Consider the following 288,358-nt stretch of genomic DNA (forward strand, 5'->3'; position numbering starts at 1 on the left):
CACAGCAAAAACATGGAATATAAGAGAGCCAAAATGTGGGGAGTCAAGATGATAATTCAGTTTTCAAAATAATAATACAGTTTTAGAATGCCTTTAGATGGATAGAAAGACAAAAACAAAAGAACACAGAAATGCATCACATAACCCAGTATGTTTCCATTAGGTTTGGCCAGCACGTTCATCACAACAAACGAATCAACGTTGAGACCTCATTACTAGCCAAGAGCTACTGCTCACTCAGTCTCTTAATTCTTAAGCAGACATCCTTTTCTGTCCTACACGGGGCTCAACATTTCCTGCCATGTGTCTTAGCTCCTCTTGGAGAAGACATCACCAGCCAGCTTTTATTGGGATACTTTCTGAAGCTAACAGGCATCCCATTGAGCGCATACATTATTCATGAGCTGTGTGAGCATATATTCCTAGAAGCTACATTCACCGAGTTTCTCTGCATGCTTATTGTTTTACTCCCTTGGAGATGAGCTCCTTAGAAATGATGAACAGTAAGGGAAAGATGAATATGAAGAAGAAAGAGGAGGAGAAGGAGGAGGAGTGGCAGGGGGGCCAGGGAGCAGGAGCAGGAGAGGAGCAGGAGCAGGAGGAGGAAGAAGAGGAGGACAAGGAAGAAGAAGAGGAGGAGCAGAAGGAGGGGAAGGGAAGGAGGAGAAGGAGGAGGGGAGGAGGAGGAGGGGAGGAGGAGGAGGAGGAGGAAGAAGAAGAAAGAGAAGAAGGAGAAGAAGGAAAAGGAGAAATGTTAGGAACAGAAAGTTTTGTTTCTTCTGAGACATTTCAGTTTACCCCCGTTTTTATTGCATTCTATTGCTAGTCTGATGCTCTGTTGTTTCACAAAGTCCAAGTCCAGGAACTGTAATTTAGACCTATTTGCTCCCTCATCTGAGTGAGAGAAGAGCCTTGTTGTTTTGTATTATAATAAACAGGCTGCTTTGACTGTTCTGGGCTATTAGTGCCAGTGCACAATGCAAGTGGACATAAATTTGTATGTCAGGAATTTTATTTTATTAACTTTTCACTCTGCTTCAATGCCAACTCATTTACCAAAATAAGTAAGAGAACTGCTGAGGTCTGGTCTGTGGCTATGTATGGCCATGAGGGCCGGCTTGTTAGGAGCAGCCCAGGCAGAACACAGCAAGTTATATCTCAGGGTTAGGGACAGAGAGGTAGACAAGATAGCATAGAGAGACGATATCTGGCCAGCTCTAGTGCTTTTAAGGTCTATTATAAATATAAAGATTTTGTCTTTTATTTGGGAACTAAATGGTATAGTTTGGGGTTGAAACCCTCAATTAATATTTAGTACAACAATGAACTAATGGATGATTAATTGACTGGCTGAATGAAACCTCATAGCATGGCTCCGTCTATTGAATTGAGTATCCACATAATAAAACGAAGTAGGCATTTTATGCCCATTATCTCTGATGCTTGAAATAACTCTTCATTGTTATTCAAAGTCACCTTTAAGTAAATCAATTGCTTTTCTTAGTTTTGTGGATTCTGCAGATAACCTATGACAGGCCTATTGGACTAGAACGTAACTAAAGCAGTTTTGCTGCAGAATTTATGCAGAAGGTCTCTCATGACTACAGGGGATGTCTAACGTTACCTCTCTAGGTTAAGATCTTTGCCAATTTATGATATGAATCAGAAATGATTTTCTTAAAAGGGTCAGAAAGGATGTCTTAGCCTTTGCGGATGATACTGTCACTGTCATGTCTATATAGCTATTCACATTGTGGCCTAAAAGGACTGCAGACTATGCATTAGTGAGAATGTATGGCTGTGTTTCAACAAAACTTTATTGAAGAAAAGTAATGATAGGCCAGACTTAGTTCATGAGTCATGGTTTTCGATGTCTGATACATGATACAGAGTCCTGGAACTTCTTCTTGACGGTAGCATTGCTCAGCGTTGTTTTGCTATTGCTAGTGACAAACTCAGCCCGTATCACTGAAAGAGAAAGCTTTGCTAGGTTCTCTGTCAATGTTCTTAGTATCTATAATACAGTGATAGCTTTATAGTAAGAGATGGTAAAATTCATCATTTGTTCAGAAAAGCTCTAAGTCCATAATCAAAGAATTTCTATTTGTAAGTAATCATTAAATCAAAAATACCTTTAAGTACACAATAGAATACTTAAACATTTGAAGTTAAACATGAGGAAGATTGAATTATAGAGTGGTGGTTTGGATAAAAATTGTCCCCATAGGCTCATAAAGAGTGGCACTATTAACAGATATGGCTTTGTCGTCTTGTTGGGGAAAATGTGCCATGGCAGCAGTCCTTGAGGTTTCAAAAACTCAAGCCAGGCCCAGTGTCAGTCTCTCTCCCTACTGCCTACAGATGCTGATGTAGAACTCTCGTCTCCTCTTCCAACACCATGTCTGCCTGCGTGCTCCCATGTTTGCGTTATGATGACCACAGACTATTCCAAAGTCCATATTTCTCCAAAACAAAGAAACAACCCAGGGTCTGACATATTATACCAATAACCTACGTCTTGTACCAGCTTCTTAAGTTAAGGTTTCTGTGGCTGTGAAGAGACACCATGACCACAGCAATTCTTATAATAAAGGAAAGCATCAGTTGGAGCTGGTTTCCATTTCAGAGAATACGTGGTCCCCAGTTGAGGGAACTGTTTGGGAAGGGCTAGGAGGTGTGGCCTTGTTGGAGGAGGTGTGTCAGGCTTTGAGATTTCACGATACTGGTGTGATTCCCTGTGTTCTCTCTCTGCCTTGTGGTTGTGGATCAAGATGTGAGATTTCAGCTATTCCTTTGTCCCACCATCATGGAGTCTAACCCTCTGAAACTGTAAGCTGACTTCAACACTTTATTTTATATGTTGCTTTGGTCACGATACTTTATCACAGTGACAGGAAGTTATTATATTATGATTAGGGGATCTATTCAACAATCAGAAATAACATTTCTAAATATATAATAGGCCTCCCAATACCTAATTTATGAAACATTCCTGGAGAATGGTATTAAAAATCTTGAATATTAAATGTAATATTCAAGATATTTAATATTCTACTTTTAGCAATGGAAAGAACAACTAGAAAAAAAGTCCAAATAAGAAATATAAATTGTGTTCTAGAACAAGCAGACCTAAGACACATTTACAAAACATTTTGTAAATGGCTGCAGGATACACATTCTCCTCGTCAGTGCGTGGAACATTTTCTACAATAGATTGTATGATCGATCACAAAATGGTCCTTCACAAATTAAACTGAAAATTGAAAACACATTCAGTATATTTTTTAAACATAATGAGGTAAAACTAGAAATCAAGAAGAAAAATACTCAAAACAGCAAATCATGGAAATAAAACTCATGAGAAAATAATGGCTTATGGAAGAAGTCAAGGAAAAACTGTAAAAAGTCTTGAAACAAATGAAAATATAGTGAATACAGCAAACATGGTATTAGGGGAATTTTATATGAATCAGTAGATATATCATATTCAAATATTAATGACTTTCTACGCCTCAAGAAAATAGAGAAGAATGCATAAAATCATTTGAAGAAACAGCAATGATCAGAGCAGAAATAAATGAATTAGATGTTTCTAAACCAAAATAAAACATTGTTTCCTCAAAAAAAAAGTTGGCAAAGTTGTAGTCAGACTAAGAGAATAGAAAGACTCAAAGAAAATCAGGGATAAAAAGGGAGATAGCACAGATATCACAAACGCAAAAGACAATTGGTTATTGATTTGAACAACTTACTTCACTCAATTCAATAATGTGGACGAAACAAACAAAAACCTGAAACTGTATAATGTATTGAGGCGGAATTTTGAATCAATAGAAAACGTGAACAGACCACTAATGAGGAATGTGAGTGGATTGCAATAATGCCCCTCCTCAAACAAAAACATGAAAGCAGTTTCTCAGCTGACTTCTATCAAACATCTAAGAAACTAATTGCTATCCTTCTTAAGAAAAGAATTATTTCTTACTCAACTCGCACATTCAGGAATATCCTTATATCAAAACAATTTAGGATGGAAACTATACGCTAATATCTTGAACCAAGATGCGAGAATTCCTCAAGAAAGCACAAGTAAGTCAGTGCTAATAAATTGTGAAGATTGTTCACCGTAACCAAGTAGAAGGTACTTAGGGGTATAAGTCTACACAAACACTAATATATAACATATAAAATAAATACACACAAGCCAATGTTTGTGCCTTGTCACATCAACACAACGAAGAACAAAACCACATGGGTAGCGCAGTAGATGCAGAAGAGACATTAATAAAATGCGGCATCTGTTCATGACAAAAGTGAACAAATTAGGAACAGAACTAATATATGGCGACATAAAAAGCCATACACAGTAAACCAACAGCTAATATAAGACCGTGACTTTTGACATTTCTGGGAAATAAGTACAACATATACCTAAAAAATAAAATCTGCAAATTATTTAATTTATTTTACTTTAGAAAAAAATTTAAAACTTAGAACGACAACGACGACCCACAGCAAATTTCGTAAAAGTGTGAGTATAAAATGAGCCTATTAAACCCGTGTTCAAGTTTTGATCCCCAGTGCGACATTTAGATGTGGGTCTTTGGAGGAATGTTGGTTCCCAAGGTTTGACCTATAAGAAAATATTCCATTCATGAATTCAAAATTGTATGGAATTATTAGGAAAGAATAAAGATTATGATATAGGGCCTCCATGGAAGAAGGAGTTTACCCTGGAAGTATACTTTGGCTTACAACCCACTCCCTCTCTCCCTCTGTTTTCTCTTTCTGGTTGTCATGAGGTGATGGCAGCTACACACTCCTGCCAACGTAATGTTCTGCCTTAGCACACGATCATAGTAATAGAACCGGCCAAGGACCAATCAAAACTTCTGAAAGTTCAAGCCAGAACAGCTATTTCATCCTTTAAGTATGTTATCTCAAACATTCTTGCCAACACGACAAGACAAGCAAGACAACAAATCCCTGAAACTAACCTTAAATGTCACGGGCTATATCTGATTTTTAACTAAATATTGTCAGTAATAGGATAAAGGAAAAAGATCAATTAAATTATATTACTCACGAAAATAAAAGTGAATAGTGAGTTTCACAAATATCAGTGCTATAGTTCAAGCGATCTGCTGAGTATTTTCTTTAATAGTTACTATGAAAAGGCAACAGGTGCTTACAGCTAGAAATAATCAGGATATAGGTCTACGTGAGCAATGGGGTTGCAGAACACAAGCTCTTACACACTTTAAACAAACACACAGAAAAGCAGAGATTTCATCAAAACATGAGTGAATATCTCTGGGCTTCAAGGAAATGCTCATTTCCTTAATCTTTTATAGAGATGTAGGGTTTTTTTTTTCTATTGAGAATAATTTATTTTTCTCAGATGATATTTACTAAGATGATAGATATGAAGATTAACCTAAAATAATGTTAATACTAGTTGGAACTGGATTTCAAAAAATGATTCCTTTTATTCTGGGCCATGTATGTGTGTATGTTGGGAAGATCATGAATTCCAGGCTAGCCAATGCTACGTAATGAGATCTTGTCTCACCTGCTTACTCCTATGAGAAAGGCACAGAGTGACTCAATGGATAGAAAAAACAGGAGTCATTCGGTGCTGCTTAAAAGAGATGCTTGTGCGGTTTCCCATGTTCTTCACAGTTTATTGCAGCGTATGATCATTTTAATGAAGTCTGGGGAGACATGATAAACTCTCCTGGACGGACGCTTTGAGGAGATGTAGTCCACCTTTGCAGATCTCTTACCTCTTCGCCCAGCTGTCTGGAGATGTTACAAATACTGGTGGTGGTGCAACTGCAAGCTGGAAAAGGCTGGCTCCGACAGTTGCCAATTGTAGACAGGTATCTCCTAAGGAGATGTGCCCATTCCAGATCTTCAGGTACAGGGAAACTGACGCTGAGAACTCCTTTGTGACGCATTTTGAAGCACATGTTCGTACTCTCGCAAGAGAACCCACCTCAGCAAAGGCGAACCCCTGAAGATTTTCTTTAACATTGTGAGACTCCACCTCCTTTATTAGATTTGTCAAAATAGACCAATTAAAACTCAACAGCCATTATAAAATTATTCCATCACCAACAAATATAATGTTATTTTATATTACTTACTGCGACGGCACTCATATTTTCAGGAAGCGTTTTTGTAAGAATGAAAGACAGTAAGGGCTGGGGAGCTCGTCGGGTGGCAGCCAACTTGCTGAGTGGAAGCCAGGAGGTGAACTGATCCGCAGTTAGCAAAACCAAATAGAGCATCTTAGTTGAGGGGGATTAAAGGCATGGGGTTCTCCTCCCAGGTATTGGCATAGGCCACTTCTTTGACAAAAAAACAAAAGTGATTGAAAACTCTATGATGCACAACTCCATGCTTTGAAGATTTTCAAACTGAATTTTAACTGTCACTTTTCTTTTCGAAGAAAGCTTTCTGTGAGACATTCTGTAAGATGTCATGTGCAATTTAATAAAAATGATGAGTGTTCAAAGTAATGATAAATACTAGTTTTGAGTGCCTGAAACAACATTTAGATTCCTAAAGTGTGAAAAGGATATTTTTCTGTTTATTTCCCGTTTCCCCCATGGTGGAAAGCTGGCAACATTCCTGGTGATCAATTCTCTTTGGTACAAGGGCAAGACATTACACTTTATCCTACACTGTACATTCTTGATCTGGCTACACACATTGGCATCATATTTGCCATTCATTGCAAATCCTTGGAAAGAATAACTATATTCCAATACACATGGTTTCTAAAGCAATTTGACCAATAACCTTTCAATTGGTGATATTTGCATGGACAGTTTGGATTTTGAACTTTTTCATTTCTAATGACCTGTGAGGCTACTTTCTACAAGATTGTTACTAGGGAATATGGAGATCCATCCTCCCTCCTTCCTTCCCTCCCTCCCTTCCTCCCTCCCTCCCTCCCTCCCTCCCTTCCTCCCTCCCTCCCTCCCTCCCTCCCTCCTCCCTTTCTTTCCCAGCACTGGGGATTGAACTCAGGGTCTTATATGCATGCTATGCCATCTTCCTACCATAGACCTATATTCTCAGTTTCCAAATCAGTTATGTTCTGTTGCATTAGAAAGGAATACACATTTTTATATATTAAAAAACAAAGTTACTTCAACAGAAATAGATGAGTTTAAAATAAAACAAACTTCGGATGGGAAAAAAGATGCACTTTTAAATTATACAAAGAATTCCTGAGAAATATAAGGCACTCTGTGACAACTGCTAATTTTACTGAGCCAAACACTTCGAAAAGTGCTATTTACACTTTAACAGAAGAATAGAAAGTATTTTAAAAGTGGTTTGGCACTTTTCTGTTTTGACAGTAACGGAGCAGGATCAGCGTGGTCCCAAGAATTCCAGTCAAATGTCCAGAGACTTTGTCACCACTGGATTATGTCCTCCTACAGCAATTACCCAGAATGATACTGTAAAAACCAATGGACTCATCGGAAGCTCATAAATAATGTTGATTAACAGGATTACAGTCATTCTTCCCTTGGCTCTCATTCCTGCATGAATGAATTGCATATATAAATGTAATCCAAATGCCGGAATGTTGGAAGCCAGAAAAAATATGAATCACTGAGAATGTAGAAAGGAAGGTCAGCCCTGCGTAAAAAACATACTTGTGATTTTACTACAGAAGCTTTATCCAAAACATTTGGAAAATTGGGAACACACACACACACACACACACACACACACACACACACACACACACACTCTTATAGCTAGCACTAAAAACTTAGATCAGTATCAGACTAGTATAAATCTACTTGTAATTTTATTTTCATTGTAGCTTCAGATATTCCTAGCCATTTTTTAAAATAATGTATACAGTAAAACTAATAGCATACTGATTTTCTGTTGCCACTCTAACAAGTTCCATAGGTTTAGTGAATGAAGCAGAATGGATTTATTATCTGACAGTTCTGGAGGTTAGAATCTGATTATAGAAAAAGCGCCAACAAGGCTCAGTTTCTTGGAAGACAGATGATTGATTCTCTCTCCCTGTGGTTCCCAGCTTCCTGGGGCCACCCATATTCCTTGGCTCTTTGTCTCCTTTTCCATCATCAAAGTCTACAAAGGCAGATCAGTCTTTCTTACATCGCCCACTTTACACTGCCTAAGTCTGGGAAAAGTTCTCTGCGTTCAAGAAAGCATATGCTTAGCCAACAGGACTGTCACCTCAGCCCAAGGGAGGCAGGAGGATAAGACCATGTTAGCAAGAGCTACAATGATCACACCGCTATAATAATCTGATAAGGATAGCTAAAGAATTGGCCAATAACACTTCGATGATTTTAATTCATAAGTATAGGTAATGCTGCTTCAGATAAAGATTTAAAGCATTCAAGATGTTCTTTTGCCCTAATCCAATACCAGAGGCTTTGTTGTGGGCTCTTGTGTTTATGCTCGAAGGCAACATCAAGAGATGTTACAGCAATGTCGTGGCCGCAGGTGAGTGAATTCCCACAGTGTTAGAAAAGTCTACTTATTTGTGTGGCCTGTTTTCTGTTACCAGCATTAGTAAGAAGGAATGAACTTCAAACTTTGTGTGTGTGTGTGTGTGTGTGTGTGTGTGTGTGTGTGTTTATTTCATCTACTAATTTGGTGTTTTATCAGTCCCAAGAAGCATCTGTTCACGTGGATTCTTCTTTGTGTCCTGTTGAGGTTGGGAAACTTGCAAGCAGAAGTGATATTTGATACGTCCTTCATCCTTTCCAGAGTTGGGAGTTTAAGGCTGTGAGTGAATATTCAGGAAGTGATTAAGAAAATAGCCAGTTAAAGATCTGCACTGAATTTTCATGTATACCTTGGTAACAACAGTGAGTGTCAAAGACTTACTTGATTAGTTGACCAACCATATCTTAAAAATAGCTCTTCATTTAGTCTATATTGGACTCAGATTAGCAGTGGATGAGATGAGATCCTAATCCTGCTGCTTCTAAGTCCTGATACTCCTGGAATTACAAGTTGAGTACCACCATTTGAGGTGGCTCTGGGTCATTGGTGTGTTCCTCATCCAACCCTTCCCAACAGCTGTCTAGAAATTGCCTCCATTCTGTCGGTTCCATTCCATAGTAATAAAAGCGTTTTGTTGTTTTATTTTTAAAAGGTAACAATCAGATTTATCTCAGTAATTTATCTCAGTAAATGTACATTCCACAAAATGTACACACAATAAACTGAGAGCCAATTGATAATGTTATCACTTAGATGAGATAAACTGACCAATAATAATCCATCTCTTAGGAAATGTTCATAACTACCTGCGGCCATTTGAGGCCACATGGGTCTGGGTCGTCCTCTGCCTCCATCTTGGTTCGCTTCACCTCTCCTCCCCCTCTCTTCCTCCCGTCCAAACTCTGTGCCTGCCTTACTTTTTCACTGCTCAATCACAGGCCTTGTCTTAACTTGTGCCAGCCCTCACTTGCACATAAACAACAATCACACTTCACCCTTTCTGTCTAATTAAAAAAGGAACTTTTCTCTCAAATATAAGCTGAGCACAACTATTGTCATTTTGTAATTTACAAAGTATAAAATATACCTACACACTGAGTCCACTGTTTTTGTCAATAAAACAGAACATTTTGCTATCTATTCTAGCTTAAGGTTTAAAGTCTATGTGTTATGTTTTGGCTAGCTTGTATACTATCTGAAAACATCTAATTAAATATGTATTTTCAAGGTTAAATAGCCTGGGTGGGCTATGAGACTATAACTAGTCTTCAACCCCATCAGAAATCTGAGAACGACCAATGCTATCTGAAAATACAGGAAGCCTAACATGGCTGTCTGAACTGAGACAAGTTGAAGAACTGTCTACCCGTACAGCCTCCTGGTAGCAACATATAAGAGCATCCGTCTTCAGCCTTCTGACCCAGTGTCATCTGACAGACCTTTGTAACACAGACTTTTGAAGGACTGTTTATTCTGACTTGGCAGAGATTATCAGTCAACTATTCTGTAAGTGTGTCCTTTTCTGGATAGTATTTTTGTGTAGATGAAATAAGCAATTTCTTCACAATGGCTGCCCAGCCACAATGTATTACCTCACCTGGAGGTAGACACGCTCAATTTCTTCTTTGAATCCATAAAAAGAGAGCTGCTAGGAGCAGATATATCTCAACAACAAAAGAATAAATAAGATTAAATGTCACATTTTGTGGATTTCTAATGTTTTTTAGAACAAATCTATCTTAATATAATGTAATCTGGACTGTTGTCCATCAACTACTATTAATAATTTATCTTGAAAACACCCTAACAATAAACTCAAAGCCAAAAATTTGTTATCTGGCTCTTAATTTCTATGTTTTATCATCTCAAATTAGTTTTTAATAACAGTTAAAGGACTGGGTATAAGCCTTGTGTTCTTTTTTTTCCTCTCCATCTTTATTATATTGGGTTTCATGTGTTCTATACATTTAAGGTAATTCGATAAGCCTTGTATTCTTAAATGTGTTGTATAAGCACAAGGTCTATATACAAGTAATATATTAATCTCAATTTTAAATCAATAAGAAATTCATACCAATGAAAATCTTAAACTTGTATCAATTAAGTTCTATACCAATATGAGGATTTCTACCAAATGAGATTATGCCTGTACCATTAATTTAAGCTAATTATTCCCTGTTAAATTATGCCCATTTCTAAATTCTCCAGAAAGACAACCTTAGAATAACCACTTCCAGCCTCCCAAAGTTCAGGGAATAGGGGCACTGACTCTTAAGTAACTTTTTCAAGCTGTACGTGGGAGCTGAGATATATTGAAGGGGTTGGGGGGGGGATTAAGGGAAAATGAGGGAGTTGGCTAGACCTTAAGAAAGTCACACCAATGATTATTGTAGTCTCCGATGTCTGTCTTGACTGGATCTGGCTGAATGTCCCTGATCAGGAGTTCAAGCAGGTCAGTTCAGCACGTCTGATGATGTGACTCATCAAAGCTGTACATTCTGAAATATATAAATCTCAGAATGAAATTTTAGTATCATCAAGATATCTTATGGGTTGTATCTGTCTGTGTAGGGTGTAGGTTAAGATGACATTTTGTTTTTTGTTGCTGTTGTTGTAATGTCTTGATCCTAGTTCTTCAAGAGGTCTATCTCTATCAAATCTCATCCATATAGCTCTGGAAGGGGTCCAGAGTCTAACCACCTTTTCTAAAAACGGAAAGACAAACCTTTCCCCCCAAACAGCATATCCTTTAGTCAGCAAACAGAAAAGCTTGTATCTTGTATTCTCTCCCAGAGAAATAATAGTATCACAAAACTCAAAATCACACCCATTTTGAAAATTAAAGCAATTTAAAATAACTGAAGTAAACTAAGCAATGCTGTGTGAGCCTGTTTAGGCTGCTCTAAACTGTCACGCCAGGAAATCAGCCCAAAATTCCTGTGGAGCCCACGTTAGAGAGAATCTGAGTATCCTGTAGACTGAAATATACCATTTATCTGTTGAGCTCTCTACCTGAAGCTTCAGACTTCCACTCACTAGCACCTTCTATAATACATTATGTTTCTTTTTTAGTTCTGAATCATGGGCGAAATTCCCCATGTGATTCAAACTCTGTATATAAATCTATTCTAAAAGTAAATAAACCAGTCTTTGAATTAAGCCATTGACTCAGAGTAGCCTGTTTCTTTTCACAGCAGGGGACCAAGAGTTTGTGACCTGACTCCTGGTTTCTTTTGTTTAAGGTCCCCCCCCCCCCCCCCCCCCGCACTTGGGTTGTCACGTGATTCATCATGGCACCACCCTTCTCTCACTTAGAAAATAAAACTCTTACTAACTCTAACTCTTAGGCTTATCTTTTTAGTGGATTCTTGCCTAACACGTTAGTTCCCCACCTGTTGTAGTAAATATTAAAAATATCCACAAACTCTCAGTAGCCTGCATCGTCAAGCCATACAGCATTAGCAGGGTACATTCATCTCAGCAGCAGCTGGTTCTAGGACACCACACCACTTACCACTTACCGCTAGCTATTCTCTGGGTCCAGGGGAGGCCGCCCTCCTGGCTCTCTGCCGCTGAACTCTGCTCACATTCCCTGCAACCGCCCACCTCAGCCCCACCAACCTGACCAAATTAAAACTCCAGAGGCTTGTAACTTACCAGTAAGATTTATCTCAGTAACTTATCTTGGTAAATTTACACTCCACAAAACGTCCACACAAGAAACTCGGAGCCCGTTGATAATGATATAAACCGCCCACTTAGATGAGATAAATTGACCTATAAAAATTCATCCCTTAAGAAATATTCAAACTATCTGGGGCCATAAGCCATACGGATCTGGGTTTCCTTCTCAGCTCCCATCTTGGTTCTTCTCCCTAAATAGGAGCAACTGAGGTTGCTCCATCTTGAGTTTTTTGTGAATTAGTATCAAAATCATTGTAACACTTATTCACTCGGACTGAATTAAAACTTCTGAGATTATTGAACTACTCAAGACAGTAACAATGGAAGCGCTTAAACACTACAAGTTTCCTGAGAAATCATTTGTGACCAGATCAAATCTGTTAAGATTCATCCCCGTTTAAGACCAGACTGGACTAAAGAGCAAGACCAAACAAAACAAAACAAAACAAAACAAAACAAAAAAAAACAAAAACCAAAAAACAACAACAAAAAAACCAAAAACCAAACAAATAACCAACCAAGCAAACATTAATAAAATATACATTTATTGTTAAAAACTTCATTTCTCAAGACTTCTTTTTATGTGTATGGGTGTTTTTCCTATGTGCATGTATGTGTGTGGCTTGTGTGCCTAGTCCCAAGCAGGAATGACGAGGGTGTCAGATTATCTGGGAACTAGAATTCCGACCACCACGTAGATGCTGGAAGCCAAACCCAGGTCTTTTGCTAGAGCACGAAGTGCTCTTAACCGTGGAGCCATCTCTCCAGCTCTCGATTTTAAAAGAAATACATGCTGTGACTTTAACTTTCTTTTAAGAACTACTATAGCATTTTGAATTGTCCCTAAGTCCTTGCTGGACCACAAAAACCTTTTAGACTGGGGACTTCTTGACTCTTTTAGAGATGGTGGGAACTTTTGTCTCCTATGATTTTCGTAGAATTATTTCACCTCTTGATACCTCTTCCCCATATTCCAGCTCTTCTGCCTGCTTCACAGGCTCTTCCTTAGGGACAGCTGGACACTTGGACAGTTAAGACGCCTTAGAGACATAAACCAGGAAGGGCGGAGGTCACCAGGAGGCCAGAGGTTCCACGATATTGGAATGTGCAGCTCGGCTTTAGGGAGGATAAGAGTACAGTTGAATGTGCCTATGTGTCCATTGCTGTTGTTTTATGTTGTTTTCTCTTGCCCCTCTTGATGTTGGCTAAGAACATTCTGCTGTACATCTGTTTGTAAAGGCAACACGACATTCATTTTTACTGACACAATAAAAACTACAGCTATGAAAATGGACACACTATTTCTGATCCTCAAAGAACATATGTGTATATACAGAAAGTGCACTGCAGGCAAGCTGTTGTCTGAAACTTGGCATTTTGCAAAGTCCCACATTTAATGAACCCTCATGGCAGCAGTACAAAGAGGTGGGGCCTTCAGGATTAGTGATTTTTGTCTAACAGCTGGTGGAGTTCGTTACTTCTTTCCTGTGTAAAGACACAGCAAGAGAATGGGCCTTTATTAGACACTCAATGGGCTGGTCCTTTGATCTTGGACTTGCCAGTATCCAGAGCTACTGGTTATTTCTGTTGTATATAATTATTCTGATGTTGCAGTTTTACAGTTTATGATGGGTGAGTTTGAACATTCAAATGCGTAAAACGTATAAAAAGTAAGTGTTTTTTTCTTCAGAAAGTTATTTGCTGATATATTGAATGGATCTGTAAACTAACGAGGACACTGAGATTGCCTCCTACCTCACTGGGAACAGTGTGATCCATCATACCTGTTCTGCTAGGAAGGTTTGCCTTAGGACTAAATGAACATTTGCCACAGTTGTAAAGTCATATAACTTCTCAAAAAAAAAAAATCCATTTTCCTGTAACATTCCCGTCATTTTTAATTACCATCAAATGTCCTCCACTGGATCCCTGCTCAGGATAGCATTGGGATAGACAGCTTAGATTTGGGAAGACTTAACCATGGGAACATTTAGTTTTGGATGTATCTGTTGTTTTGTGTCTTGATTTTTCTTCATATATTCTCAGAAATACCTTTATGTTTTATAGCAGTTATCCAGCTTTGGGCCATAGTAATTGTTCCAATAACAGATTAGTGTTCCCTCAAGCTCACTGAATGAGGACCATCAGTCATCTACATACTTGTCTTTAAGTGGTCAGAAACTTCTCATTGGAGCTTTGTGTCTTCAGGTCCACACAGTGATTGACCAAAGCTTGCTGATCTGAAGCTAACGAAATATCCACTGTATCCATACAGAAGTTCAATATCATTCCTCAGAAATGTCCTCACCTTATCATCCACAGCATGACAGGACAAAACATACGCATCTCTAAATCTAGCAGATGTTATCAGGATTTCAAATAAGTTATTCATTCATTGCTTGCCTATTAGATTAAAACGTTTTTAATACGATTACGATTTAATCTGTGTGCTTGTTTTCTGATAGCCATATAGAGATATGCACTTATGCAAACGTATTAACAGGGATCACTATAATTTTCTAGCTGCAGTACTATGATTTCTTTCCCTCATAAATATTAGAAAATAGGGAGTGCAATGAAGAATCTGAGAACTTTTGTTATAGTGACTTGCAATAAAATCCTCTTCAAAAGCTCTTAGTCCTTCAGATTCACATAACATAGTATCAGAGAATGTTTATTAAAAATATTTTAAGAGGCCTGAAGAGGACTGAGAAATACTTAAGATCTAAGTACATATGCACATTTGTAACTAACTGTGCATATCATGTGTCCTTTTAAGTTCACGGTTATCTAGGATCTTTGCTTATATAAAAATAAAATCACAGTGAAGAGGAAAAGGCTCCTTATACCACCAGCCACAAAAGTCCCATGCAAAGGGAAGAAGCCCACGGCAGCAACAGTAAGCAATGGCTGCCTTTGGGTTTCCTAAGTATAGGATACTATTCAGGGGGGTATTTTCCAGTTGTTCTACATCTTTTGAGATAGTTTTGAAATACATACCTCTCCTCAGAACTGCTGAGCATAGGCCAAGCGTTTCTTCCCTGAAACACTCAGAACCAGAAGAGCTTGATGTCTGGAGGTTTCCAGACTTCAGGGTTCTTCTAGGGCAGCACTTGCTGAACACCTTTATTCTGAAAACTTCAGATCTAAAATGCTTCAAACTTTATCGAGAGGGTTAGGTAGGTAACCAACCCTACTTACACTTTTGATTTTGGATATTCTGACAACAGGGACGGATTATATATTATAAAACTCTTGGAAAGAGTGGGAGGATTGTGTCCTTTTGGCTAACTTGATTAACCACGTAGTCATTATGATGTAACTCTTTATCCCTGGTAATACCTTTGCTCGCACATCTTCATCAGACTTACTTTCTAGCAGTTTGGGCCCTGGCAGAGAAACCTCCCTGCCTCCCAAAGAGCAAATTTTTGTCTGTCGTGGTCTATGGTTTCAATTTTCCTCAAAGGCCTTTATTGACTGAATTCTTGGCATACTATCATACGGCGTTCAAGACTATTTACTTACTTGCTAGGACGCAGGCCAGGATTTAGGTTTTGAAAATATGCCATGTTTCTGGTTACAATGAGAAGTGGATCAAGGGCCATAGCCTCATCTGAGTTTTGTCTGCTGAAGCCCAAGTATTTGAACTTGAATTTCAGTTCTTCCATGCATGCTAGCAATTTAACTTGTAGAATCATTTTATGTGTGCGAAAACTAACAAGAATGTAGCATGGGGGTCAGGAGGGAAATTTTTCTTTCGTTGGGCAGAACAGCGTAAGGCAATAAGGGAAAAGAACATTTCCTGACAGTAGGACACTGTATTACCCTTGCTTCCCCCATAGCTTTATCATCTCCATACCTTGTCTCCAATTGCTTGGCTTTGAACTTGTAGACAGTCTATGATATACTTAGGAGAAAAGATAACCCAATGCCATTTGGCTTCTATCTTCAAAGTTCCATGGTAGTTTCTGTATTTTTAAATGATTTGCCCATTCACGTACAAAAATGTTATTAGTTTCTTTAGATGTCATAACTATATTCTCATCAGAATAACTATGTTCTATGATCAGCATATGTTTCCTTGCTTTCTATTACAGTTTGGTGACTCCTATGGGCTTGATGTATATGTATATACATGAAGATGTATGTAGATTCCTAAAAGTATTTTCAAATCGTGTCTGCCAACCCCAGAGCTGGGGATGGAAGTCATACCGTTGCACACACTGAGCAAGTGATTTGCAACTGAACTACATATCCAGCCCAGGTACTGAACTTTTAGATGTAATTATCATAATTTTATCTCAGACCATGATCTTAGGGAGGACAGGCTTTGGAACATTCATTTTTCATTTGGCGATTTCTGTTTAATTCTTTCATTCATTCACGGTTGAGGTGCTCAAATGTGCACCAGGCTCATTTCACAATAATTCACCAGGTGAATTACTAACGATCACACATGTGTAGATAATTTCTAAAACAAGCAGCTCATCATGTGTCGTGGGGGTGGGGAGGGACAAACATAAACTAACACTCAACTTATGTACAGTTAAGAAGCAGTAGTAGCTTTTCCAAGTTACTGTTAAAGGAGCCTTACTGACTTTAGAAAATAATGGATGCCCAGCATCATGGACAAATGTTCTTTTCTTCCTCAAGGGGTGGCGAATGTTCCTTGTACCTACACAAATGGCAAGGTCGTGGATGAAGGAAATTCCACTGGTTACTAATCAAGTAGGCAATCTCTATGGCTAAGAGCCACGTTGTTTCCTCACATGGCTCCTCTGCCCTTACACCACAAAGGCTCTCCTGTCCACTCTTCTTATGAGGATATCAACCCCATGGGATTGGGGTCTTATTTATCTTGTGGCACCTTAATTATGCTCCTAAAAGCCTTACATTCAAATAGTCATACTCAGAGTTAGGCCTTCCAAGTATGAATTTGGAAGGGATACAAGGGAATTCCTAACATTTTGTTGCCCCTGCAACATTTATAGCTCTTGGTCTCTGCATAATACCATCAAATAATCAATTTCACTGAATTTTCCATTTTCTCCTCCATTCATAACCTCTTTGTTTACTCATTGTTGCTCTGGGAATCAGTGAGATTCAACCGTGTTGTGAAATCTTTCTTGACTTCCTCCGGCAGAGATATAGTGCTGCCAACCCCACCTCCAATGAAAAATTATTGTTCCTGCTACCAACCTTAAAATGCACCGTTAATGTGCCCCACACTCAACTCTGAATGCAGCATTACCAAGCCCAGCCCCAATCTTTAATGCACCATAACCATGTCTTGCACCTAATGTCCAATGCAGCAACACTATGTCCCGTAGCCAACATCCAAAGCAGTGTCACCATGTTAAACTTTGATAGTAGATCTCAGAGCGCTTTATTTTTCAAGTGATTAAGACATTTTCTATCTTCTACCAAGACCACTTAGCTAGGAAAGCACTTTTCCGTAGAATGATAGTCGTGGGATAGTAATCTGCATTCAGTTTATTTTCCTTCCAAACTCTGGATCTGAACAGTCTTGCTCCTTCGGATGGAAACGTAATAGAAGAAGCAACTAATAACTAAAGTTTTTGTTTGTTTTATATTGAAGTCTAGATCCCAGTCTGATCCATAGTCGAAGGCCAAGGAGAAGCAGTGCTGCTCTCTAATGTCCGATGAAACTGGCAAGTTGACGTTCAGGATTCCCTTGTGTTGTGGGGGCGCCTTCAAGACAACACCTTAGCCTCCTGGGCCAGTTATTTAAACCCACTCTATTCCCTGGAGTCTCTGAGTTCAGGCCATAGTCCAGTGTGCGTCCCAAATATGTGGGTATGATAGGACTTTCAAGTTCATTCTTAAAATGATCTTTTGTTCTCAAGTATAGCACCTTGCCCACTAGAATATATGGCTCAGTGAGCAGAAAAATCTAGCTTCTGTACACACACCCCCGTCTCCATTGCCCCAACAGAAACTGCTCGCAGATCTCCATCCTGCGAAAGGCACTCATTATTCTGGTGGTTCACACCCATACTGTAGAACTCATTGTTCTGGTGGCTTGCCTATGGGGATACTTCTTGTCTGAAACAGTCTGTAAGTGGCTTGACTGTACAGCCTTGTAAGCCGATGATAGAGCCCATCTCTCAAGACAGGCAGATGGCAAGAGGAAGGGAGTTCATGTATGTAAAACCACTCATGAGCAGTGTCAACATACTTCTCTAAAACAAAACAGTAACACCACTACCACCTTAGAATTGGGACCTCTTTCAAAAACACAGGTTTTCCAAATGAAGATTTGTTTAGGGCCCTAACTAGAAGCTTCTGGCATTAACTGCTGTGTTGTACAAAATGAGTTGCTAACAGATGGGTGGAGGGTGGGTGAAGAGGGGATGCTGCGAGGATAACCCAAATTCTTCAGCCTTTTCTTCCAGAACTGAAAATCTTTTCCACAATGTGCTTCTTCCTTTAGTGAATGCTGAGAAGACTTACATTTCCAGAAGTTCATAACACAGTAGGTTATCACCCTAAGATATTCAATTTCCAGAAGTGTAAGTGGAGGGATGCTTGGTAGGTGCGGTCTTGAGGCTGGTAGGTCTAAGTGGTCAGGCTGGCCCTGGGAACCATTCTTGGCTCTGGCTTCAGCTGAGCAGTGGCCTGGTGAGATATTCACAACAGTCACTGTTCTCAGAAATTTATCTTATTTTTTCATCCCTTTCTGTCACACTGGTAAAACACTGTTATCAGTTTTATTTGGGACAGTCACAAGAATTCAGGAACACCTCACTTGAACTAATGCCCCCAGCTGAGATTACATTTCAAGTTAACTTGGGTTGACTCATTTCCACTTTCTTCCTCCTATCCAGTTTACAGAAACCCTATGGATTTGCTGAATACAACTGCACCTTACATGTTACGGCTACTGGTGGCTCAAGCCAATCTCACATCAATGCAATACTCAACTGGCTTCGTAGTTCTCAATCCTTCTCTCCCTAGCCTCTTCTCATGGCAACAGCTGTATGATCCTTTTCAAAGTTGAACATTCCTCCACTGCTGGTGGCAGTGCAAACTTGTACAATCACTGTAGAAATCAATTTGGTGGTTTCTCAGAAAACTAGGGATAGTTTTACCTCAACACCCAGCTATATTACTCCCGGGCATATACCTAAAAGATGTTCTATCATACAAGGGAACTTGCTCAACTATATTGATAGCAGCTTTATTCATAATAGCCAGAAACTACAAATAACCTAGATGTCCCCCAACTGAAGAATAGATAAAGAAAATGTGGTAAACCTATACAATATATTACTCAGTTATTAAAAACAAAGTCAAAATGAAATTTGCAGGCATATGGATGGAAGTAGAAAATATCATCCTGAGTGAGAGAGCCCAGATGCAGAAATATACACATGGTATAACTCACCTATAAGAGGGTATTAGCCATAATGCACAGGATAACCATGCTACAATCCATGGACCCAAAGAGCTTAAATAACAAGGAGGGCTCAAGGAAGTGCTCGAATCTCACTCAGAAGTGGAAATAAAATAGACAGCAGAGGTGGATGGGTGGAGGGAATTGAGTGGGAAAGGGGGTGGGGAGGGGAACAAGGGTGGGGAGGAGGGGGTCAGGTGGGGGATAGGGTTGGGAGAATAGAAATCAGTAGGGGAGCACCTCTGGGACAATCTGGACACCTGGATGTACACACTGCACATACCCAGTCTCCTAGCCCACACTTTAGTTTCTCCAGAACATAGTTCCTGGGAGTCAATGGAGGTGACCCTAGCTAAGATTCCTAGCAGTTGCGGACATGGAGACTCAAGGGACCACCTCCTGTAGCCAAGCAGGACTTCCAATGGAGGGAGGGGGAAACCAACCCACCCACAAAACTTTTGACCCAAAATGTACCCTTCCTCCAAAGATGTACAGGAATTAAAGAGGGAGCAGATATTGAGGAAATGGCCAACCAATGACTGGCCTGCCATGAGACTGATCCCATGGGAGAGTCAACTCATGCACTATTAATGATACTTTGCTATGCTTGAGGACAGGAGCCCAGTCTAACTGTATTCTGAGAGGCTTCGTCCAGCAGCTGATAGAGACAGATGCAGAGACCACAGCCAAACATCAGGCAGAGAGTCTTGTGGAAGAGTTGGGGGCCGAGGGAGCCGGAATGGTCAAGGAAGACCTACAATCAACTAACCTGGCCCCATGGGGGCTCAAAGTGACTAAACTATCAACCAAAGAGCATGCATGGGCTGGGCCTATGCCCTGTACATATTTTTAGCAGATGTGCAGCTTGGTCTTCATGTGGTTCCCCTGACAACCGCAGTGGGGCTGTCTCTGACTGTTGTCTGTCTTCAGATCCCCTTCCCCAGCTGGGCTGCCTGGTCTGGCCTCAGTGGGAAAGGATGGACTTAGTCCTGCTTTGAGGTGATGGGTCAGGGAGGGCTGGTACCCATGGTCGCAGGCTTCTCCTTCTCTAAGGAGAAGAGGAGGAGGTAGTGGAGGGCGGGCTTGTGAGGAGAGGAGGAAGGGGGGGTTTGCTATGAAGATGCAAGGTGAATAAGTTAATGAGAAAACATTGCTATCTTCACAGCAGACCACAGTTTCTGCTCACCACCTGCCTGCTGCTCTCTATATTTGAAGCCAAGCTACTTATAATAACCCTGTATTCTCCTAAGGTTTCTTCTGGCTAGCCAGTCTTCCTCTCTCATATACTCTGTGACATTTCTTCCCTCTCATCAACCACACAGCAACATAGCTGTGTGCTACTGCTTCCGCTTTCCTCTCTGAGGCCTACTGAGTGACCAGTTCAAATATGCACACACTGCACATACCCAGTCTCCTAGTCCACACTTTAGTTTCTCCACAACATTTACAACTATGACATGGAAATTCCCCGAATGCGGTAAGTGAACTTTCTCACCAGTACCCAGGCATTTCTGATGTCTTGTGGACCATGGTCTGCATCTTCAGGAAGTACAGCTTTATTGATGTCACCACTGTCGCCCACTCTTACTGATCTAGGCAGGACCAACCCACTCAAGCTGTAGGGTCCTTAGACAAAGTATCTGTGAGAGCACAGAAGGTGAAGTCCCACGGCTTGGAGTTCCTCGTGGATACAGCTGAGGTAGCAGCTGAAAACTACATTTCTAACAAGCATCCCTAAGAAACGCCCATCAAATATACAGCATGGGGTAACTTTTAAGAATGGCCATTTCCTCCCCTTGAGAATGTAAACTGAGGCAGACTTGATTTTCTGCCATTTCCTCTTGAAAGAACAATGCCAGGTACAAAGCAGAAGCTTAAGAAATACAAGTTAAGTAAGTGAAAAATGTTTATCCTCTTACACCAGAAAATGTGCCCATAAGGATACATATGAAGATATTAAATATAGTTCAGTTCCCTCATACGAGAAACATTTCTTGATACTGGGAAAACAAATTAATGTCTTACATAATTTTCAAGCATCCAAATGAATAATCCACAAGTATAGAGTGCTGCTGTGTGTTAAGCACCTTACACACGGCATGGGTGTGATTCTATGAGCAAACTCATTGGTGTCCCTTTCATCTGACAGAGGGGCTCTGCTCTGTACCTGTGAACTTCATGGCTGTCTCCTTACCTCCATGTGCTCTGCTAACTAGGACTGCCACAGGAAGTGACTTTTAATTCCAATGTGCAAACATGTCTAGGTGTGCCATAAAATTTGTTATACTGTATTTACACCTGTTGGGAAGATCAATCGCCCCAGTCATGGTTTAATTCTGATATTCTATAGAACCAAACAAGAGTGCTGGATTTCCAGGGGCAAACAGTGAGGCAGAGTAATGCTTACTTCATGAGAGCACGTTACAGGAGACGTAGTCATGGATTCTTTGTGCTGATGTCGACAGTTCAGTCACTGTGTATTCCTGTTCTATCAAACTGAGAACGGTAATAAATTGATGTGCAGAAAAACAGATACAAATTATAAGCAATTATGACTTTTTCTTTCTAGTAGGTTAGATTTTCAGTCAATATTTTTCTTAAAGGACTAGACAGTAAACACTCAGAGGTATAAACCATATAACTCTGCTACTGTGAAAAACCACCCAGACAAAATATAAATGAATGGGTACTGTGTTGTTAAAATTAAACTCTGTATGGCAGGGGGAGTCCACAGGCCTGCTGTTTCCTCTGTTAAATATATAGTGTGAGCCATGGCCTGATTCCCTCTATGTTAACAGAGCCTATGGGCCATGGCCTGATTCCCTCTATGTTAACAAGCCTATGGGCCATGGCCTGATTCCCTCTATGTTAACAAGCCTATGGGCCATGGCCTGCCATCCGTATAATAAATGGAGTCTATGTGCTCTACTCTAAAGAATTCCAAAAGAAACGGCATAAGTGACACAGATCAGAAAAATTTCATGTTTATCTTTCACACTCACCTTTTAAATAGAGGCATTTAATGTAGGTGATATTTCTACTATGCAAATCAAACACGGTCGCTCTGCAGTCCCGAGGACAAGTTAAAAGAATCTCCTTGTGTTGATGTCACAGAGCACACACGCAGGCAGTGCTCAAGCCCTATAAAATACATCGATTTGAGCAGGAATCCGTCTTTATCACTCCAGCTACACTCTTTGATTCCACAAGAGCAGAAGAGAATCTATAGAGCACCGAGTATGCAAATGTCTGGACGTCTTTTCTTCACTTTCTAATACATAAACCAACTGCTGATGAAGGATAGCGATTCACTGCGCCTGCCGGGGCAGGAGGAGTTCCGGGAAGCCAGTGTGATTTTTCAGAGTGCAGTGATTCTCCCTCTCCACCTGGTTTCTCCTCCCATGACCTTTGATTTTTACAGTTATATCTGAACATGGATATAACCTGCACTTAATCTCTTATTATTTACCATTTTTGGATGTTCACATTTGTCTTGCAAATCCCAAGGGGGGGGGAAAAAGCCAGCATCTCCAACCTAGAACATTCTGGTAATCTTTATTAAAAGTTTAATTTAGAATATTAAAGCAACATAATATGGTTTGTCCAAATATTACCGACTTTTCAAAAACGTCCTTTAGTGTGTATACATTAAGAAAGCATACTATACCCACCAGGATTTTCTACAGGGACATTCCATAGCGGGGTTTGATGCTAACATCAGCTCTACACGCTCAATGACAACTGGCTGAGGCAGCTGACGACAACAGGAGCCACTGTCTTACTCGGGGAACTGAGGTCTTCTGTAAAACCATGCTCCTGAAAGGCTGAGGAAAGTGTACTGAATGTTAGTTCTCTATGCAGAAAACGCATGGGGTCCGTGAGCAGAGCTTCATTCCCTGCCCGTTGTCAGCAGCCTGAGGGCCTTCTGCAGGTTCTGCACCGCGGTGCTCACGTCTTCATACTGCAGGGCACTGCCAGCGTACTTGCAGTACTTCTGAGCCCGAGCAAAGTCCTCTGGGGTCAGGCGGACATCCCCTAGAAGAAGCACATCAGACACAACCCAGATCACGGCGTGTCCTGCTGTTCCTAGTTCAGCTCAAGATGCAGCAACATATTTATACTAATGTAAAAAGACCAATCATCGTTTTGCTACTAATAAAAACTAGACACATGCTAATAAAGATAACTCACATGCATACTTTTCTATCAATAAGTAATAAACCAGAAGTCTGTGTTTTAGTAAATTAACTGTGAAGGGAAATAAAATGAGAACACCTGGCTGTGTGAGACAAGAACAGCGGCTTGGAATTCACGCTGAGGCTCTCCATGGAACACCACAGACAGACTAAACCCTGCAGCCCTCATTAGAGCTAGAACATAAATATATCCTCCAATAAAAGTGTGTGTGTGTGTGTGTGTGTGTGTGTGTGTGTGTGTGTGTGTGTAGGGGGGGGGGATAACATCCATGCAGAACATGGTTCCTTTTTTAAGCATTAAAATATTCTACATTTTGCTTCGTAACTGGAAAAAGACACTTAAGGCCACCTCCGAATTCTTATCATTAAAACATCTGACTGAACATGAAAACGATCATTACAGAAAATTTTCCAAAATTTATTTCCAGCAGTTTTCTATTTATAGATGAGTAATATGTAAAAGTCTACATTATTCATTTAACCTAGGATACGAGCATGTCCTTGTATATATGTACTTCTACGGTAAGAGAAAAAGCAGACATAGTGTATTGTTTTTGGAAAAGACACAGAGGATCATTCATTCAATTACTCACTCACTCATTCCTTTATCGTGTCAAGATTCTGACGATGGTAAGGCACACTTCCTGACACACACACACACAGAAGCACAGAGATGAGCAGGCGGCTTAGTTTAGGTGTTTTAAAGGCTGTACTGACACACATACTAGTTTTAAATGGCCGTTAGTGTTTTGTTTTGTTTTTCTGCCATTGATGGAAACAGCAAAGTATGACGTTACGTAGGAAGAGGTAGCAACTGTAGGAAGGCTCACACTAAATCCTCACCATTATCACCAAAGCAAGCACTGATACACGGATACATCTTTAGAATGGATTTGTGCGAGGTGGCTCAGCAAACGGAGTGTGGAAGCTGCCTCTGTTGTCGGCAATTCCCCAGAGATGTCTCCAAGATGAACTCTGCACTTTATGTAGCTAGGTTTACAAATAGTATGTCAAGGGCTCTGTCTAATCTCACCAGCATATACTCCATTACTGATGTGAATATGCCTCTCAAGACACAGGCAGAGAAAACAGAAAACCACAGTTCTGAATTCTTATAAAAAGGCATTGTTACAAGATTCCAATTATGGAAAGAGAAGTCATGGATACAGGTAGTTCCATTATTTCAATATTTTGTAATTGAATATAATGATAATATTCAATATTTTCCAGATATTGTGACATTTAAGACTTAAAAAAAATGAAAATTAGTTTTAATTTATATTAGAATATATGAGGCAAAAAAACCATTGCAGATTCTGAAACTTTTTGGCTTTGCATTTTCCTCTCTGGAGTCAGGCATAATTACCTACGATACATTAATATGAATGTATTTACACATTAGCACAACAGGTATACTTCTGAAACTTGGTACTAAGAGAAAAGGGGTAGGGCACAGGCACAGGGAATGCAGGTGGCGGGGATAGCAGGAGTCAACACAGAACTCTGTATTATTTTTCTGACAATAGATAATCTAGAGTAGTTCTAGGTTCACAGCTAAACTGAGAGACAGACAGAGTTTCTCATAACCTCCTGTACACAAGCAAAGCCCTTCTGTTTCTGGCACCACCAGTGATTCAACTGATGAGCCTTCACTGACACACTGTGAACCCCTCGAGGCCACTGTGTGTTCCCTTTAGGTTTCATGAATTCAATGAACTTGGACTAATTTATACAACCTTTCTGTTCCTAATAGAATACTTCTTACAGCAGAGAAGTTCTTGTTCTCTCCCCTTCATCCTGTTTTCTCACCACAACTGATGAATACTGATCTTTTCCCTGCCTCACCTTCTGGCTTCTTCTTGTCACAGTTGGGGTCACACAGTGTGCAGCCCTTCTTGCATTTGTTGTTTTGGTTCTTCAGGCCATGAAGCAAGTGCTGTATTGACTAAGAAGCTCGTCAGGAAGTGAGTGCAGTGACAGTTTCCCCACAGGGGTGTGGAAGTATTCTAGCTTTGGCTCTCCACTCATACACTGAAACTTCTGTCTTTGTCCTTACAAAAACCCATCCGAGCTCCTGACAATGTGGGGTCACATAAACACACTGGTGTAGATTGCTTAGATTAGTGACCCGTGTGACTAATTAGACAGGGCTGGGTTTCCACGCACTGATACCCTTTTCTTTCCCTTCTTTTCAAAGGCTGGGAAGCTCACGTGCACTTCGCATGGGAGGATGCGGCATCGCTGGGCATGTGACGTCGTGTTTATGAGTGTGGAGGGCCCCACTGCTTCTCAGTTTCTGAGTAAGGACGGCGTCAGCAAGTGGGTGCAGTGCTTCGTGTGGACAGCTTCTCCCCTCTTGGGACAAACATCACGGGGTAGGACTCCCTTTCTATATTTAGGGATATGGTTATTTTGAATAACATTTTTTGAATTATTTTTTTCTGTTTCAATAACTTCATCCCTGTTTTATTTTTACTTAATTTAACAGTTGACTAATTAGGAAATTTGTTTCCCACTTTAAGGGCTGTCTCTTCACAGATGACTGTTTTACCTTTGGGTTAATGCCATTTGTCAACTTCGGCTTTCATTTCCAGTCCTTTAGGAGCCAAATACATACAAAGTCCCTGGTCCATCAGCGTTTATTAGTTCTTCCTCTGTGTTTTCCTCTAGGAATTTCCAAGTGTTAAGTCTTGTCTTTAAACAATCTCACAGGGATTAGGAAGGGATGACATTAACCTTCTGTAAGATATCCACTTACCCCAGCACTTACTACCTAAGAGGTATCTTTCTCCAATGTGTTTTGGCTCCTTTGTTGAATAGGTTAATTGAAGATACATAGATCTAAATTAATTTTCCTGATATCTATTCTGTTACATTGGTTACATTGGTAATGTTTATGCACATTCCATTCTTTGGTTTTACATGAGCCATAAGAAGATTTAAACTCTGAATAAAACGTTAAGATACATTTCAAATCCAACTAGAGGCAGAAAAATAGAAAGAAATTAAAAGGTAAAAGATTTCATCAACATGCCAGTCACCTAAAATATGAACCAAGCAAATATATAATCGCATTCGGTGATGATGATTTGCATCATGGTTAGCTCTTTCTTTTTGGATAATGTAATAGTTTGGTGTAGAAAAGAATAAAGACAACAACAATATAGTGATTTTGAGATGAAGCAAAGTAGCCATAAGTTTCCGCTACTGTGGCTAGATATTGGTATCATTATATCCAGTACAGAACAAACAAAAAGAAAAGAGAGAACAGTAAAGGAAAGACAGGAGGGATAGATAGATAGATAGATAGATAGATAGATAGATAGATAGATAGATAGATAGAACAAATGAAAGAAAGAAAAAAAGAAAGAAAGAAAGAAAGAAAGAAAGAAAGAAAGAAAGAGAGAAAGAAAGAAAATGATTTGGATTTCTGGAACCAACTTATATAATCCTGGTTCCCACGACAATCTAGCAGACACAGTGAAAAAAAGCTTGTTTTCAATGACCTAGATACTCAAATTCATATGGTTTACTCAAGGAACAGTTAAAACACCACCCCAAATAAGGAAAGACACAATGCAGCCTACGGCCAGCCAGCTGACTCACCCTGGGAAGCTGTGTACAGGTCAGGATCAATGGCGGGAATGGCTGGGACAGTCTGTGGACTAGGCTGGACAGCATTACTTGTTACACCTGTGAATCAAAACCAGAGATATGCAGAATATGCATCATTCCCTAATTACATATCAGTGAAGAATTCAAGGGTGGGCAATTATCTCACTGCTGCAACACTTTCTTGAAACCTTTAATTGATTCTGATGCATGAATTTGAACTTATTACAAACTGGAACAGAAAATATGCAGGAAAGTATGAATGTTGACCATCATGACTAGTGGGTCAATTCTTTTATTCTCTGAAATTAAGATTTAATTACATCATTTCCCCCTTCATTTTCTTCCCTCCAACCCTTCCTATGTACTCTCTTCTTCCCTCTCAAATTCACTGCTTCTTTTTCATTGTTGCTACATATGACATATATGCATGTATGTGTAAACATATATATTCATAAATATAACAACGAGCTGCTCATCCCATATCATATTACTTTTACATATATGATCAAGTAGTCAACTGCTTCTTAATTAAAGCTTGCCATTTATTAAGTACCCTGAGGTCAAAGAGACAAAATTGTGATTTAAGTCAGCAGAAAAATACAGCTTATAACTACGTGAAGTTGAACACGGGAATGCTCCAGCTGATGTTTTTAAGGTGGAATTTATATAGGTAAAGGAGTGATATTAGCTTGACTTCCTGTCAAGACTTGTCGATGAGTCCCTAGCACTGTGCTCCAGCTACAGCCTACTACTCAGCTAAAAACTTAGCAAAAGGCACTGCGATCTTACAGAAGACGACACTGATTCGACAGCCGGGAACTGAAGACAAGCTGACTAATGCAGAAGCCAAGTGGTCTCCGACAACTCAATTCCCTGTGTGCACACGCGCGCGTGTCCTGCAATATTTACATCTAAATAGAATGCCCTCTGCCTGCTTTGCTCTTCACAGGGCTTAGAGGCTGCAATTTCAGAATAACAATACAACCCTTGCTTTCTTTCTTTACAATGCTCCTTCTTTTCTATTTTTTAAATTACTATTTAAAAATCAACCCATTACTTATAAAACAACACGGAACTACAGTGGATGTACGTATTACTGAAAAGCCAGGAGACAAATGAAATTTATACTGAACAGTTAGGTGACTTTTTGCTTAATTTTGATGGGTGATAACAAAGTATATAAGTAATTAGCATTTGACATACTTTTCCAAACAAACCTTCAAAGAACATATCAGGTTGACATCAAAAAGGATGTTAGAAAGCTGGTCATGGTGGTGCATGACTTTAATCCCTGGATTTGTGAGGTGGAGGCAGGCAGATCTCTCTGAGTTTCAGGCCAACCAGGGCCACACAGTGAGACTCTGTCTCAGAAAACAACAAAACAAGACAAAATGAGAGGGGAGAAAATGTGAGAAAGTCAGGAGATCTGAGAGGGACTGTTTGTGGAGCCTAGGAGGGCTTTTCAGCAGCCACATCTTAAGTGCATGCACATGGCTGTGCTTATCCTCCAAGCAGGCAACACCACTCCTTCCCCAGCAACTCATACTCATCCATAGATTAAATCTTTCAACAGACTCCTTCATGGGAGGGAATACTTTCTGGCCAGCATTCTATGGTAACTTTCAAATAATTACATGTGTGAACAAGCCACATTAAGGACACAGTAGGTTCACAGAGGCTGCTTAGTTCCACAGCAGTGTTTCATATGAATGATACTTTAAAAGGCTGTGTGAGTCTCACTACTTGGTCAGTCACTCAGCTGTACATGCCTGAGGCAGGGTAGTCTGGACAAGTCTCTTCCTGTTTGTCTTAAAGCTCTTTTGCCGCCATCAGGAGCCTAGAATACTGGATTGACGTAAGCTCAAAAATACCTGGTAAGTTGGTAATGCTTTTTTAGGTTATTATTTGTTCACTGGGTGCTCTAATCTGTTATTTTTTCTCTGTTCTGGATTTGGATAGGACACCCTGGGCAATCTATGCAATGATTGATTGTAACTTTTACACTATAATATGTTGGAGTGAGGTGATCCTTTTACAGTGCACTCCTGGAGGGAAGCGTGAGTTTGCACATTAATTCCTTTATGTTACTCAACAATAAAATGCAATAAAATGTTATGTCAAGTAGTAATTCTGAGCCACACTTATGCAGCATATTAGAAGGCATTCATACATGTTTGAGAACACCGTAACATTTTTTGTTAAGTAGTATCTTGTTCTCCGGGCTAAATGGCATAGAATCTCTTGAGAAGAGAGATCTAGGAGTTGATTAGGAAGCCGAGGAATATTGTCTCCCAGCTTTCAACAAAGCCTTGAAGTGGAGTGGGGTGAGAGGCCCAGCAAGGTAAGAAGACACGGCTGCTCTGACCTACACAGGACACCAGAAGCAAAGGTAAGGAAGAAGAAGAACGGATGTGACAGATCCGCCATGTAACCAGGGGAAATGGCACTGAGAGAAAAACACAGCCAGGATGTCAACAAGCAGATGACATCTCACAGAATCCAAGAGCCTAACTTCTCCCTCCAGTTCCTCAGAGCTCAGGTTTGCAGGATAGTAGGTGAGAGGTTAAAAGCTAGCCGTAGCTGGGTGTGGCAGTGTACACCCTTAATCCTAGTACTCCTGAGACTGAGGCAGGAGGATAAATGTGAGTTAGGGGCCAGATAAAGAGTTTCAGACCAGCCAGGGCTACATAGTGAGACCCTGTCTCTGGGAAGGGGAAAAGGCTAGCTGCAATAATAGAGTTGTACCACTTTTATCAAGTGTGTTGTTCTGCCAAGGCCTTCTGTGACACAGCCTAGAAGAAGCACACGTTTTGAGTTTCAAGGGACCCAGTGAAAACGATTAATGTCTCCATGTGCTATCTGCTCAGGGGTTGGGCACAGGGGCAGACACTGCCAAACAACCGCTACTCCTGCTCCCTTGTGCCCACTGCTCTTTGTGGAAGAACTAAAGCTTGTCAATGAGTACATACTATTCTTTCCAGTATCTGAAGGATTTCCCTTTGATAAAAGTACATCCTGGACCTGTTCCATGGGAGAAGGTAAATCACTCTTAGAGGGAGCAAGAGGGGAAACATCTGTTGTGTTTATTAACTAAAATGTTATTGCTTTCTTTTATTTGACACAGAAAAAAATGGAGTTAAGAGGAGATCCGGTATCAAAAATCAATAATTAAATAGAGGTTCGCCACTGGGAAAGCAGATTTGGATTTGAAAAGATTTAGATCCTTGTCCCCAAGGATCACACACAGGGACACAGAAAGGAGGGGGAAACTTAAGTAACTCAACGAAGCCAGAAGTTCTGGTTCTTCTCTGAGTATGTTTCTTAGAAGTTTTTACTTTTATTTGCTTCTTTGATGAATGAAAGAGGAGGTGGGGAAGGGGTAATCAGAATATAAAAAATGCTACATTTATACCCAGATGGGCATGGAGGGGAGACAGAACACACAAGCACACCTCTCGGCTAACCAGATCAAGATGCACTGTGCACACCAGAACGCTTCCTAGATTTCACCTTCTGATATTATCATTGCCATGAATATTCACAGCAACAAGTTTGACTATTAGCGTGACCACAGAACGTTGTAAGATTTTAATGCTTTCACTGTACAAATGTTAATTTCATACAGGTCAATTAAACAGTCTGCCAACTAAAAGTGTGGTTTGTTGCTGAACACACCTAACAGCTCTGTACAGATCCAGGGTGCGTGAATTTACTACAGAGCTGGCCTCTGATCTGTTTCTACAGTAGTACCTTCCAGGTAATCTTTCCATACATTTTACATTGACATACGGTATTTGCTTGACTCACTAAATAATTTTGAATGCTCAGTAACTTGTCACAGATGGCTCTGTCTCTCTGGCACCGAGGACAGAAGAGGAAAACAAGGAAACGACATGAATGTGTAGAACAAGTATTCTGTGTTCTGTTTCAGTGCCAGTCAATTTTATGTTTCCCCCTTCTTAATAACTAAGCATGAAAAATAGGTATGATACTAACTTCATCCTAGAAAGAAAAGCACCACAGGGTGAGAGCAGTGGATGCCAGCTGAGCTGTGGCAGAGTTACAGTCTAGTGGGAACCAGAAGACACTGGGATCTGGCTCAAACGCATGGCATGCTGCTTCCAAAAGGAGGCCAGTGCTAACTCATTCTGACCACGATCGGCCTCCGGCAGATTCACTGGGGTAGCTGGTTTTGCTTAAGCATTCTAGCTTAAAAACGATGAATGTTTCCAAAGACTATAAAACATTTAAAACAATGTTTTATGAAATGTATGTACAAAATGAGTCCACACTGGCTGAACTAGCTGTGATATGACACACACCTTAAAGCCCTGTAAGCCAGATGAATTACAATAAACAACACAAGAGAGCGTGGGGATAAAACAATCAGTTTTATCAATAATAAAAGCAATATAGTAATAATATAATCAGAAAACATTAAGTTTTACAATGGGAAGAAAAAGTGTAATTGCTATTTTAATGGTGAAAATAATTTTTAACTAATTGTGAAACCCATACAAGATGACCTAAAAGTGTTGATACAATGAGGCTGGCAAATGAAAGCCTAAGAAGGGTGCAGTGTATGTGAATGGTTGTGTGCTGAGGCCAGGGAAGGACAGTGGGTCTCTGCGCTCTATTACTTTCTGCCTTCCTTTAAGGTGGAATCTCTCAGAAAGCCTGGATCTAAGCTACCAGCTAGCCAGCCTTAGCAATGCTCTTGTCTCTTCATCTCCTAATGCTGGGGTTACAGCTCTGTGTGTGGTCATGGCCAGCTTTTTATGTGGGTGGTGAGATCAAAATTTGGGTCCCCATAACTGAGGAGGTGCTCTTACTCAGTAAGCTATGTGCAGTTTTTATGAACCTGGGGACAGACTACTGTGTTCATACCTGTGCTGTGCGGCACTTCTGCAGGGGTATTGGCTGGAGCATGTGCACCCGGAGGGATCTGTATCCCACTGTAGCTGCCTGCTGCCAAGTTGCTTGGGTCGTACGTTGAGGATGATGATGGCTGAGGTGGCTGAGTGGGCAGAGAGGTTGCACCAACATCTTCATTTTCCTCAACATCTGTGTATAATACATGTGAAACGCTGAGGCATGGGTTTTAAAATTCAATTGCCAAATACTTTCTACTTTCCTCTACTCCCACATGACAGAAGGAATCTGCAAACACAATTCCACCTATGTGTAGCTAATAAGCAGGCTATTTCTTGAAACCATGGTTACATTTTTAATTTTTAATTTTTTAGAAAGTTTGTGGCTGACGATGAGTATTCTTTCTTTTGGACAGTGTCCACCAGGTCTGCACATTCTTTACACATACAATTATTTCTATAAAAAAATTCTAATGAAAACTAAGGACATTTTTGGTAAAATAGGTCACATTTGTGCTGTCAAAGGCAGACTGTTTTTTGATAATTGTATTTTAATCCCTATCTGGTATATGCATGCTATTAAATGATTATCTATTACCATTGTTCAAAGATTAATAAACAAAAATTAAAACTGAAATTTCACATTCAGCTATCTACATTATAATAGGTGATTATATATTTCAATGTATTTGAAAAGGTACACTTTTAAAATAAACTATATAGTTAACTGACTGAAAACAAACATGAGACAGTTAAAATTTGAAAATATGCTTAAGGAGACAGTTATATAATTTAAAATAAGTTATTTTAATGATTTAATATGAAATTTTAAAACTTTAAATTTAAAAGTTTTTAAATGCAATATTTTACTTTCTATCAAATTCCCAAGCACTTGTCTGATTACATACACCTCTAACGCAAATTATTTTTAAAAAAGTAAATCAAATTGCTACTCTGAGATAAGCATTTTTCTAGACAACTTTGTGAATATATTTATACTTCAAATATACTGAAATCCTTTTCCTATATTAAGAATTAACAATGCCACATACCCATTTTAATATCTGATAAGACAGACTTCAAACCAAAACTAACCAGAAGAGACAGGGAAGGACAGTGCATATTCACTAAAGGAAAAACCCACCAGAAGAGACATATGACATCTTAAATTACATGTTGACCCTCATACACTGATACTGGGCAACTAACTCCAATATCCCACTCTCATCTATAGATAGACCAGCCAGGAAAAATTACACAGAGAAATGCTACAGGTTAGACACAAAGCAAGTCTTGGCAGATATAGAAGAACTGAATTCTATCTGACAAGCATGGATTAAAGTTGGATATTAACAATAACAACAAAATGACAGAAAGTATACAATGGTATGGAAGCTAAACAACTCATTGGTGAATGTAAATTGGGTCAGGATAGTAATGAAGTAGGAAATTAAAAACATTTTAGAGTTAAATAAAAATGAAAATTGATCATTCCCAAATTTAAAGGAACAATGTAGACAGTTCTAAGAGGCAAATTCATAACACTAAATGCTATACTGAAAAACTGGAGACATCTCATATTACTATCTTAATGATGCACTAACACCAAATTTCCTCAAATTGACAATACAATTCCAAATTCTTTTTTTTTTTTTTTTCCTTTTTTCTTTTTTTCGGAGCTGGGGACCGAACCCAGGGCCTTCCGCTTGCTAGGCAAGCGCTCTACCACTGAGCTAAATCCCCAACCCCACCAAATTCTTTTTATGAAGCAATTATTAACCTAATGCCCAAACCACACACTAAAAAAAAAAAAAAAATTATACAGCAGTGTCCCTTATGAGCATAGATAAAAAAAATTCTCAATAAAATACTTGCAAACTGAATTTAAGAGAGATTATCCACCATGATCAAGTTTGCTTCATCCTGACACACACACATATACACACACTCTCTCTCTCTCTCTCTCTCTCTCTCTCTCTCTCTCTCTCTCTCTCTCTCTCTCTCTCACACACACACACACACACACACATACACACAATATACATATGTGTATAAGTGTAAACTACCATATAAACAAACTGAAAGACAAAAGCACATTATCACTTTATTATATGCAAAGAGGACTTTGGCAAACCATACTATCTCTTCACGATAGAGATCCTGGTGAGGGTAGGGATAAAGGCACAGGTACACTTCAACATAATAAAGGGAAGTAACTTCAAGTTCATATCCAGAATCAACTTTTAAAGGAGAGAAACTCAAAGCACTTTCTTTAAAATCAGGAATAAGGCAAAATTACCTTCCTATTCAATAAAGGACTTGAAGTTTTGCTAGAGCAATGACGCAAATGAAGGGGATCAAAAGGACATAAATGAGGAAGGAGGCAAAGCATCCTTGTTTGCAGATAATGTATGCATAATAGATGCCAGAGACTCTACTAGGAACAGCCTAAGTAGCAGGATTTTAAAAATACTATGAAAAAAATCAGTAACAGTAATATACACCAATCATAATCAGGGTGAGGAAAAAATCAAGAGAACAGTATCTTTCACAATAGCACCCCAAAATATATTGGGCTAACTCTACTAAAGCAAGTTAAAGACTTGTATAATATAAACTTCAAGACACTAAAAAAAGAAATTGAAGCCAACAGAAGACAAAGTTCTCCCAAGCTCATGGATCAGTAAAATTAATATTGTGGACATGACCATCCTACCAAATACAATTTACATGTTTGAGAAAATCTTCATAAATTCCAACACAATGCTTCACAGAAACTCAAGAACAGCAGCAATGACAACAAAATGACCTTCAAATTCCTACTGAAACACAACACTTCAGGATAGTTAAAGTTATTCTGAATAATATATGAACTGTAGCAGTATCACCACTCCACATTTCAGATTGCATCACATTACGACGTTTTAGTAATAAAACAGCATGATCTAGGAAGACAGAGGAAGAGAGAAGAGGAAGGGGGACGGGGAGGGAAAGAGACAGACATTGGTCAATGGAAATGAACTGAACAAGCCCCCAAACACCAAACAAGGATGTCAAAAATATATATGGGAGAAAATACAGAATCTTCAACAAATGGTTCTGGTATAACTAGATAGCTGCATGAAAAAAAGTGAAGATAGATCCCTATTGATTACCCTGTACAAAACCAACTCCAAATGAGTCAGGGACCTCTACACAGGACCAGATACCCTGAATCTGCTACAAGGGAAGGCAAGGAGTAGATTTCAACTTGCTGGGACTAGAAAGGACTTTTTGAATAGGACATCTATAAAACAGTAAGTGGGAATTTGAACAAAGCAGTAGCCTACAGATTAAAAAAAAATTCTTCCTCAATTAGACATGGCCAGTCTAATGAGAAAGGGTTAGTATCTTAAATATATAAAGAATTGGAAAAGCAAAACAAAACAAAACTCTGAGCATCAAGGAAAAAAAAGACCTCATACCAATACTGTCCAAACTAGTCCATAAAATAGAAACGGATGGAGTGCTATCAAAGTCCTTCTATGAAGTCACAATCACTCTTACACATAAACCACACAAAGACCCAACAAAGAAAGAGAACTTAAGACCAATTTCTCTTATGAATATCGACACAAAAATATGCAATAAAATTCTCCCAAACTGAATCCAAGAACACATCAAAACGATCATCCATCAATATCAAGTAGGCTTCATCCCAGGTATTCAGGGATGGTTCAATATACAGAAATCTATCAATGTAAACCACTATATAAACAAACTGAAAGATAAGAATCACATGATCATTTCATTAGATGCTGAGAAAGCATTTGACAAAATTCAACATCCCTTCATGATAAAAGTCCTGGAAAGAACAGAAATTCAAGGCCCATACCTAAACATGGTAAAAGCAATATACAGCAAACCAGTAGCTAACATCAAACTAAATGGAGAGAAACTTGAAGCAATTCCACTAAAATCAGGGACCAGACAAGGCTGCCCACTCTCTCCCTACTTATTCAATATAGTACTCGAAGTTCTAGCCAGAGCAATCAGTCAACAAAAGGAGGTCAAAGGGGTACAAATTGGAAAGGAAGACATCAAAAATCACTATTTGCAGATGATATGATAGTGTACTTAGGTGACCCCAAAAGTTCTACCAGAGAACTACTAAACCGGATAAACAACTTCAGCAAAGTGTCAGGGTATAAAATTAACTCAAACAAATCAGTAGCCTTCATCTACTCAAAGGATAAACAGTCTGAGAAAGAAATTAGGGAAATGCTATCTTTTTTCCATTGGATGGTTTTAGCTTCTTTAATATAAAATATCTCAGTGTGACTCTAACCAAGCAAGTGAAAGATCTGTATGATACGAACTTCAAGCCTCTGAAGAAAGAAATTGAAGAACATCTCAGAAGATGGAAAGATCTCCAATGCTCATGGATTGGCAGGATTAATATAGTAAAGATGGCCATCTTGCCAAAAGCAATCTACAGATTCAATATAATCCCCATCAAAATTCCAACTCAATTCTTCATAGAGATAGAAAGAGCAATTTGCAAATTCATTTGGAATAACAAAAAACCCCAGGATAGCAAAAACTATTCTAAACAATAAAAGAACTTCTGGGGGAATCATCATCCCTGAACTCAAGCAGTATTACAGAGCAACAGTGATTAAAAACTGTATAGTATTGGTACAGAGACAGGCAGATAGATCAGTGGAATAGAATTGAAGACCCAGAAATGAACCCACACACCAATGGTCACTTGATCTTTGACAAAGGAGCTAAAACCATCCAATGGAAAAAAGGCAGCATTTTCAACAAATGGGTTAACTGGAGGTCAATATGTAGAAGAATGCAAATCGATCCATTCTTATCACCCTGTGCAAAGGTCAAGTCCAAGTGGATCAAGGACCTCCACATCAAACCAGATACACTCAAACTAATAGAAGGAAAAGTGGGGAAGAGTCTCAAACACACGGGCAGTGGGGAAAATTTCCTGAACAGAACACTAATGGCTTATGCTTTAAGATCAAGAATCGACAAATGGGACCTCATAAAACTGCAAAGCTTCTGTAAGACAAAAGACACTGTCATTAGGACAAAAGGCAACCAACAGATTGGGAAAAGATCTTTACCAATCCTACATCTGTTAGGGGGCTAATATTCAAACTATACATTGAATTCAAGAAGTTAGTCTCCACAGAGCCAAATAACCCTATTAAAAAAATGGGGTACAGAGCTAAACAAAACATTTTCAGCTGAGGAATATTGAATGGCCAAAAAGCACCTAAAGAAATGTTCAACATCCTTAGTCATAAGGGAAATGCAAATCAAAACAACCCTGAGATTTCACCTCACACCAGTGAGAATGGCTAAGATCAAAAACTCAGGTGACAGCAGATGCTGGCGAGGATGTGGAGAAAAATATTCACAGGAGGAAATACAGAGACAAAGTTTAGAGCAGAGACTGAAGGAAAGGCCATTCAGAGCCTGCCCAACCTGAGGATCCAGCCCGTATACAGCCACTGAACCCCAACAATATTGATGAAGCCAAGAAGTGCATGGTGACAGGAGTCTGATATAGCTGCCTTCTGAGAGGCTCTCCCAGACCATGACAAATACAGAGGCAGATGCTTATAGCCAACCACTGAACTGAGAACAGGGTCCCCACTGGAGGAGTTAGAGAAAGGTTTGAAGGAGCTGAAGGGGTTTACGACCCCATAAAAAACAATACCACCCAACCAGAGCTCCCAGGGACTAAACCATCATCTAAAAGTACACATGAACAGACCCATGGCTCCAGCTGCATATGTAGCAGAGGATGGCCTTGATGGAGGAAGCCCTTCGTCCTGCTAAGGCTCGATTCCCCAGTGTAAGGGAATGTCAGGGTGGGGAGGCGGGAAGGGGTGGATGGGTGTGTGGGGGAACAGCTTCATAGAAGTAGGTGGAGGGGGGATCGCATAGGGGGTTTATAGAAGGGAAACTGGGAAAGGAGATAACATTTGAAATTTAAATAAAAAAATCCAATTAAAAAAACAATAATAGCAACGAATGGAATTCACTTGTGTGATAAGCATCATGGCAAGTGAGAGTTCGTCACAATGAAAAGCTATTTCAGAGTTGGACAGCTCATCGTCCTACTCAATACAATGAGACTATGTTAGACTGTAGCTAACACAACACTGAACATAACCATGTGTACCTGTCTGCTCACTGCCCAGTCACTTCTCCATTGTAACAGCAGAACTGAACTATCCCATCCTTTAAGAAAGCTCAATGATTCCTGTAATAAATGATGATCTCCACAGATGGTCCCAGTCATTCCAAAAGTACAAGGATCAGCTGGACTTTTCTCAGGTCAGAGAACAGTGTTATTCTCTTTTATTTTATTTTAAGTTATTGACTACAGGTCTAGTAATTTTTTTAAGTGTGAAATATTTTCTCTTTTTATCCTATATTAACTGACAGGTCAAGTAAAGATAACAAGATGTTTTTATTTTTCATTATTAAATAATATAAACCAACTTACTATGGAATAATGTCAAAATTCTCCTGTATGTAGTTTTCTTATTTTTATAAGTGTAAAACATTGTATTATAAACTATGTGGGGAAAGTGTCAACTCCATCCATCCATCCATCCATCCATCCATCCATCCATCCGTCCGTCCGTCCGTCCGTCCGTCCTATTTGTTTGAAAATTCCTAGTATAATGATGTCTGTAGGGATAAACAAAAGCTAATGTGTTTACTCTATGAGTCTTGGTAGGATCTAAGTTGAATATATGGAAATGAGAAATCCATGTTCCGCTTGTGTATGCTCTGTAATTTTGGAGTCATGCAAAATATCACCCCTTCCCCTGCCAATACACAACAAATCAAATAAGTACATAAAAATATCACAGGACTATGACAACATTCACTGGCGTTTGGGAACACTTTTAGCTCACATTGTAAGTGGACTATCTTTCCTACGTTGGGCTGAAATCTGGGCAGACACAGGGGTCAGCCAAGCCACTTAGCTAACATGGACAGACAGACAGAACATGGAAAGCCTTAGTCTCACCTGTCCCTAAATTCCTGGTTTTATAATTACTATAGATGAAAACACTGCTAGTACCTTCTGAAAACTTTGAAATCTCTAAAAACTTAAGATTCTACTAAAACTTAGAATTAATAAATACATACCGTTATCTTCCTCTATTCCAACAGGGCCTGCTTGAGGAGTCTCCCCATTCTTTAAGCAGTTATGAATATATGTTGCCTTCCACCTTGCGTACTTTCTATGTTTCACATTCTAAAAGGGAATATATTTGCAACATCATTAGACCACAGTAAAATTAAAAAGAGAAGTACTTAACATGGGCTAAGCCACATTTCTGAGAGTCTCGCCTTCTACTGCTGATTCTTCACTGGTCAGGAACTGGCAGACTTCATGAGAGGGTATTTTCATTAGAACACCATGGCATCACATGGCATCGCATCACTACATCACATGGCATCACATCACACCACACCACACCACACCACACCACACCACACCACACCACACCACACCACACCACACCACAAAGTCTGTAAGGGAATCATGTGTCAGCAAAATTTCTAACTCTTGGGTACCCAGAGTTAGCTAACATGGACAGACAGGCAGAACATGGAAAGCCTTAATCTCACCTGTCCCTAAATAAAGAAATAAATATTTTTTGGTTAAATAGAAACTGAAGATAAAATATAAAAGAAACCGATAATGGTTCTGTGAAGATATAATACAAATCCTTGAAGATAAAAATAAAACTTACATGATCAAAATGATATGGTAATTAATTTTAATTTCTAAGTTGTCATGTATTACTTAAGTACTTGATCTGACCACCTCAGTTCTCGGGGGGGGGGGGGGAGACTAGAGTCTCATTCTGTTGTCTAAAGAGGAATGTAAAAGATTAATGAAGGAACCTGGAGAGCTTTCCCATTTCAGCCCCAAAGACTGGTTTCCATATCCTTTACTCCCCCACATCTGACTGCATTCTTTTCCATTTCTTTAATAAGCTTTTCAAAACAATTGTCCACACTCCCAGTTTTATTGTTTAGATCACTGATGTGTGTACTTCTTTATTTCTTTTCTGTCCACTCATACACAGTCATATAATCTGAATGTACCCACCCCTGGGCCTTTTTAAATTTTTTATTTTGATAATGTCACCAATAACCTACTTGTCTTGGGCAAGCTCAGAGGCCATTTCCAGCTTCGTCATGTCAAAGCTGACAGCAGCACATTAAGCCCTGGACCATTTCTGTTTGTTAAACCTCTAGTCTCATTTGTGACACATTTTTTTTCCTACCTCAGTTTTTGCTACCTAAGCCCCTGGCCAGCCCTCAAATAGTCAGAAGGCTCCTGTTCTAGAAGAGACTGCCAATCAGTGGTGCAGTGGAGTCACTCGTAAAGGACATTGAAGCACTACTTACTTTCCCACAGTAATAGCAAAGTGACAGGAATCCATCACTTCTACTTTTTTAAGAGACAAAGGCTTTGAAACAGCAGGTCACCTGTCTGAGCCGAGTGGCGGCTCCTTCAGATGCACCCTCAGGAGAGCCACGGATATCTCTCCGCGTTCTACTGCCTCCCTCTCCCCACATTCCCAGGGCCACACCTTTAGCTTTTGTTATCAGTACAGATATTTATATCAGCACAGCACACGTGTTTTATATTTAGTACAGTCTGTCACCTCACATAAGTCTGTCTGTCTTCTGTCTTCTACTCCTGCAGTTCCTACAAGCATTGGGGCAGCACTCACTGAATTGGTTTGTCTGTCTCCATATTGATTTACGTGGCTTCTGTCATTTTATTAAATGTATACATACAGTCTGAACTTGCTTTTGATAAGTATCTGATGATGTGGTATTTCACTTCAAAGTCACACACAGCTAAATTACTCTGCCCCAAACTGCTTGCTTTTCCCCAGCTTTTCCTCGTCCCAGTTAACTTCATTCACTGAAGACTTTCTCACAAGGTAAATTTACTCACCTCTACTCATTCCCTATGGGGGGGGGGGGCATCAAATACTAATGCCTCACAAAGGTTTTCCTGACCTACTAAATCTAAAACAACTAAGTAATCTATTTTTTCCTAATAATATTTGCCATATCTTATCATTGCATATTTGTTTATAAAGTATTGCTCGTCTATAAACACACTCAATCGCCAAAGGCAGTTTACTCCTGTTTGCCCTTGTTTCACTCTAGTGCACACTAGCTGGTCACCAGCATCCTATCTGATGAGTGGATGCTAACAGAGACTGTCTTGTTCTCTTTCTACTAACGTAGCAGAGTTGTCTGGCTATGTATGCATTATTCAGGTTACAGAGTTCAACTGAATCAACTGTGCAGTTACACAGAGAAATTTGAAATTTCGCAAATTTGACTGCTAAACGTTTTTTGGGCATGGGGTGGGAGGAGTTTTGGAACAGAGTACCATTCCAAAGCCTAAGCTTGCTGGACTCAGTGTATAATTCAGGCTGGGCAGTTCTCTAGCCTCAGCCTCCCTTGATGGGATTATAGCATGAGCCACAACAAGAGACTAATAGTTTCAGACCTAAAGAAACATCATCAGGATATTGGTTGCTCTGTCCCCACCCCTTCTCTTTCACTATATGAAATAACAGTAATAAAAAAGTGAAAGAACTGAATTCCCTTTAGATTTAAGTTTTCAAAATTTCAAATAAACTGGCACTAATGGGGGATAAGGGTTCCTAGCTAACTTAAGCACCTCTAGGTTTAGATGTCCGCTTGAATCCCATATCTGTAAATGATATTATTTTAAAATGTTCATTACCTTATCCTCCAGATGTAAAACTAAAATTACCTATTCTAAATACATGTAGAAACTACGGAGTTTTTATAACTTAATAAACATTTGCTAGTAAGACTTTAAATTAGCAAGCGAAGAGATATAAAGTAGGCTGCACCTTCCGCTTGCCCCTTGGAGGTAACTATTCAGCTACACACAGCAAGAATGTTACGTCAGCTCTGACAAGTAGAAACATTAAACTTATCTCTTGTGATGTGAGTTTGAACGATTTAGAAAGAAAAATTATCGATCAAAGATGCTGACATTAGAAGTGTTATTTTGGCTTGATTTATAAGACAAACATGATATTAAAAAGGTGAAAGATGGGCAGGGGCAGACTGGGGAGAAAGAAAGGTCTATGTAGTCAGAAAGGTGGAAATAAAGAGACTACAGCATGAGTAGAAAGTCCATTTATTTTGGATAAGAAATCACGAATGAGTTGGATAAGATAAAGCCAAAGCGAGTTTCAGCCAAACACTATATATCACTCCCCATGTTATAAAACACGTCTATCTACCTTCCTGTTTGGTCCTTACAATCACCCTGTAGAGCAAGCAAGTTATACTTTGCTTCCTCTAAGACTGAGGCATTATGAGACCAAGTGAACAGAAACACACTTTGGTCTGGCACTCAAAGCCTTCCTTATTTACACCTCTGCTTCAGTCTCATCCATGCCATGTCCTGCCATCCAGAAGAGGCAATGTTCCTCATGCTGGGTCTCCCTTTTCTACCATGGTCTCCACGTGGTCAAACGTCTCCTCTTTCTCAGGCTCAGTTTACATCTTTACTCTCAAATAGCCTTCCTGGCTTGCAGGAGGTTTATAATTATCTGTCATCTTCTCAAGGCAGACACTATGCTAACTGTTGAGGGAGACAGGATGGAGGAGACAGCACAAACATTACATACACTCCAACATGAAGGCCAGTAGTAACTGCCATCCCTAAATGTGGCTCCTTTCATCAAAGTTCTACTGTTAGCTTCTCCTGGAGAGGGAAAACACATACTTTACCATCAAGAAACAAGAGAAAAAGGCCTGGGTCCTACAATGTCCTTGGTGGGTGAGTTTTCAATGGCCTAAAAGATTTCTACGAGGTCCTACCACTTCCACGGACTGGACCTGAGAAAATGGGCATCCTAAAACCCGGACATTTGGGAGATCTTATCCAAACCACAGCAGCGACCTCTTCATCTTTTCCTTTAGGTTGAATAATTCCATCCCTACAGAGCTATCAACAGTCAGGACTTTTTAGTAATAAAGCCAGACATGTTATTTAGAAATGATTTTGTAAGCTACAACAATCATGATCATGACACATTTACAAATCAGATGGAAATATATGAAGCACAAGGAAATGACCTTAGAAGGTGAATTACTTAATGCATGTTTAAGATAACAGCTGTATTAAAAAAACACTTCTGCAAACAAATGAACTGTATTTTATAGAAGTCAACCTTGTTTGTAGATTTAGTGGAAGAGTTATGACTATAAGATTCACCCCTAATTTCATATTGTGAGAAGTTTAAACCACTCTACGTTACCTTTACTAAATATGTAAAGTTTTAAGAAAATGTTAGTTTAAGCTTAAGAGGACCTATTTTATAAATATATGAAAAAAATCCTCATAGCACATAAGGAAAAAATGTTTTTATTCCCTATTTTCCAAAACTTTGGCATAAATAAGAGAGAGCAGAAATTTCTGAGTTTTTAAGGAGTTGGTGAACATTTGCACACTGCTGTAGTAAACATCAACATCTGACGACACAGAGCATTGGAGAGGAGATTAAGGTGTCAGTGTCTGTAAAGCCCACTCACTCCTTCTGGCTGATTAGGACATCCTTTCTGGGAAACAGGAATTGTAAAAGGAGCTTTTACTTTTGTCCCTGGCCCCAAGTTCCTGTTTTGTAACCGAATTGAGGAAAATCACTGACAATGGCAAATTTCAGCGAGCAGGGTCAGCAGCGGACGCAAAGGTTTCCACTGAATCCTCATTCTTTGCCTGTACTGGCCTCTGTGCCTGGTCTGGGAGGAAAACACAAAGCTGGATGGTGGTCCTCAACCAAGTGCACACAGGAATGAAGAGATTTAAGTAAAAACAAGAACCACACTTGTGTCAAACCTGCAAACTTGAAATAGAATCTGCTTCCAGCACACAGGGCTTCAGTCTGGGGAGAGCTCCACTGACTTGCCTTTATCTCTTCTTCCTTGCCCTTTTGTCCTGAACCTACTAGACTCTGCATTAGAAATATCGTCCTTACTCATGCTAACCCTATTATCAAGCTCAGCTACTTCTGAACACTTCTGAACTCACCCTTCCTAGATGCCACTTTCTGGACAGGAGGCCCCGCTGTATCACTCCCATTGCTTTAATCTCCATCTGTATTTGACTGGCTCTCCAGTTTTCCTAATTTTCTTTTTACGTTGATGACACTGCAATCAGTCCTTGTTCGTTCTTGTTATGCAAGGCCTAGACTGCCACCAACTAGTCCTTAGATATCCTTCCTTTCTCACTTAACCTCCATTCTCTTAGCAAGTGTGGTGGTTTGAAGACCACAGAAATCCACCTGGCTCTGCCTCCAAGTGCTGGGATTGAAGGCATTTGCCACCACTGCCACGCTGGGAAAATTTCATTTTATTATAGAATACTGTCATATTAGAAGAAATAAATTTGCTCCTTCTCACGACAATTCTTTTATAATTTTGCTGTTTTACTGAGGTACTGAACTTAAACTAGGTTGGCCTTAAACTCTTGATCCTTCAGCCTTTGCCTCCTGAGTGCTGGGGTTATAGTATATGCTACCACACCATTCCTAGTAGCCACTCAAGGCCAAGCGCTGTCATGCTCCTACCATCCGGTCCTATCAGTCTGACAGAAACACAGTCAGAACGTGACTACCTACAGTCACACTCTCCATATTAATTCTGGCTGAGCAAGCGGTATTTAATGCTGACTATGTAATATCTGCTTTCTCTATTCAATCCTGGTCTACTACACTGAAAACAGTAACTGTTTCAATAAAGACAATTCTTATCAACTATGTCTCAATTCCCCTCTCCATCCTCTATCACTCTTCCTGTTCTTATTTCCAATCCAGTCACAGTGTCACCCTGGCTACCTATCGACCGTGGATGAGTTGCTAAAAGTAGCTTCAGAATCAGTAGAGCACTTGATAAGAAAGCGTGAGTCCCACATAATCTGCCTCCTCCTGGACTCTGGGATTTTCTCTCTTACCGCTTCAAGATGCAGCCCGATTCTCAGCAAGGCCTTTCTTAAATCCACTGTCTCACCAATTCTTATTTTTCCTTGCAATTTCTGAACTACAGCTATCATTTGACGTTGTGTTTACTGTCCTCACAAACCTGTCCACCTCTACTCAGGAAAGTGATTCCCAGTCTCCACTGCAGTGCTACTGTCCAGAAGGTACCAAGCACTGTGTGAATGAATCACTCCTTTTATCCAGTACTGTAACAACCCTCAAGCTGGCTGTCTAGAAGCCACATTTCAAAATCACTGAACTATGGCAGCAAACATTTGTTGTCAATAAATATAAATTTATTAAACTTGAAAACATATACTGATTTGAGAATATTTGTGAAATTTCAAGTTATAAATAGAAATTCAAAAAAGAAAAAAAGATTAGTAATCTCTTAATGCCTATAGCATATTTATCTTTGGTCCTTAAGATGTATCATATAAACAATAGATGTTCTATAGAATGCCAGGAGCAATGAAATATTGTAAGAAATACTTGCGAAACAAGCAATAAAAATTGTTATAATAATAACAACTACATACTGAAATACTTATAATTACTTATTATATGTTTCTTGATAAGAATTTTACAGTTGCATAATTTTTAAAGCTACCATAATCTCACAAAACAAACTTTTAAAAAGGAGAGCAAAATTTTACTACAAAAAATGATTAAAATTTAATCTGCATATTTGGATTTATCCATTCTATTATCATAACACTGGAATGTATATTCAAGTTAGATTTCCAAACAAAGTAACTATTTAATACTCTAGTTTCATTAAACTTACAGAAAGTTTTACTATCAGGATACTATATATATATATATATATATATATATATATATATATATATATATATAGATGTCATATCTAGTCAAGATATTCCACATTTCTTATAATCATTCTTCAACTGTTTAAGATACTGCCTCCCTATTCCTCCCTCCCCCCCGATGGAAGACGATCTCATAACAACAGACGTCAAGATCACTGATATTCACACAACAGCACTTTGTGGTTCATAGTCCCCCACCTTGTCAACTAAGCAGCGATGTTCTTTGCAGTCATTTCTCCACATGGCACGGCTGAATTTATGAGGCATGCACTATTTAGTCATACTTAGTAACCATGGCTATTTAATTTCGATTTCTAATCTATACAGGCTATTCCTTCTACCCGACATAAAACATGCCAGCAGAGCTATAAAATGTGTATGGATTAGACCTGCTGGGTGTTTCTTCATGTTGGCTTCATGCATTACCACAGACTATTTAGTACCAAATAGAATTCTGGTGGTGCTGGCTTGCTTCAATACTAGGAAGGCCAGGTCTCACAACCTGGTCAAAAAGGCCTATGTTTTTTTCTTGAGTTTACTGTTTTTTTCCTTTGAAGCTATTAACTAATCTGAGGAGAGACACTTGACAGGATCTCATGCTACCAAGAGCTTTCTCATTCTTCTATCACTTACTTATTTTATTAGCACAATGCACTTGTAAACATAGGTCAGTGTCATCATTATCAGATTTGCACTGATGCTCAAATTTTTTGTCTCTTTCTACCCCATCCGTCCGTCCGTCCGTCCTTCTAAGATAGGGTCTCAACACAGCTTAGGGTGACCTCCAACTTACAATCTTCCCATCTCAACTTCTGAAGTGCAGACTCATAGGTGCGGGCCAGGCTCAGTAGAAGTTGTTCTTTATATAGACAATGGGGCTTTTTTAAGGAGGCTGCCAGGTCTCTCACTTATGACCATACTTTATAATTTGTTAGTACAAGCATTTCCTGACCTGAATTGTCATTCCGTCATTGTATAAGAGCACTGGTTCATGTTAGAAAAGACTGGTATTCACAATCAAAGCAGGCACTTAGGGTGTTCTCTGCTTCTGGTTCTTCACCGTTGCTAGACTGTCTTGAAATAGAGAAATAGGAACTAGTTGTACATGCTTTTGCACATATTACATACATACTGTAAGTATGTATTCAGGAAAACTTGCTAACTATATACATAAATCACAGTATATACATATCCATGAACGTACAATATAAACCAGTGTACTCAGAAGCATGACTTAAGAGCCTGCATCACAATACACCTGCTTCTCTCTTCTTGTGCTTAATTCCTCCCAGTGACAAACCGGCTTCCCTCTGTATTTACCCATCTGCTCACACACAGAGTAAGCTGCTTTGTAACAACTATCAAATAAGCTTAGAAATAAGTCAATAATGACATTTTTGCAATAAGATTGATATGTAATTTGACAAATTTGTACAAATGTTAAGTATATAGATTATAGCCTTCATTAAGAGATGTCAATAAAATCATATGCTTCTCAATATATATAATTTCCAACTAAGCGAAACTTTTTACAGCCTTTCCAGCTCCATTCCCCTTGCGTCCCTAAAAAAACCTTGAAAGTATTTTTCATTTTTATTAGAATGCACAGTACACCACTTGATTCTTCTTCTGATCAGTGTTTCTACAAGATTTATCCACACTCCAGGCTATATAAGTTGTCAATTCTGTATTATATTGAGTAACATCACAATTTTTTAAAACATTTATTCAGATGTAGATATCTATGTTGTGTCAAGATTTTGGCTATTATGAGTAAGCTTCCAGTGAACAAGTTCTTTTTCTAGACATATGTTTTTATTTCTCTTGGGTAAGTACCAGAATAGGAGCTGCTGGGTAAAAAGGTGGGAGTATGTTTAACTTTATAAAACCTGCCAATTCTTTCCACTAAGCAGCTGTAACATCTAACATTTCCACCAAGCAATGTCTGAAAGGTCTGTTTTTTTCTGCATTCTAAACATTCCAGGCTCAGTCTTTATTTGTTTGGTTAACTTTACTGATTGTTAAAGAAACTGTTTGTGTTTTTAATCAGGGACTAGGAGTTTTAAAATCAACAATAATTATATGTTATAAGGATTTCGAGTAACTTGAACATGCTATTATTAAGGATACAGACATCTGCTACTGCACACTTTCTTCACGAGGTGACCCTGACTACTCTGAGATGACTTGTGTTGCCACCACTAACTATTATGCTCCTTACAGCTTACTTTGTTTATTATTTCTCCTTGGCTTTGGTCACTTAGTATTTATCAGACATTTCTTTCTCTAGACTTCAGAAAGAGCAGCCAGGACACCTAAGTGTTGAGAGGTGTCTCTCCTTCCCCATATCTTCATCCTTCTCAAGTGAATATCAAGTGCTAGCAATAGAATTCTGAAGAATAATTTTTTAATTTCTGCTTTTCCCCCTAGTCTTTTTCTTTAAGGACTTGAATATTCAACCACATTATTTTCTGGTTTATCTGTCTCTCTCTTAAGTGAAAAATCAAGTATTTTTCAAAGTATTGCTATTCTGTGTGTAAATTGTTATATTTGATTTTCAAATGTATTTAGAAAAAAAATTACCTTTTTTTGCTTCCATTACCGTTCTGACAGACATGCTTTTCTGAATAAGTAATGCAATCAGAAACTGATAACAAGTGACATTACCTGTCATCAGCTATGAGACAGGAAAAAGCATATACTCACTTCATCTGTGAGCTCGCCAAACACTGTGATGACATCTATTAAAAGGCTGGCAGTGTAGAAGGACTTGATCATGTTTCTGGAAGAGAAAGGTATTCTAATTTAAGTTTAACAAACAAACATACATTGAAATGTAGTTATGTACCTGTAAAAAAAACAAACAAACAAACAAAAAAACTGAAATTAATGTTTGAAATAAAACTGGTTCCAATTTATTGTGGAGTTTTGTTTTGTTTTTTTTTCTTTTAGAAATGTCAAGCATCTCCTGAATTTCTATCAAACCACAATGTATTGTATGGTTTTATATACTATAGTAATGACTAATCACCAGCTAAATCGGCTGGAATAGTACTCTTTCTTGGCTTCTGTGCTCGCTTGTTGAAGTGGTGTCTTACCATGCAGCCTGCTGGCCTCGAGTGGTTGATGACATTCCTATCTCAAAGCAGCTGTGTGCCACCACACCCAGTTAGGCTGCTGTGTTTTTAAAATCTACTGCCATCAGGACAAATGTGTTGTGACTTTTTCCTAAATGTAAAGACTGGCTAATTGGGATAAATTTACTGAGAAATAAGTTTGACATAGCTAGTTCCAAAAGTTATTTTTTTTAAATAGAAAGGCCCACATCTGTAGCCTACAAATCATTGTGGATTCGCAGTTCGACAATGTGTGAACCACTGGGTAGGGGGAAAGTGTTCAGCTGGAAGCTGTGTAACTGGTCAGAAGGGAGGTGAGCTTGTGAAGCATCGGTGCTCACTCACTTGTGAAATCGTCCAGCTCGGTCTTCGTTGTCCGCGTACAGGAACATTTTCAAAGCATAATTTTCCAAATGGGCACAACCAACGATTTCTTGAGTAACAGCTTCATTATCCCCCAACTGTTTCTTAAGCTAGAATAAAATCAGACACATGGCTCATGATTCATATTCTCAGAAGGGTCTGCTTATGCACAAGTAATTCTAATAATTACTTTAGGTAAATACCCTACATTCATCTCAATAAAAACTGTAATGGCAAACCTTATAAAAATAAAAATAGGTCTACACCAGCCTTCTGCATTCAAACAAAAGCTTGATTCCCTCACAGGGATGAAAATGTAGAGGTACAATTGAGGTCTAAAGAGGAAAACAAGCAAAAATAAAAGACAACACTGCCGCGTATCGTGGTGAGGAATCAAAGCCTGCTAAATGTTACCCAGTCGCTAGCAACTACCCAAAATGGAACTAGAAACTTCTCAAGCTCATAATTAAAATTGAACTTTGACCCACTTCAGTTTGCATCAAATATAAAAAAATAAGACTAGAAGTATCACTGTGTCCTAAAATAGCACCTTCAGAACAAGTTTAAAGGCGAGCTCACAGCAAACTAGAAATATACAGTGACAAGCTCATCACTTGATTATTTTACACTTAAACACGTACAGTTCAAGTCAATAGAATTTCAGCTATGCAGAATCTCTCCACTGCATATACAGCAATTTGAAATATTTACAAATTTATAATCAAAACAGTTTCTGGTTTTCTTGTCTAGGACCATTATATTGAAATAAAATTATTTTCAGGAATATCAGATTCAGGCAACCATATTATTACAAGTGCTTCTATCGGAGTCTGACTGGACAGACAGCTCAGAGGTTAAGAACATTTGTTGTTCTTGTAGAGGACATGGGTTTAGTTCCCAGCACCCACACGGTGGCTTACAATAATCTGTCATTTAAGTTCCTGGGGATCTGATGCCCTCTTCTGGCCTCTGTAGGCACCACACACATATGGACCATATATGCATACGAACATACTTGTGTGTGATCTCACACACACACACACACACACACACACACACACACACACACACACACCAGGATTGGCTACTAAGTAAGCTAAAATAAAACTCTAAAAATTAAAATAGAATAATGTAAAGATCAGAAGTGATTCCAGTAGTGCTGGAATTTAAGGTAATTTTGACTAATTTGGTTCTGAAAAACAGCAGAAAAAACCCCAACATAATACGACTTACTGTGTTCAAACTGAAAAAGGATTTGCAAAACTAGATTTAGTTCTAAAAAATTAGCGAGGACATGATACTTCATCTTATTCTCATCAAGCAAGAAGTTCTGATAAGACATGCTCGATGGCTGTAAAGGGTAACGCAGACAACGAGTCACAGAGATGTGCAATCCTGTGTGCACTTACCTGACGTCATCTAAACTGCTGAGTCCCTACATTCTGTGACTATACAACTGCAAAGACTGATGCTTATCCTGAATTTTTATCTTAGTTGTTATTAGTAGTGTGAACGAGACATATTCTGTACGGATGTCTGTGAAAGGTGGAATTTCACAAATCCCCTTCTATGTGTGAAAGTCGTTTCCCGTCTTCCCCAGCAGTGTCATGTCATGGCACTCTGACCCACCTTACAACCCTAGGCGCAACACTGGAAACCAGGAGACGGTCACAGCGAGTTCCAGGGGTACTATATCTATGGCTGACAGTTACATCTAGGCTAAGTTTTCACCTTGAACTAACTGGCCCTTTCATCTGAACAGTAACTTTGGAATAATACCGAAAAGCAATGAAAACCGTAAACTGTTTGGGCTAACATAAATTATTTAATTTTAGTGTGTATGACTGCTATTTCCTTAAGCAAAATAATGCAAGTGATCCAATTAAAATATCCCTAACTAGACAGACAGTGTGTCTTGGCTGTCAATGGAGAGTGTGCATGACTACTGCACTGTTTCTGCCTTTGTTAAGAGATAAACTAGGTGGTCTAGTTTGCCTTTCTGTTGCTGTGATAAGAACAATGACCAAAAGCAACGAGAGGAAAGGAAGGTTTACCTGGCTTACATTTCCAAGTCACAATCCATGTTTAAGGGAGGTCAGGGCAGGAACTGAAGGCAGAACCCTAGAGCGGAAACTGTGAGGAACATTTCTAACCGGCTCGCACTCTGGCTCTCTTAGGTAAGTTTTCTTACACATCCATCTGCTAAGGATGGTGTCACCCACAGTGGGCTATCAAGACAATGCTTCACAGACACGCCCACAGGACAATCCAACCAAAGCAATCCCACTGAATCTCTATCTTTCTAGTGACCTTAAGTGCCAATCAAACTAACATAATACCTGGATAGCAGGGCACAGGAGTAAACCCTGACGACCACGACTATTAATGGTTGTCATTGCACTCTTTAGTCAATGATGTCCAATCTAAACAGCCTAGGCTCCCGCAGTCGACCTGAACAGTAACCCGTAAGTTGAAGTCAGAGTTGTTAGTTGCCCCCCACCAGCCAACAGGTATAGGAGGGGATGTGGCTGCCAGTAAGAGTAAGGGAAGAGAATCAGCAATTGGTGCCTTTCTTCATGATTCCTTTACTAAATGGTCCATTTTATTATGGTAAGAATTCGTCAGTCATAATCCCATGTCAGTCATGATTATGTGAAGGAAAGCAGCCTTACTACTTATGAGAGAACGAGCAGAAACCACCTATAGTAATGTGGGGGGAATAATACTTGGATCCACTTTATTCCTGAAACTCCCCTGGATGTGGCGTGGGTTTTTAAGATTCCTCATTTTTCTCCAGGTATAATGTGACATTGCTAAGTGTTGCTAGGGGAAGAATTGAAATAACAGAAAATACATGCACAAACATACAAAACAAAATGCCATATAAAACAGTCAGATAATAAGTTATTAGTGTGTAACTTACAGCTTCTAACTGATCCATTAGCTTTGATAAAAATTTACGACATTCAGGAGTTTTACTATCAATCTTCATTCCAGTTTGCATAGCATATAAACGACCTATACAGAAAAGAAAAAATATGTTGGTTTTAAATTTCTATACTTAAAAAAAAATCCACCAGCTATTTAATTAGGTCCATGGTTAAGAAATTTACAATACCCAGTCATGAGGATAACTTCCACTGGTTAGGATTGAAGCAGACGGCACATAGACTTAGACCTGGGGAACAGTTTTGATTTGTGGCAACATGTCTAAGTCATGGGTCCACAGTTTTCTGATCAGTTTTATCTGCTTGATACTTTGGTGTTTCCTTTTTTCCATTCCGTCTGTCTCACTGTCCATCCTTGTGTCTGCGCTTTGACAGTTGCTGTTCTTAAGGTAAGCCCAGCTGACAGGACAGGACACCAGGAGCTCTGCTTACTGCAGGCCTTTTTTTTTTTTTTTTTTTTTTTTTTTTTTTTTTGGCCCCTGAGGCTCACGAGCCTTTGCGTCATATCCTGATATCCTGAGTAGAAAAAACACCTAGGCATTCTGCTAAGCAGACAAGCTAATTGTTCCTAGCTACAGTTTGTGAACTGTCTTAGTCTTCACAATTTAGCAGCTGAGCATGTCCTCTCCTACATGTCCTTTCCAGAACACACAGCTAGACTGGGAACACGGATCTTGAGAGCTCTTGCCTGTTGAAACACGCCAACAACACTGCTTTCTTGGCTCTAGGCTTTACCTTTGGTTCAGCTTCCTGGATTTTTTAAAGCACCAGTTTATAAGATGAGAAAGAGCTGAACTTTTATGCTTTAAATATGTCTTTGAAGTAACTAAATGTTTAAAATGTTTTTTGCCTAGTAAGAAATTCAGAATTTGTATAAATTTAAAATAAAGATTAGATTTCCTATGCATTTTATTTATAAAAACCATAAAATCTTACCTACAAATGCAAGACAGGCATCATGCTAGCACATCTTTACAAGTAAGGCCTTCTCTTTCCATCATGTTTAAAACAAATTAAAAACTAGGTAGGCCCTATGATGTCAGAAGGATATATAATTTAACTGGTGAGTCAAAGCACTAAAAGACAAGACAAGACACGACAAGACCAAACAAAATAAAATACAATCCCATGTAAAGAATGCTTGCCGAATTAGTGGAGCTGACAGAGAACTTGGGCTAGGGTGGTGCCAACAGAGGCTGGAGCTGAAGTTTATAGGGACAGCTGGTTCAGTCATTTCAATGTGCTTTCTCTGATTAAATAAATAAACCTCTTTAAAAACTAACAAACACATTTGAGATAAGGCTAAAACTGAAGCCCTCTTTAAGGAATATCCCAGTTTCTACAGTTTCTAGTGTGAAGAACTAGAAATGTTTATGGTGGTGACTTTACAGGATCAACATACATAGAGTCTGTAATCCCTCCTCCTGCAAACGCGGCCCGCCCTGAGGATAGCAGGACTGAAGGTGGCAGGACTACTGTTTCACGGCACTCGTGTGTTCTTCTAGCACACCCGGGACAGTTCTGAACGTTGACGGCTATAACTAATTTTATGCTATGGTACTTCCCAGTGCACATACTTGCAAGTTCCTTGGGTTAGAGGAACAGGAGGTGGCATTCCCTAGTGCTGTTTGTAACACCGCGCACCACTGTGCAGCTACTTCGTGATGTATGCAAACACCTGTACTTCCTAAACTCACAAAAGCTGACACTGAACACAAACCCTGTCAATCTAGGGATTGACAGTTGTTCCTCATTGCGATTCCTGATGATATTACATATTTCTTAGATATCTTGGTATTCTACCTTATGAATCAGGACTTTTATCAACATTAAAATCTTACCAAACATGCTTTCTTTGTAACAAATTAGTTTGAAAAACTATTGCTTTTGGTTTTCTTTGGGAGGTAGGGAGAAAGAGGTAGACATTAAAATCGGATTATGTTAGGTGAACATAATACCAACATCTTTACTTGAGGTGAGATAGACAGAAATGTTCTCACCCAAAGACCCAATAGACTACATTTCTCTCATTCCCCGGACCCCAATCTCAGTCCTATTCTTTAGTAACTTGTCCAAGGCACTCACTATCCGGGAAGACTCCCTTAGTTAGTCTTCATCCACTCTGCTCCATTAGAGTATGGCTGAATGTATCTCCTTGTTAAACCACTTCTATTTCTTTTTATTGGCCAAGCTTGGATCTATTCTAGTTAGTTCTTTTGTATTTGAACTTGAATTCTAACCACTTCTCTGATGAGCGGCCCACATCCTCTTACAGGGTTTGGTGAGATTTCTTCTTCTTACAAGTCCATTACACAAACTTTTCAGATAGAAATAGGCTAACTATAAATACTTTGGGAACTCTTTAAAACATTGCTTACATTTGTGACATTTCTCCACCAAATGAACCTAAGTTTGGGAACTTCTGCAGACATTTACAACTCAGCTAGATGATTTTTCTGGTTTCTTATGGCTTAATTTTCCAAATTTAACTCTATCTTATATTCTACCTTTAAGTGGCTCATGGGTGAAAATCATTTAACACACTGTCCTTTTCTTTTTGGTGATCTGTGATTCTTTAATATATTTTAATTTGTTTACTCTCTGCCTATTTGAGTTTGTTGAAATCTTGGATAAATGCCTTCATAAATATTACATGATAATGTCCTCAAATGACATTAGCCTTTTTGTCTCCTAAGTTTAACCCATGTTTTACAATATTTTTGAAGTTTCTTAAAGGACATTAAGTGTCTTAGAGCTTTCGTTTAAGGGTAAGGCTTCCACAAGAAAGGAACCAGTTCAAGGCCAGTGTCCATACCAGACTGTTTACATTTTTCCAACAGTCACCATCCTCAGCTATGCTAAAGTGGAAGCCTTTGGTATGCACATGAGCCTGAGTCAGCAAAACTGCTGGGATAGACTGTGGAAAGATAATATAAGCACATCTAATGATATTCTAATCTCAGTCTTCTAAAATATTTACCTTTATATACTCATTTAAAGTTAATATAACAAATGTAGTTAATAAATTATAGACAATATCATTGGAGATTGGTGTTCAATATGTATTTTTAGTTCTCTAGGGTAGATGAAAAATGTGACAAACTGTATTTTTCCAGCAATCAGATATTTTGGCCTAATCTAGACCAAGTCTTTCCTTCACATACTGCTTCGGAGTTCACATCTACCCAGTGTCTACCTTTCCCCATGCTTCATCTTACTGAAACCTGCGATCGCTCAGGACAGCAGGACTGTAGTCCTCAGGTAACCATTACTTTTAAATTCCCCCACAGAATGCCTACCTGGGATTTACAAATTCCGCTGTTATCTAATTTTAATCTCTCTCTCCTGTGTCTCCCCAACTCTCTCAGGCTGCCTGTGTCCTCTGCCACTCAATATTATCATGTCTGCAATGACCTGTGGATCCCAGGGTCTTTCCTTGTCCACCTGGCACACTCCTGAAGCTTTCTCTGGTAGCAGAGACTGCTGGGTGCCTTCTCGTATGCCTCCTTCCCATCTTTTTGCTACACAGACATGTACACACTTTGGAAGAGCTTATATTTACGATGCTCGAAACAAAAGTACAGCGTTGTATCAGAGCTAAACCCAACTTTACACTCCTTCCAGCCATAAACGGCAGGGAAGAGCTCTCTTCCTTGTCATCTAGAACACCACCACTTCCCAAGTCAACTCTAGTGTTCACCTCAGACTATGTGCAGCCTTTGTAATGTGCTGTTTGCTAGCTCTGAAACTACTTGGGACCCCTGTAACATCATAGAGATTCACTGCCAATGTGCACTGCTAACAAGTCTTTAAACAAATAAGGAGTAAATCCTTATTTGATTGGACTATTTGAATTTTCTGTAATAAGCAAGTCAATCTAATACAAATGTAAAGGTCATACATACTGACCTTTAAGCTGCTACATGCTCTGCTCACACACTGCCATTCTATAGCTGAACTACCATCCCCGGCTGATATATACAGGGGAGGTAAGTCTGTCAAGCACAACCCTGTGAATGCAACACTCTGTTCTTCTAACATTGGACTATATGGAGCCTCCAGTTCATGAGCATCTTTCCATTTGTAAACTGTAATGTCTTCTCTCAGCTATCTCTGTAACCATATTTAACTTTACAATGCATTTTTCTCTTGGCTTTTTGAGGTAAGAGTCTTGCTTTGTATGTCAGGCTGGCCTAGGACTCACTCACTATGTAGCACTCTTAACATAAAATGCGATCCCCGCAGACTCCTATATGGCATTTCTGAATTAGTTAAGTGTCTTACGACTTGAAGTTTAGATAAGTAATAGAAGACACATTCTCCAGTACTGATTAAAAAAAACTGAAAACCTTAAATATCTGTATGAAAGAAAATTACAAAGCATTGTTTGCTGTATGGATGGAAAAAGAATCACTTTCAAAGAGATGTCTGAGATAAGCAATTCATTGTAGAAATAGAAATATAATAAAAATTAATGTGTAACATTGAAAACACCTATTAAGGTAGAACAATTGTGTGTAGTTAAAGTTGACTACAGGAATCTTTCATATTGGAGCTTCTTTTAGGAGAGAGAGAGAGATAGATAATTTAATTGTTTTCTGATATTATAATATTATGACACCTTTCCCCACTTTTGCCCCCACTCTTTTTTAAATTCCTGGTCTCTTTTTGTTTGTTTTTATAAATAAATATTATTTGATGATGAGTAATGAGGCACGTTTGCAAAAGGATTAAGTAGCTTCCATTCCAACTTTGATTTAATGTGAGGCATTCAGGAGACAAACATTCACTAATCATGGAAGTATGCATTATTCAAGGCTCCACAGACGCTGAGCTTAAATGTTCTAACAGATCTTGCTCATCCACGAGAAATGTAAAAACGCTTAACATGATGTAGTATAAAGCGCGCGCACACACACACACACACATACACACACACACACACACACACACACCCCAGTGAAGAATAAGGTTTTATTATATTAAAAGAACATGGCACTGAAATACTAGGATATATTGACATTTAAAAACAAAAGTTACTTCAGGAAATAGAACTGAAAGTATTATAATATTTTAAGTCTGTACCTCTGTATGCTCAGTGTTATCCTCGGTGCACAACTACTGAGTCACACACTGACGTACACGCACTGTTTTCATAGCAGGTAGAATTTTACTACTTTCCAAAGTAAAACCGAAGTAACAATCTCTTCTCCCGCTAATATACACAGTTTGACCACAAATCAAGTCAAATCAAATCGAAAGGAACAAGAAAGACAGAATAAGTGAGTAAATATTAAAGGTGTGCATTCACCTTTCATCAAGCAAGGCTTTTGCAGCGCCTGTCCTAATGCAGCTCCTGCCGCTGTATCAGTGAGTGTGTCTAGGTTTAAATGTGTACAAACCCGGCCAATGCTCACACTCAAGGTCACACACCAGCACGGTGCTCCTGCACAGCAGGCAGGACATGGCAACCTATTATTCACATGATACCCATAAGCTGCCCTGGCTGGAGCAGACCTGTGCTCTAGGACAATTTTCAGGCTGAGGCAAGAGAATTGCCAGGCTCAAGGCTGGCTTGTGAAAGTGAGTGATTAAGGCCAGCCTACGCCTTAGAAAGATATCTGAACAAAAACCATAAAATGTATTTCCTAACAGCACAAACAACAATATGGTATCTAGAGAAAAGACACAGTGGGAAACGTGTAAGATCAGCTCAGCATTGTGTACGAGGCACATGGTAAAGCCAGAGGAAGGACGCAGTTTCACGGACAGTATGTCTGCTGGTTGAACTGGGAGAAGAAAGAGTTCACTCTTTCCCCTCATCCCTCTCCCTATCCCCTTTCCCACTTCAGTTCCTTCCCTCTATCTGAACGGAGTGAGAGACATGAGGAAAGACTGACCAGGAGGGAGGCAGTGAGCAGTATGTAAAGTGAAGTAAAATAAATCCCTAATTAAATTAAAAGCAAGAAAAACAATAACGACGAAGAATGAGTTCAGGGAGAATCAGGCAGTTGTAAGTTGAAGGCCAGTGTAACGACCTGGAGGAACCTGCAGTTCATTGGTCTGCACAGCTAAACACAGTCGAAGTGGGCCAAACACTACTACAGGTCTGTGGAGGGGAGAGCTCTACAGGGCCAAAGAATGTACAAAGGCTGTATGTCTACATCTTCCCAAGCATACACACAGTGCTAGAATACATTTATGTTCCAACTAGACCATGGAGAGTCCTGAATACTTACCCTGGATATTTAGGAGACTCCAAAACCATACTTTAGTAGTGGGTCTAACTTGTCCCTAAAGAAAGTTCTTTGACCATCCTCTCCAAAGTCTACTGTACCCACAGAGCTAGAAACAACAATTGTGACAACACTGGGAAACAAAAAAAGAACAAAGCACAAAAGATCCAAGGAACCACAAATACCTTGAGTGTTGGCCAGATAATTCTTTTCAAAGTGTCTAAGCAAGAATTGCTAACCACACAGGTGTGAAAATATGAGGAATAAAGCAGTAAGCCAACACTTCAAGCAGGAAATAACAGATAACAATCAAACACTAGGCAACTAACACTAAATCATTTCAAGAAAAGCTAGGAAAGAGAGGAAAAAGAGAAATAACACCTAGAAAAAAATTATCCAAAGTGAAAATTTTACGTGATATGATTAGAAGCAAAGTATAAACATAGAGTGAAAGAGAGAGAGAGAGAGAGGGGAGGGAGGGAAGGAGGGAGGGAGGAAGGGAGGAAGGGAGGAAGAGAGATAGACAGGCTGTGTGTGTGTGTATGTTAGTGAGTCTCAAAAATAGCATCAGAAAACACCCAAAAGAAAATTGGGAGCGGGGTTGGGGATTTAGCTCAGCGGTAGAGCGCTTGCCTAGGAAGCACAAGGCCCTGGGTTCGGTCCCCAGCTCCGAAAAAAAAAAAAAAAAAAAAAAACCAAAAAAAAAAAAAAAAAAAAAAGAAAATTGGGAGAAACAATCTTAGAAAAGAAAAAGACAAAGAATCTAAAAAGCAGCTTCTGTTGGTCCAGGAACGTGTTACGCGTGACTAGATTCCAAATGAAGGGATACAGCCAGAAAGGTGTCCAAAAGGAGAAGGGAAAAACAAACTGTCAAGTCCACTGCATGTGTCAAAAAGAAAGCCTGAGGTTGAAAGCTTACTTCCTGCAATAGAGGCTGAAGTAATCTTAGCATCAAATGGACTAGGAAATGGCAAAGTTCTGGGAGAGAAAAAGAAATGCCACCATTGAAAAAAGAAGGGGACTGGTGAAAACGGTACTTATGTGGTTACAAATAGAAAAAATTAGCTTCTCACTTTATAAAAAAAAACAGAATGGTTAAAACAGAATGGTTAAAAAATGTAAAAAATATAAAATAACAAAAATATAGGGCATATGACATATGTATGAATACAATACCAACTATAGACAAAAGGTAGGAAAAAACAATAAATACTTCATGTGTAATTTATATACTGTATGATGACAGATTGTATTGCCTTAATGCAAACTTTATAATGGTTACTAATAAATTAGAAATACTTACTAATTATAATATAAATATTATTGGAAGAATGGCAGAATTCTTAAACAAACAAAACAAAAACAAAGGCTTAGTGGTCACGAGCACTCCAGCTATTCTAGAGGATCTGGGTTCTGTTTTCAGCACCTACATGGAGAACGCAACACTCTAATTTCAGTTCTACGTGATTAGATGCCTTCTTCCGGCCTTTGCAGGCACTGCATGCATAAAAACACTTAATTTTATACACATACCCCTGCCCCCCACCACACCAAAGAGTACCCCATTTATCTGTCAGAGGCAGAAAAAGAAACAAAAACTAGAAAAAGCAAATACAACACTCTTGCTATCAGTGTTGTATTTGAGTTTTCTGGTTTTTGCAAGAATATTTGAATTCAAGCACATTAGTAGTTAGTAAAACAAATGATTTACTCCAATTAAAAGGTGAAGGTTATCACACTAAGTAAAGATATATAAGACTCAAGAAGATCTAAATTTTTCAAGAGTCCAGTGATCTGGAATAATAGTAACTTAAGGATAATTGGCATTACATGAGTACTTAAGAATCATGTAGGAAATCAGTCTGGAGGTTCCTCAGAAAATTGGACATTGAACTACCTGAGGACCCAGTTATACCTCTCCTGGGCATATACCCAAAAGATGCTCCAACATACAACAAAGACACATGCTCCACTATGTTCATAGCACCCTTATTTATAATAGCCAGAAGCTGGAAAGATCCCAGATACCCTTCAACAGAGAAATGGATACAGAAAATGTGGTACATCTACACAATGGAGTACTACTCAGCTATCAAAAACAATACTTTATGAAATTCATAGGCAAATGGATGGAACCGGAAAATATCATCCTGAGTGAGGTAACCCAAGCACAGAAAAACACACATGGTATGCACTCATTGATAAGTGGCTATTAGCCCAAATGCTCGAATTACCCAAGATGCACAGACCACATGAAACCCAGGGATGACCAAAATGTGAATGCTTCACTCCTTCTTAAAAGGGGAACAAAAATACCCATAGGAGGGGATATGGAGGCAAAGTTTGGGGCAGAAACTGAAGGAACAGCCATTCAGAGCCTGCCCCACATGTGGCGCATACATATACAGCCACCAAAACCAGATAAGATGGATGAAGCAAAGAAGTGCAGGCTGACAGGAGCCGGATGTAGATCTCTCCTGAGAGACAGCCTGAATACAGCAAATACACAGGTGAATGCCAGCAGCAAATCACTGAACTGAGAACGGGACCCCCGTTGAAGGAGTCAGAGAAAGGACTGGAAGAGCTTGAAGGGGTTGAGACCCCATACAAACAACAATGCCAACCAACCAGAGCTTCCAGGGACTAAGCCACTACCCAAAGACTATACATGGACTGACCCTGGGCTCCAACCTCATAGGTAGCCTAGTAAGAGCACCAGTGGAAGGGGAAGCCCTTGGTCCAACGCTGGACCCCCAGTGTACGGAATTGTTAGGGGGGCGGTAATGGGGGGGATGGGGAGGGGAACACCCATATAGAAGGGGGGAGAGGCGTTAGGGGGCTGATGGACTGGAAACCGGGAAAGGGAATTACATTTGAAATGTAAATAAGAAATACCCAATTTAATAAAAATGGGAAAAAAAAGAATCATGTACTTACAAATCTTTTAAAAGTGGTAGCATCACCACAAAATACTGTGAAGCTGATGTTACTTTTGGCTCAAGATTATTTACTAATAAAGTGCACACTTCCTGACATCTGATTCTCAAAGGTGCTAAAATCGTATGTCAGAGACAAGATGGACTCTTAAAAAAGTAGCGCTAAGAAACTGGACAGTCAGATGTAAAGGTATCTATCTCTATCTTTATAGCTTTGAAACTCAACTGAAAATGGATCCAAGTCCCTAATCAAAGTCTTGAAATCATAGGGGAAACCCTTCACATTAGAGGCATAGGCAAAGACTTTAAGAACAGAATTCAAAACAGCTTAGAGAGTAATATTAAGAACTGACCAATGTTAATTACATAAGATTTTTCACAGCAAAGTAATTACCAAAGAAGAGATGATTTGCAGAACACAAGAAAATGTTGCTATCTATATATCTGGGAAATTAATATTCAGGATATACAGAACATTAAAGAATCTAAGAAATAAGTGATCAAATGTGTGTTGTTCAAAACAACTCAAGAGTCAATCCACAAATAAAACAAACTTCAACACTGTCAGTCATCGTGGAAACCTAAGTCAAAACTGCACTGAGGTTTCTTTACCTTATCAAATCAGAATGGCTAAGGCAAAACAAACAAATGCTGGTAACTGTGGGGTCACAGTCATGCACTGTGAGGGGAATATAATGAAATACAGCCATCAGAGAGTTCAGGATGAAGCTGCAACATCTCTGCTTCCTGAGGAGGCTTCCTGTCAGAACCGTGTGGCTCCTGGGCTTCTGGGTCTCAGGACACACTGGGGCACTGTCCCATGTTAGAGCTGTGTGGTTCCTGGGTCCCCTGGTCACAGGACAACCTTCTGTTCAGACATAATTAAGCACTGTTTCCCTCAAAAGAACTGAAGCCTAAGGATGCCAGTTGGCACATGAAGTTAAAGATAGCAGGTGTGAATGTGCACACAATTTTATGTTTTAGTCACTTCAAACAAGGAATTATGAGTAGGAAGTTGTGTGATTCTTTATTCTTTTGTAAGTATTAGAAAGTTTCTAAAAAACAAAACAAAACAAAACAAAACCCATGCATTATTCTGACCAATGTTTCTCAAAGGCAAAATAGTGCTGTCTACTGCTTCTAGAGGGAGCAGCGTTGTGAGTTATGTGCATATGAATACCAAAAGGCGATGTTGGGTGTTTACCTTCAATGTCTGCCACATGTTTTTTTTCTGTTTTGTTTTGAGCCAGGGTCTCTTGCTGATTACATAGAGTGGCTGCCCAATCAGTTCCTGAGACCCGCCTGTCCTTGCATGTCGAGTGCTGGGGTTACAGAGGAGCGCGGTCTTGCCTGGCTTTTGTGTGGGTGTCAGTAATCAAAGTTGGGTGGTCATGCTCACGGGGCAAGCACGTTACAACTGAGCCCTTTCCCAGTGAATGCAGTGTGGGGGAATGGCCGCCACTTACAATGACTTTCTAAAATGTGCTGGGCAGTCCTGTCAGCAAAGAATTGCTCTTCCATGATGTTCAGCCCTCTTTCCAAAAGGAAAGGGCAATAAATTGAGTCTCAATAAACAAAATCAACCCCCCACCGCAGACCTGATAAGCCCCAGGATGGAAGGACAAAAGTCATCAGAGCAGCTACTGAAGCAGAATTTAGCAAGCATGTCACTGAAGCCTGCTACAGACAGACCGCTGCTGCTCAAAGGGATGCAGGTTTCACCTCTGAGCAGGCAAATACAACTATTATGAGAAGCAAGGGTACCACCTGCCTTGACTTCTCTGGTGTGGCAAGAAGGAAATGAAAGCTGAGGGGTCGCACGCACAGGCTCTGTTCCTGCAATCCCAGTTTTCTCTGGAGAGGTTTATTCATACAAAGGAGAGTACTCGAATGACCAACAAGCCTACAGTCACAGAGCACAATATGGGAGCCCACATACTTGCACAGATAACAGTAATGCAATTATAACGCGTGGGGCAGAGACTGACCATTCTGTGTCTTTACTGTAAACCTTTCACTGTCACAGTACAGTATGTTGAGTTGGCCAATAATAACAAAAGTTTTCAGAAAAGACTCTGGTACCAATTTATCATTTAAGTTCTGAAGCCACAAAGGTTCTTCCCATTGATTTAGGCTTATCTAACTGAAAAGCCTATTTTTTTTTCTGTGTGATTAAGAACAAATTAATAGCAGGCAACCTTTAATGTTAACCTCCATATACTTTACCATCGTTAGTAAAGAAAACAAACATTATTGGTGTTTAAGTTAAATGTTTCTGCTTTTATATGTTATATCTTATCTGACTGAAACAGTGGCATGTATCCAGTTTCCTAAGGAACTACTTATCCTTCTGTGATCACAGAAACAAATGGAGTCTCAAGAAACTGTTCTCAAGGTCACTGGAGGTCTATGGTTTTACAATGCTACCCCCTAGAGGAATCTTTAAAAGCCAAACTGGAAAGTTCATATTTTTAGTTGCAGTGAACTTAAAAAGAGATCCTTCTGGATCTGGCCTATAGTGTCAAATCTGGTTGTTCCAAAATTGTTACAATTTTGTTAATGAGATCTCAATTTTTTTTTGTTTTATTAAAGGGGGGAGTTTAGAGATAAAAGACTCTGCTATATTTTGATCAGCAGTTGAGGCTCCTCACTACCTATGCCTTTTAATAGTTTTTGATTTTAGTTTTTAATGGCTTTACTTATTTTTATAATATGAAATATGTCAACTTAGAGAACGGGGAAAAAGCAATCAAAAGCAAAAATTCCATTCTTATAGGAACATGCTACTGTTTATGAATATACATGAGATCCTTTGTCCTACTTTTTCATATGACTCGTCATCTTATAAAATGCACTTTGCCATTTTTCAACAACAATCATTCCTATCAGTGAAGTCATGTACTAGTTTCATAGTATTTATTTATATTTGTGATATATTCACACACACACACACACACACACACACACACACACACACACACACACACAGTCTCTGAGCTGTGAAATTTTACACCTTTACTTATAGCAAAGCTTGTGCAGTACTTGGGCCCCACACATGCTAGCACGTGCTCTAACAGGGAGCTATTTCCCTAGCACTGTTTCTTTTCTGAGGCAGGTTCTCCTGTAGCCCAGGTTGGCTGTGAACACCTGATCCTCTTAGCTCTGTCACCTGAGTGCCAGGATGACAGGTGTATGTTATGCTGCTCAGTGAACTTGAGGCTGTCAAGATCTTCCTACATTTAGTGTTACTCACAGGACCAGATCTAGCATTGTCCAAAATACTTCAGTGTCTGTTGTTTGTAGGGGCTCATACCTTTTATGGCTTTATTAATGAAAACAAAGATATACATCATATATATTTCATGGAATTCTGCTGAAAGCAATATTTGTGACTTTTCCTTAAACACAAATTTCCCCAAACTGGAACCACTTAACTACAGATATTTACATTTTCCCAAAATGCCTTCAAAAACTTGTGCCATCTCACTCAGCTATGTTGTGCAGACTTTAGTTCATGACCTGTACCAAGTTCAATTTTAATATTAAAAATGGTACTCATTTAATTAATACTTATTACTGATCATCTTAGATAGGGTTACAATTGCTGTATTGAAACATCATGACCAAAAGCAACTTGGAAAGAAAGGGTTTATTTTCTTCACAGTTCACACCAAAAGCATCAGAACAGAACTCAAGCAGGACAGGAACCTGGCAGCAGTGGTTGATTCAGAGGCCACAGAATGCTGCTTAATGGCTTGCTCCTCATGGTTTGCTTGCCCTGCTTTCTTAAAGAACTCAGCACCACCTGCCCAGGGATGGCACCACCCACACGGGCTGAGCCTTCCCTCATCAATCAGTAGCCAAGAAAATGTCCTACAGGCTTGCCTACAGCCAAATCTTATGTAGGCATTTTCTTGATTGAAATTCTCTCCTCTTAGATGACTCTAGCTTGTGTGAAGTTGATATAAAAACCAAGCGGGACACTGATTAAGCTGAATGTTAATAATTGGCACTCTGTCCTTCATTAGTTTGCAATTTTGTCTACTTATTCATACGGATCTTACATTTGTAAAAATCAGGGCTGGGGAGATGGCTTAATGGGAAAGTTCTTGTGCAAGCACCTACTGTCATTCAGACTGCTTGTAAGTGGGAACTGAAATGATAAAGGAATTGCTATTTCAGTCTTTTTTCTTGGTGACCATGTAAGCTTTATTCGTAATGTTACTACAAAATGACCTGAATGAACTTCATCAGTTAAATTGCTAAGCTGTAGTAAACACATAAAGGACTATGTGTCTACTACATATGTGCACGGAGAGTAAGGTAGATATGGTAAAGGGCACCATGATGGATATAAGGAGCATATAAACCATTTTGTGAAACCTAGACAGCATTTTACATGACTTGAAATGATATGGTGAGTGAGTCTGCAATCAGCAGCTCTGATAAGCGCTGTGAGGTAGCTCTAGGCAGCGCAGGTAGCACAGGTACCTTAGACAAGAGCCTAGCTCAGTACAGGCCTTGGAATTTTAATGACATAACTCCAAGGCGGTGTTGATATGCTAGTGATATCCAGTCCTAAGCTCTGAGCCTTGAGAGCACAAAGCTACATCCAATGAAATGATACAAAAATTGGAACTTTGGAAATGGTCTCTAGCATCACACTGCTCCCCAAACATGAATTCTCTAGTTTCTATGCTGATACTCATTGGCAGGAGGACCTGAGACTTTGTGCACAGAGGGCCTTGGCCTTGGTGACCCACTTGTCAGCCCTAGCAATTGAGATTGGCCTATGCTTTCAAGGACCTCAAGGAATTCCCTGAAGTGCCATCCTTACAGCCTGCCACAACTAAAGGACATCATGGGGAATGTGGGTGCAGGCTGTAAGCTTCTGAGAGTCCTAAGGAGAAGAATCCCCATTGGAACTCTGCAGCAGCATTTCTGCCCAAACAACTGTTCACCACCTGGGAAATGTCTGTTTACTTTTAATATTATCATGATTTTATAAGGAATCTTTGTTTGAATAAACCAAGTATATTTCAAGGACAGGTCCTGTTTGGACATCCTACTGCCAAACGCCTTACTGCTAATAGGTCATGCTTTCTGAAATGAATTCTTAGGCTGTTGTGTCTTGACTGTAATAAGAATAGGAACCAATATTTATGAAACTGCTTAGAATTAAGTGTATATGCACATAAATAAATATGTGTAAGACTTGGAAATCTGAGAAAAACATGGGTGGACTGCACCAATTTCAATTTTCTGACTAAGATGTCATATGGTATTTTTGGGTACAACAGGCTTTCCTCTGTATTATTTCTTACACCTGCACATGGATGAAAAGTAACCTCAAAAGAAAAAATGCCTAATTAAAAATCGAACTTGCTGGCCATGGTATCTCACACCTGCAATCTCAGCATTCAGGAGGGAGAGGTAAGTGGATCTTGTTGAATTGGAGGAAAACTAGAGTCACAAAGGCTTTGTATGAAAAACTCAGAACAAGACAAGACAAAACTTATGAGATTCACTCTTAGAATAGACCTATTTTTCAATTATCATGAATTCATTATTTTGCCATGACAATGTTAAATAGTCCAAGCAAGTAAACAATAAATACCCTAGGATTTATTGTAGCTAAAGAAGGACAAAAATAAACTACTATTTTAGCATTAACTTCTGATTTAAAAGAACAAAAGGACAAGCAACCTAGAAATGTAAGACTACTAAGGTAACAACAAAACAAAACAAGAGAATTCCTCTTAAGTCCAGGAATCACTCTTTTGTTTTTAATTACTCAAGAATAAATACAACACACATAACGTATTTTAAATTTCATATTCTTAGAAACTCCTAATAATAATGGTACTAGGAATCCAAATCAATACATAGTTTCATTTCATAAGGATTTTATACACAGAGACCAAAGATATTTTTTGTGTGTATATCTGTATCCTTCTGCAGGCATATATGGAGGTAGGGAACAAAGATGGGAGTTTTTCTCTGTTGCTTTCCACCTCATTTTCTGAGACAAGATCTGTCATTGAACCTGGAGTTTATCCTGATTGGCTGGGTCATAGGGCAGAAAGCTCCTGGTATCCATCTGTCCAGTTTCCCAGACTTTCATGCTCTATCATGCTATCTTTTATGCAAGTTGTCAGAGGTCTGAACTCAGTTCTCGTGTGTGCATAGTAAGGACTTCACATACTGAGCAATCTTTCCGGCACCCATCTCCCTAGCATGGGAGGAAAATGTATATATTTCAATAGTCTGAAGCATGAGACAATTCTTCAGTGTGATTTTTTTTACCTGTGCCATAATGTTGACATTAATAACCTTTTGAATTTTAGAGCAGATAGGGTGTGTGGGGAGGAATGTAACTTAAAAGGTTTAAAGATGAACTCAGTACTAAGAAAATATCGAAAATGGGCAGATTTGAAAAACAAAAACAAAACAAAAAAAATCCAGAAATAAAAAATAAAAGTTGACATCAATTTAATAGCTATATTAAACAACAGATACGTAGAAGTTAAGAAAAGGCTTTGAGGAATTAAAAGCATATCACAAATGAACTGTATAAGAGAATTAAGAGAAGACAGTTCAGGGGAAAAAGATACACACATGTAATAGAAACTTCACAATAGGAGTCATAAACAGCACCAACAACATACGTTTCCATGGTTGATAAGAGATCCATTTACAGTCTTAAGAAACAAAATTCCAAGTGAAGACACAAAAGAAATCAAAGCCTAGCAAACTAGAAACTGACACGACTTATATCAAGCATTTTGGAAAAAGGATTTCTTGAAGAAAAACCAGACTGTGAACTGGGAGAAAACAGCTGCAATACATGCAACAAAGGGTTAGTATGTATTATTAGCAAATGATATTTCAATAGAATCTTGGGCAAAGGCAACAAAAGGCAGTTCTAAAGGAAAGCACATGCTTAATTAACACATGAATAGATGCTGAACCTCATAAGACTCAGGGAATTGCAAATATGACTTCAAAGATACAGCATCCACAGCCACCAAAATTAGCAAAAATTAAAAACTTCAGTAACATCAAATGTGAGTACATTCATACCTTCCTATCATTCCTTAAAACTCTGCATGGATATTATGCAGGTCTTATAACAAAAACAGCATTACAGCCAAATCAACTTTGTCATTAAAATGCCCATTCGTGACTCTATGGAGAAGGGATTCCACTGAAACAGAAATACCCATAAAAACCAGATGACAACAGGGGAAAAGGTCCTTACCAGGAAAGGGTGAGGACAAGAGTAGACTCGAATTTCAAGTTCACCTAGGAGGGGGAGCTGTAAGGCTCAATTTTAGGGGACTGTCATGAGAAGCACTTCTCTCTTTTTGTGTTTTGTTTTAAACAAAGAAAACGGGGACCAAGCTTAGGACAAAGGGCAAGAATGAACATAAAGACATAGGAAGAAAAAGACCCTGGGTAGTCACAAAGATGCACAGTAATAGGTACATGAATAAGGATTAGCTTAGAGGGAAACAAAGGGCCCTGGCTCAAAGAAAAGTCAGTTTCTTTGTTCTATACCAATTTCTCTCTGACTCTATACTCCCCATCCTAACTCCTCCTCTTTTAAAGCTGCCTCTGGACTTTCACTTTTACTCCTTCTTATAAGGTATATTCTTGGCAAATTGTGCACAAAGGTCTGGCTTCAACTGTCAACTGAGCAATGTTTTTCTGAACACAGGAGAATGAGGTCCTCTCTATGCTACTGTGGTACTCCTGTTCCCCTTCCTGACTGAGTTTATATGATGCACGAGTACAGTCCAAGCACCCTCCTCCTCTCAGTAGTCCTACAAAGTGCTTAGGAAGGCTTGGCAATAGGTAAAAGGGCTCAATAACTACCTGCTGTATGGCTTTGTTTGAGGAACTTAGAGCAAGCATGGTGGAAACAACACCCTCACGCTCTTTATGAAAATGGGCTATAGTCACCTTGTGGCTTGCAGAAGAGGTGACAATTCAGATCTTAAATCGCGTGGAGTATGGCAATTATTGGTGGAGGGAGGATATCCTTGCATACGTGAGAAATGAGGTACATGCTGAGAAGGGAAGGGTTGACTTTGTCCAGATTTCTACTAACAATGTCTTTACAATGCCCATAAGAGGGGACACATCATATTGAGTTTCTCTATTCTGTAAGTTGTTTAGAAACTCAGAGGTAGCACTGCCATTTCTTGCAACAAAGATATGAATATAATATTCAAAATATAATTTACATAAAATCACTAGTCCTACCCACTTCATCAACTCTAAACGTCTGAATGGAGTTCAGCCTGTTCCCTCTTCAGCGGCACAGCAGTATTATAATACATCTCAAATTAAATATTTTTATTAAACTTCTTAACTTTCAGGATAGCTAAAGGATGACTGAAAATTCTTATTGGTGATAACGAGGTGTACAGAAAACAAATTAAAAAAAAGTCAAATTCAAACTTTCAGTAGTAGACACTGTCCACTGAACTGTTTATGGGTTTTGGAACAAACCTGAAAGCTGTCGAGAGATTAATGTCCGGTTTTTGTTATGTTTTCTATTAGTCTCCCTTCCTACTCATCTCTGGGAAACCTACAAGCGTTTCACCCCATCTCAAAGGCTCCACTGTCGAGGTTATCATTCCCAGAAGACAGATAGCTTTGGTGTACACACAGAAAAGCCGGGGTGGGGTGGGGGGCGTGTGCAGAGTACCCAGGAGTGGCTGGAGTCAGTCCCAAGGCATTTAGCAGGAAAGGTGAGGGACCGGGGACGGGGGTGGGGGCACTCTGGTTCTTGGGGTTTCCCGGGGCGAGCCAGAGGTCAAGGCTCAGGTCTAAAGGCAGGGGGCGGAGCGGGCCTCAAAAACGGAGGGAGACGCGGGGCTCGGGGAGTAACCGTGCGGGAGGGCGGCGACTCGGAGAGACTCACAGTAGTAGGCCACCACAGGATCTCGCTTGTCATGCTCCTGCGCCGTTCTCAAATGGTGCTGTATGCTCTTAAACTGCGCGGGCAGCGGCGGCAGCGGGGCCAGCGCAGCCATCTCCACTCCCGGAAGCGCCACTTCCTACTAGCGGGTCACAGACACTTCCGCTTCCGCCTTCTAGCGCGGCAATACCCACCCACACTTCCGTTGCCGAGATGCTTGTCTGCGACGGATGCCCGAAAGAGACAAACTTTGCTGCCTGGCTCAAGGCAGTTTAAATGTGAAGAACGTGAGTCTTCTATGTTGCACACTCCTCCAGCGCTCTCTGCTGGTAAGAGGAAGATAGCGCTTTTTAATTTTAACTTTTATTTTTGTTTGTTTGTTTTCATGGAACAAAAGGCAAAAAGAGGAAAGGGGAAAATAAGAACGTAAAGGACATTGACTGGGAGAAAGGAAAACTCCCCCTCCCCTCTCTTTTTCTCGTGTGTGTGTGTGTGTGTGTGTGTGTGTGTGTGTGTGTGTGTGTGTGTGTGTGTGTGTGTGTGTGTGTTTTGTTGGAAACATTCTAGGCAAGCAGTATATACCACTAAGCTACCTTTTCAACTTTTAATTTTTCCTTCCTTCCTTCCTTCCTTCCTTCCTTCCTTCCTCCCTCCCTCCCTCCCTCCTTTTTTTTTTTTTTTTTTCTATGAGACTGAGTCCCACAAAGTTGTCAAAACAGGTTTTGGACTTGTCAAAACCCTTTCCCCAGGGCTTCCCAGTTAGTAGAGATTACAGTCGTTTTGCTTATAGATGGCGCACAGTGGGTTTTGGGGGATGGGGGTGGGGAAGGTGTCATTAATTTTAATAGAACAAATGATCACAAAATAAAATTTTATACACTCACACACAAAAAAGTATACATTGTAGCCTTTCTAGAAACTGTAGAGAGATATTGGAAACATATATGTAAAGGAAATTGGAATTGGAAGCCACCATTGCTTTTAGTTTAGGAGTTTTAGATTCGTATATGAGAAATACTTTGAATACTATATTAAAATTTGCATGTTGAAATATTGGACTAAATAGGCAGTCCTTTTCAAACATGAAAGCTAAACATAATGTGAACTAATACAAATCAAATACTTTCTCTGATCTAGCTCGTGTATGTTTTAGTGAACCAAATTGATTCATGGAGGAAGATGATGAACTTTAGGGAAGTGTTAGTCTATCTTAATACTTGACAAGATAGAGTCCTGGAGATTCAGCACTTCCGACTCATGGCATTTTAATATAATTTTAATATTAATAAATATATATTATATTTCCTCCTCTCCATTCCATAGTATCATTTCATTTAAACTTTTCTTTCCTTGCCAATATTGGTTTATAATGTTCCTTTGCCTTATGTGGTTTCCCACCAGAGTAATACTGGTATCACTGAAAGAACTTGGTAATGTCACTTCCCTTTTTATTCATGGAACAGTTTGAGAAGTATTGATGTAGGCTCTTCCATAAAAATTCACTAGAATTCAGTAGTGTCAGGAGTGGTGGTACACACCTTTAACCCCAGCATTCTGGAGGCAGAGGTAAGTGGATCTCTGGGGTCTGGGAAAATATGACCCATGGAGGGAATTCCAAGACAGCCAGGGCTACAAAGAAAAACCTGTCTTGGGGGAGTGAAAGGGCATCCAGTAGTAAACACTACTAGTCCTATTATTTATTTATCTATTTATTTATTTGTTCTATCTTTGTGGAAAGACTTTTAAAAAATTGCTTCATTTTCATTTTCATTCCTGGTTATAAACCTTTTAACGTTGTCTAATTTATGTCTAATTTTGGTAAGTTATATAAGTCTCGAAAATTTCCTTTAGATTTTTCAGTTGCTTTCTTTGAATATAAGTTTCTGAAATATTCTCTAATGACTCTGAATTTCATTAGATTCTTCTCTAATAACCTGTTTTACATCTCTAATTCTGGTTTCTCTCTTGGTTAATTTTGTTGGAAGTTTATTAATCTGGTGTATCTTTTCAAAGAACAACATTCTTCTGAACTGATATAATGGTTCTCTTGTAGCCTCTGGTTCTTAGTTTCTGCCCTGTCCTCCATGCCTGCTTCTTTGGGATTTTTCCCTGGTATGTTTAAAGGATGCTCCTAGGTTATTGAGTAGTGATCTCCTTGAATTTTTTTTTTTTTAATGTGAGTACTTAGAGCTTTATACTTTCCACTATATAGTTTCACACTTTCTAATAGCTACTGTCTTCTCTGTGGCTCAGAGTTCTGGTAAGTTGCGCTGTGGTTGTCACTTGATCCTAGAGATTAAAGTTTCTTCCTTGTTTCTTTAATGACTCACTGTTCCTTCTAGAGTGCATTGTCCAGGCTTTACATATTTGTGGTTGTTTCTAGTTTTATTCCATGGTCTCACAAGATACTACAAATTATTTCAATTCTCTTGTATTTACTTAGACTCACTTTACGACATATAATATGTCCTATGATAGAAAAAATTATGCAGGATGAGTAGAAGAATGTATATTTTGTATACACTGGGTAGAATTTCTTGTAGCTATCTATTAATTCTGACTGGTCCGTGATGGAGATTAAGTCTGAATTTTCTTTGCTTATTTCTACTTTGGATGGATTTTCTGAAACTAAAATTAGGGTATTGATATCTGGGGTATTGATCATCTCAGCAGACATCTGAACTTTAATGCACATTACTGTTTAATTTATGAAACCAGAGGCTCAAATGTTCAGTGAATGCATTGATACATTGTTAAATCATTATTGACGAGTATGTAGCAATCGTCTTTGTTAATTTTTACTTGAAGACTCTAACACCTGATTTGCCTCTATTTACTTAGTGGTTATGCTAATCCTCTTCGAGTTTCAGTCTCTATGTGATTTTGCCAGAGATGTGTTAGGTAATTTTTATCCCCCCCCCCCCGTTTGTAATGGTGCCTTTTGTTTGTTTGTTTGCTTGCTAGTTTTGTTTGGCTTGCTGTACTGAAATAATGAATTTTTCCCCTGTAGAAAATTTATTCTATCACTTGCTTTCAGTTGTGTTTCCATACGAAATTTAGAAACTGCCTGCAGATATTTACAATAATTTGCCGAGATTACACTGAACTCATTTGTGTCAGTATCAGAAATTCTTAGTGATTAAAGGTCACCACCTCAGTCACAATGGCGGCGTGATCTTTTTGTTTTATAAATTTCTTTCAGGATTGCTACATTGTTTTTATTGTACCTGCCTAGCAAATATTGTGTGATTTTTCCCCCATGTGTTTTCTGTGATTATTCTAAAAGGCCATACTTCTACAAATTTAAATATTTTGTTGCTGATTTTTATTGCTACAGTGTTTTCTTGAGGCAATTCACTATTCTTGTAGTTTTTTTTAAATGTTTTAGGATTTTGTATGTGCTGCTGTATGAATAAAGATGATTTCCAAGTTGCATACCTCTGTATCTGTTATTTTGGTCTTATTAAATTTATTGAAGAAATCATTCAACATATACACTTTTGTTGTTGTTGTTGTTTGCTTTAACAAACTACAGTTCAAATTAAGCCAAACTAGTAAAAGTGGAAATTTTTCTCTTTGTTCAAATCATGAGGAAAATTTTTCATTCATCCAATACCATGTGGTATTTCCATAAATTCATATATCTATCTATCTATCTATCTATCTATCTATCTATCTATCTATCCATCCATCTATCTATCTACTCAAATTTAGGTAATCCTCATATTAAGTGAAAAGTTTGATTTTGTTTATTTCATCAGAAATGACTGTTCAGTATAATCAAATACTTTTATTGGCATCTGCTAAGATGGTTATGTGGTTTCTTCCTTTATTCATTTAATATAGTTCAGTCACATCAATTGCCTTTTAAGTGTTAAGAAATAGTCTCTCATTTCCAGGATAAACCCAACCTTGTACATGCTAGCTGGGTTACATTTACTAATATATTTTTGCTAGGACTTTTGATATCAAAGTTATGATACAAACATTAAGCTGCTCTAATTTAAAAAAAAAGAAATATTTTCCACTCATTCCAACACGATCTTGCCTGAGAAACTAGGAGGCTCCTTTTTCTTCTTTCCTAAAGAGATTTTGCAGTGTTCTCTCTTCCTTAAACATTTGATGATTTCCACCAGAGAGGCCCTCTGGATGTGGAGTTTTCTTTATGAAAAGGGTTTGAATTTGAAATTTTTTAAATAGACTTAAGAATATTTCTAAATTTATATGTTTCAAAGACTCTTCATCCCATCAAGTTTATTGTTACATTACTCATATACTCTTATGATCACGTTACGATCACTTTTTGTTATTATAAGGCTGACTTCCTTTACTTTATCATCTAAACCTGTGTAACTGGAAGCTTCCTAGTTTTGCCAAGCTTCCTTTAACGAGTTTCCTCTTAACTCTCACCTTCATCTTTCTATGTGTTGTGTGTTTAGTTTCACTCTCATCTCACTTAATCGTTTTTAACTAGTTGTTTTGCTAATTTGTTGAAGTGAGAAGGTAAAAATATTTACAATTTTTAGTGACATAATATAGATTTTTTTCATAGGCTGCCAAACACTGTTTTAATTCTTTAAACAAATTTCAGTAAATTCTGTTTTCAGTATCATTTGGTTATTGTAATTTTTAATTTCTGATGCCATGTTTTCCTTATTCCACATTCCATGGATTATTATAAATTTATTTTGATTTTTTTGAAATCTTTAGACTTTTGCAAAACACCTTATTTTTTTGTTTTATTTACAGTTTTCTCTCATTATGACTCTGTAGATATATCATTGGACAACAGAATGTGACTCCCTTTGGGTACCAATTCTTACTTTTAAATTTGACCTAGCAATGTAGTGCATATTAAATAGTTGGTCCCGAGTAACTATTTGTTTAGGAAAACAAAGTTGGATTTTCTTCTGTGCTTTTATGTGGAGCTAACACAATGGTTTTAAAAGCCTAATGAAGAATTTTTAATATCAAGTATAAGGTAGACAGTGCTCAATAAAAATTCCAAAACTTCAGTACCTGACTCTGTGCGGTTCCCTACCAAAGTGCTAGCTAGCATAAAACAGCAGGACATAACGAATTTTAAAAGATGTAAGGTGAGGATGATTGTCGATAATACAGGCAAGTAGAAAGGGGTGCTCTGATTTTCCATAGTATTGCCTATGACACGCTCTCAAAACTAAGGAGGAACTATAGTTTCATGGAAACAAAATTTTCATTTCAATACTTTTTAATATGGAAGTTAATTGTTGCAGGGCAGGTGGGCACAACAAAAACAAGGAAGCCATCCACAGTGTTATTTGTAACAAGTCTAATTTATTTGGTAACTATCCCCATAATCATTTAATATTGATTTCAGCAAAACAATATGGGTTTAATACTTAAAAAAAATCAATTGCTCATCTTCTTTGAGTTAGTGATTAAACTCTATGACTCTCAATTCCTTCATATTTTGTGTTTAAAGGTACGTTTTACGGAAATGCAAAAATAATTATGTCCAAGTTAAAGGTGCATGAGTCGGTGTATAAGGAAAGACCTGGACTCTGGTTTGGTTTTGTGACTTAGGGCACATAAACAACATCTCTGAACATCAATTTTCCAGTCTTTAACTGACACAAGAAGTCTTTTAGGCCACAAATAATGTGATCACTTAAATGTGTTGTATATGAGAGAAGCCTATAAATTTAGCATTTAAAAATGAGCTATCATTAGGCTTACATGTCCATTATTATATAATAAATTATAAAATTCCAATAGGAGGAAATGTTTGCTCTAAAACACCTAGTTCAGAACTTGACATCCCGTTCTCTAGTATACACAAATGACAGACACACTGAGGTTTAAAGAACATATGGGGTTGAAGTACCCGATCAGAAAACCAAATATAAACGACTCATGGGAACCATGGCATGATAATAAGCAGTCAACCCTGTCACCGTTTAAAGAGGAAACATGACCTTCTAAATATGATCTCAAAAATCTCAGCAACACATAACACCATGGTAATCACAGTAAACGTGTACATTGCGATGAGGAAGATAGTCTTTTCGAAGTGTTCTGGAACCATGCATTTTAGAGTATTTATTTTTTGACCGAGAGATTCAGCATCGCACAAGTATACAGGCTTCACTTGGAAGCCAAAGAGGTGAATCTGAAGCCAAAAGGCTGACACCTCCAGGCTGATTCTTAGCAAGGCCGAGAGGATGTAAATCACGGTGTACGTGGGCTTCTGGAGAATGCACTCTTGATTGATGCTTTTACATGCCGCGTAAAGGTGGAAAATAGCTCCAGGGAGCAGGACAATCACGAGCTGTAATGCCCAGAACACCTAAAGCATATCAGAACTGTTTCAGTCAAATCAAATAAGCAACAACCAAAAGGATACATGAAAAAGTCACGGATTCACCAAGGCCTAATTTAAAAACTGCACATTTTTGCAAATATCTTATAAACAATGAAATACAATGATTTTTAGATTGCAGATTTTTAGAACTTTGAACATACGGCAGTTGGAAATCATATTTTTATCATCACTGCTTATCTGCTGAAGAAATGGTAAATTACTTGATTATAATAGCTGCCTTGATGCCTTTATGGCAACAGATAGTAGAATATTGGATTTGGGAGAAAATTCCAAGTTCAGACAATTAAAAAAGCAATCCAGTTCTCAAAACTGGAGAAGAAGAAAATACGAGTGTTGGGGAGTCAGTGTTTGTGCGCAAGCCAGAAAACTTACCTGAGGGGTTATTGGCCTGAACTGATTGTAACAGAACAGATTTATCTCTCTTTTGTCTGGGTCACAGCTGAAGTGCAGAGCCTCGTTCCCATAGACAGCAAAGCCCAACACTCCAAGGAAGAACATCCGCACTGAGCCGAAGAAGAGAGTGTGGAACTGGCCGATCACGGTGGGAGGTTTAACCTGTTGTTTTTGAAGTGGTGAAATTGGTTGGAAACAAACATTTAAAAGGGGGCAATTGGAAGGGTGTATTCACGATCGCATTTTAAAATGAATTTTAAAAGTGTTGAGATCTGAGAAGTTTTTTTAGCGAGATAGAAGACTCTTTGAGATGGTCAAGTTCACTGTGAAGCCCTCCTTAGGGCCTTGTTATTCCACTTCACTCATAAATTTATAAAGGACAGAAGGCAAATAGGGATCTATTGCCAGTCAGATGGTTAAGTTTAGAAACGCTTTAAACAACTTTGAATGTGATAAACACTTCCCCTTCTTGTAATCCCTTCGAAATAAAACCAAAAATATCTTAGAATGTCTGATTTCCTCTTTCAGAAGATTAAATGACAGATACAACATTCAACTTAGAACACTTGCTATCATAATGACAGAATGACATTTATTTAGTTTTGGCAAGTTTTCTTTTCATGCTTTATATTGAACTAAGAGTGTGAGCGACGTTAATGCGTCAATGGAGGAATGCACCTCCAAAGTGAAATCTGCCCATCATTTTAAATTTAGACTATTTTACAGCACATGGTTGTTATTTTATTTTCTTTGTAAATGCACAGTAAATATATTCATCACCATACATGCCAGTGGGGTTAAAATATACAAACAAAAACACACGCAATTGATTTTCTTGTTGGCTACTTACACATCCTTCATAGAAGTTCTTGATGTAGTTTAGAGACATCTTTCAGGAGATGTTATCTTGGCATCCCCGTGGGCTGTCGTTGAACTATGCTGTCAGATGGCTTCTACCAGGATCAAACTTTTTCGTTCTCTCTTGACTTGTACGACAGAAATCACTTACCTCTGCAAATTTCTCTCCCCTCCTCCTTTTCCTTTCTTTTCTTTTTCCCATCACAGATCTCTGGGGCCCTAGTCAACTTTCCTATCTCCATCTCAAAACAAAACAAAAACAAAGAAACAAAAGCAGAGGGCACGTGGTCAGTCTAATAATCCCTTGGCTTGCAAGATCAGCAAAGCCCGCCAGTCAGCCAGGAGTGCTAGCAAAGCAGGCCAGCAGACAGACGCCCTGAGCATCCAGGGGGCCCTGCGGTCTCTTGAGAATTGCTTAGATGTAAATCGGCACACCGAGTGCTTTGGAGCGGTACGCGGTGTGTCCTAAAGAGCAAGGAGGTAGTTCCGATATTTTCTGGTTGACTTCCACAACATATGGCTAACGTCTAGGAGGGCTAAGAAGTTGGAAACGGAGGCTCGTGATAATTACCCCAATCCTGAATGACCAGCGTGTTGTTATATTTATCTTTTTGCTGAGTACTTGCGAGAGATGTGGGCAAAGACGCAATTAGGTTCTCTACCCTAAGGATTCACGTGTAGGATGAAAATCAACATAAGACTAGGGTCTAGCTTAAACCATAACAATCTATCTTTTCCTTTTGTTCTTTAACAGACACACTGTCCACTAGATACTGTTATTGGTGCTAAGGTACAGCGTGGACCTAGACAGAAAAATAATTACTTCTATCTAAACTGACTGCTGTTTTGTTCTTCTAGAGCACACAGCCTCAGATGTGTTTTCTTTACTCATCTTTCTTTCTCTTGTAATAGTCTGAAGATGAACTCTAGGCTGGTTTGTTTTGTTTTGAACAATGGAAAAATGACATTATATAGAATTGTAACCAATGCGCAAAGACAGTTACATTCTTGAGTTGTTTTAATAGGAGCAACCAAAATGAACCACTTGAAGATGGGTTAGAAAATTAGCTCCCATTCTTACCTCTTCAGATTAAAAAAATGGGCATATTTTAAATCCTTCCTAGAAAGAGAAGCATAACAGCCCTTACAGTTCTTTTTGTGAAGGAAATCCTGCTTTGGATTCTATCTGTGGACAAGAATAAATGATAATGTTTTGTTAAACATGTATACAGTTTCATCTGTGAATCACTGCCACCCCTGTATGGGCTGCTGGCTCACAAGGAGGAAAGTCCTGACCTATGAGTGTTATATATTTACTCTTACCTTTCAGAGGGATGTTAAACTCACCAGGTAAGAGCACTTTTTGGGAGAGGGACCTCACACATATGACATTTAGTAGGATTGTTTATTATTTATTATTGGTAGGATCGTCTGGGTTTATTTACATGCAGGTTCTTAAAAATACAGGCTAAGTAGTGCCTAGGCACCTGCTTGCTTACTGCATTTCCTACTGATGCATTAAGTAATGCAAGCTATGATAACCCAGATGTGAGAAATGGCTTCTCCTGTTTCATCTTAAGTCATAGGACAGAGGTACGGGTACTAAAATAAGGAAAAAATTATGCCCAAATTCATACTCTATTATAAATATTCTACCACAGATACTCACATCGCTTTTACTCTTATCAATATTATGCCAGGAGGCTAAACATCTCGTCTAATAACAGACTTGAGCCATTATGCCTGGATGTGGTTTAGATATTACTCTTCTTGTTCTAGAGTCTGAAGATACGGAGAGAAATGTCTTCTTCTGCTCACCATCCACAGAGAGCTCTGAAGCAGACCTGTGAGCTCTCGATTCTTGCTCCCGAGCTGAAAGAGCAGGACACAGCTATCACTGTTGCACAACGAGTTTGAAATTCACGTGGGAAAATATTGCCAGCTGGAGACTTTATTGCTTAACAGAAAGGGTTCCCAGATCCACAGCCAGCTACGGTTTGTAGCTCTTCAATGGCCTATAACTCTGTGCTCTGTTCTTGACTGAAAGCATCTTCCCTCTTTTATTAGGAAAACAGTGGTTGTGTTAGAAGCCGAATGGTTTCCTTAACTGCAGCCCGCCAGGAGAAACCAGGGAGCAAATAGTCTTATAATTTGAAGAAGATCTAGCTCTTTAACCCATACTAGCAATTCTTTAGATACTGCAGTCTTAAAAAAAAGTTACTTCTTTTATGTATATGAATTTTTTCTGCACATATACATGTGTATGACATGCACGCCTGGCACCCACCCACACAGGTCAGAAATGATGTCAGACCCTTCAGAACTGGACATAGACTGCTGTTAGCCATCATGTGAGTATTGAGAAGGGAAACCAGGTTCTCTACAAGAGTAACAAGGACTCTAAACTGCTAAACCATCTCTCCGTCTTCTACTGTTACACACTTAATTCCTGCCCTCCTCCTCCCTGTTTCTGTGTATCTGTGTGTCAGATTTAATACACTTAGCTAACTTTTTCTTTTGTTTTTATAAGACATGGTTTTCCCACATAGCCTTGGCTGTCTTGGAACTTGCTCAGTAGACAAGGATGGCCGCAGCCTCACAGAGATCTGCTTACCTAGGCTTCTGGAGTCCTGGGATTAAAGGTGTGTGCCACCACCGCCTGGCGTATGCTTAGCTTTTTATTAAGTCGTATAACATCTTAAATCCTTACTTTTCTGCCTTTATATGTATTTGCTAGTTTGTGGAATAAACTTTTTATGAGACCATGCTTTGAAGATTCTTAGCAACCTTTCATCTAACTGACATGACCATTACTCATACTTTAAGTACCTATGAAATCGCATGCAAGAACACTATAATGTAATTAATCATCAATTTGAATTCTATCCCAAATCTCTTTCTTATAATAGCCATTTTTTTACTAACCAGGAAGAGTAAGGGTGAAAGTATTCTAGCACAGCAAGTCCTGACTCCAAAGTTTGCTTCCAGAGACAGTAGTGAAAGCTTAGATGCTAAATCATGGAGAAAGAAGGGAGAAAATGTCACAGACTTTCTTGCTTTCTTCTATGCAATATTAGGCGAGCACTAAGGAGCCCAGTAGCTGGAGGTCCTACCAATGTTTGCAGTGTTCCCACTTCAGAGTCTGATTTCACTGTAAGGATGCAAAGCAGAGGAAAGACTGAGCCAATCATCACACATACCCAGGGAGGATCTGCAACAAATGAAGACACTGCATAAAGAAATGCCTCAATGGGAAGAGAATGTATGTATAACCAGGGCTAGAAATAAAACCAGGGCTAGAAATAAAAATCATCGTGAGTAAGTTATAGTATGTAAAACCAGGGCTAGAAATAAAAATCATCGTGAGTAAGTTAACCCAAGCCCAGGAGGACAAATATTATTTGTATTTGCTTATATGTGGATATTGGCTGTTAAGTCAGTTATAGCCAAGTTGCAATCCATGGAACCACACACAGAGGTTAGGTATAGAGTAAGACACTTGATGCAGGGCTGGGAGAGATAAAAATTTCTGAGACAAGGATTAGAATTGGAAGATAGTTATAGATGATTGGGGGTGTGTGACTGGAATAGGGAGATCAAGTTGGCATGGGGAGGGAAACGAGGGAGGGAATACAAGGAGAGACAGCTAAAATTAAGGGCCATATGAGGGATAGTATGGGAATGTAATACAGTCAAAGCTTTGTAAAATACACACACACACACACACACACACACACACACACACACACATTTATAAATATGCATGCGATCTAAATGAAATCATCAATTATTGGAGTGGGGGGAACTCCAACTGGCCATGTCTTATCACCAAATGAAGCTCTTAGTTCTAATGCACTTGTTAGACAAAGGGATCCCATGGGAGACCCAAACAAACCAGGCTGTTGCTAAGAGTATAGGTTACTCTCCACAAACCATGGCAGTGACCCATTGCTAATGCCAATACCTATACAACTCATTGGATGTGGAACAGTTAACCTCCTGCCTACACAGAGCCTTTACCTCCTCATGCTTGCAGCATTGGTACAAGAAGGTAGTCTGCACACCACCAAAAGAGAGACATAACCACCAACGCATCAATAAACCCTTGGATCCACAGTGGTGGTGAGCCTGCAAGATTTGCTAACTAGTGCAATGGGTCACAAAGCTTGTGGGAGTAACCAGTGTCTAATTTGACTTAATACCTATTCCTTGAGATGCAAAGCATACCTGATACTGCTTGTTTGGTGATCAAGAACTTAAAACTAGATAGCTCAGAGAGCCAGGGTAAATCCATATCCTATTGTTCTAAAACAAACAAACAAACAAACAAACAAACAAAGCAATCGAATGACACTTAAGACATGCTGCTGTACTCATAGATCACTGCCTTACTCAACCATCATTAGAGAAGCTTCCTCCTGTAGCAAGTGGGAATGAGTATACAGATCCATAGCAAGACATTAGTCAGAAATTGAGAGACCTTAGGATTAAAGGGAATTTCTACCTCAAATCTCTCCCCTCATGGCTCAAGGAACTCTGCAGGGAAGGAGCCTGAAATGGTTTAAAAACCATAGGGGATAAAGGGCACTAAGAAAACAAGGCCCTCTAAGTCACCATGACAGTGAATGTTACGAACTCAGTGAGGCAGCACTCTTAGAACGGGGCCTGCAGGAGTCTGTTCCAGATGTGGCTTTAGAACTGAAAGAAGTGAATGCACGTCCCTATCTGTAACCCAGGAGTGATTTTCAACTGACAGCCACTTTTTTCCCCCATCTTTATTAACTTGAGTGTTTCCTACTTATATTTCGATTGTTATTCCCCTTCCTGGTTTCCTGGGCCAACATCCCCCTAACCCTTCCCCCTCCCCTTCTATATGTTCCCCTCCCCATCCTCCCCCCAACAATCACGTTCACGGGGGGTTCAGTCTTGGCAGGACCAAGGGCTTCCCCTTCCACTGGTGCTCTTACTAGGATATTCATTGCTACCTATGAGGTTGGAGCCCAGGGTCAGCCCATGTATAGTTTTTGGGTAGTGGCTTAGGCCCTGGAAGCTCTGGTTGCTTGGCATTGTTGTTCATATGGGGTATCGAGCCCCTTCAAGCTCTTCCAGTCCTTTCTAAGATTCCTTCAACGGGGGTCCTATTCTCAGTTCAGTGGTTTGCTGCTGGCATTTGCATATGTATTTGCTGTATTCTGGCTGTGTCTCTCAGGAGTGATCTACATCCGGTTCCTGTCGGCCTGCACTTCTTTGCTTCATCCATCTTATCTAATTGGGTGGACAGTCACTTTTAAATGAAAATTTAGCTTTTTCTGAGGGAATCTCACTTGGGGAAACAAACTACTCCTAGGGTTACGTAGGCTTTCATTCCCAGTACTACATTGCTAACAGGAAATGAACCTGATGTTAGTGGAGGTTCTTTGTTTTATAATCCTTGTGGGTCCTTTTTGAAAAACATCATCTATATGACATCTATATATTATTTATTGAAAGAGCCAGAGTTTGGGATCAATCTAAGGCCAGTGGGAGAATTCCGCCACAAACCTGAGAGCATAAAGACTCCTCCCTTCAAGGGAGGGCAGGGCTAGCTTAGTTCTTGGAGCAACTGCAAGCCAAGCTGTCAGACTTCCCAGCCACTTATGACTCCCAACCGATTCCCACCCTTGACCCCTAACCATCTCCCCTTGGAAAGTCCAGAATAGTCCACTGATCCTGAGTCACGTTGCCTCATCAATAGTACCCTGCCTAGTTACCATTGTTTGAATTCTGCCCCAATTGTTTGCAAGGTCTATAACTCCCTGTTAGAGTTTGCTCAGGGTCATCTCCCCTTGAAGTGGGAGGGCTCCGGCATGTTGGAATTAAACTCCTCTTGCTATTGCATCTATCAGCGCCTCCGTGAGTCTCATTCAAGAGGTCCTGGAAGAGATTCAACTCGGACCTCACATTATCTGTATATCTGCCTGCCTGCCTGCCTGCCTGCCTGCCTGCCTGCCTGCCTATCTATCTATCTATCTATCTATCTATCTATCTATCTATCTATCTATCTATCGTCTATGCCTTTGTATAAATATTTTAGTATAGTGGTTCTATTGGTTTCCTGTGTGTGCAAATAAGTGAGTTTTTGTGTCTATGCCTGTTTCTTGTGCCTTCCTTTGGGCTCTTTTCTGTTTTGTTCAATTCCAATATATTTGTTTTTGTTTTATTATTATCCCTTATGTTTTTATTATTATCCCTTAGGAGCCTTTTTATTTTCTTATGAGAGACAGAAAGGATGCATCCAGGTGGGAGGGGCAGTTGGGAGGAACTGCAAAGTTTAGAGAGAGGGGACCTGTAATCACTACACATCATGTGAGAAAGTAAGCTATTTTCAGTAAAAGTAAAAATTATATAAAAAGAAAATTACAAAATACCAATGAAGGAATTAAAAATGTTGGAGATAAATGAAGGTAACTTATACTTAGGTACTATAATAATTAATAATGCTTAGATAACCCATAAACCAAGTTGGTGTACAGATTCTGTGTAAAAATATGGAAATGTGAGGCCAAGCCCACTAAATACCAAAGCAGTCCATAGCAAGAGAAACACAGCTAGATACAGTACATTCCTTGATTTGAAAATGTATTCAAAGCATTAATAGTCAGAAGAGCCGTGTGAATTGGAATTAAAAATATAACAGAGACCAGTGGGCCAGAGCATGGAAGTGGGTTTTACGCATGTCAATCTTCAATATGGATGCCAAGCAAATACAGGGTAGGGACAGTAGTCTTCACTGAGTAAGAAACTTGGATACCACACACGGAAGGAAGTAGATAGGAACCTTCTCTCAGAGAAAAACACAACCTTACGATGGGTGGTGTAGAGAGCGGCGCGGCGAAACAAAGATGGCGCCGACATCCAGCCTTGTCTGGATATAAACGACTTACTGCGCATGTGCAGGCTTGTCCCCTTGCTAGGGCTCCCTCTAGTGGTGAACAGCGGTACTGCACATGTGCGGTTTATTCACCAGGTGTTAGTTGACCGTTAATATGCTAATGAGGTGATTCATTCTCCGCCAATCCCTGGAGGACAAGTAGTGGGGTGATCCAAGCCCCACCAATCCCTGAGAGATAATTAGCATACTGCTGTCTATATAAGCCGAGCGATTTTGCTGCTCGGGGTCCCTGTTCAGAAGAGCTGTAACACTGAGAAGAGCTGTAACACTGAGAAGAGCTGTAACACTGAGAAGAGCTGTAACACTGAGAAGAGCTGTAACACTGAGAAGAGCTGTAACACTGAGAAGAGCTGTAACACAGTAAAGGCTTGCTCGCAGAAGAATCCTGTTGCCGCGCGTCGTTCTTGCTGGCAGGACATTGGGCGCGCGACAGGGTGGAAGACTTTAAATGAAACTGTGACATTGCCGGAAGACAGCAGAAGAAAAGCTTCCTGACATTGTTTTGGTCACAAATTTTTGGATGCAACATTAAAAACAAGCAAGAGAAGTAAAACCAGAAAGTGGTAACACACCAGAGTGACATCTCTACAACAGAGGAGTCAATCAGTTAAACTAAAGCATAACCTGTAGGGTGGAAACGCACTCATCTTATGTGTTAATCAAGGGTTAATCAAGAATGCATAGCTCAGTGACTGATAACCAAATTGCCAGATCCCTGGATTAAAGGATGGATAAAGAACTACATAAACATGTATCAAAAGAGAACACAAATGGCCAAAGGACACATGAAAAGGTGCCCAACATTCCCCACGATCACGGAACCACAAGCTGAAACTGGACTAATATTATCTCACACTTCTCAGAATGGTTACGATGTCAGCAAACGTGTGGAGAAAGGGGACCCCCCTATTTATTATGATGGGCTTGTACACTCAGGCAGCAATTACAGAAAAGGGTATGAATGCCTTTAAAAAACAACTGCTGTAATGATTCACAATCTCAGGATACTTCCTAACAAGTGAGATTAATAGCTTGTACAATCCTCTGCCTGCCAATGTTCACAATAACCAAGATGTGGAGCAGCTTAATGGCCATTATAAAAGTATCTGTATTGCTCTGTCTCTCTCATTCTCTCTCTCTCTACACACACACACACACACACACGCAGTGCACACGCACATGCACGCACACACACACACAAGCCAAATGAAAATTATTCATATTTTAAAGGAATGAAAAACCCTGTCACATGGTACCATATGGATAATAATAGAGGGTTTACATTGAGTAACGTAAGTAAGCTTCCAACTGGACACAGGATGATAAATACTCTTGTATATGAAATTTCATGTGTTCAAATATATAGAAATATATAGAAAGAGTAGCATGGTGGCCGCCAATGGGGGCACATGAACTCCCGTGGGGAGAAAGACTACAGTGTCTGTTCTGCAAAATTAACAAGGTGACTTAATAGCAATGTAGTTACAGACAAACATGCTGAGATCAAACACTTGTAACAGGGTAACTTGTTAGCACACATCAATCATATAGGTAGACATGGATACACTAGTAAGCCTCACTATGATTAGCAATATATGTAATTATGAAAACATCATGCTATTCACCTTAAGTAAATACAATTGGTTCCCATATTCCTTACAAAGCCTGAAGATAAAAATGAAGTTGTTACATGTTTCCCTTTCTACCCATGTTTGTGTGTGTGTGTGTGTGTGTGTGTGTGTGTTCTTGTGCTTATCTTGTATTTTTTTCATTCATTCAGTAGTCATTGAGCACTTACAACATCAGCTGCTATGCTAGGTGTTTGGAGTGTCCTTGAATTGTCCTTGAATTCAAAAACCATATGAGGATAAAAGAATGTGAGGTTCAGGGATGGAGAGATGGCGAAGTGGTTAAGAACAACTTGCCACTCGCCCAAAAGACCCCAGTTCACTTCCTAGGACCCAACCCAAGCACCAGGGAATCACTGAATGCATGTGGTGCACATATACAGTAAAAGCAAAACACTGACACACATAACAAAAAATCTTAAATGAGGAATGGATGGCTATGTATATATTGGTGTGTGTGTGTGTGTGTGTGTGTGTGTGTGTGTGTGTGTATTTAAAAACATGCTGAGGGCTGAGGGTTTACTTAAAATGGGACATGATTTGTATTTAATCTTTCAGAATATGGTCATGAGTTATCAGGGAAAATTTTGTACCTAGCAAAGAAGGGGAGATAATCTCAATATAAATTTCCTCTCTAACACTTTTTGACTTTCAGTATTTGCATTGTGTCCCGGTAATTTACATTTCCCCTCGCATGATAGCCAGTGACGGTTGAATCGGGTAGAATAGAGATCAATTTAGCTCCTCACAATAGTGTGCTTCCCAGAAGGACAGCTGAGATAAGGCAAGCTGGATAGCTGCCTAGATTCATAAATCATGGTCCTTAACCAACTCATATCTCACAGAAATCTCTGACCTGCCAAAATTGGGTTTGTCTTTCTACATGAATAATTTATATTTTCTGGAATATAATTGGGGATGGCTTAGTGGAAGGGCCAATAACCAGCAATGTTATTTTGGGTAACTGATTTAACCTTTTGAGGTACACCTCCATTTCTCCAATAGGAAGGGACTGAAAACTATAGTCTAAAGTAATTTCACAATTCTGTGGTTTTTATGAGCCTAAGTATTACCATACTTGTGATGACTGCTCAACTTTCGAGATTTATGGACAGTTACTTGTTTGGTACCAATAGCTTCTTGTTCTAAGACTGGAATGGAAGGTCCTCTTTCCTATAATTCTGGGGGGGGGGGTGTCGTATTTTGACTATTCTTGGACTGCCCGATTTCTACTTTCCTAACACATGCAACTCTTCCTTTTTGGATACCTCACGACTATGATCAAACTCCACATACATCTAGAAGACCCAAGTCCATAGCTTTTCCCTGCTTTTGCCTGTTGAATCGTCAGGAATTTTTTGTTTGTCCATGTTTAAAATGGACAAGGCAACTCTTAAGAGAGATGCGGATTAGCGTAGTAAGTTATGTATGGCCTTGAATGGTATCTGTCAGATACATACTTGGTTTCTCAATAAACAACACTTTCCCTACCATTCAGGAGGTGATTGCTCATTCTATCAAGCTTAGCAGGAGTTATGCCAAGTAGTCTTGAGACCTCTGTCCTTGAAAGTAGATTACTGGGTATGGTGGGAGGGGATGGATTTTTAGAGGGTGGGTCTGGGAGGACAAGGACACATCTCTGCAATTCTTTCTGTCTCAGGAACACTTGCTTGGTTTTCTACTATGTTACAGCACAGAGTGTAGGCCCTTGCAAAGCCAGAGTCATTCTTTTACCAAGCTTGCAGTCTTATGAGCTAAATATATTGCAATTTAGGTAATTCGTGGCACATCTGTCTACATCTTCCACTCTAGGGTCCTGAAACCACAGACAGAACCTGGGTCTAAGTCCTTGTCCGCTTACCTCTGTAGGGGAAGTGGCACCTGGGAGAATGGAGCCGAATGAGGCAGACTCAAGTCTCACGCAATAGCCAACTTTATTCTGAGCATCTGACTTATGCTCTGTGGGTTAGGAGGAGGCACATGAGTAAAATGTACAATCACAAGGGCAAGCTACCTGTGGTCAGGCAAGCTGCATGAGGCAAAACAATGTGTTTTCTCATAGAGTCCTATAAACAAATAACCACAGGCAGTCGAAATGACCAATCTGAAGCAAGCTCATCTCATTTACTGTGGCAGGGAGAAGCACGGAAGCACATTCCAAGAACAACTTCGTGGCTCGAAGAAGCTGAGTCAATAGACTCTTGTTCTCTTGGAGTTTTCTCACAAGCACTCAGAATTTTTCTTTCACAGTTCCACTCTTGGACCATGGTCCTACATTTTTTATACTGTGATATTTTTTAAACAGTTTCTAAATGTAATGTCTGTGAAGAAATTTAAAGTCAGGCATAGAAAGAGGGTTTTTTTTTAAATGTAATAACTTATAACCAATTAGACAATGTAGCAAGATTTTTGATAAAAGTTCTGAGATGTGCTTATTATTTCTCTCAAATTATGTAGAGTACTCAGTGCTCTTTCCATGAGATAATTCAGCACCTAGATGATGGGATGAGTCGCAGGAAACAATTCAGGCATGAGCGTTAGTGTTAGGTGTCTCTGTCTGAGTTATTCTGAGCCTAAGCACCGCAATACTGGCACAATAGTCGGTCCAGCAGAGACAGTTGCTAAGTGACTGATGTAAAGTTAGCACACACAGGGAAGGCACACAGATGAAAGGATGATTGACGCGCCGAGCAGGAAGCGATGAGGCAAGAGAGATCTCATCACGCTGCTCCGGGTGCTTCACGGTTTAAAACCTACAAATTGTTTCCTTTTGGAGTTTTCCGTGTAATAGCCCTGGACAGTGGTTAACCAAAGGAAACAGAAAGTGTGAGGAATAAAGTCTCCGAAGCAGGAAGCGATGTGCTCCATCAGAGGAACAGAAAATGAGGACCGTAACCGATCCTTATATTTTCAGTATCTTTTTTTTTTTTTTTTCCTCCGGGAGCTGGGGACCGAACCCAGGGCCTTGCGCTTCCTAGGCAAGCGCTCTACCACTGAGCTAAATCCCCAACCCCGGCTTTTCAGTATCTTTTATCTCAAAGAGTTAACACGTAGGTTCTGCAGTTGGAATTTTTTTCATTCTAGACATATTTCTAGGAAGAGATCAACAGGGCAGTGCCATATCCTTTGTGAACACGGGTTTTATTGTAGCATTGTTTGTTTGTATGTTTGTTTGTTTGTTTTCTCTGGTTGTTCTTTGGTATAAAATGAGAGCCAAATCATTGTGGCAGCAATTCAGTGGTCCACGAAAGTGAAGTTCTTACCATATGGGCCATAAAGCAAAAGTGTGTGGGCTTTTCAGAATGAGTCATGCACTAGAAGCCAAATTTAGGACTTAAAACAATTCTTTCTTTCTTTTTTCTAGCAATTATGACAATATCTTTTCTCTTCTCGTTTAAACAGACAGAACACGTTTTATCAGCTCTTTTAATATATTCTCTGCTTTCATGTTTTGTTTTTTTTTTACCACTAGGTCTGTTCTTGTGATTGATTTTTATCGTTATTAATTACGTGTTGTAGCTCTTAATAAACCTGGTGATTTTTAACTGATTGCCTGGCTTTGCAAATGTTATTTTGTTGGCTGTTGAACTTTATAGTCTTCTTTTAAATATGATTATAATTTGTTCTGGCATGCAGCTATATTACTAGATTCTGATACATAGTTTCGAGGATTGGTTTAAACACTGTTAAGGCGCGTTTAGATTTGCTTTTAGTGTGGAAAATTTAGACTCACAACTAAAGTAGAATTCTACTGAGGATAGTCACTCAAGAATCAGGGTTGGGCATAAATCCTGAGATGTACATAGTTAATGCAATTCAGTCGGTGTTCAAATACCATAGTGTGTATTTAATCTTATGGGGACACTGTTATATGAATGGCCCATAATTGACCCAAATGTAGTTTTCAGTGCATGAATGTATTCCACAAAGCACATCCTGAATTATGAAGTATTTCCTTTCTGAGAATACAAACTGTTTCAGGGCACAAACTACTTTTACTTCTTTGTGTTTCAAATATTTCGGTTTTTATTTTGGGGAAAGGACATTGCTACTTAGCAACCTAGGCTTCTGTAAGTTTGTAATCTTCCTTTGGCTTCCCTGAGTGCCAGGAAAATAAGTATTTGCCTGCCTGCCTGCCTGCCTGCCTGTCTGTCTGTCTGTCTGTCTACCCATCCATCTGTCTGTCTATCCATCCGTCTGTCCATCCATCCTTCTATCCATCCGTCTGTCTGTCCATCCTTCTATCCATCTGTCTGTCCATCCATCTATCCATCCGTCTGCCTGTCTATCTGTCCATCCATCCGTATATCCATCTGTCTGTCTGTCTGTCCGTCTGTCTGTCTGTCTGTGTGGTAGTAGGAGTTAGAACTTAGACCAGTTCTTTCTCAGGTTTGGGTAGCTTTTTGTCATCTATGAGACCACTCCTCAGCAGAAGCTTCAAGCATCCCTGTTTGCAGGTCTCCAGAGTTCCTTCTGCTTCGTTGCCACCCCTGCTGTATTAATTTTGGCAAGCCAGGCATCTTCCCATCCCCCTAACCTGACCTTCTCTTTCTCAGTTCATGGAGATGCCTAGGCTCTGCTGGGTTTCCTGTTCCTGGAAGAGCTTGGAAACAGATGGACAAGAGTCGATGTATTCACAGTTTGCTTGTTTGTTTCTTCTCTTTCAGTGAAGTTCTGCACTGTTTATTTTATAAGGACTTGGAATCTTTCGCAGTGATAGTAACAGAAGGCTGTTGTTTGTTGGTGGTGGAATACCCTAGTTTTGAAAGCAAAACACCCAATTTATAGCACTACAGTTCTCCCCCAACAGAGAACCCTTCAAACGAATTTTGTGGTTCTAAGTATTCTAACAAAATAAGATTGTTGAGCATATGATCATAGGACAAATCTAATGCAGTGTAAAGAGATCTGTTATACAGCAGGTGAGACAGAGATCTACAATGAGGAGTTTGACAGAGGTCCATGTAAGTGGGAAGGAGGTACACTCTCAGTATTATGCCAAGCTGTGGAGTTGGTTTGTTTTTGTTTTTGTTTTTGTTTTGTTGTTGTTGAAAAGACCAATTCTTTTAGTTCTGACTGTTTGAGTGTTATTGTCTATTTTGGTATGTACTGTTTTTTTTTTCCTCTAAGAAAGAATTGAGATTTTATTGGAGGACCAGGGCAAAGATGTTTCAATTACCTCATGATTAGAATTTTACTGTGTTTACTTCAGTATACTTGTTGTTTGAGGTGGGACATGACTGTACCATAGGGCATGGATGAAGGTTACAAGAAACTTTGCTGATGTTGATTCTCTATGTTCGCTATGTGAGTCCTGAAGATTGAGCACAGGTTACTGTTTAGTATTTTCCCCATTGTGTTAGATACAATTAGCCCCTCACTCGTGGGATGCTAAGCTGACATCCAAGACAGTCAATCTCCTGTATTTCAATATCTGACTATTTTCAAATTATACTGAAAACATCATATTCTATTTATTCCTGGGTTTCAGCTTATAATCTGCAACAGGAAAAATTGATTGATGTACCTCCTAGGGCTTCTATTAAGGTTGAATGAGGTAGTCTGTGTCAAGTGTTTGCTTTCATATGTGAATGTAAGTACCTGATTAGAAAAGAAGTTCTACTGTTGATTTCTTGTGATCACTACTTGAAAGTTGGTCATTTCCCAATGTGATTTGGAGATTAAAGCTTTTAAGTGCATGTTACGTCTAGAGTCTTTGTTGTTGTTGTTGGGCAAAACCAGAAAAATTTATCCAGTCATCACGATTTGGATCATTTCTCAGGATTAGTAAACACCAAGCAAAACCCAAACCAGCTAAGATTATGTCTTATGAGGGTCATGTGGTCCAATGTGGTAAAGGGTCCTCTACGTCCACACTATCCCATGACTACTGGGGATATGGGCTAGTAACAGGACAGCTGCATCCTTCCCAAAGCATAGCTATCTTTCAAGGATTTGTTATGCTAGTTTATGTTCCTCTCCAGGGGTTGCTTGTACCAGTAATGGGCTGATGCAGTCCTAGTGCAGTTTATAGCAGTTCAGGACAATCCCCAAGGGCTATCCCAACTCCAAAGTTCCTCTTTGTATTGTCCAAGATTCTAGTGACAACCTTGTTATAGATGGTTCTTCCTTTGACCAGTCTTCTCCATTTTATTCTGCATCCAATTCTTTAAAAAATTATTGGTTATTTTATTTATTTACATTTCAAATATCATCCCCTTCCAGGTTTTCCCTCCCCAACCCCCAAATCCTATCTCTCCTCCCCTTGTTTTTATGGGGGTGCTTCCCCACCCACCAACTCCTCCTTACTCATCACCCTACCATTACCCTACACTGGGTCATCAAGCCTTCACAGGACCAAGGGCCTCCTCTCTTACTGATGCCAGATAAGACAGTCTTCTGTTACATATGCAGTGGGAGCCAGGGGTCCCTCTATGTGTATTCTTTGGTTGATGGTTTAGTGCCTGGGAACTCTGTGTGTGGGGGGGTGTCTGGCTGGTTGATATTGTTGTTCTTGCTATGGGGTTGCAAACCCCTGCAGCTTCTTCAGTCTCATCCTAAGTCCTCCATTGGGGTCCTCATGCTCAGTCTGATGGTTGGCTGCAAGCATCCTGTTCAACAAATATTCTGTACACATATCCTCATCTCAGAGTATGTTCATATAGAAGTAAATTTAAAACATTTTTTAAAATATTTGTTATCCCAACAGTGTAATGCATTATAGATGCACTATTGCTCTTTTTTCATGTCATAAACATTTTTTATTAGATATATTTCTTTACTTACATTTCAGATGTCATTCCCCTTCCCGGTTTCCTGTCCATAAGACCCCCTTCCCTACCCTCCCCTTTGCCTATACGGGTATTGCCCCTATATATCACACTTACTGGGCCCCCCATATTCCCCTGCACTGGGGTCCAACCTTGGTAGGACCAAGGGCTTCCCCTTCCACTGGTGCCCCAATGAGGTTATTCATTGCTACATATTCAGTTGGAGCCCAGGGTCAGTCCATGTATAGTCTTTGGGTAGTGGCTTAGTGCCTGGAAGCTCTGGTTGGTTGGCATTGTTGTTTTTATAGGATTGCAAGCTCTTTCAGCTCTTTGAATACTTCCTCAAGAGGACCCCCAAGGGGGTCCTGTTCTCAGTTCAGTGGTTTGTTGCTAGCATGGACCTCTGTATTGGACATGCTCTGTATGTGTCTCTCAGGAGAGATCTATATCCGGTCCCTTTCAGCATGCAATTTTTAGCTTCATCAATCTTATCTAGTTTTGGTGGCTATATATATATGGGGCACATGTGGGGCAGACTCTGAATGGCTGTTCCTTGAGTTGCTGCTCTAAATTTTGCTTCCATATCCCCTCCTATGGATATTTTTATTCCCTTTTAAGAAGGAGTGGGAGCATCCGCATTTTGGTCATCCTTCTTGAGCTTCCTGTGGTCTGTGGATTGCATCTTGGGTTATTTGAGCTTTTTGGCTAATATCCACTTATCAGTGAGTGCATCCCAAGTGTGTTTTTCTGTGATTGGGTTAGCTCACTCAGGATGATACTTTCTCGTTCATTCCATTTGCCTATGAATTTCATGAAGTCATTGTTTTTGATAGCTGAGTAGTACTCCATTGTGTAGATGTACCACATTTTCTGTATCCATTCCTCTGTTGAAGGGCATCTGGGTTCTTTCCAGCTTCTGGCTATTATAAATAAGGCTGCTATGAACATAGTGGAGCATGTGTCTTTGTTGTATGTTGGAGCATCATTTGGGTATATGCCCAAGAGAGGTATAGCTGGATCCTCAGGCAGTTCAATGTCCAATTTTCTGAGGAACCTCCAGACTGATTTCCAGAGTGGTTGTACCAGTTTGCAATCCCAACAACAATGGAGGAGTGTTCCTCTTTCTCCGCATCCTCACCAGCATCTGCTGTCACCTGAGTTTTTGATCTTAGCCATTCTGACTGGTGTGAGGTGGACTCTCAGGGTTGTTTTGATTTACATTTCCCTGATGACTAAGGATGTTGAACATTTCTTTAGGTGCTTTTTGGTCATTGTATAATCCTCAGCTAGAATTCTTGGTTTAGGCCTGTACCCCATTTTTAATAGGGTTATTAGGCTCTCTGGAGTCTAACTTCTTGAGTTCTTTGTATGTATTAGATATTAGCCCTCTACCAGATGTAGGATTGGTAAAGATCTTTTCCAAATCTGTTGGTTGCCATTTTGTCCTAATAACAGTGTCAAGCTTTTCAGTTTTTCAGAGGTCCCATTTATCGATTCTTGATCTTAGAATCTGACCCATTGGTGTTTTGTTCAGGAAAATTTCCCCAGTGTCCATGTGTTCAAGACTCTTCCCCACTTTTTCTTCTATTAGTTTGAGTATATCTGGTTTGATGTGGAGGTCCTAGATCCACTTGGACTTAAGCTTTGTACATGGTGATAAGCATGGGTCGATCTGCATTCTTCTACATGCTGACCTCCAGTTGAACCAGCACCATTTGCTGAAAATGCTCTTTTTTCCATTGGATGACTTTAGCTCCTTTGTCAAAAATCAAGTGACCATAGGTGTGTGGGTTCATTTCTGGGTCTTCAATTCTATTCCATTATCTACCTGCCTGTCTCTGTACCAATACCTTGCAGTTTTTATGACTATTGCTCTGTAATACTGCTTGAAGTCAGGGATGGTGATTCCCCCAGAAGTTCGTTTATTGTTGAGTATAGTTTTCACTATCCTGGGATTTTTGCTATTCCAAATGAATTTGCAAATTGCTCTTTCTATCTCTATAAAGAATTGAGTAGGAATTTTGATGGGGATTGCATTGAATCTGTAGATTGCTTTTGGTAAAATGGCCATTTTTACTATATTAATCCTGCCAATCCATGAGCATGGGAGATCTTTCCATCTTCTGAGATCTTCCTCAATTTCTTTCTTCATAGACTTCAAGTTCTTGTCATACAGATCTTTCACTTGCTTGGTTAAAGTCACACCAAGATATTTTATATTTTTTGGGACTATTGTGAAGGGTGTCATTTCCTTAATTTCTTTCTCAGCCTGTTTATCCTTTGAGTAGATGAAGGCTACTGATTTGTTTGAGTTAATTTTATACTCTGACACTTTGCTTAAGTTGTTTATCAGGTGTAGTAGTTCTCTGGTGGAACTTTTGAGGTCACTTAAGTATACTATCATATCATCTGCAAATAGTGATATTTCGATTTCTTCCCTTCCAATTTGTATACCTTTGACCTCTTTTCGATGTCTGATTGCTCTGGCTAGGATTTTGAGTACTATATTGAATAAGTATGGAGAGAGCAGGCAGTCTTGTCCAGTCCCTGATTTTAGTGGGATTCCTTCAAGTTTCTCTCCAGTTAGTTTGATGTTAGCTACTGGTTTGCTGTATATTGCTTTTACTATGTTTAGATATGGACCTTGAATTCCTGATCTTTTCAGGACTTTTATCATGAAGGGGTGTTGAATTTTGTCAAATGCTTTCTCAGCATCTAATGAAATGATCATGTGGGTCTTATCTTTGAGTTTGTTTATATAGTTGATTACATTGATGGATTTTCGTATATTAAACCATCCCTGCATCCCTGGGATGAAACATACTTGATCATGATGGATGATTGTTTTGATGTGTTCTTGGACTCAGTTTGCAAGAATTTTATTGAGTATTTTTGTGTCAATATTCATAAGGGAAATTGGTCTGAAGTTCTCTTTCTTTATTGGGTCTTTGTGTCATTTCAGTATAAGAGTAATTGTGGCTTCATAGAAGGAATTTAGTAGCGCTCCATCTATTTCAATTTTGTGGAATAGTTTGCACAGTATTGGTACAAGGTCTTCTATGAAGGTCTGATCGAATTCTGCAGTGAACCTATCTGGACCTGGGCTCTTTTTGGTTGGGAGACTTTTAATAACTGCTTCTATTTCTTTAGGAGTTATGGGGTTGTTTAGATGGTTTATTTGTTCTTTCGGTTTAGAACAACAGTCGTTGGGCCATTGTTGAGAGATTTGACTCATCATCTTATCCCTGTTCCTGAACTATAGCCTCTATCATCTTAATGAGTCCAAAAATGTTTCACACTTTTACTTCAAGTGATATTTATAGTGCATATGTTCCTGGATACTTCTATGTCTGGACTCAGAGGGCGATATGACAGAGAAAGGCCATGTAGCAAGTGCAGAGAGAAGGGCACGTGAGAGGATGACGTGTTCAGAATCCATAAGCTAACAGCTCCAGGCTGTAGAGGGCTCACCCTTTAGAAGCTGGGCCGTTTCTGGTCTCTCAGACCCACACCATCTTTTATGGCTCTGATCACTGGGAGTAGTTCTTATAATTCAAAAGTTCTTGAGAAGTGGACACTTTAGTTCATTTTGACCTAGGGGAACTTAAGTCTTAAGGGACATAAGAAGAATATCATCCACATTTGTTTTGACAATCTGTCTTGAATATAAACATGATCTTGGAGAGGTTTTTATCTTATGCAATCCCAAGTTACCCTTGGCAAATGAAGAAATTTGATCATAAGGTAGGTTGTAATACAGGAGCAATATCCTTAAAAATACAGGAGCCTAGGGTTCCATCCCATCTGCACACACCAAACCCAGACGCTATTGCTGATGCCAAGAAGTGCTTGCTGACAGGAGTATGGTATAGCTGTCCCCTGAGAGCCTCTGCCAGAGCCTGACCAATACAGAACAAGTGCAGGGATCCCAATGGAGAAGTTAGGGAAAAGCTGAAGGAGCTGAAGGGGTTTGCAACCCCATAGGAAGAACAACAATATCAACCAACCTGACACTCCAGAACTCATAGGGACTAAACCACCAACAAAAGAGTACACATTGAGGGACCCATGGCTCTAGCTGGATATGTGGTAGAGGATTGTTTTATCAGGCATTACTGGGGAGGGCAGCTCCTTGGTCCTGTGGAGGCTCATTGACTCAGGATAGGGGAATGCTAGGGCACCAAGGCAGGAGTGGGTAGATGGATGGGGGTGCACCTTCATAGAGGAAGGGGGAGGGAATAGGAGGTTTGTGGAGGAGAAACTGGAATAACATTTAAAATTACAATAAATAAAATAATCAATAAAATATAATTATGTAAGGACTGCAAATTAGTGAGAGCTGAGGATGCAGCTGAATTGGAGTATTAACTGTTCTTTTCAGCACGGTTAGATTTTTTTCTCATATCACTTCAGATTATTGTAATAACCAAAGAGTTATTGAGGTGATGGTGTCTTAGCTGGATCACTTAGACTCATTGGTAAGAAAACCGCATTTCTCCTTGTGACAAATAATGAAAAGCTAAATTTGTGAATGTTCTAATTGCTTTTCATTGTTTGACAAACAATATCTGTAGAACGATATATACTGTAAAAATTACTTACTACAAGTCAAACTTAAGTGCCTACAGTTAATGCTTCCCCTTTGTTGGCATTCATATCTGACTTAATTCCAACTTTTATCAATGATGCTGTCATTTCCAAATGTCACACATAACGAGAGGTTGTAAACGCTCATGCTGCCTGCTTTAGTGTGGACAAAATTAACGATTACTTCTAGCTTAACAAAACATTATCCTTATGAGTCAATATTTGGAAATATGGAATCATGTTTTGAGTTCCTGAGATACAATGCATGCCTTTAATTTATGACATGCTTCTAGAATTGGACGTTAGTTCGTGTAGGCAGTCTTGTATGTACATAAGCTTCAGATTGCAGAATTAAAAGTCTCCTCCTCAGTTGTCGAGCTCTGCTTCTTACTCATTTGTGATGTGTTACTAGGGAAACCCACTCCTTGAAATAATAATGAAGTGAGGACACACTTAGCTTTTCGAAAGCTGCTTAATGTTTTGCCCTGTTACACACACTTAACTTATGCAATATTTTCCTCTCTTTGTAAGGACAATTTGGCGTCACATTTTCTATGCATTTCTACTCATTATGCATTGAGAATGTGCTAATTTTTCTTTACGTTATTCGTAGAGATCTTATGATTAGATATATAGGAGTTGATAGGATATGGAGCCATGTGTGTGATGAGTATATTAATGTCCTACTGGCTATAATTGTTTGAGATTTCTGAGTCATCTAGGGGATAAAAGAATTAAAACCATCTCATACTGTCTCACAGTTTTAGAATGAACAGTTTTCCCAGATTCATTTGTCAGTAACACTTCTTAAGGTTCAGTGAAAGGTTCTCTAAGTATCCTATAGTGATTTATTCATAACAAACTTTGCTGTACATTAGATGAGTGGAAACCAACCCCGTAATGTATGCTTGTAACTGGGATCCAAACGATTTAGGATGTGAACTTATGTACAGCCATTTTCTAATAGCAATGTCACTATACAAAATATGCATATGCAATTCATTCATGAGGTGGAAGGTTGCTAATGATGTTAATCATAATGATGCTGGTAGGAGTTAATAACTAGTTAAAGGCCATTATGTTAAAGACAATGATAACCATCAAAGTGTATTTAGATAACATTTATGATAATAGCAAGCTGAAAAATTACTTATGCCAGTAAATTTTTTGCAGTAAAACATATAACTCTAAAAGTCCTAATGGAAACATGAATGGGCAAGAAATAAAAATAATGTGTTTTAATGTTGCTTGTCTAAATATATCTCATTAATTGCCGAATAGTGTAGAAGGGCCTTGACTAAAAATAAGATCCTAGTGGAAAGAACTGTTTAGAGTGGGTCCACAGAGCAGGTTAGAATCAAATGCTAACTCAGACAGAGCATGGGAGACTTCTCTTGAGTATCAACATTTCAAACTGCAGGAGCATCATGAACCTTGTAAGTGTTGAAGCCGTTTCAGTCAATGGATGGTCTTATTTATTGATCCTTCCTGAAAGAGCGTGGGAATAGGACCACTTTGTGGCCTTTGCTTGTGTTCAAATGAGATTTTAGTAACTACATATTCCCTTAGAACCAAATATTCTACAAGAAGTTTCCTGTGACTGAATTCAATAAGCACTTCTCTCTTGATGTATGTTTTAATGGATGTATATTCTTCTAAGGCTAGGGGCGCAAGGAGAATTATCAATGCTATTTCTCTCACCGGCAGACTTAGCATGGAAAGGTGACAAGCTTGATGGTCTGATTAGATCTTCAGAACCCACATGGAGAAATAACTCCTGCAAGTTTTCCTTGGATCTTCATAAGTTTTCTCCATAAGTGTGTACATGTATGTGCACACACACTCCCTCCCTCACACACACATACACACACACACACAGAGTAAATCAATCAATAAATGTAGACCGTTATCTGCATGACTATGTTAATTGATTACTTGATCATTTGAGTTAAAAGCAAACCTTTCTCATCTGACAATATCCAGTGTAATACAAAACTACTTGAGGTATTTGTATAAGTTGGGAAAACAAAAACACTTTAGTTGGTAGAAAATTCTAAGAGACACACCATTTAGTGAGCAAACAACTCTGAATGGATCAGTAAAAGCATACTCTTTAAAATTTGAAAAATTCTTTTAAAATGTGCACATGACTTTTGGTTGACATATAGCATTTCAGCAGTGCAATATTTGTATACAGAGGCAATAATCACGTTATCCTCAGTTTCTGCCACTAAAACAAAAATCCCTCAGATGAGCAACGAAAGAAAGTGTGTATGTATATGTATATGATGTATATGTATGTGTATGTGTATACATATATGTATATATGTATAGATATTCTCAGCTCTGGAAATTGAAACCTGTGAACCATTTAACTGTATGTACTGTTAATGCACTGTCACAACTGTCCTTTATTTTGCCTCTTATTCTCAAGAAGGTTTTGTGTTTTTCTCCCTGCACTCTCTGGTATTTAATTCAATATATATTATACTATATTTTATAGAATAGAGTTTATTCAGAGCATGGGGAGGGTAGTTAAGAGGGTACTAGGGCAGAGGAAAGCAGAGAGAGAGAGAGAGAGAGAGAGAGAGAGAGAGAGAGAGAGAGAGAGAGAAAAGTAGAGAAGAAGAATAAAGGTCGGTTATGAGAATGTGGAGAGAGGAGAAGAGGGGAAGGGGGAGAGAAGGGACAAAGGGGAAGAGGGGAAGAGCAAGAGAACAGAGCAACACTTAATTCAATACATTTGCAGACACAAATATGCTTTCGGACTTAAATGCTCACTGAAACCCATTTATCAAGTTGGTACCTTTAAAAAGAATACTGCTCAGACTACAATTTCTCAACCAGTGTATTGTTTTCTTTTGCTACGGGTTTCAACAAAGACATACAGCTCTCTGATCATTACCCTTTTCTATATGTTTGTTGAAATATCAGGAAATTGAAATATCGCAGTGCACACAGGGAACCCGGAGGGTACAGGTAAACAGAATGAAGGATGAAGGGTGCACTCTTGTTGAATAAACGGAGTTTGATTTCGTGATGGGGGATTTTAAGACATTTATTTGTATGATCCATCATTCCTGTTCTATTGAGAACAATTATCATCATCTGAAAGACAGTTTTTGATAAACGACCAGATTACTCACTAAAACGTCCGGATCACGTAGTTATCAGGAAAGGGAGAAAGAAAATGAAGGAAGGGAATGATTACAGCCCCAAAGGGAAAGACCATGGCCTTGACCAGCGGAGACTGTCCTCTAGCAACAAGACATGGGCTCGTTCAAATTCCTGTCTTCTCTGGCAGGACCACGCAGGTTATATGCAGAGCACCAAATTCCTATCAGTCTTTTAACCTCCGCAGAGTACTTTGTGACTGTGCATATTGGCCTTGAGGGGAGCTTTCTATTTCATAATTGAGATCTCCATGCTAGAAACCTCTGGGGAATTGGGAGGGATGGCACGGGCGAGGGAATGCAACAGAATTGTACCACAGGGTGACCTCTACAAAACGAGGGTGTACACGCTGTGGAGAGAGGGCTTGATATCAGTATTTTGAGTGGGTTTCTATTTACAATATGAAAGCGTCGGTGTGTGAGGGCAGGGTTGTAGACAATTTATGTTCATGGAAATGTTTACATACATTTTTGTGCTTTCGAATTTGGCGAATCTGCTCGTCACACTTGTGTATCATAGGTAAGAAAAAAGCCCGATGTGGCGGCTATTTCATTCTTCAAACCGATGTTCCGTTGCTGTTATGAGCGTCTGCTTAATAAGACACATGGAGTTATTCAGTTACTTTTTTTTTTCATACTGTTTTATGATAACTAAGCAAGGTTTAAAGAGTGATGATAAAAAAATGTGTGTGTACATATGTGGAATTTCAAAATAGCTCCTCTTGTGCTGTGACATTCACATGTCCTTAAAAATGAATGACTGGGATGACATTCTGGCCACAGAACAGTCCTGTTGGCATTCTTTTGTTCCACTGATTTGGTTGTTTTGAGTTTTTTTTTTTTTTTTTTTTTTTGGTCGGAGATTTAGAAAAGGAAACCAGCACTCGGTAGGTGGCGCTAATGAGACACACTCTTGAACCTTCGACTGCTTCTGCTGTAATCTGTTCGCTGGTTTAAATTATGAAGATGAGTAGTTGGATGCACAGGGTGCAGAGAGATTAGCCACCTAGTCTCTCACTTGGGGAATTCTGATGTAGCAAGGGATTTTAGTGATCTGCCTGATTCCTGATATATATGGAATCCGAAGGTGATGTATGTTTGTTTGTTTGTTTATTTAGCCCATTTCGAATTTGGAGAAAATAAAAACAACCACCATTTTTCTTTTGCTGAAAATAAGACTTACTTTCCTTAAGTCCGTGGGTAAATCCTTGCATTGCAAGAGGAGAAAACGCGACCGTGTGGATTATAGTCGCTAGTTATTTTCTTAGAATTCAAATGGGAGTCATGGCAGCTACCAGAAGGAAAATTTTATCTTGTTCATCTTTGAGGCATGAGTGCTCCAAGTTGGAAAAATGACTCTTTCTCTTTCTCTCTCTCAATTTCATTGTGCATTCAGAACAAAGCCGGAATTTACAAAAACAAGAAAATATTAGTTAATGTTAACGGGTTGAGGCATTTGTTTATGTTGTCCGTTTAAGAATTAAACTTCAAAACGGCATTGATTTTGCACTGGAAGTCACCAGACAATTCCAGAGAAAGCTGAGAGCCACTGCAACAAGAAGAGTTGTGTTTTAAGTGGAGTCAGAGTCATTTATTGAGTCCACACCCGTTTGTATTACCTGAAGCTACAGCTGCACACGGGTTACATCCACACTGACATTCCGCTCATCCTAAGATTTTCACTGTTGCGTATTCTTTGGACAAGAGTCAGCCTCATCCAGTTCTGTCCTCTGATTTGAACAAATCTACCCTTCCACCTTTCCTTTGCAACTGTTTGAGACAAGTGGTTGGATAATACTATTTTAAAGCAGTTCCCTACGGTTACCAACCCTTAAGTAACAACCTGGTTAATTTTCACACGTGGTATTAATAGTAAGCTCAGTACAGTAATATAGCCAAGGCAACGTTTTGCTTTAAGACATGTTTAATTTGATGTTTAGCCATAAATTAAAATTTTGACTGTTGAATTCCTTGCTCGCAAGTGGCTGTTTTAGTTACATTTATCAGCATGGGACAAAGGTTACGGCTTAGTGAGTTCAAGTCCCCAGTGTTTCATAAGCATTGTTACAGACAGATATATTGTTTTCAAGAATTAAAATAAAATTTTCCCAAAGAGAAGGGTCTTTTCAAGGTAACTCATCATTTCCCTCTCTTCCTTCTTTCTCCTTCTCCTTCCTTCTCCTCTTTCCCTCCTCCTTCTTTTCTTCCTGTTCTTAGTCTCTCTCTCTCTCTTCTCTCTCTCTCTCTCTCTCTCTCTCTCTCTCTCTCTCTCTCTCTCTCTCTCTCCCTCTCCCTTTTCCCCCCTCCTGCCTCTCCTGTCTCCCCTCTCCCCTCTTTCCTTTCTCCCCTTTTGATCTTTTGAAGCAGGTTTTCTCTTTGTAATCTTGGCTGTTCTAGAATTTGCTTTGTAGACCAGGCTGGCTTTGAACCCACAGACATCCACCTGCCTCTGTCTTCCAAGCTGGGATTAAAGGCATATGCTACCATGCTAGGCTAATCCATCAATTTCTTATGAGGCATAGCTGGAAAAGAATTTATGTGTTTCCTATTTCTGTAAGTTCAATATTAATCATATATTATTTTGAACTTATGGGTCAGAGCTAGCTGTCAAGAGACTAATATAAAATCCATTCCTCACTTAGAAACTTCCAGAATTTAGGAGATTCAATGGGTTTTTCTATAAATGGTTTTGGAAAGTAAACATGATAAGCTGAAGAGGAAAGGGTCCCCCTTCACCTCTTCCTGGCTTTGCTTCTTAGATAACTTAAGGATACATAGTTATATACTATGCCATTCAGCCTCTTGAATTGTACGGTTTTACTCTGTCCCCTGAGTTTTACAACCACTGCCACAACCAATTTAACAGCATTTTTGTCTTGCCCAAAAGAAGCCATGCCCCACAACATTTTTGGTGATAGCATTCTCAAAGACACTTCATTGGCATGTGCCACTAGTCCAATAATACATTGTTGCAATTTTTATGTCTTGTAATCTATTTCTAAATGAAAGTGGGAGGAGTAAGAGGAACTGCAAAATTACAGAGTTTGTTACATTAATTCAAGTAACTTTGTATCGCTGTCAGTTGATTACCAACTAAGGAATTTTCCTTAGCTTTTCTTCATATTCAATGTATTTGTTCAACAAAAAGTTATTATGCAATTAGAAATGTGTATAGCACCGACTGCTCTTCCAGAGGTCCTGAGTTCAATTCCCAGCAACCACATGGTGGTTCACAACCATCTGTAATGGGATCTGATGCCCTCTTCTGGTGTGTGTGAAGACAGATACAGTGTATTTGTATACATAAAATTAATAAATAAATCTTTAAAAAGAAAAAAGAACATGTGACTAGAGTGAACGTCCTCAGTTGAGTTTGAGAGTTGAGAGTCATCTATATTTAAAAAAATTAAGGGCTATGATTAAAATGTAATTAAAATATGTAATACATTGCTTAAGACATAACTTTACTTTTCACATTTTGTTTGGGGATTTCTATCACAATTGGGATTGACTATTCTGTCAGTGAACTCGGTCCTTGGAGAAGAATCCCTTAATTGCTTACTGCTCCTCATTTGTGCATGGGGCCTTGTGACACGCCACTTCTATATTAGGATGGCAACTGGTAGAGTCATGTGCAGCTCTTTTTTTTAGGTGACCATATTGTCAGTATTTCATGGGTATGGCTTCCCTACTATATTGGAGCAGACGTCCTGGTCCTTTATCTTACAATCTTTCCGTTCCCTCTTCTCTAGGATTCCACGAGCGGGTGAAGGGATTGCGCTGTATATGCATCACTTGGGGTGCTAGACGGCATATAGATTTGGAGCTCATCAGCAGCCATCTTATCAGACTTAAGGCCCACTCGACAAGAGGTAATTCATGCCTGGCACTTTAAACCAATTCAACTCCCTGTGGCTGACAAGTTTAGGTACTCTGTTAGGTACTCTAGAGAAAACCTACTAGTGTCACTCCCTTAAACCATTATAATTCCTAGGCTCATTACAAAAACGATCCATATGGTTAAAGATGAGTGTAACAAGTGTAGCTCTCATGCCTGTCACGCCTTATCAAATAAGCTTTTTTCCCCCCCTGAGGCTACCACAAAAATATCCTTAGTGTTTCTTTTAAATGCCGCTACCATAAAGTACTGTCGTTCTGGTCTGTGAATGTATTTGCCTTCATTTTTAAAGGATAGCTTGGCTGATTATAAGATTCCTGTCCGGCAGGTTTTCCTCCATTATTTTGAATATAACAGCCCATCAGAGCATAGCTATCCCTTTATTCTTTCAAAAGAAAAAAATGAGCTCTTACCCTACAGATGTTCCCTTGTACATGACAAGTCATTTTTCTTTGATGCCTTCACTATTTTATCTTTGAATATTTGACTATTTTCATGTCCTTGAACATGCGAGTGTATAGACAGTTTTGTGCTGTCCAGTTGGAGGATTATAGGAGTTTTTTCAATGTGTCTTAAATATGTTTCACCAAGTTTGAGAAATTTGCTTGAATATTTTATGCCTCTTTTTATCTGTCTGCTAATATGATATTGTCCATACTACACACTTAATGGCATGGGACAATTTTTCCAAGTCTGTTCACTTTCATTCTCCCGACTCTCATCTCCAGGTTGTACACTCACTACCGGCTCTCTTCAGTTTGACTGGATTCTTGCCAGTTCCAACCCAGTGCTGAGAACAGAAGTTACTCGATGTTCTTTTAGAACTACCTCTTTTTAAATACGCTGTACTTAATGAGACATCCTATACCTTTTATTTTTTTTACCTTTTTAAACCAAGGTTTGTTTAGTTATTTGGACATTTTAATAATTTTATTCAGGTAGTATAGAAAAATCATTATGAAATAATTAACTTAAATGTTTCACTTGCTACAGTTGATGTTTCACTCTCTCTTGTCTGCTCTTTCCCGTGTGTTTGCTTTGTTTCTTTTCACTGAAAACTTTAGTTTAGGTGAAGTATTGTATCTACTCTCTGTCCTGATCACCATCAAAACTATTGGCATATCTATATTTGTTGACTAGGTTGAACTATGTGGTGATGTCCCTGTTCTTCACTGTGGGTGATGTCCCTTCTCATATATGGAAGCTGTGTCTGTAAAAAGCCATTCTAGTAGGCAGGAGTCTGAACAGCATTGTTTCCATAGTCTTTGTCCTTGGACCTTTAGACATTTATGTTTTACGTTTTAAAACCTTAGTATGTGTGCGGATATATTCCTGTGAGTGCAGGTGTTTTCAGAGGGTAGAGGCATGCGATCTCTTGTAATGGGGTAACACGTGCCTTGGAAAGCTAGAAACTAAACTCCGGCCCTAAGCAAGAGCAGTCAGCACTCTGAAGCACCAAGCATCTATCTCTCCAGCCCCTCCTTGAACTTTTTATTAACCTGTCTGCCTCAGTAAACATCACACCCAGCTGTTAGCTTCAACTAATTGCTGATTTATGCTCTATTGTTTTTAATAATACCCTGGGGGCATTAAATGCTTCGCTGTGTGCTTTAATTAAAGTCGGAACCCTTTGCATAGGGTAGACTCTGAGGTCAGCATCTGGGCTCTGTTCTGTCCCGTTTCTTTGGTTCTCTCTTGTGAAGTAAGTATGTGGTTTATGATTTAGCTTATCATCCCCAGAAGCTCCAGGGCATCATAATCTTTATTGATTTGAAGCTCCTTCATCTTGAAATTCCCCCACGTTTTATTCCAGTGTTAGTTTCCTTGAGTAAAGCTTTTGGTTTCTTTTCTTCTTTTAGTCATTTTTCAACATGCCAATTTAGCAAAACCTTCTGTTGCAGCTCTAAAAGTGGGGAGATGGCTTATTTTATTTGAGTAAAGCCACTGCTTTACAGGCAGCGCAATGGGCGAGTGTGGTAGTCTAATTTTCTTGCCTTGCTTCCTCCTCTTCAAGAGAGCTGGAGTGAAGCTGAGCAAAGCCCCAGGATTTATGGACTGCTACACCCAGGGTATAACTTCCGATTGCTGGTGGCAGATCGTGGAGTAAGATTGCTCTGGACTTCTCAGCTGCTCCTGGATGAACTAGATAGAGCTCAGGTGTGTTGGTACTGGTAACCAGTGGTCCTCTGATTGTCCTGGGAGGAAACTGTAGCATTGCTGGGAGCAGGGAAAGATGGAGTCCCTGTTTGTGGCTGCTTAGACATAGGAAAAGGATACCACACTAATTGGGACTTATGAGGACTAGAAATGACGGGTTGATTCTCAAATGCCTCATGTTTATTATGATTTTACTTACATTTTTCAGGTATTTTGGACAGTCTATTTTTTTGTACTATTGACGTCTGCATGTGATCCCCATGGGTCTGCTGGCTTCAGTTACCTCCACATTGTTTTTTAAAAGGGAAAATACTTTGCACTATTGTCTGAATGTTCGTATCCCTCCAATATTCATATGTGGACACTTAATCAGTATCAGGTAGTATAGATAGGACCTTGAAATGATGAGTAGGTCACAAGAGACAAGGCAATAATACTCTTATTAAAGAAGAGTATCAGTCTCTAATACCGTATGAGAATACAGAGGGATAATCTAGTGCATGATATTTTGTTATCATAGCAAAGTTGACTAATATATTCAGAGAGGATTGACAAGGCACAATTTAAAAGATGCCCTGATTCCACAGAGATATACCCCCCAATATATTAATAGAATATAACTTATCAGTGTATTAAACAAGAGTGCTTTTATGTAACAATTAATGAACCTAGGTTGTAATAGTACAGACCACACAGAGACCATACATTAGGACTCATTCTTAGTGGCTTGTGTTATATACATTGGGCATGGTTATTGTTATGGTATTATTGTACAGATTATTTTTTAACTAACCTAAAATCCTCTGTACTTTGAATATTCAGATTTCACCTCACCCCAAAACTGGCAGCCACTGGCATCTGCATCTTTATTGCCTCTGGTTTTGCCCTTTGAAGAATGTGCTATGCTTAGAATAATATGGCTGCATCCTTCTCAGGTTACCTATGTTCACCTAGCTATATGTATCTGGATCTTTTCACAGGTTAGAGCTTAATTTTTGCATTGAATACCATCCATAGTTCGGTCTATCATAGTTTACTTTTGTCCCATTGACTTGTAGAAAGACATCTTGACTGTTTCCAAAATTTGACAATAGTAAGTCCTATGTATGCATCCATGGGCAGGTGTGTGTGTGTGTGTGTGTGTGTGTGTGTGTGTGTGTGTGTGTGTGTGTGAATATTGTTGTAGTTTGAATATGCTTGTCCCATGGGAAGTTGTTTTATTAAAAAGTGTTGTTAGAGGAAGTGAGTCATTGTGAGGGTGGACTTTGAGGTCTCTATGCCACCCAGGATGGAAAGAGAGCCTCCTCCTGGCTTCCTACAGAAGAGAATCTCTCCTTGTGGCTGCCTTCAGATCAAGACGTAGAACTCTCGACTTTTCCAGCACCATGTCTGTCTGCACACAGCCATGCTTCCTGCCATTATGATAACGGACTGAGTCCCTGACATTGTAAACCAGCCTCGATTGAGTGCTTTCCTTTAGAAGGGTTGCCTTGGTCTTGGTGACACTTCACAGCAATGGGAATCCTCACTAAGACAGACATATTTTCTTGATATGCTCATTGTAGTTTAAAATGTGGTAAACCCAAAGAAAGAAAGCCACATTGAACTTAGATTGCACAGAAAATAATTTATTAGAGATACTACTTGGTGGAAGTGTAGTCTTACGTATTAATAAGACCGGTTGAGTTCCCACATTTCAGACTAGGAGGCACGTATATTCGGATTAGAGCAAAAGTGATATTTTAGTTTGAGTGTAGGTACATAGTGTGTTGTAAGCTAATAATAACGAAAGAGTCACCCCTCCGTACCAGCAGTCTTGGTTATAATGCTCAATATCCTGCTCTAAAAGTTTGTATGGTTTGTTGGAAAACTAATCAGGAATAACTAGGGACAGTCATGGCAGCTAGAAGTCAAAATGACAGCAGTCAGTCAAGCCGAATCTACAGAGCACATATTCAGGTTTGCAAGAAACTGCCAGGCTATGTTCTGTATTTTTGTTTTATATATTTCGTAACCTTGAATGAGGAATCATGTTACTAATTCTCATTAGTATTTAGTGCTAACAGCCTTTTGAATTATAGTCATTCTAATATATATATATATATATATATATATATATAGTAAGTCATTGTTATTGTATTTTGCTATACCTTAAAAAGATAGGACACATATCCTATATATTGCATTTTTACCTGTTTATCTTCTTTTATCTCTTTTCTTATCAATTTCTTTTTTATTTGCATTCCAGTCATTGTCCGCCTCTTCAGTCCCCTCTCGTACAGTTCCTCACCCCATTCCTCCTGCCCCTTGCCTCTGAGAGGGTGCTCCCCCATCACCTCCCTCTTCCCTGGGGCCTTGAGTCTCTCCAAGATTAATCACAGCTTTTCCCACTGAGACCAGATCTGGTAGACCTCTGCTATATAGGTGTCAGGGGTCTCAGACCAGCCCATGTATGTTCCTGGTTGGTGGCTCAGTCTCTGGAAGCTCCATGGGGTTTGGATAAGTTGAAAACTGCTTGTCTTCCTGTGGGGTCACCCTCTGCTTCAGCTCTTTCCAGCCTTCCCCAAATTCAGCCATAGGGGTTCTCTGACTTCAGTCCAATGGTTGTGTGTAAGTGTCTGCTCTGTCTTAGTCAGTTGCTTAGTCAGTTGTAGGCTCTCTCAGAGGACAGCCATGCAAGGCTCTCATCTGTAAGTACATCACAGCATCAATAATAGTGTCAGGCCTTGGTGCCTACCCTCTCCCCCACCCCTGCTCCTTGAGATGGATCCCAAGTTGGGCTGGCCATTGGATCTCCTTTCCTTCAGTTTCTTCCCCATTTTTGTCCCTGCAGTTCTTTTAGACTGGAACAGCTCTGGGACAGAAAATTTGACTGTGGGTTAGTAACCCTGTCCCTCCACGTGAAGCCCTTATTCTGACTTATTGTTTGAACATGTCCTACATGTATGTAAGATGTTTAAATCTGATTTACACCTCTTTACCTCCTGCCAGCTTTCCCCAGGACTCAACATTTCATCTTACTCTCAACTTATGCCCTTTACAAAAGATTATCATCATGATTAATAGCCTTCTGTCTTAGTTATTGTTCTATTGCTGGGAAGAGACACCATGACCACAGAAACTCTTATTTAAAAAAAAAGCATTTAATTGGAGCCTGTTTTCAGTTTCAGAGGTTTAGTCCATTATCATCATGGTGGGAATCATGATGATATACAGGCAGACATGCTGGAGAGGTACTGAGAGATCTACTAACCCTGTCCCCCCGCCCCAAAATAAGATTAGTGCTGATCATGTGCAGATGGGCATGGGACAGTCCTCTAGGGCGTGAACAACCTACCAGTGGCCACATCCCCTAAGTAGCATCGTATAGAATAATATTTTATATGAAGGTAATAATATATGAATAACTATGATATGTAAATACTGCATATTATAAATATATAGCAATGAATATACTATTTTATACTATTTTTATACTATATAAAAGTCAGCATCATTTAAAGCAGTTAAGAGCTGTAAGTGGGGTCTGGTGGGGTTGGGTTTGGAGGACACTGACCCTTCCAACTTTACTGAGATGAGGTCTCTTGGATCTGCAGAGCACCCTTAAAGTGTGCAGTGAGCTCCAGGGATGCAACGCTGTGGGTTATCACCAGTGTGGCATTGAATCCCTCCTTCTGAATGTCACTGTTCACCCAAGCTCTTGCTAACAACCCCAAGCAAGCCTCATTGCTTCCAACTTGGATTTTGGAGCAGATAGTTACTTTTGTTTGTCTTGGGTTCTCTTTATGTGTAGGTGTGTGTGTGTGTGTGTGTGTGTGTGTGTGTGTGTGTGTGTGTGTGTGTGTGTGTGATTTCTCCCTAGGAAAAAGTCGTTTACCTAATAGTCATGCAGAGAAGAGAATTTTTGACAGCTCTTCTTCCCATCCTTTAACTCTTATGCTTTTTCCATCCTCTCTTCTGTGATGTTCCCTGAGCCTTGACGAGGAGGCTGAGATGGATGACCCGTCGATGGCTGAGCACGTGGTCATTTATTTTCATCAGTTATGAGTCTGCATCAATCATTACCCACTACAAAGAAGGAGGAGGAGGAGCAAGAAGAAGAAGGAGAAGGAGAAGGAGAAGGAGAAGGAGGAGGAGGAGGAGGAGGAGGAGGAGGAGGAGGAGGAGGAGGAGAAGGAGAAGGAGAAGGAGAAGGAGAAGGAGAAGGAGAAGAAGAAGAAGAAGAAGAAGAAGAAGAAGAAGAAGAAGAAGAAGAAGAAGAGGAAAGAGGAAAAAGGAGGAAGCAACAGCAGCTTCTCTGTGCCCACAGTTGAGAGCAGCATGCACATGAATATTAAGAAGGCAGTGCATCTGGCAACATGATTATTAAGTGAAACACCAGTAGATTTGCCACTGTGACTTATGGCATCCCAATCATGAGCTTTTCACCAGAAATGAAATTTTTACTGTGTTTTGGAGACTTCAAGTCCAGTCAGAAAGTGCTTAGTTATACTCACAACCACCATGCTGTCATTGTGACAGTGGGCTCAACTTGCCTGGTAGGTTGGTATTGTGGCATTTACCATAGAGTGCTATGTATGACCAACTTTTCTCCCTGGTGGTCTATATTGCATCTTCCAACACAGTAAAAGCACACAGCATGTAGTTTCTTGGTCAGTTTGCCACTGCTTTCTCAATGTCCTGAAACCACAGTGAGCAGCGTCTTCAGCTACAGAGTCTGACCTTTTAATAATGGTGGACAGTCATTTGTCACACCCAGAATACAGCAAATACATAGGCAAATGCCAGCAGCAAACCACTGAACTGAGAACGGGACCCCCGTTGAAAGAATCAGAGAAAGGACTGGAAGAGCTTGAAGGGGCTTGAGACCCCATATGAACAACAATGCCAAGCAACCAGAGCTTCCAGGGACTAAGCCACTACCTAAAGACTATACATGGACTGACCCTGGACTCTAACCTCATAGGTAGCAATGAATAGCCTAGTAAGGGCACCAGTGGAAGGGGAAGCCCTTGGTCCTGCCAAGACTGAACCCCCAGTGAACGTGATTGTTGGGGGGGGGAAGGGCGGTAATGGGGGGGATGGGGATGGGACACCAATATAGAAGGGGAGGGGGAGGGGCTAGGGAGATGTTGGCCTGGAAACTGGGAAGGGGAATAACAATCGAAATGTAAATAAGAAATACCCAAGTTAATAAAGAAAAAATGAATACTTGGTAAATAACAGAAAACTTAAAGCTATAAGCAAAGCAATTCATTTCAACTAGTAAGTACTCAGTGAAAACAGTTTGAAATTTTTAGTATGTTTACAACTTTAAAATAAAAATTTCTGTATCTTGATAAATGATTCTTACAGATACAAAACAAAAATTTTTATTTAAAAAAATAATAATGGTGGACAGACAGCCAAGCAGGCAATAGCCTGCATTATTTTGGTGTCTTTGTGTATTCCTTGTCTAGTAATCCATTTGGAGGTGTCCTGTACCTGGCCCTGAAGTTTCAATAAATGACTCATGTCTTCCTGGAAGAGTAGTTAAGCTCCACTGTTCTATAATATTTGCCATTAACTTACAGTCTAGTAGATTCACATAAGGCTAATTTCTACATCTTCAGCTTGGTTAACCCACCCCTAGCCCTTGCTATTCCCCACCCTTCTGCCTCATTAACATTTAAACCTTGAACTCTAAGGATCACCACCCCGTCCCCCATTCTTTCATCACACATGTATTCTACTATCCCCTATGATTGTACTTATTTATTTTTTGACTTGGGTGACAATTTAAAAAGTTAAGATCATATGGAAACCTGTTATTCTGATTTTTTAATTTGATTTTTTTGTTTGTGAATATATATTTTTACATAAATGAATACGTGTGTGTGTGTGTGTGTGTGTGTGTGTGTGTGTGTGTGTGTGTGTGTGTGTAGGATGATACTGGGTGTTTTCATTTATCCTTTTGTACCTTATTTTGACAGGATAACCTCCCTGAACCTGGTACTCATGGACGACTAGACTGATTGGCCATGGGACCTTGAGATCCTTACGTCTATTTTTGTTGAAGAGGTATGACTAATTTTTTAAAAACTGGGTCAGGTTTCTTTTCTTATTGTTTAGCTTTAAAAATTCTCTGTGTACTTGAGGTTAGTAGAATACTTGTTGGTCTTGCAAAGGACCCAGCTTCAGTTCCCAGCACCCACACGGTAGCTTTAGTTTCAGGAAATCTGATACCTTCTTCTGATTTCACAGGTACTTGGCATATACTTGGAGTATGTAAATGCACGCAGGCAAAACATTTGGATATGTAATTACAACAATTTCTTCACAATTAGTATACTTCAGCTCACTGATCTCATTCAGTCTGTGCCTGTTCCTTCTAGCCTCTTGACAATAGTTTTTACAAGGAAGAAGGTTATATTTTAATTAAATTAGTAAACACAACTTACCTGTTTTCTAAAATAACTTAGTCATCCCCAGGTTATTTAGAACTTTCCCCATATGATTATGGAGGAATTATATGGTTCTGTGTTTTATATTCAAGCCCGTGTTTTACTGTGAGTGAACCTTTGTGCTTTATATAGGATCTATGCCTAGATGATGAAGATGGTGTTGAAGAAGAACAAGAAGATGATGGTAAGGAGGATAATGATGGTGGTGGTGATGAAGAGGATGATGATGATGAACATTATGCATTTAGATGTGCATTTGTTTTGTCACCATGTGATAATAAGTTTATGTTTTCTTGGCGTTCCCTTTAGCTCTTTGTCAATGAACAGTTGCTTAGATTCCTGTGGGAACACTTTCAGGACTAGTCTTCTGTTCCACTGACTCTTTTCATTCTTTCCCCAACATGACACTTTTTGACAACTACAGATTATGGCTTCAGGTAGAAAAAGTTCTCTGATTTTGTCCTTTTCCCCCAACATTATTTTTCCTATAATTGGTCTTCAGAAAATCCATGGAAACCCTACTGTCATTGTGTTGGTGCCCACATATTACCTTCCCGATCTATTGGTTGGGTTACACTGAATCTGGAGATCAAGGTGTGATAACGGACATATCAAGTCTTTCTTCCTATCTACAAATACAGAGAGTTGTTGCCATTTATTTAATTTTATGATTACACTTACTAGATTTTTGCAGTTTCCTTCACATGGATATTGTATATGCTTTGATAGATTTGCATTTATCAGTTTTATTTCAGAGACCCAATGCAAACACTTTCCTGCTTTGAATTTGAAACCCAATTAGTGGTGACAGTGTGTACAAAAGGATGTGATGCCTGAATATACATTAATTTTTTTATTTTAGTTTCTTGAGTATTTTATGCATTACATCTCAAATGTTATCTCCTTTCCCCCCTCTCCAATACCTCCCCTACTCCCTGCTTCTGTGAGGATGATCCCACTCCTACCCACCCCCACCCACTCCTACCTCAACGCCCTGACATTCCCTGACATTGGGGAAATGAACCTTCACAGGACCAAGAGCTTTTCCTGCTATTGATGCTAGACAATACCATCTTCTGCTACATATGTGGTTGGAGACATGGGTCCCTCCATGTGTACCCATTGGTTGGTGCGTTAGTCCCTGGGAGCTCTGGTTAGTCTAGTTGGTTGACACTGTTGTTCTTTCTATGAGGTTGCAAACCCAGTCAGCTCCTCAGTCCTTTAACTCCTCCATTGGAGTCCCTGTGCTCAGTCCAATGGTTAGCTTCAAGCAGCCTCATCTGTATCAGTAAGGCTCTAGCAGAGCCTCTCAGGAGACATCCATATCTGGGTCCTGTCAGCTAGCCCTTCTTGGCATCAATAATAGTGACTGGGTTTGGTGGCTACATAATTCATGGATCCACAAGTGAAGTAGTCTCTGGATGATCTTTTCTTCAGTCCCTGCTCCACTCTCTGTCCCTATATTTCCTCCAGTGAGTATTTTGTTCTCCCTTCTAAGAAGGACTGAAGCTTCCACATTTTGATCTTCCTTCGTCTTGAGCTTCTATTTTTTTATTGAATATTTTTTATTTACATTTCAAATGTTATTCCCTTTCCCAGTTTCCCATCCATAAGCCCCCTGTCCCATCCCCTCCCCCTTCTTCTATAAGGGTGTTCCCCCTACCCAACCCCCACTCCTGCCTTCCCATCCTGACATTCCCCTACACTGGGGGATCCAGCCTTGGCAGGACCAAGGGCTTCTCCTCCCATTGGTGCTCATCCTCTGCTACATATGCAGCTGGAGCCATAGGTCAGTTCTTGTGTACTCTTTGGATGGTGGTTTAGTCCCTGGGAGCTCTGGTTGGTGGGTATTGTTGCTCTTATGGGGTTGCAAACCCCTTCAGCTCCTTTGGTCCTTCCTCCAACTCCTCAAAAGGGGGGAAACTGTTCTCAGTTTAGTGCTTTGCTGCTAACATTCACCTCTGTATTTGTCACACTCTGGCTGAGCCTCTCAGGAGACAGCTAAATCAGGCTCCTATCAGAACGCACTTCTTAGCTTCATCAATATTGTCTAGTTTTGGTGACTGTATATATATGGACTGAATGCCTAGGTGGGGCAGACTCTGAATGGCTGTTCCTTCAGGCTCTCCTTCAAACTTTGTCTCCATATCTCCTCCTATGAATATTTTTGTTCCCCTTTTTAAGAAAGACTGCAACATCTGCAGTTTGGTCATCCTTCTTCAGCTTCTGTGGTCTGTGGATTGTATCTTGGCTAATTCAAGCTTTTGGGCTAATAGCCACCTATCAGTGAGTGCAAGTCATGTGTGTTTTCTTGTGATTGGGTTACCTCACTCAGGATGATATTTTCTAGTTCCATCCATTTGGCTATGAATTTCATGAAGTCATTGTTTTTGATAGCTGAGTAGTACTCCATAGATGTACACATATTCTGTATCCATTCCTCTGTTGAAGGACATCTGGGTTCTTTCCAGCTTCTGGCTATTATAAATAAGGCTGCTATGAACATAGTGGAGCATGTGTCTTTGTTGTATGTTGGAGCATCATTTGGGTATATGCCCAGGAGGGGTACAGCTGGGTCCTTAGGTAGTACAATATTGAATTTTCTGAGGAATAGCCAGACTGATTTCCAGAGTGGTTGTACCAGCTTGTAATCTCATCAACAATGGAGGCATGTTCTTCTTTCTCCACATCCTTGCCAGCATCTGTTGTCTCCTGAGTTTTTGATCTTAACCATTCTGATCTTAACCAACTGGTATGAGGTGGAATCTCAGGGTTGTTTTGATTTGCATTTCCCTGATGACTAAGGATTTTGAACATTTCTTTAGGTACTTCTCAGCCATTCGATATTCCTCAGCCGAGAATTCTTTGTCTAGCTCTATACCCCATTTTAAATAGGGTTATTTGGCTCTTTGGAATCTAACTTCTTGAACTGGATATAGTCCTCTATCAGATGTAGGATTGGTAAAGATCTTGCCCCAATCTGTTGGTTTCCATTTTGTCCTAATGACAGTGCCCTTTGCCTTACAGAAGCTTTGCAGTTTTATGAGGTCTCATTTGTCCATTCTTGATCTTGGAGCATAAGCCATTGGTGATTTGTTCAGTAAATTTTCCCCAGTAGCCATTTGTTCCAGGCTCTTCCCTAATTTTTTAGTTTGAGTGTATCTGGTTTTATGTGGTCCTAGATCCACTTGGACTTAAGCTTTGTACAGGGTGATAAAAATTCCATTCTTCTACATGTTGACTTCCAGTTGAACCAGCACCATTTGTTGAAAGTGCTATCTTATTCCCACTGGATGGTTTTAGCTCCTTTGTCAAAAATCAAGTGACCATAGGTGTGTGGGTTCATTTCTGGGTCTTCAATTCTATTCCATTATCTACCTTCCTGTCTCTGTACCAATACCATGCAGTTTTTATGACTATTTTTCTGTAATACTGCTTGAAGTCAGGGATGGTGATTCCCCCAGAAGTTCTTTTACTGTTGAGGATAGTTTTCACTAGCCTGTGTTTTTTGTTATTCCAAATGAATTTGCAAATTGCTCTTTCTATCTCTATAAAGAATTGAGTAGGAATTTTGATGGGGATTGCATTGAATCTGTAGATTGCTTTTGGCAAAATGGCCGTTTTTACTACATTAATCCTGCCAATCCATGAGCATGAGAGGTCTTTCTATTTTCTGAGATCTTCAATTTCTTTCTTCAGAGACTTGAAGCTTTTGTCATACAGATCTTTCACTTCCTTGGTTAGAGTCACACTGAGGTATTTTATATTATTTGTGACAATTGTGAAGGGTGTCATTTCCCTAATTTCTTTATCAGCCTGTTTATCCTTTGAGTAGAGGAAGGCTACTGATTTGTTTGAGTTAATTTTATACCCAGCCACTTTGCTGAAGTTGTTTATCAAGCTTAGTAGTTCTCTGGTGGAACTTTTGGGGTCACTTAAGTATACTATCTTATCATCTGCAAATATCTTCATATGATCTGTGAACTGTTTCTTGGGTATCCCAAGCTTTTGGGCTAATATCCACTTATCAGTGAGTGCATACCATGTGCGTTCTTTTGTTACTGGGTTACCTCACTCCGGATGATATTTTCTAGTTTCATCCATTTGCCTAAGAATTTCATGAAGTCATTGTTTTTGTTAGCTGAGTAGTACTCCATTGTGTAGACGTACCACATTTTCTATATCCATTCCTCTGTTCAAGGTCATCTGGGTTCTTTCCAGTTTCTGGCTATTATAAATAAGGCTGCTCTGAATATAGTGGAGCATGTGTCCTTCATTTAAGTTGGAGCATCTTTTGGGTATATGCCCAGAAGTGGTATAGCTGGGTCCTCAGGTAGTACTATGTCCAGTTTTCTGAGGAACCTCCAGACTGATTTCCAGAGTGGTTGTACCAGCTTGCAATCTCACCAACAATGGAGGCCTGAACTTTAATTTTAAGTCTCAAAATTATGCTATGATTCATTATTATTTGCAAGAGTATTTTTTCTTGTTGGCTTTCTTTATCCAAGATTTTCTAACCCAAGTCATATTCATCCATGAACAAGAGCAGTTTTATTTCCTCCATCCCAGTTCATTCTTCTCTCTTGTCTTATTGCATTGTTGAAGATCTAGAACACTGTTAAACAGGAATGGTGAAAGGAGGGATATCTGTCCTTTATGACTGATCTTGGTGAGAAAACCACAGATTTCAAACTGTGATAAATATGTCTTCATTTATTCTATCTGGGATTTATTAAGCTTCCTATATTTTCATGGATTTTTAGCTTTCAATAAACACATAAAACTTGGGGAAGTATTTTTCAATGATATTGTTTTCTGTTTCATTTTCATCCACTTTCTGGCAATTATTTAAAGAGATATTAGGCTAATTATATATTCTGTGGTATGTTATATGTCTTAAATTTTATTTATCAAATTTAATTTAAAAGATAAATTAAAATTAACTCTTCTGTCTGCATCTTATTTCATCAAGTAGCATATATTCCCATCTTGGGAGTCACTATGGGTTTTCCCTAGGAGAAGTAATTTTTTCTTCTCCTGCTAGTTGTATAAAGTATATTTTCTATAGTAGACATTTTTCTGCTTAATAATTACTGTATATCTTTTTTTGTTTTCATTGTATTTCCTTAGAATGCATTTTTCTTTTCTGACCAAATGAAATAGAATTCATTCATTCTTATTATCTATCTACTATTATATTACCTGTATTGAGCTGAATTTCGATCTTTATTAGCAGTTTTCTGGTTGGAAGGACAGAACATAAAAACCTTTATTATATCATTAATTTTTCCAACTTTAGGTGTAACACTTTTCAGAGTACTGTACCAGAGGGTGAGTATTCAAAGTTTCCTTATACTCCTGATGCTAGGAATGTAACTTACTTAAAGCACTTACTGTCCCATGAGTTGTTGACCAATCATTATTGCATAGTTATTTCACACATTTGGTTAAGTGTAAGGCATCCACCCTTCCCTTGGAAGAGAAAAACCTTTAAAAATAAATAGATTTTTAAGGTTTCTTTCTCTTGTCTTTCCCAGATCATATTCTCTTTAATTTACCGAAATTCCTACATATTTAATGTTATCTACCAATTCATTCTTGTAATGTGAACTGGTTTTCCAAGTATTGCCTATTAACTAATCTATACTTCTCTGTGTTCATTTGTTGAAACATACTTTTACATACATGTTTTCTTGTAGACAAGGTTGTCTTTGAATTTTCTGTTCCCTTCGGTTTATTTTCTTTCTTAGGAAGCCAGGTCCACTGTTCTTTGAGGATTGTTACTTTGTATCGCCATCTCATTTTTTTTCAAACTATACATTTTCACTTTTATTTTTATAACATTGATTATAGTAGCCTCCAATTATTACATAGCAGTGATATTTGTAGTTAAATTTGTTTTTCCAATGCTTTTAAATGGGAATCTGTGAAATGTTGTAGTATGTATGACATTTAACTTCTTCATAATACTTTGAAAGTATATACAGTGGGAGAAATAAAGGTTATGAATGTAATATGTTTCAAATTATCTCACCTCACTTATAGAATAATTATATTAACAAATTTGAAACAAGAGCATGGTTCTTTATAGCTTCTGTATTGGGGATGTAAAACCTATAATGCATATTTTATGAGGATTCAATTTTTCAGGGTTAAAAACTTATCCTTTACTTATTTAGAAATTACATTTATTGATGCATTTTAGCTATCAATTTCATTTAATTTTTATTAATTATTTTGTGTTGTATAGGTGGTGTGTGTGTGTGTGTGTGTGTGTGTGTGTTTGTGTGTGTACACATTCTTGTGTATAAGTATGTAGAAGCCTACAAGGAGTTCAATTATCTTTTTTTTTTTTTTTTTGGTTCTTTTTTTCGGAGCTGGGGACCGAACCCAGGGCCTTGCGCTTCCTAGGCAAGCGCTCTACCACTGAGCTAAATCCTCAACCCCGAGTTCAATTATCTTATATTTTGGTTGTGAGCCTAGCCTTTAATGGCTGAGCCATCTCTTTAGCCCAAGTTATTTTAACTGATCACCCTCCACCAAATATTTGAGACAAGAAATCTCATCTAAATTGGAATATTCTATTTTGACTAAATTTTCCCTTCAAGAAGACACCAGGATCTGCCTGTCTCTGTTGCCTTACTGTTGATACAACAGACACATGTCTTCGTGCCCAGATTTTAGTCATATACTGGTGTTCTGTACTCTATTCCTTATAGTTACACAGCAAACACTTTACCCAGGGTTCCATCGCTAATGGTTTTATCTATGCTAGTTTTTCTTTAGGAACAAAGGAATATATATAACAGACATTGAACTCATAACATTACTTTCTTTTTTTTTTTTTTCCGGAGCTGGGGACTGAACCCAGGGCCTTGTGCTTCCTAGGCAAGTGCTCTACCACTGAGCTAAATCCCCAACCCCATAACATTACTTTCAACATACAGTTTTATTGGGATATTTATAGAATTAAGCACATCTTACCTCATGTAGTTGTCTATTGTAAAATATAATATTTAAATGCTTACCTCAAAGACTGTACCTATCAGTGAGATGTAACTTTTAGGGGATGATGGTACATTGAATGAAATAAAGTTTGTCCTTCAGGGCATGTCTATTGCTGATGTGTATTGAAAAGTTAGATAATATTTATATTTTATTTGGAATTTTGGGATACATCTTATAATTGTGTAGTTGTAATCATTTAAAATTTTTCATAATAAAATCATTATTCACATGTTGTCTAAGATCTTGTCGACCATGAACCTTAACATCTAAGTAGATATATATATAGATTTATTAAAAATGAAAAGTTTCATTCAATACAAATTTCTTTCTATGAATTTATTTACTTGGGTATTTGCTAACACAGCTTTTGGACTAAGCACTTTTCTCATTGAAATAGTTAAGAGTATACAGAGAACCAGGAGAAAGTTATATAATACTTTTATTTCACATATGCTTCCATATGCTTATATATTTAATGATACCTAGACTGTATCTAGACTGTAATCTAGACTGACATAGTAGCAGACACAAGAAACCTCCTTTTGGAGGGTTGCTCAGGGTATCCATATGATTTCCAAAACAATATATATTATATATAATATACATACATACATATACATATACATAAACATACATACATGCATACACATACATAAACACACATATACACACATATACATATACACACCTACACACATATACATACCTATACATACATATACATACACATAAACATACATATATATAAACCCCTTGTTTGCCTTTTGGGAGCAGAGAGTTGAGAGTGGGCCACTGCTGCTGAAGATACACAGCTCAGATAACTCAGCCTGGAACTGACCTCACTCCTGTGGTATAGCTTCCTTGGTTAAATGAAGTACTATGTAGGCCGAGAAGAGAAGAAATCAGTTCAACAGCCCTATCCAGGTGCAGCACCTAATGCACCATGACAATTACCATGTGGTAAGATATTAATTACTGTAAGAAGTCATAGTCACATGGATACGACACCCAACAGCTGTCTAATCGGACTTGAGGCCCACTCAAGGCCACTCAAGGGAGAGGAATCATGCTTGGTACTAAGGTAGCCAGCTTCTCAGGGGTAGTGAGGTCATGGACATGAGGGGAGAGAGAGACAGAAAGAGAGAGAGAGAGAGAGAGAGAGAGAGAGAGAGAGAGAGAGAGAGAGAGAGAGAGAGAGGGGGAATCTATTGCTTCCACTTTGATAGGTCAGCATTAATGGTGTATTGTATTGTAAATCTTATACTTAAGGATAAGTGTAGCCACCACTCCCACCCCCCACCCATGGAAGAAGGTTTGTATAGCAAATGGAAGTCATCACAGAAAACCACAACTGGACACAATCTAGAGTTCACGGGGAGCCCAGTCCCAGTTGGTACACATAGGTCACAGTTCCTGCATCTATGCCCTAAGAAACATCAAGCAAGAAGGGTCAGGAAGATTTTTTAGAACCTGACTCTCAGGAAGTCTTCTCTAAGCAGTCTTTCCTTAAAGTGGCTGCACAAGTAATACTAGAACAACAGAAATATCAATAGAAATGGCAAAATTAGTGGAAAGGGGAAATATCACAGCATCTTGCCCCTAGACAAAGAACAAGTAACTAATGATTACTGGGAGAGGCGTAATGAGCCTCTATCAGAGTTGAGCACTCTCATTAGCTTTCCATTGCAGAGTGGTCAGCCTTGAAACCATGTACATACAAACAACGCGAATGGATTCAGCACGTTATATATTTTGATACGTGTGTGGATACATATATAATAAGTATAACAAATTAAAAAGAGACCTGAGAGAAGTGACTAGAAGGTGCAAGTGATGCAATTTTATTGCAGGGAAAATATAAAAGAGTAAAAAGTCAATAAAATGGAATATTTTGATCTGGAAAGTTTGAGACCTCTCAAAATTTTGAGTTCTTTAAAAATTTACTTTGCACGATGAGACTGAATGTTTAAAGAGGAACAGCCTTAGAGATAAAATTTTAGAGACATATTTCAATTTATATGTCATGTTAATTATTTTACAAAAGTATATTCAAAACTAGAAACAATACTTATTTATTGAAAGAAATGTATGTGAGAATTCCATTTAGCCAGCCTTAAACGTTGCAATGGACTAAACGGTGAAATTCAAAAGTATAAAAGAGGGGTTGGGGATTTAGCTCAGCGGTAGAGCTCTTGCCTAGCGAGCGCAAGGCCCTGGGTTCCGTCCCCAGCTCCAAAAAAAAGAAAAGAAAAGAAAAAAAAGTATAAAAGAAAAACTAAAACTTGAAATTGAGCTAGGAAAAAAATCGATTTTAATCCCAATATCCTCCTCGCTGTGTGAAATCTCCTTCGGTAGGTAGTGTCTGGAAAGCCGCTTCACTGGCAAGTGGGTTTGCACCTGTGCACATTTTATAAATTCATGGCTAGGTCATCAAAGGTGATCCTTGACTGACTTCCAATTGTTATAGTTTATATTTTAATACTCAAGCCCACACACCCATGTTCCCCAATGACAAAGCTGTTATTTATTTAATCTTGGAACCATTGTGTCTAGGCAGCTTATCATATTTTATTTATAATCATCATTATTTTGTTGTTGTTCTTGTTTTTTCAGGCATGCTGCGGAAGTCAGATCCAGTACAGTCCAGTTGCTTTCCTCCTTCCGTACCTTACATGGGCCCAAGGGATGACTTCCCTCTTGTACTGCAAGGCTTTGTGCACTAAGCCAGCTCTCTGGCCCTGAGCAGCCTCTGCACTGTGAAGTCCGGGTGTCGTGGCTATTCAGAAACTCACGTTATTCCTATTGAAAGATTATTAAACTCTCGATTTGGCTGCAGGGTGAGGTCCTGTAGTTCCAAATTCCTGAAACTGAAGTAAGAGAATCTATCACTTGAGCCCGAGAACTCAAGATCACCCTGGGTGACCTATAGCGTCACACTTCAGAAAATGAACATATTAGATTTTAAGTGTCTAAATTTACGACTGGCATTATCAACTCTAGGCACACATATACAGATAGAGTTAACATCACATTAATATGAGAGAAAAAAACGAGTTGGTGATTCATATTAAAAAAACCACCACTAACTTTTACAACATGTACATGAGCTTCGAGTCTAGCAAATTCAAGCCTGGTTGCAAGTGTGTGCACGGGAAACCCTGTGCAAAAATGTTCACAGAAATTTCATTTAAATCGGCTAATGTTGGGAAACTTGCAAATGTTAGCGAACGTGAGAAGGGATAGGTAACAGGTAATCTGTTTCTAGATGACCAAAACAACACATCTGCTTCTCTCAGAGCATGTATACTTCCCACAGATGTATGATGGACGAAGTCGGATGATGATTGTATCCTGAAAAGTTCTGTCCCCGTGATCCTCAAGGTGAAGCAGACATAGCGGTGGCTTCTACTAAACTGTCCTGAGAGTAAAGCACACATCTAAGAGATGTGCACTTTACACACACTGTAGCACCACAAAATCTAAGTTTAAAAATGCATCAACTGTGGGATACTTTCCAGACTTGGGGTTGGGGTTGGTCAGAGGATGATAGAATGGAGCACAGAGGAGTCTTTTGTAGCTGGCTGGCTTGCTAAATTCAGTGTTTTCAGCACTGGGGACCTGCCAGCTCAGATCTCCAATCCTCAGAGGCTCACAAACTTCCTGCGTGGGCTCCTCCTGCTAGGAGTCGCTTGAGGATGGATGTATAAGGGGACACAGAAGGAAAAACAGATTCAGCCACCCTTCAGCTCCACACAGTTTTACAATAGGAACGGTGGAGAGAAGAGTGGGGCGAATACAAGAGGCCCCGTGTTGGTGGCAGTTTTTTCGCAGCCGCGCAGCTTGTGGATGACTTCCGTTCCGTGGGGGGGGTGGGGGGGTGGACCAGTTAGGCAGGTAGGGCTCTGGGTCCCACAGGGACTGACCTTTGTCCCCCTGCTTGCTAATAGCGGAAACTAAGCCATAAAGATAGAATAAAGGCTCCACTGCTTGGCTTTTTGTTTTGAGTTTAAATCGCTAACCCGCGGCAGTGAAGGGAACCTCTCCTAGGGTGAAGCTCTGGAGCGCAGCGGGCAAAGACTTCTCTGCAGGACCGCGCGGTGGCTCAGTTCCAGGAGCCACAAACTTGCCAGGATCAGAGACAATCAACTAAACCCAGGTCGTACTCACCGCACTTTCGAGACGCGCGAGTGCAGGAAAACTCCCGCGAATCCCCTGGGAAAGGACACCATGCCCCCCAGGTCTCTCCCCAACCTCTCCTTGCCCACCGAGGCGAGCGAGAGCGAGTTGGAACCCGAGGTGTGGGAAAATGATTTCCTGCCTGACTCAGACGGGACCACCGCGGAGTTGGTAATCCGCTGTGTGATACCATCCCTCTACCTAATCATCATCTCGGTGGGCTTGCTGGGCAACATCATGCTGGTGAAGATATTCCTCACCAACAGCACCATGCGGAGTGTCCCCAACATCTTCATCTCTAACCTGGCTGCGGGAGACCTGCTGCTGCTGCTGACCTGCGTCCCAGTGGATGCCTCCCGATACTTCTTTGATGAATGGGTGTTCGGCAAGCTGGGCTGCAAACTCATCCCAGCCATCCAGCTCACCTCGGTGGGGGTTTCCGTGTTCACTCTCACGGCCCTCAGCGCTGACAGGTAAAAAAAAAAAATACAGGTAGCAAAGGGATCACTGGAAAAGTGATGGACAGGGGCAGGGGACTAAAAGACTGGGAATTGGAGTGTGCAGGATAGGATGTTAGGAAAGATAGGATGTTAGAGGCAGGGGAAGGAACGTATATGTATATAAGGAAAGCCTAGTAAGTCGAATTAAAGCATGACAAGTGGAGTTTAACGTTATAAAAAGGGATTTAAATAATACTTAATGGTACCTGCATCCCCCGACACACTTTGTGAACCTTACTAAGCCTGGAAGAGCGTAAACAAGTTTAAATTCAACTGTCCTCTGGGATTTTTTTTTTCCCCATGTATGCAAACCTGCGCCGCGTACTTTACTGATTCAATAGGGTGGCATTCTGCTATGTTAGAACCCTAAGTTTAACTTTAGGAAGCTGCTTAGTTCGGACTGTGCACCATTTACAGTACGAAGTAAATATTCGTTTAAGGGAAACCATTAGAATAATAGGTATTCTTCAAAAATAGGCTCTCACATCCTGTGGGAAAATATTAAGGTCTTCTACTTCTTGTTGGAATCAAGACCCACCCCACCCCCATAATGCTAAATGTTAACGTCTTAAGACCGTGCTATGAACACAGCCTTCGTTTACAAATTGGCTTTCATGTACTACAGCAGTGCGATGTATCCATTATCCTGCTTGGCAGATCATTCCGTTCAGTGTTGTCCTTTCCCATGTGCAGCTCCTGAAGCTCAGATTTCTGGGAGGGAAAATGAGGAGGCTACAGCTGTTATCCCTGGCTGCCTGCAGTATGCTTTTGGGTCTTTCCAGGAAGGAAGGTCTGGGTGGTTGACTGGAGGCAGCGTATATAATTAGCTATCAATTTTGGAGCTGTGGTTTCGTTGCCTTGGGAATGAAGGACAGACTGGTTATTTAAGCTAAACAATGTAACTTGAAAAAGGATATTCGCTCACCTTTGCTAATTTGCATAATGAATTATTAAAGAGTCTGGATTTGAGTTTCTTAGGGCTGGTTATAATGTCCTTATACCAGTTTGGAGTTGAAGAGTTAATATTTATTGGAAGTAAGACAGTATTCAGTGGAGTGTCTTTTGTTGTCGTTAAATAGATACTTATTTCAAGAAATGTGCTATTTTTAAAATGGTCGTGGAAAAGTGATTGAAACTGTTGAATACCCTATGAGGCCAATTTTGCCCTCTTGGCTCCAGTTTTACTTGAACTTCAAAGCTAAAATATGACATGGAAGCTTGGCTGCTCTTCTTCAGGTGTCCTATTTTAATCAGACTGTTAAAGAAATAAACTTAATTAGAATAAAACACGATATTTAGCAAATGCCATCAGAGAAGACCACACCAACCATCCTTTAAAAAAAAATCGATGACCTTTTTAAAGTATGGCATTACTAGCAAGACTCAGAAGCTTGAGTTTATGTCAAACAAGTTTTCCAGTCTGTCGTCATGGAAACAAGTAAGTTTGCCTAGATCAGAGGCCAAGGATTGAAGAGCCTCCTGTATTTAGGACTCTTTGAGGGCATCCTATGCATACTAGGGGGACTACGGGGTCATCAAGATACTCTCATTATAATGATGGTGGATTTCCTCTTTTGGACCATTGAGTACCCTGACTGTTTTCAATTTGTTTTTTATGGAAGCTTAATAGTTAAAAAAGTGCCAATAACATATAATAAGGATAAAAAGGGAAGAAAACAGGTGTATGAAAAATGAAAAAGGGACAAATACAGGGTGACCTGTACTTACAGTAAGGGTAATTACGTTTTCTGAGAGCTTTTGAACTGTCATCTCAAAAGGAAACATTACCTCGTACAGTAGAGGTCCAGCTGTGATTTTTACAGAGTCACAGTCACAGAATAAACTGCAACTTCTGCACCTAATTTATTACTTTATTATTAAATAGAATAGGCTATATTATGTCGGAATGTAGTAAATTATGTCTTTTACTCAATTGATTTTAATCACTTCCATTTTCCTTCCACTTAGAAAAAACATCAGTGACTTGAGACGCACTGTGTTGTTCTTGAGTATTAATATTGATCCCATAATTTAGTTACAGCTACACGATTCCTTGTTTGTTTGGGTCACATGTGGTCAGTAGGGAAGGAATGTGTCAGGCTGGATTTTACAGCAGCTGGGTCTTTACTGCCACTTTTATTAATACACACTTTACCTGGAAAGGGATGATGGAATAACACAAAATATATGCTCCTAAGGTAGTTTACCCATTTAGAAAAAAAAAAAAAGACTAATAGTTTCAACACGGCATGACGTTTTAAGAGAAGGCATCTGCTTTTCTAAATAACAGACGTTTGGTGTTTTCAGAAATTCACTGTGATTGTGCACCCACTACTCTGGACAGCTTGCAGGAAGCCTGAGGCAAAATTGCCCACTGCTGCATCAGTCCTGTTGGAAACTGTTTCTAAGCGTAGCTTGCATGCAGATCTGAGCAATCAATAAAGTAAAGGCAGAATCTCTCCGTTCATATCCTAGAGACTCTGTCTCATTCAATCTCTGGAAAAGCCCGGTCTGTCCTCCTCGTTGCATAGTGGTCTTACGTGACTCTGAAGCTCTCTGTACATTGAGTGACACTAGACAGCCTCCATTGCACGGCCATTCTGTCCTAAGCCAGTATCTGACAGCTCCACTCACCACAAGTGGTCTCCATGGATGATGTCCTTATTACCCAAGCCAACAGTGATTCACTGAGAAGTCACGGTGGGCTCTGAGCATTCTCCTGTGCCTAGAGAAGCTATAATGAGAAGTCGCTTTGCTTCTCTCAACATACGGTTCACACCTGAACTTTTGCTGGCCTCTTTTCTGCACAGTAAGGCTTGAAAAGCAGAAAGAGGGAAGTTTAAGGAGACATGCTTAAAGAAACAGATTTTTGAGATGCCTTGATGGTTTTTGCAAGAAGTAAAAATGATCTAATTCTGTAATTTGTATTACGATTAAATCCAAATTTATATTTACATTAAATTTGTACCACATACAGACATAAATGAGATTCAAATTGATGAGTAAATCTATCCACTGATGCTTAATAAATGAATGATGATTATACATCGTCATATCTGCCTTCTGATTGGTTATTCTTTAATTCAGTTTCCAATTAGGAATATCTCTCAGAGACTATTTGTAAAAGAAAAATGTTAATACTTTACACATAACTATGCTCCAGAGTTTAATGAAATAGCTTTTATGCCGAGGGACGTCTTTCTCATGTTTTATGTAAATATTTGAAGAAAGCATGATAAAACATGCCCACTTTGAAATGCATTAGATGGCTTATTTCTTTATAGACTTTCAAAGATATACTTGTAGCATTAATATTCTTTCACAGCTGGGTCTATGGATCTGTGGTAGAGTGCTTGCTTGCCTTGCATACATGATATCTGGTATTTTCTAGTACTTTCACCCCCCCTCACAAAACAGAAAAAAAAAACCCCACAAACATGCAGTAATTGTGAGCTATGTTATACACTGATAGCTTTGGTAATCTGTTGTCTTTTGTATTATAATTTTTTGTTTACAGAATTTACACTGTTGTCTTTTCATTAGGTTGGGTATTATTAAAAGACTTCCTGAGCTACAACTCCCTTTTCTTGCTGGAGGTGAAGAGAATCATCCCAGTTGAAATGGTCCTTCTTATTTTTGTCCCAGTCCCTTGCTGGAATTATTTTCCTAAATGAATGTTGACTTATAGCTGGCAATCTTATCATAACGAAAGGTTTATACATTTTCCAACTGTGTTGAGTTTATTTACCATCCTTTTAGGGTCATAGTGCATATTATAATCTGAAGGTTTGTGTCCTCCTAAAATCCATAAATCAATCCTTCCCCACAAAGCAATGGTAATAGCTGGTACCTCTTACACCCTTTGCGATGTGATTAGGTCTTTAGAGTAGGGCCGTTGTGAGAAGTACCCCAGAATGATCCAGTAGAAGACAGTGCTTATGAGAAAAGACTCAGTGAAACCACCAACTGGACCACTCTGTGGGTAGAAAGAAAGCCTTTAGGGGGAACAAGCTTCCAGGCTGCCTCTGAGAATAAAGGCTCGCAGCTGGGCTGGGAGGCGAGCAGGCCTATATGATAGTCTTCAGGATGGGGTCTTTGAGAAGAGCAGGGTGCTCTGACTGACTGGGAACCTGATACCCTTGCCCAGGTAGTCCAGGTAGTTGACTGTTAGGGGGGAAGGGAGGTAATGGCTTTCCTGGTAACAGAAACCAGTCTTAAAAGAGCCCTGAGGAATGCTGAGTTTAAGCTTCTGTTTACCCAATAAAACCCTTCTGTTTACCCAGTCAGAGTCCTTGTGTTTAGGATCCTGTCACCAGCACTGCCATGTTGGGGCCTGCTTTGGATCTAACACACACCATCCAGGAATGACACGCTCACCAGGCACTGAATCTGTGAAAGCCTTCATCCTGGTCATTCACTCTTCTGGGCCATGCAATAACTTTCTGGAGTTCATAATTCACCCAGTCTAGGATATTTTAATTTAGCATTTTAAATTACCCTTGACTAAGTATCTGAAAGTGTATTACCAGATATGTTACAGAGAGGGGAATCTTCCTTTTATTTTTTAAAAATGTGAAGGGCATTGAGAGTATCTTTTTGGTTCTTAGCTATGTAGAAGAAGACTTGTTATAGAGATTGATTATCTGTCTTATTCCTTCTCCTCCTCAATTGAAAAATTAGATTCAGCTGCTTTATTTATGTACTTACGTATTTTGGAAATTTGCCCGTTATGAGTTATCTGATAAACGTTATCAGTCAATGGATATGTGACTGTCAGGAGGGAGACGCCTTCATCCACACTTTGCAGTGAAAATAAAAAGGATTTAGGTTTTTTTCCTAAGTGGCATCACAGACAATAACAAATTAGTCTAACTGAGATGGCTTTTTATTATATTCTGTTATCTCTTAGATACACTTTCAAATACTTTTAAAGACAAATATAACTTGCTTTTGGACAATTTGGTTTGTTCGGGTTTTCACTCCTTCATTTAAAGTGTGGAATTGGCCATGACGAGTTAGGGATCAAGATACGATGTCTCAGGAAGTGAGTCCCGTATCATCCATTCACACTGCACATTGCCACAAACACACAGGAGATGAGACGAGAGGCTTCTATATGGTGCAAAGCAATAAACGTCTGTTCATAAAAATAGAACAGTCTTCAGTTGTCAGCTCTCTCCGTGGGATTGTGGAGAGAACTCTCACTCTGGCCTAGTGTCTACAGTTCGGTGATTAGGAAAACGTGAAAGCAAAATGTTTGAAGACCCAAACGCCAAAGCTGTGAGAATGAATGAAGGTGGAATTCAAGTGCACTGCTTGGTGGGCCTTTACAAACGCATGTATTTCCCTTAGATAGCAATTACAATGTTAGGTTGGAAACGAAGGCATTTAAATAAAAAAAAGTGTAACAAGTGCTCACATTCCCTGAAAATGGATGCACGCACTGTACGTTGACTTTGTAAGACAAAATCATCGTGAAAGAGCCAATTTCCACCCCTCAGAAAAATCCATTTTTAAATATTTTGCTGTGTCAACAAACCCTGCAATGAATTGTAGGCCCTGATACGGCAGGGGATGAAGAAAATATGTTCGTACCTCTTCTGCCAGTGAGATTTATGTCCCTCTCCACTTCCTCCCTCCCTCCCTCCCTCCCTCCCTCCCTCCCTCCCTCCTTCCTTCCCTCCCTCCGTCCCTCTCCTCTTCTGTCCCTCCCTCTCCTCTTCTGTCCCTCCCTCTCCTCTTCTGTCCCTCCTCTCCTCTTCTGTCCCTCCCTCTCCTTCTACCTCCCTCCTTCCACCCCTTTCTTTTCCCTCCTTCCTGGAGAGTAACTTGAGACTTTTGTCCTAGGTACAGAGCTATCGTGAACCCCATGGACATGCAGACGTCTGGTGTGGTGCTGTGGACCAGTTTGAAGGCCGTGGGCATCTGGGTGGTCTCTGTGCTGTTGGCTGTCCCTGAGGCTGTGTTTTCGGAAGTAGCACGCATCGGTAGCTCGGATAACAGCAGTTTCACAGCATGCATACCCTACCCACAAACAGATGAGTTACATCCAAAGATCCACTCAGTGCTCATTTTTCTTGTCTATTTCCTCATACCCCTTGTTATCATCAGCATTTATTATTATCACATTGCGAAGACTTTAATTAGAAGTGCACACAATCTTCCTGGAGAATACAATGAACATACCAAAAAGCAGGTAAGCTGGTTCCCAGTGCGTGTGTGTGTGTGTGTGTGTGTGGGGGGCGTGGTAAGGGTGCTAGTCAAAACCAGTGACTGCTCTTTTCTGTCTTATTTTATGCATTGTCCATCCTATGAAATAACAAAGACAGACATGGGCTTTCGTTTGCCTTAGCTGAAAGGATTCTTGGGGAGTTTCTTACATGTGATTGTGTAACATGGTAAAGAAATCCACCTGAGGATGGGATGGAACTCTAACAGCAAGAGGGGGAAGGATGTAGGCACGAAGTTCCCTAGAGCTTTCTGGCCAGCTAATCTACTGTGTGTGCATAGGTTTCAGTCACAGAACCAATCTACAAAGATAAAGTTGAGAATGATACCAGAAAATACATGTAAGCCAGCTTCTGACTTCCACACATGTGCACATGCACATACATACATATATGCACACACATGCATATACACGAATGGATAATAAATAACAATAAACCAATGTTTGTTTGTTTGTTTTTAAACTAGTGTCCCTGTAAGAGCATGAGGAAGAGTGGAAAAGGGCGTCTCTTTAATGACCATAAGGCAGTGCTTAGGGCTGATCAGGGGGCTGGAGTGGGCAGTAGAATAGGAGGCTCTGGGTTTGGGGATTTAGCTCAGTGGTAGAGCGCTTACCTAGCAAGCGCAAAGCTCTGGGTTCAGTCCCCAGCTCTGAAAAAAAGAAAAAAAAAAAAAGAATAGGAGGCTCTAGAAACTGCAGAGAAGCAGAGAAAACGAATGCAAAGCCAAAGTAAGCTGGAGGTTGGGGCTCTGGCCTATTGTGACTGTGAAACCTTTCCCATAAAGATCACACACAGTAGCTGAAAATTAGCAACATGTAGATTAGCTACATATTTTGTTGTTATTGTTAAAGGACAGGCACTAATAATTTTGGTTAATGTGATTTGGGTGAAAGCGAAAGTGAACAAATGTTCTGGTGTGAACGTTTCTTGTTGTGTGTTTCTACATTCCTGTAGGGAAAACTCCAATGGGTCAGAACTCCTGTAACCATAAAGGTTTACAGGGAGGTGATGGCCACTTGTTGCCAATTTGAAGGCAAACAAATTTAATCTGAGATTACTAAAAAGTTAGTGGTGGGCTAGATGGAGTAAGAGAATGGAGCTGGGATCCACTGATCAGGAGCTGGTGGAGGTTGCCATGGTGCAGAATATCCTTCATTAATTAAGAACTGTCACCACGAAGAGTTGACAGTCATTTTAAAGACTCAGAAGGTGACTCAATGTTTCAGATAAATGATTTATTATTCATGCATCTGGAATCCCAGAAAAAAAAACCATCAATGCTATAGGCTCATTGTGTCCTTTATGTAACTGGATACATTACTCAAAGTTCTATAACCCAGTTGGTATTACAATTGGATATTTGATACTTGGTTTTTGATTTTTTTTACATTGAGTTCTTTGCATAGCCATGTTTTTTTTTTAAATCATTTGTTCTGTTTTATTTTCGCAAATTTCCCTTTGCTGATTTTTAAGCCCTAATTGGTAACCGATTCTTGACACTTTCCAAGACACCCTCTCAAAGCTTACCTGAAATTGGATCTATAGCTTCAGAGTGTTATGGGAAGTTTTACAGCCATGCTGTGTCATCTAGAGAGGACACACTGAGTAGTCTAAATTCCACACTCAACACTTCTTAAAACGCTTGGTTTGTCCAACTTAGCCTACCGAGATGCATCATTAGTGTCACAGCACTTTACTCCTGAGTGTCAGCTATGTTCGCTCTGGCTTTCGGATTTTCCAGTTCTTTTTGGAGTATTCTGGCAACTGACTAATGGCTCCATCGCAGAAATGTGGTGACTGTCTGTCAGTGTCTTCTGATATTCTGTCCCTGTTCACACTGGTATGTTTAACCATTTAAGCAAATGGGAAATAAGTTCTAAGTTTTGCACTCTAGATTTTATGTTAAAATATTAAATGTCTGACTTTGGATGGTACCTATTTCATCCCTGAGGACTTTCTTAAAAACAGTAAGCATAGTATTTTATTAAAATTCTATTTAAAAAACCTAAAATCTAACCCAATTTATGTTACTAGTATTGGTATTTTCCTTGGAAGTTAAAAACCATCTTATTTACCTTATCTATCTATCTATCTATCTATCTATCTATCTATCTATCTATCTATCTATCTATCATCTTTTGACTATCTATGTATTTGTGTATGTATGTATGTATCTATCATCTATCTATGGCTATCCATCCATTTGTATATCTATCATCTATGTATCTATTATCTTTGTGTATGTATGTATATATGTGTGTAAACATGTGTGCGCATGCATGCCATAGTGTGTGTGTGTGTGTGTGTGTGTGTGAGAGAGAGAGAGAAAGAGAGAGAGAGAGAGAGAGAGAGAGAGAGAGAGAGAGAGAGGGGCAACTTGAGAACAACTTCCTGGAATTACTATTCTTTTTCTACCATGAGGGTCATGAGTATTGAACTCAGTTTGTCAGGTTTGGCAGCATGACTTTAGCCACTGAGTCATCTCTCCCGTCCCAGAAAAGAATTGTATTGTAAGTCAGGAGCCTAAATCTCCATGTCTATGTATTTGTTTGTTTGTTTGTTTGTTTGTTTTTTATTATCTACTTGTTTGAAAGATGGGGGCGATAAATAGGTAGTGATACCTGGAGTAAAAATTAGTCCTGTCTCATCAGGTCATTTTTTCCTTGTTTAAATACCTTAATATTTGGAAAATATGTGCACCTCAGTGTATTTTGTTTAATTTATTATGTTTAATTTAAACAAAATAATTTATGATTTTACTAACATAGTCCTGTCTTAAGTAAAAGGAAAATATTTTAAGCCATTCATTAAGATAACTGCTTTTGCCATGAAGATAGTCGTTTATAATTTATCACCTGATCTTATGTAAATACTAAATACATTGTGAAAAAAATGACATAGTAACCAAAATTGTCCTGGTCAAACAGTTAGAGCAATCGCTTTGATGAGGTGATGAGGTAAGGAAACAGTTCTTACGTTTGGGATTCACCACTCACTCTGGAAAGTCTCCTTGCTTCTGTGACGTAAGTTATGGCTGCAGCCGACTCCATTTCCTTCTCTTCACAGATGGAGACACGGAAACGCCTGGCCAAGATCGTTCTGGTGTTTGTGGGCTGCTTTGTCTTCTGCTGGTTTCCCAACCACATCCTCTACTTGTATAGGTCTTTCAACTACAAGGAGATCGATCCTTCTCTTGGACACATGATTGTCACCTTAGTGGCCCGGGTTCTGAGTTTCAGCAACTCCTGTGTCAACCCGTTTGCTCTTTACCTGCTCAGTGAAAGCTTCAGGAAGCATTTCAACAGCCAGCTCTGTTGTGGGCAGAAGTCCTATCCTGAGAGGTCTACCAGCTACCTCCTCAGCTCTTCAGCAGTAAGAATGACTTCTCTGAAAAGCAACGCGAAGAATGTGGTGACCAATTCTGTCCTGCTCAACGGACATAGCACAAAGCAAGAAATAGCACTGTGATCGGAGACCATCCAATTCATCCTCGGGAAATACCATTTTCGCAGCTTTTCCATTATTATTGAGCGAAGCAGAGCTAAATAATCACCACATTTATACTGCTCCCCAGCTAATTCATGATTGACTCAAGCGCAAGGCACGCACTTTTGTCTGAATAGAAAGAATTTTACCTTACACCACACACATCTAACTCACACGTAATTCACATATATCTCCTGCTAACATCGGTTTACACATTCCCTTGGGATTTAAGACATTCCAACAAGCAAATGTGGCATATTGCCTTTAAATTCTTAAGCCATATAGAACATTTCCATAATGACTCTGTAATTTAGTGAGAGGTAATGATCAAACTCCCATTATTTGAAATATAAATTACATCATTCTGCTGAGGAAATTTTATCCATAATTAGTATTTATATATATATATATATATATATATATATATATATGTGTGTGTGTGTGTGTGTGTGTGTATGTATACATTAATTTGAAAAATACCAAAGTGGAGCTTAATCATATTTCATTAATATTTATTGTTCTTTGTATAATTATATTTTACAGAAAGGTTTGTAAGTCCTAGGTATTGTACTGGAAAATATGATGGCATTTTATTATGAATTATAAATTGATATATGAATATGACTTACCTTGCACATGTAAAACGTTATATAATATGCTCCAAATTTCAACACTGTTACTTGTATATTTGCATGACAATCTTTGTAAACACCTAAATTCCTTGCAAATTGACTGCTTCTGCATAGATAGATTTGTGTAATTCAGACGAGTTCTCATGTGCTGTTGTCAACTTACAAGTGTATGGGATCTCAGGCATTTTTTTTTTCTTCTCTGCATGGTATTACAGTTTTCACCAAATAAACATCTTTCCATTTGTCAAGAAATATACATTGTCTTTATTTTTTCTCTAAATTTATAACTTTATTATTCACAGATTTTTTTCAAATGTCAACAACCCTTCAAATTCTTTCTTTTTTTAAAAATTTATTTATTTATTTATTTATTTATTTATTTATTATTTATTTATTTTTACAGTCTAGATTTTATTCCCCTCCCAGTCCACCCTCTGACTGTTCCACATCCCATACCTCCTCCCCACCACCACCTGTCTCCATGAGGATGTCCCCACCCCACCCACCTCACCAGATCTAAAGCATTATCTTTATTAAACTCTGAAAGCTACCCGTTTTTTTTAAGCCCATACCAAGCATCTAATAATCGACCTTTATGCCATGTTTCCTTTTAAATATGTTAAGGTGTTTTCTGGAACATTAAGCTTCCCTTTCAATATCCCTAGCCCACATGAAAGGTGTGAAGTAATCATTTGGACACAGAAATTGAAAAGTAAACGTAAACAGATTACCCGTGGCGTTTGCTAACATGAGCGACAACAGACACTAAACAAGTGCTTTCTCTTTTGCTATTTTTAGGTTTATTACCAGAGTTTTATATGGAATTATTTAGAAAAAAACTCTTAAAGGAATAAAAGACGAGACCAATTTTCTAGGTTACATCGATTCTCAAGTTTGGGGGAATCTTGATTCAAGAGATCACACAGTTCCACAAATTAAATGAGAAGAGTAGTACATTAATGAAACGTAAACCTGGTCATTAGCTTCCATGAACTACACGGATATGAAATAGTTCTTGTTTGCCTTATTTTTATAGATTGGGAAATTGAGATTCAGCTATAGTTAGTAACTTAGAGAAGATTATTCTGCTATGTGGACAACTTGAAATATGAAACCAGGTAGCACACTGTAGAGTGAATGCTCCCTTACTCCACTGCCATTCATTCTACATCTGGTCACCAACCTCATGAAATCGCGCGATGTGCACAAAGTTTACATTAGTTTTGAGCATCTTACAAATCTTTTAAAGCCCAGTCAGTACAGTCTGTAGAATCATCACCTAAGAGTAAAGAATCTTTGGTCCATGAAGAATATTTCTCATTAAAAAATATTATGATACTAGACACATAGGAAAGATTACAAGACCCATTCACATACGTCTTGGAGGGTCTCAGTTTCGTGTATGTAGAAATATATGAAATTCTGTAAAAACACATGTATATATCCTGTAATATATTTATATGACCTTAAAACTAAAAGGGCATGTATATACACTAAATATGAATTCCTAAGAATTTAGAGATTAAGAGCATACAATTGTGAGATATTTTGTAATTTATGTTTGGGAGAAAAATTTCTATTTAATGTTTTAGAAAAAATTTCCCTAGACATTTAATGAAAGTGTTTTTCTATAAAGATATCAATGGCATGGATCGAGCAAAGACAGTTCTTACTGCCAAGTGATCATAATAAGGTAAACTAACCCAAAACTTACCTGTGAAGCACATAGAACCATGGTAAACCAACTGAAGAGTGTAGAGCAGTCTAAAGTAGAGTGAAATATTAATGAGCACATGGGATATGTCTTACTATTGAAATATTATTCTTTTTTTGATTTTTTTTTACAGTTGGTTTTATTTTTTTATTTTTTTTACATATTTTTCCATCTTTATTAAATTGGGTATTTCTTATTTACATTTCAAACGTTATTCCCTTTCCCGGTTTCCGGGCCAACATCCCCCTAACCCCTCCCCATCTCCTTCTCTATGGGTGTTCCCCTCCCCACCCTCCCCCCATTACCGCCCTCCCCCCAACAATCACGTTCACTGGGGATTCAGTCTTGGCAGGACCCAGGGCTTCCCCTTCCACTGGTGCTCTTACTAGGCTATTCATTGCTACCTATGAGGTTGGAGCCCAGGGTCAGTCCATGTATAGTCTTTGGGTAGTGGCTTAGTCCCTGGAAGCTCTGGTTGCTTGGCATTGTTGTTCATATGGGGTCTCAAGCCCCTTCAACTCTTTCTGTCCTTTCTCTGATTCCTTCTAATGGGGGTCCCGTTCTCAGTTTAGTGGCTTGCTGCTGCCATTCGCCTCTGTATTTGCTGTATTCTGGCTGTGTCTCTCAGGAGAGATCTACATCCGGTTACTGTCGGCCTGCACTTCTTTGTGTCACCCATCTTATCTAGTTTGGTGTCTGTATATGTATGGGCCCCAAAATATTATTCTTAGAACAGGAAACATGAAGGAAATGAATACGTTAATCTTGAGAATACACATGCTTGAGAAGAGATCCTAACATCACAGTAATCTCTTCACAGAAGATGGAATGGTGGCATCACAGAGATTAAATAATGTTACCAGATAACACCTGGCATAGCAGTAAATGTTCACAGAAGGTACTGTCTACCACACTTTAAAATCGACTTGTGTCACCTGGTAGGATGATCATAAAATTTATTAAACACTTACTATTGACAGTTAGTACTAGGTCCTTTAAAAGGATCATTAGGTCAACTCTTTATGGGAGCACTGTTCTAACTCCTATCCAATGCATAAGGAATCTGAGTGTTTTAATAGCAGGCAAAACACATGAAGAAGAGCTTATCTTTTAGCCCTTACTGGTTTCTAAGTTTGTGTATAATCATTTACTGTTTACAGACATTTTAGTCAATGTACTATATTATGATGAGCACATTAGATGAAGTCATCTAATAACATTGTAGCTGTCATTGTTACTATACAGATACATATGATATTTTACAATGATGACATCACCAGATGATATATTTCTGGGTTAAAAATTATTTGGGTAAGCACCCACAAGGCCGCTCGTGCCGTCTGTAACTCCATTTCTAGGTGATGCAACAGGTGATGCAGTTCAAGAAAAAATGCATGTAAAATCTGAAAAAGAAATCATTTTTATAAAGGTCATATCGATTATTTTGTGATAAACGTAAGAAAACATTTTTTAAAAATGAAAAAAAAAAGACAAAAGCTAACAGACTGAACATGCCAACAAGATCCAGCATTTTGCTCTGTACCAGAAACTCACTTCAATAACAAAGACAGACACTATCTCAGCGTAAGGGATGGAAAAAGGAATACCAAGCAAACGGTCCTAAGAAACAAGCTGGAGTTGTCATCCTAATATCCAGTAAAATAGACTTTCAATCAAAACTTATCAAGTTTGATGAGGAAGGACACTTCATATTCATCAGAGGGAAAATCCACCAAGAAAAGTCTCAATTCTGAACATTTATCCGCCAAATGCAAGGACACCCACTCATAAGAGAAACTTTACTAAAGCTCAAAGCACACATTGAACCATGCACAATAGTAGTGGGAGACTTCAGCACCCCACTCTCACCAATGGACAGGTCATTGAAACAGAAACTAAACAAAGACACAGTGAAACTAATAGAAGTTATGAATAAAATGGATATCTACAGAACATTTCACCCTAAAACAAAAGAATACACCTTCTTCTCAGCACTTCATGGTACCTTCTCCAAAACTCACCATATAGTTGGTCCCAAAACAACTCTCAACTAATACAAGAAGATTGAAATAATGCCATGCACCCTGTCAGACCACCATGGCCTAAGACTTGTCTTCAATAACAGCAAAAACAACATGAAGCCCACATGCATGTGGAAATGGAACAAGTCTCTACTCAATGATAATTTGGTCAGAGAAGAAGCAAAGAAAGAAATTAAAGACTTCCTGGAATTTAATGAAACTGTTGACATATCATACCCAAATTTATGGGACACAATGAAACCAGTGCTAAGAGGAAAATTCATAGCACTAAGTGCCCTTGTAAAGAAACTGGAGAGATCTTAGCAACTCAACAACACTGAGAGCTCTAAAACAAAAAGAAGCAAACTCGCCCAAGAGTAGTAGAAGGCAGGAAACAGTTAAACTCAGGATTGAAATCAACCAAATAAAGAGAATGATACAAAGAAAAAAAAAAAAAAGAAAATATCTAATCACAGTCTGATCCTTTATAGACCATAATTTTGGATTGAGTTGCTTAATTACTTTGAACAAGGTAACTAATCATTTATGATACATATATTTAATATATATAATCATTTTGTAACACATATATTTAAATTGTACTGCCTGTATGTATATAGCCATACAGTGACATCCACTGGAACATGGCCTCCTTCCATGAGCCACACCACTGAAGAATACTGAGTCTTTTTCTCCCAGTGGTCACCAACAGCCATTAGCTCTTCAGCAATGTGGGGTGTGAATCATCTCTATTTCTATGATGGAGTATTGCCTGGTTTGATCTTTACAGGTCTTATATTATCAACCATTGCTGCTGCAGGTTATATAAAAAGGAGAATACATGGAATTGGGGGGGGTATGGAGAAACAGTCTGGTAATACTTGAGACAAGCTTAGGATGGATATAAACTAAACACATTATATTCATTTGTGAAGTCAACAAAGAATATATAGGGATCACTTAAGAGGTTATAGAGGAGGTATTTCTACAAAAAAGAGAAAATCTGTAATTTTTCAAATACTAGCCAGTCTCCAGGCATGAACACATATTTTTCAGATAGACTATTCAAAGATATTTAAAAACACTCTCTGCACTTTATTAATTGTATGTGCTTTTAAATGTCTTTTGATAGGAATCCATGAAAAATGTTTTAGTAATTTAAGGCTAGTCGTTGCTTTGGCTTATTTGGCATTTCTAACTTTAAGAGTTGGATTAATGTGATAGGGTTATGAACATGGTGTGGGGTTGGATATTCTTGACTCTTTTGTGTATGTTTCACATATTAATTATATATGAAACAAGCCATTTAACATTAAAAAATTATTTGGGTAACGTTACAAAAGGACAAAAGAAAGTTAGCAAGAGAAATGTGTTTGCAACTGTGGTACAAGCGATTTCCTCTAGGAAGTCATGCTAATTGATACAAGCAAACTGGTGGATTTACTCTCTAAATTATTTTGCAAAGTGATAACTTTGTCTTCTATATGTTGCATCTTAGGTTTTTGAGCAAGAAATTTTCCTGTATTCTTATCAAAATGTTAATTTTAGTGGGTAATTTGCAATCACATACAACAATATTTTGGTGAAGATTTTATTTCTAAGACCCAACCTTCCCCTTGAGTAATAAATTGATCATAATTATCACTTCAGGGTGGAAGAATTATATAAGCTAAAGCCCCTTGGGAATTTTATAATTTATTTACTGATATTCCACAAAACTTCTTGAAACAAGACACCTATAATCTTTTGAGTTCTCTCAAATTTCAAGTCAGAAAAAGAAATTATCCAATCTGAAAATCAGGTAGTAGAGAATTTCAATTGCTGGGTTTTTATTATACTGAAATATTACTTGGGAACATGAGCCTATACTTAAAACTTTTAATTTTTGTTAAACACAGTGTTAGGAATCTGTTTGCTAGTAGCATGCAATACTCTGTTGTTTTCTTCTAGATACAATGTACAAACAAGTTCTCCACAGTATGATCCATGGCTTTTGCTGTTGTTTTGAAGATAGATGATTTTTTTTCCTCCCAGGTAGCCCAGGTTAGACTGGGAGTCTCTAACTCCCAGTTATACACTTTCAGCGTCCTTGGGTGGGATTGCAGACATGTTCCACACTGTGAAGCCTAAAATAACGCAACTTTTACTATTTTTCTTATCTTAACTTATGTGCTGGTGTAAAGAAAAATCTTTTTCCTTTCTCAGGACCCGTTTCTTGTGGGAGTGAAGTTAGGGGAAAAATTGGTTAGGGGGAAATTCCACAGGTCACTTTCATCCTACCACATGTCTTCTCCCGACTTACCCACCATCCTAAATCTCTTCCTACATTGGATGGAGTTTCTTCATGACAAAGCATGCCGATGCTGGCCAATGATGATGTTTTATACTTAATAACATTCAACATCTGATTAAATTGAGTGAGGTCTTATCACTCACTTTAAAGCATACATTTACCAACAACAAGTTAGCAACAACAGTACTCTTTCTGATTATCTGTTTAATCAAATCCATCCCTGGATGTCAGTGGGGAACCATATAAAAGATCTGCCTGTTTTGCTTTTGTGTTTCTGCCTAAGCTATAGTAAATTGTCCAGAGTGTTTAGAAATTAGATCCCTGTTCTCATGTCTGGTATTAGGCCAAGACCAGGACTAATGAATGCAGTGTGTTGAATTCAATGGTTCAGAATATTTCGTCACAGACGACAAGAATTTACATTTCCTTTTAAGAGAATTTATGACTAGAGAAATGAATATTTATGCTTTTGTGGCATTTATAATAGTGTTTAATTCTTTACTTGTTTTCATCTTTATCTTTAGAACATCATGATGACTTACTTTTAATAAGAATATTTAATAAAAAATTCACATATATGAAGTCAAAAGTCATAGTCCTACAGTCTTCTCAGGATACACTTTTGGCGTCAAGTGAATGAGATTCTTGCTTAAATGAGTTCATAATTATATCCTAAGGACCTATATGTTTAGGTCATTCAAAATCTAAGTGTTATCAATATAATTTCTTGTTAAGGGAATTGTATAATTGTTTGGTCTAAACTGAAAATCTGCTAAGTACTCAAAAATATTTTCTTTTCCTATCTGCAATCATTGAACAAAGTAGTATTAATAGTTAGAGTGGAGATGCTTTCCCTTAAGTCCTGCCCTTTGTTTTTAAATTTCAAAAGATAAGGAATGTGTCTAATTTACTAGAAACAGTTTTTGGAGAGAGTTTTGAAGCTTAACCATTTATGTATGTGTCAGACCTTAGTGGTGACTTTGCAGAAGAGTGGAATGTTACCATAGGGACTTTTTAAAATTGGATATTTTATGTATTTACATTTCAAATGTTATTCCCTTTTCCGGTTTGCCCTTTGGAACCCTCGATACCGGTTATTTCTCCCCCTGCTTCTATGAGGATGTTCTCTCTCCCACCCATCCCTCCCACCTCATTGCCCTGGCATTCTCCTACACTGGGGAATCAAACCTTCACTGGACCAAGAGCCTCTCTTCTCATTGTTGCCAGAGAAGGCCATCCTCTTCTACATATGCGGTTGGAGCCAGGGTTCCTCCATGTGTACTCTTTGGTTGGTGGTTTAGTTCCTGGGAGCTCTGGTCGGGGAGGGTCTGGTGGGTTGATATTGTTGCTCTTCCTATGGGGTTGCAAATCCCTTTCAGCTCCTTCAGTCCTTTCTCTAATTCTTCCATTGGGGACTCCCTTCTCAGTCCACTGGTTGGCTGTGAGCATACGCCTCTGTATTTGTCGTGCTCTGTTAGAGCCTCCCAGGAGATAGCTATATCAGGCTCTTGTCAGCATGCATTTCTTGGCATCTGCAATACTGTCTGGGTTTGGTGTCTGTATATGGGATGCATCCCCAGGTGGGGCAGTCTCTGGATGACTTTTCCTTCAGTCTCTGCTCCACACTTTGCCCTATTCCTTTAGATAGGAGCAATTCTGGATCAAAATTTTGAGAAGGTTGGGTGGCCTCATCTCCCAACTGGAGCCTTGCCTAACCTCTGGATGTGGTCTCTACAGGTTCTCCCTCCCCTTTGTTGGGCATTTCAGCTATTGTCATCCCACTGGGTCCTAGGAGCCTCTTGCTTTCCTGGCATCTTGGACTTGCTGGTGGCTACTCCCAGTTCCCCGTCCCCTATTGCTACACACCTCTGTTGAAATTCCTGACCCTTTGTATATTTTCTCTGTCTCCTCCCATACCCAACCCTGCCCCTTTCTTCCCCTCCCCCTCCTCTCTTCCTCTCAAGTCCCTCCCACCCTCTATCTCCTGTGAGTATTTTTTTTTCCCTTGTGAGCAGGACTAAAACATCCACACTTTGGTCTTCTGTCTTCTTGAGCTTCATGTAGTGAGTTGTATCTTGGGTATTCTGAGCTTTGGGGCTAATATCCACTTATCAGTGAGTGTGTACCATGTGTGACTGGGTTCCCTCACTCGGGATGATATTTTCTACTTCCATCCATTTGTCCAAGAATTTCGTGAAGTCGTTGTTTTTAATAGCTGAGTAGTGTTCCATTGCGTGAATGTACCACATTTTCTCTATCCATACTAATTGGATTTTTGTTGTGTGCATTAGAAAGTCTTGGCTGTAAGGCGGAAGCTCTCTTGTATTGTTTGTGCCGAGAGTTGTAGGTGAAGGGTGAAGGGTGAAGGGTGTAAGGCAGTTTGAAGTATTGATCCGCAAAAATGATAGCATATTGTCTGAGTTAGGGTCTTATTGCTGTGAACAGACACCGTGACCAATGTAAGTTTTATAAAGGACAACATTTAATTGGGGCTGGCTTACAGGTTCAGAGGTCCAGTCCATTATCATCAAGGCGGGAGCATGGCAGCATCCAGGCAGGCCTGGTGCAGGAGGAGCTGAATTCTACATCTTCACCTGAAGGAAGCCAGGAACAGACTAAGCATCCTCAGGCAGCTAGGAGGAGCGTCTCCAAGCCAACCCCCACAGTGACACCCCAACACCGACAACAAGGCCACACCTTCTAATCGGTGCCACTCCCTGGGCTAAGCATATGCAAATCATCACATTCCACTCCCTGGCCTCCACAGGCTTGTTTAAACAAGTATTGATCAGCGAAAATGATAGTATATGTAGCAATCACATTTGCAGTTACCATTGACATAATTTATAAAGCTATCATGATTAAATACAATTTAAAAATTTAAGCCCACATTAATTCTTTTCGAGCTCTCAAAGAAGAGATGTGATATTTTTTGGTGCACAACATGATGATTTGGCAACATAGAAATTATGAAATTTTGCAGAATAGTGGAATTATTAATTCTATTTGCCATGTTAATTTACTCTCATATTTTAAAGGGGTAATTAATTTTAGTCAAATAAAAGTTAAACCTCAAAGTCTTTTTCTCTTTAGAGTATCTATTGCTACAATAAAGTACCATGACCAAAAGCAATTCGGGCAAAAATGAATTTTATTTTCATCTTCCATTTCCCAGGTCACCAGGGATGGAACTCAAGGTAAGAACCTGGTGGCAGGATCTGAAGCAGGGACTGTGGAGAAACGCTGGTTATTGGGTTGATCAGTTTGATTTTTTATTACAACACTAAAATACTTGCCAAGGGATGGCACTGCCACAGTGAGAAGGGCCTACCACATTAATTGTTAATCAAGGTAATAGACTTGCCCATAGGCTAAACTTAAGGAGCCATTTTCTCCAGACATGTCTTTGTGTCAAGTTGGCAGAAAGCAACCAGCATACCTTTTCATCAATTTAATGCAACAAATATTTTCAGATTAATTCACATTTGCTTAGTTGAGACAGACGTTCACTATACGGTCTGGTTTTGAACTCATTATATATTACCAGTCTCATGAGTGCTGTAGCTATAAGACTGAGAAACAACATCTCGCTTGACTGTGCTCTGATTTTTGTGTCTTTCAGTGAGTTAAACGCTCCCTGATACAATACTTGGAAATGATTGCTATTGTTCTCCTCATAATGCATGTGTGATTATTTATTTGGTTTAAAACTTATCAAAACTTACGTCTTATTCTTGGGACATTATAAAACTAGAGTTTGCCATTTCTACTAAACACACACACACATACACTCTCACACACACACACACTCACACACTCACACACACACTCACACACACACTCACACAAACACTCACACAAACACACTCACACACACACTCACACACACACACGCACACAAACACACTCATTCTCACATACACACACACGCACATAAACACTCACACACACACTCACACACACTCACACACGCACACACGCACACTCTCACACACACACGCACACACACACTCACACTCACATACACACACACTCACATACACACACACACTCACACACACACTCACACTCACATACACACACACTCACACACACTCACATACACACTGACACACACACTCAAACACACACTCACACTCACATACACACACACTCACACACACACTCACACACACTCATACACACACTGACACTCACATACACATACACACTCACACACACACACACTCACACAAACACACTCATACACACACTGACACTCACATACACATACACACTCACACACACACACACTCACACACACACTCACACACACACTCATACACACACTGACACATACACACACACACTCACACACACTCACTCACATACACACACTCACACACACACTCACACTCACATACACACACACTCACACACACTCACACACACACACACTCACACTCACATACACGGTTGTATGAAAGTTGTAGTTGCTCACCAGCTCAGATTGAGAAATCTGCACTCTGTTAGAGAGAAATAAATGTCTTCTCTTCTTTCACGGATTAAATGAATATTGCATCATGCTTCTGTGGGTTACATGTGTTGTATTCACAGTTTTATGCTGATACATTTATATGCCTGCTGCCATTTATAATGATTGAACTGTGGTGAGAGGAGCCATTTTCCCTGTATGTTCTCCAGAGCTGTATTTTATTATTTAATGCGCATTAGTTTCAATCAATCTCTTCTAATGAAAGAACTGCCTGAAGGGTAACAAGTGGAAAGTTTGTAACAAAGTTTTCTAAGGTCTTAAAGCACAGTGAGAAATAGAACTAGAACCTCCAGCCAAAGTTACAGATTATACCTGAGTCTTCTTTTATGTTTATTCATTTATCTCTCATTTGTCTGTCTGTCTGTCTGTCTGTCTGTCTGTCTGTCTGTCTGTCTGCTATTTTCAATACATCCCAGCCACAGTTTCCCTTCCCTCCATTCCCATCAGTCCTCACCCTCCACTTCCTCTCTCTCCCAGATCAACTGTCCCCCCATTTCCCTTCAGAAAAGAACAGGCCTCCCAGGAATATCCACCAAAAATAGCCTAACAAGACACAATAAAACTAGGCACACGCCCTTATATCAAGGCTGGACTAGACAACCCAGTAGGAACAAAAGGGTTCCAAGAGCAGACAAAACAGTCAGAGACACCTCCATTCCCATTTTTAGGAGTCCCACAAAGACATCAAGCTAAAAAACATAACATATATGCTGAGGACCCAGTGGAGACCCACATAGGCTCTATGATTGCTATTTCAGTCTCTGTGTACCCCGGTGAGCCCTCTTAGTTGATGTCTGTTGGTCATGATTTTCTGCTGTCCTTGATCTTTCTAGCTCCTGTAATTCTTCCTTCCCTTCTTCCACTGGGTTCTGGGAGCTCCAAGGGGAAAAACCCAATAGAGATCTCCAATTTTTGTTCTCTGCCTAATGTTTGGTTGTGGATCTCTTCATCTTCTTCCCATAGCAGCCTCTCTGATGAAGGTTTGGCTAGCCACCAATCTATGAGTATATAATACCATTAGCAATCACCTTATTGATTTTTTTCTATCATAGGTCTCTGGGGTATCCAGCCTTAGGTTCATGGTCATCCAGGCTATGTAGGGCATATGGGTTAGGTCTCTAGTTAGACTGGTTATTGGTTGGCCACTTAAACAAATTTTATGCCTTCATTGTCCCAATACATTTTGCAGGCTGGATATATTATAGGTTGAAAGTTTTGCGGCTGGGTGGGTGTCCTATTTCTCCACTGGAAGCCTTGCTTCATTGTAGAAGATGGGTGGTTAAGGCTCCAAGTCCTCCATTACTAGAAGTTCTTACTGGGGTTACCTTCCTAGAACACTTGGAATTTCTATAGCACTAGGTTCCCACATCATCAAGTCATCTCCAGATTCTCTGCCTTTGTTCCCACCCCAACGTTATTCCTCCCATTCCCATTCCCATCCATGTTCAGTCTATCTTCAAACTCTTTTCTATTTCCCCTTCCTGAGGAGACCCATGTGTCCCACTTAGACCCTTCTTTGTTACTTAGTCTTTCTTGGTCTGTGGATTACAGCATGGATATCATTTACGAAACAGCTCATATCCACTTACAAGTGGATTTATACCATGTTTGTCTTCTGGGTCAGGTCTATGGTTAGAGAAGGTATTTTTTTTTCTGCGTATTCTCCAGAGCTGTATTTTAACATTTAATGTACATTACTTTCAGTTAATCTCTTCTAAAGAAAGGACTGCTGAAAGGGTGACAAATGGAAAGATTGTAACACAAACTTTCATGAAGTCCTAAGACGTAGTGAGAAACTGGAAACAAAATTATGGCTCTTGTCCATGACTGTTCTTTCTGAGATACTTTCCATGATTTATCTCACTTTTCTAATGATGAAGTTTGTCACTTTGGAGAAGGGCTTTGAGGTCTCAGGTACACTCAAGCCACGCTCAATGGCACAGTCTTCTGCTGACTGCAGATCAAGATACAGAACTCTTGGCACCTCCAGGATCATGTCTGCCTGGACGCTGTCCTACTTCCCACCATGATGATAATGGACTAAATCTCTAAAACTGTAAGTCCCAATTAAAAATATTTTTCTTTAAATAAGAGTTGCAGTGGTCATGGTGTCTCTTCATAGCAATAAAACCCAAACTAAGACAAAGATTAAAATAATAATGGTTTCATGTCTTATTTAAAACAAAGGATAATTTTTTTCTTAGCTACAATATTGACCACTGAAGATAATGATCAGTGAACTTTTGCATCTTTTGTTAAAAAAGATTTATTTATGTATATGGGCGTTTTACCCGTGTGCACAGTTACCAGAAGAAGGATTTGGATCACATGGGACTACAATTACAGAGAGTTGAGACCTGCCATGTAAGCGCTGGGATTTGAACTCGGGATTCGGAGAGAGCAACCAGCACTCTTAACCACTGTGCTACATCTCCAGTCAGGTTTCTTTTTTTATTTTTAGATAATAAAGATAACAGCTTAACAAGAGCAAAAGTAGGAAATGGTCTCCTTTTTTCCATGCAACTTTGTGTAAATGGGTAGGAGCCGACTCATGATGGGTGATCAAAGTTTGTGAATATGATAAAAATCAGAAATGTAATTGATGAGGGATTATTTTAGTGGGTGATTTTAAAACTAGAAATGATGATCAAAATATTATATATGTTTATTTTTATGCATTTTGGAAGGGATTTTCTTTAATATACACTGTTCTTAGTTTGTTGGGGGTATGCTGTGTGAAATTGTGTCTCTGTCTTTCCTTTCCTAAGGCATACTTTGGTTGACTATAATAATAATCTGATGACCAATTAGTTGTGCAGAAAGTAGAAGGTAGTACTTCTTTGGAGGAAGAAAGGAACCCTGGGAAGAAAGAGAAGGAGGAAGGCCTTTTGAAAGGAGACATGAAAGAATATGGATGTGACTACAGGTTAGATGGGGCTAGGTGGTCAGGTTAACTTAAATGAGCGAGGAAAGAGTGTGGCCAGCCAAGGCCCAAGGCTTGAGATATTAAAAAGTTCTCTGGGACTGGAGAGATGGCTCAGAGGTTAAGAGCAGTGGCTGTTCTTCCAGAGGTCCTGAGTTCCATTCCCAGAAACGACATGGTAGCTTCTAATCATCCGTAATGAGATTTGGTGCCCTCTTCTGGCTTGTAGGCATATATACAGGTAGGACATTGTATAATAAATAAATAAATAAATAAATAAATAAATAAATAAATAAATAAATCTTTAAAAAAAAGTTCTCTGTGTGGTTATTTGGGAAAAGTTGGGTAAGGGATAATTGTTGTCGTATTCATTTCTAGTATTGATTAATATATCCAGAACAAAATAATACTATTTTAATCTTTAATAGGTTTTAAAGCATTCTGTTATGGATGCCCTAGAGAATCTGTCCTTCATGCCAGCTCTATTGGTACTAGTGTGTCATCCCAGTAGAGAGGAGGCTGAGGCAGCAGGATCACAATATTTACACAGATAAACACATCTGTGAGATGTGACAGGTTTACATTTTGAGCCTCCTAAAACACGGACATGCTTACAAAAATGTCATTTGGGTATTGTTCTTTAGAAGAAATTACAAGAGAGCACAGCATAGCTTGAAAAATTTTCCACACAAAAATCTGTATTTAGGTTTATCTCCTTCAATAGCTATGGTTTGAAATGAGAAGAAAAATCAGTTACTGATTAAGAATCAGATTTTCCAGAAACTTCACAACAGCTATGATAATTGTCTTTAAGATATCTCTTTTTTAAGGTTAGGACAGATACCATGCAATGTGGGATTATGGCTCTCTGAGGCTGGGAGGTAAGTCATTGACTTATATATTTTCTTCATAAAGCCTCCTGTGTTGATCAGTTTGGTGTGATTGTAACAGAGTACCAAGGCAGGCATGTTCTGAAGAAATAAGGTTTACTTTGGCTTATACCTCTGGAAGTTCATGTGCAGAGGCTGCGTCTCCCATCTTGATACTGGAATCCTGATTTAATGAAGCACATCACACAGCTACTAGTAAGGAGTATGCCTGTCAGCCTGTGTGTTGTCTCTTATTGTGAAGTATAAGTTAGGATTCATTCATTGGATACAAAGTGATACTAATCACGGTTTTATCAAATGTTAAGTCCTCCTTAAAGACAAAGTATTAAGAGTTTGAGTATATTTTCATAATATTAATACTACTGGTATATGACTTTGGACTTAAACTGTGGTTTGACTTTGGAGAAAGCAGTGTTGGAGGGTAGGAGAGTATATGAAAATCATGGAAACTTCCTTTCTGTGACTCTGTTATTAAAAATTGTCCCGTAATATAGTCCTATAAAATGAAAACAGAGGGAAGGGAGTTGCTGTATAACCACAAATTTTATTCATGTGTTGATAAAAGATTAATTCGTCTTCTATGGCAATGAGTAGAACTTAGGACAAAGAACTATCAAATATATACCAATTAAATTAATTGGTTAGAATCACCACAGACATTAAGCCACTGTTACACTTAATATCATGACTACTTGGCTATACTACAGTCCTAGTTTTGAACATTCTGAAATTCTGTTACATATTTTAACATTGTGTAATTTCCTATCCTTTCACTGATGAAATGTGAATTATTTTATTCTCTGTGGTGTATGCTACCCAAAAAGACCTGGCACACTAAAATAATGTAATTTTTTGTGTAGTAATGCTCTAAGTACAAACATTTCCTTAGAAAACATTTTTTAACTGTTAAATTGTGGCTTTGTGACAAATGAAGGCTTCAACCCAATGGGAAAACACACATTGTGAAGACATACCTATTTTCTTATGTTGGAGACATCTGGGTAAAATCTAATACCTTTTGGTAAAGAATAAAATAAAATTATTGTTTCCCCAAGCCAGTTTGGTTTTTGGGGTGAGTTAATTGTTACTAAAGGTGGAACAATAATTTTAAGACAATCTTATTTGGTATGCAGAATCCGGATTCAGTTCTAAATTTTGTCCTTAGAGATTTAAAAAAAATATTGATTCTTTATGTATTTCACATCATGCACTTCAGTCCCATTCATCTTCCTGCCCCTCCATATCCACCCTCCCTCCACCTTTGCAACCTCCCTGCAAAAGACAACAAATCATTATAACAACAAAACAAAACTCATCTCTCCCTGGAAGCTACAGTGGGTCACAGTGGGTCACACAGCATATCCTCTTTCCCGGACAACTTTTCTTGCAAATATTCATTACAGGGAGTCATTGGTCTGGTTCAAGGTCTCTGGCTCCTGACTCAGTATCAATACTGGGACTCCTTTTAGACATTCTGTTGTTTTCCTGTCTTCTTGGAGAACTTGGCTTTGGACATGAAGGACCTGACCCTTCACACACTACAGCAGTTCATAAATGGGGTAAATGAAGAGGTAGGGCTAGTGAAGAGCCCTAACTGGGGACTAGGTAGCTGAGTTCTTCAGCCAGCCAGCTTTCCTGCACCCATATTACCAGGGTTGGCTCTCCAGCAATGCTTCAGAGAGGGGCAGAGCCAGCTCTCCTCTTATCATGCCCTCTGGGGTAGCTCTCTATGCTGCCCAGGCGATGGGTGGTGACAGCTTTCCAACCTGCTGTAGACAGCTCTGTATAGCCCTTAGACATCAGCATGGCCCCAGCTCAAACCAGGCGTGTTCCCATGGCCTTTGGGAACCCCACCCCTTGCCCCACTATTTCAGGGCTATGGACCTAGATATGGTCCTCAGGGTCAGCATGGGTCAGGACCTCTCCATGGCACCACATAGCAGTGAGAGATACTCACATCAGGCTGTTCCTCCCTACCTTCAAGCCTCCAGGTCTGCCTCTCTTCATTGTGTACACGTCCTTCTGCTTCTCTTTCTCTCCCATCTCTCCACCACTTACTTGCTCCTCTTAGTGGCCCCTGGACCCTCTGGGTATTTTTTGCTCTGCCCAACCAGCGTGGCAGCAGGGAGGGTCATCTGGGTGAGCTCTGCCAGCTTTAGAGATTTTTTTAAACTTTTAATTATAGACAGCTTAGTCATACATATGCCATTTTCTACCAGTTTAAACTTTGACAGACCTCTGAAAGGCATACTTTTAGCTTTATTTTCATCTACTCTATTCCATTTTTTGAAAAGTCCTTTATGTTAGAACCCAATCTTACTTTATCATACAAAGTCATTTCTCACCTAAAAATACTTAATTTCTCCTTAAATGCCTTTAAAAATATTTATATCCCTAACTTTGTACATATTTTTTAATATTTTTCTTGATGATTCCTGCATTATTTTTCCCTGCAAAAATGTTGAATTTCGAAAAATGTCTTTTTAACACAATAATCTCATCCTTTAGTGACAACTAAGAAAACCATGGTAGAAACACGGGCAACTCATGTGAAGGATACTAGAGCTATGTCTGTTTCTCTTAGCAGAAAGTTGAAACAAATTCATTTTGTGAATATATATATTTTATTATAATAGGTACCAAGTGATTTTGTCCTTGTCAAAGAACATTGACTTCTCATTGGGTCCACTGGGCAACAAAGGCAGAAAGGTATGGAATCTCTGTCTTCGCTGTTTCTGTCCTTTACTTTGGATCAGATTGACTTTGCACGCTGACAGCTCCATAGTAACCCATTTGATCATCATTTTAATACTTAAAGATAAAGAGGAATCATGATCTTAAACTTATGGCCACTCGGTACAGTAGGAACAGCAAAGACCTGCACCATGAACCATCCCCTTTTGAGTGAAGTTACCCAGATATAGACAAGTTTACAACCCAGAAGACAAGAAATGGTTGTCTAAAAACCTGCTCGTCTCTGCGTTCAATACGAGCTCTGTGGACTGCCTTATGTGTGACTGAGCTAAGGAGATCCCACTTTGATCAGGACTGCTTAATCATGAATAACCTGGGTCAATTTTTAAATTCAAAGCCACTGCTGGTGCTCTGAAGATGGATATGGGTTACTGAACCCTTTAATCTCTCCCCTTCTATGTGGCCACATAGAAATTCCTCTATGCTCCACACCATGTCCCATCTCTTTAATTGGCACATGGGACGGGTATCCAAGCTTAGTCTTTTGCAGCTGTAGGAAGTATAGATTCTGACCTCAATCCTTTTGTTAACAATATTCATTGAAAAGACTTTAGGCTAAAATTACATGTGTATCTCTTGCTTTAATTTTTACTTTTATTTTTTAATTGAAAATTCCTTTAAAAAAAAAAAGAAATCGAATAATAGTGTTCCTGTGTTACTCTCAAGTTAATTTGGATCAAATATTTAAAAAATACTGACATCATTATTTTTATTTATATGTACGCATGTTTGATGCATGCTTGCATATCTATCTACGAAAGTGTGTGTTAGTGTTCACAGGAGCCGGACAGAAGAGCTGATCTGGAGTTACAGACACCTCCTGTGGGTGCTGAGAACCAAATTCTGGTCCTCTGAGGGAGCAGCCAACTCTTTTAACTACTGAGCCATCTTTTAAGCCCCACGAGTTGTTTTGGGGGGACTTTGTCACATAAGCATACCACAGAGCATACACATGAAGGTTAGCAGAGAAGCGTTTAATGAAACTAAGGTGATTTAATATTTACGTAAAAACTAAGACGATCTCTCAAATTTGACAATTTGAAAAAAAATATGTATAACTCTAAACTTACACAGAACAAAATAAGCCACAATAACCTGCCTATTCAACACTGAAACCTCTAGCTGTTTGTTGATTTGCGTGTTAAACAGAGATCTCTAAGTTGCAGTCTTTAATAAAAGTAGAAAACCATAACTACAGGTTAACATTTGACCAGGAGATAAGAAGACATGTAAACAGTCAATTATCTCAACCATGATCATAAGTAGAATAAAATAATGTTAACTTAGCATGCAGCCTAAGTAGACACTGTATAAAAACTTTATCTCTAGCGCAGAGTTCTTTTAAATGAAAATGAAGGTCAGAAGGGGAAGCTTGTTATACTAAAGAAATAGCTTTCCCCATTTTTAAAATTAAAAAGTGAAAGGGAAACCTTCTTTTATAAATGGAAATTTGAGTTTATTAACGAAAGTTAGAAAACTGTAGTTTGAGCCACAGATTTCAGAGGTTCAGAAAACCTTGTGACCCTTTTAATGGTGTGGTCGTGGTGGTGGTAGTGGTGGTTGTGGTGTGTGTGTGTGTGTGTGTGTGTGTGTGTGTGTGTGTGAGTGTGGGAGCACACATGCCATGGTACACTTGTGATTCTTAGAGGACAATCTCAGGTGTTGGTCACTGTAACATTAAATATTAATTAACAAATCCCAGTGCAGGGTTGCTACGTACCTCAGTGGTTTATGTCCCAAATAAAAGACTCACACACAGTCTTTTTTTTTTTTTTGTTTTTTTATTAACTTGAGTATTTCTTATATACATTTCGAGTGTTATTCCCTTTCCCGGTTTCCGGGCAAACATCCCCCTCCCCCCTCCCCTTCCTCATGGGTGTTCCCCTCCCAACCCTCCCCCCATTGCCGCCCTCCCCCCATAGACTAGTTCACTGGGGTTTCAGTCTTAGCAGGACCCAGGGCTTCCCCTTCCACTGGTGCTCTTACTAGGATATTCATTGCTACCTATGGGGTCAGAGTCCAGGGTCAGTCCATGTATAGTCTTTAGGTAGTGGCTTAGTCCCTGGAAGCTCTGGTTGCTTGGCATTGTTGTACATATGGGGTCTCGAGCCCCTTCAAGCTCTTCCAGTTCTTTCTCTGATTCCTTCAACGGGGGTCCTATTCTCAGTTCAGTGGTTTGCTGCTGGCATTCGCCTCTGTATTTGCTGTATTCTGGCTGTGTCTCTCAGGAGCGATCTACATCCGGCTCCTGTCGGTCTGCACTTCTTTGCTTCATCCATCTTGTCTAATTGGGTGGCTGTATATGTATGGGCCACATGTGGGGCAGGCTCTGAATGGGTGTTCCTTCAGTCTCTGTTTTAATCTTTGCCTCTCCCTTCCCTGCCAAGGGTATTCTTTTTCCTCATTTAAAGAAGGAGTGAAGCATTCACATTTTGATCATCCGTTTTGAGTTTCGTTTGTTCGAGGGATCTAGGGTAATTCAAGCATTTGGGCTAATAGCCACTTATCAATGAGTGCATACCATGTATGTCTTTCTGTGAGTGGGTTAGCTCACTCAGGATGATATTTTCCAGTTCCAACCATTTGCCTACGAATTTCATAAACTCGTTGTTTTTGATAGCTGAGTAATATTCCATTGTGTAGATGTACCACATTTTCTGTATCCATTCCTCTGTTGAGGGGCATCTGGGTTCTTTCCAGTTTCTGGCTATTATAAATAAGGCTGCGATGAACATAGTGGAGCACGTGTCTCTTTTATATGTTGAGGCATCTTTTGGGTATATGCCCAAGAGAGGTAGGGCTGGATCCTCAGGCAGTTCAATGTCCAATTTTCTGAGGAACCTCCAGACTGATTTCCAGAATGGTTTTACCAGTCTGCAATCCCACCAACAATGGAGGAGTGTTCCTCTTTCTCCACATCCTCGCCAGCATCTGCTGTCACCTGAGTTTTTGATCTTAGCCATTCTCACTGGTGTGAGGTGAAATCTCAGGGTTGTTTTGATTTGCATTTCCCTTATGACTAAAGATGTTGAACATTTCTTTAGGTGTTTCTCGGCCATTCGGCATTCCTCAGCTGTGAATTCTTTGTTTAGCTCTGAACCCCATTTTTTAATAGGGTTATTTGTTTCCCTGCGGTCTAACTTCTTGAGTTCTTTGTATATTTTGGATATAAGGCCTCTATCTGTTGTAGGATTGGTAAAGATCTTTTCCCAATCTGTTGGTTGCCGTTTTGTCCTAACCACAGTGTCCTTTGCCTTACAGAAGCTTTGCAGTTTTATGAGATCCCATTTGTCGATTCTTGATCTTAGAGCATAAGCCATTGGTGTTTTGTTCAGGAAATTTTTTCCAGTGCCCATGTGTTCCAGATGCTTCCCTAGTTTTTCTTCTATTAGTTTGAGTGTGTCTGGTTTGATGTGGAGGTCCTTGATCCACTTGGACTTAAGCTTTGTACAGGGTGATAAGCATGGATCGATCTGCATTCTTCTACATGTTGCCCTCCAGTTGAACCAGCACCATTTGCTGAAAATGCTATCTTTTTTCCATTGGATGGTTTTGGCTCCTTTGTCAAAAATCAAGTGACCATAGGTGTGTGGGTTCATTTCTGGGTCTTCAATTCTATTCCATTGGTCTATCTGTCTGTCTCTGTACCAATACCATGCAGTTTTTATCACTATTGCTCTGTAATACTGCTTGAGTTCAGGGATAGTGATTCCCCCTGAAGTCCTTTTATTGTTGAGGATAGCTTTAGCTATCCTGGGTTTTTTGTTATTCCAGATGAATTTGCAAATTGTTCTGTCTAACTCTTTGAAGAATTGGATTGGTATTTTGATGGGGATTGCATTGAATCTGTAGATTGCTTTTGGTAAAATGGCCATTTTTACTATATTAATCCTGCCAATCCATGAGCATGGGAGATCTTTCCATCTTCTGAGGTCTTCTTCAATTTCTTTCCTCAGTGTCTTGAAGTTCTTATTGTACAGATCTTTTACTTGCTTGGTTAAAGTCACACCGAGGTACTTTATATTATTTGGGTCTATTATGAAGGGTGTCGTTTCCCTAATTTCCTTCTCGGCTTGTTTCTCTTTTGTATAGAGGAAGGCAACTGATTTATTTGAGTTAATTTTATACCCAGCCACTTTGCTGAAGTTGTTTATCAGCTTTAGTAGTTCTCTGGTGGAACTTTTGGGATCACTTAAATATACTATCATGTCATCTGCAAATAGTGATATTTTGACCTCTTCTTTTCCGATCTGTATCCCCTTGATCTCCTTTTGTTGTCTGATTGCTCTGGCTAGAACTTCAAGAACTATATTGAATAAGTAGGGAGAGAGTGGGCAGCCTTGTCTAGTCCCTGATTTTAGTGGGATTGCTTCAAGTTTCTCTCCATTTAGTTTAATGTTAGTAACTGGTTTGCTGTATATGGCTTTTACTATGTTTAGGTATGGGCCTTGAATTCCTATTCTTTCCAGGACTTTTATCATGAAGGGGTGTTGAATTTTGTCAAATGCTTTCTCAGCATCTAATGAAATGATCATGTGGTTCTGTTCTTTCAGTTTGTTTATATAATGGATCACGTTGATGGTTTTCCGTATATTAAACCATCCCTGCATGCCTGGGATGAAGCCTACTTGATCATGGTGGATGATTGTTTTGATGTGCTCTTGAATTCGGTTTGCCAGAATTTTATTGAGTATTTTTGCGTCGATATTCATAAGGGAAATTGGTCTGAAGTTCTCTTTCTTTGTTGTGTCTTTGTGTGGTTTAGGTATAAGAGTAATTGTGGCTTCGTAGAAGGAATTCGGTAGGGCTCCATCTGTTTCAATTTTGTGGAATAGTTTGGATAATATTGGTATGAGGTCTTCTATGAAGGTTTGATAGAATTCTGCACTAAACCCGTCTGGACCTGGGCTCTTTTTGGTTGGGAGACCTTTAATGACTGCTTCTATTTCCTTAGGAGTTATGGGGTTGTTTAACTGGTTTATCTGTTCCTGATTTAACTTCGATACCTGGTATCTGTCTAGGAAATTGTCCATTTCCTGAAGATTTTCAAATTTTGTTGAATATAGGTTTTTATAGTAAGATCTGATGATTTTTTGAATTTCCTCTGAATCTGTAGTTATGTCTCCCTTTTCATTTCTGATTTTGTTAATTTGGACGCACTCTCTGTGTCCTCTCGTTAGTCTGGCTAAGGGTTTATCTATCTTGTTGATTTTCTCAAAGAACCAACTTTTGGTTCTGTTGATTCTTTCTATGGTCCTTTTTGTTTCTACTTGGTTGATTTCAGCTCTGAGTTTGATTATTTCCAGCCTTCTACTCCTCCTGGGTGTATTTGCTTCTTTTTGTTCTAGAGCTTTTAGGTGTGCTGTCAAGCTGCTGACATATGCTCTTTCCTGTTTCTTTCTGCAGGCACTCAGCGCTATGAGTTTTCCTCTTAGCACAGCTTTCATTGTGTCCCATAAGTTTGAGTATGTTGTATCTTCATTTTCATTAAATTCTAAAAAGTTTTTAATTTCTTTCTTTATTTCTTCCTTGACCAGGTTATCATTGAGTAGAGCATTGTTCAATTTCCACGTATATGTGGGCATTCTTCCCTTATTGTTATTGAAGACCAGTTTTAGGCCGTGGTGGTCCGATAGCACGCATGGGATTATTTCTATCTTTCTGTACCTGTTGAGGCCCGTTTTTTGACCAATTATATGGTCAATTTTGGAGAAAGTACCATGAGGAGCTGAGAAGAAGGTATATCCTTTTGCTTTAGGATAGAAAGTTCTATAAATATCCGTTAAGTCCATTTGGCTCATGACTTCTCTTAGTCTGTCGACATCACTGTTTAATTTCTGTTTCCCTGATCTGTCCATTGATGAGAGTGGGGTGTTGAAATCTCCCACTATTATTGTGTGAGGTGCAATGTGTGTTTTGAGCTTTAGTAAGGTTTCTTTTACATATGTAGGTGCCCTTGTATTTGGGGCATAGATATTTAGGATTGAGAGTTCATCTTGGTGGATTTTTCCTTTGATGAATATGAAGTGTCCTTCCTTATCTTTTTTGATGACTTTTAGTTGGAAATTGATTTTATTTGATATTAGAATGGCTACTCCAGCTTGCTTCTTCTGACCATTTGCTTGGAAAGTTGTTTTCCAGCCTTTCACTCTGAGGTAGTGTCGGTCTTTGTCTCTGAGGTGTGTTTCCTGTAGGCAGCAGAATGCAGGGTCCTCGTTGCGTATCCAGTTTGTTAATCTATGTCTTTTTATTGGGGAGTTGAGGCCATTGATATTGAGAGATATTAAGGAATAGTGATTATTGTTTCCCTTTATATTCATATTTGGATGTGAGGTTATGTTTGTGTGCTTTCATTCTCTTTGTTTTGTTGCCAAGACGATTAGTTTCTTGCTTCTTCTAGGGTATAGCTTGCCTCCTTATGTTGGGCTTTACCATTTATTATCCTTTGTAGTGCTGGATTTGTAGAAAGATATTGTGTAAATTTGGTTTTGTCATGGAATATCTTGGTTTCTCCATCAATGTTAATTGAGAGTTTTGCTGGATACAGTAACCTGGGCTGGCATTTGTGTTCTCTTAGGGTCTGTATAACATCAGTCCAGGATCTTCTGGCCTTCATAGTTTCTGGCGAGAAGTCTGGTGTGATTCTGATAGGTCTCCCTTTATATGTTACTTGACCTTTTTCCCTTACTGCTTTTAATATTCTTTCTTTATTTTGTGCGTTTGGTGTTTTGACAATTATGTGACGGGAGGTGTTTCTTTTCTGGTCCAATCTATTTGGAGTTCTGTAGGCTTCTTGTATGTCTATGGGTATCTCTTTTTTTAGGTTAGGGAAGTTTTCTTCTATGATTTTGTTGAAGATATTTACTGGTCCTTTGAGCTGGGAGTCTTCACTCTCTTCTATACCTATTATCCTTAGGTTTGATCTTCTCATTGAGTCCTGGATTTCCTGTATGTTTTGGACCAGTAGCTTTTTCCGCTTTACATTATCTTTGACAGTTGAGTCAATGATTTCTATGGAATCTTCTGCTCCTGAGATTCTCTCTTCCATCTCTTGTATTCTGTTGGTGAAGCTTGTATCTACAGCTCCTTGTCTCTTCTTTTGGTTTTCTATATCCAGGGTTGTTTCCATGTGTTCTTTCTTGATTGCTTCTATTTCCATTTTTAATTCTTTCAACTGTTTGTTTGTGTTTTCCTGGAATTCTTTCAGGGATTTTTGCGATTCCTCTCTGTAGGCTTTTACTTGTTTATTAATGTTTTCCTGTGCTTCCCTAAGTGTGTTCATGTCTTTCTTGAAGTCCTCCAGCATCATGATCAAATATGATTTTGAAACTAGATCTTGCTTTTCTGGTGTGTTTGGATATTCCGTGTTTGCTTTGGTGGGAGAATTGGGCTCCGATGATGGCATGTAGTCTTGGTTTCTGTTGCTTGGGTTCCTGCGCTTGCCTCTCGCCATCAGATTATCTCTAGTGTTACTTTGTTCTGCTATTTCTGACAGTGGCTAGACTGTCCTATAAGCCTGTGTGTCAGGAGTGCTGTAGACCTGTTTTCCTCTCTTTCAGTCAGTTATGGGGACAGAGTGTTCTGCTTTCGGGCGTGTAGTTTTTCCTCTCTACAGGTCTTCAGCTGTTCCTGTGGGCCTGTGTCTTGAGTTCACCAGGCAGCTTTCTTGCAGCAGAAAATTTGGTCTTACCTGTGGTCCTGAGGCTCAAGTTCGCTCATGGGTTGCTGCCCACGGGCTCTCTGCAGGGCAGCAATCAGGAAGACCTGTGCAGCCCCTTCCGGGAGCTTCAGTGCACCAGGGTTCCAGATGGTCTTTGGCTTTTTCCTCTGGCGTCCGAGATGTGTGTGCAGGGAGCAGTCTCTTCTGGTTTCCCAGGCTTGTCTGCCTCTCTGAAGGTTTAGCTCTCCCTCCCACGGGATTTGGGTGCAGAGAACTGTTTATCCGGTCTGTTTCTTTCAGGTTCCGGCGGTGTCTCAGGCGCAGGGGTCCTGCCGCTCCTGGGCCCTCCCCCACGGGAGCCCAGAGGCCTTATACAGTTTCCTCTTGGGCCAGGGATGTGGGCAGGGGTGAGCAGTGTTGGTGGTCTCTTCCGCTCTGCAGCCTCAGGAGTGCCCACCTGACCAGGCGGTTGGGTCTCTCTCTCACCGGGTCTGGGAGCAGAGAGCTGCTGCGGGCCGGGATCCGAGGGTGTCCAGTCTTTTTATTTTAATATGTCTTATGCAGCATGATAGAGGACAGTTGCCTAGCTCTCGTGCTTCTAGAATCTACTGCTTACTAATTCTATGTTTTATCTTGGCTGCTCTAGGCCCAGTTGGGCAGCCTCCTGGACTGTGCTCTCCTGGCTCTTTCGAGGGGCATCTTTACTTCTCTGTCCTGCACTATTCTCATGAATGGTGTCTTTCCTCTCCTCCACACTCCCTCGCACAGCAGATCTTTTTTCCTCTTCCTCCCTCCAGGTCCCAAACCCTGTAATCTTAAAATTCTACCTCTGTCTGTACTCTCCAGCTATTGGCTGTTGGGATCTTTATTTACCAATCAGAACCAACTGGGGGCAGGTTCTCAGAAGGTAGATTCTCTCATGGAAACATGTTTTTTTTTTTTTTTTTTGGAAACATGATTAGCATTCCTAACACAAACATCTGTAGGTCACCACCTTCGGCTTTGAGACACGGTCTCTGTTGTTCACCACTGTACATAACCCAGCTGCTTAGCTGTCCCTGAATTCCTGGGGTTCTTCACTCTTTATCTCACCACAGTGCACTTGGATTACAGGTCCATCCTCCTGTGCCTGGTTTAAATTCAAGTCTTCACATGCATTCAGAAAGTACTTTGCTGAGCGATCCATCTCTCCAGGTTAGAAACCTTATTAGGAGGTGTAATGGCAACTCCTGGTTGTCAACTTGACTATATCTGGAATGAACTACAATCCAGGATTGGAAGGCTCACCTTGGATTCTGATCATGAGGCTGGGAGATACAGGTTTCTGACCTGGATATGGAGATCTTGAGGCAAAGTGGCTGTGAATCCTAGGAGCTTAAGGCAAGGAGATCTCTGAGTTCAAGGTCACCTGGGACACAGCATGTCCCAGACCCAGGTGTGGTGGTACATGCCTTTAATCTGGGACACACCTTCTGCTGGAGATTTACATAAGGACATTGGAAGAAGGAGGAGTCTTTTTTCCCTGCTTGCCTGCCTTGTGGGACTGAGTCACTGGTAGATCCTTGGGCTTCCATTCATAGCTGCTACTGACCATGCTTTGGGGAGGACTGTGGAAGGACTTTGGAACTTTGAGCTACAAGAGCCATTGGGATGTTAAGAGCCTCTGTAGGAGCTTGGAAAATAATGTTGAGGACAGTGCAGAAGATGGAGACCTGGCTTGTGAAATTTCAGAGGGAAGATTAACAGGGCCATGTTGTTTCGTTTGTGAAGATTCTGTGGTTTTGGTTAGCTGCGGCTCAAGAATCAGCTGTGATTAACGAGATAACAGAACTACTAAAGTGAACCTTTTCATTACTGGGACTATTGTTGCTGGTTAGCTGGAGCTAAGAAATTAGCAGTGATTAAGAAGAGATCAGCAGCACTGAGGTGAAATCTTCTAGGAAGTGTTTGAGAGCACAAAGAGGCTGTGTTCCAGAGATAGCCAAGGTTGTAACTTGTGCTGTGGCTGGATTTAGTAATGTGTAAGAGTCACCCAGGTGGTACTGGTTTTGAAGGCATGACAGGGTCATGAAAAGCAGCTGAGTCTGGGTACTGTGAGAGGCCATGGAAGGCCATTGGTGAAGGTTCAGCCTTAGCTGCAATTGATGGCCCAGGACTGAAGGCATCATGCAAAGTGTTTGAGGCTTGGCACCATGAAGAGAGCCTGTGAGAGGCTATTGATGAAGCCTGGTTGCAGTGGAAGACAGCAGCATTTTGGAGATGCCAGTACCATGAGATGACCACCAAGAGCAGCAGCAGCAGTGGAGAACAGGCAGCTGGAGCCTAGAAAACAAGGTGTGTGCTACAAAGGGCAGAGCTGGAGAAGTGACCCAAGCTCTTGGAGGAGCCTAGAAGATGGTGAGTGGATCCCAGATGTTGGACAGCTAGTTGATTTCACTTTTGATTGTGATTGTGCCCTGATATTTTTCCCTCTTGAAGTAAGAAAGTATTTTAGTGGAATCCACAGTTAAGAGACTTTGAAATTTAATGACTTTGAATTTCAAAAGATATTGGATATTTTAAATGATTTGCACTTTTAATATGTAAAGGCTTTGTGATCCTTAAAGTTATTTAGATCTTGGGGATGAATAAGAAGATAAAGGTTGAAGCTTAATAGTGATGTGCTTGTGTGTTAAGTTGACAAGGGGTCAGTTGTACTGGCTGGTTTTGTGTGTCAACTTAACTCAAGCTGGAGTTATCACAGAAAAAGGAGTCTCAGTTGTGGAAATGCTTTCATGAGATCCAGCTGTAAGGCATTTTCTCAACTAGTGATCATGGGGGAAGGACCCAGCCTATTGTGGGAGGTGCCATCTCTGGGTGGTGGTCTTGGGTTCTTAGCAAAGCAAGCTGAGCAAGTCAGAGGAAGCAAGCCAGTAAGTAACATCCCTCCATGGCCTCTGCATCAGCTCCTGCTTCCTGACCTGACTGAGTTTCAGTTTGACTTCCTTTGGTGATGAAAAACAACATGAAAGTAAGCTGAATAAACCCTTTCTTCCCCAACCTGCTTCTTGGTCATGATGTTTCTGCAGGAATAGAAACCCTAACTAAGACAGGAGTTAGGAAGCTAAGAGGTTAGGAGGTTATGAGGACATAGCAATCTTTTCTGATGACACAGATTTTTTTCTGCTTAAAGATTAGTAGGAAAAAGGAACATAGGAGAGCTTGATAAATGAGAAAGAGACACAAGAACACATTAGAGTAATCAGTTAAGAAAAGTTAGATTCCTTAGCTTTATTTTTAGTTCTGAAACAACCTAATGTCTTATTTATCAATTCCTTTTCTGTCCAAAACACATTTTTTGGGAAAATAACAATTTTATCAATTGTTAGATGATTTTTAATTCTCATTAAAGATGTTGCCCATTTATGACCTATATGGTATCACCTCATAGCATGCATATGAACACCCACCTACATGAAACAAAGCAACAAAATTAACTTTGAAAATATAAAGATTTCCCTATATTTTATTTTTTGCAAGTTAAATTACCATAATTTTCAAATATAAAACTGGCTAGAGTGCCAAATAGTGTCCCCTCCTATCCAAATACTCCTTTACCCTTACTTTCCATTTTCTTTTTTAGTATCTTTTTGTCTGTTCTGCAAATTGCAAGTTTCTTTGTTATCTGGAGATATATTTGTGGTTTAGAGGTTTAAGTGGGAAAAGCATGTGAGGGTAAGAAAAACTGGATTGTTGAGGACTGAAAATTAGCACTAAGGTTGTTTGTAAAAACAGGAAAAGCTATTATTTTATGAGATTCATATACATATATACTTCATTTGTGATTTACAAAGTTACACAGCTGAAGGGAAACTCTTTAAAATGGATTTTTTTCATCAACACATTTAGAACACTATAGTTTATAAGTCCACAAAATGATCTCAAGTTAACAAATTCAGAGTATGTGAGTGTGGAGAGAGAGGGGGAGGGAGAGGGAGAGGGAGAGGGAGAGGGAGAGGGAGAGGGAGAGGGAGAGGGAGAGAGAGAGAGAGAGAGAGAGAGAGAGAGAGAGAGAGAGAGAGAGAGAGAGAGAGAGAGAGATTAACTGGAGTTACCTTGCAAGGGAATTAATCTCATTCTGGAATTCACAGGTTGTCAATAAATAGCCTATTCCAGGCATGGTACCACTGAATCCGTGAATGGTTTTCATGGCCTCCCTTGACTTGTTAGACTGTTCTGTCAAAGAGACCCCCTTCAAACAAGACAGGTTATTGCCATTGCTCTTGGTTTCCCACCAGAATGGATGACAGGGCTCTAGCACTGAAAATGTTATACATATTTGCCACAGGGTATGGAGAAATAAAGTCAATACTGAACAGGAAGCTTACTCCTTTCTGGATAGCTTTCATGGTACAACAAGGTGCTATGCAGGAGGCTGAGATGATGACATTCATCAACAGTCTTATCCAGAAATGAGTCTTGTGAATTGCAATAATGACAATCAGGGCAATATACACCTATAGGTGCAACAGAAGTACAAATATTATCGAGGGAATCAACAACTGTCTGACATAACTCAAGGCATGGTTAATGTGGAGAAAACACATCTGGTATTAAAAAATCTGGACAAGAACCCATGAATGGGAAACCCAAACATCCCAGGGGAAACTTACTGCTGTTATTTTTTTAGGTGGACGTAATATCAAACTACCCTTCAAATTCTTGTAGTTTCAGGAAGTTGTCGTAATTTATGAGAAAAGTTCCTTTGTGCCATGGCTCACAGTCAACACAGAAAAATCACAGCTGATCAGAGTGCCGAGAATACGTGACAGAAGAGTGGCCATCTGGAAGTGGAATATCTGTATCACACCCCTTCTCTAAATCTCAGGGGCTTATGTAGAAAGGGGGATGGAAAGATTGTGAAAGCTAGAGGTTGAGGAGTACCAGAGCCAAAATAGTGTCTTTTGGTCATGACAGGGCTGCTGCACTCGTGAACTCACATCAAATGTACTTGACTGCATTACACTAGCACAAGGTCAAGCTAGCCCACATTCTAGCATAGAATAGGAAGGGATTTGTGAACCTTCACCCCTAACTGAGAAGATATGGAGAGTTGACATCTCCTGGGTAAGGCAAGTCAGTTTTCTTTAACGGTATGTAACTTGGTATGTTGACCACACTCCAGTGGATAGCCTCAAACCAAGAAGTATGTAGCTATCCCAAATGAGAGTGGATCCATTGTTGAAATTTAAAAAGATAAGATATTGGGGCATGGCAGGTGAAAGGGTTGAGTGCTAAAAATAGATGATCTGACCGCTCTGGGCAAACTCTGAAAGTGGATAAGAACAAATCAGTGTTCAGATTCTATGGTCTGAAATAAGAACAAACTATCCAACAGTCAGCTGAGGGCTGCCAGACACACTAAAGGGAGGTCCAGGCTCTGGAGAGAATTTACCGATACCCATGGGTAGAGACAACACAGACGGTCTGGCACAAGGGGCCCTTCTCAGTACTTGGTCCCAATTTAGTGACTCCTTAAATGAAAGATGAGCCATTCTTTAGGGCCCTATATTTGAGTGCCAAAACTACCAAGGCAAAGTACAACTCTCACCTTAAGAGGAAGTAGGAGATAGTTTATACCGAGGCAAATATATGTGACCATGGCACTAGAATATGACTTCCGATTGCCCTGGATAGCATGCTCCAGTGTCAAAGAGGTCACACAACTAAATGAAGGAGTTTTTGCAAATATCGTGCTGAGTACCTCCATTGCACAGTCTGCAGCAAGGCAGAGGAAACTGCTATAGATCTAATATTATATAATGATACCTATAATTAGCTTTGGGGTTGGTTGAAACTATTGATTTGTTAAGTCATTATGTTTAAAAGGTTTTATCTGATTGATGAAAAGGTGTCAGGTCAGACAGAGTTGAGCAGTGAATATAAATAGTCCAATATCATTTAGTTTTAGATCTCCAACGTTGCAACTCTGCGCAATCCTTGAACCCTATCCCATCAGCCTTGTAGAATCAATAACAGTTGTGAGTTTTTGAGGGGGAACTGTGACTCACATCTTTGACAAATATAGCCAGATTAATGGAAACTAGAAAGGTACACAGAAAGTGGGTACAGGCTTGAATCAGTAATTTATCTGGGATAGGTAGCTAAACATCTTGATACGTGGCCAACATTTTGCTTTTGGAAGTCAGTGTGGCTATAGGGCAATTAATGAGGAGAGTTTTGTGGGCTAGGAAACAGTCAAATCATGCAGGATTTGAAAATTATCTCAGTGGAAATTGGAATTTTTAAGAGAATTTTAACAAAGGCACATATATGTATATATGTGTGTGTGTATATAATTATTGGAATCAAATACAAGTTTCTATGAGGGTATTAGAAGTATGAGATGGCTGGAATGAGTGTTCAATAGGCAAAAATCATTGTGCAAGCTTAAGGGTCTGTGTTCAAATCCCCAAATACTTGCTTAAAATACCAAGCATGGCTGAGCACGTCCCTGTAACTCCAATACTTTGGAGGAGGAAACAACAGTAGGGTCAAGAGAAACATGCTGCCTTTAGCTTAGCTGCAGGGTCAGTGAGAGTCCATATATCAATGGAATAAGGCAGGAATGTTAGAGTGGGACATCTGACATACTCCTTTGGTCTCAGTATGTATGCATAGGTATATTATATATATAATAAATAATATATAAATATATTATATACATACGTACACACAAAGGCAAAGCATGTGCAATAGTACACATGATAATGACTCATACAAATATGATGACAATATATAGGGATATAGTTAAAATATAAATGTGAGTATATGGGAAGAAATTATTGATTGCCCCTATTTTTAATAAAGGGCATTGTGGTGGTTTATATATGCTTGTCCCAGGGAATGGCACTATTGGTAGGCGTGGCCTTGCTGGAGTAGGTGTGTCACTGTGGGCTTTAAGCCCTCCTCCTCGCTGCCTGGAAGCCAGTGTTATCCTAGCTGTCTTTGGAACAAGATTTGGAACTCTAAGGCCTTCTAGCTCCACGTCTGCCTGGCTGCTGCCATGCTCCTACCTTATGATAATGGACTGAACCTCTGGACCTGTAAGCCAGCCCCAAGTAAATGTCCTTTATAAAAGTTGCCTTGGTTATGGTGTCTGTTCACAGCAATAAAACCTTAAGGCAGGCATTTAGTTGTATAATGGAAATTATTTTCTTATATATGATATATATTATACATGAAACATACAATAATCCTAGCCTATTTTGACTGTAGATGATACCAATTTAAACAACTAGATTAAAATATTAATTACCAGTTCATATGTTTTGGAAATGTGAGGATGATTTAGGGCATTCCAGAAAATCATATCTAAACCCATAAATGGTTTCTGATTCTTTTAATCACACCTATCTCTGTTCTACCTTTAAAAAAGTATACTGTTTTCCTTTCTTGAAACATCCCACATCATGATCTGGGAAGCCTTAGGTTAAAAACATCAGAGAAATGTCCTAATCTCCAAGTGGAATCTGGAACTCTCTGGGGTATCAATGTGCATCCATAATTGAGCGTTGCATCCAGGGCCAGGCACATCTGCCAACCTCTTGGAGGGGAGCAGCTGTCATCTTGACAGAGATGTTGAGGAGCGCTCATTGTGAATACCAAAACAAGTAGCAAGCAAAGCCATGGTGATACACTGTGTGTGCACAGAATGCGTTGTGAGAAAGGGAGCCGCTCATACTGAGGAGGGGCCTGGACTCAGGCTGGACCTTGGTGTTCTCCTGCTCATCATTAAGAGTTTTGCAGAGCATTAGCATGAAACAAAGACCATGCTGTGAACACGAGGGCAGAAAGAAATCAATTCCTCCATGCAGACTTTGACTTTGAGCAAAGGTGTGACTTAATTGGAACCTTTCCTTCAAGTGATCGATATGTAGTGGCAGGCAGGACGGCTTATGGAGGAAGACATTGTTAAGAAATATCTTGTAAGCCAAGGCCTGCAAAAGTGCAGATGAAAATCTGTGAGCAACTGAGCTAGGGTGTTGGAGTAGAAATTGGAAAAGAAAGAAGAAGAAGAAGAAGAAGAAGAAGAAGGAGGAGGAGGAGGAGGAGGAGGAGGAGGAGAAGGAGAAGGAGAAGGAGAAGGAGAAGGAGAAGGAGAAGAAGAAGAAGAAGAAGAAGAAGAAGAAGAAGAAGAAGAAGAAGAAGAAGAAGAAGAAGAAGAAGAAGAAGAGCACAGAAACAATTTGGAGATAAATTGGGTACATAGTGTTTTCAATACTGCATGTAATATTCAGCTAGCTACTTATTCTTTGCTTTGATGCATGCCTGTGTATAAAACTTCTGGCCAGCACAATTAGCTCTTTTATTGAAAGAATTTGTGGAGTGGAAAATTATTTGAACTGGAAAGAGATCAAGAACATTCTGACCGATCCTTAAATTTCAGAAAAGAAAAACTGCATTTCAACATAGAGCAGGGAATACATTAGTTTATGCAGTGCAGAAAGTAAGCTGATTGGACATGCCTAGTAATTGATCAGAGTTGAGGGCTCGTACTAGGACAGAATGTAACATTGATGACAAGGTCAGGGCCAATGGCAACTGCCAATCATCTTGTTCTTCTCATAGAGGCATGAGATGTCCTTAAGAACTTTGAAGTCTCATTGCGCAATATTTAAATGGGACAACTACTGACATATTACCAGTCTTCCTGTGTGTTACATTATTCAATAATTGCCCTAATTAATTAACTATTGATGAGGTGATGGTAGCTCACATTTGAAGACAGTATTAACTCATAAATTTACCTTTCATTTACTCAAGTAATTACTTTTGTAGAAGGGATGTTAAAGTATTATGGTAGAGTAAATATCTATCCTATATATTTGAAAATAATTAAACCTTACACCTATAATGAGGAAAAAGCAATGTCAAGTATGTATAAATGCTAATATTGTTATTCTTCACTCCTTTTCATCTTTGGTTTGGCTTGCATCGTATCGTTGAGGGCTGATTATTATTTGCTACTCGCATCCAGTATTTAAGTGACTTTATCATCTCTGTCTACATTTTAATCAGCTCCCATTTTATGTTGGAATGCAGTTCAATTCTATTAAATAATTCACTCTGCTACTAAATTCACCTTTCAGTGGTGTTGCCTGTTAAATATGGTGTTTTGGAGAAAAATCCATATTACCGAACGTTCACTGGTGACGTGAATTATCTCCTGTAGAAGGTGTTGTGATTCAGTGCCATAAGTTATTTGGACAGCTCTTACAGAAACTCTGTTCTACTCTGAAAGATCTCATAACTCATAGCTGTCAGCCAAGAGGGCAAGTGACCCTCTCCAAGTCCTCTAGGCCTTCTTGCCTTAGTCCCCCTTTCATCCCTTCCTAGGAGACAGAAACTATGACAGAGTGATCCCTACCGGAGTGTCTCTTCAAGCCCACAGCTTACATTTAGAATTGTTATGGTTCTAAGGATTATGTTGCCAGAAAGAAGCAGAAAGATTCTCATCCTCAGTACATTCATCTCCCAGCTTTCTAGAGCAAATGTTTATGTGAAGCTCTCATTTTTCCTTTGGAACAAAAGGCTTATTTGCAACTTGAGAAGGTGAATTTAAAGTGGTCCAAACATGTGTCATGTCATTAAACACGCCCAGATAGAAATAGCAGGTGGAGAGCTGAAGAAAGAGGCAAATGGTTGGGACACAGAACCACTAAAGTTCTGTTTCATTTAAAAAAAAAATGCCAGAAGATGCCACTCTTACTTGTCCAGGACTTTATGAATTTTGTAAGACCCCATGAGTCCTCTTTGCTTTCAACATGATCATAGCTCATGAAGAAATCCAGAAATTAGATTTCGTTGCTATAGAAACTGAGCAGCTGATTTTCATTTTTCTTTCTTTTTAAAGAAGCCGTTTCAAAATCCAGAGAAAAATAACAAAGATTTATAGCGTAAAACATGGTAAGGAAAGCGAAAAAAAGTAATATCTTTTCCCTTATAGTATCATCATGAAATTTGGGGGTTTTCATAAATGCTTTTGGTGAATTTCCTGTTTGCTTAGCTTTGCTCCCTTGCCTGTCCCTTCCTCTCTGTGTGTAGCCCTGGCTATGAAGCTCTGGTGTAACTCCTGTCTCTATCTCTACTTTTCTGTGACTACAGGCATGCACAGCCACTCCTGAAAATTAGATTAAGACATAGTGATGTGAGAACAACAAATAAACAGAAATTTGAGGTAATTGTTTTCCTTACAAGAAATAGATGAAGATTTAGAATAAAGTTCACGATTTTGTTCTCTTCAAAACACACTGTCACATAGTTTCTTTAAAAGGAAAGAAAATGAATTTAGTTGCTATCAATATACAAAATAGAATAATTTTTTTCATAACTAGTTTATTCACTGTACATTTTGATGGCAACTCCCCACTCCTCTCAGTCCTCCCTCACACAGGCCCCCTACCTCCTTCCCTCTCCTCTTTCTGCTCTAATACCCAACCCTGGCACATGGTGCATACTTTCCCACTGAGGTCAGACAAGGCCATCCAGTTAGGGGACCGGGATCCACAGGCACGCAAAAGATTCAGGAACAGCTGTTTGGGATCTCACATAGGGTACAATAGGTACCTCCGGCTGACCTAAAATTCATTATGGAGTGGAGAGTAATCAGTCTCCAGTGTTCAGGGACTGGAACACTAAATGGTCTTTCTTGTTTTTGATCAGACCAATTAATATCTTCTTGAGGCTAAGCTGGCGTTCTAGCTTACTTGGTAAAGTGTTTGTCTAGCATAGAACAAGCTGCAGGTTTGAACCCTAGAACTAATAAGCCGGGGCTAGTGGCATATGCTTGTCATACTCCCATGTCATATCTGGGAGACACAAGGAAAAAAATCAGAAGTTTAGGACCATAAGTTCAAGGCCACCCTCAGCCACACAGCAAGTAGGAGGTTAGCCTGGGGTACATAAGTATTAGAGATAAGGCCAAATTCAAACCAAAACAAAACAAAACGACCCTCACTTTAAATAGTAGGCCAGCCATCCAAGCTTTTTCTTTTGTGATTAGAAGTTTATGGAGCTCTTTAAAAATTATTTATTTATTTATTTATTTATTTATTTATTTATCTCTCTATCTATCTCTCTATCTCTCTATCTCTCTATCTCTCTATCTCTCTATCTCTCTATCTATCTATCTATCTATCTATCTATCTATCTATCTATCTATCTATCTATCTATCTATCTATTTTTACACTCCAGATTTTATTCTGCTCCTGGTCCACCCCCTGACTGTTCCATATCCTGAACCTCCTTCTCCCCTCCCCCAGTCTCCATAAAGGTATCCCATCCCACCCACCTCACCAGACCTCTAAACTCCCTGGGGCCTCCAGTCCCTTGAGGGTTAGGTGCATCTTCTCTGACTGAACCCAGAGCCGGAAGTCCTCTGCTATGTATGTGTTGGGGGAATCATCTCAGCTGGTGTATGCTGCCTGGTTGGTGATCCAGTGTCTGAGAGATCTCAGGGGTTCAGGTTAATTGAGACGGCTGGTCCTCCTACAGGGTTGCCCTCCTCCTCAGCTTCCCCCAGCTTTTCCCTAATTTAACCAGAGGGGTCAGCAGCTTCTGCTCATTCATTGGGTACAAATATCTGCATCTGACTCTTTCAGCTGCTTGTTGGGTCTTTTGGAGAGCAGTCATGCTAGGTCCCTTTTTGTGAATACCACATAGCTTCAGTAATGGTGTCAGGTCTTGGGGCCTCCCCTTGAGCTGGATCCCACTTTGGGTTGGTCTCTGGACCTTCTTTTCCTCAGGCTCTTCTCTATTTCCATCCCTGCATTTCTTTCAGACAGGAAGAATTATGGGTCAGAGTTTTGACTGTGGGATAGCAACCCCATCCCTCACTTGATGCGTGAGCCATTGATGTTCTGTTTAGAAAATTTCCGCCCTATGCCAATGAGTTCAAGGCTTGTTCCCTCTTTCTCTTCTATTAGATTCAGTGCATCTGGTTTTATGTTGAGGTATTTGATCCACTTGTACTTGAAATTTGTGCATGGTGACAAATATGAATCTATTTTCACTTTTCTACATATAGACAGCCAGTTAGACTAGCACCATTTGTTGAAGATTTTTGGCTTCTCTGTCAAGGATCAACTGTGCTTAAGTGTGTGGTTTTATTTCTGGTTCTTCAGTTCTATTCCATTGATCAACCTGTCTGTCTCTATACCAATACCATGCAGTTTTTATCACTATTGCTCTGTAGTAGAGCTTAAGGTCAGGGATGGTGATTCCCCCAGATGTTCTTTTATTGTTAAGAATTGTTTTCATTTTCTGGTTTTTTTTTCCTTTCCAGATGAATTTGAGAATTGCTCTTTCCATGTCTTTGAAGAATTGTGTTGGGATTTTGATGGGGATTGCATTGAATCTGTAGATCGCCTTTGGAAGGATGACCATTTTTACTATGTTAATTCTGCCAAGCTCTTTTTTACTTTAGGAGAGTGACTTTCTTCTCTGTATGGAGGTAAATATTGTTTGGCTATGAGAAGGGACAATTCATGAGTAAGAAATGCACCTCAGGATAATAAAGAGGGACCAGTCGGAATCTAGCTGTAGAATTAGTAGGCTCTGCTTGGTTCCCACCCCCACCCCACACAACCATCTATTATATCTCTCTCCTTCATGCATGGCTTAGATACCTGCTGCAACTCCCTTGTTCTAGGGCTGCCCCTTTATATTTCTCCCCTGCATTGCTTATGGATATATTTAGGACAGGGTCTTTTGTTCCTTCTTGGATGGCCTGGAACTGGTAGTGTAGACCAGACTGCCCTTGAAATCGTAGACATATTCTGCTTGTCTCTGCCTCTTGAGCGGTAGGATTAAGGGCATGCACAATCATACTTGGCCTCTTGTATACACTTTTAAGACTCATGTCCCTACTGCATGTCATGTCCATTGCTCACCTAGGCTTTGATCTGCTATTACAAATCACAAATATCACAATGGCACCTTGCTTCGACTTGGCTTATCTGAAGCTTATAGTTATTCCTTGAACTTAAGGTGCTTCTAGTAATGTCCGCCACACTTGGGTGGCCTTAAGTCCAGAATTTGCACTTTAGTTTGAAATACTATATGCTGCTACGTTAGTACACATATCGTCCCTCTTTGGACACATTACATTGATTGGGCAGGTAAACTGTTAGTCACTCCTTTTTAGGATTCCGTACAACCTGCCCCTCTTCCTACATAAAAATGTTGCTAAATGCTCAACAGAGCACCATTTCCTTTCAGCTCTTGCATGACATTCTTCCCACGAATGAGGTTCTTTTATGGCTGTTACTACAGAAAATGTCATGCACTTAGGTGTTTAAATCAAAACCTTGAGAGGAATCATGATTCCTCTTTCAGCATTTTCAGCAGCTCTCATCTGCCCTTTGCTTTCTCCACTGCTGTGGCATACATCAGCATGACAGTTTTTTATTTTTTATTTTATTTAATCTTTTATTTACACTCCATATTTTATCCCCCTCTCAGTCCAGCCTCTGATTGTTGCACATCCCATACCTCCTGGCCCTGCCCCCGTCTCCATGATGGTGTCCCTATCTCTCCACTCTCCACCCCACCAGACCTCCCCACTCCCTGGGGCCTCCAGTCTCTTGAAGGTTAGGTCCATCTCTCTGACTGAACCCAGACTCTGCATTCCTTTGCTATGTATGTGTTGGGAGCCTCATCTCAGCTGGTATATGCTGCCTGGTTGGTGATCCAATCTCTGAGAAATCTCGGGGGTCCAGGTTAGTTGAGACTGCTGATCCTCCTACAGGGTCGGCGTCCTCCTCAGCTTCTTCCAGCTTTTCCCTAGTTCAAAGCATGGGGTCAGCAGCTTCTGTCCATTGGTTGGGTGTAAATATCTGAGTCTGACTCTTTCAGCTGCTTGTTGGGTCTCTCAGAGGACAGTCATGATAGGTCACTTTTTATAAATGCCCCATAGCCTCAGTAATAGTGTCAGGCCTTGGGGCCTTCCCTTGAGCTGGATTCCACTTTGGGCCTATCACTGGACCTCCTTTTCCTAGGGCTCTTCTCCATTTCTATCCCTGCAGTTCTTTCAGACAGGAAGAATTATGGGTCAGAGTTTTGATTGTGGGATTGCAACCCCGTCCCTCACTTGATGCCCTGACTTTCTGCTGGATGTGGGCTCTACAAGTTCCCTCTCCCCATTGTAGTATATTTCATCTAAGGTCCCTTTGAGGCCTGAGAGTCTCTCACCTCCCTGCTCTCTGGTACATTCTGGAGGGTCCCCCCCACCCCCTACCTCACGAGGTTGTCTTATTCCATTCTTTCTGCTGGCCCTCAGGACTTCTGGTCATTCTTACTTGACCATCTCTTGAATCTATTATGGGTTGTATAGTACAGCTGAGCTGTTGGCCTGGATTCTTTCCCCTGTTGAATGTTCCTCAGAGGTTACTTTTTGAGTAGAGGTTCCCAAATTGTGCTCCGTCAAAATAGCCATTGCAGTTTTAAAGGATTTGCTTGTCATTCTCAGAAAATGGGGTGCAAGTGCTGAGTTTTAGCAACAATTTTGGTGACCCCAATAATCTTATGTTTGAGAACCACTGACTTAAGATGGAGTCCATCATTTTCGAGTGTTTAGGGAATGTCAAAAAAAGTCTGTTTTTGTTTTTCTTTCTTGTCCTACACATTTTTCAAACTTGAACTTGTTGCCTGTGAAATACAAAATGTTTTCTTTTCTCTATTTTGATCATTTGGTTAATAGCATTTACATAAATTTAAGTATGTAGTAAAAGAATGTATGTAACTGAACAAGGTCATTTTACGTGCAACTATAAACATGAGGATTAATATTTATAGTCGACTTGACAAAATATAGAATCACCTAGAAGACAGGCTCAGCACAGGCTTGTGATGGCTTCTGGTATTTGAGATATTGAGATTGGGGAACCCTAAAGTGGGCAGTACTATTCCCTAGGCTTGAGTTTTTGCCTTGACTAAAGAGGAAAAAGTCTCTGAGCTCCAGAAATCAGTTTTCTGCTCCCTGACTGAAGATAGAGTTGGCCACCTTCCCTTAGAAATATTTTTTTATTACCATAGTGGAAAATTTAATGTGTGTAAGTCTTTTAAAATTTTCTAATTGCATAATTATATATTCTGCTAAATGTCACTTCAATTTGAAGTACTTTTTAAAGATCAGTTTCGAATGTTTGACTATAACAAATGCTGATCATTTCTTGAAGAAAGTTCAATCACAGTTAACATTTCTCATAGTTTAAAACACTTTTAACACACTGGTAGATGCAGGTTCAAGATAAAAGGAACCACAGCCGCTTCCAAGGTGAAAATACCATCAAATCTATGGAATGTAGCTAACACAAGTCTGACTTTAGTCTGTCCTTTTCTTTGCTTTTCTGAATGAGATCCTGAACACTTTTGCATCTCGGATAGATTTTGAGAAAAGCCTCTACCCTCTATCAGTGTGAAAAATGAAGGTGCTTGATTTGGCGAATACACAAAATCAAGAGAGTAAAAATTGAAAGGAAGAAAAAGTCTTTTACCATTGACAATCCCCAGTGATTTACAAAAATGTTGTTTTGATTAACAGTATTGTGATTGAATTAGATTGACCTTTCTTCTTCCTATAAAGGCTTACAGCTCTAGCTGTGTGTAACTCTTTCACCAACCAGACACCTGGATGATTCTGTGGGATTCTACACCCCGGATTTGGGGTGATCCCTGTGTTCTTAAGCTAAAGTTGGAGATACAAAGAACAGCTGCACAAAATCAGACTGCTTATTATTTTAGCAACTTTTCTGAAACAGAGCAGATTCTCTTCTATCTTTGTCACTTTGCCTGAGGCACAGAAAAATAAAGCTCTTTTTTTTGCTGGCTTATAGTATGGATTACACACATGAATCCAGATAATGCATTTATAGCAGCATTTGACACATAGTGTTTGATATTATTTTATTCAGATCAGTGACATTTACTAAATTGCCTCCCCAGGTAGATAGTGGTTTGTATATCAAATATGTACTGCCAGGGCTTTCCACACACCTGTGGTAAAGGGCATTATTTGAATTGCACATACCTTAGGGAAGCAATGCTTTCACGGTAACATTGGTCTGAATTCTCAGGTTTCAATTAGGGTAGAAATTAAATGATGGTTTTGGAAAACTATGAATGTTTAGAATTGGCTTGAGCCAATTCTTGGTGTGTCAAAGAGGCAGAGATTTTTTTGACATAACATCATACTTAATTGAAGGGTTTTTGTTTTACAGTGATGAATGTGGGGCTTAGAGGATGAGGTGATTTGTTTCAGACTGATCATGTAGAAAACAGAACTTCGGATGTCATGGCCATAGTTATTCTTGGGTGTGTGGCCTTGCCACAGGAAGATGCCATTAAGATATCCACTTTCTATCTCAGATTTGTTGTATGTTCGTTGTTCTAGAATAGTGATTTTTATAATAGCTTTGCATCCACTGAGTATTAGTACGTGGGCTTAGGATTGTGCTTACAGAAATATGTCACTGGGGGTAAGTGATTATTATACGAAGTTAGTGTCACTAATTCAAGTCTGAAATTAAAATGCTCCAAAGACTGATGTCTTAGTTAGGGTTTTACTGCTGTGAACAGACACCATAACCAATGCAAGTCTTATAAAGGACAACGTTTACTTGGGGCTGGCTTAAAGGTTCAGTCCATTACCATCAAGGCTGGAACATGGCAGCATCCAGGAAGGCATGGTTCAGGAGGAGCTAAGTGTTTTACTCTTCATCTGAAGGCTTTTAGCAGAATTCTGGCTTCCAGGAACCTAGGACAAGTGTTTTATAGCCCACACCCACAGTGACACACCTACTCTAACAGGGCTGCACCTGCCAACAGTGCTACTCCCTGGCCCAAGCACGTACAAACCATCACATGCTACAAACAGAAAATTCCAGACCCTGATCGCTTAGGAAATTATGTGTATAAGGTGTATATAGAACAAAGTTAATGTTGTACTTAGTTTCTAGTCCACCAATATAAGTATTATGTGCATACAAATATTTCAAATTTAAAATTATGAAAATTTTACTACACGCATTTGCTTCTAAGGGATATGGGACACTCAATCTATAGGTATAAACAGTGAGGCCAAAGAAACTTCAAAGAGGAATATTCTACTTGTATGAATAATCTTCAGGAATCAAAAGATCATTCTTTTGCTTTTCAACTAGTACCTAGTCTTAGACTCTTGACAATGCTTATTTTTCATAAATGTACTCAATGTTCAAAATTATTTTTTATGAATCATAGGTATCAAACAAGTGTCTTTAAAACAAGTCAACACAGGGCTGGAACAAGTGACAGTCAACCAGTTGAGCGTCTGCTGCACAAACACAGAGACCTCAGCCTGGATCCCCAGTGCCTACATTAATAGTTAGGCAGGGTGGCACCTGGAACTACAAATGTTAAGGAGATGCTATTGGTGGACTTGCAGCATGTATGGGCATGTACACATTTTCTCTCCATTCTCCAACTCCTACTTCACTTCTTCACACCGTAATCCAATAGCGCATTTCTCTTTATTGGAAGGATTTGTTCTCTTTTTCCCATCACAGCAGTCACAATTATAGGAAATGCCACAAGTTTCCCTCTGATTTCCACACTTGGCTGCCACTTCACAAAATCTGCTTCTTGGAGCCACTTATATTCTGTTCCAGGATGTTCTTATTAAAAAGTCAGAGTCTAAGGAACATTATCTTGGTAAACTTTGCATACCTTGGCAACTCGGAGCCCAAGATGCATTTTAAAGGGTCTATAAAACAATGTGACAGGTTGGACCCCCCAGTGCAGGGGAATATGGGGGGGGCAGTAAGGGGGATGGATGGGGGGAATACCTGTATGTGGGAGGGGGAGGGAAGGGGATGGGGGCTTAAGGACAGGAAACTGGAAAAGGGAATAACATGTGAAATGTAAGTAAAGAAATATATTTAAAAAAAAAAACCCAATATGACCTATATACAAGTATCTGCAGACTATAAGCTGTGAGAACCATTCTTATTCTATTTTGTATATTGGATAAAGTCATCACAGAAGACACAATGTGTGTCAATAAAAATGAATTAGAAATTATTTTAACATGTGAATTCCCATTCCGTTTATCTTATCTTCCCTTTTTCATGCTGCCTTGGAAGTCAAGAAAATCAATATTCTTGGTGAGACATTACTTATAAAAACAAAATTAAATGGGAAAGGTACAACGAGTTTTGGGTGTCCCCAATCCAGTGCAATTCTTTTTTTTTTTTTAAATTCAAGAACAAGTGTGGAATCTATTAATTTTCAATAGATCATTAAGTGAGGACTAGAACCAGGTAGAGATTCAATGCTAATACTCCTATAAAATGCCAGGTGGTGGTGGAGCAGAGCTGTTAGTCTAGCACTTGGGAGGCACAGGCAGGAGAATCTCTGAATTCTGTGAGTGTGAGCCCAGCCTGCTCGAGAGAGGCCGTTCCAGGATAGCAGGGGTAGGGTAGTTACTCAGAAAAACCCTGCCCCAAGAAACAAACAAAAGACTCATAAAGCTTAGCATGTGGCTATCACTAAATAACAATGGAAGGCACCTATATGAGATTATGAATTATTTCTCTAGTTTTCCAGTGATTTACAGTATATTTAGTTACTCATTCTTTCGTCATAATAGATGTAGAGGTCAGATTCTGTTATCACATGTTTCGATGCTTAGTGCAGCGGACAATCTGAAGTACAGGCATCTACACTAAGCCACTCAAAGTTTTTAGGGCAAGCATTTGGTGGAGCTGCACGTTTAAAACTTTGCAAGACTGGGCTTAGAACTGAAATTCTTTTTTTTAAATTTATCTTTTAGTATTTTTCTTTTTATTTAAAACAGATAATTTTTATTTCATATTATATCCTGACTATGTCTCCCCTTCCCTGTTCTCCTCCCAATTCTTCCCCACATCCTGCCCTACTGAGAACCATTCCCTTTCTGTTTCTCATTAGAAAACAAATGGGTCCTAAGGGATAATAATAAATAAAATAAAATAAAATAAAATAAAGGAATTGACAACAAGAAAAAAACAAAGAGATGGAAAAGAGCCCATGAGAAGGCACTAGAAACAGAGATCCAATCCACTCATTTGCATACTCAAGAATCCCATAAAGATACTAAACTGGAAGTCATAATAAATATACAAAGGTCCTGGTATAGACATTTGCAGGTTCTGTGCATGCTACTCAAGTCTTTGAATTCATATGTGATTTGAACATGTTAACGTAGAAGGCCTTGTCTTCTTGATTCCTTCCATCCCTCTGCCTTTTAGAATGTTTCTACGTCCTCTTCCCTAGGATTCCTTGAGCCTCAAGGGAAGGATTTGATGGAAACATCCCAATGACTGTGTTGCTTATGTGTAGGTGACAGTAAGGAGGAGAATGTGTGTGATGCCCTGGAGATGGCAGTGGTGGGGTGGACTCAATAGGTGGTCTTCTAGAAAGCTCAACCTACAGGTTGGGCTTGGAAGAGCTGAGGGAGGGGAGCAGTTAGCCTACTTGCTTACCTGTCTCGAGTGCAGAACCAACATTATTATTGCTGCACAAGATTGCAACAAATATATATCCCGTCTTTTGTAACTCAATGTGGAATATAGAATCTTCAGTTGTAAAAATCGAGTGCTGGTCTGTCAGCTGTGAGAGCAAGGGAGGGAGAGCTCCATTTCCATGTTATGTCTTGACGAGTTCCTTAATCTTTTAAGGACTTCAACTTAGAGAACACTAGATCCTTGGCTTCACCACAGATACCCAGCATAAGTTGGAGGTTCTAAAATCTTCTTACCGTGAAGCTTTTATTGAAGAGGGTTAGGAAAAGGAGACTTCTAGTGGGAAAAGTATGGTATGAGAGTATGGGTGATGTCTTCTCACAAAGACTTTCATTTTTACAATAGCCATATGGGATTCCATTGGCATTGTAGCCATTATCTTCCAAGTATAGTTAATGGCTTTAAATAAAATCACAGGGTGGTCCAGGAGGGATTACAACTGATAAGGCAGAATTCAAGGCAGAATTCCAGGTCCTAGGAATGAGGGATGTTAGGCATCTTCACAGCCAGAATGCCTTGCCCTTAAAACAAGATTCCTAGATTTCTGATCTTATTGTTCATTTTGTATGATTATCTGTGAGACAGATGCTCTTGCCTTGCGTTGGTAGCAATTCTGGTATGGACGGATTGCCAAGTGGAAGGTTGGTAGAATTGTAGCTATTTCTGCCCCCGTATAGTGTCACAACCACCTTTTTTCTCCTTCTGGTAGTCTTCTCCACTACTGATATGGGAGAGAAGCTATCTATTACTGTGTGTGCCAATAAATACAGCCTCATCGGATGAAAGATCACACTCCTGTCTGTTTTTCTGCCTCCTGCCCATTTAAACCATTTCAGAAACTTCACATTCACTATAAACAGTATTTATGGCCTTATTTGAACACCTTTGAGAAAATATCTAGGAGAAGAGTGCAGTCCAGCTCAAGGTCATTTACATTCAGGTGTAAGGTCTTGTTATTGTTAGGTTTTCCTGTCTTCCCATTGTGCTTCAGATCAATGTAAGATTAATTACAATAGGATGAGACATTATGATACATGCCAGCTGGATCACAATCATTCCACATGTAATACCTCAGAATATTGGTGAGATAGCTTCAAAAATACACTACATTAAATCATAAAACATCAATGAAAGGACACATAGAAAGTGGAAGAAAAGTAGCAAACAATATAACTGTTCATCTAATTTGTGAATGAAGACAAAGCATATAAATGTGAAAAACCCAGACAACTAAAAAGAGCCTATTTTTTGGTATAAACTTCTCATAAGTCAACAAAGCAAGCAAAACCAAGAAGCAATAGCAGAAGTAACAACAGCAGCCTCAGAAGCAGCAAAAACAATGAGAACAACACATATGAAAAATGCCAAAATTACAAATGAAAATGGAATCCAAACACAATGTAACAGGCTGCTGAAACTCTTAATTTGTGAAAGCATGAAACTTCTTTCCAGAGAAGAAAAAGTTAACCTCAGATAATTAGACAATACAAACAGACTATTCATAAAACACAAAAGGCAAATGGTTAATTTACATTTGAGTTTATTCTTAGCAATAATTGGTAAGTAAATAAAAAATATCATTTCTACTAATTACCAGAGACACCATACATGAAGTTAGTGCATTGTCAGGGGGGATCCACACTGAAAGAAAGGATTAATTTTCTTTTGAAAACTGTGACTATGATCTAGAGCCTAACACATACATATTGACCAGAAAACCTATTTCTGGATGTATTTCCTAAGGGATACTCATAGGACCAAACAAACATTTTACAGAATATTTTTACTGTTCATACAATAAATGTTACCTATTAGTTAAATGTGTTAAAAATTAGGTAGCTATGGCGGGGGAGTCTTCTTAAAGGTACCAGAGACCTGGGAGGTGAGAGACTTTTAGGCCTCAAAGAGAAGGAACTTAGATGAAATGTCCAACAGTGGGGAGAGGGAACATGTACAGTGCACCTCCAGTAGAAAGGCAGGGCATCAAGTGGCGGGATGGGGTTGCCATCCACAGTCAAAATCTGTGACCCAGAATTGTTCCTGTCTAAAAGAACTGCAGGGACAAAACTGGTGAGGAGACTGAGGGCAAGGCGGTCCAGTGACTAGCCCAACTTGGGATCCAGCTGAAGGGAAGGCTCCGAGGCCTAAGACTATTACTGAGACTATGGTGTTCTTACATAGAGGAGCCTAGCATGGTTATCCACTGAGAGGCCCAACAAGCAGCTGACTAAGACAGATGCAGATATTTATACCCAACAATTGGACTGAAGTCACAGACCCCTGTGGTTGAATTAAGGAAATAATGGAAGAAGCTGAGAAGGTGAAGCCATGGGAAGACCAGTAGTCTTAACTAACCCGGACCCCTGAATCTTTCAGATGCTGAGCTTCTAACCAGGCAGCATACACTAGGTGATATGAGGCCACTGACATATATATATATATATATATATATATATATATATATATATATATATATATGTGTCTGTGTGTGTGTGTGTGTGTGTGTGTGTGTAGATTGCCTGGTCTTGCCTCAGTGGGAGAAGATGTGCCTAACCCTTGAGAAATTTGAGGCGCCAGGGAATGGAGAAGGCTGGCAGGGACAGTCATCCTCTTGAAGATAAGGGGAGGAGGAATGGGATGAAGACCTGTGGGGGGGCAATGACTGGATTGTAAAAAAAAATAAAATAAAAGTAAGTTGGAATCATATTTATTTATTTTTACACTCCAGATTTTATTCCCCTCCTGGTCCACCTTCCTGCTGTCCAACATCCCAAACTTCCTCCCCGGACTCCCTCCTCCCGTCTCTACGAGATGTCCCCATCCCATCCACCCCACCGGATCTCTAAACTTCCTGGGTCTCTAGTCTCTTGAAGGCTAGGTGCATCTTCTTGAACTGAACCCAGACCCAGGAGTCTTCTGCTGTGTATGTGTTGAGGGCCTCATCTCAGCTGGTGTATGCTGCCTGGTAGGTGATCCAGTATCTGAGAGATTCGGGGTCCAGGTTAATTGAGACTGCTGGTCCTCCTACAGGGTTGCCCTCCTCCTCAGCTTCCTCTAGCTTTTCCCTAATTCAACCACAGGGGTCAGCAGGGTCTGTTCATTGGTTGGGTGCACATATCTGCATCTGACTCTCAGCTGCTTGTTGGGTCTTTCAGAGGGCAGTCATGATAGGTCTTTTTTTTTCTTTTGAATCCTCAGTCATAGTATGAGGGCTTGGGGCTTCCCCTTGAGCTGGATCCCAACAGAGGTTCCTGTTGCTGGACCTCTTTTTCCTCAGGTTCTTCTCCATTTTTGTCCCTGCAGTTTTTTCAGACAGGAAGAATTATGGGTCAGAGCATTGGCTGTGGGATAGCAACCCAATCCCTCACTTGATGCTCTATCTTTCTGATGGAGGTGGATTCAATAAGTTCCCTTTTCACACTGTAGGGCCTTTCATCTATTCCCTGCCCTCAACTTTGAGTCCTGAGAGTCTCTCACTTCCCAGGTCTCTGGTACATTGTAGAGGGTCTACCCAACCTCCTTCCTCCCTAACGTCGCCTGTTTCCATTCTTTCTGCTGGCCCTCAGGGCTTCAGTCCTTTTCTCCCACCTAATACTAGATCATGTACCCATGTCCACCCACATCCATCCCCTTCCCTTCCCCTCTCTTTCCCTTCATCCCCCCTTGTGATTGCTTTCTTTTCCCTGCCAAGTGGGACTGAGGTGTTCTCATTTGGAACCTTCAGTTTGTTGATATTTTTGAGTTCTGTGGACACTATCTTGGGTATTCTGTACTTTATTTATTTATTTATTTATTTATTTATTTAGCTAATATCTACTTATTAGTGAGGACATACTGTGCATATCCTTTTGGGTCTGAGTTACCTCACTCACAATGATATTTTTTAGTTCCATTCATTTGCCTCCAAAACTCATGATGTCCTCGTTCTTAATAGCTGAGACATATTCCACTGTGTATCCATTCTTCCGTTGTGGGACATCTGGGTTGTTTCCACGTACTGGGTATCACAAATAAGGTCACTATGGACATAGTGGAACATGTGTACCTATGGCATGGTGAGGTATCTTTTGGGTATATTTCCAAGAGTGGTACTTCTGGGTTTAGGTAGGTCTATTTCCAATTTTCTGAGGAACCTCCAAATTTATTTCCAGAGTGGTTGTACCAGTTTGCAATCCTACCAGCAATGGAGGAGTGTTCCTCTTTCTCTATATTCTTGCTAAATAAATAAATAAATATAATAAAAATTAGGTGGCTATAGGAGTATGGGATTTTATTTGTTTTTGAAAAATTTCCCCTTAAATGCTATGTCTGTTTGTGTCATTACCTGATGTATTTTTCCTACTCCAGCCTTGTATTATAAGTTGAAAACAGGTTGATGATGAACAACAATGTGTTTATTGTTAATGATATTTTCCTATCCTAGGTCTTCTGTGTTTGCATATGATTTTTAAGATTTTACTTCAATTTCTGTGAAGAATTTCACAGGGATTTTGATGGAAACTCCATTAAATCTCTAGTTTCCTTTTGGCAGAATAATGAATTTCATGATATTAGCCCTACCAATCCATTGGCGTGGTCTTTCCATCTTCTGAATCTTTCTTTAATTTCTTAAGACTTTCATACAAGCTTTTCACTTGCTTGGCTACAATTATTGCACAGTATTTTTGAGGCTATTGTACATGCTGCTGTTCATCTGTTGTCTTTCTCTGTATGTCATTTGATACAGAAAAATTAAAGATAGATTTTGTATGTTAATTTTGTATTAATACTTTAATGAATGTATTTATCAGTTGTAGACATTTTCTGATGGGGTATTTAGGGTCTTTTATGCATATAATTATATCATCTGCAGATGAGGATATTTTGCCTTTTTTTTCTATTTGTATTTCCCACATGTCTTTCTCCTGTCTCATTAATGTAGATAAGTCATTCGGCAATGTATTGAACAGTAATGGGGAATCTGGACATCCTTGTTTTGTTTCTGACTCTTGTGAAAATGTTTTTAAGATTTTTTCCCCACCTAGCATGATATTGTTTGTGAGATGGCTGCATATTGCCTTCACAATGTTCCTGGTTTCCCTAAATGGTCCAGGGCTTTTATCGTGAAGAGAATTTGTCAAAGTTCTTTTTTGCCTTTAATGAGATGATCATGAGGTTTCTATCCTGTAATTTATTCTCACTGTGCATAACAGTAACTGATATGCATATGTTGAACTATCCTTGTTCACTACCACTGGGATGAAGCTGACTTATCATGGTGGATGATCTTCCTTATAAGTTCTTGAATTTTGTTTGCAAGCATCCAAGCATTCACTGGAAATGAATAAACAATTACAGAGTTTACAAAACATACCTAAAAATATACCACAAGAGAGTAAAATGACAGAAAATAGTACACAGTATTCAAGAATGACTCTTAATATTATTGTTCTCAAATTCCCAATAAATTGACAATACTATCAGATTGGATTATAAAACAGGGTCCATCTTTTTCATGCCTACAAGAAACATACCTCACCATCAGCAATAGAATTTTTAGGATAAAAGGATATATCTAAGAATAAGTAATTGTAACTATTCTAATATCTAACAAAATAAGCTTTAAACCAAAACAAATCAGAAGAGACAGAAGGCTTATTTTATACTTATTGAAACAATAATCCAATCAAATTTCAGTTGTAATATATTCACCAAACACAGATCACTCAATTTTCTAAAAGGAAACAGTAAACCTAAAACAGACTAACTTCAACACAATGAAACATGGGTGATTTTGATAACCACTCACGGTAATATACAGGTCATCTGGACAAAAATTAAATAGAAACACTGGAGTTAAATGATATCATAAATCAAGTTAACCTAATCTTCATCTACAGAATATTCATTCCACTTAAACACTGAAGACTGTGCATTCTTTTTTTTTTTTTTCTTTTTTTCGGAGCTGGGGACCGAACCCAGGGCCTTGCGCTTCCTAGGTAAGCGCTCTACCACTGAGCTAAATCCCCAGCCCCAAGACTGTGCATTCTTATAAGCCCATGAAACTTCCTCCAAAATCAGCAGTGTATTTGGACACAAAGCAACAAACATGGGAAATATAGAAAAATATAGCAAAATCGAAACCAAGTGTTGCATTTTCTATAACCACAATGGAATAGAACTGGATTTGGACAGCAATAGAAAGTACAAAGTCCGAAACTTCATGGGAACAAAATAAGACATCACTGAATGACAACTGGGAGAGAAAGAAATATAAAGGAAAATTTGAAATGTCATAGAATTGAGTGAAAATAAAATACAACATACTTAAATCTACAAGACTTGATGAAGACAATCCCAAGAGAAAACTTTATGACTCTGTTGCCTACATGAAATTGTATGAGTTCTCAAATCAATAACTAATGATTCACCCAAAAACCTTGGCAAAAATAAGAGCCAACTACACTCCAAAACAATAGATGAGAAGATATAAGAAATATCAGGGTTGAAATTAATGAGATCAAAACAAAAACATACAAAGAAACAAGAAAATGAAGAACTGGGCCTTTGAAAGGATTAACAAGATTGAATCTTTTAGCTAATTAAACCAAAAAAGGTTTAAGAGAAGATACAAATTAATAAATTTAGAGAGGAAAAGGGAGAGCTTACAAGACACTAACGAAATTTGGAGAATCATGTAGACATATTTGTAAGATCTGATATTCCACTAAAACACACGAACTTTTCGATGCACCTGATCTACAGAAACAAAATCAAGAGGAGACAATTTAAATAGTCTCGTAACTACCAACACAATAGAAGCAGAAATTTAAACCTCACGACTTAAAAACAAACATGTTCAGATAAATTCAGTACAGATTTCTCAGGCCTTCAAAGAAGAACCAACACTGGACTTCTCAAATTGTTTGATAGAATACCAAAGAACACTTCTGTATTACTTTTACAAATTCAGTGTAACCATGCAACTCAAATCAGAGACCTGAAAAAGCAAAACAGTATTAAAGACCATTCTTCTTGATGAATAGGGATGCTCAAAATTCTAAAAAAAAAAAAAAAAAAGGACAAAACTAGAAATTATTCCCTTTGTAAAGTATTTACAAAATAGCCCACTAAAGCAGTATTAATGTATTAAACAATACTTTAACATGTTGTAATGTGTAAAATTTAAAATTTATTTTCAAGACATTTAGCTTTCATCAGTTCTTTATAGAATTAACTACCGCAAATTATTACTTTAGTTAAGCTATTGCTTATATTCAATTGCGCACAGGTTAAAATGAAAGATAATAAATTACAATAGTTAATTCTGTGGTCAGTTTTGTAATTAATTAATATACCTAATTCCTTTGTTCCCACTTAATCGGGTTGAGAATTACCAATAACGAGAAAACTTATATTTCCTTGAGGGAAAAATATTTTCTCCTGAAGATTTCAGCATATCCTCTACCCAGGAATGGGAAACCAGGATGCCTTTGGCACTTTGGCATTGTATTATTACATTTGTCCTAAGCAGCATGCGGGTTGGTGTTGCTAAAGAATTTGAATCGATGAGCTTCCTTTTTTCTTCTGTGACGTCACAAGTATTATCAGAGATGCATCAATCAATAATTTTGACTAAAGTTAAACAGAAAAAGTTTATTTTTGCATTTCACTAAGCACCAAATTACCAAAATAAATAAAACAAGCTTCTTCCTCGAGCCAGCATAAGCTCCACTTTTGTTGCTGGCCTGTACAATTCCTATCTTCCTAAATGCTTTATCAACATTGGCTATCGATCAGACAGCCATTACAGCAACACTATCGAAGTATACACCTCAGATTGGTTGCCAATTTCAAGCTATTAACACACTGATGCTCTAGGAGACTTGGGAGTCCGCAAGTTCCTCTGAAGTATGGCTGGCGTTGTGCATATAAAGGGGGCAGAAAATGTTCACAAGGTCATAGGTTTTCTTTTGGAGCGTGTTCTCTCGTCTTGGATTTTGACTTGAGTACTTTTCTCTTTGTCTAGTCTCTTTTCTTTCTCGCATGAAGGTCTACAAGCGAGAGCAAGTACTGACGGTACAAAGCAAATTGGAAGACCCATCAGAAATGAGAAATGCTACATTTTTGACAACATTGTATATGCTGTTACAGTTAGCATTATAAGTGTTCTATATTATGACTTTGAAAGTGTATTTTCAGCTCCTCTGTAGTTACAGAAACTGAAACTGGCCTTTTAAAAAAATCAATTTGGTTGCTTGGCATTGATGACATTCATGGTTTCTAATATTAAAAGCACTTCTAAATTGTCTGAGGAAAAGAAGAAAAGACAGATATTTGCAGATTATCTTGATTTTGCCTTTAATAAAATAAGTTGGTTTTCTTAGAGCAAAATGATTTTTTTCTAACAGTTTGAAAATTGCTGTAGATTTTCATCCTGATGTTAACTATCTAAATATAGCCAAGATCCAAGGTTTTAATGATCTGTAAAGATTTCTTTTTTGAATGTCTTGAGTCACAAACATATTTACTTTTCTTTTTCTTTCCAGAAAGCAATTTAAAAAGCAGAATCAACACAATATAAATATTTTGCCTCCACACCAATTTTAAAAATAAAGGGAGTAGTTTAATAGTTGTGAAAATCAGTTTTAAAATTATTATCAATGTGGAAGCTTTTAATACCTTCCCTTACGATGAATACATAAATAAAATTTTAAAAAGTAATACAAGAAAAAAAGACTCGGTTTCCCCCCTTTAATAAAAACACATTCTTATATGTTAACCAACCATCCCAAAGGGCTATAAAACTGAATGAGAAGATTTGCACCATTTTGGAGTTGAGCAAAAGCATTATGAAGTAATAACTTATTAAACCTGGTAACTGTGCCTGTCAAACTAGTTTTCTGTATCAAGACACGGATCTAAAAGCTTCCTTACAGTGTGTCTTCTGTGGTCTCTCTTTGTTTCAGTTTGATAAGTTTATGGCTTGCAACCCAGGCTGCTATTAATCAGAGAGATATATTACGACCTGTCCACTGAGAATGTCCCCTCTTACAAACAGGGATGCTATGGCTAACAGTCATCACAGCATGAGTTACATGGATCCCAGATGGTTCTTAAGAGCCATTGAAATTATCAAATCACACACGATCCCATTTTATTCATGACCCACACATGTATCCCACTGCAGAAATCATAGCCCAAAACAGCTGTTAGAGGTGGGCAATGAATAATATTGTCTGACCAGAAGTGATAACGAAGCTTGTAAAAATTCTCTTTCTCAACAGGGCACCTAAATAACTTTATAGATCACAAGGTAAATTGTTTTTGAAATCTTAATTGAAAAAAAATCTTGAAGTTGAGATTTTAAGAGAAAAAAATACTTTTAATAAGTTCACACATAGAAAAATCTACTAGTGGGCGACTAAGAAGCTTTTCAAATGTATAGAAAGACCATCCCCTAGAGCAAAATTGTTTTGTTGCTCTAAACTTTATGAAATCTTGTCATCTTTTTTCTTTTTATAAAGATTGTGCACTGAGTCAGCAGGATTGTCATGAGCCAGCATTTCTAGATGACACTAAAGAATAAACTTTGTCTCAAAAGCAAAAGCAATCAAACAATTCTGCCCTTTTAATGTCATATAAGTAAGAGCATCATCCCCTCTTGTGCTAGGCTTACTCACCCTTCCTCCCTCCCTCCCTCCCTCCTTCCCTCCCTCCCTCCCTCCCTCCCTCCCTCCCTCCTTCCTTCCTTCCTTCCTTCCTTCCTTTTTTTTTGTAATTCAGATTTAAGCTCAGATCATTTTGAGTTAATTTTTGAGTAAGATATGAGGTAAGACCTTTTCTCTTTTTTTCTAGAGGCATCTAATTGTTCTCGCTCTGTTCTTCAACGGGTTTTCCTTTCATTACTCAATTGCTTTTTTATCTTTGCCAAAAAAAAAAAAATCAGTTGAAGATTTTTTATAGGCTTATTCCTGTGCCTTCTACCCTATTGAATTGATCTATGTGTCCATGCCTCCAACACTTTCACAAACTCTTAATTCCCCAAGAGTTACTCTGTTGTTGGAGGAAGGCCTTGTGCTGTGTATTCAGATGCTGACTTCTGTGCCCTGAGATCTACTTACAGTTTGGGGGACTTAGGCATTTCATGAATATGGAGGAATTCCCTGTATCAATGTGGTGTACAGAATGCTCCCCAGATATCTCTGATTGGTTGATAAAAGTCTGAACAGCTAATGACCGGGCAGAGGAGACAGGAAGGCTGGACTTTGATCTCAGCCAGGGGTCCCAAGGGGAAGGTCCAAGAGAAGAAGTTGATCACTAGGTAGGTTAGGTGAGGGTCCTTGAGAGCTGCAGGCTGGTGGAGGGAGAAGGAGATCAGCATGAGGTCAGGCATGAAGAGGAATCACCAAGGGAATTCTCCTTGAAGATGGACAGCCACAACAGCGTGAGCCAAGGAGAGACTGAATAGAAGCGACTCGGCATGTGGCTGGGAAGCAGCTAGAGAGCTTAACGGGAAAAGAATATCTGGTTAGTCATTGTGCTTAACGCTTATTTGGTAAATCAGTAGGTCTCTGACTCAATTATTTGGAAGCCACTTTTAAATTTTTTCCCATATTACTGTTCTTTTTTTTTTTTTTTTTTTTGGTTCTTTTTTTCGGAGCTGGGAACCGAACCCAGGGCCTTGCGCTTCCTAGGCAAGTGCTCTACCACTGAGCTAAATCCCCAACCCCCATTACTGTTCTTTATCACCGTTGGTGTTAACTATTCTAAGGCCTGAGACTTTCAGCATTCATTTAAAAATATGCTGACACAATGGGCTAAGATCTCGTACAACAAAAATTTCTAGCTTAATTTTTCATAGGCTGGTTTCATATTAGAAGCTGTCTTCAATCACAGTATTTTCAAAAGACAATTTCTAAACATAGGGAAATTACAGCGTTAAAAAAAGTAAATCACAAATTAAAGAGGATACTTAAAATGAGGTAATTTCAGACACACACACACAGACATGTTTGTGTATAAATGTGTATGTATGTGTATATGTATGTATGTACATATATGTATATACACACTTACATATGTGGATGTGTATATATGATATATATATATTTGTATATATACATATATATTTGTATATATACATATATATATATATATATGGTATTTACCTATTCAAATCAATTAAATCAATACAGTGGCACAGTCTGGAGATTGCTTCTGAATATTCTCAATGATGTATAAACCTCTCCAAACATGTCAGTGCTCATGTATCTTCTTAGTGCTTGTATCAGATTCACCATCCATATCCTTTCATTCTCCACATTAATCTCACCATGTGGAGACAGCTTTCCAGACTTTCTGTTTGTTAAAGTGAGCCAGCCTCTCTCCTTTGGTTACCGTAGCAGACTTATCTCCTATCCTACAAGCCAGAAATATTTGACTTGTCCTTCATTGCTGTTCTTTTAAACTTCACTAATCCTCCATTGCCTTGTAACATTTCCAAAGTGCTCTTCTCTTTCCAAAAACACCTTGTAGAAAAATATTCATCTCACTGGTCTCACGAAGTTACTGCCCCCACATTTTACATCTAGTTCAGATATTAGTCACTTCTCAAATTATGTTTTACTTTTCTATGATAGCATGGCATTGTTGCCTTTAGTAATTCTAATATGAGTATCCTTCAGTTGTTGATGGCCTAGCCTAGATTCTGAGGTCATCTAAGGAAGTGTTTAACTGTATCTGGGCCCTTCAGAAATTACCATAATGATATATATATAAATATATACATATACATATATATACATATATAATATGTGCATATATACTATCTATTTGGCAGAGAGAAATGAAATAATGTTTAAAGATGAGATGGCGTCAGAACAAGATGTGCATTGCCTCTTGTGCTTGGTACAGCTGTTCCTGGCTAAGGGGCTCCTGGAATTCCACAATTATCTCGCTGTCCACTTGCCAAACCATCTGCTCTGGCTGTTTCTGCCACAGAGGGAAGAATTGTTTTCTAGTTCTCACAAAGTTGTAGTAAGAATAAGTGGTTGTTTAGATGGTAGCTAAGAGGTGGTCTAGTCTCTGAGTTTTTATCCATCTCTGACATTATACAGTTATGATGAGACAGATAGTTCTCAAGACTCTGGGTTAAAAAAGCTCCTTTGTAGAACTTAGTAGAACATGAGCTGAGACTTAAAAGAATTGATATGCTAGTTCAGATGATTGCCTAGAAAAATGTGAAGTAAGTAATTGTAGGAATTCAGTATTTGGTTTTTTCCACCCAGTGCTCTCAACTACTGAGTCAATTCTCCATATATAAATATACATGTACATGTATATGTGTATGTATGTGTATGTGGATATGTGGATATGATGTATATGCATATATATGTTTTATAAATATATTTTGATCATGTTTCCCTCTCCCTAGCTCCTCCCATGTCCTCCCCCGCCTGTTTACCCAGTGACCAATATGCTCCCTCCATCTCTCATTAAAAAAAATCCCTACAAAATTTAAAACAAACAAGCAAAGACTAATGAAATAAAAATGCAAAACAAAAAGTACATACATGCACATACATATGCACAGAGAGAGAGAGAGAGAGAGAGAGAGAGAGAGAGAGAGAGAGAGAGAGAGATCGAGATATATACAGAGCTAGATAAATAGGTAGACAGACTTTAAATGGAGTTTGTTTTGTGTCATCCACCTATACTTAGATATGTGGCCTGACTTGGAATGTTAATAAACACATGAGGCATTAGAGGCTATGAACATCTGTACTCATGCAGCTACTTTCCTATTTCCACAATAACTAAGTCCCATAGATCCACAACAATGTGTTCCATCTTGAACATTGTGAGCGTCATCAAGACGTCGAACAGAAGTTTTTAGACTTTACAACCCTCAACGAAACCTCTCCTCAGCAACCATTTACAGATAAAACCACCTTGTGAAGCCTCCAAGAAGCCCGACATACCAACATGGTCAGCCTAACAGAATATAAATCTCATAAGGATTATATTAAGTGTGAGAGAAACTGTCCTGCTTTAAACATGCTTTCTTCTTCTGGTTGGCACAATCCTACACAGAAAGTCCCTAGGGAACAAGAGGTCCTACAGACTAAGAGACCTGAGGTCAATAGGCTACTTACTTCACAATCTAGATGCTCTCAGGAAGCTCACTTCTGTCTCACCTCAAGGGAAATACAGGGTATTGTAGATCACCCTAGGGTCAGACAAAAACAAAGAAAACACATCAGAGCCCTCAGTGAAGAGCACACAGTTCTTGGGCTAGCTCAGTCTACAATATAGTAGTAGCAGAAAAGAGGTGGAGCCAAAAAGCCTAGCCTACCTATGAAGTACTTGAAGCACTCATAAGAGGTTTTTACATAATGTGGAGCTCTAAGTAGCTTCCTTCCAAGAACAGCCTCTAATGATACTCCTCAGTCTCACACAAAGACGAATATGGTCACCATTGTAAATGTGACACAGATCACAGGCTTATTCAACCATACCTAGGACTTTATGGATACTCAGAATCAATCTCTACCCAAAGGCCCCACACAAACAGATCCAAATGTACTGTGTATTTTCACAGAGCATAGAAGCTACACTAATCTACTAAGCTATACGCCATCTAGCCTCAGGGTTCCTTCTCCAACCCTGTTGAATTGTTAAAGTCACTAGTGATGCCATCTGGTCAGAGAGTACATCCTGGGGCTCCGTTGATGCTAATCAGAGCTCACTGCCATGCTGCCTAGCCGCTCAGCTTGACTGCATAGTTAGATCATCTTGGGGTCTCTCCATGTAACACCACCTAGCCAGCTGTCTCACCCAAAGTCAGCAAAGTCATTTACATTCATTTGGTAACATAAATCAGAGCATAGGAGTATGATAACTCCTAAAATATAAATACTCAGACAACTTATATTATCTTTCCTTTTAGCCTTTTTCTTCAGTGTTCGTATGTATGTTTAATGGAAGTCATACTCATTATAGTACTTATTATTTTAATGCTAGTGTTAATTAATAAATGATATCAGGAAGAGTGGTTTAGGGAGGACAATGAATTTACTTTGTTGGCATTAAATTTGAGAGCGTTCAGGTTACTCTGTAGATCATGGATTTTCTCAAGAGGTATCAATAGCAGAAAAATAACAACAAAATCAATTGAAAGTCTGTGTTTTTCGTGCATGGAATACAGAGAAGTATTAAAAATATTTTAACAGCTGCATATCTCTGGATACTATACTTAGGAAGAAATAGTAAAACCAGGTTACTTAAAATGATGAAGGAAATAAATATAGTAAGTTGGTTTGTGTCTGGAAAAATGATGATGGAAAATAACTATGATAGAAATGTATATGAAGTAGACAGAAATTGAATGAGTGGCCATCAGGGAACAGCCAGCAAACTGGAAATAAAACACGGAGACTGATAATGATGAAAAAGGAGGTTAGGTTAACAGATCAAACAGAAAGGACTGTGATTTACCATGTGCCCCACAGAGAACTCACTGGGAAGGCAAAGCTCCTGCTCTCAGCTGAGCCCGGGAGCCAGCAAAAGCATAAGCCAAGTAAATCATCAACTGTAGCTCAGAGCTAAAATCCAGGGCTCTGGCTCAGGCACACAATTATGAGAGCCTTGAGCAAGGCACAAAATGAGACATCAGAGCCAGTGGGGAAATCAGGATGGATTTCAAAGAGGGAGGGTAAAGTAAGCTTTGAAGGGTGAATCATACTTGTCTAGGTGTAGAGCAAAAGAAAGAAAACTCAATCAAAACTCAACTGGAAAGCCTTAGAAATGGCTGGGGATAAAACATTGCAGGATGCTCAGGAGGCAGCAAGCAAAGAGGGTAAGATAAAATAATAGGAAAAAGAGTGGATAGTTATAAAAGAAAGCCATTCAGATATCCTTGTGATACATGAGTGTAACCTGAGCTACTTAGGAGGCCAGGACAGGATATTCATGAGTTTAAGACCCAACCAGTCTGCACAATAAATTTAAGGTGGGCCCGAGCACTTTATTGTGGTCTTAACCAAAATATATGGAAAGAAAGAAAGAAAGAAAGAAAGTAAGATAGATAGACAGATAGATAGATAGATAGATAGGTAGAAAAAATAGGCAGACAGTGCTCATTTTGTAACTTAGTGATTGAAATGATTGATGCCTTATATTTGAAATTCAATAGAGAACCAGGTAGGGAAAAGATTATGAAATTTTTGAATCAATATAAAATATTTGAAATATTTTTATTTTTCTTCTGTGTTCAAATATATACACACACACACATATATATATCAATACTATAACATAAGTAAATTAGGCAGTACAGCATTTTCTATTCAAGCATAGTTGACTAACTATGAATAATTGTGAGCATACTGCTTGTCCATTTTAGCAACAGTTCTAAAGACTTCAGCATTTTCACATTCATTTCCAGGACAGGAATAGTTTGAGAAGCCGCAGTGTTCCTTAGCTCTTCCCTGGAAATGGTAATTAACACATTAGTAAATTACCTGTAGAATTTTATTTTTCTGGATTGGAAAATAAGATCATCCACTCAGGGTAGGAGGCCAAGGTTAATGATTTTCAGGAAAAGAAAATGAAGCCTCATGTTATTCCCAACAAGGATGCAAATGTATGCCAACGACATCATTGGTCCAGCAACTCTTTGTCATGAGGCACAAAGTCACACCCCCAGAATATTCTAAGGACATTTTTAGCACAGCATGAGATCCTGAATATGTCCCACCCCTTCCTGATCTCTGGGATAAGCAGATACCACCAAGAGTTTTGAAAAGGCACAGTAAAGTGATAAAGATTGGGTCACATGTATGCAGGGCACAGGGCCACTGAGCTGGGCCACATACCCTTGAACCTTCCCATCCTTTCTCTATGCTTAATTCAGTGTCTTCTTTATTTTTTATCCCCCTTGGGTTTACTTTGTTTTGAATTTTTTTTTACTGAATATTTTATTTACATTTCAAATGGTATCCCCTTTCCTCATTTCTATAAACCCCTATGCCATCCCTCAACCCTCTTCTTCTATAATGGTGTTCCCCCAACCCATCCACCCACCACTTCCTACTTCCCTGCCTTGACATTGCACTAAACTGGGGGAATCCAGCCTCGGCAGAACCAAGGGCTTCTCCTCCCATTGGTGCCCAACAAGACCATCCTCTGCTACATGTGCAGCTGGAGCCATGGGTCTGTCCATGTGTACTGTTTGGGTAGTGGTTTAGTCCCTGGGAGCTCTGGTTGGTTGGTATTATTGTTCTTATGGGGTTGCAAGCACCATCAGCTCCTTCAATACTTTCTCTAATTCCTTTAATGAGGACCCTGTTCTCAGTTCAATGGTTTGCTGCTAGCATTTGCCTCTGTACTTGTCATGCTCTGGCTGAGCCTCTCAGGTGACAGCTATATCAGGCTCCTGTCAGCATGCACTACTTGCTACATCAATATTGTCTAGTTTTGGTGACATACTATATATGCTGAATATATATGCTGAATCCCCAGGTGGGGCAGGCTCTGAATGGGCATTCCTTCAGTCTCTGCTCCAAACTTTGTCTTCATATCTCTTCCTATGAATATTTTTGTTCCTTCTTTTAAGAAGGACTGAAGCATCCACACTTTGGTTGTCCTGCTTCTTGAGCTTCATGTGGTCTGTGAAGTGGATAATGGGTAATTTGAACTTTTGGGCTAATATCTACTTATCAGTGAGTACATATCAAATGTGCTTTTTTGTGATTGGGTTACCTCACTCAGGATATTTTCTAGTTCCATCCATTTGCCTAAGAATTTCATGTACTCATTGTTTTTAATGGCTGAGTAGTACTCCATTATGTCAGTGTACCACATTTTCTGTGTCCATTTCTCTGTTGAAGGACATCTGGGTTCTTTCCAGCTTCTGGCTATTATAAGTAAGGCTGCTATGAACATAGTGGAGCATGTGTCCTTGTTGGAGCATCTTTTGGGTGTATTCTCAGAAATGGTATAACTAGGTTCTTAGGAAGTACTATGTCCAAATTTTCTGAACAACTGCCAGATTGATTTCAAGAGTGGTTGTACCAGTTTGCAGTCCCACTAAGAATGGAGGAGTGTTCCTCTTTCTTCACATCCTTGCCAGCATCTGCTGTCACCTGAGTTTTTCATTTTAGACTTTCTGACTGGTATGAGGTGGAATCTCAGGGTTGTTTTGATTCGCATTTCCCTGATGACTAAGGATGTTGAGCATTGCTTTAGGTGCTTCTTAGCCATTCGATATTCCTCAGCTGAGAATTCTTTGTTTAGCTCTGTACCCCATTTTAATAGGGTTATTTGGTTTTCTTGAGTCTAACTTCTTGAGTTCTTTGTATATATTGGATATTAGCCATCTATCAGATGTAGGATGGTAAAGATCTTTTCCCAATCTGTTGGTTGCTGTTTTGTCCTAATGACAATATCTTTTACCTTACAGAAGCTTTGCAATTTTATGAGGTTCCATTTGTTGATTCTTAAGAGTATAAAATGAAGAATCTTATGTTTTGTTCAGGACATTTTTCCCAGTGCCCATGTGTTCAAGGCTCTTCCCCACTTTTTCTTCTATTAGTTTGAGTGTATCTAGTTTTATGTGGAAGTCCTTGATACACTTGGACTTGAACTTTGTACAAGGCCATAAGAGTGGATTGATTTGCGTTATTCTACATGCTGACCTCTAGTTGAATGAGCACCATTTGTTGAAAATGCTATCTTTTTTCCACTGGATGGTTTTAGTTCCTTTGTCAAAGATCAAGTGATCATAGGTGTGGATTCATTTCTGGGTCTTCAATTCTAATCCACTGATCTACCTGCCTATCTCTGTACAAATGATATACAATTTTAATCACTATTACTGTAATATAGCTTGAGGTCAGGGACTGTGATTTCCACCAGAATTTCTTTTATTGTTGAGTATAGTTTTCGTAATCCTGAATTTTTTGTTATTCCAAATAAATTTGCAAATTGCTCTTTCTAGCTCTATGAAGAATTTAGTTGAAATTTTGATGGGGATTGCATTGAATCTGTAGATTGCTTTGGGCAAGATGGCCATTATTACAAAATTAATCTTAACAATCCATGAGCATGGGAGATCTCTTCATCCTCTGAGATCTTCTTCAATTACTTTCCTCAAGAGTTGAAGTTCTTGTCATACATATCTTTCACATGTTTGGTTAGAATCACACTGAGGTATTTAATGTTATTTGGGACTATTGTGAAGGGTGTCATTTCTCTCATTTTTTTTCTCATTCTGTTTATCCTTCAAGTAGAGGAAGGCTACTGATTTGTTTGAGTTAATTTTATATCCAGCCACTTTGCTAAAGTTGTTTATCAGGCTTAGTAGTTCTCTGGTAGAACTTTTGGGGTCACTTGATATACTATCATATCATGCTCAGATAGTGATATTTTGACTTCTTCCTTTCCAATTTGTATCCCTTTGACCTATTTTTGTTGTCTAATTGCTCTGCCTAGGACTTTGACAGTTGAGAGTGGGCAGCCTTATCTAGTCCCTGATTTTAGTGGAATTGCTTCAAGTTTCTCTCCATTTATTTTGGTCTTGGCTACTGGTTTGCTGTATATTGCTTTTACTATGTTTGGGCATGGGCCTTGAATTCCTGATCTTTCCAAAACTTTTAACATGAAGGGGTTTTGAATTTTGTCAAATGCTTTCTCAGCATCTAATGAGATGATCATGTGGTTTTTTCTTTGAATTTTCTTGAATTTTGTGGATTATGTCGATGAATTTCTGTATATTGAACAAATCCTGCATCCCTGAGAGAAGCCTACTTGATCATGATGGATGATCATTTTCATGTGACTTGGATTCGGTTTGTGAGATTTTTATTATTTTTGAATTGGCATACATAAGGGAAATTGGTCTGAAGTTCTCTTTTTTTGTTGCATTTTTGTGTGGTTTAGGTTTAAGTGTAATTGTGGCTTCATAGAAGGAATTGAGTAGTGCTTCTTCTGTTTCTATTTTGTGGGATAGTTTGGACAGTATTGGTATTAGGTCTTCTTTGAAGGTCTGATAGAATTCTGTACTAAACCCATCTGGTCCTGTTTTTTTTTTTTTTTTTTTTTTTTTCTGATGGGAGACCTTTAATGACTGTTTGTATATCTTTAGGAGTGTTTAGATGGTTTATCTGTTCCCTATATAACTTTGATACCTGCTATTTGTCTAGAAAATTGTCCATTTCATCCATCCTCATTTTGTTGAATATAGGCTTTTATCATAGTATCTGATGATTTTTTTGATTTTCCTCAGTTTCTCTTGTTATGTCTCCCTTTCTGTTTCTGATTTCGTTACTTTGCATACACTCTCTGTGCCCTCTGGTTAGTCTGGCTAAGGGTTTATCTACCTTATTGATTTTCTCAAAGAACTGGCTTTTGGTTTTGTTGATTGTTTGTATAGTTCTTTTTGTTTCTTCTTGGTTGATTTCAGCCCTGAGTTTGATTATTTCCTGCAGTCTACTCCTTTTCGGTGTATTTGATTCTTTTTGTTCCAGAGCTTTTAGGTGTGCTGTCAAGCTGCTAGTGTATGTTCTCCCCTGTTTCTTTTTGAAGGCACTCAGAGTGATGGGTTTTCCTCTTAGAACTGCTTTAACTGTGTCCCATAAGTTTGGGTATGTTTTGCCTTCACTGTCATTGTCATTGTCAAATTCTAAAAAGTCTTTAGTTTCATTTTTTATTTCTTCCTTGACCAAGTTATCATTGAGTAGAGCATTATTCAACTTCCCTGTGTATGTGGGCTTTCTCTTGTTTTTGTTGTTATTAAAGATCAACCTTAGTCCATGGTTATCTGATAGGATACATAGGAAAATTTCACTCATGTATCTGTTCAGGCCTGTTTTCTGACCAATTATATGGTCAGTTTTGGAGGAGGTACCATGAGGTACTGAGAAGAAGGTATATTCTTTTGTTTTAGGATGAAATGTTCCACAGATATCTGTTAAATCCAGTTGGTTCATAGCTTTTGTTAGTTTCTCTATGTCTCTGTTTAGTTTGTGTTTCCATCATCTGTCCATTGATGAGAATGGGTTGTTGAATTCTCCCACTATTACTGTGTAAGTTGCAATGTGTGCTTGAGCTTTAGTGAGGTTTCTTTTACGAATGTAGGTGCCCTTGCATTTGGAACATAGATATTCAGGATTGAGAGTTCATCTTGATGGATTTTTCCTTTGATGAATATGAAGTGTTTTTCCTTACCTTTTTTGATAACTTTTGGTTGAAAGTCGATTTTATTCGATATTAGAATGGCTCCTCAAGCTTATTTCTTGGGACCATTTGCTTGGAAAATTGATTTCTATCTTTTACTCTGAGATAGTGTCTATCTTTGTCACTGAGGTGTGTTTCCTGTATGCAGAAAATCCCTGTGTCCTTTTTATGTATCCAGTTTCTTAGTGTATGTCTTTTTATGGGGGAATTGAGTCCATTGATATTAAGAGATATTAAGGAATAGTAATTGTTGTTTCCTGTTATTTTTGTTGTTAGAGATGGAATTATGATTTTGTGGCTCTCTCCTTTTGGGTGTGTTACTTTCTTCCTTTTTCTAGGGTATACATTCCCTCCTTGTGTTAATGTCTTCCATCTATCATCCTTTGTAGAGCTGGATTTGTGGAAAGATATCATGTAAATTTGGTTTTACTGTGGAATATCTTGCTTTCTCCATATAGGTTAATTAAGAGTTTTGCTGGATATAGTAACCTGGGCTAGTATTTGTAACCTCTGCCTGGGACCTTCTGGCTTCCATAGTCTTTGGTGAGAAGTCTGGTGTAATTCTGATAGGTCTGCCTTTATATGTTACTTGACCTTTTTCCTCTACTGCTTTAATAGTCTTTCTTTGTTTTATGCGATTGGTGTTTTGACTATTATTTGACAGGACTATTATTCTTTTCTGGTTCAATCTATTTGGAGTTCTGTAGGTTTCTTGTATGTTTATGGGCATCTCTTTCTTTAGGTTAGGGAAATTTTCTTCTATAATTTTGTTGAAGGTATTTACTGGCCCTGTAAGTTGGGAATCTTTGCTCTCTTCTATACCTAGTATCCTTAAGTTTTGTTTTCTCATTGTGTTCTGATTTCCTGGATGTTTTGGGTTAGGAGCTTTTGCATTTTCCATTTTCTTTGACGGTTATGTCAATGTTTTCTATGGTATCTTTTGCTCCTGAGAGTCTCTCCTCTTTTTCTTGTATTCTGTTGGTGACGCTTGTGTCTGTAGATCCTGGTCTCTTTCCTAGGTTTTCTCTCTCCAGGATTGTCTCCCTTTGTAATTTCTTTATTGTTTCTTTTTCCATTTTTAGATGCTGGGTGATTTTGTTCAATTCCTTCACCTGTTTGGTTGTGTTTTCCTGTAATTCTTTAAGGGAATTTTGTGTTTCCTCTTTAAGAGCGTCTACTTGTTTATCTATGTTGTCCTGTATTTCTTTAAGGGAGTTATTTATGTCCTTCTTAAAGTCCTCTATCAATAGCATGAGATGTGATTTTTTAAATACAAATCTTGCTTTTCTGGTGTGTTTGGATATCCAGTATTTGCTTTGGTGGGAGAACTGGGCTGTGATGTTGCCAAGGAGTCTTGGTTTCTGTTGCTTAGGTTCCTGGACTTGCCTCTCGTCATCTGGTTATCTCTGGTGTTAGCTTGTTTTACTTTCTCTGACAGTGGCTTGACCCTCCTGTAAGCCAGCCTGGAGCCTGGCTTTCCCTCAGCAGGATCTGAGTACATAGACCTATGGGATCAGCTCAGCTCTTGGTGCAGGCAGATCTGGAAGGATCCTTTCCCAGACTGCTCCTGGGTTCATAAATCCTGAGGATACCAGGTGGGTCCCTTGGAGCAAAAGTGCCTGTCTTACCTCTGCTCTCAGGTTTGTCAGTGCTCCTGGCAACTGGCTTTCAGCTCTGAGTGCAGGCAGAGACTGGAAGGAGCTTGTCCCTTACTGCTCCTAGGTTCCTGTGTCCAGAGGGCTATAGGTAGGTTCCTCTTGGGCCAGGAATGTGAGCAGAAGTGGTAGTTTCCCCTGAGCTCTTAGGATTGTCTGCACTTCTGAGAGTCCAGTTCTCTCTCCCCAATGGGATTTGGGTACAGAGAGCTGTGGGATGGGCTCAGTTCCAGGTGCAGGCAGAAACCAGAAGACAAGTGTCTTCAAATACTTCCAGTGCAAGCCTTTTCAAATGCATCCAAAGTAAATCACTATGGTGTCATAAGTTAGCTTTGCTAATTACCTTAAGAAAACAATTTAAAAGAGTGATAAAATTATTCGTGTTGTTATACACTTGCTAACTGCACAGTATCGATGCATTATTTTAAATATCAAAATCCTTTGATTGATTTTTACATTGTTTATCTATTTTTTATTTACTCTTTGTGTGTGAGTATGCATATGTGTGAGTGTGAATTTGTGTGTGTGTGTGTGTGTGTGTGTGTGTGTTTGTGTGTTTGCAATGAGTACATGTTGGGAATCAGAAGACAACTTGCAGGTGTCTGTTTTTTCCTCCTAACATGTGGGACTGTAGAGCTGCACTCAGGTCATCAGGCTTAGTAGAAATTACATTTTTACCTCTTGAACCATTTTGATGGTTCTTAAAATGTTTTTATTTGTAAAAAGATAACTAAAATGAAAAATGGTATGTCATATAGAAACCTACTACTCTCTCTCTCTCTCTCTCTCTCTCACACACACACACACACACACACACACACACTGAAAATGTGACTGTGCCAAAGACAAAAACATAAGTAAATAAATTCAGATGTCATACCTGTGCTTCTTTAGTTAGATTATCATGAATGTCTTTGGGATATGAAATTATCAACCCAGTTTCTGAGTGATCACTCTTTGAAATAATTTGGTTCTAACAGTCACTTGTCTTCAAATAATATCTATCAATTAGAAAAGAAAGAAAAGGGGAAATTCTACATATGAATTAACAACTGGAAAATTGATTAAAATAAGAATGTAATGTATCAGATGGTAAAGGTCTAAACAGATAATGTTGGACAAAAATTAACACCATTCAATTTCTAGTTTTAGGAAATCTACTCAAGAAATCACCACTCATAATGAGACAAATCAGAAGTAACTGCCACCATAAGACAGAATAAATGTCTTGAAAAAAAAAACCATTCTTCTTATCTGTAATATGTTTTCAATATTATATAAGAACCCTGAATGAAAAGAGAAGACAAACAGACATGAATTCTGTCCATGTAGTGTTTACAGTCTGCTGAAAGATTTAAGTGTAAAAGTGAGGTAAATTTACTACCATATATTTGAATAATAAATGATGCTTAGCATTTTTGCCAATTAACACAATTTAGAGAAGAAACAGCATAATTATAACAGGAAAAAGCTGAAGTTACTTCTATCTTGGCTGTGACAAGATGTCTAAACAAATACGTTGATGTCAATTTGGAGATGGTTCAATTACAGACTACTGTCTTTCCAATTATTGTCACTTCCTTTGTGTATGTGATAAATATCTTACAAAGTCTAATTAAAATATCCACAGTGCCATTTGTAAAGTGAAAACTGTGTTTTATGATGTCAATTTCATTTCAATAATTAATATCTGGCACTCATAAATCTCTCTGAGAACTCCATGATATTTAGAAAAATATTATAAAATGTAATATTACTGTTTATTCTCAACTGAAACTAGCCAATCATACTCAATATTTAAAGTTCATCAGTTTCAAAAATTATCTCTTTAAAACAGTTGCTATGTACCTATTATCTATATTTTTTAAATGAGTTCCTGTACAGCTTAGTTCAGGTATTTGCATCTGAAGAGTCTCTATCAGTGAACAGCTCAATGCCAGAGTTAGCTACAATGTGTGTAAACTGGAGTAGATACCTCTGTCACTGGAAATCAAAAGGGATTCTCTTGCGATTAAACAAGAAAAGTGCACATAGTCGCTAGCTAATAAAGAAGAGGTAAGAGAATATAAATGTGATAAACGTGCTTCAAAGAGGAAGCAGCGTGCTCATCAACAAAACTAAGACCATTGGAACGCCTTCAGAAATCAGACAAACTTTCCTGACACTGTTCTGAATAGCTCCTGATGCCCCAAAGAAAACAAAATAATCTTTTCCTAGAACAAAGATATTAAATTGCAAAGATGGCTGAAGAGAATGTTCCTGGGGGGCTAAGTCTAGCATGAAATCCAGAGAAATAGATATAAGTGTAGGTGGACCTGCCACGGGAACGATTTTTCTTGCGAATGAGGTGAATTAGGGAGAAGTCTGCGTGGAACGACAGTAGTCTATATTCAGGTACAACTCTCCGGCTAGGATAGCTACTCTGCCAGGTAGCTCTGTCGTCACTTCTGCTTCATAAACAGCTGACCAATAGGGAACTCGTTGTTACAAACCAGTGAATATGTCGAGAGTCATTCTGTGCTATTCAACTATTCAAAGCTATTTCAACTGAATGATCAGCCTTAACCAAAAAAGAAAAATGTGATCACTAGAAAAATATTGCCTATGTGTTCGAAAGGTATATTGTCACTAATTGGTAATATGTAATAAACTACTGTCCATAGAATTCAATAGCACAATACAGCAATACAAATCTTTGGAAATGACATGTAAGTGCCTAAGATATGATCAGGATTTTGCTTGTTTGTTTGGCCTTTTAAACTACTCTGTGTTGTTTGTGAAGAAATCACATCATTCGGATGTAATCACAAACTACACAAATGCCAAGCAACCAATTTGTTAATCAAACGTATTACATGGGTTGCTCTGCACATGTTCTCTTGCTTTTGGCTGTTTGATTTGAGCTGACAGCAATATGCTTAGAAATCTCAACATTAGATTGTCTTTGTTTTGCAGCTCATACAACTTCTCCTTTATAGTGGGAGGTGGCAATATTTCATGTAGCTAGAACCATAGGTTTTAAAGCCTCATGGTAAATCATAGACCTTGGCCTCATTGTCCTACCTGTGATGTTTTCTACTCCTAATGTCTCATCGATAGTCATGTGTCTCTATGCGTTTGCTCTACAAAGCACCTTACAATTTCTTCATTAAGGTGTCATGATTAGCATTTCCTCATCTCCAGAGAACTTTCTATGCTAAGTGAATCATTTGGCACTTAGAAAATTTGTCTGTCTGTCTGTCTGTCTTTGTGTGTGTGTGTGTGTGTGTATGCACGTGTGTGCATGTGTATATGTGTGTGTGTGTGTGTGTGTGTGTTTGTGTGTGTTTGACTTGTCTGTCAAAACTTTCATCAGGATCCCTCCCATCATGTTCTCTTCATTATGCCATATAACATTTCCTTCTTAGACTCAAAAGTATAGGGTTAATATTGCTTATAATTTTTTCCTTGTATTAACTAGCCCAAGTTCTGTTGCTGCACGAAACACATTAAGCTGAATGCACTATACACTGGATTATTTAACTGAGGTGCTAAAGGTTAAATAATGTGACACATGAACTCTGGAGGGACACTTTCAAAGCACATTCAAAATATAACGATCCTTGTCTGAATTTTAAGTTACAAAAGGGTTAAGAGGTAATGCATTTTTTTTAAATCTCTTTGCCCCAAGGTCTGGGAAATAGCCATTGCTCAGTGAGTGTTTATGATTCTAGGTGGCATAATGGGGCTAACGCTATATTCCCTTCAATGTACAAGAAAATGTGTTATTTATTGTGAAGACCACATCCTAAAGTCCAAATCTGGGAAAAAATGAATTGACATCAGGATGAAAACTCTAATCCTAGTACCAGGTATAACATATGGGTAAGAAAGGGGTACTTAAGAGGTGACCCATGTCAGCAAAGTCCAGAGATGACAGTGGTCTGAAAATGCAGAACACATAGGCTCATCCAAGACTCATACATTCTCTTTTAATTGTTCAACAAATGAGAGCTATGGTGTAAGTATTTTGTAGGCAAAATTGAGACCTCTTTCAGATAATTTTTGCTGTCTTAGTAAGACTGACTTAATCATATTTGCCCATAAAGGGAGCTAAGCTCTTTCTGTCAAGTAAGATTTAATATATGAAAGGCTTTCAATATTGAAGGATTTTTTTCTTTTACTTTAAAATGTGTTGAGATTATAATATAATTACAACATTTATTTCCTTTTTTTGACCTTGCAAACTCTCTTATTGACCTCTCCTTGTTCTTTCTCAAATATATGGCCTCTTTTCATTAATTGTTATTGCATTATATATTCACATGCATATACACAGGTACTAAGTAAAATCTACCACAACTACACAGTGGTAATTGTATGTATGTATTCTTCTTTGTATTTTATTTTTATTGAATATTTTAAGTATTTAAATTTCAAATGTTACACCATTTCCTCCCTCACCCATCTTCCTTCCCATCTCCTCCTGCTTCTATGAACATGCTCCAAATCCCACCCACCCACTCCCACCTCAATGCCCTGGCATGCCCCTACACTAGAGAAATGAGTCTTCACAGGACCAGGGCTTCTCCTCCTATTGATGCCAGAGAATGACATCCTCTGTATGTGGCTTGAACCATGGATTCCTCCATGTGTATGCATTGGTTGGTGTTTTAGACCCTGGGAACTCTGGGGAGGGGGGTCTAGTTGTTTGGTATTGTTGTTCTACATATGAGGTTGCAAACCCCTTCAGGTGTTTCAGTACTTTCTCTAACTCCTCCATGCACTCCCCGTGGTCAGTCTGAAGATTAGCCACAAGCATCCTCATCTGTGTCAGGAAAGCTCTTACAGAGCCACTCAGGAGACATCCATATCAAGCTCCTGTCAGCAAACATTTCTTGGCATCAGCAATAGTGAGTGGGCTTGGAGGCTGCATACGGGATTGATCCCTAGGTGGGGCAGTTCCTAGATGACCTTTTCTTCAATCTTTGCTCCAATCTTTGTCCCAGTATTTACACCAGTGATTATCTTGTTCTCTCTTCTAAGAAGGACTGAAGCATCCACATTTTGGTTTTCCTTCTTCATGAGCTTCATATGCACTGTGAATTGTATCTTTAGTATTCCAAGCTTTTGGACTAATATCCATTTATCAGTGAGTGCATACCATGTGTGTTCTTTTGTGAATGGGTTACCTCACTCAGGATGATATTTTCTAGTTCATTCCATTTGCCTAAGAATTTCATGTAGTCATTGTTTTTAATATCTGAGTAGTACCCCATTGTGTAGATGTACCACATTTTCTGTATCCATTTCTCTGTTGAGGGACATCTGGGTTCTTTCCAGCTTCTGGCTATTATAAATAAGGCTGCGATGAACATAGTGGAACATGTGTCCTTGTTGGAGCATCTTTTGGGTGTATTCTCAGAAAATGGTATAACTGGGTTTTTAGGTAGTACTATGTCCAAATATTCTGAGGAACCTCCAGACTGACTTTCTTTAACTCCTCCATGCACTCCCCTTGGTCATCAGTTATATCAGCTTGCAATCCCACCAACGGAGGAATGTTCTTCTTTTTCCACATCCTTGCCAGCATCTGCTGTCACCTGGATTTTTTTATCTTAGCCATTCTGACTGGTGTGAGGTGGAATCTCAGGGTTGTTCTGATTTGCATTTCCCCGATGACTAAGGATGTTGAACATTTCTTTAGGTGCTTCTCAGCCACTTGATATTCCTCAGCTGTGAATTCTTTGCTTAGCTCAGTACCCCATTTTTAAATAGGGTTATTTGGTTTTCTCAAGTCTAATTCTTGAGTTCTTTGTATATATTAGATATTAGCCCTCTATCGGATGTAGAATGGGTAAAGATCTTTTCCAACCTTGTTAGTTGCTGTTTTGTCCTAATGATAGTGTCCTTTGCCTTACAGAAGCTTTGCAATTTTATGAGGTCCAATTTGTTGATTCTTGATTCAAAGGCATGAGCCTTTGGTATTCTGTTCAGGAAATTTTTCCCGGTGCCTATGTGTTCTAGGCTCTTCCTCACTTCTCTTCTATTAGTTTCAGTGTGTCTGCTTTTATATGGAGGTCTTTGACCACTTGGACTTGAGTTTTGTACAAGGATATAAGAATGAGTCAATTTGCATTCATTTACAGCTGACCATTTGAACCAGCACCATTTGTTGAAAATGCTGTCTTTTTTTCCATTGAATAGTTTTAGCTCCTTTGTCAAAGATCAAGTGACCATAGGTGTGTGGTTCATTTCTGGGACTTTAATTCTATTCCATTGATCTACCTGCCTGTCTCTGTACCAAGACCATCCAGTTTTTATCACAATTGTTCTGTAATACAGTTTGAGGTCAGGGATGGTGATTTCCCCCAGAAGTTCTATTACTGTTGAGAAAAGTTTTCCCTAGCCTGAGCTTTTTGTTATACCAAATGAATTTGTAAATTTCTCCTTCTAACTCTGTGAAGAATTGAGTTGGAATTTTGATGGCGATTGCATTGAATCTGTAGATTGCTTTTGGCAAAATGGCCAGTTTTACTATATTAATATTGGCAATCCATGAGCTTGGGAGATCTTTCCATCTGAGATCTTCTTCAGAGACTTGAAGTTCTTGTCATAGAAATCTTTCACATGCTTGGTTAGAGTCACACCAACATAACTTATATTATTTGTGAATATTGTGAAGGGTGTCATTTCCCTCATTTCTTTCTCAGCCTGTTTATCCTTCGAGTAGTGGAAGGCTATTCATTTGTTTGAGTTAATTTTATATGCAGGCACTTTGACGTAGTTGTTGTTCAGGCTCAGTAGTTCTCTGATAAAACTTTTGGGGTCACTTAATTATACTATCATATCATTTTGATTAGTGATGTTTTGACTTCTTCTTTCCAATTTGTATTCCTTTGACCTATTTTTGTTGTCTGATTGCTCTGGCTAGTATTTCAAGTACTATATTGAATAAGTAGCAAGACAGTGGGCAGCCTTGTGTAGTTCCTGATTTTAGTGGGTTTGTTTCAAGTTTTTCTACATTTACTTTGATGTTGACTACTGGTTTGTCATATGTTGCTTTTACTCTGTTTAGGTATGGGCCTTGAATTCTTGATCTTTCCAAGACTTTTAACATAAAAGTGTATAGAATTTTGTGAACTGCTTTCTCAGCATCTAATGACATGATCATGTGGGGGTTTCTTTCTTTCTTTTTTTTATTTTTTTGAGTTTGTCTACATAGTAGATTACATTGTTGGATTTCCATATATTGAACCATCCCCAAATCCCTGGGATGAAGGCTATTTGAACATGATGCATGATTCTTTTCATATATTCTTGGATTTGGTTTGTGAGAACTTTATTGAGTATTTTTGCATCGATATTGATACAAGAAATTGGTCTGAAGTTCTCTTTCTTTTTAAGGTATTTGTATAGTGTAGGGATAATCATAATTGTAGCTTCATAGAAGGAATTGGGTAGTGTTCCTTTTGTTTCTATTTTGGGAAATAGTTTGGACAGTACTGATATTAGACCTTTTATGAAGGTCTGATAGAATTCTGCACTAAACCCATCTGGACTTGGGCCTTTTTTGGTTGGGAGACTTTTAAAAGCTGTTTCTATTTCTTTAGGAGATATGGGAGTGTTTAGATGGTTTATCTGATCCTGATTTAACTTTGGTACCTGGTATCTGTCTAGAAAATTGTCCATTTCCTCCAGATTGTCCAGTTTTGTTGAATATAGGCTTTTGTAGTAGGATCTGATGATTCTTTGAATTTCCTCAGATTCTGTTGTTATGTCTCCCTTTTCATTTCTGATTTTTAATTTGGATGCCCTCTGGTTATTCTGGCTAATGGTTTATCTATATTGTTGATTTTCTCCAAGAACCAGCTCCTGGCTTTGTTGATTCTTTGTATAGTTCTTTTTGTTTCTTCTTGGTTGATTTTAGTCCTAAGTTTGATTATTTCCTGTTGTCTACTCCTCTTGGCTGTATTTGCTTCTTTTTGTTCCAGAGCTTTTAGGTGTGCTGTCAAGCGACTAACATATGCTTTCTACCCGTTTCTTTTTGGAGGCACTCAGAGATAGGTGTTTTCCTCTTAGCACTGCTTTCATTGTGTTCCGTAAGTTTGGGTATGTTGTACCTTCATTGTCATTAAATTCTGAAAAGTCTTTAATTTCTTTTTTATTTCTTTCTTGACCAAGTTATCATTGATTAGAGTGTTGTTCAACTTCCATATATATGTGGGCTTTCTGTTATTTTTGTTGCTATTGAAGATCAGCTGTAGTGTGTGGTGATCTGATAGGATGCATGGGACTTAATTTTTTCCTCCTTAAAGTCCTCTATTACCATCATGAGATGTGATTTTGAAATACAAATCTTGCTTTTCTTGTGGGTTGGGGTATTCAGTACTTGCTGTGCTGGGAGAACTGCATTCTGATGCTGCCAAGTAGTCTTGGATTCTGTTGCTTATGTATGTGATCTTGCCTCTCGCCATCTGGTTATCTCTGGTTTTAGCTGGTCTTGCTGTGTCTGACTGGAGTTTGTCCCTCCTGTGTGCATGTGAGCCTGTGATTTCAAGAGTGTGAGGTCTCCTTGGAGACCAGCTTTCTCTAGGCAGGCTTTCGGTTCGAGGGTGGTGGGACAGCCCCAGTTCTGGGAACAGAAGGAGACGGGAAGGCATATGTGTGTTTTCATGGTTGATCATTTAGTATCAAATAACCAGTTGCTGTGTGTACTCCTGGGGAAAACTGTTTCTCCTACTCCCAGTCTTCACTAGTTGCCTATAGTTCTTTGTGCTGGGTTGAAGCTTCTTGAGATTTTTCATATCCACTTCGTGATGTCTATTGGTGTTAACTGATCATCTCAGTTTATGCAGTCACATGGATGACACTTTATGGTGTAGCTTCTGACATTACTATGAGATATAATCTCCCAGCAAATACCTGACCTGGCTCTTACATTCCTTCTGCTCTCTCTTCTACAATGTTTCCTGAGCCTTAGGTGTAGAAGTGTCTTGTAGATGTACCTTGTGGGACTGGGGTATTTTGAATTAGTGTGAACACATCCTACATGAACCTTGATCTCAGCCATGTGAAGAGAAAGATCTAGTTTTACTATATCCATACTTATCACTTTAGGAATATGAGCTTGTAATTAGGAATTATTTTAAGCACTAAAATTAAACTTAAGGTATGTCAAACTTAAGGTATTGTGTATTAAATTTATGACAATACAATATGCAACTACAGAGAATTATACAACATATTATGTACTCTAATACATTTAGACAGGATTATTGCAATAACCAAGGGTGGGAATTAGCTTCTAGCTTTCAGATCGTTACATTTGTGTCTGGACCACATGTAGAAGGAGGACAGGACTGACTTTAGAAAATCTCCCAAAGACTAAATCCTTTGAAACCAAGTATTAAATATCATAGTGTAACAGTCTTTTAATATTTACTTTTTATTTTTAATTATATGACTGTGTATGCTTTTTGTGGGTGTGTGTTAGTGAAGGGGGAAGCATGCAGATGCTCAAGGAACCCAGAGGGGGCAGTAGGCCCCTTGAGCTGGAATTATAGTCAGTTATAAGCTGCCCAGTGTGGGTGTTGGGAACTAAATTTAAGGTTTTCTACAAGAGAAGTATGTATGTTTAAACTCTGCGTCATCTCTCTAGCCCCCAGAATCTAGCCTTCTACTGTAGGAGATAATACCATAGCTCCTGTCATCTGTGAGTTGGAAAGCACCTAATTTGCTTTGAAATCCCATTCTACCTTTCTGTTGCTGAAGGATATTTAGACTAACTAAGCTTCTATATCTTTGACTCTATACTGGGGACTCAAGCAACTCTTGCATAAGTTATTTTGAGGATTAAATGAGATGAAGCATTAAGCTTTTAGTGCTCTTTCTAAAATATAACAAACACATAAGTATTAACCAGTATTAATTCATTCTCCCAGAGAAATTTCTTCCCTTTTAAAATATTCTTTCTTGGCTTAAAAAACCCATAAATCTGTTTATCAGAGCCAAGAATAAATATTCCTGTGTTTAGTACATAATATAAAAAACTCCAAAAATAATGTCAGTCTATAAATGTTAGAATATAAATGAAATAAACAGTTATCTTACCACAACAGCAGGTGATTTACATAATCAGCATTAAATACTTGGGATGATATCCATCCTACCAATACATTTTATAATATGCTGTTGATATTTTAATTGAAGCACCTGCTCTTGAGTTTGGATAAGGAAATCTTTGTTTATTTATGCTTTCATTAGTTTGAGTGAATAAACATTTACACGTTGCTACTCGTCATATATTCTACAGTTTTGGGATGTTCCTAGAACACCTTTTCATTTTAAGTCCAATGAAAACAATCAACTGAAAACTTCAATTGAGCACTCCTCTAGCATGACTGATATACGTGAAGTATTGCAAGGAAAAGTAACTGGCATTCTGAAATCCAGAACAGTGATTGAAAGAGAGACTAATTATAAATATATCATAATAATTACTAGAAGAATGATTACTAAAGAGGAGAACTAAGTAAGTGTAAATGAAAAGGAAAGAAGACACTGATGGAAAGTTCTTGCTCAAATAAATCAAGACCCTTGAACACTAACTAGAGATGGAGAGTGATGAAGAATGGGGACTAAAAACACCTCCTTTCTATCTCTTACTTCATAACCCATGAGCTAGGAAATCCAATCTTCTAGTTTCACGATTTTGAAATCAGGTGTGAAATAATAGCAGCATAAATCTTTTCATTAGACAAATTTAATTTGAGTCTCTATTCTGTTATGTGTGACCAACATGAGCATAAGGAAGCCCTAATTTCTTTTGGATGGCAGAGTGATGGTTGGTTGACTATGAGCTCTGTTCACTCATTAGAAGCTGAGAGGGAAGGGTGTAAAGTTCCCTTTTGCTTACTTAAGAAGACCATGCCACTGGTTGTATGCATTATTAAATAAAGTTTAAAAGAGTAGACCCCCAAAGAGCCTCATAAAAGTCAGGTAATTCAGGTGACAGCATGGACACATGGGTGGAAGCTTAAAAAACCAAGCTATTTATAAATGCCTCAAGGTTATAATCAAGGCTAAAGAGACCATCAAAAGAGCAAGATAAAATCAAACAAAATGATTTAATATTAGTGTACTGAGGATAGGAAAAAAGGTGTGAAAGGTAGTTAAAGGAGTTTAAAGGCATTTGCCTTAAGTGAAAGTTAGAATAAAATAAACAAATTATTATATTATTCTTCACATTATTGTTCCATTCATTTACTTCTTTGGTAAGCTACTATAAATTGTAGAATTAAACCTTGCCTATACAAATAGAATCAGGCCACAACTTTATCCCTTAAGAAGCCCATAGTTTTTTTATCTTTATTAACTTGAGTATTTCTTATTTACATTTTGATTGTTATTCCCCTTGCTGGTTTCCGGGCCAACATCCCCCTAACCCCTCCACCTCCCTCCCCTTCTATATGGGTGTTTCCCTCCCCATCCCACCCCATTACTGCCCTCCCCCCAATAATCACGTTCACTGGGGGTTCAGTCTTGGCAGGACCAAGGGCTTCCCCTTCCCCTTGTGCTCTTACTAGGCTATTCATTGCTACCTATGAGGTTGGAGCCCAGGGTCAGTCCATGTATAGTCTTTGGGTAGTGGCTTAGTCCCTGGAAGCTCTGGTTGGTTGGCATTGTTGTTCATATGGGGTCTCGAGCCCCTTCAAGCTCTTTCAGTCCTTTCTCTGATTCCTTCAGCGGGGGTCCTGTTCTCAGTTCAGTGGTTTGCTGCTGGCATTCACCTATGTATTTGCTGTATTCTGGCTGTGTCTCTCAGGAGAGATCTACATCTGGTTCCTGTTGCCCTGCACTTATTTGCTTCATCCATCTTATCTAATTGGAAAGAGTGAAGCATTCACATTTTGGTCATCCTTCTTGAGTTTCATGTGTTCTGTGCATCTAGGGTAATTCAAGCATTTGGGCTAATAGCCACTTATCAATGAGTGCATACCATGTGTGCTTTTCTGTGATTGGGTTACCTCACTCAGGATATTTTCCAGTTCCCTCCATTTGCCTATGAATTTCATAAAATCATTGTTTTTGATATCTGAGTAATATTCCATTGTGTAGATGTACCACATTTTCTGTATCCATTCCTCTGTTGAAGGGCATCTGGGTTCTTTCCAGCTTCTGGCTATTATAAATAAGGCTGCTATGAACACAGTGGAGCATGTGTGTTTGTTATATGTTGGGACATCTTTTGGGTATATGCCAAAGATAGGTATAGCTGGGTCTTCAGGTAGTTCAATGTCCAATTTTCTGAGGAACCTCCAGACTGATTTCCAGAATGGTTGTACCAGTGTGCAATCCCACCAACAATGGAGGAGTGTTCTTCTTTCTCCGCATCCTCGCCAGCATTTGCTGTCCCCTGAGTTTTTGATCTTAGCCATTCTCACTGGTGTGAGGTGAAATCTCAGGGTTGTTTTGATTTGTATTTCCCTTATGACTAAAGATGTTGAACACTTCTTTAGGTGTTTCTCAGCCATTTGGCATTCCTCAGCTGTGAATTCTTTGTTTAGCTCTGAACCCCATTTTTAATAGGGTTATTTGTCCCCCTGAGGTCTAACTTCTTGGAGTTCTTTGTATATTTTGGATATAAGGCCTCTATCTGTTGTAGGATTGGTAAAGACCTTTCCCAATCTGTTGGTTGCTGTTTTGTCCTAACCACAGTGTTCTTTGCCTTACAGAAGCTTTGCAGTTTTATGAGATCCCATTTGTTGATTCTTGATCTTGGAGCATAAGCCATTGGTGTTTTGTTCAGGAAATTTTCTCCAGTGCCCATGTGTTCGAGATGCTTCCCCACTTTTTATTCTATTAGTTTGAGTATCTGGTTTGATGTGGAGGTCCTTGATCCACTTGGACTTTTAAGCTTTGTACAGGGTGATAAGCATGGATCGATCTGTATTCTTCTACATGTTGACCTCCAGTTGAACCAGCACCATTTGCTGAAAATGATATCTTTTTTCATTGAATGGTTTTGGCTCCTTTGTCAAAATTCAAGTGACCGTAGATGTGTGGGTTCATTTCTGGGTCTTCAATTCTATTCCACTGGTCTATCTGCCTGTCTCTGTACCAATACCATGCAGTTTTTATCACTATTGCTCTGTAATACTGCTTGAGTTCAGGGATAGTGGTTCCCCAAGAAGCCCATATCTTAAAAGCAGTATTAACATTTGAAAATTTTAATCCAATGACAGCAATGTATAGAGAAATTACATCAAGGTAAGTCTAGTCATGAGGAGGGTGTGACAATTTAATTGATGGTTAGAAAACAAGAGATAAGGCATGTTCATTGGTTCCTGTTGTAAGGTACACACACACACACACACACACACATACACACACATACACACACACACACACAAGCATACACACACACACACAGATGGGAAGGAGGAGGAGAAGGAGGAGGGAGGTAGAGCTGAGAGTGAGAGAGCAGGGGAGCAAGAGAGAAAGGCAGAGAGAGAGAGCCAGAGAGAGCCAGAGAGAGAGAGAGAGAGAGAGAGAGAGAGAGAGAGAGAGAGAGAGAGAGAGAGAAAGAGAGAGAGAGTGAGAGAGAGAGAGACTCAGGATAATGAAGGAAAGAAATAGAGAGAGCAGGTAGGAAAGATCACAATGTCACAACCAGTGGGTTCTTAAGGAGTTCAACTTCATGTTTTTAGAGATGATGAACAATCATTAAAGATCAATGGAAAGAATGATGGTTGTCACAAAAATTCAATTCTTCTACATTCTAGGTGAAATAATTTATTTCACCCAGACTGTGGTAGATACTCCCTATCATGAAAGAGACACAATGGGTGATCAAAATTATTTTGACAAGTCACATAATATACAAAGTCAAAAATATACATAGGATTCAAGTAGATGACTCTATGCTATTTATTAAATGCAATTGTATTTATGTACATAGAAATGTTACCAACATGCAAATAGCAGAAAAGTCATGACTAAGGCAAGTCATTCTTATCTGCACACAAGCTCATCAACTTAGAAGCTTACAGTTTATGCTATAGGTTGTACAACTGCAGCTAGAAAGAAAATCCTGTATTCTATCCTTCCATCGATTTAAATAGATTTTCCTATTATGTGACATTAACTTACTGAAATGCTTTTATTTACTAATCAATAATTCTTCAACTGACAGAAAAACAATACATCACATTCTTGAATATATAAAACTGTTTCGGGGTTGGGGATTTAGCTCAGTGGTAGAGCGCTTGCCTAGCAAGCACAAGGCCCTGGGTTTGGTCCCCAGCTCCGAAAAAAAAAAAAAGAAAAAAGAAAAAAAAAAACTGTTTCCTGGTTTCTATTTATAATGTTAATTTCTTTTTTCTTTCTTTTAAGATTTATTTATTTTATGTATGTGAGTACACTGTTGCTATCTTCAGACACACCACAGCATATAGATTGCCTATAACAGTCAAATCTAATTAATGACCAGCCACAGTTACGATGTTGTTTCTATAATTTTATTAATATATATCAACTTGAGACTGCATATTATCTAACTCCATCCCACTTAAGATGTGCAATATACAAAATTATGTGCTACCCAATAAATAGAGATCCGTAATCATCATTGTTATTAGTTTGGCTGTTACTGTATGATTGTGATCGTTAAGTCACCTTTATTTAATTAAAAAAAAGTCTCCACAATGAGAGGTAGTGATGTTATCTAGTAGGCATGCCCAAAATATCTGAACTAGATTCCTTTAAGCAAATCATGAAAATTTCCAAACATCATAAAAATAAATAAATTAATTAATTAATAAAAGCATATAAAGATGTTCATACACTACAGCTACAACTTTTGTTGCTGCCAAGCAACTAAACTAGCAAGAATTTACATTCCTCCATCATGGTTTCACGATGTTGATCTCATTCTCAGCGTAACCCTGAGCATCTTTGGTACCAAGTATTTTATGTTTGGGCTTTTTATTGTTAGTATGTTGCACATGACAATCCGTTGCTCCTTTTTATTGCTGAATATTACAAATGCATTAACATCCAGCAGGTTCTTTGTCCATTCTTTTGATCGGAACATGACCTCTTTTCAGTTTGGAGGAAGTCAGAAAAAAGAAGGCTGAGGGGATGTAACTGTAAAAGTATTTCTGTTCTCATACCAAAAGCTATAAAATTCTGGGTTACAGAATGAATGTGCTTATTTTTCCCAGAATCTATCAATATTTTCTCACACCACAGCTGAATTTTACATTTCCAGTGATAATACATGGAAGTTTGATTACTTTTCCTTCTCACCAAGATTTTACATTATTTTATATATTTTTAATTTTAATTATTTCTATGACTGTATAATGGTTATGCATTAAAGTTTAACTTGTCATTTCTGATTGCTAATGATACCAAATAGCATTATATATGCTTGGAGGACACTCATAAACTTTTTTTTATTGGGGTATTATTTAGCATACTTCCCCCATATTTAACAAGAGCATGTAGTATCTTGCTATCATGTTGCAGAACTTTGTTGTGTACCCTGGGCCCATCTTCTTGCTATCAAGTTTTGAAAATACAGTTCTTTAGGTGGAACTTGCATACTTATTTCCATTAATAACAGCATATTTTAATTCCCATTTTCTGGTGCATAGAGATGGATGCTGGCATATGATGGTGTGGCCATGTCTCAGAACATGCTAAAGGAACTTATATTATAAAGAGGTTACATCAAAATCCATCAATTGTGAGCTGACTTAAAAATTAAATAAGGTACTGGGAGTCCCAAACCCGCGGATCCCGGCCCGCAGCAGCTCTCTGCTCCCAGACCCCGTGGGAGAGAGACCTCACCGCCTGGTCAGGTGGGCACCCCTGAGGCTGCAGAGCAGAAGAGACCACCAACACTGCCCACCCCTGCCCACATCCCTGGCCCAAGAGGAAACTGTATAAGGCCTCTGGGTTCCCGTGGGGGAGAGCCCAGGAGCAGCAGGACCCCTGCGCCTGAGACACCACCGGAATCTGAAGGAACAGACCTGATAAACAGTTCTCTGCACCCAAATCCCGTGGGAGGGAGAGCTAAACCTTCAGAGAGGCAGACACGCCTGGGAAACCAGAAGAGACTGCACTCTGCACACATCTCGGACGCCAGAGGAAAACATCAAACGCCATCTGGAACCCTGGTGCACTGAAGCTCCCGGAAATGGCGGCGCAGATATTCCTGGTTGCTGCCACCGCAGAGAGCTCGAGGGCAGCACCCCGCGAGCGAACTTGAGCCTCGGGACCACAGGTAAGACCAACTTTTCTGCTGCAAGTGACCTTCCTGGTGAACTCAAGACACAGGCCCACTGGAACAGCTGAAGACCTGTAGAGAGGAAAAACTACACGCCCGAAAGCAGAACACTCTGTCCCCATAACTGGCTGAAAGAAAACAGGAAAACAGGTCTACAGCACTCCTGACACACAGGCTTATAGGACAGTCTAGCCACTGTCAGAAATAGCAGAACAAAGTAACACTAGAGATAAACTGATGGCGAGAGGCAAGCACAAGAACCCAAGCAACAGAAACCAAGACTACATGGCATCATCGGAGCCCAATTCTCCCACCAAAACAAACATGGAATATCCAAACACACCAGAAAAGCAAGATCTAGTTTCAAAATCATATTTGATCATGATGCTGGAGGACCTCAAGAAAGACATGAAGAACTCCCTTAGAGAAACACAGGAAAACATTAATAAACAAGTAGAAGCCTACAGAGAGGAATTGCAATAATCCCTGAAAGAATTCCAGGAAAACACAATCAAACAGTTGAAGGAATTAAAAATGGAAATAGAAGCAATCAAGAAAGAACACATGGAAACAATCCTGGATATAGAAAACCAAAAGAAGAGACAAGGAGCTGTAGATACAAGCTTCACCGACAGAATACAAGAAATGGAAGGGAGAATCTCAGGAGCAGAAGATTCCATAGAAATCATTGACTCAACTGTCAAAGATAATGTAAAGCGGAAAAAGCTACTGGTCCAAAACATACAGGAAATCTAGGACTCAATGAGAAGATCAAACCTAAGGATAATAGGTATAGAAGAGAGTGAAGACTCCCAGCTCAAAGGACCAGTAAATATCTTCAACAAAATCATAGAAGAAAACTTCCCTAACCTAAAAAAAGAGATACCCATAGGCATACAAGAAGCCTACAGAACTCCAAATAAATTGGACCAGAAAAGTAACACCTCCCGTCACATAATAGTCAAAACACCAAACGCACAAAATAAAGAAAGAATATTAAAAGCAGTGAGGGAAAAAGGTCAAGTAACATATAAAGGTAGACCTATCAGAATCACACCAGACTTTTCGCCAGAAACTATGAAGGCCAGAAGATCCTGGACTGATGTCATACAGACCCTAAGAGAACACAAATGCCAGCCCAGGCTACTGTATCCTGCAAAACTCTCAATTAACATAGATGGAGAAACCAAGATATTCCATGACAAAACCAAATTTACACAATATCTTTCTACAAACCCAGCACTACAAAGGATAATAAATGGTAAAGCCCAACATAAGGAGGCAAGCTATATCCTAGAAGAAGCAAGAAACTAATCATCTTGGCAACAAAACAAAGAGAAGTAAAGCACAAAAACATAACCTCACATCCAAGTATGAATATAACAGGAAGCAATAATCACTATTCCTTAATATCTCTCAACATCAATGGCCTCAACTCCCCAAGAAAAAGACATAGATTAACAAACTGGATACGCAACGAGGACCCTGCATTCTGCTGCCTACAGGAAACACACCTCAGAGACAAAGACAGACACTACCTCAGAGTGAAAGGCTGGAAAACAACTTTCCAAGCAAATGGTCAGAAGAAGCAAGCTGGAGTAGCCATTCTAATATCAAATAAGATCAATTTTCAACTAAAATTCATCAAAAAAGATAAGGAAGGACACTTCATATTCATCAAAGGAAAAATCCACCAAGATGAACTCTCAATCCTAAATATCTATGCCCCAAATACAAGGGCACCTACATACGTAAAAGAAACCTTACTAAAGCTCAAAACACATTGCACCTCACACAATAATAGTAGGAGATTTCAACACCCCACTCTCATCAATGGACAGATCATGGAAAAAGAAGTTAAACAGAGACGTAGACAGACTAAGAGAAGTCATGAGCCAAATGGACTTAACAGATATTTATAGAACATTCTATCCTAAAGCAAAAGATATACCTTCTTCTCAGCTCCTCATGGTACTTTCTCCAAAATTGACCATATAATTGGTCAAAAAATGGGCCTCAACAGGTACAGAAAGATAGAAATAATCCCATGCGTGCTATCAGACCACCATGGCCTAAAACTGGTCTTCAATAACAATAAGGGAAGAATGCCCACATATACGTGGAAATTGAACAATGCTCTACTCAATGATAACCTGGTCAAGGAAGAAATAAAGAAAGAAATTAAAGACTTTTTAGAATTTAATGAAAATGAAGGTACAACATATCCAAACTTATGGGACACAATGAAAGCTGTGCTAAGAGGAAAACACATAGCGCTGAGTGCCTGCAGAAAGAAACAGGAAAGAGCATATGTCAGCAGCTTGACAGCACACCTAAAAGCTCTAGAACAAAAAGAAGCAAATACACCCAGGAGGAGTAGAAGGCAGGAAATAATCAAACTCAGAGCTGAAATCAACCAAGTAGAAACAAAAAGGACCATAGAAAGAATCAACAGAACCAAAAGTTGGTTCTTTGAGAAAATCAACAAGATAGATAAACCCTTAGCCAGACTAACGAGAGGACACAGAGAGTGTGCCCAAATTAACAAAATCAGAAATGAAAAGGGAGACATAACTACAGATTCAGAGGAAATTCAAAAAATCATCAGATCTTACTATAAAAGCCTATATTCAACAAAACTTGAAAATCTGCAGGAAATGGACAATTTCCTAGACAGATACCAGGTACCGAAGTTAAATCAGGAACAGATAAACCAGTTAAACAACCCCATAACTCCTAAGGAAATAGAAGCAGTCATTAAAGGTCTCCCAACCAAAAAGAGCCCAGGTCCAGATGGGTTTAGTGCAGAATTCTATCAGACCTTCACAGAAGACCTCATACCAATATTATCCAAAGTATTCCACAAAATTGAAACAGATGGAGCACTACCGAATTCCTTCTATGAATCCACAATTACTCTTATACCTAAACCACACAAAGACCCAACAAAGAAAGAGAACTTCAGACCAATTTCCCTCATGAATATCGATGCAAAAATACTCAATAAAATTCTGGCAAACCAAATCCAAGAGCACATCAAAACAATCATCCACCATGATCAAGTAGGCTTCATCCCAGGCATGCAGGGATGGTTTAATATACGGAAAACCATCAACGTGATCCATTATGTAAACAAACTGAAAGAACAAAACCACATGATCATTTCATTAGATGCTGAGAAAGCATTTGACAAAATTCAACACCCCTTCATGATAAAAGTCCTGGAAAGAATAGGAATTCAAGGCCCATACCTAAACATAGTAAAAGCCATATACAGCAAACCAGTTGCTAACATTAAACTAAATGGAGAGAAACTTGAAGCAATCCCACTAAAATCAGGGACTAGACAAGGCTGCCCACTCTCTCCCTGCTTATTCAATATAGTTCTTGAATTTCTAGCCAGAGGAATCAGACAACAAAAGGAGGTCAAAGGGATACAGATCGGAAAAGAAGAAGTCAAAATATCACTATTTGCAGATGATATGATAGTATATTTAAGTGATCCCAAAAGTTCCACCAGAGAACTACGAAAGCTGATAAACAACTTCAGCAAAGTGGCTGGGTATAAAATTAACTCAAATAAATCAGTAGCCTTCCTCTACACAAAAGAGAAACAAGCCGAGAAAGAAATTAGGGAAACAACACCCTTCATAATAGACCCAAATAATATAAAGTACCTCGGTGTGACTTTAACCAAGCCAGTAAAAGATTTGTACAATAAGAACTTCAAGACTCTGAAGAAAGAAATTGAAGAAGATCTCAGAAGATGGAAAGATCTCCCATGCTCATGGATTGGCAGGATTAATATAGTAAAAATGGCCATTTTACCAAAACCGATCTACAGATTCAATGCAATCCCCATCAAAATACCAATCCAATTCTTCAAAGAACAATTTGCAAATTCATCTGGAATAACAAAAAGCCCAGGATAGCTAAAACTATCCTCAACAATAAAAGGACTTCAGGGTCAATCACTATCCCTGAACTCAAGCAGTATTACAGAGCAAAAGTGATAAAAACTGCATGGTATTGGTACAGAGACAGACAGATAGACTAATGGAATAGAATTGAAGACCCAGAAATGAACACACATACCTATGGTCACTTGATTTTTGACAAAGGAGCCAAAACCATCCAATGGAAAAAAGATGGCATTTTCAGCAAATGGTGCTGGTTCAACTGGAGGTCAACATGTAGAAGAATGCAGATCGATCCATGCTTATCACCCTGTACAAAGCTGAAATCCAAGTGGATCAAGGACCTCCACATCAAACCAGACACACTCAAACTAATAGAAGAAAAACTAGGGAGGCATCTGGAACACATGGGCACTGGAAAAAATTTCCTGAACAAAACACTAATGGCTTATGCTCTAAGATCAAGAATCGACAAATGGGATCTCATAAAACTGCAAAGCTTCTGTAAGGCAAAGGACACTATGGTTAGGACAAAATGGCAACCAACAGATTGGGAAAAGATCTTTCCCAATCCTACAACAGTTAGAGGCCTTATATCCAAAATCTACAAAGAACTCAAGAAGTTAGACCGCAGGGAGACAAATAACCCTATTAAAAAATGGGGTTCAGAGCTAAACAAAGAATTCACAGCTGAGGAATGCCGAATGGCTGAGAAACACCTAAAGAAATGTTTAACATCTTTAGTCATAAGGGAAATGCAAATCAAAACAACCCTGAGATTTCACCTCACACCAGTGAGAATGGCTAAGATCAAAAACTCAGGGGACAGCAGATGCTGGAGAGGATGTGGAGAAAGAGGAACCCTCCTCCATTGTTGGTGGGGTTGCAGACTGGTACAACCATTCTGGAACTCAGACTGGAGGTTCCTCAGAAAATTGGACATTGAACTGCCTGAGGATCCAGCTATACCTCTCTTGGGCATATACCCAAAAGATACCCCAACATATGAAAAAGACACGTGCTCCACTATGTTCATCGCAGCCTTATTTATAATAGCCAGAAGCTGGAAAGAACCCAGATGCCCTTCAACAGAGGAATGGATACAGAAAATGTGGTACATCTACACAATGGAATATTACTCAGCTATCAAAAACAATGACTTTATGAAATTCGTAGGCAAATGGTTGGAACTGGAAAATCCTGAGTGAGCTAACCCAATCACAGAAAAGCACACATGGTATGCACTCATTGATAAGTGGCTATTAGCCCAAATGCTTGAATTACCCTAGATCCCTAGAACAAACGAAACTCAAGACGGATGATCAAAATGTGAATGCTTCACTCCTTCTTTAAAAGGGGAACAAGAATACCCTTGGCAGGGAATAGAGAGGCAAAGATTAAAACAGAGACTGAAGGAACACCTTCAGAGCCTGCCTCACATGTGGCCCATACATATACAGCCACTAATTAGACAAGATGGATGAAGCAAAGAAGTGCAGGCCGACAGGAGCCGGATGTAGATCGCTCCTGAGAGACACATCCTGAATACAGCAAATACAGAGGCGAATGCCAGCAGCAAACCACTGAACTGAGAATAGGACCCCCGTTGAAGGAATCAGAGAAAGAACTGGAAGAGCTTGAAGGGGCTCGAGACCCCATATGTACAACAATACCAAGCAACCAGAGCTTCCAGGGACTAAGCCACTACCTAAAGACTATACATGGACTGACCTTGGACTCTGACCTCATAGGTAGCAATGAATATCCTAGTAAGAGCACCAGTGGAAGGGGAAGCCATGGGTCCTGCTAAGACTGAACCTCCAGGGAACTAGATTGTTGGGGGGAGGGGGGCAATGTGGAGAGGGTGGGGAGGGGAACACCCAAAAAGAAGGGGAGGGTGGAGGGGGATGTTTGCCCGGAAACCGGGAAAGGGAATAACACTCGAAATGTATATAAGAAATACTCAAGTTAATAAAAAAAAAAGTAAAAAAAATTAAGGTACAACTAATTAAGTTAATGTACAGAAGTACAAAAGGTGGTTAAGTCTTGTTTTAAACCACAATTCTAGAATGGATTGCTTTCCAATAATCCATCTACCTGAAGAACCAACTATACCATTCTTGGACTTATACCCAAAAGTCACTCCATACTGCCACCAAGACACTTGCTTAATTATATTTATAGAAGCTTATTAATAATAGTAGCCAGAAACTGGAAACAACCTAAATTCTCTCTACCAAAGAATGGATAAAAAAATTGTGGTATATTTAGACGATGGACCCAGCTGTTAGAAAAGGACATCATGAAATTTGCAGGCAAATATATAGAACTAGAAAAAAAAACCATCTAGAGAGAGGCAATCCAGACCCAGAAAGACAAATGTGATATGTTCTTACTTATAAATTGATATTACCTGTTATGTAAAAGATAATCGCACTACAATCTGCAGACCCAGAGAAGGTAGATAATGAGGACAGGCCTGTCGGGGGGTGTATGGATCTCCCTGGGGAGAAGAAATAGATTTCATTGGCTGACTGGAGGTAAGTGTACATGGGAACTGGAATGAATAGGTCAGGGAGGGAGGAATGGATGGAGGGAGAGAGTACCATGAAAGAAAACTGGAATCGTCAGGGGATAATGTAAAAACCTAATGCAGTGGAAACTTCCTGGAACCTATGAGGGTGACTCTATCAAGGACTGCTAGGAATAAAGGATAAGGATCTTGAATTGGCCATCTTCTGTAACCAAGCCAGGCTCCCAGTAGTGGGTCTGGGACACCAACCCAGCCACAAAACCTTCAATCCACAGCTTGTCCTACCTGCAAGATGTCCTGGGGCAATGATGTCTCAGAATTTGTGGGAGTGACTAACTAATGACTTGTCTAACTTGAGGCACAAACCACTACCTGACATTTCATGGATGGCTAGGAACTGGAAACTGAATGTCTCAGAGACCTAGTGTAGAGTCAAACACAACTGACCAATGAAAACAACAAAAATATCAATTACATGATTCCTAATTGTATTCTGCTATATTCATAGGTCATTGCCTCCTCGAATCATCAAAAAGGAGGCTTCTTCCTGCAGCTAATAGGAGAAAATGCAGATACTCACAAGCAAACTTAGACAGAACTCATGGAGGTCTACAGAGTAGAGGGAGAAAGAATCGTAGAAGCCAGAGAGATTGAGATCATGCCACACATTATCAACTACAAGGCTCAAAATGGCTCACAGACAGTTACAGACAACCACAGAGACTGCATGAGTTTGTGTTAAGCTCTCTGTACATATGTTGTGGTCATTTAGCTTGAAGTTTTACTTGGATGAAATTTTTCTTGGACCCCAAACAGAGTGAGTGTGCGTGTCTCTGTCTCTATTGCCTGTGTGTGGGACCCTTTTGTTCCTGAAGGAGAAGGCCTCATCTGTCCTTGATATGAGGTTTATGCCTAGTCTTATTGCGTCTTCTAATTCCATGATCAGTGGCTATCTCGGCGGGGGGGGGGAGCTGCTTTCTTCTGAAGAGAAATGGGGGAACAATTACTTGGGGGAGAAAGAAGCTGGAGGAGGGGACAGAGAGGAGACTGCAGTTGGGATGTATTGTATGAGAGAAGAATAAAGAAGACAAAAAGAAAAGAAATCTCATCCATTCTGAAAGAATAGTGAAATGGTATGAAATAAATACATTACTAGAATGCATGCAAAACCTGACTTCCTTGTAGTCTCACATCCACCCATGTATAAAAAACTGTCTAAGTCTTCAATGCATTGCATGACACAGAAATTCTTAAAACATAGCAAGAACCACAATCCACAGGATAATTTTGATTAATACTACTTTTGTATGTTGTCTCTTGATAATTTGCTTGACATAGCAAACCATACCTCTTCAATGTTAAAAGATTAGTTGACTAAAATTATGTGAGTTACCAAAAAAATTGAAACTAGAGTTATATAATTATGGTTGTCCTGGTTATAATATAAAACAATCAAAAACTTGTAAGACTCTTTTCTCATTCACACCAGGGGATAATTTAATGATATGATATGCTCTTACTAAGGGCATTAACTATGTCAGTGAAGACTGTGGATTTGTCCTCTGAGAAGACAATTATAACGTTTAAAGCTGTGAATGGTACACTCGTGTTTTAATACAAAGGGTATAACATAACAAAATCATTTTGTAAAGAAACTATTATCTTGCATTTCAAAGCTTCATGCTTCTTAGAAAATGAAGTAAAAATCATCATTAATAATGGCAACCTACATTTGGTAGGGATGGGTGGGTGATGAAAGACATATGTTCTAAAATATTTTTTCTCTCCTGAATTTTGAATCATAGAAATGCAAAGTCCAAATAATAAAATCACTATATTGTATTTTGATGAATTTAAAAAAATTGCTCTACTTAGAGTAGCTTAGAATTTGTTTCAGAATTATTATATTAATTCTGAAATGTGTGCCAGGATTTTTTCCACTTTGTTCCACAATTCTTTACTAAATACAGATACTGGATACTAAATACAGCGCTGGATACTGCTTATATCTGTGCAGATACAAAGTGAGAAAAACCAGTTTACTAACCTCATGCAGTTAAATTTATAATGGGTGGCAGTTAACAAGTAAATGATGAATCTATTGGTGATAAAAGTGTCATTGAGATATAAAATGGATTGTGAGAGATAGAAAAGGGGTTGTTTTTTGGAAAAGACCCAACTGTTTTGCTTGAGGGTACTTGAAGGGCCTGGGGGAAAAGCCATTTAGTTTTTAAAAACAAAAGATCAAACAACAACAACAATAACATCATCATCATCATCAACAACAACAACAATAACATTATCATCGTCATCATCAACAACAACAATAACATCATCATCATCATCAACAACAAAAATAACATCATCATCATCAACAACAACAAAAACAATAACATAATCATCATCAACAACAACAAAAACATCATCATCATCAACAACAACAATAACATCATCATCAACAACAACAGCAACAATAACATCATCATCAACAACAACAACAGCAACAATAACATCATTATCATCATCAACAACAACAGCAACAATAACATCATCATCATCAACAACAACAACAGCAACAATAACATCATCATCATCAACAACAACAATAACATCATCAACAACAACAAAAACAATAACATCATCATCAACAACAACAAAAACAACATCAACAACAACAACAACAACAATAACATCATCATCATCAACAACAATAACATCATCATCATCAACAACAACAATAACATCATCATCATCAACAACAACAATAACATCATCATCATCAACAACAACAATAACATCATCAACAACACACAATAACATCATCATCAACAACAACAAAAACAACATCAACAACAACAACAACAACAACAATAACATCATCATCAACAACAGCAACAATAACATCATCATCAACAACAACAATAACATCATCATCAACAACAATAATAACATCATCATCATCATCAACGACAACAATAACATCATCATCATCACCATCAACAACAACAACAACAACAACAACAACAACAACAACAACAACAACAAAAAGGGAAAATGTGTCCCAGAAACCAAAGGCTATAACAGTGCACTGTGGTCCTTGAAATGATAATAGACCCATAAGTAGTTGAATGCTTGGTCCCCAGGTGGTAGCACTGTTTGGGAAGAATAAATAGGTGAGGACTTAGAATGGGGCCCACCCTCAGAAGAGAAAGGGAGGAGGGATGGAGGGAGGGAGTCTGTGAGCTGATGGGAAGGGCATCCATGGAGATATAAAATGGATAAATAAATTAATTAATGTAGAAAAGAGATGTGGTCTTTTAGGAGGTGCACCACAAGGCTGGATTTTGAGGTTTCAGAAGTTCACACCATTCTCAACTAGTTTTCTCTGCTTCATACAAGTGAATTGAGAAGTAAACTCTCAGCTTCTGTTTTAGTGTTATGCCTGTCTAACTGCTGCTGCCTTGCTTTTCACCCTGATGATTATGTACTTTAACCCTCAGGGACTGTGATCCACAAAGTGACCCTTGCAACCTACCCCACCCCCACCACCCCAGAGAAGAAATAAATAAAAAAAAGAGAAGAAGGAGAAGAAGGAGGAAGTGGAGGAAAAGATAGAGGAGAAGGAAGAGAAGGAGGAGGAAGAGGTGGAGAAAGAGGAGGAGGTGGAGGAAGAGGAGAGAGGAGGACGGGGAGGAGAAGGAGGTGGAAGAAGAAGATGAAGAGGAAGTAGAAGAAGAAGGAAGAAGAAGAAGGAAGAAGAAGAAGAAGAAGGAGGAGGAGGAGGAGGAGGAGGAGGAGGAGGAAGAGGAGAGAGGAGGAGGAGGGGAGGACGGGGAGGAGAAGGAGGTGGAAGAAGAAGATGAAGAGGAAGTAGAAGAAGAAGGAAGAAGAAGAAGGAAGAAGAAGAAGAAGAAGAAGGAGGAGGAGGAGGAGGAGGAGGAAGAGGAGAGAGGAGGAGGAGGGGAGGACGGGGAGGAGAAGGAGGTGGAAGAAGAAGATGAAGAGGAAGTAGAAGAAGAAGGAAGAAGAAGAAGGAAGAAGAAGAAGAAGAAGGAGGAGGAGGAGGAGGAGGAGGAGGAGGAGGAGGAGGAGAAGAAGAAGAAGAAGAAGAAGAAGAAGAAGAAGAAGAAGAAGAAGAAGAAGAAGAAGAAGAAGAAGAAGAAGAAGAAGAAGAAGCAGCAGCAGCAGCAGCAGCAGCAGCAGCAGCAGCAGCAGCAGCAGCAGTAGCTCTCCACAACTGATGACTTTTCGTGGGGCCATGTGTGGGAAGACTCAGTTTTCTGTAAGTTGCTGGCCACTGGGAGCTTGCAATGCATGCTCCAGTGTATATATAAGCAGCACAAATTGGACTTGTTTCTCTTTTTGGAAAATGCATATCTGAGATCCAGCAAGATAGTTTAGTGGGTAACGATGCCTGGTACCAAGCTTGACAAACTGATTTTAGTCTCTAGGACCAACACTGGGGAGGAGAGAAATAGCTGACACACTTATTCACTGATCCCCCTCCCCTCCTCACACAATTGCTTTTATGCACACACTCATGAAAATGAAAAAAAAAAGGGAACATATTTGAGTATAAGAGGAACAAAACTTTACTATGAAAAATAGTGAAAAATGTGAGGATGAAATAAAGACATTTACTCAAATTACTACCAATCAATTTGACATTTTGGATTTTCTTTCTCTAATATTACAGAAAGTGCTCTACTGGACGAAATTATGCATAAAATGTCACTTCAAATGTTTTAACCCCTCTATTCTAGGAAAAACAAACCATCTTTGACCGTTGATATACATTGTCCAATATTTTCTTTCAGGCATATACCTTTTTACATTTAATACATTTTCAACAAATGGTATATACCAAACTAAATACAGACATGTAAAAAATGAAATTTGATTCATGCATCTAATCCTACACAAACTCACTAAAGGACACAGAGGCAGTATCCAAATTAACAAAATCAGAAATTAAAAGGGAGACATAACAACAGAAACTGAGGAAATTTAAAAAACCATCAGATCTAACTGCAAAAGCCTATATTCAACAAAACTGGAATATCTAGATGAAATGAATGATTTTCTAGACAGATACCACATACCAAAGTTAAATCAAGACCGGGTGAACTATCTAAACAGGCCCATATCCCCTAAGAAAATAGAAAATCTTTACAAACCTCCCAACCAAAAAAAGCCCAGGGCCAGATGGCTTTAGTTCAGACCTTCAAAGAAGAGCTAACACCAACACTCCTCAAACTATTCCATAAAACAGAAACAGAAGGAACACTACCTAATTCCTTCTATGAAGCCATAATTACTCTTATACCGAAACCACACAAAGACCCAACAAAGAAAGAGAACTTCAGACCAATTTCTCTTATGAATATCGACGCAAAAATACTCAATACAATTCTGGCAAACCGAATCCAAGAACACATCCAAACGATCATCCATCATGATCAAGTAGGCTTTATCCCAGGGATGTAAGGTTGGTTCAGTATATGAAAATCCCTTAATGTAATCCATAATATAATCAAACTCAAAGAAAAAAATCACGTGACCATCTGATTGGATGGTGAAAAAGCAATTGACAAAATACAACACTCCTTCATGTCAAAAGTGTTGGAGGGAGCAGGAATTCAAGGCCCATATCTAAACATATTAAAAGCAACATACAGCAAAACAACAGCCAATATCAAATTAAATGGAGAGATAGTTGAAGCAATCCCATTAAAATCAGGGACAAGAAAAGGATGTCCACTCTCCCCATATCTATTCAATATAGTACTTGAAATTCTGGGTAGAGCATTAAGACAACAAAAGGAGAACAAAGGGATACAAATTGGCAAAGAAGAAGACAAAACTCATTTTGAAGTTGATCAGGAACCTGAACATAAGACCTGCTGCTGTCTTACCTCAGAAAGAAGAGAAACCATGAAACAAACTTCAACTTTACTGCACACAATCACAATAAAGGGCGTTTTGAATAGGACCTTGGTAGCATGGGCCTTAGATCAAACAGATTGACAAATGGGACTTCATGGAACCCAAATCCTTCTTTGTAGCAAAGGGCACTCTCATTTCAGTGAAGAAGAAGCCTTTAAAATGGGAAAAATACTTACCAGCTATGTATCTGGTAAAGGGTTATGCTTAGAATATACAAAGAACAAATGTAATAAACAAATACCAAGAAAACAAATACCCTTATTAAAGATTGGGCATAGAACTAAACAGTTCTCAAAGGAAACAAATACAAGTGGTTCAGGAATACTTTTTTAAATGCTCAACTTTCTTAGACATCTGGGAAGTTTAGGTTAAATGTACTTTCTTATTTTATCTTACTCCAGTCTGAATGGCTAAGATTTTAAAAAGTGACAAGTGCCAGTGTGTATGTGGAGGATGGATACACTTGTCCACTGTTGGTAGAGTTTGAATTGGTGCAGCCACTATTGAATACGGAGTTGCCTTAGAAAAAAACACAAAACAGATCTATTGTGTGATCCTGTTATGCAATTCCTGAGCCTATGCCCAAAGGACTGTATCTCACCACAGAGATATTTGTTTTTTTCAGGTTCATTGTTGCTCTATTTACAATACCAGGAAAGAGAAATAGTCTAGATGTCCTTCGAGTGGTGGATAAATGTGATACTTGTATACAATGGAACACTATTCAGCTGATTCAGCTGTAAGGAAATTACAGTATGAAATTCACAAGTACATAGATGGTGCTAGGAATAACCCTTCTGTGTGAAGTAAGCCAGACCTTGGTAGACAAATGCCTATTGCTCTCTCTGATGTATAGATTCTAGATTTAAAACTCTATATGTCTTTTTAAATTGGAGTTACTTTACAAGACAGAAACCTAATAAATTGCCATGGGAGTGACGTCAAGGAAAGCGAGGAAAGAATGCAGGTAGTATGGGGGCAGAGAGGATAACAGAACAGGAAGATTTAAATTGGTGGACCGTGTTGGGGCATGGAAATGATGGGTACGCAGAAGACTTCTAGCAAAATGTATGGAAACTTACCATAGAAGCTTTCTGAAATATAGACATATCCATATTCACATATAAAAGAAGTTAGAATAGAGTCACCCTGTAATGTGGGGACAATACCTTTCCTGGCTCTCATAAAGTATCACATACAAAGCTAGGAATAGGTCACCTTTCTGTGGGTTGTTCATTAGTCTGGTTCCATAGCCCCACCACCACCATTATAGGCTGTCGCCATTGCTCTTTGTTACTCACCAGGACTTGAACTCCACTGCAGAACACAACATGCTTCTGGCTCAGAGGAATAGGAGAAATAAGTAGACATTGACTTGCACATTTTATCCCTGCTGTTCAGTGCTATAGAGTGTGCCACGCATGATTTTGGAGTAGAAAAGTATCCATTCACTACCCACGCGTGAAGCCTGTGAGCTAGGTGATATGAATGTGTGGCTGCTTGTGTTATGTCAATTTGGCTCCCCAAAATTGTTTGCACGAGAATCCTCACTCTGCACTTAAGACACTGAAGGACCCTGTCCCTGGTTGGTTCTGATTGCAAATAAAGTTGCTGGCATCCAATGGCTGAGCAGGACAGAAAGAGGCGGTGCTTTCGGGATTCCCAAGCGAGAGGAGGAGGAAGAAGGAGAGGGAGATCTGCCATACTGAAAGAAGGAGAGGAAAGATATCACACCCGAGAAGGTACAGGACAGGGGCCATAGCAGCCAAAGGAGCTGGGCATAGTGGCCCAAGAGGGCTACACCATCTAGGTCCATGGCAGATAAAAAGGAATGTGGGATTTAGTAACTAATAACTTACGAATATCGGAGAGAATTGTATTAGCTATGTGGAGGTTAGGAAGTGGCCCAGCCATTGAGTTGATTAAGGGATATCAAAACGTAAAGACTATGTGTGCGTCTTTTATTCAGGAACCTAGAACATTGGGGTAGATAGCAAGGAATGCTACCACTGCCACCGGGATCAATTTAAGTTTTTAATTGGGTACTACTACATGAATGCTGTGGCACTAACTGATCACTTTTTAATTGGATATAAGTTCTCTCCACAAGACTGAACTCATGCTTGGTGATGCTACCCTGGGTCCAAAACCTATAGCTGTGTGGGTTCCAGGCTCCGTGGGAGAATCTAATACTATTATTGTGCTAAATGGACATAGTATTAAATGTTTGTCTATCTTTATAGCCATAGATTAGCACACCTCTCAACTCTCATCAAAGAAGCTTAAGCTTTTTACACTTGTTTTTACAGTGGCTGATAATTACCAAGGTCAAGATGCAGAACATAAAAGACCAGGGAAACATACTCTGCTCTATACGGTACATTCTATATCATACCCCTACCCACCCAAGGCTCAGAAATCATTGTTGAAAAGGGATCGGAAAGTCTGTAAGAGTCAGATTGGATTTTTGCAGTGAAAGATTTCCTGGCTGTGACAGGCCCACCACAAACATGGATTCACAGCAGCCATGACGGCAGGCACAAGATTTATACAGCATGATGCTGGCATACACTTCAGCACCGATGGGTCAGGGGATCACAAAGTCCTCCTGGTGGCTGAGAAGATATTGTAAACTGAAAGCTACTGGAGGAGAGAGTTTTCTTTAGAGACGTTGCCTCTAAAGGAGTATCAGTTTGAGAGTAGTTAGTGTCATCCTGATGGACATACGGCCCACGTTAAACAGACACAATGGGCTTACATGAAGCTGCGAGGGATAAGTGACAGTGGGGGGGCACAAAGAGAAATTGGAGGGTAGGGATAAAGGATAGATTTGATTAAAACATACCACATGTATGAAGTTTTCATTTAAATTCAATTTAAATTCCTAAAAGTGTCCTGGCTTTGCTGATGTCAGTAACGTGAAGTTCGTGCTTTATCACAATACGGGCCTGAGATGGACCTCCCGTTACCAATTGTTAGGACAAGACATCTTAGTAGCCTTTTCTGTGGCTGTGATAACACACCTCAGTAGAAGCGACTCAAGCGAGAGAGAGTTTATTTTGGCTCTCAGTTCCAGGTTACAATGCAACAGTGCAGGGAGGTCACAGCAGCAGAATCTGGAGGGAGGACGGCCACACTGCATGCACAGTAGCAGCAGAATGTAAAGAATGCATGCATGCTTGTGCTCAGCTTGCTTTTTCCACAAATGCAGCTTAGGTTCCTCCAACTTTTAAGATGGGTCTTCCCTCATCAAGTCGAATAATCAGGACAGTCATTCACAGGCATCTCTAAGGGCTATCTCCCATGTGATTTTACTTTTGTCAGGTTGACGGTTGACACTGTTGTATAGGACAATGCTTAGTTGACGCCTCAGGAATTAAAATTCCCTCAACATTCCACTATGTATTTGTCTGGTTTGGCAACAAGACTGAGAGATACATTCTGGAAAGAAACATGAGGAGTCATGTTCAGGTTCAAAAATAGTATAAAACCCCATTTCACAGTTGCTGAATTTCTATCGAATGGCAGCACACCTATTTTGTAAATCTGTGAAATAAATGAACAGTATTGCAAGTTTACTGCCTGATAGTACTTTTTACTGTAATTAAAATAGTTAATAATAAGGAGGTTTTTATAGAAAAGTAGAGATTAAGAGGACTATGCAGCTAAACATTCACAATCTTCCTGCCCGATCTCCTACCATGTATACGCCTCTGAAATCAAAACATGGTTGCAAACACTCTGTTTGTGACTTTACAAAAACTAACAATGCTCCCATGCCTCATCTCTTAAGAGGAGAATTAATATGATTGTGAATATGTGTGTGTGTCTAAGGAAAGCCTAGGGCTAATGAAATCATAGATTGTTTGAAAATGAATTAGGATCTTGGAAATGTTTACTGTTTGCTGACAGTGATGTAACCAAGCACCCTTCTCCTCACGCCAAGTGAACTTGTCTAGCGAGGCATGGTAGCACTCTGCTGTTCACTATTTTCGACTCTTACAAATCTTCTGTCTCTCTTTTGAAATGATTGCTGAGAAGCAAATATCTTTTTGCCTCTGATACTGAGGCACACTAAGGCACTACTGATACTAATGTAACTGTTCTGTAAGACATATGAATGCGAAGGCAGTGGTGGTTGATTGAAAGAAAATACCCCACATGATATCAGAGGGAGTGGCATGTTAGGAGGTGTGGCCTCACTGCAGTAGGTGAGGCATTGTTGAGGAAGTGTATAGCTAGGAGTGGGCTTTGAGATCTCATATGCTCAAGCCAGGACCAGGGTGGCCTTCTCTTCCTAATGCCTGCCAGTTGTAGATTCTCACCTCCTTCTCCAGCATCATATCTGAATGCAGGCCACCATTCTTCCTAACATGGCAATAGTGGATTAAAGCCATGAAACTGCAAGCTAGCCCCAATGAAATGTTCTCTTTTCTAAGAGTTGCCATGGTCATGTTGTCTCTTCACAGCAGTCGAAACCCGAACAGAGCCATAGGAGTGATAGGGAAGAAAAATAAATCATGAAGTTTTTGCTCTTGTGTTAGCTAAAACTTTAAATAGCTTTAAGTTTTACAACCAAATGTTAAATAGCAAAATGTATTATGTTTCTGTTTAATAAAACAGATAATAATCCATGAAATATATTGAATGTAAAATACACTACCTGCTATATTAAAAGTCATGATCTACAAACATTGCACCAATTTATTCAATTCTACAATAAAGGCCAAAGTACTTTGTCTTTTGAGACTACAGTGAGGGTGTAAGAAAAAGTGCTGCAGTTCCATTTTCAAACATGTGAAAAATCCCTACTTCCCTTTGTTTTTCTTTTTCTTTTTCCATTTTATCTCCTGTGCCAATGGACTCAAGGAAATCCCTGAGGAGAACACCAGTCGCACAGATTCTAAGATCAACAACTAGTAAATGTGACCTCATGAAACTTAAAAGCTTCTGTAAGGCAGAGGACACTATCAATAAGACAAAACAATAGCCTACAAAATGGGAAACGATTTTCACCAATTCTACATCTCACAGAAGGCTAATATCCAAAACACAAAGAACTCAAGGAAGTACACATCAATAAACCAGCAATTCAGTTAAAAATGTGGTACAGACCCAAAGAGAGAGTTTTCAACAGAGAAACCTCAAATGGCAGAGAATCACTTAAAAAATGTTCAACATGAAAACTACCGGGGAGATGCAAATTAAAATTTCTTTGAGATTCTATGTCACATGTGTTGGAATGGCTAAGATCAAAAATGCTAGTGACAGGTCATGAAGGCAAGGATGGGCACTCTTGTAAAGTCACTTCAGATATCAGTATGGTGGTATCTCAGAAAATTGGGAATCGATTTACCTCAGGACCCAGCTTTATGACTCGCAGGGATATACCAAAAGAACACTCCGTCCATTTACAAGGACTCTTGCTCCACTATGTTCATATCAGCTTTATTTGTAATTGCTAGAAACTAGAAACAACCTAGATAAAGCTCACTTGAAGAATAGATGAGGAAAATGTCGTACATTTGCACAACACAGTAACAGAGTCAACTGGTAGAAAGAAAAATGACATCATGAGATTTGCAGGCAGATGGATGGACTTACAGAAAAACCATCCTAAGTGAGGTAAACCAGACCCAGAAAAGGACAACATGGTATGTACTCATTTATTAATGGATATTAGGTGTAAAGTAAAGGCTACTAATGCTACAGTACACAGATTCAGAGAAGCTAAGTACCAAGGAGTGCTCAAGGGGAGGACACATGAAATTCTCTGGGAAGTATAATAAAGGTAGATTTCGTGGGTAGACTGGGGGGTGGGTGGGACTTGAAACAGAAGGGAACAGGTGTGCATTGATGAAGGAAGTGGGTACTGGAAAAGACAACTGGAATTGTGGGTATTTGGGGGTGAGGTAGAAACCTAGTCTCAATGGGGGATATGTAACCTGAACTGGCCATCTTCTGTAACCAGGCAAGGTTTGTAGTGGGGGAATTGAGACACCAACACAACCACAGAACCTTTTATCTACAATTTGTCCTGCCTACAAGATGTGCAGGAGTAAAGATGATTAAACGACTGACTAACCAATGACTGGTCCTGTTTAAGATCTATTTCAGGAGAGGATCAACCACCTTTGACCTTGCTTAGAGGGCCAGGAGCCAGAAGCTGGATAGCCTAGAGACCTAGGACTTAATACAACTGGCAAACCAAACGTAGCTAGGAAAGAAAGGCAGTGAAGTGATTTCTAATGATACTGTGCTGTAAGCATAGACAGGTGCCTAGCATAAGCATCAGCAGAGAGGCTTTACCCAGCAGCCGAAACTCAGTAGAGACCTCCTGCCAAACTTCAGTCTGAGCTTAGAGGATCCTGTGGAAGAGGGGAAGAAAGGATTGTAGGAGCCACAGTGGTCAAAGATACCCCACATTATCAATTAAATCAAGCCAATTCCATGGCTCAGAGTGGCTCACAGAAACTGAACTGAAAACCAGAGAGCCTTCATGGGTCTGATCTAGGCCATTTGCATATATATATATTACCTTCTTGTGGGACTTTTAACAGTGGGAGTGGTTGATGTCTCTGACTCTTTGGTCTGCTTTTGATCCCTCTTTTTCCTACTGCATTGCCTTGTCCAGTCTTTCTCTCTCTCTCTCTTTCTTTCCTTCTTTCTTTCTTCCTTCCTTCCTTTCTTTCTTTCTTTCTTTCTAGTTTTTTTAAAGATTTTATTTAATTTCTTTTTTATAGTCCAGATTTTTATTTACCTCCTGGTCCACCCTGTGACTGTTCCACATTCCATACTCCTCCCACCCCCACCACCTCCCCATATGCCGACCCCATCACAACCCCTCACTCCCTACACCTGTCTTCACAGGGATGGTGCCAACACCCCCAGACCGCCCTACTCCCTGGGGCCTCCAGTCAGTTGAGGAATTCAAGGAAGTCTGATTTTCTTTCTTTCTTACTTCTCTGATCAAGTTATCATTGAGTAGTGATTTGTTCAGTTTCAATAGGTAGGCAAATTTTCTTGTTTTTGTTATCAGTATACAGCCATAGGCCATGGTGATCTGATAGGATGTATGGGGTTATTTTAATCTTGTTGTATCGGTTGATGCTTGCTTTGTGACCAATTACATGGTCAGTTTTTGAGAAGGTACCATGAGGTGCTGAGAAGAAGGTATATTCTTTTATTTTAGGGTGAAATGTTCTATAGATACCTGTTAAATCCATTTAGTTCTTAATTTCTATTAATTTCCCTATGTCTTTGTTTAGTTTCTGTTTCAATGACCTGTCCATTAGTGAGAGTGGGATATTGAAGACTCCCACTATTATTGTGTACGGTTCAATGTATGTTTCGAGCTTTAGTAAAGTTTCTTTTATAAATGTGGATGCCCTTGCATTTGGGACATAAGTGCTCATAAATGTTTTTCTTGCATTTTTCTTTTGATATATATGAAGTGTATTTTTTCATCTTGCTTCATAAGTTTGGTTGGAAGTCTATTTTATTGGATATTAGGATGGCAACTCCAGCTTGTTTCCTGGGACCATTAGCTGAGAAGACCCTTTTCCAGCCTTGTAGTCCTAGGTAGTGTCTATCTTTGTTATTGAGATGCCTTTCTTCTATGCAGCAAAATGCTGGTTCCTGTTTGTATATCCAGTCTCTCAGCTTATATCTTTTTATAGGTGGGTTGAGTCCATTAATATTGAAAGATATTAAAGATAGATGATTGTTAGTTCTTGTTATGTTTGTTTTTTGTAGGTGGCATTCTGTGCATGTGGTTCTCTCCCTTTGGCTTTGTTGTGAGATGATCAATATTTTGTCTTTTTTTTGGTGTAAGTATCCTCATTGTATTGGAGTTTTCCTTCTAGATTCCTTTGTAGGACAGGATTGGTAGATAGATACTGTTTGAATCTGGTTTTGCCCTGGAATATTTTGGTTTCTCCATCTATGTTGATTGAGAGTTTTGCTGGGTATGGTAGTCTGGGCTACTATTTGTGTTCTCTTAGAGTCTGCATGACATCTGACCAGGCTCTTCTGGCTTTTATTGTCTCTGTTGAGAAGTCTGATGTAATTCTGATAGGTCTGCATTAATATGTTACTTGTCCCTTTTCCCTTGCAGCTTTTAATCTTTCTTTATTCTGTGCATTTAGTGTTTTGATTATTATGTGATGAGAGGATATTGTTTTCTGGTCCCATTTATTTGGTATTCTATAGTCTTCCTGTACATTTATTGCCATCACTGTTTTTAGCTTGGGGAAGTTTTCCTCTATGATTTTTTTGTTTTTGAAGATGTTTTCAGGTCATTTGAACTAGGAATCTTTGTTCTCCTCTATTCCTATTATTCTTAGATTTGGCCTTTTCATGTGTCCTGGATTTCCTGGATGTTTTAAATAAGGAAGTTTTTAATGTTTTGAATTTTCTTTGACAGTTTTGTCAATATCTTCTAAGAGTCTTCTACACCTGAGATTATCTCTTTTATTCTGTTGGTGATGCTTACATCTGTAATTCCTTACATCTTTCCTAGGTTTTCCATTTCCCGGGTCTCTTCTATTTGTGTTGTCTTTATTGTTTTTATTTCCACTTTTAGGTCTTGGACCACTTTATTCAATTCCTTCACCAGTTTGATTGTGTTTTCTTGTATCTCTTTAAGGGATTTATTTGTTTCCTTTTTTATGGCTTCTACCTGTGTTTTCCTGTATTTCTTTCAGTGAGTTATTCATATCCTCCTTAAATGATTCTATTATCTTCATGAGATAGGATTTTTATGTCAGCTTCCTAATTTTTAAGTGTATTGGTGTATTCAGGGCTTGCTGTGGTGGGAGAACTGGTTTCTGATGATGCCCGTGTATATTGGCTTCTGTGCTTGCCTCTCACCTTCTGGTTATTCCTGCTGTTTGCTGGTCTGGGTATCTCTGTCTGGAACTTGTCTCTTTTGTCTCTGTGTTGCTTCAGATCTTCTAGTAATCCCGTGGCCCTGGCTGCAGCAGATCTGAGAGACCTTTAGACTGTTTGGTCTTCAAAGGAAGAGTCAAGCTGTTCCCTGTGTGTAGATGTTCTTCAAGGAGGTATATGGACTGTGGTATCTGTTTCCTTGTGTACAGCAGAACTCCAGGGAGGCTTTCAGACTGTTGAGTCAGTGGCCTTGCATGCAGTGGAGCCCCTGGGAGGTCACCAGACTATGGTATCAGTTGCCCAGTTGCCTTGTGTGCAGAGGCACTCATGGGATGCCTTCCAGCTGTGGTGTCTTCACGGGAGCAGACTAGCTAGCAATCTGCCCCATCAGAAAGAGCTAGCTGGAAGGGGAGTAGAATTTGGAGGGCAGGGAGGGTTTTGGGGGGAGTGATGGGATCTGAGTCCACTGGGCTCTCACCGGCAGCAGCTGTGGGCCTTAGGGGCAGGTCCTTATCATTTGTTCTGTATGCAGTGGACCTCCTGGGATGCCTTCAAGCTGTGCTGTCTTTAGGGGAATTGCCTTGTCCAGTCTTAATATGAGGAGATGTGTCTAGTCTTTTTACAACTTGATATGTCATATTGGGTTAATATCCACAGGAGGCCTGCTCTTTTCTGAAGGGAGGTGGATGATGAGTAGATTAGGGTTAGAGGGAAATTGGTGCAGGGAGGGACAGGTAGAAGAGGAGGGACAGGAAACTGTGGTTAGGATATAATATATAAGAGAACAAATTTAAAAACTGAATACATACACACACACACACACACACACAGAGAGAGAGAGAGAGAGAGAGAGAGAGAGAGAGATTTCATTCTAAAAAGAGTTAACAACAAAATGGCAGTAATATGCCATCAATAACTTGAAAGGTGTATATCTTAAGTATTTTTCTATGTTGATCTCTCTCTCTCTCTCTCTCTCTCTCTCTCTCTCTCTCTCTCTCTCTCTTTAAAAATCCCTCCCCCATCCTCCCTTCTCTTTTTCTCTGAGAGTATGTTGACTTCCTACCCTGTAGTGGTAAATAATATAAATAGGAACTCCACCTCATGCTAGTGCAGGAACTAACTGATGATATGGCACCAACTAGACTCAGCAGATTCTGTGGCCTAGAGCTCTTAAAGCATCTCCACCCAACTTGCTAAGTTCCCTGTGCAGGTCCCTTCCACATCAGCCACACAGTCATAATTCTCAGTAACCTGGCAAAATCAAAACTGTAGAAACTTATAATTTATCAATAAGATTTTATATCAGTAAATTCTCACCCCACAAAATGTCCACATAACAAACTCAGCCAATTGATACTGATATAAACTGCCCACCCAGACACAACAAATTGTCTTGTAATAATCCATCCCTTATAAGATATTCATAGCTACCTGTGGCTATTAAATCCACACGGGGTTGGTTCATTCTTCTCCTCCCCCTTCTTGGTTTCTTCTCCTTTTTCTTCCCTCTCTTCTGCCTTTCAAAAACTCTGCCCCTGCCTTTATTTTTCATTGCTCAATCACAGACCTTGTCTTAGCTTGTGCCTGCCCTCACCTGCATATAAATATCAATCTACACTACCCTGAGTTGTTTGGAAAATTATAAGCCTTTTTTAATGTTGAAATAATTTCAACATTTTTATTTAATACATTTTATTTTATTTTTGCAATTAAAACAGCTACGTCATTTTCTTGCTTTTCTCAGTCTCCTCCTGTGCGCATTACTCTGTCCTCAGAGTACTCATTACTCAGAACTGTGGACTCTTTTGATTGCTGTTTTCTATACAGTACACATATAATCCTAATATACAAAAATACAAGCTGCTCAGTCACTATAACTTGAACTTATATAATTTTAAGGCTGACCTTTGGCATGGAAATTGTGTTTTTTTTAATATTTCTTAAATATCATTGTTTTCAATGATTTTTCCTTAAGCCATATGGCTTTTATTTAATCAAAAATAGCAAAGAAAGTATATCTATCCTCAAATGAGAATAAATTACTTTAATGTCAATGTTAAATTTGAAATTTCTCAATATGGAACACAGTATATAACCTTGAACTGGTATTGATCCTATTCTGTAATCAGAGAAGTTTGATTAAAAACTAGGGCTAGGGGGTTGGGGATTTAGCTCAGTGGTAGAGCGCTTGCCTAGCAAGCACAAGGCCCTGGGTTCAGTCCTCAGCTCTGAAAGAAAAAAAAAAAACTAGAGCTAACCCCATCAGAAAGCTGTACATGTGCTTTTTCATATAATCACTTAAAATCACTCATAATAATTCATATAATCTTTTAAACAACAGCTATAGTTTCCATACCTCATAGTAGGTTCAACATTATTTAGCCAGGGTATGCACAAACACCACCACTACCACCAGTAATGACAACAACAACCAACTCACTGTAAAACACACAATGGGGAAGGTGTGAAGTTATCAGAGCTAGTAGGAGATTAGAGCGGGTTGGGTAGGAGGAGTCCATCATGCTCCATGAGCCTGTGTGGAATTGCCTAAGGACAAGTTTAATCAATAAATAATTACACCCCTGAAAGGTTACTAGGTGGCAGGAATTTTCTGTCTTCATTCTAAATCTCTGGGGCCAAGTCCATCCAGACTCTTAAGTGTGGTTCCAGAAAGTACTAGACCATAAGAACTATTGTTGTGAAAGCATCTGGAACTTTGTTTCCCTTTTTCTTTTCCTTTTTAAAATGTTCTTTGGACAGATCAAGTAGTACCTCATTCAAACAAAGACAAATGGCTCGGTGTCTTCAAGATGCTTTGAAAGGAAATTTGGTGAGAAAGTACAGTGGGATCCGTATCTTAAAAGGTTTAGAAAACTATTACAGGTACTCCTCTGGAAATACCTTGCTATTGATCAAGGTCCATCACTGCTGCCATGTTAACCGAGACACTTTAAAATATCTCACTCTCCTTTTGTTGAAGAAAAAGAGATCATATATGTTTTCCTTCAAAAGCTTTGCATTCTTTTACAAACATACATTCTTTTAGATTTAAGGTTATGATTAAAATCTCTTTAGCCATGGTGTTGATGTGTCCCAGACTTTTGACATTCTCTTTTTTCCTCATTCTCCAGGGAGAAAACAAACAGTTATTTTCAAGTAAGCTACAGAATCAACTTCTGTGTTCCCCAAATTTCTAAGTATTTGTAGCTAATTTTTATATTCGTTCTACCCATCTTGAAGGCAGAGACACAGCTCTGTGAGGAACGTTTCCTGCTGCCGAACTTGAAGCCTTGGTTTTGATACTTGAGGCACACATGATGGAAATGGACAATCATTCCCACAAGTTGTCCTCTGGTGTCTACCTGCAGGCTCTCACACACAACCACACACACCGTGTGCTGAACGCACATACACCATAATGTAAGCAAATGAACAAATATAATAAAATGTAAAAATTTGGATATTGACTAGACAGCATTATTTTGGAAGTGCTCAAAATGTCTCTGTGAGAACCGTAGACTGTGGAATCACAAGCATAGCCAGGCTTGCCCGTGCCTGCGAGGCCAGCAAACTGAGACCACACTCTAGGTATTCAGAGAAACACTTGAGCCTTTTGAACAGCAGTCATCCAAATTTCAGTGTTGCCATGACAACCTTTGTATTCTTCCTCAGGTATACAATGGTATCATGTCTTGCCAACCGAGGAGGAGCCCGTGTGATTTCCCTGGGTAACTGCTTAAATTATCACCCTTTAAAATAGTGACAATTAAAAAATTTTCACTTCACGGTGTATTAAGGTATCAGGCAGCTCTCTGAAGGAGCTAAGTGATAATTTTTGTAATTATCTACCTACAAAGTAACATATGATGCCTTACAAAGAGGAATGATTAAATACTCACTGTTCCTAACTAAACAAAAAAACCCCAATTCTTAGAATTTTATACTTTAAATGCATGTGTGGGTCATAATTTAGTTGTAGAAGGGAGTAATTAAGAGTTGTAGACTAGCTCACCTGTGTCACCTTAGCAGAGAAAGATGTTTCTTATTCTAGAATCTAGGAATTCTGGATAAACCATTACAAAAGGAAGGCCAAACAATATGATATATTTTATTTTCACTTTTAATGGATGATAATTCTATCGCTTTGATTATTTTCTCCTTAGAGAGATAGGAGATACTAATTTGCAGAGGCAAAATATAATTTTGTTTCATGATATAATGCTAAAAGTTTTGTAGTTCAAAGAGCTGATATATAGTTTGTGAAATAAATTAGATATAAAGATCTACCTAATTAGGGACAATATTCCAAATTAAAGATCTATTCCAACATAAATCCTTTTTAGTATATTTTAATAGACTATTCTTTTAATTCATGTCTACCTCCTTCTAATGTGTACAAATTTTATTAACAGATAAATGCATCGTGCAGAATTTATAATTTATTTATAGCTGGTGTGTATTGGCCAAGTACATAATCATCCAACATTTGTGAAAATAAATGTGAGTGACATACAGTCAGTATTAAAAAAGGCTAAAATGCAAATCATTTTAGACCTCAAATAGCTTGTGTTGGATTCAAATTGAAAAGAAAAAGAATCAGTGAACTTAGTCACCTCATTATTGACATTTTCCTGACAGAAAGAATATTTTACTTGAAATATCACCAGACCATTCATGAGCTTTTATAAGTCAAAGTGTTATTGTTTATCAGGAAAATATTTTATTATCTATAATAATTATTTTGTGAGTTATGAGGGAATTCATGAAGTTGCAATATTTGGCTCTGGTTTTAGTATTCTTTCTATGGATACTAAAAGAAGATAACATTTTAAGGCAATAGTTAACTTTCACTTCTTTTGTAAAAAAATAAGTTAAAATCATTTGTTTTTAGTAAGTCACAGAGCCTTAAATGAAGGAGGGCAATTTATTGATGAGTGCTTAATTAACAGCAAAGTTTCTTTTTGTTTATCAAGAACATAAATGACCTCAGAGCAATGAACATGTCCAGAAAAGGCCTACCTCTCTTGCCTTTGAAGTACATACACATCTGTACTTGCCCGAGAGCTGATTACTTTCCTTGATGAATGAGGTCAAGATACCAGAAAGAGGGAGAAAAGGCCTAATGATTTTTGTGTATTCTAGTCTCTGTCATGGATTTAGCACAAGGACTGGGTGACTATAGCTCAGAACATATAATTATGGAGGGGAAAGCGTAGACTCAAGTTAGAGGAGAATAATAGTTTATTGCAAGCAAAGGTAAAATGTCCAATAACAGGCACAACTATGTGCTTGTCACTCTATCACAAGTCCTACATTTTAGCAAGAGTACTATTCTCAGCCTGTTCTGTTTCAGTGAGCACTGAGTCTGCTTTCATACTGTTCCATCGAATCCCCCATTCTTAGCCTCTGATTTGAGATCCACAAGCCTTGTTCTTCTAGGGAATTCGTCAGTGTTTGGATTCCCCCATTTTCTCTCACACACAGAGTCATCAAATAAATAAAGAACTTTTCATTCTTCCTTCTTACTCGCCTTCATTCACCAATGGTGAGGTGTGCGACTTATCTTGCTATCAGGCAATCTCAAAATCTTCATAATCTTAATAATAATTGGTGGTCACAAGGCAAGTCTTTATTTGCTGAAATTGGTTTGGAGTTTCTAGTAAGTGTGCCATCACATTGGAACTTAATTTAACATTCTAATGAGACGTCACTCCTCCCAAACCCAGAGTCGCCTTGTGATCTCACAGACTTTTATACGCACATTTGCTTAAGGAGACTACGCCGCATGTTTGGTACTTGCCCCAAAATTCAATTGAGACATGACTGGAAAAGACAAATAAGGGACAGGAGTTCATTTGAATGACAGGAATTAAATGGTTAAGTGATTAAAAGGACTTGATGCACAATCTTGAGGACCAGAGTTCAGATCTTAGCACCAACCAACAAGAGAGTCCTATGAACATCTCCAGCTCTCAAGGATCTGATGCCCTCTTTTGTCCTCTGTGGCCACATGCACATGCCCCTCCAACCCCAGACATGTGCATACCAAATAAAAATAATAAAAATAGATGAGGCTTCTGTACCCGACCTGTGAGAGACCTGTGTATGTAGGCTTGCAGCCCCTCACTGCATGGCTCACTAAGATGGCTGATCTGGGCAGTGGGTGTACTGCTTCCTTTCCTTTGTAGGGGGGAGGAAAAATCCTGACTTAGTATAACTTTTAAGAAAAGCTAAGATAATATGTATTTCCCTTTTCTTGCTTTGTGTGTGTGCATACACTGTATTGTGTATATATGATACACAACTATATGTAGATCATATACATATTTACACATATATGTACACAATATGCATATATGTATATATACATGTGTGTATATACTATATGGTATATATGATACACAAATATATTTCCATTATGTATATATTTATACATATATGTACACAATATGTGTATATATATATGTACGTGTGTGTGTGTGTGTGTGTGTGTGTGTGTGTATTTAATCGAATTCTCTTAGCCTACATCTTCCCTTAGTTCTTGCTATGACTTGTCAATAGTGACAAGATGAGGAAGGCACTGCTGGATGGCTCAGTGTCCTGAATGAATCATAAAAAGTTCAACAGTAGGTGCCATAATTTAATTCCTTATCCTTTTCCTTTAGATGGACACACTTGATATTCCTTTTCCGATACAGAAACCCTAAATCTCTCAGCAGAGGAAGGGAGTGCTGTCATCCAGACTGCTCCTGGACATCTATATCTGAGGCTTTCCCTTTACTATCTTGTAGGAAGACCTAGACCTCTGTAAGCTGGCATTGTTTATTCTTCTACAGCAGTGCTCACACATGTGCACATGGGCTCCTCACATAGCTTCCTCTGCTGACCACTGATATTACTATTTCTACTTCAGCAAGGGGCAAACTCATGCATGAAGGAACCTGAACATTTTTAGCTTTGCTTCCTCTGAATGATGTCCTCTTACCTAGCAGCTGCAGTTCTGACACACGAGTGCTTCATGGAGAGAAATAGATTTTATTTTGTAAATGAATCATCAAATCAATCTCGATACTCTGAAAAAGATGGAAATTATGTGAAATACATTTTCTAACCAAGACGTGTTGTATTAGAATTCAATTTAAATAAGATATATATACACCTTGAACTCCTCAGATATTTGAAATTAAACAGAATCAATGGGAAACTTCTGGCAATTTGAATTAAGGAAATAAATATAAGAATCAGAATAATGAAGATATATGCATCAAATTTTAAGAACAAGACTAAAACAGTGCACAGAAGACATTTGTAATTTTAACGTATACCATTAGTAAGTTCAATGATAACAGGTTACTTGTTCTTTGGGCATCTAGATCTGAAGCATCTTAGATACGTAAAAATGCAAATAGAACCAACCTTCTGTCTATATTACCCTTCCTTGCTGGCTTTTTATAATGTTATATTCATTCTTCCCAACTCATACTCATTCATCTTCATTAAAATGCATAATAATTAGAAGCTAGTACACCTCTTTCAAGAAACTGATATATATTCAGAATCATGAAAGTAGTGATTTTAAATTGAATTTAATTTCCACTTGCTTTACAGAAGCTTATATTGTATATTTTAATTACTTGTAGTCATGCCTCTTTACTTGTGCTTTCATGGAATGTATGCATAGTGTTATGATATAGCTATTTTGGACACAGGCAATAAATTGAGAGAATAGTAAAACTTCTACTAATTTTGGAGTGATAGAATTATTCTTGGGGAGGTAAACACATGTACCAAGAGCAGCCATGTTTCTGTTTAAACTCAGAACTACAGTACTTATCAGATAATGATGTCAATTCTTCCAAGAGATAGTATCTTGCTTCTTGACGTTGATTGACTGTAATTAGTGACTGCCATGCTGTGTATTTCTGTCAGTGACTTTCTTTATATTTTCAGAGATAAAGTTATGTGCACACAGTGATTTCAATGACTGCTAATGTGTCAATACTTAATTAGCTCGATTTCAATGCTCTCACTTTTTACCCAGGACCCACTCACCATCTCCACAATGAAAATTCTGAGTTCTTTTTCAAGTATTAGAATGACATGTTGATTTCCCATTAATGATTCCATTCAATACAAAGAGGACTATTATGTTTTGGTGTTGTTTTCAGTATTGTGGATTGAACTAAAAGGTAAATACATGCTAAATATGCATTCATCCTTTATTATGACTTTAATATGAATTTGTACAGAATTGATCACCTATGTGAGTCCAAATTACTGTTTTTCTAATAAAAATACACAAGGGGGGCCTGCAATGAGAATCAGGCTGAGAGCTGTGGTTTTTCCTGATTGGAGAATATTGCCTGTTAATGTTGAGAAATATAGGTGTGTGCAGCTCAGGGCAGCACCGAAGGGTTAAAGACTCTCTTTGACATTTTGATAAATAGATATGAGTGCTAATTTCTTAGAGCAGGCACAGATGACTGATTATTTCATCAAGCGCTTGATCTGGTGCCAAGCCAAAGTTAATCAGCAATTTAAGTGACTGACAGGTTGTTCAGGATCTAAGGCTCTGCTATGAAACTTTATGACCTCAGTTATTAGCCTTCAATGACAAAGACGACAGAGAAAGGAAGGAATATGCATTTGGAATACCTTTTGTTATATTGACACGAACGCAGAATTTGTAAAGTACTTTTTTGAGAAAACACAACAAAAAATGCACAATGCTAACTCCTCCCCCTCCCCCCAAAGACACAATGTTGATTGCTCCCCTCTCTTGGAAGCTTGCATGTTGCCTACTGGTACCATGAGAGTTAGTAGTAAGGAAAGAGGCTTTCAGGTTAGATCCAGCTTAAGTCCTCTGGGTCCTGTGTTCCAAGTGCACTTGCTTTTCACCTCTGGGAAGCAAGCCAGGGCAGGAGCAATAGCCTGAGGTATTCTGAGAGTCTCTTGGAGAACTTTGACAAACAGCTAAAATTTGGGCTTCTCATATCTGGTGAGGTTTTTTGTTTTTTGTTTTGTTTGGGTTTTTTTTGTTGTTGTTGTTGTTGTTTTGTTTTAAAGATTTATTTATTTATTTATTTATTTATTTATTTATTTATTTATTTATTTATTTAATGCGAGTACACTGTAGCTGTTTTCAGACACACCAGCACAAGGCATCAGATCTCATTACAGATGGTGTGAGCCACCATGTGGTTTCTGGGAACTGAATTCAGGATCTCTGGAAGAGCAGTCAGTGGTGAGGTTTTTTTTTTTTGTTGTTGTTGTTGTTGTTGTTCTGTTTCTTTTTAGGTAGTCTATGTCTCCTGGGGGAAGAATTCAAAGCCAACTTGGAAATTTTTTTTTCTAAACTCTCTTTCCCTTTCACACATTCACTAGGAAGGGAAGTTCTTTTATTATAGAGAACAGTTTTGCTATCCTGGATATTTTGTTATTCCAAATAAATTTGCAAATTGCTCTTTCTAACTCTGGAGAATTGCATTGTTATTTTGTTGGGGATTTGATTGAATCTGTACATTGCTTTTGGCAAGATGGCCTTTTTTACTATATTAATCCTACCAATCCATGAGCATAGGAGATCTTTCCATATTTTTTTATCTTTATTAACCTGCGTATTTCTTATTTACATTTCGATTGTTATTCCCTTTCCCGGTATCCTGGCCAACATCCCCCTAACCCCTCCACCTCCCCTTCTATATGGGTGTTCCCCTCCCCATCCTCCCCCCATTGCCGCCCTCCCCCCAACAATCACGTTCACTGGGGGTTCAGTCTTAGCAGGACCAAGGGCTTCCCCTTCCACTGGTGTTCTTACTAGGCTATTCATTGCTACCTATGAGGTCAGAGTCCAGGGTCAGTCCATGTATAGTCTTTAGGTAGTGGCTTAGTCCCTGGAAGCTCTGGTTGCTTGACATTGTTGTACATATGGGGTCTCGAGCCCCTTCAAGTTCTTCCAGTTCTTTCTCTGATTCCTTCAACGGGGTTCCTGTTCATAGTTAAGTGGTTTGCTGCTGGCATTCACCTATGTATTTGCTGTATTCTGGCTGTGTCTCTCAGGAGTGATCTACATCCGGCTCCTGTCAGCCTGTACTTCTTTGCTTCATCCATCTTGTCTAATTGGGTGGCTGTATATGTATGGGCCACATGTGGGGCAGGCTCTGAATGGGTATTCCTTCTGCCTCTGTTTTAAACTTTGCCTCCCTATTCCCTATCAAGGGTATTCTTGTTCCCCTTTTAAAGAAGGAGTGAAGCATTCACATTTTGATCATCCCTCTTGAGTTTCATGTGTTCTGTGCATCTAGGGCAATTCAAGCGTTTGGGCTAATAGCCACTTTTCAATGAGTGCATACCATGTGTGTTTTTCTGTGATTGGTTACCTCACTCAGGATGATATTTTCCAGTTCCATCCATTTGCCTATGAATTTCATAAAGTCATTGTTTTTGATAGCTGAGTAATATTCCATTGTGTAGATGTACCACATTTTCTGTATCCATTCCTCTGTTGAAGGGCATCTGGATTCTTTCCAGCTTCTGGCTATTATAAATAAGGCTGTGATGAACATAGTGGAACATGTGTCTTTGTTATATGTTGGGGCATCTTTTGGATATATGCCCAAGAGAGGTATAGCTGGATCCTCAGGTAGTTCAATGTCCAATTTTCTGAGGAAACTCCAGACTCATTTCCAGAATGGTTGTAGCAGTCTGCAATCCCACCAACAATGGAGGAGTGTTCCTCTTTCTCAACATCCTCGCCAGCATTTGCTGTCACCTGAGTTTTTGATCTTAGCCATTCTGACTGGTATGAGGTGAAATCTCAGGGTTGTTTTGATTTGCATTTCCCTTATGATTAAAGATGTTGAATATTTCTTTAGGTGTTTCTCAGCCATTCGGCATTCCTCAGCTGTGAATTCTATGTTTAGCTCTGAACTCCATTTTTTTTCTTTTTTTCTTTATTAACTTGAGTATTTCTTATTTACATTTCTATTGTTATTCCCTTTCCCGGTATCCTGGCCAACATCCCCCTAGCCCCTCCACCTCCCCTTCTATATGGGTGTTTCCCTCCCCATCCTCCCCCCATTGCCGCCCTCCCCCCAACAATCACGTTCACTGGGGGTTCAGTCTTAGCAGGACCAAGGGCTTCCCCTTCCACTGGTGGTCTTACTAGGTTATTCATTGCTACCTATGAGGTTGGAGCTCAGGGTCAGTCCATGTATAGTCTTTGGGTAGTGGCTTAGTCCCTGGAAGCCTGGGTATTCTTGTTCCCCTTTTAAAGAAGGTGAACTCCATTTTTTAATAGGGTTATTTGTCTCCCTGAGGTCTAACTTCTTGAGTTCTTTGTATATTTTGGATATAAGCCCTCTATCTGTTGTAGGATTGGTAAAGATCTTTTCCCAATCTGTTCATTGCCGTTTTGTCCTACGACAGTGCCTTTGCCTTGCAGAAGCTTTGCAGTTTTATGAGATCCCATTTGTCGATTCTTGATATTAGAGCATAAGTCATTGGTGTTTTGTTCAGGAAATTTTCTCCAGTGCTCATGTGTTCCAGATGCTTCTCCACTTTTTCTTCTATTAGTTTTAGTGTATCTGGTTTGATGTGGAGGTCCTTGATCCACTTGGACTTAAGCTTTGTACAGGGTGATAAGCATGGATCGATCTGCATTCTTCTACATGTTGACCTCCAGTTGAACCAGCACCATTTGCTGAAAATGCTATCTTTTTTCCATTGAATGGTTTTGGCTCCTGTGTCAAAAATCACGTGCCCATAGGTGTGTGGGTTCATTTCTGGGTCTTCAGTTCTGTTCCATTGGTCTATCTGTCTGTCTCTGTACCAATACCATGCAGTTTTTATCACTATTGCACTGTAATACTGCTTGAGTTCAGGGATAGTGATTCCCCCAGAAGTTCTTTTATTGTTGAGGATAGTTTTAGCTATCTTGGTTTTTTTGTTATTCCAGATGAATTTGCAAAGTGTTCTGTCTAACTCTTTGAAGAATTGGATTGGTATTTTGATGGGGATTGCATTGAATCTGTAGATCGCTTTTGGTAAAATGGCCATTTTTACTATATTAATCCTGCCAATCCATGAGCATGGGAGATCTTTCCATCTTCTGAGGTCTTCTTCAATTTCTTTCTTCAGAGTCTTGAAGTTCTTATTGTACAGATCTTTTACTTGCTTGGTTAAAGTCACACCGAGGTATTTTATATTATTTGGGACTATTATGAAGGGTGTTGTTTCCCTAATTTCTTTCTCGGCTTGTTTCTCTTTTGTGTAGAGGAAGGCTACTGATTTATTTGAGTTAATTTTATACCCAGCCACTTTGCTGAAGCTGTTTATCAGCTTTAGTAGTTCTCTGGTGGAACTTTTGGGATCACTTAAATATACTATATCGTCTGTAAACAGTGATATTTTGACTTCTTCTTTTACAATCTGTATCCCCTTGATCTCCTTTAGTTGTCTGATTGTTCTAGCTAGAACTTCAAGAGCTATACTGAATAAGTAGGGAGTGAGTGGGCAGCCTTGTCTAGTGCCTGATTTTAGTGGGATTGCTTCAAGTTTCTCTCCATTTAGTTTAATGTTAGTGTCTGGTTTGCTGTATATGATTTTTACTATGTTTAGGTATGGGCCTTGAATTCCTATTCTTTCCAGGACTTTTATCATGAAGGGGTGTTGAATTTTGTCAAATGCTTTCTCAGCATCTAATGAAATGATCATGTGGTTTTGTTCTTTCAGTTTGTTTATATAATGGATCACGTTGATGGTTTTCCGTATATTAAACTATCCCTGCATGCCTGGGATGAAGCCTACTTGATCATGGTGGATGATTGTTTTGATGTGCTCTTGGATTCGGTTTGCCAGAATTTTACTGAGTATTTTTGCATCGATATTCATAAGGGAAATTGGTCTGAAGTTCTCTTTCTTTGTTGGGTCTTTGTGTGGTTTAGGTATAAGAGTAATTGTGGCTTCATAGAAGGAATTTGGTAGTGCTTCATCTGTTTCAATTTTGTGGAATACTTTGGATAATATTGGTATGAGGTCTTCTATGAAGGTCTGATAGAATTCTGCACTAAACCCGTCTGGACCTGGGCTGTTCTTGGTTGGGAGAACTTTAATGACTGCTTCTATTTCCTTAGGAGTTATGGGGTTGTTTAACTGGTTTATCTGTTCCTGATTTAACTTCGGTACCTGGTATCTGTCTAGGAAATTGTCCATTTCCTGCAGATTTTCAAGTTTTGTTGAATATAGGCTTTTGTAGTAGGATCTGATGATTTTTTGAATTTCCTCTGAATCTGTAGTTATGTCTCCCTTTTCATTTCTGATTTTGTTAATTTGGACACACTCTCTGTGTCCTCTCGTTAGTCTGGCTAAGGGTTTATCTATCTTGTTGATTTTCTCAAAGAACCAACTTTTGGTTCTGTTGATTCTTTCTATGGTCCTTTTTGTTTCTACTTGGTTGATTTCAGCTCTGAGTTTGATTATTTCCTGCCTTCTACTCCTCCTGGGTGTGTTTGCTTCTTTTTGCTCTAGAGCTTTTAGGTTTGCTGACAAGCTGTTGACATATGATCTCTCCTGTTTCTTTCTGCAGGCACTCAGCGCTATGAGTTTTCCTCTTACCACAGCTTTCATTGTGTCCCATAAGTTTGGGTATGTTGTACCTTCATTTTCATTAAATTCTAAGAAGTCTTTAATTTCTTTCTTTATTTCTTCCTTGACCAGGTTATCATTGAGTAGAGCATTGTTCAATTTCCATGTATATGTGGGCGTTCTTCCCTTATTGTTATTGAAGACCAATTTTGGCCCATGGTGGTCTGATAGGATGCATGGGATTATTTCTATCTTTCTGTATCTGTTGAGGCCTGTTTTATGACCAATTATATGGTCAATTTTGGACAAAGTACCATGAGGTGGTGAGAAGAAGATATATCCTTTTGCTTTATGATAGAATGTTCTATAAATATCTATAAGTCCATTTGGTTCATGACTTCTCTTAGTCTGTCTATGTCTTTGTTTAAGTTCTATTTCCATGATCTGTCTATTGATAAGAGTGGGGTGTTGAAATCTCCTACTATTACTGTGTGAGGTGCAATGTGTGTTTTGAGCTTTAGTAAGGTTTCTTTTATGTATGTAGGTGCCCTTGTATTTGGAGCATAGATATTTAGGATTGAGAGTTCATCTTGGTGGATTTTTCCTTTTATGAATATGAAGTGTCCTTCCATATCTTTTTTGATCACTTTTAATTGAAAATTGCTTTTATTTGATTTTAGAATGGCTAGTCTGCTTGCTTCTTCAGACCATTTGCTTGGAAAGTTGTTTTCCAGCCTTTCACTCTGAGGTAGTGTCTGTCTTTGTCTCTGAGGTGTGTTTCCTGTAGGCAGCAGAATGCAGGGTCCTCATTGCATATCCAGATTGTTAATCTATGTCTTTTTATTGGGGAGTTGAGGCCATTGATGTTGAGACATATTAAGGAATAGTGATTATTGCTTCCTGTTATATTCATATTTGGATGTGAGATTATGTTTGTGTACTTTTCTTCTCTTTGTTTTATTGCTAAGACAATTAGTTTCTTTCTTTTTCTAGGGTGTAGCTTGCCTCCTTGTGTTGGGCTTTACCATTTATTATCCTTTGTAGTGCTGGATTTGTAGAAAGATATTGTGTAAATTTGGTTTTGTCATGGAATACCTTGGTGATCTATGTTAATTGAGAGTTTTGCAGGATATAGTAAGCTGGCATTTGTGTTCTCTTAGGGTCTGTATGACATATATCCAGGATCTTTTGGCTTTCGTAGTCTCTGGTGAGAAGTCTGGTGTGGTTTTGATAGGTCTGCCTTTATATGTTACTTGACCTTTTTCCCTTACTGCTTTTAATATTCTTTCTTTATTTTATCATTTGGTGTTTTGACTATTATGTGACAGGAAGAGTTTCTTTTCTGGTCCAATCTATTTGGAGTTCTGTAGGCTTCTTGTATGTTTATGGGCATCTCTTTCTTCAGGTTAGGGAAGTTTTCTTCTATCATTTTGTTGAAGATATTTACTGGTCCTTTGAGCGGGGGTCTTCACTCTCATCTGTACCTATTATCCTTAGGTTTGATCTTCTCATTGTGTCCTGGATTTCTTGTATGTTTTTGACCAGTAGCTTTTTCCCTTTTACATCTTTGACCATTGTGTCGATGATTTCTATGGAATCTTCTGCTCCTGAGATTCTCTCTTCTATCTCTTGTATTCTGTTGGTGATGCTTGTATCTACGGCTCCTTGTCTCTTCTTTTGGTTTTCTATATCCAGGGTTGTTTCCCTGTGTTCTTTCTTTATTGCTTCTATTTCCTTTTTTAATTCCTTCAAGTGTTTGATTGTGTTTTCCTGGAATTCTTTCAGGGATTTTTGTGATTCCTCTCTATAGGCTTCCACTTGTTTATTTATGTTTTTCTGCGTTTCTCTACGGGAGTTCTTCATGTCTTTCTTGAAGTGCTCCATCATCATGATCAAATGTGATTTTAAATCTAGATCTGGCTTTTCTGGTGTGTTTAGATATTCAGTGTTTGCTTTGGTGGGAGAATTGGGCTCTGATGATGCCATACAGTCTGGGTTTCTATTGCTTGGGTCCCTGTGCTTGCCTCGCCATCAGATTGTCTCTGGTGTTACTTTGTCCCGCTCTTTCTGACAGTGGCTAGACCGTACTATAGGCATGTGTGTCAGGAGTGCTGTTGACCTGTTTTTCTGTTTTCTTTCAGCCAGTTATAGGAACAGAGTGTTCTGCTTTCGGGCGTGTAGTCTTTCCTGTCTACTGGTCTTCAGCTGTTCCTATGGGCCTATGTCCTGAGTTCACCAGGCAGGTCGCTTGGAGCAGAAAATTTGATCTTACTTGTGGTCCCATGGCTCAAGTTTGCTCGTGGTGGGGTTGCTTTTGAGCTCTAGGTGAGGGCGGTAACCAGGAGGGCCTGTGCCACCTTTTCTGGGAGCCCCAGTGCACCGGAGTCCCAGATGGCATTAGGTGTTTTCCTCTGGAGTCAGAAATGTGGGCAGAGTGTAATCTCTTCTGGCTTCCCAGGTGTGTCTGCCTCTCTGAAGGTTTAGCTCCCTCTCCCACGGGATTTGAGTGCAGGGAACTGTTGATCAGGTCTGTTCAGGTCTGGGTGGTGTCTTGAGCGCAGGGGACCTGTAGCTCTATTGCCCCTATCTTCCCGTTCCCAGAGGCCATATACATTTTCCTGTTGAACCAGGGACGTGGGCAGGGGTGGGCAGTATTGGTGGTCTCTCCCACTCTGCAGTCTCAGGAGTGCCCACCTGTCCAGGTGGTGAGCTCTCTCTCCTAAGGGATTTGGGAGCAGTGAGCTGTGGGTCGGGATCAGCGAGGTTGGGATCCAGCCAAAAACCCGATCTTTCCATATTTTGAAATCTTCAATTTCTTTCTTCAGAGACTTGAAGTTCTTCACAGATCTTTTACTTGCTTGGTTAAAGTCACACCAAGGTATTTTATAATATTTGTGGCTATTGTAAAGGGTGTTGTTTCCCTAATTTCTTTCTAAGCCTATTTATCCTTTGAGTAGAGGAAGGCTACTCATTTGTTTGAGTTAATTTTATATCTAGCCATGTTGCTGAAGTTGTTTACCAGCTGTAGGTGTTCTCTGGTGAAATTTTTGGGGTCACTTAAGTATACTATCATATGATGCTTAAAGAGTGATATTTTGACTTCTTCCTTTCCAATTTGTATCCCTTTGACCTCCTTTTGTTGTCTGATTGCTTTGACTAGGACTTCAAGTACTATATTGAATAAGTAGGGAGGCAGTAGGCAGCCTTGTCTGATCCCTGATTTTAGTGGAATTGTTTCAAGTTTCTCTTCATTTAATTTGTTGTTAGCTACTGGTTTGTTGTATATTGCTTTTACTAAGTTTAGGTATGGGCCTTGAATTCCTGATCTTCCCAAAACTTTCACCATGAAGGGCTGTTGAATTTTGTTAAATGCTTTCTCAATATCTAATGAGATGATCAAGTGGTTTTTTTCTTTGAGTTTGTTTATATGGTGGGTTAAGGAATTCAGAACTGGAACTACAGCAGGAAAGGAAACAGGAGCTGATGCAGAGGCTATGGAGGGATGTTCCTTACTGGTTTGCTCCCCTGCTTTGCTCAGCTTGCTTTTCTATAGTACTCAGGACCAACAGCCCAGGACGGTACTACCCTCAATGGGCTGGGACCTCCCTCTTGATCACTAGTTGAGAAAATGTTTTACCATTGGATTTCATGGAGACATTTCCTCAACTGAGACTCCTTTCTATGTGATAATTCCTGCTTTCCAGCTTGTGTCAACTTGATGCACAAAACCAGCCAGTACACCCATCCAAATTCTCTTCTATCCCCCTGCCCTTCCATGATTGCTTTCTTCTCCCTCCCAGGTGGGATTGAGGCATCCTCACTTCAGCCCTTTTGCTTGTTAACCTTCTTGAGTTCTGTGGATTTTATCGTGGGTATTCTGCACTTTTGGGGTTAATATCCACTTATTGGTTGATTATATACCAGGTGTGTCCTTTTGAATTTGAGTTATGTCACTCACGATGATATTTACTAGCTCCATCCATTTGCCTGCAAAACTCATGATGTCCTCATTCTTAATAGCTGAGTAGTGTTCCATTGTGTAAGTGAACCACATTTTCTGTATCCATTCATTCTTGTGGGAAGTCTGTGTTGTTTCCAGTTTCTGGCTATCACAAATAAGGCCCGTATAAACATAGTGGAACCCATGCCCCTGTGGCATGGTGGGACATCTTTTGGGTATATGCCCACGAGCGATATAGCTGGGTTTTCATGTAGATGTATTTCCAATTTTCTGAGCAACCTCCAAATTGATTTCCAGAGTTATTGTACCAGTTTACAATCCCACCAGCAGTGGTGGAATGTTCCTCTTTCTCCACATCCTCACCAATGTGTGCTGTCACCTGAGTTTTTGATATTAATATTCTGATTGGTATAAGGTGGATTCTCTGGGTTGTTTTGATTTGTATTTCCCTGATGACTAAGGATTTTGAACATTTCTTTCTCTGTTTAGCTCTATACCCCATTTTTGTATGGCTTGTTTGGGTTGTCCTTAAATGACTCTATTATCTTCATGAGATAAGATTTTTAGGTCACTAGGAAGTGTGATTTTCAGGTGTGTTGGTATATCTAGGGCTTGCTGTGTTGTGAGAACTGGGTTCTGATGATGCCAAAGTCTATTGGCTTTTGTTGCTTATGGTCGTGTGCTTGCTTCTTGCCATCTGATTATCTCTGGTGTTAGCTGGTCTAGGTGTCTCTGTCTTGAGCCTACCTCCTGTGTCCCTGGATTTCTGCCAGTCTCCTGAGAGGCCTGTGACCCTGGTTGTTTCAGATATCCTGGGAGGCCTTCAGACTGTGGGGTTTGTTGTCTTGGGTATAGCAGATCTCCTGGGAGGTCAAGCTTTATCATTAATATTTTTAATGTGTATTGTTTCCCACACTGTCCCAGAATCAGTATATGGCTTCTGGGTAAGAGATATAATACTTGTTTCTCCTATAAGTAATCACTGTGCTAAATCTTCCATACTCCAACTTTCATTCTCACAGAAAGTCGGATATCATCCTGCATAAACTAGGGTCAGCACTTTGGAAGGAAGCATAAACCTAAGAATGTAGCTTTTCTAGGAAGGACTAGCAGTTTCTTCTTGCCTCCTGAGACGTGGGTAGCAACTCTATCTCCATGGTGTAAAGAAGTTTTCTTCTCTCTAATTCAAAGTCATCACCCCATCAAACCATTTCACTTGCCTGTACTATTTTCGAACCCCAACCCAAGAAACACTGATACCTTTTAATACATGGACAGATAATCTGTGGTATAGCTTTATTGGATTTTTTTTCTATGATGAAAACAATGGCTTTCAACACAGAAAGATATGAAGATGTTTGAAGCACTTATCGCTGTGTGGGGAAAAAAAGAGCAAATTTGAAAGAGATATGCAGTCTAAAATCTCACTTATGATGCAGAAAGAACCACTTGGGAATGAAATGGTAAAGGGTAGCATTAATGTGGGTAAAGGCAGAGCACAGAACTTTGAGGAAGCGAAGCTATTTCTTCTCCTGTGTACTTCTCTGAAACAACAGCTTTTTGTAGTCCACAGGGCTGTGCAACTCAGGTAAAATCTACTGTGAGGATGGACTTTACGTAATCCATGTCAGGTCACTGTTTATGACAAGTCCACCATACCCATTCAAATATTAGCAACTGTGTTTGAAAAAGAAAGGGCCTGTGTGGAAATTGTATGGTGTTCAAAATTTCTCTAAACGTGAATATGTTCTGAGGTGAGCCCATTAATTTATAAAGCTCCTCTTGATTTTCCTAATGAATAAGCTTTTATTTCACAGAGATAATTAATTCCAGAAATAGCTCAGCTACTGGATGTTTCAGAAAAGTGTCTGGCTGTATGGGCAGGTCTGATTAATTGTAAAGGAATAAAAATGATTGGCCCTCTCTCAAGATGCTGATGTGAAAACAGGGGGTGATTTTATTGGTAGGTAGTCTACCAGTGGGTCTGATTCAGAGAGAGCTGTGATTTTCCTGTCTATTCGTATGGTTGATATCTATTGCATAAACCACAGAAACCATATTCGGTTTCTGCTGTGATTTTACAGAATTGAAATGATTACAGGAGAGATCAACCACATGCCACTTCTGATAATTAGCTCCGTGGATAAGAATGCTAACTCTATGCTCACTTTAGTGGCTAGATGAAAAATGATCAAGAGCACATTATCTAATTAAATTCACCAGTATCTGACTGACTATATCACATAACCATTTTAGTGTGTTACATATTTGAAGTTACCAGACAGTTGATAGATGACAAGAATTTTAAGTATACTTGGCCCAGCAGTACTTGGAGAAATAGGAACATCGCATCTTGCGTTAAATTGTATCAGTTTTTATGGCACTCATTTAGGCTATAGTATAATTCTAATTGTTGTACCTGTGAATTTGAGGGCTCTTATTTCTAGCATTTTTTGATGAGTACTTTCAGTTTGCGTTCATGAATTTCACTTCTTCCATCATCTCTCCTTTAATATTGTGGAACTTGGTCATAACATATTCATTAGAATTTTATGAACCCAGTAAATGTTCTTCTGTGATGTTTTCTTCATTTCTAGAGGAAAAAAAGGAGTTCACAGCCTCAGGAGATTATTCTTTTGAGCTTTTCATAAAACCTAGTAAAATAAGTTTAGCAGTTCTGACCTCTTTTTGTTTTAGCCATCTTTCCTTTTCATTGTTGCAAATAAAAGTATATCTCCAGTTTTTACCGACTATCAGCAGGATGAACTACCAAAGATAAGAGTGAGAAAATATAAAATCCCGCAAAGAATATCATATTATTATTGTAGTTATATTAAATCTGCTTTGGTATAGAACAGTAACAGAAGTTTTGCATTGTGACCACGCAGAAGCCCGTTTTATAGCACTCCCATCTTCTAGATTGTTCCATGTATTTTATATATTTGTCATATGTCCTCGTATGATATGAACAAACTAAAGCAACAGTTTTCAACCTGTGGATCACAGCTGCTTTGGCAAACCTGTCTCCAAAAATATTTACATTACAGTTCATAACAGTAGCAAAATTACAGTTGTGAAGTGACAACAGCATAATTTTCTGGCTAGGGCTCACCATCATAACAAGAAGAACTGTATTAAAATGTCACAGCATTAGGAAGATTGAGAGCTATTGCACTGAAGGTGAGCTGAATAGGTTTCTGCCCATAAGACCATAACCATATTTTTCACACACAGAACATGTGCTCAGTAAATAATAGCTATTTTATTTATTTTTTATTTTTATGCTGCTTTATATTTTCTAAGTTGAGATGTAATTTATGATTATTCTAGATGCAGACTTTAACTAGTGTACGTGAATATCTCCCATGTTCATTCGAATTTAAAATATTATGACTTTTTAAGAAGAGGAACGCTCACTGAAGGAAAGGTTATTCAGAGATCACCCCACCTAGGGATCCTTCCCATCTGCAGACATCAACCCTCCACACTATTGCTGACACCAAAAAGTGCTTGAGGACAAGATCTTGGTATGGCTGTTCCCTGAGAGGTTCTACTAGCACCTGGACGGTAGAGATGCAGACACTCATTCATAGTCAACCATTGGACTGGGCACAGGAACCCCAGTGGAAGAGCTAGGGGAAGGACTGAAGAGTCTGAAGAGGATTACAACCCCATAGGAAGAACAATATTAGCTAACTGGATCACCCAGAGCTCCCAGGGACTAAACCTCCAACCAAAGATTATACATGGAGGAAGCCATGGCTCCAGATACACATGTAGCAGAGGATGGCCTTATTTGACATCAACAGGAGGCGAGGCCCTTGGTCCCATGGAGGCTTGATACCCCAGTGTAGGGGGGTGCTAGAGCAGTGAGTCAAGAGTGAGTGAGTGGGTGGAGGAGCACCCTCAAATAAGCAAGATTGTGGAGGAGGAGAGGAACGGGATGGGAGTTTGTAGAGGGGAGACTGGGAAGTGGGATATCATTTGAAATGTAAATTAATAAAATGATTAATAAAAAAGAGAATGCACCATCATTCACCAATTATGCACTAATTATAGACATTTTTCTTTGCACTCCTCTCCCATAGGGGAAATTGTGGTGACTCTGAAAGTTATCATAGTTTGAGTCTTCCCTTGATTTCAGCTTATGACAAGCATTGTGAGGTCATCCACGTTGTGTAGCAGCAGTTTGTTTCCAGGCTATATTGCATTGACTAAGTTTACCACACTCTTTAGATGTGTTTTATTTCTAAATAATGTGAATTAAACAAATGCAGTAACATTTAGTTAAATGAAAGGAAACCCATAGAGCAGGATTTTATATCCTCAAAAAAAAAAAAAAAAAGGAGGAAAGTAATGCTTGTCATTTGGGTGAGGGGAGTGGTGTTGACAGTGGAAACTGGTAAATGTTTTGGTTTCAGAGGTTTGGTATTGTCGAAAGAATTTTGAGAAACCATCACAGTAACAGTGATTAAGATTGTCATTCTTGAAGTACTCTGGTGACCATTGTACTCTGGAAGAAAATGACACTTTCCATAAGCTCTATTCGGTGAGGAAAAACACTGCTTGTAATTAAATATTGAAAATATTTCTGCCAGCTAAAGCATACATATGATTAAAAGATACTCAACTGAGGAAGCTAATGAGAGTAAGCGTTGGCCACCAGGAAGATCACCTGATCCTCTCTGAGGTTGGGAAAGGCTAATTTGGTCATTACTACAATAATTGCTCATTGCAATAATCAAGAACTTTCTACCTGAGGATAATCACAGCAGAGTTATGAATGATTTGAAAGACAGGAGGATGGACCAATGATGTTTACTCTCGGACGTAGGTGGAATGGAAGAAAACATGAAGAAAACAAAACAATGCTTAAAACTTAAAGCAAAAAACCTTTTATTGACTATATGAAGGAATCGGGACATGGAGAAAGTGAAGTAGAGGTCAACGTCACAGAGGCATGAAAGAAAGGAAAGCTTTTGATTTGTCAAAAGGTCATAAATGATCCTAGCTACAGCACTTTGGTAGAATGGATGTACAAAACCGCTATAGCACTAGCACAAGAAGACAAGACGAAGCAAGGAAACATGATAAAAATTTAGCAAGATTAGACAAACTCATAGGTTTTTTTTTAAATAGCAAAAAGATATTTAGCTATGATGGCCAGTAAGGAAAAATGACTTGTATATGGTAGTGTTTTCCCTAACTTAGTAATAACAATATTTAGTACTAACAGGTTTTTCTATGGTACAGCTTGAGTCATGGATGGCTTAGATTCCTCTCTTTGGACTTTTGATGTTACATATTCTTCTTTTGTAAATTGAATTTGGTACTTATACCCAAACTAGTCATCTACATTTTACTGTTATGCATCTATACAAATCATCAAAACTGTGTTTAAATAGAATGATCAAAAGAAGGAAGAGATTTGATTGTGTTTACAGTTGATTCAGAACGTGCCAGGAGAATGTGCTATGTGAAGTTTCATGGGAAAGACTTCATACTGACAGGACATGGTCTCTGGAGAGATAGAGTGGGCTTAAAAGCTCCTTTCTTCTAATATATTTTTGAAATTAGAATATAGTTATATAATTTTTATCCTTCATTTTTCTCCATTCAATCTTTTGCATGTACACCTCCTTGTTGTCTCATTTAAAATATAATTGACACACAGGCACACATACATATATATATACATATATATATATATATTTACATATGCACATGCACACATACCTTCTTAAATATATAACTTGCACAGTTGTATGTTACTAATGAGTAAATGATTTCAAGGCTGACTCTCTGATATTGAAAAATCTGTTGAGAGAATCTTAAGGAGAAACCAGAACCAGACATGCTTTCTGTCTTATTTAGTGCACTTTAAGTCCAATTAGAAAGATGTTGACATCACTAAGGTATATGTGCAACTAATGTAGCTTTATTGATATTGAGCGATGCTCGTTTTTGCAGTTCCTCATAGGTGTCAAAGCTAGGTATGGCTATTGGTTGGTTTCCTCCTGTGGAAGCTTACTTTCTGCTGGAGAGACTGATCAACTAGAGCTAAGAAAGTCATTGATCATGAAGAAGAACCGAGAACTTCCACTTTACTAAATCAGCATAATTCCTAACTACATTCTAAATATCCTCATAACAGGGTTCTCGATGCATCATTTGTGAACAATGGAGATAGCTTTCCCTTGGGACCATAAGCACAGTCTTAAGAACATGTACACATGGCGTTTTTATAGGTGTGGGACTAAAAGTCACTGATACTCTATCAAGTCCCAATGTTCATTGTGAATTAATTAGTTTTAGGCCTATTTAGTACTACCTAATTAGCAGTAAGATGCATTACAGTATGTAGGAGCAGGGAAATCCTGGCAGCAGGAGTTTAAGGCAGCTGGTCAAATGCTATTCACACTCAGAAAGCAGAGGAATATACATGCTGTGCTTAGCTCTCTTCCTTCATTATTATATAGTCTAGAGTCTCAGAAAGGGCATGGAGCCACCACCACAACTAATTATCACGGAAGATGACAACAGAAACATAGCAAGCATATGTACACACATCAATTATCACATTTGTATATTACATATGTTAGCAATTAAAAACCTTTTTCAATTTCGATTGTAAGTTCATAGTGATATTGGTTGGCCAAAATGAACAATTAACTAACTTCTGTTCCCTGTGCTATTAATATAGAAGAAAATTTCTTGAGACTCAAGTCCCAGGAAATTTTGTACAAATCAAAAAAAAAAACATGAACAAAAGCGTGATGATGAAAGTGTGTGCTTGAAACCATAAAGCATCTGTCAACAGAACAGAAAAAGAATAGTTATAAAGAAAGCAGACACAACATTGGGTCTAAAGCAATCTTGGGGAGACTGATATTTATGATGAGTTTGTACAAGGACAGATGATTGTGTCCATAATTGGCTTTGCGATTTTAAATGTGACACTGTGGGTGGCTGAAGTCTAGAAGTGCAAGTCATTAGAGTCCAAAATGTGAACTGGTTTTCAGCAGACAATGTCTGATGAATCCTTTTATAGGAATAAACCTAGGTGCTACATCATCAAAGCCAAAAACTAGGCCAAATCTTGCAGATAGCTCAAAGATGTAAAGTGCTATATTGTCACTCTCATGAACCACACAACAGCAGCACTCCTCTCTACAAGGAGAAGTAACTTTATATTCTCTTTTAATGTAAACAGTGAAGGTTATTTCAAGTTATAGTAATTATTCAAGATTAAAGACAAAGATTTATGATTTAAAAATACGTTCGGTTTATTTAAATACTCTCTATTCTTGACATCCTTCCCCCTGCTGTATATTTTGGATGTTTTAAATAACTGCACACACATCATTTATCTTTCTTCCTCCCTTGCTTAAAGTTGACTCATAACTCCTTTAGTCTGAATTTTTCTGGGTAGCTGGACAAGCCTATCAGTAGATTCCTAATTTTCTTTCCAGTATCACATTCTACTTTACTTTTCAAAGTTTTCCAGTTTATCACTGGAAGGTCCATCACATAGCATATGAAGTCTTTGTTTTGACGACTATGCCATGGTGAGCTATTCTGGTAAGCTGCCATTCAATTTTCCATTTTTTTCTCCCTATATTTCAGTCTGTAATGACGTAGACAGCGTTGACTATCTTGTTCTCTTTCCATCATCCCATCATGATGGAGGCCCAAAGCCAATGGGTTGTTGACCATGAACTGAAAATGTGGACCAAAACAAACCTTTCCTCTTCGCAAGTTTATTTTCTCAGGTATTTTGTAATGGATACTGAAATCTAACACACGCTATCTTATGTGTTCATGAAATGTATAGCATATGCCTCTTTTCTAGTCAATTTCACCTGGGTTTCCTTCTTGATTTTTAGTGAAATTCAGTGGAACTTTTAAAATCTGCCCCTGACTTCTTTCACCTTAAAGTTTTAAAGGTTATCCTATTTTTACTTATTCTTTTATTCAATCATCAAATATAGACATAGTGAAGAGTGAGAAAGCTATTCGATATTCTATAAATCAGTCAACTTCTGTACTAGAACATGAGACATTTGTACAACTCTGAAGGCTTATCAAAAGAAGATGATATTACATTGTGTTATATGAATCCCTTTATATGAACTCAGTGTACTGATTTTTGTACCATCTGTATTATCATTTCTTTGCTCTCTCTATGGTAATCCTCAACAAAAATTTATTTGTATTTCTATTTCACTTTGTTTATGATATTGTTTTATGCTGCCTGCTCCAAGATTTGTTTTATGCTGCTTGCTCTGAGACTAAAATCTATAAAGAGTAAAATACCCAATACTGACCTTTCAGTTTATAGGGATTTGATTATTATTAATTTGACTCACATCTGTATATACAGATACAGATAAAGAAAGGATGTCTTTTTTGCATATGCAGTAATACAGAAAAAGCTGAGCTATCAGGGCTCTGAAGGGTCATTAGGAAGGGAGTCTGGAAAGCACATGACTTACGGGAAAGGGGATAACATTTGAAATGTAAATAAAATATCTGATAAAAATAAAATAAAATTTAGAAAAGATATAAAGATGAATAGAAGTCATTTAAAATCAATTTATAAATGATTTATAAATGGAGACATTTTTTCCCTTATGATTTCAGGGTCTCCTTATGTCACTGAGGCTGTCCTCAATCTCAATCTTGCAGCTTTCGCTGCCTCTTAAACCCTGTTATTACAGCTGTGAGCCACCACCTCTAGCTGCCTTTCTTCGTTCAAGGTACATAGCATGCTGAGGCCCAAACCTCATCTTTTGAATCAGGTTGCTCTCTCTGACTCCCAGGTGTCCCGAGTCGGGTCTCCTATGGACATTAACTAGCCTCTGTGCCTTGGCCTGCCTAGGTAGCCTTTCTCTTTGGTTTTATAATGTGCAGACTTTGGCAAATTACTTTTGGAAAGGACAAGGCCATTTTTTTCTAGCACTGCTTGAGGAAGAGATTCCTAAACTTGCAATATTTTCTTTATACTTATTTTCATACTTATGCAAACATTATCTATTTCTGAACAGCTGAGGGAAGCAAAAACATATTTCTGGGAAACAGTATGTCTTATTTGCTCTCTTGACGCTATGCTGTGCAGAATATTTATACCACCTTTGCCTATTAACATATTACCCTCAAAACAAGTAAATGAGATGCATAGAGACAAGTTTTCCACATATTAATACTATAATTGATATGCAGAGTTGTCCAAGGGGATTTTAGGAGGATATAACTGAGGACTGAGGTAATAAGAACTCTCTTGATGTTTTACCCATTACATTTTTTTGTTCATGACCATACTTGATAGATTATGTTTTGATACATTCTTGGTAGATAGATATTTTGAATGTGACTGGATACTTAAAACGGCTCATTTACTCTGAAAATAACAATAACAGCAATATACTGAACATGATGGTGCCTACGTTCTCCTTCCATGTCTTAAATAACTGTGGAGAAAGTACGTTAGAGTTAATGAGGAAATGAATATGCATGCCATGCTAGCATCTTGAGAATAAAATTTAATCTAACCTATAACTTTATCTCTATGGTACTAAAGAATTTCATCAGAAAATGCCCATGAAACTTTCGGGATTGAAAAGAGGTAATATCACTTCGACAAAAAGGAATAAATAACATTTCATTTCATTTTTCAAATCTGGATCTAACTGCCTAATGACATTTTAGAATATATTGAGTAGTTTAATAAGTGATGGACTGTAGTTTTAGAAATTCATATGAATTATATGAAAAATATATTTGCTGATTACTGCATAGCACACAGAAGTTAGTCATATTTACTAGTTAAATCCACAAAGTGAAAATTCAGAAAATATCAGCCTATACATATAGCAATCATGATGGGATACTAGTTATTAGAGTACAGCAGATGACTTATTTTAAAATTTATATAATCAGAGGGTATTTAATAGAGAGGAGGATATAGTTCTATGTGTCATTCTTTGGGAGATTATTATCTTTTTGTAATCCTAGAGTGCTTTGGGCAGTCTTCATATGTTCTATTAATACTCTATAGTTATTCATAGCAATTTACACATTTTTTTTCTGGGAGTAAGCTGTTTGAGGACATCCTTTCAGATTGGAAATGAGTCTAGATGAAAACATTCTCTTGGTAGACCTTAGTAATTATCTAATTGTATTCATTAGCTTTCGATTATGTTCATTAGCTTTTTTATTACTTTAACATTTCCTAAAAATTATTTTGGCCCGTGAATTTTGATGTTTTCTTTTGTGATTGGTTGGTTTTATTGTTTAGGGGCTTTGAGAGTCAGCATATACATCACTGTGGGATATCATGGTACAGTAAAATGGGGCGAAAATCTCCCTATGCTTTTCAAGGACACACTACCACTGGCCTTCAGAACCTCTACCTACCAACATTATCAGGACTTTATCCAGAAACCTTTGGACTTTGGGTACATAGGATCTGATCTGAAACCCACATTTGACTACTAATTACTAATAATGATTATTAATAGTGTTCTTAAATTGCTCACCTTTAAAATACTGACTTAGGGAAGGAAATGGGAAAGAGAGAGAAGGGGGAAGGAAAAGGGAGCAGGATTAGGTTGGAAGGGACAGTGGAGGAGTACAGAGGGTCAGGAAATTGCATAGAAATATGTAACAGTGGGGGATGGGTACTGGGGGTAGCCCCTAGAATGTTCCAGATACCAGGAAAGTGAGAGGCTTCCAGCACCCAACAGTGATGACTTTAGCCAAAATACTCAAGAAAGGGGAGAGAGAACCTGTAGAGACTGCTTCCAGTAGATAGGCAAAGCCCCCAGTTGAGGGATAGAGCCACACACCTTTCTAAACAATTTAGCCCAGAAATATTCCTGTCCATAGGAAAGACAGGGACAGAAAATGGAACAGAGGCTGAAGAAAAGGCCATCCAGTGGCTGACTCATGTAGGGATCCATTCCATATGCAGACAGCAATCCCCCACACTATTGCTGATACCAAGAATCCCTCGCTGACAGGAACCTGGTATGGTTGTTCCCTGAGAGGTTCTACCAGCACCTGAGCAATGCAGTGAAGTTACTCACAGCTGAGTACCCTCAGGAGCCCAATAGAAGAGCTAGAGGAAGGCCTGAAGGAGCTGAAGGGAATTGCAACCCCATAGGAAGAACAATATCAACTATGTGCACCACCCAGAGCTCCCAGGGACTAAACCACCAACCAAAGAATATACGTGGAGGGATCCACGTCTCCAGATGCATATGTAGTAGAGGATGATCTTATTTGATATCAGTGGGAGGGGAGGCCCTTGGTCTCGTGGAGGCTTGATACCCCAGAATATGGAGTGTGTGAGTGGGTGGAGAAGAACTGTCATAGAGGCAAAGGGCAGGGGGGAAAGGAGGAATTGGATAGGGAGTTTGTGGAGAGGCAACTAGGAAGGCAGATATCATTTAAAATAAAATGATTAGTAAAAAATAAAATACTGACTTATGTTGCATCTTGATCTTTTGACTCAGGCCAAATATAATAAATATACTGACATCTTTGCATATTTGTGGGAGAGGTAGAAGCTTACCAGCCTTTAGTTTTGTAGATTGCAGGACAGACTGAATCTCTGTAAAGTTGGATGGAAAGAGATTGAAACCAGTTCTTTTTAATTTCTAAAGTACAGCCTTTATTTTTTTTTAATTTTCTTGATGTCATATTCAAAACATTATTAAAGCTAGCTTGAGGTGAGTGGTAAGCTCAGGGATAGATGAGGAACCCAGGGAAGACTTTCTAATTTCTAAGAAGGTCATGGAATCAGAGGTAATTCTGATGAAACTGTGGCAGGTTGTCGCAAGTAATGCTCAATAGAATTGTATTTTTTTGGATTCTAATTGTGTTTGCTTTGTGTACAGAATGAATTTTTATGTCTAAAACACATGGAAAAATACCAAAGCATCCATTTGTGATTAATGTATCATGTTCTACCAGCTGATGTTCAAGGGATGAGATTTTTTTTTAAAAAAGCAATTTTGTAGTGTAACTTGATCAAAATAAATGGTATTATTTGTAATATAGGAATAGAGAAGAAAAACAATCTCTTAGATGTCTAAGAATGTTATGGAAAAGAATAAAACACATTTACTTCACAGTTTTCCTTGAGGCTGGCCCTGGATAAGGACCAGCACTGCACGTGATATTAGCTGCCTGTCTTAGCATTTATTCTCACTGCCTGAGAAAAGAGCATATCTAATAATGATGCCAAGGTGCCCTGTCTTCTAAGAGGAGCAGTGCTAACAATACCACATCCCTTTCACAATCACAGTGAGTGGCAAGGCAAAGGCGTCCTCCACACTGATGCTGTCACACATGCTTCCAGGTCCAGGTCAGTCCAAAGCGTCTGCTTTTATGTTGTGTTGCTGTTAATATTCCCTCTGCCACATGAATGGGAAGAGATAATATCAGTGATGAATATGTATTCTAAAAACAGAAGCTAAGGAAAGTAAGATTGTCTTTTCATTAAAGTAAAATCTATTGAATCAAATTTACAATTGTCAAAGGATTCTAAATGGTCTTTAGAAAACCATATTGAAAGAGCTTTCCAACTGTAACTGTTATCTTTGAGTAGCTGGAAAGGTCAAAAATATCAGCCAAGACCAAAAGACGAGGAGAATTACATTTTATCTCTGGTTTTTTTTTCTGAGAACAATTGTACCCAACAGATACAAAGAAGGATGCTGTGTTTTATATGACTCTTAGGTTAGCTGATATTATCTGAAACTTGATATTAATTTTATTGTTTGTGGAAATACACTGGACAAAACAATTTTTTTCTGTTTTAAAGCCACGGAATGCTATCTAAGGCCTTTGTGTACATATGAATTTATAACCTTGTTTAGGTCAATGAAAAGAGAACTATGAACTTGTATTTGTGCTTGATTTAATTTTTAAAGAAAGAATCCCAGCAGTCATAAAACTTTCAAAAGCTTCTTCTATCAATCAGTGTCAGAGCAAGAAACAGATGGCATCTACAAATTGGGATTATTTGAGTAGATTTAAATAGAGGCCTATTTATGAGCTGTTGGGAACGTATAAGAGAATCATGCTGAACAGCACATTGTCCTTGGGCTTTTACCAAGGAGGGTGATAATTCCTCCCAAACCTAAATGTCAAGAAGAGGCAAAGCAACTGTAGCAAGTGATATAGAGCCTAATACAGACAAGACTTGGTGACAGGGGCTTTGATCTCATGGAAAGTGACATCATCTCACTGGAAGCACTTCCCTTCCCCTTAAAGAGAAAACTGATAATAAATGTTCTGATCGAGCCTATTTTGCTTATTCCTTAGCTCATAATCATATATTCCTGATACAAGAAAGATAAAGAGGAGTGAGAAATATGAAAACCCACAAACATATATCCACAATAAACAAATGCATGTGTATTTGCGATTGTATCTGTTGGCCATCAGTTCAAAGTAAGACAATTACTTTCCTTGTTTACTTTCCTCTCTCCTGGACCACATATTTACTGAAATTCTGAGACCTAAATCTTTGGAGTAGAATTTTATATCTCTTACATAGTTTAACATATTTCTGTTTCCTTTTATTATTTTTCTTTTCCCTAATCTTTATGCTTTCAGAATTCTGAAGAGTTTATCATGTGCTTGGTGACTTAGATTATAAAATTAATGCAATGTTGTGGTAAGACAACAGTTAAAATAAAACAAATTGTTTTTTGAGAATCTTCTAAGCCATGCCTACACTACACACACAGTTTTGATCATATAAATTCTGTATGGGTATTTAAGCCTTTATGTACTACTAAGACAGCAACAATATTGAATGGAGAATAAGGGATCAGGAGATAGCACAGATTGTAGAAAGTTTCCTTTGCAAGCATGAGGATCAGAGTTTTCTTCCCAGAAATCATTTTTTAAAAATGCCTATCAAGCTAGCTTGCTTGTGGTGTGAGTTCAGGAGAAAAGGAGGCAAGCTGATACCTGTGTCTTTCTCACTAGCCAAATCAGCTTACTGGATAAGTTTCAGGCCAGTAAAAGACTTTGTCTCAAAATCAATCAAACAAACAAGCAAACAAATAAAAAACAAAACCAAACAAACAAAATAACCAAAACCCAAGAGTAGACCTTGTTCAGCTGGACAACATCAGATGTTGTTCTCTGGTTTCTCTTGCATAGTTTGTGCAGCCGACTGTACACATGACGAAGACTACACACACACACACACACACACGAATCTTAGAGAAAATAAGGACAAAGAGTCATCAACATCATTAGATATCAATGGTTGATCCAATAAGATGTAGTCACTGAAAAACTGACTAACAATGCTCATTAAGTGCCACTGGTGATCTCTGTGAAAGAGCTGTCAGGAGGGCAACTGTGGCAGATGATCTTAGGCTACAGCAAAGCTAGTGTGGGGTAGGAGAGGGAGTGCCATCATAACAGAAGACAGCTCTGTCTGGGCATTTTGCTTTAGACTGAAAAGTCATCAGAGCAGAGACATTGTTACTGTTCATGAGAAAGGGAAGCCAGTAAGGAGGAGCCAGGAAGGGAGGTGCCACCCACATGAGGACATATCCCTGCAGTCCCTTTCACAAGGCAGAGCCGAAGACTGAGTGATGAACAAGGAGAAGGAGTGGCTCTTCCACAGGGAGTACCATCTTATAGAGATGGCAAAAATAAGAGAAATGGGTGTAGGTAAGTCTGTAGGTGTGGATCCTGAGGAAGTGATCTCAGAATCAAGTTGTTCCTCAAGACATGGAGGAGTGTAAGTGTGGTTTGTATTTGTTCTGTCAGTCGTTAATAAATCATCTGATGAATGTGACACAAGAGGGCCTTCGGGGTCCTCTGAGGTTGACTATAAATTCTCCCAAATTTGTGTTGAAATTTATGCAAAAATACATTTCAATCTGTCTGCTCTAAGAAATGAAAGTAATTACGCAAAAGTGGATGTGGGGATGGGCACTAATCCAATATGCCATGTCCTTATACAAAGAAGAGAATCTCAGACAAGTAGATAATGTGCATCGGGATACACATAGAAAGAGGGAAGATCATGTAAAAGACAAAGAGAGAGGATGACTTTCTGAAAACCAAGATGGGAGTTCTCAGCTAATTTTCTCTTACATAGTGAAAGGGATACAGCTGTGTTGATGGCTCTGTGTTTTTCGTGCCAGGAACTGAAGAACAGTCGTTGTTTCTTGTTTAAGGTGCCTGGCCTTGAGTTCAGTGTTATGGTAGCTCCAGTAACCTAGTATAGAGGTTAGCAATAAATAACTAGACAGACAGACATATAGATAAATAGATACATAAATATATAAAGCAGTGATGGGTTCATTAGTTTTCCTTCAGGATTTTGTGCCTTATGAAGGAGTGTTATGTTTTATTTAACATGTAGTTATTGAAAGAAAACATGCTAACTTCATGGCAATGAAGAGGAAAATTGTCTAGGTGATACTATATATACATATACATATATGCATACTATATATACATATACATATATGTAGTATATGTGTGTATATGTGTATAAACATATCAGTTAGAATTTTTGTGTATGGACATATTTTCTATTGCTTATGTGAGGTGGCAGCAGGGGCAGGAGACAACTTTAATATTCTGCTTTCTCCTCCCACTCTGTGGGTTGCAAGGATGGAACTCAGTTTGTCAGGCCCAGCAGCAGGATCTTTACCTGCTGAGTCTTCTGCTGGTCTTGTGTATACATAAATACATATTATCATATATATGCAATATACAAATATGCCATATATAATCTGAAACATCACCTATATACTTACATTCATTCACTTTATCTTATAATGTTTATGAACATATATATTCATAATTAGTTCAAATTTTATTTCACACAGGCAGTCAAGAACACGGGAAGAAAAACAAAATGAAGGGCAAAAGCCCACAATAACTATTTATTGAGATATCTATTAAGAATCTACCTTCCAGGGTGTATGTTAAGCAGCTTCACATGTGTCAGGACATTTATTTTGTAGTGTATTCTTCAGTCTTCATGTTACTGTTTTTATAAGTGGGAAAACTGAAACTCACAGAAGATAAAGAACTTAATAAGTGATGAAGTCCTTAGATATCAGAGTTGGGACTTGAATACAATTTGTCCACTTAAAATAACAACACAAGAGGCATCACAATAGAGTGTAAATGTAATTCATTGTTTTCTGGGTCACATTTTCCCATGGTTTCTCTGTTTGTACAAATAAACAGTTAAGTGAAAGCAAATAGTTCCAGAACATTAGGTAAAAACAAACTCAGACTATTTTTTTTGCTTTTTAAAATTGTTTAGTGCTTAATATACTAATAATATATTTAAAATATTTATCAATGCAAATAATACAGAGCACGTTAACAAGTTCCATTATTTTAAAATGTAGAAGATACACAAAAATAATTTATTTTAAAACATGCTATGATAAAAATTTTGTTTTAATTAAAAATGTTAAATAAAAATGTCAATTAGAACTTACTTCACATGTTTCTTTCCTTTTAAAAATTATATGACATGCTTTTACTATGAAGATATTTCATTGTGACTGTTTTTATAGGAACATATTTAGTTGGGGAACAGAAATTGAAAATGATGGGTCTTGTGCCTATTACTAGTAAATTTTAAGGGACACATAGACAGTCAAAGGCATTGAGATAGCTTATTAGGTTTGATGTACATGGGAGATTGGGGGTTATTTCCTATGGTCTCACTGAAAAGGATACTTAAGGCATGAAGGCTAATGACCCTTTGGGTCATTAATATGATAGCCATGTATTCTTAGTTTCTATAACTAGGTTTTTTTTTTTAAACTTACTCCCTTAGTTGAATGAAGCTTAGCCTGACCGAAGATTCAAAGATTGCCAAACACCTTTGGCTGCTGTAACAGCCATATCCACTGGAAAGGGTAAATGCCATGAAATCGGCACAGTAGTTGGGCACAGTTTCAGCAAAGCTGAACCGAATGCCACAGTCAGTGTCATTCTGTTTCTTACTTTTGTTTTTTTAGTCTCTCCATTCTTGGGGTCTTTGTGAATTGTGATTCATTTTATATCTTTCCCTAAAAAAACTAGGTCTTAGGCTTTGTAGGAAGTATTAAACTTATTATCCCTTCTGGGGAAAGAGAGAGAGAGAGAGAGAGAGAGAGAGAGAGAGAGAGAGAGAGAGAGAGAGAGAACCAAACCCTATATGTGGCCATATGCCCTTGAGATTGTGATAAGTATACTTAAGTGCTTAAAAAAAGGAATTTCATTTTTTCTTTTTTTGACATTAAAGAAGGCAGTAAATTTTTAATCAGGATGCAGGTACCAGACTTTAGTTTTAGGTGATTTTCTAGGTTAACTAGTAAACTCTTTTTTTTTTTAGAAAGTTTTTATTAGATATATTTCTTTACTTACATTTCAAATGTTATTCTCCTTCCTGGTTTTCTGTCCATAAGCTCCCATACTATCCCCTCCCCTATATGGTTATTCCCCCTACACATCCTCCTATTTGCCCCTCCCGCCCCCTGTATTCCCCTGCACTGGGGGTCCAACCTTGGCAGGACCAAGGGCTTCCCCTTCCACTGGTCCCAACAAGGCTATTCTCTGCTACATATGCAGTTGGAGCCCTGGGTCAGTCCATGTATAGTCTTTTGGTAGTGGTTTAGTCCCTGGAAGCTCTGGTTGGTTGGCATTGTTTTTATGGGATTGCAAGCTCCTTCAACTCTTTTAATCCTTTTAATCTTTTAATCTAATTCCCCCTAAGGGGGTCCTGTTCTCAGTTCAGTGGTTTGCTGCTAGCATTGACCTGTGTATTGGACATGCTCTGGATGTGTCTCTAAGGAGAGATCCATATCCGTCCCTTTCAGCATATATTTTTTAGCTTCATCAATCTTATCTAGTTTTGGTGGCTGTATATATATGGGCCACATGTGGGTCAGGCTCTGAATGGCCATTTCTTCAGTCGCTGCTCTAAACTTTATTTCCATATCCCCTCCTATGGATATTTTTTCCCCTTTTAAGTAGGAGCAGGAGCATCTGCATTTTACTCATCCTTCTTCTTGAGCATCCTGTGGTCTGTGGATTGCAACAGTTCCAGCTTTTTGGGCTAATATCCACTTATCAGTGAGAGCATACCAAGTGTGTTTTCTGTGATTGGGTAACCTCACTCAGGATGATATTTTCTAGTTCATTCCATTTGCCTATGAATTTCATGAAGACATTGTTTTTGATAGCTGAGTAGTACTCCATTGTGTAGATGTACCACATTTTTTGAATCCAATTCCTCTGTTGAAGGGCATCTGGGTTCTTTCCAGCTTTGCCTATTATAAATAAGGCTGCTATGAACATAGTGGAGCATGTGTCTCTGTTGTATGTTAGAGCATCTTTTGGGTATATGCCCAGGAGAGATATATCTGGGTCCTCAGGCAGTTCAATGTCCAATTTTCTGAGGAACCTCCAGACTGATTTCCAGAATGGTTGTACCAGTTTGCAGTCCCACCAACAATGGAGGAGTGTTCTTCTTTCTCTACATCCTCGCCAGCAGCTGCTGTCACCTGTTTTTGATCTTAGCCATTCTGACTTGTGTGAGGTGGAATCTCAGAGTTGTTTGGATTTGCATTTCCCTGATGACTAAGGCTATTGAACATTTCTTTAGGTGCTTTTTGGCCATTTAATAATCCTCAGCTGAGAATGTTTTATTTAGTTTGTACCCTATTTTATAATAGGGTTATCTGGCTCTCTGGAGTCTAACTTCTTGAGTTCTTTGTATATTTTGGATATTAGCCCTCTATTAGATGTAAGATTGGTAAAGATCCTTTTGCAATCTGTTGGTTGCCATTTTTGTCCTAATGACAGTTTCATTTGCCTTACAGAAGCTTTGCAGTTTTATGAGGTCCCACTTGTCAATTCTTGATCCTAAGCATAAGCCATTGGTATTTGTTCAGGAAAATTTCCACAGTGCCCATGTGTTCGAGACTCTTCCCCACTTTTTCTTCTATTAGTTTGAGTGTATCTGGTTTGATGTGGAGGTCCTTGATCCACTTGGACTTAAGCTTTGTACAGGGTGATAAGCATGGATCGATCTGCATTCTTCTACATGTTGCCCTCCAGTTGAACCAGCACCATATGTTGAAAATGCTATCTTTCTTCCATTGGATGGTTTTGGCTCCTTTGTCGAAAATCAAGTGACCATAGGTGTGTGGGTTCATTTCTGGGTCTTCAATTCTATTCCACTGGTCTGTCTGTCTCTGTACCAATACCATGCAGTTTTTATAACTATTGCTCTGTAATACTGCTTGAGTTCAGGGATGCTGATTTCTCCAGATGTTCTTTTATTGTTGAGGATAGTTTTAGCTATCTTAGGTTTTTTGTTATTCCAAATGAATTTGCAAATTGCTCTTTCTAGCTCTATAAAGAATTGAGTAGGAATTTTGATGGGGATTGCATTGAATCTGTAGATTGCATTTCGCAAAATGGCCATATTTATTATATCAATCTTGCCAATCCATGAGCATGGAAGTTCTTTCCATCTTCTGAGATCTTCTTCAATTTCTTTCTTCAGAGACTCGAAGTTCTTTTCATACAGATCTTTCATTTGCTTGGTTAAAGTCACACCAAGATATTTTATATTATTTGGGACTATTGTGAAGGGTGTTATTTCACTAATTTCTTTCTGAAACTGTTTATCCTTTGAGTAGAAGAAGGCTACTGATTTGTTTGAATTAATTTTATACCCTGACAGTTTGCTGAAGGTGTTTATCAGGCTTAGTAGTTCTCTGGTGGAACTTTTGGTGTCACTTAAGTACACTATCATATCATCTGCAAATAGTGATATTTTGATTTCTTCCTTTCCAATTTTTATCCCTTTGACCTCCTTTTGCTGTCTGATTGCTCTGGCTAGGATTTCGCGTACTATATTGAATAAGTAGGGAGAGAGTGAGCAGCCTTGTCTGTTCCCTGATTTTAGTGGGATTGCTTCACCTTTCTCTCTATTTAGTTTGATGTTAGCTACTGGTTTGCTGTATATTGCTTTTACTATGTTTAGGTATGGGCCTTGAATTCCTGACCTTTCCAGGACTTTTATCATGATGGGGTGTTGAATTTTGTCAAAAGCTTTCTCAGCATCTAATGAAATGATTATGTTGTTCTTATCTTAGAGTTTGTTTATATAGTGTTTACATTGATGGATTTCCGTATACTAAACCATCCCTGCATCCCTACTTGATCATGATGGATGATCGTTTTGATGTACTCTTGGATTCAGTTTGTAAGAATTTTATTGAGTATTTTTTCATGAATATTCATAAGGAAAGCTGGTCTGAAGTTGTCTTTCTTTGTTGGGTCTTTGTGTGGTTTCAGTATAAAAGTATTTGTGGCTTTGTAGAAGGAATTTGGTAGTGCTCTGTCTGTTCCAATTTTGTGGAATAGTTTGGATCGTATTGGTATGAGGTCTTCTATGAAGGTCTGATAGAATTCTGCACTGAACCCATCTAGAATTGGGCTCTTTTTGGTTGGCAGACTTTTAATGGCTGCTTCTATTTCTTTAGGAGTTATGGGGTTGTATAGATGGTTTACTTGTTCCTGATTTAACTTTAGTACCTGGTATCTGTCTAGAAAATTGTCCATTTTCTCTAGATTTTCCAGTTTTGTTTTAGTATAGGCTTTTGTAGTAGGATCTGTTCTTTTTTTTTAATTTCTTCAGATTGTGTTTTTATATTTCCCTTTTCATTTCTGATTTTGTTAATTTGGATACACTCTCTGTGACCTCTGGTTAGTCTGGCTAAGGGTTTATCTATCTTGTTGGTTTTCTTAGAGAACCAGCTCCTGGTTTTGTTGATTCTTTGAATAGTTCTTTAAGGTTCTTCTTGATTGATTTCAGCCCTGATTTTAATTATTTCCTGCCTTCTACTCCTCTTGGGTTTATTTATTTGTTTTTGTTCTAGAGCTTTTAGGTGTGCTGTCAAGCTGTTGACATATGCTCTCTCCTGTTTCTTTTTGCAGGCACTCAGAGTTATTAGATTTCCTCTTAGCAGTGCTCTCATTGTGTCCCATAAGTTTGGGAATGTTGTATCTTCATTCTCATTAAAATCTAAGAAGTCTTTAATTTCTTTCTTTCTTCCTCGACCAAGTTGTCATTGAGTAGAGCACTGTTCAACTTCCATGTTTATGTGGACTTTCTGTCATTATTGTTCTTATTGAAGACCAGACTTGGTGTGTGATGATCTAATTGGATGCATGGGATTATTTTTATCTTCCTGTATCTGTTGAGACCTGTTTTGTGACTGATTATATGGTCAGTTTTGGAGAAGGTATCATTAGGTGCTGAGAAGAAGGTATATCCTTTTGATTTAGGGTGGAATGTTCTATAAATATTTGTTAAGTCCATTTGGTTCATAACTTTTGTTAGTTTCTCTATGTCTCTGTTTAATTTCTGTTTCCATGACCTGTCCATTGATGAGAGTGGTGTGTTGAAATCCCCTACTGTTATTGTGTGAGGTGCAATGTGTTCTTTGAGCTTTCATAAGGTTTCTTTTATGAATGTAGGTGCCCTTGCATTTGGAGCATAGATATTTAGGATTTAGAGTTCACTTTGGTGGATTTTTCCTTTGATGAACATGAGGTGGTCTTCCTTGTTTTTTAATGACATTGGTTGAAAGTCAATTTTATTTGATATTGGAATGGTAACTCCAGCTCGTTCCTTTGGGCCATTTTCTTGGAAAGTTGTTTTCCAGTCATTTACTCTGAGGTAGTGTCTATCTTTATCTCTGAGGTGTGTGTCCTGCATGCAGCAAAATGCTGGGTCCTCTTTATGTATCCAGTCTGTTAGTCTATGTCTTTTTATTGGAGAATTGAGTCCGTTGATGTTGAGAGATATTAAGGAATAGTGATTGTTGCTTCCTTTTATTTTCGTTGTTAGAGGTGAAATTTGTTTATTTGTTTCTCTTTTGGTTTCATTGCATGGAAATTATATTCTTGCTTTCTGTAGGGTGTAGTTTCTCTCCTTGTGTTGGAGTTTTCCATCTATTATCCTCTGTAGGGCTGGATTTGTAGAAAGATACTGTGCAAATTTGGTTTTGTCATGGAATATCTTGGTTTCTCCATCTATGTTAATTGAGAGTTTTGCTGGATACAGAAACTTGGGCTGGCATTTGTGTTCTCTTAGGGTCTGTATGGCATCTGTCCAGGATCTTCTGGCTTTCATAGTCTCTGGTGAGAATCTGGTGTAATTCTTATAGGTTTGCCTTTATATGTCACTTGGCCTTTCCCCCTTACTGCTTTTAATATTCTTTCTTTGTTTTGTGAATTTGGTATTTTTACTATTATGTGATGGGAGGAATTTCTCTTCTGGTCCAATCTTTTTGGAGTTCTGTAGGCTTCTTGTATATTTATGGACATCTCTTTCTTTAGGTTAGGGAAGTTTTCTTCTACAATTTTGTTGAATATACTTACTGTCCCTTTAAGTTGGGAGTCTTCCCTTTCTTCTATACCTATTATTCTTAGGTTTGATCTTCTCATTGTGTCCTGGATTACCTTTGTGTTTTGGGCTAGGAGCTTTTTGTGTTTTACATTATCTTTGACAGTTTTGTCGATGTTTTCTATGCTATCTTCTGCCCCTTAGATTCTCTCTTCTATCTTTTTTATTCTGTTGGTGATGCTTGTATCTACAGCTCCTTGTCTCTTCCTTAGGTTTTCTATATCCAGGGTTGTCCCCCTTTGTGCTTTCTTTATTGTTTCTATTTCCATTTTCAATTCCTTCACCTGTTTGCTTGTGTTTTCCTGTAATTCTTTCAGGGATTTTTGTGTTTCCTCTCTAAGGGCTTCTACTTTTTATTTGTGTTTTCCTGGGTTTCTTTAAGGGAGTTCTTTATGTCTTTCTTAAAGTCTTCCATTAATATCAAAAAATGTGATTTTTAAATATAAATATTGCTTTTCTGGTATGTTTGGATATCCAGTATTTTCTTTGGTGGGAGAACTGGGCTCTGATGATGCCGAGTAGTCTTGGTTTCTGTTGCTTAGGTTACTGAGATTGCCTCCAATCATTGGGCTGTCTCCAGCGTTTGCTTGTCTTGCTGTTTCTGAGAGTGACTTGACCCTGCTGTAAGTCTCTGTGTCAGCATTGCTGTAGAACTGTTTTTCTGTTTTCTTTCAGCCTTTCCTGAGAACAGGTACTCTGATTTCAGGTGTCTGTGCTCCTGGCGACTGTCTTCCAGCTCTAGGAGCAGGCAGGAATCAAGGAGTCCTGCCCCTGATTGCTCCTAGGTCCTGGCACCCAGCAGGCACAGTTGACACTATGCGATTACCTCTTGTGTCTGGACTGTGGGCAGAGGGTAGTCTCCTCTGACTTCTCAGGAGTGTTCACACTTCTGATGCTCCAGCTCTCTCCCCCATGGGATTTGGGTGCAGGGAGCTGTTTGGCTGGCTCAGTTTGGTCCTGGGTGCAGACCAGAACCATGGGTACTGGCGGGTATCTGTTCCTATATCCCTGTGTCCAGAAGCACTGTGCAGTTTCCCCTTGGACTGGGGATGTGGGCAGAGGTGTGTAGAGGTGGCAGTCTGTCCTGCAGTCTCAGGATGTCTGCACTCCTGGGTGTTCAGCTCTCTTCCCCACCATAAAATTATCTTTAACACATATAGTTGTTGATTATCTATAAAATATGTGACTCTGAGTTGCAGGAATACTCAATTATTTTGAACACAAAAGCATAAAAATCAAGTTTCCCTTCCTTTTGGATAATATACCCTCTATAGTTACTTTGAAGGTGCTTATGAATTATGTCTGAGTACCTCCAGGTATGGTTCCTAGTGGTGCTGTTTGCCTCTAAGAACCCATTATTTCACTGTTTTGTTGAAATAAACATATCAAGACAACAAATAAACAAAAAATCAATAAACATGGCTGGTAAAACAATACACAACCCATACTTTTTCAGCATTACCGAAAGAAAAAGAGTGGTAGCTTCCTCAATGTATTAGTAGCTTAAATAAATTAATGTTCAATGAGCCCTATGGCTCATTGCTTCTAGTCTGTGCTTTCAGAATTAAGTACACGGGATTGAAAGGAGAGACTTAATAAAAGGTCATGGGAAAGACATTTAGAACATACAAAAACCCTGCAAATGTACACAGACCTGGAGATACACACACTGGAATACACATAAATAAACATGCACACAAAGGCACAGACACATGGAAAAAGATACATACTTACAAACACATATACATGCATGCACAGTACAGTCATATGTAGAAACAGATACAGATATATGTACACACAGACATATGGAAACAGCTCTACATACCTCACACAGGGACATAGACATAAACTCACGAACAATGACTGACACAGAGGTTTGTAGACACACACACACACACACACACACACACACACACACAGTGCTTTCAAGCAGCAAATCACTGATCTTTGAGTGTTTGTCTTTCGCAAGTAAGAATAATTATCAAGACTATTGTCAGAATATATCCCTTTTACTACCATCTCCAGTATCTCTAGTTTCTTACTTCTTGAGTACATCAGGAGAGCATTATTGCTCTGGATATTGGGTCTGGCATGAGCATATGCACGAAAGTCTAAAGATGGTAGTTGACACTGGTGTGAGTTAGAAGACAGCGTGTGTTTCCTGAGCTATAAAAGGTCAGAGCATACAGCAGGTGAGGTAGAAATAGCCATCCCTTAGCTTCTGTACCACTAAGGTCCTGTCACACTACAGTGTAAACGAAATCCACATGTAACTGATAAATAATCAAGATGACAGGTAGTAGTTATTTTATAGCAAAGACCAGCAGCAACAACAAGTTAGTGGATTTGCTACAGATTCATTCTTTAGAGAGCACATCTGATGGATGAACTAGTTGGCTTGAATATTTGTAATTTTTTTTCTTCAAATCCAAGGACTTTGAGCTCAAGCATGTGCTTAGAATCTGAAATTTCTCCAAGGCATTTTTTATTTCGAACGCATGCATTTGACAGTACTTAGGGAAGTTAGGAAAACTTTGAGGCTTAGCTGGCAGAAGGAAGCCACTAGAGGGTGGGCCTGTGAGGGCCATGACAAGCTTTTAGTTGTAGCCTCAGCTCTCTACCTCCCCTTGGGACATCACGATGTGACCAGTAGCTCCTGATCACGCTATTGAGACTTCTTAGAACCGATAAACTGAAAGTACTTGAAACTGTGGTAAAATAAAATGTTTTCTCCATGATTTTCCTTTGCTTAATAGTCAAGATATTTTGTCATTGTCATGAGAGAATACTTCATGCCATCTCACAAGCTGGATCTGTTGCACTTGACCCCTTACTGTCATCACTATGTGGAAGCAGCAAGAGATGCTCCACTGAAACCTCTGAGCTGCCCAAGGAAGGGAAGATATATTTCTTTTGTTCTCATCACATAGAAGATAACACAGCATCACTGACACCAGGGCTATCAGCCAGTGTTGTTGACAGTATCATAATTTCTTTCTCCATGTGCCGGTAGCCAGCTGTGAGAATCTCAAAGTGCTCTGTTTGGGTTTGATAGAAACCTCATCCGGAACATAGAGAGCTAGATCCTCTCCACCATAGGAACCAAGACTTATGGAAATGAAGTAGCTATTTCCTCAGCTGACTATGAAGGGAAATGAACAGAACCAGGTCTATTCTGGACTCAAGCTTCCTAACATTAATCATGATTCAAATACAATGACTCACCTTGGAGGACAAAGCCACGACTTAGGTATCATCTCTAAGCTAGTGCCTTACATTCATACCTAGAAGATTCCTCATTGACAAACTTAGCATATACCTTGGTTGTTACTACTGATAACTTTTCTTCTTAAGGTGAGACCACTAAGAAGCGATTTTGCAGTATTTTTAAATTGTAAATTAGTCTGTGTATTTTTGACTGGTAGTGTTGTCCAAGGGACTATGGGAAAGGAAGACAGTTTTGTGAATGATGGAGGACTGAAGCAATATCCTCTGTCCGTAGCACAATTTGCTCAACACTTTCCATGGTTATTTGAACCATTTATTTTCCAATTTCTGATTCAAATGGAGCTTGCTATGATGCAAAGGATAGGTGACTGCTTCTGCCTGTGCTTCTTATTAACAAGGTGTTTTATTTTCTAGAACTGTTGTGAAATAATGCGGCATGTCTTAGAATCCAAACAAGAAGCACCGTGGGATCTTTGGAAGGATGGGTTATTTGCCAAAACAGTGTAAAACCTTACTAGTGTTTTCTTAAGTTACAATAAAGAATATCTGTTAGATGGTTTTTGGCGTGTGGAAATAAGGAAGCAAACTATAGAAATACCTGTTTGACTATGAAGCTGATTTCCCAAACCTCATGACTTAACATTCTTTCATTGTTATCAGGAGTCGGTTTTGTGGTCTTAGGACAGTACTGGAATGGTTTTCCAGTCCTTGGATTGAAATAAAGCCCTATGGTAAGTAAGTGGAGAGATTTTGAAATAAAGCCACACAGAGGACAATATGCCGTGTGGATAATTTAAAATAAGGCAGAATTAGAGAAAAAAGATATGCAGACGGTTCTCAGAATGGCAGAGCTAGGTGTATGAATATCTAGCTTTCCCTTTTAATGTTATCTTCAATATCATCTTACTAGTATTCGCTTCGTCTGAAATATGAGACCAAGATTTTAAAACAATTCTGCTGCATTTCTAAAAATTAAAAAGGCCTTTGTTTTTCTTGTAGACTATTTTACTTTATACTAGTAATGCAGATCTGAGCCAATTCTGGATGGTGCAGAATGAGACCAGGAAAGCAATACACTTTATCAGCACCGTCATGGGCTTTCTCATTTCCTATTGTATCTACATTTAGATTTAAAATATTAGGTTCACTCCGTATTCAAATTCCCAGCCGTTGATGATGGAATCCTCATTATTTTTGCATACTGACAAGTCAGTTTCAACGCCACACATCAGGATGAAAGAGATGGAAATTAGTAGCTTAAAAGGAAAATCAAAAGCAAAGATCTGGAAACATGTAGGAGAGAGTCCCTTTCACTAGTCCCTTAAAGCCTTCATTCACTCGTGCCTTCATTTGTTGCTTTAATAAACTTTGTTGGGCGCCTAAGAAACCACTGAGCTTTTCTGAGTAAACAAAACATTCCACTTGCTTTCAAATAGAACAAACGATGATACTAAAAAACCGTCCAAGAAATTATTTCAGTAGAAATGTGATTGGCATTATGGTAAGTGCAAAGAGGGTTACTGCTCTTTAAACAATGTCCCTTCTAGTATCTAAAGCTTCTATAGGTTTTTAAGTTTTTTTTAAAAAAATAACACAATACACATGAGTAATTCTTTGGAGACATGTTTGCCTCTGCTCAGAGTACTCCAGTGGCTTTCTGACTTAGGCTTTACTTTGATTTCTTTCTGCAGAGTAACTGAATGCTCTATAACTTAGTGGCTTAAAGTGACAACCTGTCATCTCTAATGATGGGTTCTGAGATTAACTGTGTTCAGAGTGCAGTTTTGATTTCAAGTCTTCTAGGTGGCTGAAGTCATAAGAGTGTGTAGCTAGATTCATGTAAGTCTCGATGGGCTGACTAAATTGGACACAGAGTGGTATATGCCCACCACACAACCAGTTCTTTTGTAGCTGTGATCAGCTGGAGTAAGTCTGGGCAGGTTGCTTCCCAAAGGACTAACATCTGCTTCTTCAGGGTGTGACAGTGTCAGGGAGATTTCTTAGTCTTGCCTAGATTCCCTTTGTGTAAGTATTCAGAGACACATTTAATACTTATAACTGAGCAATAAATCATGCTTGGTGGAAATATGGGGCTACTCTAGGGTAGATGCAGAAGGCTTCATGAAAAAGTGATTGCTGTGATTTGCATTTCCCTGATGACTAAGGATGCCGAACACTTCTTTAAGTGATTCTCAGGCATTAGATATACCTCTGTTGAGAATTATCTCTTTAGCTCTGTACCCTATTTCTTCATTGGATTGTTTGGTGTGTTGATTTTGCACTTCTTGAAATTTTAATATATTTTGAATGTTAGCCTTCTGTTGTATGTGGGGAAGATCTCTTCCCTGTAAGCTGTTGTCTTCTCCTATTGATGGTATCCTTTTCCTTACAGCTTTTCAGTTTCATGAGGTCCTATTTATGGATTGCTGATCTTAATGCCTGAACTGTTAAGGAAGTTGGATCCTGTACTGATGCATTTAAGGCTATTCTCCACTTTTTCTTTTATTACATTTACTAGTATCTGGATTTATGTCGATGTCATTGATCCACTTGGACTTGAGTTTGGTACAGGGTTATAAATATGGATCTATTTGCATTCTTTTATATGTAGCCATCCAATTTGTTGAAAATGCTTTCTTTTTACCATCCTACAATTTTGGCTTCTTTGTCAAAAGTCAGGTGTCTGTCAAAAGTATATAGGTGTGTGGGTTTATTTTTGGGTCTTTGATTCAATTCCATTGATCAACCTTTCTGTTTCTATACCAATACCACGTAGGCTTTATTACAGTTGCTCTGTAGTACAGCTTGAAATCATGGGTGGTGATTCCTCCAGAAGGTTCTTTAGTTGTTCAGGATTGTTTTAGCTAGCCTGGGTTTTTTGTTTTTCCATACAAATTTGAGCATTGTTCCTTCAAGGTCTGTAAATAATTGTGTTGGAATTCTAATGGGGATTGTGCTGAATAGGTAAATCCTATCTAACCTCAGTGCAAACAAGGGAGAATAAAGCAATAATTTAATTATTCTATACAATTAAAAATTACAGTGTCTTTTTTTGAGACGCCCAAACCAACTACTGGGAGTTGGCTGATTGTGCTCAACATCTTAATGTTAAGAGTATTTCATTTACCTTGCATGTTGCACTGTATCTAAATGTCTAAGTGGTGTGTGTGTGTGTGTGTGTGTGTGTGTGTGTGTGTGTCCACACATCTTCTGACTGCAAAATTGACTAATTGGCTGCATATTTTGAATACACTGATTTCTACCATATCAGGAATTTCACAAATCTTTACTGATTTCTTTCAAGGTCACATGCATTTTGCACTGATGATAAAAGCCCTCTAAGAGTTAATGGATTTAGAGGCACCGGCAAGGTCTTCTTGATTAGTTTTAATTACCACTCTGGGATACCTTCTCTTTTATTATACTCTCTCACACAAATGCATCTTTGGCCTCTGGGGCATTGCTGACATTGAATGCAGCCAGTCAGCCTTTCCTCTCTACCACAGGCCTGCCCATTGCAGAGTTCTGTGACTTACTGCTTTGACTCTGGTGAGTGGGTACACAGATAAATAAAAAGTTTTGTGCTTATGTGTCCTTGAAACATACCAGAAGAAGTGTAGATAGGATTCTACTGTTTTAAATTTCTCTTTTTTGAATTAAACATACATCATACATTATGCTTAACTGTCTTAGATGTAATGAGGCCACATAAAAATCTATGCAAAATTCATGGTGTACTATCTTATATATTATGTGGACTGACATTGCATTTTCCTATTACATCTCTTACAATGAATTTCTAATATTCTGAAAGTATTTCCTTGATTGTGTGCATGTGTGTCTCTGGGCACATGCAGAGGTAAGGGGACATCTTTCAGGAGTTGGTCAGTTGGTCCTCTTCTTTATTCTATGTGGATTCTGGAGATCAAAATTAGGCTTTCAGACTTGGCAATAAGCAACTTTACTTGGTAGGACATTTTGATGGCCAGAATTCAATTTAAATGAAGAAAAGCTGTCCTTGTGACTTTGCAGGATGAGAATTAATTCATTGAAGTTCTGTTGTAATCAAAGGTGTTTTCAATCTAAACTTGACTACAAGACTGATTTTCTGTTTTTGGGAAAGATTTTCATTATCAATAGATGGTGTCCAGTTATATAAAGATGCATCGTACCTCTGTCAGTGGCCAGTCAAATACTAACCTGTGATCTAGCGTTATCCAATGAAATAAGGAGTTAGACATATTAGAGGATTTTGGAAATATTTGGTTTGGTCTTAATGCACTGAAAAGTATCTTTATATTTCCTTAAAACATGTGCAAAAAGAAATAAATTTATTGACAGCCATCTGCAATCTTAATTTACCACTGGTTCTAATAACAAATTTATATTTGGCTTTGATTTAATAGTGAGTTACTGTTTCTTTTGTCAACTTTTGAGCAAGTCCAATCTGCTTTTGTACAGTAAAGTAGTCATACCCATGCCCACAGTTATACCTGTCTAGTAATAAAACCATGAATATTAAAAAAAATAACTAGCTGTGAGACAGATTTCATTATTGATGTCAGAGTACCCCTTGGGAAAGTATACTTATGTCAAGACTTAGAATGAACCCTGCTAGGTGAAGAGTTGAAGGGAGAACATTCCATGCAAAGACCTCAATGTAGGAAACTGATTGACATATTAGAACCTTAATACATCATCTAGGGTGGATGCAGGAAAACAGGAACTTGAGTGTGAAATGAACTGAGTTGTAAGCAGTGCCTAGTTACTGAGCTGCAAAATATTGGTGGGCTCATTAAAATATCTTGAGGTTGTGAATGCTTAATGATTTGTTTTCCCTTTATATCATTTTTGTATCTTGGAAATAACAGAAAGAGACAGATTTGCTAAGTGGGTGAGCAAGGATGGAGAAGTATGTACTGATATATCTGGCTTCTCATTTTTTCTCTGTAAATACAATATTCACATATTTAACTGCAACGTTTTTTAAAAAACACAATTTAACAAATTAAGTTTTCAAGGATAAGAAGAAATTTTACACAGTCCATCTTATCTTCACCCAAATCAGATATTTTGAAGGATTTTTGGAATTGATTTAAGACAGACAGACAGAGAGAGAGAGAGAGAGAGAGAGAGAGAGAGAGAGAGAGAGAGAGAGTTAGTTGATGTGTTTTACCATCAATGATGGGAAGTATTCATCACTCATTGATATACTACAGACACCATGACTAGTGAGTGATTTCCCAGGATAACGCATATCTCAGTGTAATGAGTCTGATTCTTGGAGTTTTTATGCCTTTAATAGTGTTGTGAGAGAGCCCCTGGGCA

The 288,358-nt window shown here is 38.9% G+C and overlaps 3 protein-coding genes and 2 long non-coding RNA genes across 6 annotated transcripts; 2 read left to right on the forward strand and 3 right to left on the reverse strand.

Moving 5' to 3' along the window:
- Positions 1–17,568: 17,568 nt before the first annotated feature.
- Positions 17,569–22,759, reverse strand: LOC148006841 (uncharacterized). Its single transcript, XR_015649022.1, has 4 exons — positions 22,621–22,759; positions 22,026–22,114; positions 21,114–21,258; positions 17,569–18,840 (listed from the first exon to the last, which is right to left on the reverse strand). It is a non-coding gene; the product is annotated as an uncharacterized LOC148006841 (long non-coding RNA).
- Positions 22,760–23,147: 388 nt separating this feature from the next.
- On the reverse strand, positions 23,148–70,884 carry Vta1 (vesicle trafficking 1). Of its 2 annotated transcripts, NM_001398685.1 has the most exons (8): positions 70,747–70,884; positions 52,618–52,712; positions 49,677–49,804; positions 48,922–48,997; positions 39,474–39,582; positions 32,317–32,493; positions 27,421–27,507; positions 23,148–23,653 (listed from the first exon to the last, which is right to left on the reverse strand). In NM_001398685.1, exons 1-8 carry the CDS (start codon positions 70,856–70,858, stop codon positions 23,508–23,510), a joined length of 930 nt encoding a protein of 309 aa, NP_001385614.1. In that variant the 5' UTR covers positions 70,859–70,884; the 3' UTR covers positions 23,148–23,507. The 2 variants fall into 2 exon arrangements, with proteins under 2 accessions (NP_001385614.1, NP_001020811.1); NM_001025640.2 differs by lacking the exon at positions 52,618–52,712.
- A 74-nt stretch (positions 70,885–70,958) lies between these two features.
- LOC103690921 (uncharacterized) lies at positions 70,959–123,825 on the forward strand. Its single transcript, XR_015649018.1, has 8 exons — positions 70,959–71,072; positions 77,547–77,648; positions 105,200–105,319; positions 107,360–107,502; positions 113,475–113,562; positions 114,078–114,129; positions 119,245–119,276; positions 123,567–123,825. It is a non-coding gene; the product is annotated as an uncharacterized LOC103690921 (long non-coding RNA).
- On the reverse strand, positions 76,040–78,455 carry Gje1 (gap junction protein, epsilon 1). The gene is made up of 3 exons (NM_001197092.2): positions 78,351–78,455; positions 77,480–77,662; positions 76,040–77,071 (listed from the first exon to the last, which is right to left on the reverse strand). Exons 1-3 carry the CDS (start codon positions 78,387–78,389, stop codon positions 76,676–76,678), a joined length of 618 nt encoding a protein of 205 aa, NP_001184021.1. The 5' UTR covers positions 78,390–78,455; the 3' UTR covers positions 76,040–76,675.
- Positions 123,826–125,049: 1,224 nt separating the features above from the next.
- On the forward strand, positions 125,050–135,606 carry Nmbr (neuromedin B receptor). The gene is made up of 3 exons (NM_012799.2): positions 125,050–125,602; positions 131,477–131,825; positions 134,926–135,606. Exons 1-3 carry the CDS (start codon positions 125,181–125,183, stop codon positions 135,325–135,327), a joined length of 1,173 nt encoding a protein of 390 aa, NP_036931.1. The 5' UTR covers positions 125,050–125,180; the 3' UTR covers positions 135,328–135,606.
- The last annotated feature ends 152,752 nt before the right edge of the window (positions 135,607–288,358 follow it).

This window comes from Rattus norvegicus, chromosome 1 (genome assembly GCF_021556685.1).
Source record: "Rattus norvegicus strain SHRSP/BbbUtx chromosome 1, alternate assembly SHRSP_T2T, whole genome shotgun sequence".
Taxonomy (NCBI): Eukaryota; Metazoa; Chordata; class Mammalia; order Rodentia; family Muridae; genus Rattus; species Rattus norvegicus.

What these genes read in the sequence shown, in the direction of transcription:
- Nmbr (NM_012799.2), top strand. Translation starts at nt 125,181, where the DNA reads ATGCCCCCCAGGTCTCTCCCCAACCTCTCCTTGCCCACCGAGGCGAGC. An exon ending in ACGGCCCTCAGCGCTGACAG is followed by an intron (nt 125,603 to 131,476) that starts GTAAAAAAAAAA and finishes CTTTTGTCCTAG; the next exon opens with GTACAGAGCTATCGTGAACC. An exon ending in ATGAACATACCAAAAAGCAG is followed by an intron (nt 131,826 to 134,925) that starts GTAAGCTGGTTC and finishes TTCTCTTCACAG; the next exon opens with ATGGAGACACGGAAACGCCT.
- Gje1 (NM_001197092.2), bottom strand. Translation starts at nt 78,389, where the DNA reads ATGTCTCTAAACTACATCAAGAACTTCTATGAAGGATGT. An exon ending in AGAACTTCTATGAAGGATGT is followed by an intron (nt 77,663 to 78,350) that starts GTAAGTAGCCAA and finishes CAAAAACAACAG; the next exon opens with GTTAAACCTCCCACCGTGAT. An exon ending in TCAGGCCAATAACCCCTCAG is followed by an intron (nt 77,072 to 77,479) that starts GTAAGTTTTCTG and finishes GATATGCTTTAG; the next exon opens with GTGTTCTGGGCATTACAGCT.
- Vta1 (NM_001398685.1), bottom strand. Translation starts at nt 70,858, where the DNA reads ATGGCTGCGCTGGCCCCGCTGCCGCCGCTGCCCGCGCAGTTTAAGAGC. An exon ending in TAATGGATCAGTTAGAAGCT is followed by an intron (nt 49,805 to 52,617) that starts GTAAGTTACACA and finishes ATTTTATTCTAG; the next exon opens with CTTAAGAAACAGTTGGGGGA. An exon ending in AGAAGTGCCGCACAGCACAG is followed by an intron (nt 27,508 to 32,316) that starts GTATGAACACAG and finishes TTTGATTCACAG; the next exon opens with GTGTAACAAGTAATGCTGTC.